The sequence below is a fragment of the Stegodyphus dumicola genome, chromosome 2 (assembly GCF_044657685.1).
Source record: "Stegodyphus dumicola isolate Sdum_Otavi_A_Nest chromosome 2, ASM4465768v1".
NCBI classification, from domain to species: Eukaryota; Metazoa; Arthropoda; class Arachnida; order Araneae; family Eresidae; genus Stegodyphus; species Stegodyphus dumicola.
Window position 1 is genome coordinate 19,041,424 of NC_140769.1, and position 235,805 is coordinate 19,277,228.

General features: G+C 34.1%; 3 protein-coding genes and 1 long non-coding RNA gene across 12 annotated transcripts; 1 reads left to right on the plus strand and 3 right to left on the minus strand.

Annotated features, from left to right (window-relative positions):
- Positions 1–10,492: 10,492 nt before the first annotated feature.
- Positions 10,493–73,539, minus strand: LOC118184916 (Fanconi anemia group A protein-like). 6 transcript variants are annotated; one of them, XM_085810492.1, is made up of 18 exons: positions 73,271–73,539; positions 60,302–60,391; positions 58,195–58,268; positions 57,648–57,751; positions 54,533–54,606; positions 50,225–50,258; positions 50,103–50,142; positions 49,761–49,873; positions 49,483–49,559; positions 41,717–41,858; positions 40,403–40,539; positions 38,407–38,505; positions 38,219–38,314; positions 26,932–27,020; positions 26,789–26,849; positions 23,564–23,613; positions 20,840–20,916; positions 10,493–12,599 (listed from the first exon to the last, which is right to left on the minus strand). In XM_085810492.1, exons 1-18 carry the CDS (start codon positions 73,379–73,381, stop codon positions 12,547–12,549), a joined length of 1,521 nt encoding a protein of 506 aa, XP_085666618.1. In that variant the 5' UTR covers positions 73,382–73,539; the 3' UTR covers positions 10,493–12,546. The 6 variants fall into 6 exon arrangements, with proteins under 6 accessions (XP_085666618.1, XP_085666617.1, XP_085666619.1 ...); XM_085810491.1 differs by having other exon boundaries at positions 38,398–38,505; positions 73,271–73,538; XM_085810493.1 differs by lacking the exon at positions 60,302–60,391 and having other exon boundaries at positions 38,398–38,505.
- Positions 73,540–73,735: 196 nt separating this feature from the next.
- On the plus strand, positions 73,736–119,549 carry Abi (tyrosine kinase Abl). 4 transcript variants are annotated; one of them, XM_035370400.2, is made up of 8 exons: positions 73,763–73,888; positions 76,091–76,229; positions 84,217–84,353; positions 97,237–97,404; positions 100,048–100,645; positions 106,200–106,244; positions 117,133–117,267; positions 119,033–119,547. In XM_035370400.2, the coding sequence occupies exons 3-8, from the start codon at positions 84,225–84,227 to the stop codon at positions 119,194–119,196; spliced, it is 1,239 nt and encodes a 412-aa protein (XP_035226291.1). In that variant the 5' UTR covers positions 73,763–73,888; positions 76,091–76,229; positions 84,217–84,224; the 3' UTR covers positions 119,197–119,547. The 4 variants fall into 4 exon arrangements, with proteins under 4 accessions (XP_035226292.1, XP_035226291.1, XP_035226294.1 ...); XM_035370401.2 differs by lacking the exon at positions 76,091–76,229 and having other exon boundaries at positions 73,736–73,888; XM_035370404.2 differs by lacking the exons at positions 73,763–73,888; positions 76,091–76,229 and adding an exon at positions 92,818–93,002 and having other exon boundaries at positions 84,214–84,353; positions 119,033–119,546.
- Positions 119,550–120,147: 598 nt separating this feature from the next.
- LOC118198669 (excitatory amino acid transporter-like) lies at positions 120,148–213,500 on the minus strand. Its single transcript, XM_085810490.1, has 10 exons — positions 213,339–213,500; positions 207,515–207,669; positions 169,725–169,923; positions 164,757–164,964; positions 164,070–164,260; positions 162,363–162,489; positions 160,769–161,002; positions 131,391–131,585; positions 125,787–125,921; positions 120,148–125,040 (listed from the first exon to the last, which is right to left on the minus strand). Exons 2-10 carry the CDS (start codon positions 207,626–207,628, stop codon positions 124,794–124,796), a joined length of 1,650 nt encoding a protein of 549 aa, XP_085666616.1. The 5' UTR covers positions 207,629–207,669; positions 213,339–213,500; the 3' UTR covers positions 120,148–124,793.
- LOC146998367 (uncharacterized) lies at positions 182,049–187,812 on the minus strand. The gene is made up of 3 exons (XR_015039296.1): positions 187,751–187,812; positions 185,137–185,226; positions 182,049–182,180 (listed from the first exon to the last, which is right to left on the minus strand). It is a non-coding gene; the product is annotated as an uncharacterized LOC146998367 (long non-coding RNA).
- Positions 213,501–235,805: the final 22,305 nt, after the last annotated feature.

Below are 235,805 nucleotides of genomic sequence, written 5' to 3' on the forward strand. Positions count from 1 at the left end.
ATACTATTCATGCGTTTTGAAGAAAAGACCATTAAAAATACCCCTAAAATTAAATTCAACATCTGAAATGCCTTCTAGTTGAGCGGATTCAGATTTTCTCCAAAGAACGAGAGGCAGGGAGGACAATGCGTATCAGGCACTTAATCGGAAACTTTCAGAGGATGAAAGTGCAAAATATTTTGCTAATATACAAAAAATATATGTTTACATCTGGCATGGATTCTACTGTGTGTTGTAAACTTAAGCTTAAATGACTAATGTAGACAATTCTGTTTTTAGCTCGAAGGAACTAATCAAATTTGGAAATTTCAACCGTTAACGAGAAGTACAAGGTCATGTCCTCAGAGGATCCGATGCAGCATTCCGCAGCAGGGTACGGGGTGAAGTCCCAGAAGCCAAATTAATATTAAAAATCTAATAAAGATTTTCAACGTTTTACGAAAATAACTGAATATAAAACTTCAGTTCTTTACCTCGGGCTTCCCTGCCTACTTGTCTAATGGGTAGGCACCTCAAGCGGCTTTTTATCTCTTTTGCCTTTTTGTACAAGCACGTGCACGAACACACCAAGGTGCTTAATTGGGGAGTCTAGTCATTAAATAAATTGTATAAACGTTGAGAATTTGGACTTAGACTATAAACCCCTGCATCCCGCTTTCCCACAAAAGAGGAAAATAAATCCTCTATACCATTTGAAATATCTATTATATTGTAATTTTCGTCTATGCAAATCTTGCCCCCTTTCCAACTCTTGAGCAGAAAATGAAAAGTTAGCGCCTGTGTTCATTCCCATATGGGAAAATGACAAATTTGCTCCCATAGAAAGGGTTAATCATTTCCCCTCCTTCTCACTTCTCACCCTCAGAAAAATTTTCTAGGAAGGGAAAAGAAGGAGAGCCGTATTTCACTGTACACATTGTAAATAAAAATATAAAATCGATTAAATACGGATAAATAGAAATTGTGTTATGTAAAATAAAATAAGTACAGTCGAAGTCCGATAATCCGGCGCGTTCGGGACCGGCTTGGTGCCGGACTACCGAAAATTCCGGTCTATCGGGCGGTAATTATAAGAACAATTAGGTTAATAATTAAACTAAAAATACAGTATGCAAATACATACAACAAAGTTTATTTTACATTTCATATAATGTATGTACACGTACTGTAAAACATATTTCACTTAGATTTAAAAAAGTCACGAATGTCTTTTTGTTTTCTTGACTTTTGGCGTTTAGTATAAAATTTATTTTTAATGATATGGAAATCAATAATTTCTGAAGCACTGTAGCTAGTACTAGCCTCGGCAAAAGAGATAAACTTATTTAGTGATTCTGCAGCTTCTGCCCAGCTGATTTTTTCCTTTTCTTCCGTTTCGGCATCTGAGTCATTTTCTTCAAGATTTTGAGTAGGCTGAGGGTTTACTACAATGTTGATAATGTCCTCATCGGTTAGTTCTTGTTCAACAGGCTCATTCTCGTCGATTAAAAGCCACTCCTCTACCTCATCTTCAGGCAGGTTTTTCAAGGGATTGTCAGTACTTCTAACGACATCCAAAACTTTGGTCAGAGCGTCTTGATGGTTTTCTTCCTCATCAGTCTGTAGAGTTAGGTCAGATGCAGGGTGTTCGATGTTATGCAAATTGTATTTCTTTCTTTGTACCGAGGAGCGGCGCAGACGCAAATTTGTTAGGTTTTTAAAGCTCGCGGTTAGAGCTTCGAGGTTGCTGTGAATTACTGGAGTTTCAACTAGGCAGAGGTTCTTCTGAGTTTGTGTTTGGTAAGCCGCTACTGAAGTCGGAGTTTGTGTGGTCTTCGCCGTTCCTCAACTAACTTACTCTTTGAAAGTCAATGAAGAAGTTTCGGTCAACGTTATGAGTCTGAGGTTTTCTGGGTTCTATACTGAAGTAATATCAAGTCAATTCACAGTGCACTATATTTAAACAACGGAACGTACATGTTTTATGGTCCGTCGGCTACGGAGTCACAGTAAATTTGGTGAGTCAGTGTGTTTTTTTTATCTTTCTTATTAGATAATGGAATTTACAACGCTTAAGACTAAAAAGCGTGTAGCTAAAGCTAAGTTAAGTAAACTGAAAGAGAAAATTACAGTGACTTACGATTCTGCTGATGTTGATCAGTTGGAACTTTTTAAATCTAGATTAAATGATTTAATGATAGAACTTTCGGATATTTTTAGTAACATATTTGTAGTGTGTGAAGAAAAAGATATTGATGTATTTATAGAAGAACAACAGGTCATACAAGATACTGTTGACGAGTTAATTTTAATGCTAACCAGAGTTAAGAATGTTAAAGACATTAGTGTGGAAACTAAATCTTGTGAAATAGCGAGTATACGCTTACCTAAGCTAACTGTTCCTGTATTTAGTGGCAGTACTGAAGAATGGTTATCATTTTTTGATTTATTTAAAACGGCGATAGTGGATAATGACCGTTTATCAGGTGCACAAAAGCTACAATATTTAAAGGGTTCTTTAAAAGGAGATGCTTTGCGGATTGTTCAAGCTTTAACTATTTGTGACAGGAATTTCGAAATAGCGTGGCATTTATTGTGTCAAAGATTTTCACATAAGAGAGAATTACTTTCATCGTTATTAAAGAAAATCTTGTGGTAGACACAGAAAGTCTGTCAAACCACGAGTTCATACACTTCCAGCTGACACACAATGCAACTATCCCCATACTCAAAAGATACAGACTCCCAGGCAGTAAAATAAACAGGCTCAAGAATCAACTCAAGACCCTCATCACAGACATCATCCCAACAATTCGCAACTGTAATAACGCTGAGGACCTTGACAATTTCACAACTGGCATAGCAAAAGAAATCCAAAGCTGCTGCGACGTAGTCCTTCCCATGCGCACTGCTAAAAAACTCGATGGGATCACATGGTGGACCAACATAACGGCACATATGAACATAACGGCAAAAATGCCGCGCTTTACGACGCAAGATCAACAAAGTCATAGGAGATGAAGAAAAGGCAGATTATCTAGCCCTCTACAGAATGGAGAGAGCATCTTACAAAAGAAATATCCTTACCGCTAAAACTACCAGCTGGAAACGCTTGTGCACCACAAATGCAAACCCCTTTGACATCCTGCACAAAATCTCCACCAATAAAGTCTTCCGCCCACATCAACTTAATCTTCAACAAGCCGCAGGCTCACAGGACAATAACGTTACGTCCGCCACGGCCACCATCACGATGGATGCGATTTTTTCTTCCGATGACCCAACCACAGACACAGCTGAACAACGCAGCATCAGACAGGACACCACCTGCCCTGACACGACAAATGACATCAGTATGCAAGAAATCTCAGAAATCTTTAGAATCCCCCCAACAAAGAAAGCGCCAGGTACTGACGGCCTGGACTACAATATTCTCAAAACAGCCTTCGCTGCACAGCCTGCCTTCTTCTTGCATCTGTTCAATAGCCTATTTAAACTTCAAATCTTTCCAACTGCCTTCAAAACAGGTCATGTTGTCTTTTTTGCCAAAATGAATAAAGAACCACAAGACCCCGTTCCTTAAAACCCATATGCCTGCTCCCAAGCATCGGCAAAATTTATGAAAACTTGTTAGTCTAGCGCCTCAGTCACCACCTTGAATGTAATAACATCCTCAGTAGTAAGCAATACGGCTTCAGACCAGGAAGATCCACTGTCCACGCACTTGAAGAAATTCGCCGCCTCATCCACAGTAACAGGAAACAACTTCACACTGCCTTATTTCTCTAGATCTGCGCAGCGCCTTCGATACACTCTGGTGGCCTGCCATTATACAGGCCCTCAGATCAGCTCGCTGTCCACAAAATCTCTTCAATATCTTCAGCGACTACCTAAGCAATCGCAGACTGATAGTGCCACACAACCAAGGCATTACAGTCAAGGTCCAGGAGAGAGGCTGCCCACAAGGCTCATGTGCCGGCCCTCTCCTCTGGAGCCTTACGTTCAACACAGTCCTCACCCATGCATGCCCGCCCTATGCCTACGCGGATGACGGGGCTATCATCATCCAAAGACGTACGCGAGATGAGTTAGAAGAAAGAGGTAAAGCCGCATATGAAATTTTCAACACCTTATGCAGGACAGGACAGGAAAACATCTTATGCACCAAACTCACCATCGATAAATCTGCAGCACTAGTTATCCCAAAGCCAGGCATCAGCCCAACACTGAAAGCATGTATCAAGCTACAGCAAACCAATATCAAGATCGTTTCTGAGCTCAAATACCTCGGGATCATCTGGGATCGAGGCCTGACGTGGATCCCCCATCTTCACTACATACGGAGCAAAACAAACACAATAGCCAGAAAAACCAAACTTTCCCAAGGAATCAACTGGAGTCAGAATCCCCACATCAACAAAATCTTGTACACAACCGTCATAGAACGTATCTGCTTGTATGCCGCAACAATCTGGGCAAATCCAATGCAGGGCAGAAAGCAAAAACAGCTACTCACTATCCAGCGCCCTTTCGCGCTTATGATATGCAAAGGTTTTCGAACCACTGCAACATCCGCAGCACTAGCACTAGCCGGCATCCCTCCCCTTTATCACAGAGCCACGCAGGAAGCAGCGACCACCAGGATACTACAACTCAGACAAGATTCCACCTTTAATGGACACATCTTCAGCCCCACCTCCTATGAACACCTAAAGCATCACAGTAGACAACATCCAGGTGTCAAAGGAAAAGGAGTCATCATCAGCATTCCAAAAACTCCCTCTCCAAATATCACAAGCGCTCATCCTGTCTACTATACGGACGGCTCTAAGCAAGACGCAGGAGTCGGCAGCGCCTTCCTTCTTACCCGCCATAATGAAGTCATCACAAGCTGGAAGGGCCATCTCCAACCACATAACAGCATCTTCCAAGCTGAGGCACTTGCCATCTTGAAGGCCATAGCACACGCTGCACACTTCAACTACCGCTCACCCATAATCTGCACTGACAGCCAGTCAACACTACATGCCATAAAAAATCACAGACATACATCACCAATCATCAAAGACATTCAAAGTCTACTGCACCAGCACCGTTCCAACCCAGGAAACTCATATGGGTGAAGGCCCATGCGGCCTTGCTGGCAATGCAGCTGCAAATGCCCTAGCCAACGAGGCAGCCGCCAACCATGAGGCCACAGAAGTGAACCTACCAGCTGCATCCTCCTACCTCAAGTCACAGCTCACACGAGAAGCCATTACAGCCTGGCAACGCGACTGGGACAGCTTGCCAGGTTGTAATGGCTCACATTTTTCTACTAAAAGTCTCAACTAGCCGACTCTGCTCCATACCGCTGCTTACCAGATTTCTAACAGGATATGGGCTCTTTTCCACTTACTACCACAGGCGTGGAATCTCCACCATAGACATCTGCGTATGCGGACAAGAAGGCAACCCTAACCACTACCTGTTCGCATGCCCTCTTACCTCGGCCATGCACCTTGCACAGCCTACCACCAATCTCGACGCCTTTCTTCGTTTCACGGTTAAAAACCATGCAGCGGTGAATAAAATTTGCCAAATGATTAACTATCTAGCCACAGGGTCAAGACGTCTGTCACCCGACTTAAGCAGATGCCATGATCAATGCCCATCGCCGTTCTCCACAGAAACCCTCAACCGCAGTACACATAGTGCCTGTGCTAACTGTGCAACAAACTTGTATAAATGACCTAGCGCATCAAATGTTAAAATTTCTTAGACATGATATATGTCATGCATGTTAATATCTCTGTTTATTACATATGTGGACTGCGTATAGTAATTTAAGTGTCGGTGTATCGTGTTTTGTATCTTAAGCGCATGCGTTTTGTCCATCTGTGTATTTTGTTTCAGCATTGCATTACATGTATTTATTACAGCATATTTTATTTTATGTGTATGTCCAATGTGTATCGCACCATATGCATCTGTCACTGTATAAGTATTTGCCTCAAAGGGCGCACTGAATGTACATCACGATAGCTTCTGTACTACAATTTTACATACAATTTCACTAAAACTGTTTACATGTATATAAAATTCGTAACACTATTATTCTACAATTCTGAAAGCAAGACCAAAGGTCAATACTTGCAGTGATATCCAAGTTTTTAAACTTTGCCAGTCTGTTTTCGAATTTCGTGACGAAATTTAATAAACAGTCCCATGCAATAAATAGGACCTAAACATATCTCTACATGTTCAGTCAGACTTGCTTCCTCTCGTTTTCGGTGAATTATAATTAAGCTTGCAACATTCATAATCGTGCGGCTTTCTATCAATTAAAAATATTTAAAAACCTTTACGTATTTCTACGTTTTTAAGATGCCATAGAGTGTGAAAGATGTAGAGACCATTAAGACATTTCAAACCAGCAAATTATAAGAAATGAATTACCTCCTTCCCGAAATTCGAATTACGGGTCTTACCTGTAGCTAGCTGGGCGTGGCAAGCATTGGGGGAATGTGATAATTCCTTACATTATCCCTCACTTAAAGTCCAAGTAGGAAGAGACTCGTTGAGCAAATACAGACGGTGCCCAGCATATTTTAGTTTGGTATCGCTGTATATCTGTATATATATATATATATATAATGGTACCATGAAATACACTCTTAGATAAGGGGAAAAAAAAAAAAAGCACGAAGAAGGAGTTATCCGAATGGGACGAAAATCGGTAGAAGTGATGTACATGTACACAAAAACAAATGATTACAGTTTGAGAAAAATTGGATGATTTATTGAAGTGATAGAGCTTCACAAAGGGAAAAAGTCAGTAACGCGTTTGTCCATCGCTGGACCTTATGCAAGCAGTTATTTGGCCTGGCATCAATTGATAGGGGTTGCGGATGTCCTCCTGAATGATATCGTGCCAAATTCTGTCCACCTGGCGCGTTAGATCAACATCGCGAGCTGGTTGGAGGGTCCTGCCCATAATGCTCCAAACGTGCTCAATAGGAGAGAGATCCAGCGACCTTGCTGGCCAAGGTAATGTTCGGCAAGCACTAAGGCAAGCAGCAGAAACATGTGCAGTGTGGAGGCGGGCATTATCTTGCTGAAATGTAAGCACAGGGTGGCATGACATGAAGGGCAACACAACGGGCCTTAGAACTTCGTCGATGTATCGCTCTGCCATAAGGTTGCGACAGATGACAATTAAAGAAGTCGTACTATGAAATGAAATGCACTCCAGACCATCACTCCTGGTTGTCGGCCTGCCAGAAGACAGTCAGGTTGGTATCACACCGCTGTCGAGACTCACCTTCGCTAGTCGGGGCTCAGTTCAAAGCGGGACTCATCACTGAAGACTATTCTACTCCAGTCAGTGACATTCCATTGCGAATGAGCCCGACACCACTGCAAACGGGCTTTACGTTGTACAGAGGTCAATGATAGTCGGCGCAAGGAACGCCGTGAGTTCAGCCCACTTTCTGTCTATGAATGGTTCTTGCGGTCACTGAAGCACTAGTTGCACGTACAGTCGATGATAATGATGCATCTGGGGCTGTGAGTGCCGATCTGACGATTGCTCTATCTTCACGTTCTGTCGTTTCTCTAGCTCTATCGCTTCCTTCTTGACGCTGTGTGCAGCCATGGTTCACCCATTCCTGCCAACATCAACTAATAGTGGCAGCATTCCTGCTCAAATGTCAAGCTATTCGCCGATAAGACCATATGGCTTCTTTGAGCCTAACTACAAGACCTCTCTCAAATTCTGACATCTGCTCATATTGTTCGTGCAACTATATGCGAGGCATAGTTACTGTCTACCAGAGTACATGGAATGAAATTCGTAAATTTATTACCTGGAATCGTAATTTCTCCTCTTAAATATCCTGCCAGTTGGGCAGATCAGATGCGCTGTAACGATAACCGTTCATTCATTGGCAGCCAAAATGTAAAATTTTGCATTTTCCGACGAAATCTGTATGCAAACCAATTTGCTTTACATCTTCTCGGTGCGACGTGGTGCATCTTTTTTTTTTTTTTTTGTCGTCTAAGAGTGTATATGTTACCATTAAAGTATGAAATTCGTTATTTCATAGAACAGATAGTTACTTCATGAAATAGCTAAACAAGTTAAAGTGTGTAGTAAGTTTATAGGGTATTTATTATTTTAATGAACTAGTTATTATGATTTAAAACTTTACTGTCACGTCTTCCTTCTGTTTTCCCGCCAGAATGCAAATTAGTTCGCTTACATTAAGATTATTTTTATATTCTAAGATGGAGCGTGTTCTGTCTTGATAAGCCATGTTACTATGTAGCTCAGATAAAATTTGTAATCTGCGACCTTGCATTATAATTGACTATATTTGAATATCCACGTTGGTTAGTTTGTGACCAACTTTGCCTTAATTTGATCTATTTGACTAGCTTATTTGAATTTAATTTTACATTTAACTGTTATTTAAAAAATACTACCATAAGTGTTGGCTGAGTTGTAGCAGCAGGTGTGGCTTCTGTTCTTTTTTATTTTCAAAGAAAGAGTCTTTTATACCCTCTTCAAATTTCAGTTGCTATTTTAGACTTGGGAATAATTTGCTGTCAGTTTATCTAGAGTTTTATGCTAGTTCATGATCACAAAGAAGTTTACCAAATTTTATTGTGCCGTTCGAACAAAAGTAAAAAACCAGGGATAAAAAAATTACATTTTGGGGACAACGGGACTCGCATTTCTTGCTTTACAGTTGAGAAAGCACAAAACATCATAGCAACCGAAGCACTGTGAAGATAAGCACTGAGCTGGTACAAATGCATCTTGGATGAACCAGGCATTGAGAAGTAGAAATTTGAAGTATTTAAAGCTGGCTTAGCGAAAACATTCCCCATGGTGCAGGATAGGGCCAAACTGGAGTCTGAAGTGTTTAGTAGCGCAAGCTCGCAGGGTAAGATGAAATAAGTAAAAGTTAGCATGAAGGTAATTAAAAGTTAGTCTCTCCAATCAAGTTTAATGAGCTGTATTTCTTATCACATTAGGAATACTTTTGAATTTAAGGTGCTCTTGAGTTTTAGTGCATCAAAGTTATTAACATTTAGGATTTTGGTCAGATGGTAGAGTTGAAATACGTAGGCAGATCCCTTTCCCTCCCCCCCCCCAGAAAAAAAGGTTACAAGAATCAGCATTTGAAAAATAATTATTGTAAAGGGAATACTTCATCCTCAGAGTGTAGGCAGATGGCACTAGTTGTCTAGCAGCACTGTGGGGAGGTAGAGTAAGTCTGCAGACGTGTCAGAGAGACTGCAATGGCAAAATGTTTAGAAAAATGGCGTCACATGGAGGTGAGAGCCGTGATTCATTATCCTGATCGAGTATCTGGAAGATAGCTTACTGTTACTGCTAATCGTTATGGTACCATTTAGACAAGCTATGTGAAGGCATCCGACATAAGTGCTCTGGCATGTTGAATGATGGTGTCATCCTCCTACATGGCAATGTCCGGCCCCATACTGCTCGCCAAACTCCAGAATGGCTGCAAAAGTTTAAGTGGGAAATCCGGAGTCAAACCCCATGCAGCCCAATGACAATTTTCTTTTTTTCTGAAACTGAGGAACATTCATCTGGAATAAGCGATAACTTAAGTCAGTTTATCTAGAGTTTGGTTTGAATTCATGAAAGCAAAGATTACTAAAATTTTAGAAGTTCTAATTCCACACTAGTTATTTTATAGAATAATGGTCTACAGCTTGTTAAAGTGTATAATAAAAGATTTATAACGCTTAACATTAGCCACTATATTGCGATATATAGGATGATTTTAATAAACATTACAAATTCAAAATACTCTAAAGGGGAACCACTGGTCAGAAATAGCACACCATTTTCAACTCATTATAAAGTGTTGTATAATAAAATGATATTAACTTTTATATTCCTCTAAAGAATCCAGAAAGTATTATTTCCATTTCCATACATTTTTTTCCCTAAGAAATGGTAATTTACTAAATTTAACATACACGCAAATATTTTTATGTGAGACCATCATGACATGGTACTGTTAGCTTACGCGTCAAACTATTACACTACCAGCGTATGAAGGACTCTAAAGAGACTACTATATTCTAAAGTATTCATTTATTTAATAAAACATCACTCAGGTATATAACATACAAATAATGTTCAATAAGCCTAACTAACTACAAAAACATGTTTACCTAATTCCGCGAATTGCCCTGCTGCCACTCTCATGAAACCAAACTAACAACAATTATTAATGGCCAAAAAGTAAAAGTAATAAGTATTGTAAAATTATAAGTATAGAACTAAAGTAAAGTAAATACAAAATACAAACTACATTGTTTTGAAATCCAACAGGTACTGTATTTATCATTGCAGGATATCATAATGAGGTGTTGGCTGAAAAAACAAGGTTAAGCAATGCCACCAGTGAAGCATGTACATTATGTTAACGAAAATGCAGTAATGTAGTAAGCCTATTGACGTATCATTTTTAGAAGACAAAATAGTACAGAAGATATGGAATTTGTTTTATTCAACTAAATGTTCATAAAGAAAGAGAATAATAAAAGTTCTGAAATTCAAGCTCAGAAAATAAATTTAATGTCAGGTAAATCTCCTTTTGAAGCCTCCTTGAAGACAGAAGAGGTGAAGCCAGATCTGTTTTAGCTATTATCATAAAAACAACCAAAAAGGATTTTCTTTCTTTCTTCTTTTTCCCCAATTTAAACAAGAAATGGCAGCATGAAAGAACTATATTCTTGATCTTAGTTTGGCTTCTGCGAGCAAAACTAATTAAAATCAAAGAAACAGAGATGAGATATAGAGAAAAATCGCTTGGTACTTGCAGTTAAAAGTTTAGCTACAAAGTACAGTAACATTTATGATTGATAATATAAAGGTTCTACCTCTGGCTGCAACAATGGTTGGGCATTGAGTTGAACTGATCTTGGACGACAAATATGGGCACTTCACTCCATATGGCTTAAACTCTCTGCCAATGTTCATGAATCATAGTGACTAGTTAGTGGTGGGTGCCCATACCAGATACTCTCAATAAGCAAGAGATCTGGAGAATATGCTGGCTAGGGCAACTGTCGAACACTCTCAGTGCAAAACAGGCAACATGCAGTTGAGCATTATCTTGTTGAAAGATGGCATCAAACTGGCCTTAAATGTCGGAAATATAACGGCCACTGTCCACATTACAGGCTGTAAGAGATGACCGGGATGGCTATGAAAGATAACTCAGATGCAAATAAGAGCAACTGGACGTGCAGCTAATGACCCTGCATACCAGCATGAGAGGCTCTGGGCCAGTATGATGATGATGATGATGAATGCAACCTAGCAACATTTATTTTTCTTGATGCTGCCACACATGGATACATCCATCACAATGCTGCATATAGAACCGAGATTCATCAGAAAAGATTATGTGATGCAACTCTTCTCTCCACTGTGGTTACTCGCCGAACCACTGTAGATGTGTCTGTCTCTGCAGAGGCATCAAGAGGAGCTACAACAACGGTCCTAGTGCTGCAGACATCTTCATGCTGTTCTTGTAGACATTTGTTGGCCTGCACCTCAGCCATGTTCCTGACTCACGGCATGCAATATAGCTGTATGATCTTGCAAGGCTGAGAGGGCAGTATGTATGTCCTGTTTGGTGTCAGTAGCCCAGGAATACTGAGATTCACTATGATGTTCTGCATGATTCTCCTGGATCCATAGGTTCCATACTTGGCTGAAGGTCATATGTTCTGACCAACACAAGCAGCAATGCTGTGGAATGATAAACCACAGTCCTGAGAATCCACGATCCTGCAGTCGAATTCCAACACATGTTGGTAGGAGTTTTTCCTTCTTACATGAGGAATAACGAAACTATTACACAAACAACCAATGTTCAAATGCAATTTTAAAATAATAAACCAGCTGTCTGTAGATAATGTTACTTGCACTTGCTTTGTGCACATATACTGGAAAGCTAAACACTTTGATATCTTGCATGTATTACCTTTCATGCAAATTTGACATGTGCTGCATGCTGCCCTCATTGTGTGGCAATTTTAATAGTCAACAGTGTTAAAGTACAGAAGCCATTTAATTGTATTTCTCTCGATTAAATTTTCATAAAAACAAAATAAGAAACATTACCATCTTTAAAATTTAGGATGAATGATATGTTGACTGATGTATTACAAGAGTATGTCAATGCTGGTTTTCGTAACTATAAATAAAACTCTGTCTTAACTTATAATATTTTTTAAGTTATGTTAAGAGTGCAAGTTGGATGCAGAAGTGGATATATTGCCTCTTTTCTTATCCAGAGTACTCAATTTCAATTTTATAACAACATTTGCATTATGTATTTCTCAATTTATTTTCTTTTAATTGCTACATCAAACATTTAGAATATTTTAAGGTCATAGGAATTTTCCATAACTAAAAATGTTTTATATTTTTATGTGAATATTCATTAAAAAATTTCCTAAGAAACAGTCAGCAATCAAATATATAGTGTAGGTCTTTTTTTTAATTAATATAGCTGATACAAAATTATGTCAGCTGTCATCATCCTCTAAAATTTCAATGAAGTTACCAGCCATATTAATATCTGAAAAAAATGTTTTTATTTAATTATATGTTAAATATACATAGCAGACACAAAAACTTTTTGAAAAGAAAATACAACTGATATAAAAATAATCTAATAAATACAATATATTTATTTATCATTCCCAACATAAATTTATGATACTGCAATAGCCCAAAAATTTAAATCATGGTTTTCAGGTTTAATTTACCTGATTTTCTATGACCAGACTGAACGATTTCCTCGACCAAACAAGATGCATTATTAATCAGAAGACTAAGTATCAGTAACTGAATAACTTTAAGCATTTACTACAAAATGCAATAAAATGACTACTCATTGTGGTGAAAGCAAAGAAAAGACTTGCAAGATAAATATGCCTCAAAGCCAGTCAATAAAAGCAGGCAGGGTACTTGAAAAGAAATTTCATATTTTGAAAGGGAGCACTATTTATTTTTCAAAAGGAATTTATAACAGTTTCTCATTCTTAATAAATATTAAAATTTTGGTATTCCAAAATAAAACTGAGCAGCTTAAAATTATGCTGGATTGAAAAAGTGTTCGATTTTTATACTATATTATAATAACATACAACAACATTATTTATGTTTGAAGGGAATTACACAGAGAAAGGTAATAAAAATAAAACAGGCTTCTAAAGAAATGAATGAGCAATAGCTCACTAACAGATGGAGAGGATGGTTATAAGGTTGCTAAAGTTACATAAGGTATGAGGTAGGTATAATATCTACATTTTGACTTAGTCTACTCAGTAAGAAAATAATTTTTATTACATTTTAAAATTTTTAAATTAAATGCTTTTTAAAATTTGTTTATAGTTTTAATGCCATAATTTTGCAATTTTTTACTATGGCCTGTATGTTTTCAAATTTCATACATTATTTTTTCATGTGTTGGACTGATTGCATTTACATGTTTTGTTTTTTGACTCAGTCTGGGGGGGGGAACACACCTTTTAAGCTTTTTTAAGTGTGTTTATCGTTTTGATACATTAATTTTGAAATTTTTTGCACTACTTACTAGTGCTTATAAGAGCTGGACTGACAAAGACACATATTACTTTGATTAATTTTCTAGACTATCTCAAGTATTAAACTCTAATTTTTAATTTGTGTCTTTGTTACTTCAGAAACAGGCTGATGTATTTACTTCTTTCGTTGCACCAACCCCCTGGTAAATGGAACAAAAGATGTAAATTATTTTTTTCTTTTTCATTTTTGGTTTTAGCTTTTTTTTTTTTTCCACCTTTCATGCTGTTTACCACTGTGGTTATGGATTTCATTTTTGTATATTATATGTTCTCAGCTAAAAGAGGACAGATTTTAAATATGTTAGTTTATTTTGTATTATTACCACTACCTGGTGCTACTATAAACGTGCAACTGGTTTAGATTTTGAACTGCTTTGTATTTATGTATGTATGAAAACTACTAATTTTAATTCGGCAATAGTCCCTTGTATTCCTCATTTTAATACGGCTACTTTCCCTTTCTGTCCTAAAACTACTAACTGTTTATAATATATGAATCTAAAGTGCATTATTTCAAAAGTAATCCACAGCATGCCATCATATATAACATGTAGCAATGAGGATATCTTTTATCCAATCACAGATAAAAATTTCAACAAAGCCAGTTCTGCATCTCTAGCTGCTGCTGAATGCATACTTCCTTTCCACTTTACCTTACTCCTACTACCATGTGCCACTCATCTCAATGTTGTCTACCGTCCACTGTTCTGAAAATATAAGCTTCCAAAAATTTCCAGATGCATATTACGCACATGATGATGTGTGAAAATGAATCTGCATCAAGAATTAGTTAATAGTCTGTATCAAGAATCTGCCATAAATTATGTCTTGTCTTCAGTCACATTTGTCTGTGGAGAAGCCCTTGTCAAGTTGTTACAATGCTACGAGCCCAAATCTGTTGCAGCTATCACCCAATCACTGAGATATTACAGATTATATATACAGTGTGATTCTGACTGACAAACTTGCAGGTTGCGTAGGGGGTACAGAGATGACACAGAATCATATAGGATTTGCGACCCTGCAATTCTATGTTATTCTGAGTAGTCTCTGTATCTCCTAGACACTCTGCAAATTTATCGGTAGGGTAGCAAATCACCCTGTATATCACATACACACAACATAAGTAAAAATAATTATGAGTAATTTAAAATGCCTACAACTTACGCTAAAGCTGCTAAATAATAAATCAAAAATTTATCATTAAAAAAGGTATTTATATATCATCTCCAAGGGAAAGAAATTTAATTAAAGCTATGAATTATTAGAAAACCTTAAGTATTTTTAAGTAGCTTTCCAAGTTAATATCAAATATCAAAAAATTATCTAGATCTATTGTAGTAAAAATTATTTAAAATGTGTTGTGGCAAAAATTATTTAAAATCTGTAAAGAAAAATCCTTTGACGAAACTCATCATTCTATAAAAATAGCAGTCATCATTTTTGTCACTGATATAGGTCAGTAAGGTCTCACTTGTAGCCAACTTTGTAGTTTATCACTTTATAGTTTATAGTTATTGTAGGTGTTTTATGGAATTGTGATAAGCAGATCTGCAGTTTATCCTGAAGCTTCAGTATTCATGTTAGCACACCAGCTTGGTATGGCATGTATCTTGTGAATTAGTGAATGATTATATTGAAGCAGGAATAGGCTGTCATAATGTGAATGTGGTGGAATTATATAAGATATTGAGATTGGCCCTAACGTGAATAACCTCCTGCACAAGAATCGGAAGACAGTCTCAAATCATCACATTCCACAATCAGAGTTAGACACTGCTCACCTGCATTCTTTACATGCACATGTGCCCACAAGATTGCCATATACCCCAGTCAGATTTCCTATTTTATAACAAATGTAACTGCTCTAAGCTCCAATGCCATTATGTTATATATCACAGTAAGACAATGGACAGGGTTGCCACTCAAACAGGAGAATGAAATTCCCTGACTTTTCCAGGTTTTCCAGGTGTGTTTCAAGAAAATTCCAGTCTATCCGTGTAATGTACGTTGGCTGTGCTAAGAGGTAAATTAATTATGGTATTACTTGTATTGTGTAGCAAATTCACTTAATTATTCAATAAATTCCAGAGGACATTTATTCTTAATTATTCTTGGTATACGTTGTTTGATAATTTTGTTTAGTTTTCTACTTAATAAAATTTAAGATATATACATTGGATAACAAATGTATGTTTTATTTAATTATTACTCATGATCATCAGCAGTTCAACACAAGACTAATCCGGTCCTTATAAATCACAACGCAATGCTAAATAGTTAGGTTAGATTTTAGGTAAATTTAATTTGTGTGAGGTATGTTCTTAAAAAGCACCTTAACACTTGAAAACACAAATATAATTATAATAGTTGTTGTTTTCTCCACTGAAGATTGAGATTAGAATCTTCCCAATCTGGAACAAAATAAGGCTTTTTTTTTTTTTTTTTTTTTTTTTTTTTGCAGACATTCTGCAGCTAAACGGAAGAAAGAAATCTATTTTAATAAATTGAGGTATTTTATACTTATTTCGCAGCATACATAATGAAAAAATATGTGCATTAAATTTCGTGATGGTATGTCATCATACTGCTATAATTAATTTCTGGATTATGCCAGAGAAAATTTCCTGAAATTTGGAAATATTATTTACTAATAATAAATAAATTTAGAGGGAAGAAGCAACATTAAATTATATGAATAACATAAAAATAATTACTTAAAAATTAAATTAGAATAATCAACGATATTTTAGCGAATATAGTTATATTACATGGCTAGCCTAGATGACTGATTACTATTTTTTTTTATTTTACTGCAAAATGGCAAGGTATTTATTAAAAAGGAAAAAAAAAAAAAAAGATTAAAAAGATTTTGCGGTAAAATTCTAGTATACGGTAAGGCTTTGGCACGATTTTGAAAATTGTCGCCAAGACCAAAATGACCCGTTTACTGCGCATCATGATGTCGCCAAATCTCATTATTATTCTAACCAAAGAACGTCTATGTAAAGAAGAAAAGGTTCCATACAAGTAAAATGCTATTACGCCGTTAGAATGCGGAGGAAAAATTTGCCAAGGGATTTGGCGACGGAACCTGGCGGCCAGAATTTCCCTCTCCGCGATGTGTACAGGAAATTGAGAAACACGTGTTAAGAAGAAACGCTCTTTGACAAAAAGAAAACTACGAAAATCCGTTTTTAAAATTATTGAGAAAAATCCACGCAATAATTTTAAAAACGGATTTTCGTAGTTTTTTTCCCCCTGAAAATAACTAATCCATGAATTAATTTACTTGCGCCAAAAAATATTTTCTTTTCCTTTAGAGTTTAACCACTTGCGCTAAGACTAAACTTCACGGTTGCGGTGCCGTGCGCTACAATATAACAAGCGGTAAAGTGTCTCATTTACGCCGCTCCGCATCTGCGAGTGCAATCCAGAGCTGTAACTCGAGAAATAAACAATTTCGTTGTTAGGCGACGTGTGCACCACGTTATTTTCATTTTTGCGATAAATGCTTATCGACGTGGTGTTCACATCGCTCACGGTTTGAGGCAAAAGCATCTCGACGTGCGTGGCATGTCTTTTTAGCGCAAGTCGTTAAAGAAATTTTAAACGATATTCATTTTATGAACTCTTGATAACGTGACCTTCGAACTTCGACACCGGTTTCGAGCTTTGGCAACAGATATATCAGACATGCACAGCTGTTTCCCTCTATGATGGAACGGAGCCACGTCTGTTGCAGAGAGGTTTTGCTTCTTTACAATACATATTCTTTGATTCTAACCTCCATGGTACCGTATACTAGGATTAAACCCATTTTGTTTTATACGAGAAAAAGTACTTTCTTTAGTTCATGCACTGCACATGCGATTCTCAAGAATACTGGAAACCAAAAGTTGCGAGAAACTTGCTTTGCCTTTCTAAAAGACAATCAAATTGGAGCTGCGATAATTGGCTCTATGCCAGCTACCCGAATGACGCTCACGTGATACATAATTCGCCAAAAAAGTTATCTCTTCCGACGTCGGAGCAAAAATCGCTTTTTTTGGCGGGATCGTTGTATGAACTTCCCTGACTTTTCCAGATTTTGACAAAAATACTTAAATTCCCTGACTTTTCCCTGAATATTTTGGTCAATTTTCGAATTCCCTGACTTTTCCCGGTTCTCCCGGTTTTCCAGGTAGCGTGGCAACCCTGAATGGAGTAGCAAGCCACTTTTGCCACCCATTGTAATCCCTGAATTTGCTGCTCTTTTTATACACAAATAAATAACGAAAAAAATGACATATAGATAAATAAATTAAAACCTATATTTATTTTTGAAGATATTACCAATATTTTATAATTATATTATTATTTTGCTCGGTTTTCATTTGCAAAATCATCAATGACATTGTAGAGATCTACTTGATTGCTTCAGAGAGTGTTTATATACACAGTATAGAAAAAGTTCCTGAAGGCAAATTAAGATTTGTATATCTTGAACTTTTCTTAAACAATTTTTATTTAAAAAGCTCTTTTCACAATTAGCAACAATTTTTTCCCAGCAATTTTGAGAAAAGTTTGAAGCAGTAGTATAATATTTAGAACTTTGTTCTAAAGACAGTATTTTAGAATAAACTTTAAAAATTCAAGAGGCCACTCTTCTACTTACCTGATTCATTTTCCCTAGCAGTAATTGAAGCAAAATTCTGAAATATTTCTCCCTTAATTAAGAATTCTTCCTTATTAATGTCACCATGATGATTATTTTGTTAATATTTTCATTCAAAAGTTTAGGGGGATACAAAACTACTTCCCTCCTCAATTTAATTCCATATGGTAATTCAAAATCTCATTATTTTTCATTAACTCCCTATAACGACTAACCCTTATAAAATGATGTTTCATGTGGAAACTGCCACCCCAAAATGGGTTCATCCACATAGCAACAATTTTCATTTTACACCCTCAACCCCAAAAAGCTCTTTGCGAAGTTAAGTTGGAATGTCTTTTATGAAATAATATTGCGATAGTCACCTGTAGTTTATCCATGACTATTTTTCCTTTTTTATGTTCTTACTATAACAATGTTTTTGGAAGTTAAATTATGTACTTAATTATGATTCACAGAAGTACATATGATTTTAAGTAAACAATTATAAACTTTAATTCTTACTAAAACCTTGACACTTGATGGCATGTCTATTCTGATAAAGTTAGCCTCGGAAAAAAATAATTAGAAATTTTATTCATCACAGATTGTAGATGCTCAATGGTCAATTGGGTTCTTTTCTCAGACTTATCAACTTTCAACTGTTAAATAAAAATATTCAGATATAAATGTGCTCCCAAGTAAACTGATTAAGCTTATTACACAATTTTTTTTTAACTCAGGGCATTTTTTTGACAAGTACAAATAAAAATTAATCAAATCTATATATTCAAAGTAATAAAGTCTGTAAATAAAATTTGTATATTTGAATAATATTTGTAACAAACTGATAAATTAACTAGATGTATCTGTAAATTTTCTGGTGCATTATAACATGCTCATTTTAATGGTAACGAAAATAGACCAAATCATAATTAAAGTCAATACAGCTTTCTTCACATTCTTGTCATATTTTTTCCCTTCATTTTTTTTGAGATTTTTCATTTCAAATAACAGAAAAGGTTTTAAGATTTAGTAAATATAAGAAATATTTTGATTCAAGTTGTGTTTCCTGTAGTTTCAGTTTAACTTTAAAAGGTTTAATGCAAGTATACATGCTAATAAGTGTATTCTTACCTTGCAGCTCTTTATTGAAACTATTTAAATGCCTGGTTAAGTAAACAAGAAATGCTAAATCTAAAATATATTAGCCTTAAATAATTTATAACTTATGGAAGGTTTTATTTATTCATTTATTTTTGTGTCATGAAAATTTTGATTTTATTTATCAAACCATAAAAATGTTTCAATTCAGCTCCTAGATATACCTTCACCATCTTTTTATACTAAATAATTTCTCTGTACTCAGTTTATTTAAGTTTCTTCAAGCAATGCAAAAAACTATATGATTCAAAGCTCATCTGCAGATAAAAGCTTATGGTTTTAGTTATTTCAATAACTTTTGGCACCATATTTATAACAAACCACCATCTGCAAACTTTTGGCACCATATTTACAACAAACCACCATCTGCAAACTTTTGGCACCATATTTACAACAAATACATAACTACAATGTTTTTGCATGCTGCATATGACCCCCGATTTTGAAACCGTCATAATAAGGATAGTGAGACATTGCAGAATTTTCATGTATGGATCTTCCCCAATGGTCATACCTAATCCTTTCACATGTTCCAAGTCATTTAACAAAAAAATTTTTTTTTTCTATTCTGTGCTTTAGTTCTTCACTGACTGTTGTGAGCTTACATCTGTGCTTTTATACTTGTTTGCAATGTCAACGATAGAAACCATCACTTACCGATTGCAGCCAGACATTTTTGATCATATATTACCATTGTTATTACAATATAGTTCCATAAAAAAAAAAAAAAAAAAAACTTCCAGGGAATGAAACAAATAAGTTCATTTGCCACATGGAAGATAACTGTACGTGCTAGTACTTAACAAGTGAAACTTGTCATCTGCTTACTTGGGCGAAGTTACGATGGATGAGTCTGACTCGTCATCTGAGTTTAAGAAGCAGGCGCTGATGTTTGCGGCACCCCCGCCAGTGGGCGTTTATTGCAAGCAATGCCTGATGTTTGTTTATGACATCTTACGATTTTATATAAATATTTCTATTTTGTTTCATTTATATATTTATTTATAATTTGTAATTAAAATGCTGTTTCAAAAAGTATTTATATCACCGATTTAAGTATATTCCAAATAAAATGTATTATTTTTACATATTAATGCATATAGTGACAAATTAAATCTGTCCCTTGGGCATAAAGATCTTTAAATAATTCAGTACTCAAAGGGTTTAAATAACCATTTAAAAATAGCCGTACTTTGACACACATTCTTAAGCAGAAAATACACAACTAATTTTATAAGCACAGATCTTACAGAAATATCATTTATTCTTTAATTAATAAAAGCACCATTAAAACATTTAATATTTCTAAATTAAAAAACAGACAGATACTATGGATATTTTTTATTATTACTTAAAGTAAAACATAATGATATTAATATTAATATTAAACTTAAGTGCAATTTAACTTACCAGCAAGCAACAAATCTTCCTCCTTTTTGCATGCCAATTCATACTTTTGTAAAAGTGAATTTGGAATTTTTCCTGCTCTGTGATAGAGAAATTTATCTGCATTTATACTGTTCTAAATTAACTTCAAATTAATATGTCTTAAGTATAAAATTAAGGAAGAAAATATCGTTATTTAAAAATCGCATAGAGCTTTCAGTTACTATTCATAATTCATAGTAACAACACACCTGCCAACTTTGTGAGAGTAAAAATAAAAAAAATTTGAAAGAAATTCAGGAAAATAATAAAATTAATTTTACACAGAAAATCAACACAAACTTCAAGTATTCTGAAACAACCACATAGGACAAAAAGCTTGATTAAAAAAAATGGAAAATTAAAAATTAGTTTTAGCATAATTACAGCAGCCTTTGCTTTTGATAAAATATAATTTTAAAACTGTGCTTTAAAACATTTATTACATTGTTTCAGTTTCAAAACCAAGGCATTCAAAATTTGTCAAATGGAAGGTAAAAATATTTTAAAAGATGACACAGAAGGATAAAAATCATATTAAATTTCAAATCCAGCGAATCTAGAGGCTAAAAGATTTTTTTTTTTCAAAGAATGACTTCAGAATAGTATATGCAAATATCAGCATAGTACCCATAGTTTATCTTTCAGTTTGGCAACAGTGAGCAGATTTGTAGTTTAGGGATAGTACTGTGACAACCAACCCAATATAGCTGTTTATCCTTACACAAACAACCACCTAACTAGCTAACATGTAACTTAAAAAAAGAAATTTGTATGCTTTGAACCATAGTTAGTATCCCTATTGTTAAAGACAAGCTAACAGATGAAAAATTTAATTTTGCATCTTATTGTTTTAAATACTTTAATTCCTGAAATCCGACAAGTACAATGCCTAATATTTGTTAATTTTTAATTGTACTAAATAATGTAGTTTCAATAAAACCTTTAAGTTTTTCTTTTTCTGTGTTACTGAAATTTAGTTAGATTTATATTAGTTGTAAAGATGATAATTCCTCACAGTAATAGATTGCTGAATAAGTACTGCCAGCTAGCTAATTAAGTTTAACCTTGTAACCTTTATCAGTGATAATAAAAGTGATATATAAATTAACACACATATATATCATTTAAAAGTAATATGCTGACTATAATACAAATTTCTGGTGATAAATAAATGAAAAGTACACTGAAGTGACAAAAGTCATGGGATAGCAATATGCAAATATACAGATGGCAGTAGTATCGCGTAGAAAATGTATAAATGCGAAGTGTTTTGGCAGGGCTTTCATTTGTGTTCAAGTTATTCATGTGAAGAGGCTTTGACGTCATTATCGCCGCACGACGAGAATTAACAGACTTTGAATGCGGAATGGTAGTTGGAGCTAGATGCATGGGTCATTCCATTTCGGATATCGTTAGGGACCTGCACTTAACGACCAAGACCAGCGACGTCTGCGTAGAGTTGTCAATGTTCACAGACAAGCAACACCGCGTCAAATAACCACAGAAATCAATGTGGAACGTACGAGGGACGTGTCCGCTAGGACAGTGAGGCGAAATTTGTCTTCCTTGGGCTATGCCAGCAGAAGACCGACTCGAGTGTCTTTACTGACAGCACGACATCGCCTGCAGCGACTCTCATGGGCTCGTGAGCATATCGGTTAATCCCTAACCGAATGGAAAACCATGGCTTGGTCAGAAATCACGATTTCAGTTGGTAAGAGCTGATGGTAGGGTTCGAGTGTGGCGCAGACCCCACAAAGCCATGGACCCAAGTTGTCAACAAGGCACTGTTCAAGCTGGTGGTGGTTCCATAATGGTCTGGGCTGTTTTTACCTCGCATGGACACGGTCTTCTGGTGCAACTGAGCCGATCATTGACTGGAAATGGATACCTTCAGCTACTTGGAGATCACTTACAGCCATTCATGGACTTCACGTACTCAAACAACGATGGGATTTTTATGGATGACAATGCGCCATGTCACCGGGCCACAATTGTTTGCGATTGCTTAGAAGAACATTCTGGACAATTCCAGCGAATGATCTGCCATCTACATCACCCGACATGAATCCCATCAAACATTTATGGGACATCATCGAGAGGTCAGTTCGTGCTCGAAACCCTGCACCGTCAACACTTTCACAATTATGGATGTCTATAGAGGCAGCATGGCTCAATATTCCCGCAGGGGACTTCCAACGACTTATTGAGTCCATGCCATGTCGAGTTGCTGCACTTCGCCGGGCAAAAGGAGGACCGACAAAATATTAGGAGGTATCCCATGACTTTTGTCACTTCAGTGTATATTACTAGGAAACTAAAATAAACAGAACACAATTAATATAAATAATTTTAGACTATTTTGTTTCATAACCATTTTAATTAAATATTCAAAATGCAGGATGGCAGAAAACACAGCCAGTTTTAAAATAATACACTAGACAGAGGAATTAGTGTTTACCTTTAGTTAGTATACAAAAGTCATAGGAAAAAATAAACATTTATGTACTGAAAAAGTGGAAATTTATTTACATTCATCTCCTTTTAATTGCAATATTAATTCATATGAAAAACCTACAATCAAATCTATGTTTTTTAACCAAGCATAATGAAACGAACAAAATCTAACTGTTGCTATTGTTCTAAGTGACTAATTGGAAAATATGTATGTAACATGGAGGTGGAGGAAGATGAGCAAATACTTACTGAAAAAGAGCTGTTATAAAATTTTCCTTCGTATCAGGAATTTGGGGTTTCTAGAAAAACATTAAAACAGTGACTACTTACATTAGACAAAAAACAGAGAAAAATACTGAAGTCTGAGATTTAAAATTTCAGAATCTGCTTGGCATACATCTCAAACCGAAACACTCACCTATTTTATATCCCTGACGCCGATCTGGCGAGTCATTATTTATTATATTTTACTTTCATCACCGCATGTTTATCGATATAGGACAGCTTCAGTAATAACTCATGCAAAGATGTCTAAACTTTTTTTTTATATTAGTAATTGAATAACAAGAGTATTTTAACCTTTTACGCTTGGCGATGATTATAGATTTTTAAATGCTCTAAGAAATGTTGACAAGGAAAAATTCAACAAAAATTTCTTCTCATATGCTAAAAATAGATTTTGTTAATGAAACTCATAGGCTAAAAGATTACATTTAGTGCTATTTTAATTAAGAATAAATGCTATGTTATTCACCATAAACTCAGAAGCGGCAGATATGTATGTGGCACCAGACGGCAGAATTCAGGGAAGACGAAATTTTTGGAATTTGGGGAAGCACCGAGCGGCAAAATTAAGGGATGAGAAGTTTTTATGACTTAAGGAAAGCACTGGGAAGTTTAGGTGAAAATTTAGAACTTAAAAAAGTGCTTTGTAGCAGAATTTATGACCTATAGACACTGCACCAGATGGTATCGAGCGCCGGCCCAAGATAAAGCCTTAAGTATATGTGGGAGTTTATTTATTTAGGACTCTGATTAGTTTGAAGCATGTGCAAGAAATAAACGTAGGTATAGTAAATAACTAAATTAATACAATTCAGGCTTAATTCAGTACGCAATAGGAGCAAGACAAAATTTAGCGAAACAACTTGGCTTTCGTTGCCAATCTTGTGATACACAGCTAATACTGCATAACGGACACTATTAAGCTAGATTAAAATTATCTTTACTGATTCTAAGGCATTTCAATTAATTTAGCAGATTGCACTGCTCCCTAATCTTTTATTTTGATCCAGCTTATTATTTTTTGCAGACTGTTATTATTACGGCAATTTTATAAAAACTAAGCTTGAATTTACGATTATGTCAAAAAGAGTTCCCAATTCTGGAGCTGCCAAAGGATCTACAAAGCGAAACCATGTTTTGATGTCCTTTAAACAAAAAGTGAAATTGCTGCAAAAAATGGATAAAGGCATATCCGTCTCAAAATTATGCAAGGAGTATGGCATTGGAAAGTCAACTGTATATGATATAAAGGAACTTTTTGAATTTTTTGTGGAAGCAACTTAAACAACTTACATTGAAAGAAATGTTTAATAAAGTAAACAAATAAGTATTAAGCTTTTTTTTAGTAAATTTTGATACCCTTTAGATCGTAATTGTTCTTTATTTCATAAATTACAATTTCATATTTTTAATTGTATAATTTCTCCATACCATCTTAACAGATTTAAATTGATGACCTATTATACGGAAAAATCTTAAATCCGGAATCGCCGAAGTCCCAACCAGTCCGGATTTCGGACTTTGTACTGTATTAACCCTCCGAGAGCCATGATCGGCTTCATCCAGTAATGAGATTTTTTGTCACCTGTTATATATTAGCTTATAATTTAAGATACTCTCTTTTGCAAAAAAATTGAAGCACCAGGAAGGACTTTCCAGGCCACATACTGCTCGCATATCTCTGGACTGTCTCCATGCAGTCGATACTCTTCCTTGGCCATCAAACCTTTCAACAATCGAGCATGTCTGAGACATGGTATGCCGCCAAAATATCGCAGATCTGGAGTAACAACTGATAAATGTCTGGCAGAATGTGTTGCAGGATGACATTAGGCATTAGGAACCTCTACCACTCCTTGCTTTGACGAATTCAATTCTGGATTTCCTGAATACACACCGAGTGTGCTACTGTTACATAATGAAGGCATGCTGGAAGGAGGAGAAAATACCTTATAAACCCATCAAATACATATTTGTTTGCCAAAAATATTCCTCCAAAATATAAATTCCCACTCAAAATGGCAGTCATTAAAAAAAAAAAAAAAAAAAATTCTAGATGAATAAAATTTAGGACCTTTTGCTCATTTTGGCCAAAATTAAGGACTTTTAAGGACAAAAAAGTAATTTACAAAAAAAAAAAAAAAAAGTTTCAGATTTTAAATTACGTCCAAAGGGGCGTTTTTTAACATTTTGTGTGTTACCTTTCTTTATTAAATATCATGTTCCTCGCACTTAAACCATAAGATCCAGTGGAACAGCAATATCGCAAAATAGTTTTAAAACGAGCATATCTTTAGAATTTCTGATACAGAGACTCACGCGCTGGAGATAAAAATGTTTTTCTGCACAACGTTGCCATTGCTCGCTTTGAAATCCTTGAGTTTGTTAATCAAAAATTCGTCAAAGTTTTAAAAAATAGGAAATCGATCATAAAACAAATTTCAAATTTGGTCTTCCACATGCTCATATTCGTTGGAGGATTACGTTATTCAAAATTCGATGACTCTATGTACCGTTGTTTTATCACAATACGAGAAATATTACATACATTTATGCAGATTTTTCATTATTTAATTTCTTCAAATATAATGCAGGACTCTAACATTTTGTGGCAACAGTTTGAAAAGTGAACAGACATTTATGAGTCCGACGCAAAATGCCAAAACGAAACTAATAGTCCTTCGGGATTCCAATCCCTTTGGACTAAAAAAAGGAGCATGAACCCTGTTTAATTTATTAATATGTTTATATGCATTTATACAATCAGCAGCATGCTAGGAAATTTTTTAAACAACACATTGCCATGACATTTGCTTCACACCCTCTCCCACTTCTCATGGTAGCTCTCTTACAATACCATCTTTTTGCAGATTACAATACTTTTATAACTCATCTCGATAGGAGTAAACTTTTTCGAAGCATTAGAAATATATCTGTTGGGCTAGAATTTACAATAAATAAATTTTAAAAACATTATAACACTTCAAAAAACGTTACTGACAATATTTATTTTGAAAACAAGAACACTGTTATAAGCACGCATTAAACTTAATGTTAAAAAATAGGTAACACTGGCACATATATCTTTCTACAGAAAATTGTTTAGAATGGTTAATGGAGAATATCCTTAATACTATCAAAGACAAAAAATATTTTTATATTATATTATAACATAATATGGCAACTTACTAGTCTGGGAGTTAATAGAGCAGGTAAAAATTCATTGAGAAACTGGTGTTTCTGTACAAGGCTGTAAAAGATAGATTGAATTACAAGTTGCAAATTTTGATTGACCAAGTTAAATAAAATTTTGATAAAAACAAAAACCATACCTAGCTTCTAAGACAAATGGAGGAATTTTACCAGTCTCTTGGAAGAGTGATAGAACTCTTTCAATAGTTTTTTCAGGTTGTACATGAGGCTGCATCACAAAATAAGAGTTTTCAAAATAAATTAAACATAAAGATATATAAAAAGATAAATTTTAATTGAAAAAAAAAACAGAACATCATGATACTACTATACTTGAATAAATTGAAAGCTATTATGCTTCACATATTATAAACATATATGAAGTAAAGTCAAAAGCAGGCCTAATGATTGAAAACATTCAGATTTTACCTAATATAATTTTTAAAAAGTTTTCATTTTCAATGAAGTAAAGATTTTTAATATAAACCATACATATATATAATACAAAACTTTACTGCCTTTTTAAACCATTTCAAACTATTTTTTAAGATCCTCCTTGTATTAAACCCCAGTTTAGATCGTCAGTCAGATAATGCCATACTAATAGCATAATGACCAGTCAGAATGCAGATACAACACATGTGTGCTCTTGATAACCAATGGACATGATTTGCACCTAACTAGAATACCAACATGCGAATACAGCACATTGGAGATAACCAGCTTCACTAAATGCGGCAGTCTTTGGGTATAGTAGAGGTGAAGCATGTCCTTGTGCAATATGTACATAATGATAGAGCGAGGTATACCCAAGTTGTGTTCCATTACTCTAATACTTGTTCCTGGATTCCTCTCAATTGTCCATACCGTAACTTTCTATATGGAATATATGTGTATAGTACATTACCAATCGATGTAACTGCTTATTCAAAAAGCTCCAGCCTCACTTAATCTACAGTACAATTGTCCAAACAATGGATGGTGTCTATTTGGAAACTGTTCTCAGTACATATATCTCACACATTATCCATTTCCATTCACAGCCAGAAAATGTAATAAGCCAGTCCCTCATTACTGAACTAATGCATTATTCTCTTGCAAGCTCCTCACCTGAAACGATCTTGCTTTTCCCTCTTCAATATAGTTATGAACATCACCTTATAACAGCTGGTCACAATTTCACATGTAACTTCCTGAGTAACACTTGTTCGTCATGGTCTGTCAAAGCAGCTCATAAAGTTTGTAAATAAACCTTTTTGGAATATATATGTAATAGCCTCTATATATGTAATAGCCCTCAGTATATATGTAATAGCCTCTAAGTAGTAATCTTCAGTTTAATTTGATTATTTCTCTTTCCATCCTAAAAATAGTAATATGCTTATTGTAAATCTTTCTGAATGGAGTCATTTCAAAGCTAATTGCTGTCATATGATTCTTATGTAATGCTCCTGACAAATGCATTTAATAGCAAAAGGTTTTTTTTTTATTTATTTATTTTTATCCAGAAGTAGTTGTAACTTTGTAAACCAAAAGCTTAATTAAAAAATAGAAATAAAATGAAGTTATTTTTCACTAATAGCCATACTATATGCCTTCTTCTCAGCTTCCGTGTCCTGTTAATAAAAAGTATCAATGTAATTATTGAAAAATGATGTGAGATTCATCAGTTGAGCTGTATATATTTATTAAGAAACGTTCTGCCATGAATAAAGAAGTATTTAACTGGGTATGACAGCAAATACACTTTTGTGCACTAGCTTTTCCATATTCTTTGCCATCACACAAAATTTGTGTACTTATATATAAAACTGTAGTGATAAAAAAATAATACATATATATACACTCTTTTGCAAAAAAATTGAAGCACCAAGACAGACATTTGAGATCGTGACAAAATTTGGTATGCAAAAACATCTTGATCGAACATGCAAATGACCAAAGTTTCAAGGCAAATGAACAGGAATTGCGATCACAGCGCACATTTCTAGTGCACAATTTGCAAAGTATAAAACCAGTAACAGAGGCAGAAAATGTATCTTTTTTTGTCGCTGCCATTGTAATTCCATAAGGAAGCAACTAAAGATGCCATTATGATGATATCGAAGACCTTAGAGACAGGTGACAGGTGAGAGCAGGTCCGGACGGCTTACATAGACTAGTCGGGTATCGTCCAGATCCCGCAACTATTTGAAGCTACACTCCGAAAACAATACAAGGGCAAAATATAGATTTTTCTGCGTGCAAAATTAAAAATTTCCTGGCTACATCGCATGCTAACACATTGCTACATATACTTGCTACAATATACATTTCATAATATGCACTGCGTTGATCATTGCACTGTACTTAAGGCACATTTACAACTCAATGCTACACTTAATACACTATATATTCTTTGCAACATATTATGCTGAACATTATTCTTGACAATTCAACATAGATTCTGAACAATGTAATTGTTTAAAACTGACATAACTGGATTATATAGTACATAACTTCGTTATATAAGACAGACTTAAATAAATAACTTGATACAACAGATAAATAAAATAAGAGCTCTTAAATAAAGAGCAAAATTGCACATTACAAACAATTTACACATTTTGCACACAGAAATCCTCTTTGTTTACTTTGTGCTGTACTTATAATATACAAAATACAGATTTAAGAACACAGTACAGCACGTTAACACATTGCTTTCATAACATGCACGTTAACACATTGCTATATATAAATCACTCAATACACTAAAATTTACAGAATGCAAAAATATTTACATACATATAACTACTATAATATTTACAATCTGTGCTCTTGAATACATTAAGTTGTAGTACTACAGTTATAATTATTATGCTTCCTGCGGCTCAAAGCATAGCTCTGCATGCTATGAGCACTTACGCATTTTACCAAGGTACTATACACAGTGTGTTGTACAATACATTATTCACAATACGCTGCACAATATTCTGTTTATAAAATGCACATGCTTACAATATTGCACACATGCATTAATATGCTCATTACAAATATACATACTTGAACTATTTATATTTGGATAATATTAAATCATATTTACATTTGTTTTTCGTGTTCACAGCCTAACGTTACTCTGCGTACTGACTCAAGATGGGCTTCTTGCAGAGGCCACTGGAAACCAGTGTGCATTGATGCTTTGAATCTCAGCGAAATTTAAGTCTGTTATTGTGGGCTGCATAATTCTAGTCCTAGTGCTTCAAGTTTGTTCATAATGCTTTTGAGCTTCTTGAGATAGACCGGCTGCTTAATGAAGAAGCGTTTATAAGCAATGTCAGTATCAGGAAGCCTCATGTGCCATTCTTCCATAAGAGGGCAAGATGTAACGTAATGATCAGGTGTACCTACTTCATTACAGACACAATGATCAATTGTTGATATTCGCCTTTGATAGAAAAATTGGGGAAATGGTCCGTGGCCTGTAATGAAACGGGAAAGAAAAGGGGCTGAGATGAGTCGATCTTGGGAGACTCTATGGACAAAGTCATGGGTTCTACGGCCTTGCGATATAGAGTCCCATTCCTCTTGCCATTGTTACTGCGATTTAATGCGACAGACTCGCTTCAGATAAGATTTGGGAAGCGGGATCTGGACATCTTGCGCACCGATATTCTTTGCAGCTTCCTTTGCAAGAGTGTCTGCATCCTCATTGCCTCTGTGGCCCACGTGTGCTTTAATCCATAAAATCTGGATGTTGCAGTCATGCACATTTTCTTTGAGACTAAACGACTTTGAACGTCATCGCATTGTAGAGTTATGTGAAGCTGGATGGTCATACCGAGCAACAGGCCACCCACCATCTGCAGCGTACAGACACTGTTGTGTGTGGGGAGGACGGGGCCAGCAGTCCCAATCAGCCTTTGCTTTACGAAGGCATGCAGCTGATAATCCCTAGTGTGATGGTCTGGGGCGCTATTTCTTATGACAGCAGGTCATCTTTAGTTATCCTCAGTATATCTTTAACAGCTCAAAGATATGTTGATACCATCCTACGGCCGGTTGCATTACCCTTCATGGCCGGTCATTGCGGGACCATTTTCCAACAAGATAATGCCAGGTCACATACTGCTCGTATATCTCTAGACTGTCACCATGTGGTTGATATTCTTTCTTGGCCAGCAAGGTCATCAGACTTTTCACCAATTGAGCCTGTCTGAGACATGGTAGGCCACCAGATTCGAGCCCTACAAAATATCGCAGATCTGGAGCAACAACTGATGAATGCCTGGATGACATTAGGTACCTCTACCACTCCTTGCCTCGACGAATTCAAGCACGCACTGCTGCCAGGGGTGGTTCGACCAACTACTAATTTGAACACTCAATGGGTGACTGCAAGCAGTGAACACGTAATATGACCTTGATTTTTTAATCATTTTATTATCTGTATATAAGCTATACACATATTCAGCTGCATAAAAAATAACCATTTCCTTCATGGTGCTTCGATTTTTTTTTTTGCAAAAGAGTGTACATATACATATTTAAGTTTTGCAATCAGTACACAAAAGCATACAAGATTCAGGATAAGTTACATATTTAACAAATCGTAGTTGTCCAGTGTAGTCTAATCATGCAATTACCTAACATTAGTTTCATCACACAAAATTTTTGTACATATATATACAACTGTAGTGATTAAAAAAATATTTAATTTTTGCAATCAGTACACAAAAGCATACAAGATTTAGGATAAATCCTATATTTAACAAATCATAGTTGTCCAGTGTGATCTAATCATGCAATTATCTAACATTAGTTTTAATTAAAAACTACATAGAAGTTAAATTATGGAATTGTTTGCCTAAATTAGGAGTAATTTCGTTGATTTGGTTAGGAGACCTAAACTCTACTGAATATAAAATGATTATCCTTGTTCCGGTGCACCGGAACAGAGCAACTCAACCCAACTCTTTAGCTTCTGGAACTATGCCAAAGAACGTTGAATTCAGTTGAACAGTCAGACTCAGACGAACGCATTCGCAAGGCAGTGCTATGCTGTCTATTCTTCACTATTTTTGTTCTGTTCTCGTAATTTATATGTCATTTTCTTGTTTATACTTGTATTGTGCAATTATTTAATATAAGTTTGTGTTTAAAACGAGGACGGGTATCTAGTTCCTTCACATTACATCGCAACATAATAGTTTGGAGGCACCGGCGAGATTAAAGGACTTTTGATTTCGGTTTCATCAGCACTGCAACGCTGCATTCGGTACAGTAATGGATACTACTGGATACGTTTAGCATCGAACTTCATTTAAAGACCAAGCAAGATAAGTATTTTTTTTCTTTTTTACAAGTTTGACTTTGGTTTTCCTCATTGCACCATTACTTCGTAATGGAAGACAAGGTTAAGATTGCAAAAAATAGTAGAGGTAGAGCGAAAGCTGCTCTTACCAGGATTTCAAATTTCATTAATGACGATAAGCAATTATTCGAAAAATACGATTTAATGAATAAACTTCAAAAAATTGAAAGCGTTTATTCTGATTTTGACAAGGCAGATGCAGAACTTCCGCCGGAAAGTTCTGAAATGGAAGAATTTGAGAAAAAATATTATGAAACCAAAGCCAAACTACAACAAGAGCTTGAGAAATTAAATGTTACTGTTAATATGCAAGTTACTAACGTTAATGAACGTCAAATACCAGGTTATAGTACTACAAATACTGCTAATAATTTTAAATTACCGAGAATAAATATGCAGTCTTTTAACGGTAATTACAGAAACTGGATGTCTTTCAAGGACTTATATGTATCATTAGTGCATAACAATGAAAATTTAAGCAACATTAAAAAATTTCAATATCTAAAGGGTTTATTAACTGATGAACCGGCTTCTATTATTAAACATATTCCCGTTTCAGAACATAGTTATATGGAAGCCTGGGGAAAATTATTATCTAGGTATGATAAGAAAAAAACAAATTGTCACATCACTAATAAAAACTCTCATGGAACAATCTTGTGTAATTAATGCAAACTCGATTAATTTGCGAAAAATTGCTGATACATCTGATGAGATTATCAGAGGTTTAAAATCTATTGATTCAAAAGCTAATGAAAGGGATGTCTGGCTAATTTATATTTTATTACAGAAGGTTGACAACGAAACATGTAAACGGTGGTCTGAGTTTTCAGCAAAAGTGGAATTTCCTACTTTTGAAATGTTTATTCAATATATAAATGATAGATGTTCCTCTTTAGAAATTTTCCACGAAAAAGAAAGGGAAAAAACTCAACCTAGTGTGTTAAAAGATTTTCTGTGAACAAAAGTATCAAATGTATTATGTGTAAATCAGATCATTTTCTTTTCAAATGCCCCAAATTTAAAGCATTAACTGTCAAAGAAAGAAATCAATTTGTTAGGAAAAATAATCTTTGTTTAAATTGTTTTTCTAGTCAGCACAAAAAATCTGAATGTGTGTCTCAACATCGTTGTCGTTATTGCATCATAGTACTCTGTGTGAAAATCAGTTAAAAGGTTATTCCACATCTGCGTCTCTTTTTGAGAGCAGTTTTCAGTCAGAACAGCAAAGAAAGAATCCAACCGCGAATGAAATACCAGACATTTCGTCTACGAATGAAAACAAAAACGGAACTGTAATTCAAAATAATAGCGTTCAAACAACTTTTGGCTTATTGCCAACTGCGTATGTAAATGTAATTGATTCAATGAGTCAAAAACGTAATATTAGAATGCTTTGTGATAGTGGTTCCGAATCAACATTATTATCTGAATCTTGTATTAATTTATTGGGATTTAAAAGAAAAAAATGCGCGTTTTCCTGCCAAGGGTTTAGCTGAGTCAGAAGTCGCAGTTACAAAAGGTTGTGTTGAAATCGAGTTGATGTCAATCCATGATACATCAGTGAGAATGCCAATTAAGGCCTTTGTATTAGATAAACTAACTGCTGCGCTTCCAAGTCAAAAAATAAATGAGAAAGACTTTTCGCATTTGAAAAATGTAAAGTTAGCTGATCCATATTTTCACATTCCGGATAAGATATATATTATTCTAGGATCTGACTACTTGTTTTCTATTTTACTTCCTGGACAAATAACTTGTTCTCAACGTGATTTAATTGCTCAAAACTCAATTTTTGGTTTCCTCATATCCGGAAAACTACCGGAATCTCAAACGAAATCAAATTCCCTTTCAAACATGCATATTTATGAAATAAATAGTGACAGCGAATTGAAAAGGTTTTGGGAGTTAGAAGAAGTGCCAAATTCAACTGACACTGTATTCTCACCTGAAGAGTTGAAACACATTTTCGGGAAAATTACTCAATTAATTCAGATCGTCGTTTTGTGGTGAAGTTGCAATTTTTAAAATCTAAATCTGAATTAGGTAATTCAAAACCAGTTGCACTTTCTCGATTATATGCTATGGAACGTAAATTTAAGGAAAACTCGGAATTTGAAAACCAATACAAGGATTTTATGCATGAATATGAAAATTTAGGTCATATGGAATTGGTCACACAAAACTGTTTAAATAGATTTCAGAATGAGCAATATTTCCTTCCCCATCATGCAGTGATCAAGCCGTCTAGTACAACTACCAAATTAAGAGTCGTTTTCGAAGCTTCATGTAAAACTTCCAACGGTAAATCATTGAATTCAATCTTGGGTGTTGGTCTTAAATTGCAATGAGACATTTTCGAAATTTTACTTAATTTTCAAGTTCCGGAAATAGTCTTTTCAGCAGACATAGAGAAAATGTACCATCAAGTTTTAGTGTCCGATGAGGATCGGAACTACCAACAAATTCTTTGGAAGTTTAATCCTAACGAAGAAATACGCACATACAAGTTAAACACCGTAACATATGGTTTAGCTCCAGCTTCTTTCCTAGCCACTAGGTGCATTAAGCAAATTGCACTAGATTATTCACAAAATAGTGCCGTTTCTCATACTACACGATGTATACATGGATGATTTGCTATAGGGTTCAAGTACCAATAGTGATGCAATATCACTTTGTAAGGAAATTACCAATATTTTACAAACACATGGTTTCCACCTACGAAAGTGGAATTCTAATTCAAATGCATTTCTTGCAGAATTTCAAGAACATTGTTCAACGGACACTAATTTAGAAATAATTCCTAATGATAAAGGAAGCACGAAAGTCTTAGGATTATTTTGGAACTTTTCAACAGACACATTCCTTTTCAAACCCGCACTTGCACCCACCTCACCGCTGACAAAAAGACGCATTTTGTCCCAATCGGCACGCATTTTCGATCCATTAGGATTAATTTCACCATGTACTGTTGTAATGAAAATTTTTTATCAGAAGCTCTGGCTTACAAAAGGGGACTGAGATTCTCCTATTCCACAAAGTCTTGCTGAAGATTTGTTTAAATTTCAGAAATCTTTCAATGCAGTTGAACATTTTACCGTTCCTAGAGGTGTCACGCTTATTTCCTCTGACACATTTGAATTGCACGGCTTTTGCGATGCTTCAACACTTGCTTACGCTGCTGCAATATATTGCAAACAAATACACGGAAATGAAATAAAGGTTTCTCTCTTAGTTTCTAAAACTAAAGTCGCACCTATCAAACAAGTATCTGTTCCGAAATTGGAACTATGCAGTGCTCATTTGCTTTCAAAGTTATATCGTGCAGTCATGAACACTCTCAAAAAATATAATTTTGTTGTTTACGCTTTGGACTGACTCCAAAGTCGAACTTTCCTGGCTCTCGGCACATCCCCGTAAATGGAAGACTTTTGTTGCAAACCGGACGTCTCAAATAATCGAAGTACTTCCAACAAAATACTGGAGGCATGTCCCTTCCAAAGAGAACCCAGCAGATATCGCTTCGTGTGGTATTGATCCCAAATGTCTTCCTAATTGCACCTTGTGGTGGAATGGCCCAAGTTGGCTTTTTTTGGATTCGTCTCACTGGCCGAAAGAGGAATCCGCTTCTAAAGAAATCAAGGATCTAATTAAAGCTGAACAAAGATCTGATCCTATATTTTCATTTCATAGTGCTACATCAAATGAATTATATAGTGATTTATTTGAAAAATATTCATCATTTTCTAAGATTATATGCATTTTAGCATATTGTTTAAGATTCATCAATACGTGCAAAATCAATAACAAATGTCAAACACTTATAACTGATTCCTTTTCTCCACTCACTTACATGGAAACTAAAAATGCAGAAATAATCATAATTCGATGGGTTCAGAAAGATTATTTTAATGAAGACCTAAAATGCATTAAAAATCAAAGATCGTTGCCTAAGAAAAGTCAGCTACGTTTATAGATGAAAACAGTCTTTTACGGGTGGGAGGGCGTTTACAAAATTCAGAATTGTCTTTTAATCAAAAGCACCCAGTGATTCTACCTGCTAAACACAAGATAAGTGAGCTCATCGTAAAAGAAAAGCATGTGACTTATTTACATGCTGGTGCTTCATTACTGTCCCACATTATCAAACAATCATATTGGATAATAGGTGGAAAAAAGCTCATTAATAAATTTGTTCACAAATGCATCAAATGCTTCAAATTTAAAGCATCCACCGCATCTCAGCTTATGGGTAATCTACCTAAGCATCGTGTAACACTCGAGAGGCCTTTCTTCAACTGGAATTGAAAAGGTTTTGGGAGTTAGAAGAAGTGCCAAATTCAACTGACACTGTATTCTCACCTGAAGAACAATTTGTTGAAACACATTTTCGGGAAAACTACTCAATTAATTCAGATGGTCGTTTTGTGGTGAAGTTGCCATTTTTAAAATCTAAATCTGAATTAGGTAATCCAAAACCAGCTGCACTTTCTCGATTACATGCTATGGAACGTAAATTTAAGGAAAACTCGGAATTTGAAAACCAATACAAGGATTTTATGCATGAATATGAAAATTTAGGTCATATGGAATTGGTCACACAAAACTGTTTAAATAAATTTCAGAATGAGCAATATTTCCTTCCCCATCATGCAGTGGAGTGGACTATGCAGGCCCTATTTCAATCAAATTCAACAAGGGTCGTGGAGCAAAATCAACCAAGGGTTACATTGCTCTATTTATTTGTCTCGCTACTAAGGCACTACACATCGAGGCAGTCAGCGATTTAACCGCTGATGCATTTTTAGCTGCTTTGCGTCGCTTCAGTGCTAGACGAGGAGCTCCAAGTCACATTTACAGCGACAATGCAACAAACTTCATTGGGGCTAATCGAAAGCTCAGCGAAATACAACGATTGTGGGCTTTACTTCCTAAGAACGAAGCCGTTGCTCATCATTTAACTCAAGCATCAATAGAATGGCACTTTATACCTCCAGCATCTCCTCATTTCGGAGGAATTTGGGAGGCCGCAATTAAATCAACCAAATATCACTTTAAAAGAGTAATCGGTGAAACTCTACTTACTTTCGAAGAATTGACAACTCTATTGGCTCAGATAGAAGCCATTTTAAATTCTTGTCCGTTATGTAGTGTAAACAATACCGACATTGATGGCATTAATATTCTCACTCCTTCACATTTTCTTACAGGAGACGTGATCCTATCCCCTCCTGAACTACCTCTTACTAGTCTTGTCAATATACGGAATAGGTGGGATCTCCTTCAAAAGATGCACAAGGACTTCTGCAAATCATGGACCAAAGCATATCTATCTTCTCTTCAAACCAGAAAGAAATGGAAGGACACTCAGCCAAATATGAAAATTGGAGACATCGTCCTGTTACTAGATGATGGTCATCTTCCAGGTTCTTGGCCACTAGGACAAGTGGTCGAACTTCATCATGGTACTGATGGACTAGTTCGTGTGGCAACGGTTAAAACTAAAAACTCTATTTTCAAAAGAAACATTCATAAATTAGCTCCTTTGCCCATATATCAGGACTAATGCCTGATAGGGTGGGACTATGTTCCGGTGCACCGGAACAGAACAACTCAACCCAACTCTTTCGCTTCTGGAACTATGCCAAAGAACGTTGAATTCAGTTGAACAGTCAGACTCAGACGAACGCATTCGCAAGGCAGTGCTATGCTGTCTATTCTTCACTATTTTTGTTCTGTTCTCGTAATTTATATGTCATTTTCTTGTTTATACTTGTATTGTGCAATTATTTAATATAAGTTTGTGTTTAAAACGAGGACGGGTATCTAGTTCCTTCACATTACATCGTAACAATCCTCAATAACTGCAATATAATAATCTCTTCTGCCAGGTAAGCTATAACCTTTGTTTTCAAATCCTTTTTTCTTTCTAAAAATGGTTAGGGTTTGATAATAAGTAATAGCATAAATAAAATAATGAATAGATTTCATTAAATCTCATTTTAAAATCCTGATATTTAGCTGATGACATCTCATGTCTAGATCTTACAAAAACACACTTGAAAATTTAATACCTCTAAGTCTCTGACTCTAGTTTTGAGTAAAGTCATATATTCTGAATAGACAGATTGGCATTCAAAAGGCACGGACATTTTCTGTATTAGGGCTGCCTAAAATGATAAAATAAAATGTTAGATATAATTTTAGATAATTAAAAGTGGGAGAAAAAATTTTGCTGGAGTAAGAAAAGTACCTTTATTACATCAATATCTTTTTCCAGAGGAATCAAATCTGTCATTACAGAAATAAAAAAAGAAAAGATTTTTGGATTGTTCAGGGTAATGCAATCTCCGATGAAAGTCTAAGGAATAAATACAAAATTTAATTAAAAGGTCTTGTAGTTGCATACACATATTTACATGAATAATTAAATTATTCCACACAGATTAGCAAAACATGAAACTATTAGAAATTTTCTCCGTAAAAAAATTCATTACTTATATTTATATTTTGTAAGTAGTAAATACTCAGCCTCTGAAGTAGTTAAGTAATTGCAAAATTACATTAGGCCGAGTGACACATTTTTGTGATTTCCCTTAATTAATGATAACCATTGCATGTCTCCAGCCACACTTACTCCTGTACCGATCAGATCATCTCTTCATGATGCAGTGACGTTTTCAAAGGAAAATGTGCCTCCTTTTTTTTTTCAGATTCTCTTAGAATACCTAACATATTTTCACCCCAGCAGCCCTCATCATGGGATCAACTGAGACAACTGGAAAGAGCTGTTAAGAATTATCAGCTTAATGCCAATTTTAATACAAGTATCCATCAATCAATACAGTACAAAGTCTTTAATCCAGACGCCTATAATCCAGACCTCAAAGCTACAAACTTTCTGAGCATGTGTAGCATATACGAATGCGCATAATACCTTTACGCATGCACATATGCGTTTACGCGTGCATGTTTAATGTATAACGGACGGTATAAGCTAGGCTAAAATTATCTAATTATCTATTTCAGTTAATGTTGCAGATTGCTTTGTTCCTTAATCTTTTAATTGGATCCGGCTTATTATTTTTTGCAGACTGTCAGAGCAATTTTATAAAAAGGAAGCTTGAACTTTCGATTATGTCAAAAAGAGTTTCCGATTCTGGAGCTGCCAAAGGATTTACAAAGCGAAAGCATGTTTCGATGTCCATCAAACAAAAAGTGGAATTGCTGCAAAAAATGGATAAAGGCATGAAGAAAGTGATAGAGAGATTAGTGGAAAAGTTAGTCGATATTCTCGGCACAGCAATTACAGGACTTGAACAGTGGAACTTTGCAACTGAACAAGAAATTATGTCTGTTTATAGAATTGAAGAGAAAGTATTAGCACATAAAACGAAGCAACTTAAACAACTTACATTGGAAGAAATGTTTAATAAAGTAAACAAATAAATATTAAGCTTTTTTTGTCAATTTTGATACCCTTTACATCATAATTGCTCTTTATTTCATAAATTACGGTTTCATATTTTTAATTATATAATTTCTGCATGCCATCTTACCAGATTTAAATTGATGATCTATAATCCGGAAAAATGCTGAAGTCCCGACGAGTCCGGATTAAAGTTTTTGTACTGTATATTGTCATTAAAGTTACATATAAGAATTTCAGATAGTCGGGAGAAAAATCGCTTTACGGCACACCTGCTTTTTTTCTTAGTATTAGTTCTTTTTCCCTAGACATTGTGAAAAAAATATTGCTGGTGGTCTTGAGGTTCACATAATAGATTATTCTGAATATTGGACGCCTGTATTTTGGACTTTGTACTGCATACTACTCTTATATTTTGATAGGAGTGAATATGAAGTGGAAGGATTAATTTATGGCAGTACACTTTATTTATTTTTATAAATGAGCAATTTACTTTGAATGAATGATTTAACAATGTTTATACATTCCAGATTGTATATAGTCAAATTAAGTACTATTGTGGATAAAAACAACTGCAAGTACTAAGTCATCTGCTGTTAATTATCCCAGAAAATTGGCAGTTGAGCATATATTTGAGTTTACTTGAGTTCACAAAATTTTTGCTATATAACAGTGTGAAGACCACTGTTATATAGCAAAAATGTTTTTTGATTTTTGCACATACATTAACATGTCATTAAAAGATTCCCCAAATTATCACTTTTAGTGATTTCAAATGAAAACACTTTTTTAACATTACAAAATACACATTAAAAAACTAAAGGCATACTTGAAACCACAGGCCATAGGATACAGATATTGGCACTTCATCTTTCAACATTATTTGTCGGCCAAATAATATGGCTCTATATAAAAGAACTTTATCAAAATTTTCAAATCCTTCTTTCATCAGACCAATTACCAATTCTGCAAAAATACAAAAAAGTATAAAACAAGATATTTACTACACAAACTTATTGACTTTATTTTGTACTTTTCCGTTTCGCTGGGGCAAATCTTACCAAGCAGACTTTATTGGTGACAACACATATCATACACATATAAAATGTTAACAAATGTTGGTTCTAAGAATCTTTTATTTTGAGGGCATAAACATTTTAATATCATTTAAATTTTATAAAAAGCCAATAAATTTGTAAAAAGTGGTTAAATTAAGAATTTACTATGCTTTCATGGTACAACATCCTGATTCCCGTGACCCCAAGTGATGTCATCTCACGTAAACTACGCTATAAAAATCTAATTCTCTCAGTAATTATCTACAATAATTTCAAGTTAAATCTTAATTTGGAATACAAGTTTAAATGCAAGAATTATTTCAATTCATATGAATAGCTTGCTCAGAAATTATATAAAACCGCAGTGCTTTACTTTGCTAGTGCATTCTCATTAGATTTGATGAATTTAACTCTTGATTTTGCCTTTTCTATATTTCTGGCTTCGGGTGAGTGGTGTGATTGCAGCCTAATCGACTTAATTACCGCAAATGGCCTTAGGGCATAAAACTGAACTCTTTGGTAAAAATTCTAATTGTATACTATTATTGAAAGAAACAATCAATCTGATAAGAAATGGCTGCGACTTGTTTTGGAAATGAGGCATAAAAGGTTACCAGCGAGGATATTCCGTTTGGCATCAGTTGTACCATTATTGGCGACTTTATCGCCTGCACCGGCAAAACGGAAAAGTACCCAAGATATTTACTATACAAACTTATTTAAAGAAATTTAACATTTTAGTGCTTGTAATTAAAAGTGTGAGACATTCATCAAGTTCTAAGCATTGACTTTTTAAAGCGATATTTTCAGGCTTATATTAAATATTGATAAAAATGAAAAGTATGAAATATTATAGAAAGATTTAAATATTTAATTAATATAAAGGACACATATACTAAGCCACCATCAAGTATTATACAACCTTAAAAATTAAATTTAATGAATATTTCTTTCATTTTTGGAAGAATTCAGATTTATGTATTTTATTATTAACTGATATTAACATATGATCTATAAGCAAAATTTTAAATTTAAGTGAAACAAAACAGAAGGCAGAATAAGAAGAAAGTTAATCAATTAGTTACTTGAAATCATGGCAAATCCCTCCTTATGTGACATAACTACGCAACACATCACAGCTAACAAGCTTTCCAAATTTACATCACTTTTTCTTATGACGGGATATAATATGTTCTCCACCTCATCACTTTTAAGATATGCAACTATCTAAAATAACAAAAGAAAATAATTTTATAATGTATGTTTACATAAATTTTTATATGCCGTATTTGACGGCATATAAGATGCACCCTTATTTAGTAGGCCACACACAAAAAAAGTTTCAATAGTCCATGCAATAGCACGGTACCACAATAAATTAAAATGTGGTTTCTTTTAGTTCTCATGTTTCGTAAAAGCCAAATAAACAATCATTGAATGCAATTACCAAACATATTTTTATTAAGGAAAATTAACAAATGGCAAGCTATTTTGAACATGATATGTAAATTTCAATAATGAATAAATGAATGAACGGCAAGCAATCAAACATAATACAAAATAAAGCATAAACAACAAAAAACGCAGATTCAAGGAAAACGTTGCCTATCATGAAATTAGACTTTCAAAACTTTTCACTTTCAAAACCATAAAAATCCTTTTCACTATCATCATCGAAAACGACAATATCGTCATCACTACTGTTTCCTTCATCGCTAGTATCACCTTCTTCAAATAATGCGTCGTCTTCTGTTCCATCAAGAGCATTACTGATTCCACACTTCTTAAAGGACTTAACAATTACTTCAGCCTTTACATCCTCCCAAGATCTTTTTACTCACTTGCACACTTGTGAAATAGAGGGCCGCTTCATTTTACCTGAGGGTGCGAGGGCGTAATGTGGCTTTCCTATCCACTTGTTCCATCAATGCAACATTTGTCATTTAAAAAAAGAATTATTTTATTTCATAATACAGAGTAACAGTTTTTTTAATGTAATGGCTGGAACATGAGTTCTCTATGCCTGTCATAAAAATTAATGACAGCTCTTAAATAATTTCAACTTATTCAGTTCTTCATTCAACTTATTCAATTATTTCACTTACAAACAATGTAATAAGAACACAGCTTGAATTACTTCAAAACTATTTTTAAGTTATTTAAAACACAAAATACACACCAGTTATCATAAATCTATGTAAATCCAGTTATCATAAAATATCTAAAAGCCACAACATTAATAATCCATTGCTAAAAACAGACACATTAATAAAAAAAAAAAATGTTATATGGACACCATGCGACTTCCTTGTATGGCTTATTAAATATTCTTTTTAGACCAATAATAAACTGATATTAAATAGTGTGAGATATTTATTGCTAGATTAACTACATATAAAAACTGATATTATGTATGTAGTTAGATTTCGCTGTTTGTCCAAAACTAATTTACCAAAACATGACTATTTAAAATACTTTAGTAATTGGAAGCATATGATTATGACTAACAATTGTAAAAGCAAAGCTCAGTGAAGACTTTTAAGCTGTGCAAGGGGATAGATGTGTATGTGTATGTAAGATATAAGAAAATACGATAGCTGCTTTTAAAATAAATGGTGACCTCAAAATTAACAATTCTAGATTTGGTGTTCTCCCCCTAAATTCATCTAACATCTCTCAAAAGGGCATTTGTTTTACTACAGTTAGCTCTGTAATTTTATTGCAAGAAGAAAAAACAAAATTTATGAGTAAACATTTTTAAAAAAATTTATGGCCGAGGATTCAAATCTAAATTTTCAAAAAGACTAGAAGTTAAGCTGTAATATAAATAACTAAAGATAAGTAGCATAAAAACTACAGAATTTTATCATACAATGATATTATTGATACAGAATCAAAGTATAAAGTAAAAAGGCAAGGAAAACAATGTAAAGACAAAGATAAAAGACCAAGGAATGATATACAATGAAAAAGTGCACTAGAATGTGTAGATTACCTATTTTGTCCAAGAAATTTTTTATGCAACCTTTATTTCCACAACTATTTGTCAGAGACTTATACTTCAAATTGCAGAAATGTTTTAAATGACACAAGTATTCATGATTTGGTACTTTTTAATTTGAAAATTAATTTTGCAAAAATTACTAAATCTAAATGTTTACAATAGATGTCCCTATAGGCATAATATTGCTTATAAAAAACAAACACAAAATGTTTGACCCTATGTGATAAAAATTAACCCAGATATTTAATTCTAAAATTAGAGATTTTTGCCATCTTTTTCAGCTTTGCTTGAGGGGTTGGTTAAAAAAAATAGAATAATTTGAGGCTAATTTTTCTCCTCTTTAATGTCATTTAGTCATATTCCTTTGTGATTTACCACTGTGTAACATTCTTTAATTTAGAACTCTGTTATATCTGGTATGCTAAAAGCATTTCCATGCAAGTAGTTTGTAAGCTTTTAAATGTTAAAGATACATTAATAATATTCAAATATAGCATTATTATTTCAGGATCATAATCTAAAAAGCATTTTCTTGTAAGTTCTTAAATGCTAAAAATTAATCATTAATATTCATATGCAGTTTAATTACTTTGTGATCAGAATTTAGCATCAATAAAAAGAATCTTTAAACTAGATATATTCTTTCCCTTTAAATTATGCAAATAATGTTATGAATTGGCTATCTGCCAATACTGAAATTTGTTACATTTTCTGAAACATAAATTTTATGAATAATTAATAATATAAATTTTATGAATAATTAATAATAATTTAATAAAGATCTCCATTTAGAAAATATGTGCCGATCTAAAATTTTTCAAGATACAATAGTATTTTTCACTTAATGTATTAAGATAAAAAAAACTTGTTCTAAGCTGATATTTCATTTTTAGTTAAATATACATTTTTGAAATCATTTGTGTTACTAGAAGTATACATTGAAAGCCAATGGTTGCAAATATAAAGACAGCAAATGAAATTATACAGATATTGCACAAAAAATGGGTACATATTACAATTCACATGTTATGAAAAATTAATTATATGTCTACAGCCAATGATTGCAAATATAAAGATAGCAAAAGGATTTTTATAGATACTGCATATAAAATGTCTACATATTACAAATTATGAGGAACTTTATACATAACCATTACATTGCATTTTGAAAGCAGACAGCTTGAATGAAAATCAGTATTAAAAATTTTGCAACTGACCACGCACAAAACTTTTGAAATCTAGATTATTTATGACACACATGATATTAAATAATACTTATTACAAAACTTTAAGAAGTACATATAAAATTATATTTTAAATGATTTAGTTATATACTATGGAATGCGCTTTTAAAATATTGAAGATTAACATTTTTAAAACACAAAGGGCTTATATTATATATTAGCAACTTGCAACTGCACCTACTAACAGTGAACAAGATTTTATTCAAAAGACTAAACATCTCAAAGACAAACAAATTCTGTGAGATATTTTTTAAACAATTAAATATTTACATCTAAACTGGATTGCAATCCCTGTGGGGGAGAGAAAGAAATCCCTTTAGGCTAGAATCTGAGCATTGCAGTATGCTTCCAAATCAACATACATACTGATCTAATCTTTACATACTGATTACTTAATCATACATACTGATCTTTGTATTAGGCAAGCAATAAAGATTAAATAGTGCACTGGATGGTGAAGATTATGTAAAAATTATGTTAAATAAACTCAGCTCTTAATCACATTACAAATTTGAGCAATATTTGCTGTGTTTTTTATTTTGGGGGTGGGGGCATATTTCCTCGGTGGCAGGCAACCCCAGTTTGATATTAGTTGTTTTCCTGATGCAACCATGTTTTTCCTCTAATTATAATTTTTTTTAATTGAAAAAAGATTTTTATGATTTTAAATTTGCCAGGAGATGAAGAAGTAACTATCCTATTTCTTCAATAAAGAGATATACTGTACAAAAACTGTACTTGAAGAACCACCTCATGAAATTTAAATGTGATTCAAAGATGAAATGAAGATGTTGCCTGCCATTTTGCTTACAACGTTATGTGAAATTGTTATTGTGAATTATGTGAAACTGTCGTATTTTTTTGTGTACTGTAACATAAAAAAATTTTAGAGAGAAAAGCTATGCCAGAAAAGTAAGAATACAGGGGCAAGTCCCTTTAACATTGAGTAAATGGATATCTTGGTAATTTCGCGAGATATCGCCAAGCTGACACCGGCTTTGGAGACTAATTTTTGGTGGCAAACTTGGCGAACATTTGGTGCCAGTCCCTGTATCACCATAACAGGTATTGTAATTGAAGAAATATGATTGATTACTGTATTAGCTGTTACTGTAATTCAGTCCTCATATTGCCTTCCAGTAAGTTACAAGAAGCAGAAAGTTGGGTATCTTGGTAGTATCTAGGCAATTGGGTGAAAACTCTGTAAGGCCATTGAGAGCTCTGAGTTGTTGCTGTTGCTCTGAGTTGTTGCTGTTGCGAGTTGTCAGTTCAGCATAAGTTCACAGTGAGATATATTCCAGATAGCTTTCTCTTTAGATGCACTTTGCATTACATGTGTTTAACATTCTTAGTAGTTTGAAGAGCAACTACTGTATGTATTCTGTTATATTATGAGGAGTTGTACAACTATTTTTATGGAAAGTTCCAGATCTCTGAAGTGTTTCTTTGGATACATTAAATTTTATCAACCTATTATTGGAGCTGCGTACATTCAATCTATTATGAACCCATATGCATGAAACCCTAGGACAGTTTTACTGCTGCATCTGTTTTAAAAAGGCTACTTTTTACCCACATTTCAATGCAGACAAAATTCCAATATCCATCGACTGATTGATAGATACAAAATTTCAAGGAAAGGGTAAAAATGATGATATTATCTTTCACTAAAACTATAATTTTCATAAGATAACAATAACAATAATAAATTGAACAAAAAATACGCTAGATCAAATCAGAAAATTAAGGAAAAGTGCTATTCTCAGTTCTAGCTGAGTTTAAGTCATCAATATCTAATTTTTTTCCCTCTTCTCTGCTAACTCAGGGGGGGGGGAAGTGCAATGCTCCACTTTAAATAAACAATGGTCTTCAGGGTTCGATTACTGTGTTCTGGGATAGATAAAATAGAGAAATGCTGCTCCTTTACAACTATTCGAGATCTGAAAATAAGAAAGTGATTTGCTACGGCAGGTGTTTAGAGCTGAAACAACACGCAGAATGATTCGATATTATGGCACGTAATAATGTTTTTGGGGCCAGGAGGAACAATTTAGTTAATTAAAAGAAAAATTAATTAATGGCACATTTGTTTTTACTTGAATATCATTTTATCCATTCCTATACATTGTGAGAAAAAAAATGCTGCCCTTATCAGCACAGTGCTTAGTGATGCTGACTATAAATAAGCTTACTGTACCGATAGGCCTGGATTCAAATCCTGGAAAAGACATGAATGTTTGTAAGTGTATAATATCTCTGCAGCATGGAGTCATTCAAAACAGTGGCAAGCTGATCCTCTCGCATGACAGGGGTAGAGGATTACTCTTCGCAGGGTACTCTCTACCAGAACTAGGGTGGAACTGTATAGTTAGTGCATTGGGACTACATCTGTATAACCAATGGTGAAATTCTGATATCTTGCCTATTTGTACCCATACGTCAGCAGAAAAAATAAAGAATTAAACAGGTATCTAGGGAGGTCTACATAGTATATTATTTTGGTTACTTGATGTCAGGATCTCTGTGCCGTACTGTAGTAGTTTGTAATAGCCAAGTTTATAATAGGCCTCTGCAAGACACTGGTCTTAAGCATCAATTTTCTACACATAAGTAGCAATTTAATTACTTGAACACTAGGATATTAGCATATTCAAGAAAAGGAATGACATTTTTCATAACTGTATTAACCTGAATAGATAAATTTGTATTTAAGATAAATCTGAATTTTTGCAGACGAATTGGAAGGGGTAAAAGAGAGGCTTGCATATATAAGACAACTTCACACTAAATCATATTTTCTTAATCTTTTGCAACTCATTGCCCTTTTTCCAAAGGTTTTTCAGAACCTTTACATTTTATTTTTCTAACACGTTTAAATTGCCATTCTAAAACTACATTTAAACAATAAAACAGAAACTCACAGACAACCCATCTGCTTTATCACCTGGAGCTGAACTGAATGCCTTGATCACATTCCCCTCATTTACCGTTTTCTGGAGGACTGCTTAGAATACGGTTTTATTTCTCAGCAAGTCCAGATATATGGTATATTAAAAGGAATATCTGTGATATAAACATAGCCAAGTGCGAAATGCCACCATTTCTGAGATTTGAAGAGGGCTTGTTGATAATTTTGGTTCTGTCACTTTCAATTATTGAGACGGATGCTCCAAAGAGTATTTAATCAAAGACTTTCTATTTTTGCTGATGCAATGATTGGCATAGAATTTGTAAACATCTTTCTTATGCTTTGCAATTCTTATTCATAATTTTCTAGAAGTTGAATTATTATATTGAATTTCTATGTATGTATCTTCACTGTGGACGAGGTAGTATACTACACATCTGAAGTATTGCTGGCATTTGTCTGTTCTTAACAAATTTCCCAACACATACAGCTGGAGTTATGCAGTGGCATAGCTAGGGAGAACAAGGGGGGACATCTGTCTCTGGAAGCAACATCTAGGGGACGCTAAATTGATGTTACCAAATTTTAAAATGATTTTTTTCCCATTCTTGGCAAACAGGATGGGGCACAAAATCTTCAACTGTCCCTGGGGGCTGAAAAAGCTAACTGTGAATCTTGAGTTATGATAAGTTCTTTTCTACACTTTTGACAACAGAACTGATGCATGAGGGGATAGGACAGTAAGAGAATGTTCCAATGAATTTAATTCTAAGCTGGTTCTTACATCAATAGCAAATTACTTAAAAAAAGGAACTGCATAAGTTTTTCAGTTGATTTTCTTCTCAAAGCATTTATAGTAGTCAAACTGACTAAATGGCACAGATTTCTGCCACTGCATGCACAGTAGTATAAATTGAAAGAACATGATACTTGAGTGTACCAGACAAGCACTATGGAAAACTAGACTGAGGTTGAATAATAGACTAGAAGTTTATAACTTCAACAACTGCAAGAGAAATATGAATGTACAAGCAACGTGAAGCAATGCATGTGAAAAGTAGACTGATATAATTTGGTACAATTCTTGTAAAGATGCATGACAGTAACACTTGAACAATCAACTGAATACATAAATACTGTTTCAACAGTATTAAGGCAAGCAAGTTTTCCATGCGTTTTATGTTATTTACTAGTTTGTCAGTGCTGACTTATTACCCTTCAAACCCAAAACACTCCTTGATACAACTCTTTGCTGCCAATTATATAATGCTCACATTTAGAAAATATGCATTAATAATCTAAATATCATACTTTTCAGTAAAACTAAATACAGAACCTTTTTTAACAATAAAAGTTGAGTATTAAATTACCATAAAGTATTTTCTAAATGTTAAGCTATATTTAAACAATAAGAAGAATTTTAAAAAATCATTTTGAGAAACAAACACATACATATGCACAAAAAAAAAAAAAAAAAAAAAAAAAAAAAAAAAAAAAAAAAATTAAAAAAAAAAAAAAAAAAAAAAAAAGGTCTTTGACAAAATAAGATTTATTTTCGATAAAATAACATTTCAGTTTCTTGGATATAAAATGAAATAGTATACAACATTTAATAAAACTCTTACACTATTAAAAAAAGATTCAGTTCTGAAATGTTAGGAATATAAATGAAAAAAAATTAAAACTTTATTTTACCCTTTGTAAAATATCAAGCAAATGAAAAGGAGCAGTTCGATTGTGAAAACTTGGCAGTAGGAGATACACATCAGCATCTACAAATTAATTTGTAACAACTATCATTTAAATTATAAAAATTGATTTTTATTAAGTATCAAAAGCCAGTTTTACAAAACTGGTTTTTTAACAAAACAGTCCTTTTAACAAAAAATCAAGCAAAGTAAGTAGAGATAAAATTTAAATTTCAAGTACCATTTACAGAAGACATTTAAATTTTTACCATAAATATAGCTTACCGGTAGATGCTGCTTGCAATTCTAAATACTGAGTCAATGCAAACAAACAAAACTGATACAAAGAAAATTCTTCTAATGTTCCAGAGTTCCACAGATTAAAAATTGGCTCCAATCTATGAAATTTAAAATGAATAAAAACTAATCTATAAAATAAGTATATAAGGAAATTATGGCAGATAATATATGCAATTACTTAATAAATTATGAAAATGAAATATTAAAGATTATGTATGCAAGTAAATCAAGTATTTTTTTAATTTAAAAACAATGAAATAATACGAATTATTGAAATCTGATTAAATTAAAAAATACAATTATTCTAATATTAAAAGTAATACTAACCTTTTATATTTTCCATTTTGATCATCCAAATTATAAATACCTATATAAACATAGGTTAGAAATAGAGCCCCAAATCAACATAACAAACATATTTAATAAATTAATTAAACACAAATATTTACCTATTAAAATATCTTTAATTAATAACATGCAGATCTGAAATATAGAAAAAAGCAAAATATAATGACATATCAAATACAATTTTATAAAATTTAAATATAATATGATGCATAATTCAATATTGTTTCAAATTTTGTACAAATAAGTATAATTTTAGCGAAGTTATATGTGAAATTGTATTTTTCTGTATGATGTAGTATGAAAGACTACAGGGAGGATGCTCTACTGAAAAAATAAGAATACAGGGGCAAGTCTATTTAATACTGAGTAAATAGCTATCTTGCTAAATTTGTGAGATGTCAGCAAGCTGACATTGGTTTTTGGTGACTAATTTTTGTTGCCAAATTTGGCAAGAAATTGCCAAAAGTCGCCAAGCTTGGCCACATTTTGGTAGCCCCTGTGTCACTGTAATAGATATTGCAACTGAATAACTGTTATTGATTTTAGATGCTCTGTAACCATACTTGGCCTGCCTTCCACCAATTTCGAGAAGCAGAAAGTACTACAAATATCTTGGCGGCTGGGTGAAAACTAAATAAGACCGGAGAAAGCATCTGTTCCTGAGTAGTGGCAGTTGTTGTGAGTTGTTAGTTCAGAGCGACTTACTTCACAGTATTGAAATTGGCAAAGTGCATTTTTAGATGCAATTTGCATTGCATTGTGTTTAGCTTTCTTATTAGTTCAAAGTGAAATTACTGATTGTATTCTGTGATACTATGAACCCCTGTACAAAAATTTCTGTGGAAAGTCCCAGAACTCAGATAAGAGTCCACGTGCATCCGATCTATTACGAACCTGTGCACATGCCACAATATAATAAAAATAAAATTCATACAGAAAAGAGAAATATATAAATAAAATACACAGGTGTGGGGGGGAAGAAAATTATTAAAACCATGAATGGAATTTCTAATTTTTGTTTTTTAATAATCATCATCAATTGTGAGAGTAGGTACAGCATTTAAACAACACAGCTAAAGAAAGTGATTTTCAATTTCAACTTGAAAAAAAGGTTTAATGCAAAATATATATATATATATATTATTCATGAGCTACAGAAACCAATATCCCTCCTCCCCCCCCAAAAAAATACGAGTTATTTCATGATTATGTGGTCTGAGCTGGTAATATTGGTGAATATAGAAATAAGGAAAAAAAAAATTCTTTTTATTGATGTACTTAACTATTGCACACATTAAATGCACAATGTTTTAGTGATCTATCTTATTCTCAAGCAGGATGTTTAATCTTCAAATATAAATGTTCTTGGAACTCCTTTTTTATCTGCTGATAATAAGCTACTCCTTTATAAGACTATATTGTAACCAGTTATGGCATATGCCTGTCCTGTATGGGGTTTTGACAGTTTGCACCTGAATAAATCCCAAATTTTATAACATATTATGCTAAGTCAGATTACGAATAGTCACTGGTTCATTTGTAATCTTGCAATGCATGATGAACTTAAAGTCTTACAAATCAAGACCTATACGGCCAAATTAGCAACGAAATTCATAAAAAATTTCTAAAATTAATTATGTGAGCATTTCAAGCTTAGCCTACAATATTAATGACATGAATATACCAGAAGGTCTGGTACATTACTAAGAGTGCTAAACTAATGTTTTTATGACCTTCAAAATTACTGAAGTAATTTTTAGCTTAAGTTCTCAATCTTTTATACTGCTTCATAGCCTCAACTTCACATTTAGTAATTATAATTGTTCAATGCGCAAAGTTATCCCCACTTTCTGCCAAATTTGCGTAACCAATCACAAATTTTTGTATGGCTTTGAAATCCCTCCTACCTCATATTTTTCTGAGAATAACCAAACTGCATTTTCACACTCTTGCCCCATCATCTAGCAAGTCAGCTGACTAGATGATCCTTGATATTCTAACAAACAGCTCAACCTCCATGAAAGTTGCTCTCTCACTTGGCTCTCAAAAAGACTTTACACTGAAATGATTTTGCATCAATTAGATATAATTGCTTATCTTCTTCACAACTTATGATCTTCTCTATGCTAACAAAGACTTTTACATTCAAAAGAGATTACTTCACCCAATGTAATTTGAGTCTCCCAATTATTGCTATTTTATCTATGTTTTCAACTTCATGCCAAAGCCACATTTATCAAAGATATCTTCAAAAAATCTTTTCATATATGCAACACACTGTAGAATGCTGCCCAGGAACCTGCATTCATGACTTCAAACACCTGACTAAACATAAATGAACACTGCGATGAATTTCATTGTGATCCAGATGTCTGCTGAAAGTGTACAGCAAGAAGAGATAGTTTGTCTATTAAATGTGGTATACAAGGATGAAGTTTTGTGACATATGTCAGGGTTTAACTGGTGCAACGAATTCCAAAGAGAAGTAAAAAGTAGTGATTAAAATATGATATTTCAAACTCTGGACAATCCTGATTTATCTCCCTGTGATTTTTGAAATGTTTAGGTAAAAGAAGAGGACCCACAAAGAGATGGTGCTTTGCCTAGGAATGCATTGCATAGGATATCAAAGTGCAGAAGGCATTTCCCCATTTGATTACAAGCTAGCCAAAAGAGTTCTCAAGAAAAGAAGTTTACAGGTTACTTTATTGTTGAGATATCAAAGTGCAGAAGGCATTTTTTCCCCTTGATTATAAGCTAGCCAAAAGACTCTAAAGAAAAGAAGTTTACAGGTTACTTTATTGTTGAACTGTTGTCTCAGTATCCAAGATTAATATGCCAAATAAAAACCGCTTCTTGAATCCACTTGTTCATCAAAAACTCATAAGCATTCAGCTGTGTTTATATTTTATTTTTTCAAGTACAATACTGAAAATTTGTTTTAATAAAAATACTGTCTATGTTTTTGTTTAGAACTATTCTTTGAGTAACACAGAGTGGTTTATTTAAATAAAATCAATTTTATAAATTTAGGATAATTTTAATTTTTACTGGATTAAAATATTGTTTGGATCACACACCATATTCTTAGAAGTATTAAGATGCTTGATAAAGTACGACATTTAATCAATGTTTTATATACATGAAAGAACATCTGTCCACTCTTTGCTATCATACTTGGCAAGTAAAACTTTACACATTTAGAATATTAAGCTGGAATTTGAAAATTTTACTATTTAGAATATTATAGCTGGAGTTTGGTGCCATTCTTTACAGCAGCTGATATGGCAGCTTCCGATTACAGATATCTACAGGCCAGCATATAATGACTGTTATAAGTTAATGTGCAGGTGATCAATTGGATTAAAGTTGGAACTTTTTTGGATTTCACTGTAAATATAACATTATCTGATCATTATGTCTAAACTTTTTATGAATAATATTGTACGATCAGAACTGATTGATCACTGTACTTTTCAGAAAGATGATCAAATTCTTCTATACACATCCTTTCGTCTTCTTCAAATCCTGTGAAATGTATTTGGAAATAGTTAGGGTGTTGCAGCTGTTAGGAACATGAAGACTACAGTTGTACCTACAGATTACACGCATAGTCTGCATCCGTATGTGTCAAGTGTAGCAAGGCTCAATTTGTTAGATGGCTGCAGCTTAGCTACACAATGTAACTTACGAAATTTACATACACAGCATAACTGTGAGGTAACCAGCAACAGCAAGGACCCTATTATAATACTTCTCATAATACCAGTTCTTCATAATGCAGTATTCCTCTGCACAATATATTTCTACTGGTCAATATTTCAATTCTGATGAACTTAGTACCCCAGTAATCTCCAGAACTGATTGTATTATCTGGCTTATAGGCAAGATCTTTTCCATGATAATAATATATTTTAACTTGGCTCAAAGAGTCATGTTATGATATATCTTAATGCCTGGTAAAGTTACTCTATCCATTTTTTGCCCGTGGAAACAAACTGATTTTTTCAGATTACTGGTCTTTGCAATATTGGCTATCTTAATGCATGAATTTATGAAGGCTACAAATAGCTGCTTTATAGTTATTGTTTCATTCCTTTTTCATTTAATAATTATTTTACCCACAGTGAACTTCAGTAGGTTTAATAGGCTCAAAATCTTATGAACTAACTTCTCTTCCAATATTGCATCTGATAATGTCCTACTACAAAATTCTGAATAAATGTCACAACCCTAAACTCCCATTTCTAAAAACTATCCCAATGACTTCGACTAGACAAATCATAACTGTGTGTACTGTGAAAAGTATTAAAATCTATAATATTATAAGACAAATGCTTTTTTTATTTATTCTGCAGTTGATATTATTGAAACAAAAATAATGCTTGTAGAAGGGTGGAAGAACTTACTTTTTTCAATTTATCTCTTGCATCATCTATTTGTCCAGCTGGGTAGGCTTTTCTTACAATATAAGAAAGTACACCTATATTTAAAAGTAAAACCAAACTGAAAATTTGAAATATATAACATGCTCACATTTATGAAATATTAAGAAAATTAATAGATATGTAAAATATAAAAAAGAATCAAACCAATATATAGATAGGCAAAATTAAACTTCAAACTGATGCTTTTTATACTGAGAAATGCTATTCATTTTCAGGGAGAATGACATAGATCTTCCTTCAAGGAGCAAATTCTGAATACACTCAGCATTAATTATGGCTCAGCAAGTCATAATTATGTGTTATCGAAACTAGATCCTTTTCACCATCAGGCTCTCCAGGTATGTGCCAGGCATTTAGGATTTCTCCTGTTCATGGTCTGTACTTTTAGTCTTTTGAACTATCTCTCCAGTTAAGGTGAGAGCAGTTGTGAGTGCAAAGGATGCCCCTCTGTAGTATTACCAAGCTACTATTACCAATGTAAAAAACAATAGCTATGCAAGATCTTGTGCTTAAAATATATAAACTCCGGAGGCAGCTCTCTTGCTGTCCTTGGAAGCTGTTGTTCTGGATTGGAAAGAACGAGGGACATACACCTGCTTACCTATGTTAGACATGAGGTGTCCCTGCCCTCCATCACCAGTCATTATTTAAATATATTATCACAACTGGGACACCCTAGTAACACCACTCTGTATGATGACTTGTTTGAAGCACAATCATTTAGTGTTTTCCTTTTAAAAGTCTGGCCAATGATTGAAGAATGTATCCTAACTGACATGAATGCCTATACAGTAAAGCATTTTGAAATCACACTTTGGGAAAATGTACAAATCCAATTTGAGGTTTTCCATCATTTGAATAAAAGCAGTACAAGTGACATCATCTATAAAATGCTTTTTCATAAGCATTTTATAGATGCTTAGACAACATAAATACAGTGATTACGTTTCCATATATACTGATGGCTCAAAAGCAACCAATTATGCTGGAGCACCTTTTGTAATAAGAAACCATAAAGAGGGAAAACAGGCATGACACTTTCTCAGTGCTCACGTTGAAGTCAATTGCCATTTCACATGTATCAAGTACATCCCAGAAAACGTTTCTTATTTATCCTCACCCATATAGTCTGAGTTGAAAAACAGGGGTTCTCAAACTTTTTTGCCCCATGCATCACGTTCATTACTGCTAAGTCATCATTCCCCCTTCCCTCTTTTCTAAAATTTGAAAAATGCATATGCATTTATTTAAATTTATATTATTTTTTAGTTTTAAAATTAAACAAGAAAAAGTATTTACAAATACAAAAGCTTGAATAAAAGTAGTTTTTTATATTCATAAACTAAAACTAAATACAGCACAAAGTCCGTAATCCATACTCATCTGGACTTCGGCGATTCCGGATTAAGGGTTTTTCCGGATTATAGATCATGAATTTAAATCTGGTAAGATGGCATGCAGAAATTATACAATTAAAAATATGAAACCGTAATTTATGAAATAAAGAGCAATTATGATCTAAAGAATATCAAAATTTACAAAAAAAAAAAAAAAAAAAAAAAAAAAAAAAGAGCTTAATGTTTATTTGTTTACTTTATTAAACATTAATTTCAATGTAAGTTGTTTAAGTTGCTTCGTTTTTTGTGCTAAACGCACATGCATAAATATTAAACGCGTATGCATAAAAGCATTACGCGCATGCATACAAAAGCATGCGTTTTTTATATGCATGCGTACATGCATATAAAAAAAATTTGTGGCTTTGAGGTCCAGATTATAGATCATTCCGGATAATGGATGTCCGGATTTACTGCACTTCGTAGATAAATAAAAAGGTTGACAACATTCCTCCCTCCCTTGAAATTACGAAATTCCTCCTTGGTTAATAGTGCCTACTCTAGAAATCTGGAATTTTGTAACAATTGAAACTTAAAAATTGCATTTGAATTTAGCTGTTCGTGGATATCAGATTCTCTATTGTTCGCTTCCTGGATGGATATACAGGTATTAAGGTAAACCAGATGGGCAGACATTATAGAGAAATCTGCTGTACATTTCTCCCCTTGGTTTGCTTCAATCAGAGATATCAACATGATCATCAACAGCAAAATCATAAATAAATGGCAGCAACTGTGGAATGTTCAGGTAAGTAACAAGCTGCAAAGCATGAAGCATAAAGTAGAATATTAAAAGGCTACTGGAAACTGGAGGAGGAAGTAATTTTAACTCGGTTAGAATTAGTCACTGTTGAGTTACCCATAATCATCTTTTAAAAGGTGAAAGTGAACCTATTTTTCCCAATTGTAATGTTGTTTTATCAGTTTGTCGCATTTTAACTGAGTGTCGTAATCTTAACAGATCTTACTTAATCTTTAACTGAGCGTACTAATCCAACAAACATTTTAGAGATAGTGACTTACCTCTTGACCAAATAATGTGAAAAGAGGTTAATTCTAATTTATTTCAGTACCTGAAAGAGACAGGTCTTTATTATATAATTAGATATAATTTTGAAGATATTCCTTGGTATTTTAACGTATTTCGTGTGTTTTGATTATCCTTGTTTCCCATCTGAAATCATCCGAGTTTCATACACTTTTTCTTCACAGCACCTATCATTTTTACCAGCTCACATGGTTATATAAGTGCATTACAATATTTGACATTTGTCTGGCACATATAACCTTTCAGGGTTATGTGCCAAAAAATCCACCATCAGTCTTCAAGGAGCAAAAATATTTTGATGACCCAAGAAAATATTCTTAAAAATAATTAAGCAAAATATTTTTTAGTCTGCGAAGAATAATTTATCAGACACTCTTGAAAAACACTCTTTCTATTACACCAGTAGCTTTTAACTACCCTCAGATTAACTGTGGACATTGACTCTAATAATCCAGAGTTAACTGAAGCTTTAAATTTTTAAAATATTCACAGAAAATAATAATAAAAAATTCAAAAGAAGTAATTACATAAATACAGTGATTACGTTTCCATATATACTGATGGCTCAAAAGCAACCAAAAGAAGTAATTACATAAATTCAGAAGAATACAGAAGAAATACAGCAAATTACCTGATTGCACAAAAGAAGAATATTCTTCTTTTCCATCTTCTAAAAAACAAAGCCCTAAAATATTTTCTCTAAATTTTGCAAACTGTTTTGGCTGAGTACCGAGACTATAAAATAATAAATTAACTTAAGATATCTATAATTTGTATGTAGATAAATTTAAAAAAATCAAACATTTTTGTATAAAAAGAAATTTCAGCTAAAAGGATTATTTCATAAGATATTTTTAATTTTTGAAAAGATGTTAGAATAATTTTTCAGTGATTGGATAAATAATTCAAAAAGAAATTAAACTAAAAAATTAATATTTACAATTTACACATATTTTTACAAAACAAAATATATTAATTCCTTTTATATTAAACTCTAAATCAAAGGTTTTTATCATTGGTAATAAAATAAATGTCACTGTCTTTTCATTTTTCAATCAGATCATTATCTAGATCATCTAGTCAGATCGTTAGGAGATTTTCCCCTCAAACTTTAAAAATATCTCTAAAAAATTAACTTTATGAATAAAGAGTTAATATAATTAAAACTTAGTACTTACAACGAAAGATAAACTTCAAAAGACATAACTTGAAAAACATGAAGATTCCACAAAAATTCTATTGGGGGAAGCTCCTGAAGAAGGAAAATACGAGTAAAAAAATGTTATACCTTGTACATATTTTTGAGGTGCAATATTTATCACAATTACCTTAAATGATTAAAAAACTTTTTACTATCTTCTTCTTATTTTATTTTGACTAGTCTATTTTTCTGTTCATTTCTTATTGCCTATCATAAAGTATCGATTCAAATGGTTTTTTTATTTCAATAAATTGGTTATCAATTCACAAAGTTGACTGCTAGTTCAAATGGGATGCATAAACTGCATTATTCTACAAATGTGTTTTATCACATCCTTTCCAATACCTATCTATATATATCATAAATCATCTATTCAATATCTATGCATGTATAGACAATTCATGCTTTATACAGACTGACTGAAGTAAAACTGGCCAGGAAAACTGTTTTCTGGTCCAGTTTAAGATGGATTTTCATGAGAATATATTCTAAATGCATGTTCACTGTTGAGTGCTATGCAAAGCACAGTTAATGGGAATTCGTAGTCAAGCAGGCCTTAGCAGTGCAGTGATAAACCATCTACCATATTCTTCAAAATTATTGCAAGCTTTTTCTTCCAAAGCTTAAGATGGCTATAAAAGGACAGAGATTTGAAAACATATTGAATATTAAACCAAATGTTATGCATATTTAGTGAACATTGTTTTGATGACTTGAAGAAATGTTGGAAAAATTATACGGTACTTACATACCATTGCAACCATCTTGGCGCAATATGGCCACTTTTTTTCCAGATAAAAATATAAAAGTAACTTAGGATGTGCAAGTTGGTGGTTTTTGTGCCTTCTTTTTTAGAAAGGTTCCCAAACTATCGATATTTATAGTAAGCTTGGTAAACAACATCAACATAGGAAAAGAAATCATACTTTGGCAACTTAAAATACAAATATGAATTATATCATACATTAAAAAGAATATCACTTGCATCTTTCTCTGAATTTCTCAACATTTTTTTTTTTTTCCAGTACACAGCAACCTGTTTTCACTTCAAAAATATCATAGAATTGTAGAGTGTAACTTCGTGCAATCTTCACAAGGGCAGCTATCTGGAAAATGCATTTCCTCATTGCTTGCTTTAGAATATTTTCAAAAAATATTTGCCAAATTACTGCCAAAATTTTACTGGGTAAAAGTTTACAATTGGGTGCCCTTTGGTTTTTTGGAGATTCTTTTTTTGATGCCAACATTGGTGCCAGGAAGGCACATTTCAAGATGGTCGCAAGACAAAACAAAAATACGAAGTCAAAGAATTGCACAAACTTGGTGCATAGATCTATTTTCATTTAAAAAAAATCACATAGCACAAACTCGGCATTGCGCTTTGACTTTGTCCATGTACACATCGACCTATTTTCACTTTAAAAAAAATCAGGAAGCTAAAAACAAGATAAAATTATCATGGTAACCAGATATGGGGTTTCATCACCAAAATTGAACAAAATTTGTCGTCAATCAACAATTTCACACTAAAGCCTTTTATTGTACTTTCTGCCACTGCTTCTAAACTGCACAAGGTCATATTTTAAAACAATGTTTAAGGCAAAAAATATCACTGTGTATTAAAACTCGTTGGAGCTTGGAATACAACAAATAGAACACATACAAAAATATACATTACTAAAATGAAACGATTGTTATGAGCATGGTTGCCAGAAGAAGGGTTATGATCATGGCAGCTGAAAGAATGGTTATGCGCATGATTGCCAGAAGAAATGTTATGTGCATGGTTGCCAGAGTTTGGCACTTTCTAAAAATTTGGCTACTTCTACTGAAAAAGTATGTAAGTACCAATTACACAGACTCCCTCGGACAATTTTTTCAACGAAGTAAATTTACATGAAAGTTAGTAATTCTTTCTTATTTATAAGAACTCGTCTTGTTATTTATGAGTGCATCTTGTATGTATAATTAATGCTATATGTAAATAGTGTGTGGATATTAATTTCTAATTGATATAGCATGAATGATAAATTTATATAAAAAAATTTTCAAGATATTAATATTCTCAAAGTTTCGCTACTTACAAATCTACAAAGAATTTCATAAAATTCTTGAAAGTTGAAATTCCAGTCCATACAGCTCTTGGCATCATTGCAAGCCACAGCTGTTCCTTTCTACAAAATAATTTGGAAAATTATAAACCATATAAATATAAGGCAAATTTAAAAAGAAAGAACTGATCTAATTAAATATTATATCGAGTAATATAATATAGTGAAAATAGGTCGATGTGTACATGGATAAAGTCAAAAGAGTGCGCAATGCCATTTTTGTGCAATTTGAGGATTTTTTTTTAAAGTAATAATAAGTCAATGTGTACATGGAAACCGAGTGAGTACAACTGTTTGTCTTGTTATTTTGGCTTTGTGTAACGGCGATTTTTGGCGCAAAAATCATCCCTTCGCAAGCCAAAATAATGAGTCAAAGAATTGCACAAAATTGGTATCCATGTACCACCCAAAATTGCCAAGTTTCTTCAAGGGGTACTCTAAACTATACTTTTACCATAGGAAGTTTAAAGGAGGAAATAAGGAGTTTTTAAAACAGGGTGAAAAGAGTTCTTTACCTAATCGCAAAATGGAAGAAAATTATTTTTTTAACACAATTCATATTAAATATTGTTATGAAATACAGTCAAAAGTCGTTAATTCGGACACCCATAATCCGGACCTCAAAGCTAAAAACTTTCTGCGCATGCACCGCGTTGGCACATGCGCACAGGTGTTTTACGTGTGTGCGTAAGACCTTGACTACTATGCATATGCATGTGCGCAAGTGCAGAATACGTTTTCGCCTGCGCGTTTAATGTATAACGGACGGTGTAAGCTAAAATTATCTATTTCAGTTAATGTTAATGATTGCGTTGTTTCTTAATCTTCGAATTGGATCTTGCTTATTATTTTTTGCACACTGTAAGAGCAATTTTATAAAAGCAAACTTGAACTTACGATTATGTCAAATAGAATTTCCGATGCTGGAACTTCCAAAGGATCTACAAAACGAAAGTATGTTTCGATGTCCAACAAACAAAAAGTGGAATTGCTGCAAAAAATGGATAAAGACATGAAGAATGTGACAGAGAGGTTAGTGAAAACGAAAAAATTTCGATTGACAAGTTAGTCGGTATTCTCGGCACAGCAATTAACGGGACTTGAACAGCGGAACTTTGTAACTGAACAAGAAATTATGTCTGTTTATAGAATTAAAGAGAAAGTATTATCACATAAGACGAAGCAACTTAAACAACTTACATTGAAAGAAATGTTTAATAAAGTAAACAAATAAATATTAAGCTTTTTTTTTTTTTTTTTTGTAAATTTTGATACCCTTTAGATCATAATTGTTCTTTATTTCATAAATTACGGTTTCATATTTTTAATTTTAGAATTTCTGCATGCCATCTTATGAGATTTAAACTGATGATCTATAATCTGTAAAAATCGATAATCAGTTTAAATTAACGACTTTTGTATACAGGCACGGTGAGATAGCTTCCCCGCAAAGCAGTTTTAGGAATGCCATAGAATGGCAAGGCAGGGTTGCCACATTTGGTGAGAAATCACCCATTTGGCAAGAAAATTGCCAATATATCATGGACGGATGGAGAACCTTCTGGAACGAATTCTTACCGGTTTAGGTCAGAATGTTCCTGAACACTATATAAACACTGCTGGTCCGCAGTCAGTAGTAGTATTGAGAGTGTGTCTCGTCTAGCGAGTCAGTCTGTGCGGAGTCGATCAAGTTGACAGCCGGGCAGCGAGTGCCGAGAGCACCGAGGGAGTCTGTTAGTGTATGGAGGTGAGTGCATTGTCGAGAGAACGTGTTGAGCTCCGGGAACGACTGAACCGAAGAGTCGGGAGCTGTGCTCGTGTGTCGTTGAGTGCATCGCGAGTTGTAGCATGGAGAGTCTCGAGAGTACGTAGAGTTTCGAGAATGACCAAGCAGAGTCAGGAGCTGTACTCTGGTACTCTGCAGGAAGCTGTCTCCACTGTTATTGCCTGACAGTGTGAAGGTTGTGTCACTGATCGTTCCAGCGTGTTTACAGTAGATCTTCGACGACTGTAAAAAGTGTCAAAAGTCCTGATTAATACCGGCTAATAAAGTGTGTTTCGATACTTCATCAAGTAGTGTCGTTGTTATTCCCTCCAAATCCACACGAACCCCGTACGAACGTGAGGGAAGAAAATAACGTCACAACTAGTGTCGGAAGAAAAGAAAAACTGTAACAATATTGTTATGTCCATATTTTATTTATATGCAAGACTTTTATATTTCTAATTTAATTTAATATTTTGATTTTTTGTATAATTTAACCAGTTTTATTTGTATGTTTGCAATAATTTTTTTCATAATACAGTCTAAAGTAAAATGTCCAATATCGGGGATGATCTAAAATCAGGACCTTCAGATCATCAGCAACCTTTTTCGTAATATTTCATAATTTTTGATATTTTTCATAATAAAACACGTAGGAAGCCCTGATTCTTAATTTCATTTTTGGCACTGATGACAACCTGGCAAATCTTTATTTACTACTTTTTCCTTCCATCAGTGCATGGCTGCTGCCTGAGAAATGACTCACACAGTGATGTCTAAAAAATCCTTTTCTTTTTTCTTTCTTTAATTTTTAACATAAGTAACTAAATATCAAAGAGAATGGTAACCTTTTATGTTAACATTACACTTGACAATGATTACAGCTAACTCTGCTATGAAGTGTTGAGTGTTTTAACAAGAAGAAATTTACTTCCATATGCAAAAAATAGATTTTGTAAATGATACTTGCAAGACAAAACATTATATTTAGTACTGTTTGAATTAAGAATAACTTATTTATTATTCAGTCAAGCCCAGGACTAGTGCCAGCACTGGTATGGTAAAATTTTTAGAATTTAGAGATGTGCCAAGCAATAAAATTAAGGATGGCAAAAACTTCAGAATTTACAGAAGGCACTGGGATGCAAAATTCAAAGTGGCAAAATTTTTAAAATCTAGGGAGGCACTTGGCAGCAGAATGTTGGATCTGCAGAAATGTCTAGCACTGGCCCTGGATAAATCTTAAGTATCTGTGGGAATATATTTATTTGGAGACTCATATAAACCTTAAGCATAAGCAGGAAATAGACATAAATATAATAAATAACTAAACTAATATAATTCGGACTTAACATTGTCAGTGTGCAATAGAAAATTTAGTGGAACATGTTTGAGAAATCCTTTTTTTTCCACTATAATTCCACCTAGGTACCCATCTGTTTTTGCTTAAAAGAAGATCAGAGAACTGCACAAACTCAGCTCTGTACAACTTCTGTGTTGTGCATCGATCAAAACAGACATGTACTATATACATACCAGGGTTGCCATATAAGTACTTTTAGGTGACATCATTGAGTTACCAGAAAACTATTTTGGCAACAGATTGCTTTGCCTCATGAGTACTTTTCTGCTCATTTTCAGAGAAATCAGAAAATTCTAAATACTTTTTCACTCAATCATTTTGGCCCAATTAGAAAATGATCATCACAATTTGCATGTTTGATAAATAATTTTTTTTAAAAATTTGTTAATTTAAATATTAGCTTTGAGGAATATTTCAGTGTTTTAAACATCCCCAATTTGTACAATATCTTGTTTTACTTTTTTCTTCATTTATACATACAGTGGAAATATTTAAATTGTTTATTACATAGCAATATTATTATAAAATAAATAAAAAGTCAATTTATTCCTTCTGATTTTCTCACCCGTAGAAGAAGTTTAATAATCCTATTAAGAACACCCTATTTTTAAAGTCTTACTTTACCATGATACCATTTGCAAGACATAAGTCTTGTAAAACAGGAAGGAATAAGTCACTTTGAAATTATTTCAAGTGTTTTCGCTAAAATTCATGCTCATAAGAGTCCGAATAGGTAAAACTGTTGGCCAGTCCTAGTATGATTCATGACAAACAGACTGGCTGCATTCAATTTTTGAATTTTTTCCATGTGTACCTTAAACATGAGACAGTTCCTTTGGGTATTCTCCATGAAAGTATTTCTCCTAAAGATGACAGCCCCTCATGCTTTATTGTAATCATTTTGATACTGATTACCATAAAGCATGAGGGGCTTTAAGACTTTAAAATTCACTTATCTTTTATTAGTCAAATGAGTTTTTATTTTAAGAAAGACTTATTTGAACTTCAGTGGAATATCATATGTTCGTTAACTCTAATTTAAATATGACTGGCTGTCAGATACAATTTTTTAACTTATTGTTCTCATCATATCCCTACAATTGAAGCACTATTTTAAAGTTAATTAGATTTATATCGCCTCATGCTTTCTCTTCACAGCTTCACCAGTTAATTCTGTGGATTTCAGTGTGTCAAATCTTATGAATATTGAAGGTGTTTCCATTAATTTCTATCCATACTAATGATTTGCAAATCCTAATTTATTTTGATATTTTCGATTCAGTTTTTTCTAATCTTTAAATCAACCATTTTATAGTATACATTCTTTTCTCTTTCTAAAGTTTTTTTTTTTTTTTCAGAAACTTTGTTTTTTAACACTTCTTTAGCAAGAAAATGTTTTTTAAATACATTCTTTCTATCAGCTGTTTTAAAATAAAAAGAACAACCTTAAAAATTTTAAAACTTGCTTTTTTATATCAGTATCAGTTATATCAGAAGTAACCAAAATAGTTTGCATTAAAACTATAAATTTCTCTCTCTCTTATGTAAGGTGTATTGGTACAGTGGTGACACACTTTCAGGAGAGATAGTGTACATCTAGGCGATGGGAAATCACATAGCAATGCATGGTCGGAAACACTTTCCCGGCACAGTAGTGCCGACACAAAAATCAAGAATGAAAGGACACGAATGGGGTGAGAAAACATGTTTGTTATTCGGAGTACAGTAATAATGCTGGGAAGCCTTTGGTTGGTGTATGGGATAGATGTCGCTATGTAAACCGAAGTATCAGATAATGGTACATACATACATGCTGTTGTTGCTGGCGAGCACACCATGACGCTTCATTTCCGCTGCCGACTGAATGGTAGTAGGACAGAATGCTGCATGACTGCTGAGCTCGCTGATATGCATCTGGCATATGGGGCAGCTGATTGCAATGGACGAGCTGCCCAGCGGTTGTATGCCCAATATTACTCCATAAGGCAGACTCCCAATCGTGTCTTGTTTGCATCAGAGATTGTCTGAAAGCTGATCCTTCTTCATTATGGCCACGTGAGTAAAGAGTAAGGATGCCAAGTAATGAGGATACAATGCTGAATCTGGTACACAACAATCCTGGTACCAATACGCGAGCTATCGTCCATCAGGTCAGGATTTCCCATATGACCATATGGCGGAGCATGCATACTAATGACACACACCTCTATCACACCCAGCGTGTGCAGTTACTGGGCCAAGGCAACTTTGCTTCCCGATTGGCCTTTGCATGCTGGAATGCTGAGATGTGCTTAAGAGATCCCCATTTCCCAGACACCGTTTTGTTCAATGATGAGACAACATTTACATGCGAACAAATGTTCAATTAAGAATAATTCAATAACACTCATGTGTGGTCAGAAGAGAGCCCACAGACAATAAGAACCCATGCAGCCCAGAAACAGTTTTCCATAAATATATGGGCCGGCATCGTAGGAGACCACCTCACCGTTAGTACTTCTTGCTCCAAGTCTGATGTGTGCAAACTATCTGCTCCTCCTTCAGCAGGTATTGCCACAGCTGTTAGAGGAAGCACATGTATCTGCTGCTGACCATTCTTCCATGTGGTTTCAGCATGATGACCCATTAAGCACTGAGGTGTGTCTCCACCTGCATGCGGCACATGGCCAACAGTGGATCGGTCAGGGTAGTCCCTTACATTGGTCCGCTCAATCTCCATACTTCACTTGCCTTGATTACTTCTTCTGGAGGTACCTCAAGGCACCTGTGTACGAAACTCCCATTAACAGAGCAGAAGAACTTGTTGCATGCATCGTGGCATTTGCTGGGGATAGCCAGGACATGCCTGGCATTTTTGCTAATATTCATTCGTCAATGCACAGGAGATGTGAGGCCTGCACCATGGTGCAGGATAATAATTTTGAGCACCTACTTAGATGACGATCATCGTCTCTTTATGTTGTTTTTCCTTTGTTTTAGCCGTACTCCAAATTATAAACATTTTTTCTCACCCTGTTCATGTCTTTTCTTTCTTGAATTTTTTGTTGTCACTATTGGACCAGTAAAGCATTTCCTACCATGCATTGCAATGTGATTTCTGAACATCTAGGTGTACTCTATCTCTCCTGAAAGTTTGTCACCACTGTACTGATACACCCTGTATATATACTGTATATCTTTATTTACTAAAGAAATATTAATTATATTATCTCCTAATATTACTCATGCTAAATAATTAATTTTATTGCTCCCTTATAATCAATAGAACTAAAAAAAGAGGGGGTAAGAAAGTTATGCCTTTTCTTTTATGTTAACATTCCAGTCTTTTCAAAGAATGTTTATTTATTTTATTTATTATTGTGGCAAAGCCCACTAGGACTAGAGGGAAGAGATGCCTTTGTGGATGACTTTCTATGAGAAAGCAGCTCGTATATAAGTTACACATGGAGAAAACCAAGGAAAACATCCATGCAGCCAGCACATTTGCCAGTAATCAAACCCAGATTGGAACTACTAGTGTTAGCAATTTTACCACTCCACCACTGGTGGGCCTCATTTTCAAAGAATGAGACTGACTAATGTGCCCATTAATTTCATCTCTCCAGAAATACATGTAATTACTTCAGAAATAACTCCAAATGAACCCAAGTGTATGGGTCCAAGAAAATTATATATGGATGCAAAAAGACAAAACCTCAAGCCATGCTCCCTCTCAAAGTCTTTTTATTTAATGACACATTTTACACTAAAACATGATGCAAAATACTGCAAATATGGTATATTTAATTTTTAAACATCCTCATTTAGCCTTCTGATGCTATTTCAATAAATGTTTATGTGATACATCTGTTGTAAAACTGTAAGCATTTGCATGGCATCCATATTCAGTGGACTTAAGAAAAATAGTTACAAAAAAGAGCATTCAGATCTAAGGGAGATAGTAAGAATTGATGATTTCAGCAGCATGATATTTCCTAGGAGAGTTTAGATTTTACACGATTAGTATAAACTAGTATAAATTTGACTGAATTAATATTGAATACATTAGTTTCAACAATAAATGTTAATATTGAAAAAATAATATTTTATGCTGTTCAAAAAGCATTGAACCTTTCGTTGACAAAAATAAATTTATTGATTTTGAAATCCCAAACACTAATTACCTCCAAAGCAGTCTCCTTGGTAATGGATACATTTCTCCCAGCACTCCAACCATTGTTGGAAACACCTCTGGAATGCAGTTTTTGGAAAGGTGAGCAATTGTTCCTTTGCATTCCGTATAATGTCATCTCTTGACTCAAATTGGCTCCCTTTTAGTGATATTTTCAGCTTGGGAAACAGCCAAAAATCACATGAAGCCATGTTGGTTGAGTAGGGAGCCTGATGAACCACTGGAATGTTGTGTTCAGAGAGGACAGCTTGAATAAAATGCAAACAATGGCCAGGTTCATTATCATGATGGAGCTGGCAAGCTTTCACTGCCCACAGATCCAGTTATTTGGGTAGCACAGCAAAATGAAGGATACGAAGAACCTCCTGGTAGTACTCCTTTGTGACGGTTTGCCTTGCGGGGTGTACTTATAATATACTACACCACGGGAGTCAAAGAAGACAGACAACAGGACTTTGCTGTGGACCTACTGTGCTTTTTTTGGTCTTGAGTATGATGGATGTTGCCACTGTGATGACTGCATCTTGGTTTCTTAGTTGTTCTCGTACACCCATGTTTCATCACCTGTAACCAAGGTGTTAAAAAAGTTGCGGGTCCCTATTGTCATTGTCCAGGATGCTCTGTGCAATGTCCAGACGCTATTGCTTCTGCTCCATTGTTAGCAGCTTCAGTACAAATTTTACAGACACTTTAATCATGCCTAACTACTTCTGAAAACTTGAATGACTGATGGGATGCTTACTTTTGTCTCACTTGCAATTTTTTTACCTGTGATACAATGATCCTGCAAGACCAGAGCTCTCTCAACGACATGTTCATTCCAGTTTGTTAAGGGCCTATTTGAATGTGGTTCCCTGTCCACTGATGAGTCTCTGAAGACATCTTTGAAGTGGTTGTACCACTCCTTGATGCGACAAGTTCTCATAGAATTGTCTCTGAAAGCTTGCTGAATCTTGCAAATGGTTTCTGTTTAGGTATTGCCAAACTTTTGGCAAAATTTGATGCAATATCACTGCTCAAATTTTCTAGTTATTTTTCAATCATTCCACAAACGCCAAAATTCGATAAATGCTCACTACATGTATTCACTCGTTGCCAGATTGCTAGCAACTGATACTTTCCATGGGCGGGGAAAAAATTCACAAATGCGCATGAATGTCCCCTCTACATATTACACTGAAGAAAATCTCCAGTGCTTCATCGGTTTATGCGGGAGGAGGGGGGGAAGGCTCAATAATTTTTTAACAGCTTAGTATATTGTGCTATAAAATAACAGTATTAGAATAAATTAACATTATTAATTTTGCACTTAATTCAGCCGGATTGTTATACAGTCAAAAGTCGTTTATCCGTACTTGTCGGGACTTCGGCGATTCCGGATTATAGATCATCAGTTTAAATCTGGTAAGATGGCATGCAGAAATTATAAAATAAAAAATATAAAACCATAATTTATGAAATAAAGAAGAATTATGATCTAAAAAGTATCAAAATTTACAAAAAAAAAAAAAAAAAAAGGCTTAATATTTATTTGTTTACTTTATTAAACATTTCTTTCAATGTAAGTTGTTTAAGTTGCTTCGTTTTATGTGATAATACTTTCTCTTTAATTCTATAAACAGACATAATTTTTTGTTAAGTTACAAAGTTCCGCTGTTCAAGTCCTATAATTGCTGTGTCAAGAATACCGACTAATTTGTCAATCGAAATTTTTTCGTTTTCAATAACCTCTGTGTCACTTTCTTTACCGGAAGCGAATTATAATGACGAGGAATTTGATTTAAATCATATCAAAGACGGATTACATCGAGATGAAATACTACATTTAGTAAGGAATTATAAGCCAAATAAAATAAAAACATCTGCCCTGAAGATAAGGATAGTGCTGACAGATCAACTTCCAATTCATTGCGTGCCGCGGCATCCCCCCCCCCCCGCAGCAGAGCAGCGTAAAATTGATAAACAGATTTCAGAATGGTTAGAGAAACAAAGGATATGCCTTTATCCATTTTTTGCGGAAATTCCACTTTTTGTTTGATGGACATCAAAACATACTTTCGCTTTGTAGATCCTTTGGGAGCTCCAGCATCGGAAATTCTATTTGACATAATCGAAATTCAAGCTTACTTTTATAAAATTGCTCTAACAGTCTGCAAAAAATAATAAGCCGGATCTAATTCGAAGATTAAGGAACAACGCAATCTGCAAATTAACTGAAATACATAATTAGATAATTTTAGCTTATACCATCCGTTATACATTAAACGCGCAAGCGTAAACATATGCGCAGCCATAAAGGCCTTACACACATGCGTAAACGCCTATGCACATGCGCAGAAAGTTTGTAGCTTTGAGGTCCGGATTATAGATCATTCTGGATTATGGGTGTCCGAATTAACGACTTTTGACTGTATAACATAAAATTTTGATACTTCTTGATGTGTTCTGGAATTGAAAGTTAATAATCCTTGTTTCTTTCTTTAAAATGAATTTCTAAATTTTTGTTGTCAATTTGGCACCTCTCATAGTTATTCCACTAAGGCAAGTGCCTCACTTTATCACCCTAGTCCTGGCTCTGATTAACAGCAATATAAAATTAAATGAATTTTAATTAATTTTATTTAAAAAATATATGCATACTGGTAGTAACATATGCTAAAAAAAACTGCTTTCTAAAGGAACAAAAGTAAAGTGCTCTGCAAAATATTCTGATTTACAAAAGTGGTCTTTGGATAAAGAAATGCTTACCTTAGTAGAAGTCATAAAATTTTCAAAATGCCAAACTCTGACAACTATGCACATAATAATTCGGAAGCACTTCCGCAGAGAACCCGGTAAATGTAAACATCGCCAACTTTGGCGATAATAGTTCAAACCTGGTAAACCAGCGGATTTATCGTATTTGCTTCTTCGAAGTTTGCAACCATATCTCTTGCGTTCATTTTGTTGAATTATCACTGTCGTTGTTCGCATTTGCAGATTTATATTATTCTTCTCTTATTTATTATTATTTTTTCTCAATTTTTTAACAACAAATAGATAGAAATCTTTTCGTAGATAGATGCCGGTTCTCGTTTCAGGATGAAAGGAAGAAAATACGGCGGGAGGGGTGAATGCTCATTTGTAACACGGCTGTTCACGTTGTGTTCTTAATTATTAACAGCTCTAAGAACCAGCAATTTAAATAACTTAGTAATGCTTTTATTTTTATTATTGGTTATTGTCATCTAAAATTATGAGAATAAATCAATTTTCTGGTGTAAAATTTTAACAAGATAATATATTGATAATGCTTTTCTAACAATAACCTTTCAGAGGATGGCAGGTGTGACATAAATAGATGATTAAATTGAAATACAAAATATTATTGATTATCTAAGATGACAGAATAGTTTGATGCATCACCATGGTCATCAAAATTAGCAAAACACTGCTGGTGTAAGGAATATATTGTTTTCTGTGTTAACTGGAATTTAAGACAAATTTTTTTCGTTTATCACGTTTAACCAGTTAGTTTTACATCTACATGCTTATTATCTGTGAATTTTTAGGTTGATCTTTACAATATGGTAACTGGTAGTTTGGCGATATTTTGGAGGCGATAAAGGTTACTACCTGGGACTTTGGTAATAATGTGAGCAGTACTCAGTTCCGATTACTCATTATTTTGTATGAGGGAAATGAGAGATCATGGGATATGTCATGTGATATTAATGGACGAATTACGGTTCTTTAATCAGAAAAGGGGGGAAATCGGGAAAAAATCTGGAAACTTTGTATTTGGCTTTATTCTGTGTTGTGTGAAACAGTGTTCGTGAATTTTTGGATCCCATGGCCGTAACTAAAGTGAATTCGAAATGGGTATTTAGTGGTATTGAAAAGGGTAGTAATAAATGTTTCTTTAAGGTTGTGCGAGATAGAAATAAAGATGTTTTATTAAGTTATTTATTTTACCTGGTACCTTGCTGTGAAATATAAGTATGATTTTAAAGATCCTGAAACAGAAAGAAGAAAAGTTTATCGGACACGTAATCAAGATTCTGAAGAAGATTAGGTAAGTTAGTATTTTTAATTATTTGAGGATATTATTTTTATGCATTGTTCTAAATGTAAGGTGGAAGTAAAGGAATTTGGTATTATTGGGAAAATTGTTATTAGCAATGATTTAGTTTAAAGTAATTAGGATTGTAAGGTAATTTTTATTAATTTAATGTATGTGCTCATTTATATTTTAAGTACTGTTTTTGAATTTAATTATATTTTAATGAAATGATAGTTATTTTGTGAATTTTATGTTTGTAGGAATTTGGTATACGTTTTAGTTGAAGTAAATGTGCATGGAAATAATTTAAATATCTGACACTAAGTATTTGTAATGGTTGCGGTATGAATTCGTTGGTGACGTTTATAATATAATAGATGATTTAGAGGTAAAAGTTTTTGGATATTTTATTTATTTTATATGTGGAAATGTTCATATTTGGAAAGGGTAAATACTTTTTTGCGATCAGGTAATTTCATATATGTTCTTTTTACCGGGTTTAAAGATTGAGAAAATTGTCATGTATTTTCGTGAAATTTTTCTAATTTATGAGAAAAAAGCAGTGTACATGGATATAGTGAAGAGTGTGCACAGTGCCATTTTTGTGCAATTCTGGGATGTTTTTTTAAGTAAAAATAAGTCGGCGTGTACATGGTTTATGTGTATGTGTTATTTTGAAAAACGCGTAAGGAGTATGGTACTGTGCACTTTTTCCCAATTTTGCAGTGAATATTTGTCATGATTAAGCAGTTTTGTTTGATAAAATTTCTAGCATAAGTGTAATTCGGCTAGTAGATTGTTGGAAGAAGTGTTCAGTAGATAAAAAGAAAAGAAACATGTCTTTACTTCGTGAAGACAAAATGGCGGCGGGAAAAAAAAATAGAGGGTTGCTGTAGGAGAGTTGGTCGCCAAATTATCGCCAAGTTACCATAATGTAAAGATCAACCAATTTTTACTATCATATGCTTAATATATTGTTTTGTCTGCTAACTTGAATTTAAATGCACTACAAATCATGTTTACAAAATATCACGTTTGCAGCTCGGCTCATCGTCGATGGACCGCGAGCTTGGCGAGTAAAAATGCAACGGCGCCAACGGGAACCCAATAATGAAAACCCAATAATTCCTTAATTATTAACAGAAATAGTTTTTTTTTTTTTTTTTTTTTTGTCTGTTACGCACTTGCCTTGCTTTCTGATGCTTTTGAAAGAGAAGTCCATCACCGTCTGGGTTATCCTTGTGTGTGTGCGTTTGTGTATCCATAAATCACTCACATAATTACAAATTTTTTACATTTAAAAAACATTCTGTGATATTTTTTTAAAAGTGGAAATAGGTCAATGTGTAACCGTTTTGCCGGTACACATTGACCGGTAATGAGTTTGTGCAATTCTTTGCCTTGTTATTTTGTTTTTGTGTAGTCAGAATGCTAGAAAAAAGTCACTGAAGATCAGGTAGTTCATAGCATATGCACACAGCACAACAGTGAAAATTATTTCTGCAAGACATAATTATTATTTTAATTTTTTTCGAATAAATTACTTAGTATGACCTATATTAATCAAGTAATTAAACATTTATATTTCAATAAACACTTACTCTTTCCAATTCTGAGAGAAACAAAATAAAATTATCAGTTGTATGATTTGCAGATATAACACTAAGAAGTTTCTCTGCGGCTATCACAGATGCAGTTCGCTTATTTTCCATCACAGACCCATGAATCAAAGACTATATTTATACCTTAACAGAGGGAGCTATTTTCCGAATGGTCTAATATAAAAAATACTAATAATTTTGAATTACATTAAAATGATCAGTTTCGTTTTCAAAAATCCGCCAAATTATATTGCAATGCCTGTTGCCAAATATTAGCTACATAAGCACATAAATTTTGTATAGCGATATTTAAAAATTTTTGAACCTCAAACAGTAAATTTAACATTTAATATGCACATGTACCTCAAGAAATGAAATCAAATTATATACAATCAGTTTAGAGATGAAAAACTCCCATTACACGATTTTATTCCGTTATTATTTTATGCTGTTAATAATTCTAAAATCCGGAAAGCGTTGATTCAAAAAAGCTTTATCCATGCTTAAGCGCATGCGCAATATATATATATATATATAAAAAAAACACAACCAACAGAGAAATTTGATGTTTTGTTTATTTATTTACTCGTGACGATTAGAAATCGAAGTATTTGGAAGGTATTTTCTGGAATCTATTATATTTTCTCGCTTAAGTTGCTATTAGTGTAATGATTTGGTGGAAATGCAAATGCATTGGGAACGTGGTGTTAAACTGAAATTACTTCTGTTTTTATTATGTAAATCACATCCATTTAAAACTTTATTACAGAAACAATTTCATACATTTTCTCATCTGTCAAATTACTTAAAATTTAATTTCATAATTTCATTGTTCTTTTAATTTTCTGCATTTCATCCTTTTAGATAAATAACATACATAATGTATCGATAATATGTAATTGTGGTAACGCATTCAATCATCGGTACAAACTTAGTATAACTCCAAGTCCTTTAAATATTGTAGTATTTATTCATTGTTTGATATATAAGGAATAAATTATCCATGTTCTATCGAATTATGATATGCTTATACTCTACAAGTTTACAAATTATAGTTCCGTGATAATATCTGTATTGGCAGATGTTTAGCATGTTGCCTTGTCAAATTACTTTGCCACCAGATTTCTAAATGTATTAGTCTATGTATTTGTAATATCATTTTTGTTAGTTTACCATCTGTTATTTTTCAAGATCGCAATTATTTGTAAATATTTTTAGAGAGAGCATTGTGAATGTAAACACTGCCCATAGGGTGATTATAGTCTTTTGTCGACAGAGCCGTAGGCAAGATTTTCACATTTACTATCCATTCGATGTACCAGGTGTGTAAACACGAAACCGGAATTTTTGTATTTAGAATACAGATTTATTGTATGAAAATGATAAAAAATATTGTATTTGAAATAATGTCCGTTGCTATATATATATATATATACATATATTTTCCCCATCTCTCTGGCAATTTAAGAATGCCACACCAAAAAAAAAAAAAAAAAAAAACTGTTGCTGTTTTGAGAAGAACCAGTCTTCTAGCCATTTTTTATACATTTTCATAAGAAGTGGAAGTTCTGCAAGTGTGTGTCCCATCGATGCAAATAAATAGTAATTCAGAAGTCAAACAACAAAAATCAGCATTATACTACAAAATTTTCACAAAGTAAAGTTGTGAAAATTTTGTAGGTATAATGCTGATTTTTGTTGTTTGACTTCTGAATTAGTATTTATTCGGCGTGTTATTGTGTCTTAAATAAATAGTAGTTGGAGGATCGAAGTCTGGTGAATTAGACGTGTGGGCAAGTATTTCCTAAATGACCACTTCAGTCCTTTCTTTGACCGGTTTTGCTTTGTGTGATGGTACATTACCATGAAGCAAAATCAGTTAGTGTTGCCTTATTCTGGTCATTTTTTGCGCAATGCTTCATTCAAATCGATCACTAGGATTTTAGCAGCTCATAAGAGATCACACCTTCTGATCCCATCAAACACAGAGCACTGTTTTCTTTCTATAGCAATTTGGCCTCACAATTGATGTTGATGGTTTGCCTAGATTTACCCATGATCTTTTACACTTTAGATTCTAAAAATATATCCACTTTTCATTACCTGTCACAATATGATTGAGAAAATGACATGATGAGCAGCATTTTAAAGTGGTTTTTTGCTTTTCTTGCTTTCTTTCATTCAATTCATGTAGAACCTATTTTCCCACCTTCTGGATCTTTCCCATGGCTTTCAAATGTCCATGGTTCATGAGTTTTTGTTGGGTTTGAGCAATCTAACACTGTCTTCAAACTTTTTAGGCGGTCTTCCACATTTTTCATTTCTTACGTCAAAATCGCCACTTTTGAATTTGTTATACCACTCAAAACATTGTGATATACCAAGAGCAGGCCCACTTTAAGCTTCGACAAAAATTCAATGTGATTCTGCCGCAGTTTTCTTTAGATGGTAACGGAAAATTAATGCTGTCTGCAAATCATAATTTGTAGGCACGAAACTTGATATGCTCAGAAAAACTATGAAAACTATTCTGTTATATGAAACTTGTATTGTTTTGAGTCAAAAATCTTTGTCAGCTGTTGAAGAAATAAAATGGTGCCATTGATGCAGGTTGAAGGCTACTGCCACATCGACAGCTACTGCCATCTGTGGGCAAATTTTGGTTTCATAGTTACGTACCTGGTAGTTGACTGTGAAATAGTTTTTTCCCCCATTCTGTTTATTGCCACTTTATATTTTAATGTTTATTTTTACTGAATATTTAACACCTACCATTCGCCTAGTTGCTAAACAATGTTTTTTACCTGGGTTTGATTTCAGGCAAACAGACTGGCTGCAAGGGTGTTTTCGAGGTTTGATCATGTGCGATGTAGACACAAGCCAGTTTCCTTTACAAAGTCCACCATCAGAGCATTCCTTCCCTTAGATGGATAGCCTTAGTAAACTTTGCCGCAATCAAGTAAACTGAACCATTTAAGATTTAACCATCATTTCAGTTTTCTGTAATAAATAGGTGTTATTACTTAGTGAAGATATTTATTAGAGATAAGTATGTACGAGAGTTATTTTTTTTTTTCAACCTCCGATGGGCTGTAAAGAAAAGACGGGTGAATATACAAAAAAGATTTTATTACCAAAATACAATACAGGTTATTTCTCTGCATAATCACCTTGATGATTGAGGCATTTGTCATATTTGTGAATAAGCTTTGCAATACCCTCTTCATAAAATGTCCCCGCCAATGATTGGAAGTGAGTTGTGACAGTTTCTTTCAGCTCCACGTTATTTTGGAAGTGCTTCCCGCCAAGCCACTGCTTCAGTTCAGGGAACAGATGAAAGTCACTCGGCGCTAGATCGGGACTATATGGTGGATGTTCGAAAATGTCCCATTGAAATTGCTGAAGGAACCGTTGGGTTACACGAGCGCTGTGAGGATGGGCTTTGTCGTGGATCAGAACAATTCCGGAAGTCAGCATGCCTCTTTGTTTGTTTTGAATAGCTCTCCGTAAGCATTGCAAAGTTTCACAATATGAGTCTGCATTAATTGTTGTTCCAGGCTGCATAAACTCCCCAAGCAACACACCTTTTTGGTGCCGAAAAACAGTTGCCATAACCTTACGATTGTTAAAGGTTCGTTTGAATTTTGTGGGTCTCTTTGGAGAATTTGTGTGCATCCGTAGTTGTGATTATCGTTTCGTTTCGAGCATGTCATATTGAACCCATGTCTCGTCACGTGTCACAATGGATTTCAAAAACTCTTCTCCAACAGTATTGTAACAATCAAGAAACTCAAACGTTGCAACCATTTGACGAGTTTTGTGGTCGTCATTCAACATCTGTGAGACCCAGCAAGCGCAAACTTTTCTGTAGCGCAACTGTTCAGTAACGATACAGGGAAGATCTTGAAATTTCCGGAAATTTCATCGATAATTCACTTATGGTGAACCTTCGATTTTGCTTAACCGCTTGGTCAACTCGTTGAACAATGTCGTCTGTAGCAACAGACTTGCGTCCTTGACCCCCTTCATCGTGCACATCAGTTCGGCCATCTTTAAACTTTCGACACCATTCACGAACAACGCAATCACTCATAAAGCTGTTTCCATACACTCGATTCATTCTTCGATGAATTTCCGCTGCACTGTTCCTTTCTGCCCTCAAGAAATAAATAACAGCTCGCAATTCACACTTGGCGGGAGAATCAATAGCGACAGCCGTGTTTACGTGACTGCAACTCAACAGAAAATGGCGTGTTGAATATGCCAGTGACAGAGTGTGTAGAGGGGGAGATGCGCAGTCACATACTACGCACACCAACCATCTGCCGCATACCTGGCCATCATACTGTGCAATCGGAGGTTGAAAAAAAAAAAAAAAAACAACCTACATACTTACAGTTACTGAAAGCCTGTTGCTTGCAATTAGAAAACCTATTCATTTGTGCATATTGGTATTACCTGCATCTCATCCCATATTCATGCATATGATTCCATCAAATTGAATTGGCAACTTCTAAATGTCAGAAAATTGAAAAGTGTAAAATAAGCAGCATGTAGGTACCGTAATTTCGCGCGTATAGTCCGCGGACTATCTGTGTTTAAAATGCGAATTTTTGAAGCTGCGGACTATCCACCAGTGCGGATAATACGCTGGTTGTTCACGGTTAAAATCGTTGAAATTTAAAAAACACTGTCGTGAACTGCCGATGATCAAATATAAAAAATGCGCGAGATTCCAAGAAAACATTCGTATGTATCGTATCGATAGTAAACTAAAGAGCATAGTGCAGAATGAATAAGTAGTAGCAAGTAGAGCTCCTAAAAATCCAGGCTGGCGCATCAAGCGATGCCGAGATATGAGCCAAAGAAAGTCTTGTATGAGCACTCACTTAGCGCAACCAGAGTGTTGTATCCCAGTATCCTTCGCACTGCTTTAGCGCAACTGCCGAGAGGGGGAAAAGTAATTGATGCGTCAACTCGGTTTTTAGGAGCCATAGTAGCAAGTACCTGGAGTACGAAAAAAAAAAAAGCGTGATTCGTTTACTTATAGCGTGGTTTGGCAACACCGAGTGAGTGGGGTCGAAGGTCACATTTCATTACAGCTTATCACGAGTATAGCATGTTGCACAGTATTTTGTTTTCGTATTTTGTCTTCGTATTTTGTCTTTCATCTTCGATAACGTTGATGAAACATCGCCGGAGTTTTACTGCTGAGTTAAACTCAAGGTAGTTGACAAAGATGGAAATAGAGAAGCGGGCCGTTATTGGTTTAATCCTAGTATTCGGTGCACACGGGATTTGGCTACTTTTGGCGACTTTATGATGAGCAGTGAAAACGGGACATATACGATGAGTAGTTAACGGGTCATTCAAAGAAAATATGTAGTTAAACATAGTATATAGTATATATATTATGTGTGTATACTATATATATATAGACGTTCTTTGAATCATTTTTGGTGTTGGCGATAATTTTCAAAGTCGCGCCAAGGCTGCATCGTATACTAGGATTTTACCCTGTTATTTTGAAGTGGACGAGAAAGCAGTGAGAAATTGGCGCAAACAAAAGGATGTGTTTAAAAAGCATGGGAATATTGCCGTATTAAAAAAACGTAATTTCGGACGTATAGTCCGCGGACTATCCAGTGGTGCGGACTGTCTGACGATTTTTGAAATTTTTTTTATATAAAATCGTGTCTGCGGACTATACGATGGTGCGGACTATACGTGCGAAATTACGGTAATAATTTTGCATTTAATTACATGATAAATAAAGAGCATTAGTTTTCCACACCTTCAGATTCTAAATTCTAAAGATAATTCGGTTTAATCCTAGTATCCGGTGCACACGGGGTTTGGCTACTTTTATGAGCTGTAAGAACGGGACATATACGATGAGTAGTAAACAGGTATTCAAAGAATATATATAGCTATACATTGTATATGCTATGTATATAGTGATAGTATATAGTGTATGTAATACAGTCAAAAGTCATTAATTCGGACACCCATAATCCGGACCTCAAAGCTACAAACTTTCTGCGCATGCGTCGCTTTGACGCATGCGCGTAAGACCTTTATCGCTGCGAATTTGCGTGTGCGCGTGCGCAAAATACGTTTACGAATGCGCGTTTAATGTATAACGGACGGGATAAGCTAAGCTAAAATTATCTAATTATCTATTTCAGTTAATGTTGCAGATTGTGTTGTTCCTTAATCTTCGAATTGGATACGGATTATTATTTTTTGCAGACTGTTAGAGCAATTTTATAAAAGTAAGCTTGAACTTTCGATTATGTCAAATAGAATTTCCGATATATATTTACTAATATGTAAAGGATATACAAAGCGAAAGTATCTTTCGGAGTCCATTAAACAAAAAGTAGAATTGCTGCAAAAAATGGATAAAGGCATATCCTTTGTTTATGTAAACTTTAACGTTAACGTTTGTTTATCTAAACATTGTTTATCTTTAACACCGGGCGGCGTGCAATGAATTGGAAGTTGATCCAGCACTATCCTTATCTTAAGAGCAGATGTTTTTATTTTATTTGGCTTATAATTTCTTACTCAATGTAGTATTTCATCTCGATGTGTCTTTGATATGATTTAATGCCTCGTCATTATAATTCGCTTCGGATAGCGAAGAAAGTGATAGAGGTTATTGAAAACGAAAAAATTTCGATTGACAAATTAGTCGGTATTCTTGACACGGCAATTATAGGACTTGAACAGCGGAACTTTGTAACTGAACACGAAATTATGTCTGTTTATAGAATTAAAGAGAATGTATTATCACATAAAAAACGAAGCAACTTAAACAACTTACATTGAAAGAAATGTTTAATAAAGTAAACAAATAAATATTAAGCTTTTTTTTTGTAAATTTTGATACCCTTTAGATCATAATTGTTCTTTATTTCGTAAATTACGGTTTCATATTTTTAATTTTATAATTTCTGCATGCCATTTTACCAGATTTAAACTGATGATCTATAATCCGGAAAAATCGATAATCCGGAATCGCCAAAGTCCCGACGAGTCCGGATTAACGACTTTTGACTGTATACATAGACGTTCTTTGGGTCATTTTTGATGTTGGCGATAATTTTCAAAATCGCGCCAAGGCTTCACCGTATACTAGGATTTTACCGATAATTCTGTAATACACATTCATATCGCTGATCATTCCAAAAGGCCGAATCAAATAACTAAGTCTTTCAATTAATAACATTACTGGTGACAATAGCAAATCACTTTCCTCTATTAAATGAGCATCCATAGTTTAAAAAAAAATCTGAAAGTTTTCAGATTTTAAATTACGTCCAAAAAGTTTTTTTTTTAACATTTTGTGTGTTACGTGTATTTATTAAATATCACATTCAAGTTTGCATTAAATTAAAAAAAAATGAGTACACATGTATTTTCTTGAAAAAATATACTACTAACTTTGTATGCTTATGTTTAAGTTTTTCTTTTTAATCTATATAATTTGGCATGTGAGTAATATTGCAAGTTTTAAATTATATTATTTTGGTTCGTATTTGCTTAATACTATAAACTAAACTCCAAACTGCATCAAAAAATTTTCTATCACTATATAGTTTGTACTATCTATTAAAAAGGTACAGTTAAAAATTGCTTTATTTTCTTTGGTGTGAGCTTTTTAGTAAGATTCTTAATATTGTCCTTTGCAAATTCTAAACCTGTTCAGAAACATCAATTTTATCTGAAATTACTGCTATAAAGAATTTAATTTCTTCGTATGAATTTCCGGTACTATTCGGTTTCGAGGGCCGTAAAAAATCGCCAAACTATTGTTGATGCCAATGCTGCCAAAAATAATTGCGCCAAGAAAGGAAGTATAATAGTTAATAACTATCTAAGATTGATGTTTTTATTTAGATGAAAGGTTAATTTCATATAATACATTTTTATTATTATAATTTATATGAAAAAGGCTAAACATGACTGAATGGAAGCATAAGGGTAAATAACTATTTCAGATCATTACTATAATTTATATAAAAACTGCAAAACGTAACTGAATGGATGCCTGCATCACTATTTCATTAACGACTTATTGCTAAAGCATAATTTCATCTTGTTGGTTGTTCAAACATAATTTTCTATAATGAATGATGCTTTTTCTTTGAAAATATTCAGAATCGGAATTCAGAAGTGCAGAATTGCTCACTTATTTGTTTGACGCTTTTTACAAGGATAAAAAACAATTGGAATTTTGTCAATTTTATTTTACTTTTTAAATGAAAATAGGTCGATGTGTACATAGATAAAGTTAAGGGAGTGCGCAGTGCCATTTTTGTGCAATTCTGGGATTTTTTTTTTTTTTTTAAGTGAAAATAGGTCGATGTGCATATGGATACCGAGTATGTGCAATTCTTAAAAATGCATCAAGCAGTGAGTGATTCTGCACTTTACCCAAAATCCTATTGCCGACTTTTCATCAAGGGCAATTCCCAAATTGTTAAATCCATAGGATATCAAAAAAGATTTAAAAATTAAACTAGTATTTCAATGGCGTCTTAAGAAATATAGAACTATATAAACTTATGTAATCTGAAACCAGCGCGTACGCTTGGCTTGCTGTTAAATGGCCACGTTTGCTAGATTTGGAGCTTTTGCGCATACATTTTCGCTGCAATTTTTTTACGGACCTCAAAACAGAAGAGTACCAAATTTCTTGATGAGCTGTTCATTAGAAGAAGCTGAAATAATGAGAGAGGTTTTTCTAGAGAAGTCCTCTTAAAGTTCCTATTTACAGTACAAAGTCCAAAATCTAGATTCATTTGCCAGTTCTCTATTCGGGATTTTTATGGAGTTTAGATCATTATTTTAAATCTTGTATGATGGCATGCAGAAATTTTAAAATTAAAAATGCGAAATCAAGATTTATGAAATAATGAAGTAAGTATTTATGATTTAAAGGGTATCAAAATTTATTAAAGAAAAAAAAGCTCAATATTTATTTGTTTACCTTATTAAACATTTCTTTCAATGTAAGTTTCATTTTTTGTGCTAATACTATCTCTTTGATTGTGTAGACAGACACTATCTCTTGTTTAGTTACATTGTTGGAGACCTGTAACTGCTGTGTCGAGAATTTCGATTAACTTGTCAGTCGAAAGTTTTTCGTTTTCAGTAACTACTCTATCACTTTCTTCACTATCGGTAGTGGTATTTTCTGGATTTAGAACTATGTGACAGATTTCGCCCATTCATTAATTATTGATGATTGAGAAGAATTGTCATCACAATGAAAACTTTTTTTATATCATCTTCATTTATTACCGCTTCTCCACATTTCTTTACAAAATCCGCTAATTGGAAAATTTCACCTTTGTTTTACGATATCCAAAAATCTTTAAAATTAGTGGTTATCATCATCAAATTTAGCTATCCTTCACCATACATATTTGGCTATGCATCATGAGCTTGGCAACTAACAACAAGTTGTTCTGTTAAATTTTATCTTGCTTCTATCGCACACTGAGACAATTAAGCCTGAATTGTATTATTTTAGTTATTTATTATACTTATGTCTATTTCTTGCACATGCTTAAGGCTTCTCAGAGTTCTGAATAAATAAATTCCCACTAATACTGAAGCCTTATTGAGGGCTGGTGCTAGATATCTTATCGCCTGATATAGTCTCTGTGGGTCCTAAATTCTGCAACTTGGTGCGGCGATACGAGCCATAGTGCTGGTTCTGGTTTTATGTGAATAACAAATCAGTTGTTCTTAATTCAAAGAGCCTTAAATGTAATCTTTGGGTCTATGAGTGTCATCAACAAAATCTATTTTTAGCATATAGAAAGAAATTTTTGCTAAATTTTTCCTCGTCAACATTTTTTAGTGCATTTAACTTAAATCTGTAATAATCACCAAGTGTAATGTCAACATAAAAGGTTACTGTACTCCATTATTATTCAATTACTAACATAAAAAATTGTTTAGGCATCGCTAAATGAGATATTACTTAAGTTGTCATGTTTTGATAAACATGCGGTGATGAAAGAAGAGTATTATTAAATAATGATTCGCCAGGTTGTCGTCAGATCAACGATGTATCTATGTGGAATGTTTCGATTTGAGATGTGTGCCAAAAAGCAGATACGCAGCAACGGAGTTAAATTACTGATCATACAAATTTATGCTAAAATGTTTGTTTCTTCAATAACAAGGTATTTTATTTAGTGTCGAAGTGAAATTAAGAATCGGGACTCTACAGATGTTTTATCATGCGTGGAGGGGGGGGATCAAATGCACATCAAAGTTTACGAGAAAAAACATTGTTGATGGTTTTGAGGTCCGCATTTTGGATCATTCCGGATAACGGACCTCCGTATTTTGGACTTTGTACTGTATAATTCTTTATTACATGCATTTGCAGAAAATGTTATTAGAGGTAGCTGAAAAAATGTGGGATCACGTTTTGTAGATGGATATTTCATAGCTCCTTATTTCTTGGAATTTCAAAATGTGTTATGTTCTAATATATAGTTCCAATATCTTATCTTGTTTTATGTTTTTTGTTGATTGGCATTTAGTTTTTTCCCCCAATGCAGATATTAAGTTTAATGTTATTTCTTATTTTTTTTTTTTTTTTTTTATCATTCTGTAAAGGTAACTTTTCTGTTAACAAGATGTCACTTAGTGCCAAACTTAAAAGTTGGCGCAATATTTAACTGATGGTGGCAACCCTTTAATTATAAATATTCATAGAAAGAATAACTATTTTACTAAATGCAGCATAAATATGAAAAGCCAATTTATTTATTTATTTTTTAACTTCCTCTATATTTATTAAATTATGACTAAGGTTAGAATAAATGTATAAAAATTATTTTAACATTCCATTGGTAATAACTAAATGCAATTTTCTATTTATATCTTTATTAGTAATTATTGTTTTATGATTACAGAGTTAAAAATGCCTTCGATAATGACAGATCTGATAACGCTGATCGACAGTGAAATTCCAGAAGGACGTCAAAGTCTTCAAGATAGCCACACTAACTTGGAGAAAGTTGCTGAATATTGTGAAGCAAATTATTTTCAGGTATGAATTTTTAATACAGTTGACTTCTATTTTAATGAGTGTAGGACTGATGAAAAACACTATTATCAAGAGTTCATTTTATCTAATTTTGCTCAAAAATAGATAATAAATGCTTTGTTTGAATAGATTAGGAATTAAAATAATCACTTTCAGAATATTATTTAATAATTAAAAATAAGTACTGCCTGAAACATCTCTTACAGCCATTCATTAGCATATCTTTTTAACACATGCATTTTAATAATACTGTAACTGGAATAAGTGTCTTCTCTAATAGCCAGAATCAGGATTATCTGTACCTATGCATTAGATGCCTTACCTTCTGCATTGCTACTGCATCTCTGGATATAATAATCAGAAATAAAATATATTTGAAATGCTAACAGTTTTTGGCAATTTCTGAGCTACGGACTCTAAAATCTTTAATGAAATAGATTAAAGGCATTGGGAAAGACATGCATGAGTTTGGAATTTTTTCACTTCCATGAAATTTGAAGAGAGACGAAAGGAAATGAGGAAGAAAAAGGAAAAGCGGAATACAGCTATCACACTGTTGAGTTTGGAAAGTTTGCTATATTCATATATAATATACATGTAAGATATAACAAAATATGATATCTGTTTCAAAAAAAAAAAAATAATTGGTGATCTCAAAATTAACATTCTAAATTTGGTGATGTGCCCCTAAATTCATCTCTTCTCACAGGTTCCAGATTGTTATATCTTACGTAACGTTTTAATGCAGATGCCTCTTCTCCAATCAAATTAATTGTAAACCAAAACTCTGAACTGAAACTTTTCCGACTCGCGCCCTTCTTCCTCTGAAGTTCTATGATACTTGTCCCTTTTTCCGCATACCTCTCCTGCTAGCAAGACGCTCTTAAACCATGCTGATGCTGCTTACATACTTAAGATGATGTTCTAATTCAAAATGCAATTTATGTATTCAAACATAATTAGGAAACATTTTCTCTGAAAAAGGATGATTTGATATACGTGGAAAAAATAAAGATTGTGATTTTTCAAGATATGTTGTGCTAAATTGCATCATCATGCTTTCTATTCTGCCACCTTCAAGCCACTATGGTCTTCTCGGTCATCTACGCATTATCGTAAGCTGTTAAAGTTCCAATGTTTTGATCTACGCATTTTGGAATCATTACATATATACAATAGTTACATATGTCGGATGAAGGTCTGTTTACCAGTTGAAGAGGAGTCATGTCATTGCGATTTTAATGCTTTTCTTTAATTTTGAGACAACTTGAGTTTCTTTATTTCTTTATATTACAAAGACCATTTAGCCCTCTGATCATTATGGAACTTTACTAATTAAGCCCAAATTTCTGAAAAGTGCCATGAGAAAGAGATATTTTCTTGATTTTAATGCCAAAATGCGCCTGGTACTTTATTTTTATGTACTTTAAATATATTACCTTATACACACACACACACACACACACACATATATATATATATACTTTAATGTATTACCTTATACAGTACAAAGTCTTTAATCTGGACTCGTCTGGACTTCGGCGATTCCGGATTAGGGGTTTTTCCGGATTATAGATCATCAATTTAAATCTGGTAAGATGGCATGCAGAAATTATAAAATAAAAAATATGAAACTGTAATTTATGAAATAAAGAGCAATTATGATCTAAAGGGTATCAAAATTTACAAAAAAAAAAAAAAAAAAAAAAAAAAAAAAAGCTTAATATTTATTTGTTTACTTTATTAAACATTTCTTTCAAAGTAAGTTGTGTAAGTTGCTTCGTTTTATGTGCTAATACTTTCTCTTTAATTCTATAAACAGACATAATTTCTTGTTCAGTTACAAAGTTCCGCTGTTCGAAATTTTGAAAGTTCAAGCTTACTTTTTATAAAATTGCTCTAACAGTCTGCAAAATATAATAAGCCAGATCCAATTAGAAGATTAAGGAACAACGCAATCTGCAACATTAACTGAAATAGATAATTTTAGCCTAGCTTATACGTTAAACGTTAACGCGCATACGTTAAACGTGCATGCGTAAATGTATTATGCGCATGCATAAATGCATATGCACATGAGTAAAGGTATTATACGCATGCGTAAACACATTAATGCGTTTACGCATGCGCAGAAAGTTTGTAGCTTTGAGGTCCGGATTATGGACGTCTGGATTAAAGACTTTGTACTGTATATTTCAAGTTTCACATCTGTATGCATTTTTACAGACACTGCAAAAAATATTCCAGGCTTTATATATATACAGGGTGATTCGCTATCAGACCGAATTACGTTAAGCTTCATTTATTAACAAAGTACGTTACTCTTATAGGTTTTAACGACTAAAGCTTCCTTCTCCGATGAATGAGTAGCCTTCTTTAGAATGTTTCCCTTCCCCATCAGAAATGTAACTGTTTTATTATTCTTTTAATTAGAAGTCTAACTCTCATTCAAAAATAAGTAATGTAGCTTAAAAATAAGTATACTGTGTGATTATGTGTTATAATTTATAATTTTATTAATAAGCACTTTTTCAATCTAGTATAATTCGTTTTTCAGTTTTGTTTTGAAATACCCTGGAAGTAATATTTATTTCGATTGATGTACTATTATAAATTGTTTTTGAAAATCAACAGTTTTTCCCAGAATTAAAATTTTCGACACTTTCTGATTAACCGCACAACCCTCCCAAAAAATCGCCAGTTGTTAGTCTGAGATTAAAAGACAGCAGCCATTTTTAAGAATGATAATGCACTAAGAATTACATAAAATAGCAACCAATTAACAAAATTAAAAACATTGAAATATCCATAGTAAAGCACTTGCCTTTTTCTACTCTTCTCCCTGTGTACTCAGTGACCTGTTTTAGCTTTAAAAAAATATGAGAGACTTGCTGAAACTTGACACTGCACAGACTGTCATTTTCACTTGTGCACAGCAATCTATTTTTTTCTTGAAGAAAATCAGAAATTCACAAATTGCAGCATCAGCTTATAAACTTAAATCATTTATGAAGAACAGTGTTATCGAATGTGAATTTTCTTTACTGTTAGACAAAATGGCATATTTTGGAAGAAATGCAATGCTTCTTTTTTCATCAGCCAGAAAATTCCAAAGTCCCATTATGATTTTTTTGCAAGAAATAAATAAATAAATAAATAAAAAACGAAGAAACTTATCAAACACTAATCCAGGTAAGCCTAACCAGAAAAGCTAAAATTTCCACTTGTGTGCTGTGGGCACATGCATAACTGGGTTGCCACATAAATACTTTTTTGCAATGTCATGATTTGCATATGTTGGTTACAAAGTGCATTGCCTGGTGAATTCGTTTCAGGCTTGGGTGTATAATCAGAAAGTGTGGTGCTTCTTTGTTATAGCGGTCCCCAATTATATTTGGTGATTTTAGATTTGCGCCAAGATTGCAGCTGTAATTTTGCTAACCTCGTAAAGCACAAATATAAAAACAAAGAATGCAATATATATAATAAGAGCAATAATACTTGTAATTTCCTAAGGATATTTTTAAGAATCCTTATTTTTATTATTTTATCGCATATTATAAGTGTTCCAGTCATCTGCAGCCTGTTCACACATATTAAGCTGTTTGTTACACCATTTCATGGACGTCAACTCTTCTGTCCAAGAATACATAAATCTAATAGCAGTGATGAACAATATTTTTGAATCACTGAACCAATTTCCATCTGGGAGGCCCTTCCTTTTGCAGTTTTTAGCATTGCACCTCCAAATGGTTTCATCGTTAACTTCAAGTTTCATGTTGTGGCTACTTTCACATACTTGCTTGTCATGTAAAAGACCTCATTCTTGAAAAATGATATGGCATCCATCTCAAAATGAAGATTTTAAACATTAACTTAAACCACTGTAATGCTGCGGCATGCTGGCTCTCTGCGATTGAAAATATCAAGGTGAGGTACCTGATATTATTGCTCTGCAGGAGCTGTATTGTGTTAAAGATGGGATTGCTTATATTAAAAGAGAATGGAGAGTAATTAATGATAAAACAGGGAGAGCTGCAATTGTACTATGTAATTCTAAATTTGATATTTGAGTGGATGCTGTCACGGATACAGTAGTGGCAATATACATTTTTTTTTTTTTTTTAAAGGAGGGGATACCGTATTTGACGGCATATAAGACGCACTTTTTTTCCTAAATTTGGTCTCAAAAACGTTACCTGTGTCTTATACGTGAAGGACACTTAACTTTCAATACTGAATGCTATTTTTAGCCCGGATAAAGGTCTAGACACATAACTTTTTCTACATCTTCCATAATTATTTTGCGCATGCGTGAAATATCTGTTGCCAAAAAGCGGCAAAACTCGAAGCTGATGTCGAAGTTCGAACAGGTTCGACGGTCACATTTCGTCTATGGAGACTTTCCTTCTTTACATAGACTTTATTTGACTCAGCCGACACACGTGTTGGTATCGGTGCTACTCTGTATAGATGTGTCGGTATCGGTGCTTAAAACAATTTGTTTACAAAAAATACCCTGGAAAACATGAGTACAGGAAACAAGAGATTAAGATATACATTTCAGTATAAAGTAGTAGTGTTAAACTATGCCAAAGTGCATGGAAACAGCAGCAGCAAGGCATTTCGGTCCACCACCTACCGAAAAAAAATGATACGTACTTGGCGACTGCAGGAATATCAACTGAAAACTGCTAAAAAACAAAAACATAATATCGATGCCCAGCTCCATCTTGGCCTGAACTTGAAAATGCCGTAAAAATGTGGGTGATAGATAAGAGGAAATCTGGGATAAGTGTTTCAACCAAAATGATAATCAATGAGGCCAAAGGATTTGCAGAAAAACATGGGAATCAGAACGTTTCAGGGTCTGAGGGCTGGTGCTACAGGTTCATGAAAAGGCAAGGCTTATCAATGCTCACAAAAACAACTATTGCACAGAAAATGCCAGCAGATTAGGAAGAAAAAATACTAGCATTTCGCAGGTTTGTTATAAATGCATGCAAGAAAACTTCTTTTGAGCTCGGTCAAATAGGAAATATGGATGAAATTCCACTCACATTTGATGTACCATCTAACAAGACTGTGAGTATTAAAGTTTCTAAATCAATATCCTTAAAAACCACAGGTCATGAAAAAAAAACCCGATATACAGTAATGCTAACATGTTGTGCTGATGGCACAAAACTACCACTTGTTTTCATATTTAAAAGAAAAACTCATCTGAAAGAAAAACTTCCAACGAGTGTAATTGTTCATGTTCATCCGAAAAGCTTGATGGACGAAGCTGGAATGAAACTGTGGTTACAGAAGTATGGGCGAGGTGACCTGGTGGTCTCTTAAGAAAACCCTCTCTTTTGGTTTTGGATCAGTTTAGCGCCCTTAGAAACTGAAACCATAAAGAATAAAGCGAGAGAAATAAAAACCCAGATATCTGTCATTCCTTTTGGACTGACTGGCCAATTGCAGCCTTTAGATGTATTGGTGAATAAGCCATTTAAGGAAAAAGTGTGAGAACGATGGAACAAGTGGATAGGAGAGCCACATCTTGCCCTCACATCCTCAGGTAGAATGAAGCGGCCCTCTATTTCACAAGTGTGCAAGTGGGTAAAAAGATCTTGGGAGGATGTAAAGGCTGAAGTAATTGTTAAGTCCTTTAAGAAGTGCGGAATCAGTAATGCTCTTGACGGAACAGAAGACGACGCATTATTCGAAGAAGATGATACTAGCGATGAAGGAAACAGTAGTGATGACGATATTGTCGTTTTCGATGATGATAGTGAAAAGGATTTTTATGTTTTTTAAAGTCTAATTTCATGATAGGCAACGTTTTCCTTGAATCCGCGTTTTTTGTTGTTTATGCTTTATTTTGTATTATGTTTGATTGCTTGCTATTCATTCATTTATTCATTATTGAAATTTACATATCATGTTCAAAATAGCTTGCCGTTTCTTAATTTTCCTTAATAAAAATATGCTTGGTAATTGCATTCAATGATTGTTTATTTGGCTTTTACGAAACGTGGGAACTAAAAGAAACCACATTTTAAGTTATTGTGGTACAGTTTTCCCTTGTGTGTGGCCTTCTAAATAAGGGTGTGTCTTATATGCCAGTGAGTCTTATATGCCGTCAAATACGGTACAAGTATGGTGAGTGTTACACACAAAACTTGAACAGTATTTTCTCCCTCCTTTCTGCATGCCTTCTTTGTGTAACGGCAGCACACTCGATGCGTATTCGAGAAGTCCAGGTTTGAGCCCTGACGAGGGTATAGCTCATTTTTCATATCTCTTGCTTAAAAAATAAATAAATAAATAAAATACTAATAGCTCTGCAAGTAGTGCCTGAACTTAAGGTTCAGGATGATGATTCTTCACCACCAGGATTTGGCGATTGTTATTTTCTTCCTTCCTTTTGCATGCCTTTTATGGTGTAAAGGTAGCATACTCAACACGTTTATTTTTCATGTCTCCTGCTTAAAAAAAAAAAAAAAAAAAAAAAAGCCTAATGGCACTACAAACTGTTAGGAAGTTTTGTGCAATCATTTGACAATTGCAAGATTTGCAAAATTTATAAAGGAATTTGAGGACACACGTTTCTCAGCAGATATTAAACCACCATGCTCTTGAACCATGCATTACCTTGAACACACCCCTATTGCGCACAGTAGTATTATTGCAAATCGCAAAGAATCCAGACTTAAAGAGTAAAACTAACAGAAATTGAAAAGGAAATTATTGAGCTGTCATTAAACCATTAAACACCTTGACAGGCAGATATATGAAAAAGTGAGTATGAATTTCATTAAGTATAGGGCTATAGAACAAGGTCATAGACAACAAAGGCCGGACAATATTTTTCATTCTTAAATCTGAATATTTATCAGTTTTCGGTATGAAAAGTATTTTCCATTTTCTAAAAATAAAGTATTTTATTGGGCTATTGAATCCAGTGTTTTCATTGAAACACTCTTTACAATTTGAGGATATACATAACTAAATATTGCATCTGAATTTTAACCCTTAGCGCTCCTTTGGCTCCGTAGCGGAGCCAACAGAAGTTGAGGATATTTCCAGATGAATGGAAAATTGAAAAATTAGTCTTGATACCAAAGGATAAAGGAGGATTTCATCCAGTTTTCCTGCTGAAAACATTTGCAAAGATTTTTGATAAACCTTTAGTTAATAAACTGCAATATATTTTAAATAAAATAATATTATTTCTGAAAGGCAATTTGGTTTTAGAAAGGGAAGGTCATCTGAATTGACTCTTTATAGAGTCATATCTGGCATCGGAGAGAAAAGAAAGACCAAAAACATGTGGCTCTATTGGAATTACTAAGAATATGTATGAAGTTATAAAAAAATACTTGAAAAGCCGAAAGATAGTTTTTAAGGATCCATCTAATAATTTGAATCTGGTTTTTGACATTTACAAAGGATGCCCCCCAAGGCTCTTGCTGCGCTCCTCTGTTCTGGGGCCTCATTGTTAATGATTTTCTGCAGAAAGTCAGCATTTCAAATTGTGAGATTATCTGTTATGCCGAAGATACTTGCCTATTATGGTGAAGGGAGACTTTCTTGAAAAAATGGAAAAAGTATTTAGAAAATTACCAGGTTGTTCAATAAGTTCGCGGAACGGAAATGAAGAAACCAATTTTTATTTGTAAAAATGACTTTATTTTTCAACATAGTTTCCCTCAACTTCAATACACTTATTCCCAGTGGTCTTCTAATTTATGGATCCCTTGACTGTAGTGGTTTTTCGGCAGCTCTGAAAAATATTCCTCCACGGCAGATATTACCTCTTCGTTTGAAGAAAATCGTTTTCCACGGAGATATTGTTTTAGGTATGGGAAGAGCCAGAAGTTGGAGGGAGCTAAATCTGGCGAATAGGCTGGGTGTTGCAACAATTTGTACTTCAATTCAGTCTTTTTAGCAGTGGTTTTTTGAGCTGTGTGCGCAGGTGCGTTATCTTGGTGGAAAATGATTTTCTCCTTCTGTAATCCGGGTCTTCTTTCACGAATTTTTTCGTCTAATTGATTCAAAAGGTTACAATAATAATCCGAATTAATCGTTTTGCCAGTTTGAAGGTAATCTATAAACAAAATTCCTTTCCCATCCCAAAAAACTGATGCTAACATTTTCTTGGCTGATTTTTGCACACGAACTCGCTTCGGCGCCGAAAAGCCGGGTTCACACCACTCCTTAGCCTCCTGTTTTGATTCAGGATCATGATGGTAGATCAAAGTCTCATCCATTGTGATAAATCGACGGATAAAGTCTCTTATTCTTCTTAAAACGCTCCAAATTTTGATTGCAAAGTCGCATCCAAATGTGTTTTTGTTCCATTGTTAGAGAATGTGGTGCCCATTTTCCACAAAGTTTTTGAAACCCAAATTAACACTCAAAATATTGCTCACTGTGCCCAATGAAATGCCTAAAGCCTCTGTTAAATCTCTTTCAGTCAATCGACGGTCTTCCAATACCATATCTTGTATTTTTCCAATGATTTCCGGTGTTGATGCAGTTTTTGGACGTCTCTCTCGCTGATCGTCTTCAAGGCTGGTACGACCACTTTTGAATAAACTAGCCCACTTGCAAACCATTGTTTTTGAAGGAACAGATTCACCCAACACATTCACCATTTCGGTATGAATTTCCATTGCCTTTAAACCTTTCTTAACAAAGAATTTGATAACTGCATGTTGCTCAATTTTATCCATACCTGAAAAAAGCCACAATATGTTAGATATAAAGGGTGGTTAAACAATGAATAAATTAACAGATCGAAATGAAACTTTTGACGTGTTCCTAAGAAAGAACAAATATGAAAATGGCGTTGAAGTTTTAGGTCTAATATTGACGAATAGATGGCGCTCCTCGAACTTATTGTAGAAACTTATTGTAGTGTAGTTACCCTGTAGAAAATGATATGAAAAAATGGAGTGACAGAGAAAAAATATATTTTAGTAAATGAAGAACTTGTGAATCTTTTTTCCTTCAGGGTGGAAGAAAGACTAGACCCCCCACAATTGAAATTTAAGGGTGATCGTATCAAATTTTATGAAAATATGAAATATCTAGGAATGATTATTGATGAATTAAATCTTACAGAACATTTTAAGCATATTCATAGAATCACAGATAACATTTTAAAATTTTATAATTATAGTGGTGATACTTTGAATAGGAAGAGTCACACCCTGAGTAAGATATAGAAATGTGATCATCTCTAAAATAGTATATGAAGTCAGAGCATGGGGCTGCCAGGTAGAGAACTTAGGATTAGAATGAAATTGGACACCCTGCAGAGAGGCTGGATGCTTGCCATTACAAGAGCCTTCAGAACGTTTTGACTGAAGTTGCCTTGTGGGTGTTCCGCCCCTCTCGATTTTGTACAAATTTTACTACAAAAAGTTTCTATTAGCTAATAAAATTATTATAGATACTGAAATTCGACAAAACATACTCAAGAGTAGGGTGTTTCAACAAGAGAATGAAGATATTTCCCCCCCCCCAAGTGACACAATTTGGATTATGTGATTTTCCTTCTGGTGACAAAATAGATGTTTTTACAGATGGTTTTGTAATCGATGGGGGGAAGGGTAGCACTGTGGTAATTTATTTTCATGGAGTGGAAATAGGCAATGTGAGAATAAAACTTAAATCAGTGAATTTAGTTTATCAAGCAGAACTATGTGCACTGAAAAGAGGCTTTGAATTGGATTAATAAAAAATTAATAGTTTATTCTAATGCCCTCTCTGTGCTCAAGGCACTTTCCCAACCAGATCATAAAAATGGACTGATTAATGATATAAAAGATTTGTTTAAAAAGGCTGAAAGAAAACATATTGCTAAATTACACTGGATGAAAGCACACAGTGGAATTGTCGGAAATGAGAGGGCAGATACCCTTGCTAAAATGGCCTCACTTGGGGATGGGACTGACAATTTTGATTTCCAAGATTCAAGATAAAAGACCATTGCTGAAATGGAAAACTGGATTTACACAGAATGGAGTATTTGCTATTTGCTGGGAGTTATTTAATAAGAAAAAAGGTTTAATGAAAAATATAAAGTTAAACAAGAAGATAGGTATTATAAATAATGTTGATATAAATCAGAGACTGACTAATTAGTGCCTTGGTTATTAATAAAGTAATCATTCTTTTTAGACTGACTACACACAAGATTTATTTTTATAACTTTGATGAAAACTTTTGGTTCAAAATGAGGGCTCATTAACATATTATTTAGAAACAAACTACCATTATTGATGTCTTTTGGCATTTGATTTCTATTTTTAAAAGCATTACTAATTCATTCATTAACATTAGTAATTCATAGAATTTTTTTCACTTCTTTCTTTAGTGAATTCTAGAGTTAAATTCTCAGGTATTAACTTTAAAGAAATGAGAGATTATGAATGTCCATAAGAACTGCTAGTATCATTTGAAAAAAAATGAAAGTTTTATTTCTGTAAAGCTTCCTTAAAGTAGCTATGTTTCCAGAATCTTTTACAGGTTCTAAATTGAACAGCTTGTTCATGCATTAATTAGCTAGTCATTTCTGCCAAAACAGTATATCAATAGTTTTAATATAGTTTTCATGGTAATGATAATCCACTGATAATATTTAAGGCTAAACCTTGCAGAAGTAATTTTAATAATAAAACTTCAATCGAGCTGAGACTTTATTTTTGGAGTATGCAACTACAAAGCAGCTGATTCCAGAATTCAAGGCCAAGAACAAGTGTCACCATAGTACTTAGTAATCGTTAATTTCAGAGATTTTTAAGTATTCACTTAAGAATTTTTCAACTTCACGAATATATTTTTCTCACTAGAATTTTTAGATTCAGTTTTACATGCATATTTTCATATTTTTTTCTGAATTTCACATTTGAAACTTCTATTCTTTCTTGGTATTCCTGTCAGAAATTATTTTTGTTTCTGAAAAAATCCAGGTTAAAATAAAGAACTAAGAGGCTATTGCAAATTTAAGTTAGAATTTTGGTTTACATATTTATTATTATTGTGGAAATTGGTGGCATGTAGATGCATGAAAAGGTCGTTGGTCATGGCTGATTTTAATATTTTTTTTATTCATGCAATTAATATTTTATTCATGGAAAGCACATATTTAATATGAAATGCATTTTGTAATAGGCACAATACCATTGACCATGGTTATTTGCGTGCTTACAGCCACTAAGGACTTTTACCTGTCTTTGAAAATTGCTCTTTGGCTGATGGTAGTAATTAAAAATTAGTGTTAAATAATGGTAGTGCCAAAATCGACAACAAAATGTTCGCATGGCTCAGCGCAGACATCTGGCGGCATGATAAAGTTTCTCAATTCCATTCAGCTCTAACAAACATAATAATAAAAATTAAATTGAAAATAAAAACAACTTTTAAGTTAAGAGTATTTTAGATTGATTTAAGAACCAGAAAGTTTATTAAGGCATTAGCAGTAGTTATGGAAAAGACTTAAGCATTTAATTTAAAGAGGAGCAGAATATGTACACCCAACTTTTGGTCACATTTGTGCCTTTTTACTTTGTTATAATTATATGATTATTAAAAGAGAGGTAAGTGGCAACATGTCAAAAGTCAGCAATCAAAAGCAGGAATGTGATCTAAGATGAAAGCTTGATTCAGAATGATGGTTTTGGTTTCATATTTAATTCCCATTTGCTAGTAAAATGTTTTGATTTCTAAACTGAAATCCTTTTTGTCTGAAACTAAGTGCCTTTGTCATTAGTGTTAAATAAGAATCGTATGACATGGATTCATTTTGAAGTGATGCAGTTTAGAGAGATTTATTATAAAACCACTGTTTTTACAATAGAAAGAGCAAATATCTGAATGCAGGGTAGAGTTAAATAGCTATAGTAAATTAAAGTTAGAATATTGCTTATATGTTTTTCATCTTTACATATTTATTTCATTTTCTACATAATGATGGGTAAAACAAGTAAAATTTTTATATGTTCTTAGTTATTGTGTTTTGTAGTAAATGCATAAAATTATCCATTTACTCTCATTTAATTAATTAACTAGCTCATTATATATGGTCTGGGAAGTAGTTCTGTTTTGTCTTGTCATGGAACAACAGGAAAGTTGGAATTTGAATTTCTATGGACACTCTATAATAGACAATATCAGTCAAGCCTTCCATATAGATTATTATATCAGGATGAATTATTACATTCATTATTATACTAATGCAAGTTGACAATATATGTTGTATAATTTGCATAGGTTTTGCAGTCAGTATTTTCTTTGGCCATAATCAGTTCATCAATTATGTCTAGCATTCACCCCTCCCCAAAAAAGTGTTATGTGGGTGCATGCTGAACTGCCAATATAGATTGTACTTTGCATTTATTTTTATCAATTGTTTTTTTCAACTTTCATTTCTGCAGTATATGTAATCTCACATAGGCTTGCATAGTACTGAAAAGTATTTAGAACAAGCTACATGGAATGCAGTAGTGTTGTGTTGTGGCACTATGCTATATTTTGAATACCACCTTTAGTGTGTATTTTAGAAAGGGTGGGCTGTTTGGTGTTTCCAAATGCAACTTGGAGAGTTAACCTCACATGCTATATCTGTGTTTGTAAAATAAAGCCATTGTGTTTTCTTTTTATAGTATTCACTTTTAATTATTCATTTATTGATTCATTTTGATGGTGTATTTAATTATGGCAAAGCACACTAGGGCTATCTGCCTTTGATTCATTTTGAATTTAGCATATTAGGTCAACTGGGGCTATTTTAATGTGATAAGTTTATCGCCCATATGGAATGTGAATAAATATTTGTAATATTTTTTTTAAATTATTGTGTCAGCTTTTAATTTCTTTTCTTTTGTAGGCTGAAAATAAAAGGTCAGCTCTTGAAGAAACAAAAAATTATACAACACAGTCTCTTGCTAGTGTAGCTTACCAAATTAATACTTTGGCGTATAACTTGCTTCACATGCTTGACTTACAAACAACTCAATTGGCCGAAATGGAGTCTCAGATAAATCATATATCACAGGTAATTTAAGTAACTTGTTTGCATGTCATCTTTATATATTGCACATTGAGTGCAGACCTGGAGTTAACCATAGATATTCATATAGTAAATATTTTAGAATTACTGTAAAATATTCAGCATTTTATTCGATTAGTATGCAGATAAAAATCATGTAATATATGAATTCTGTATCAACTCAGTAATGGTAAAAACTCTTTTTCTTGATAAATAAAGTACTACTTTTGTGAAATTACTACAAATAATAATAAATTTCAGAACCTCTGTATTTCTATTAATGATAGCATCTTTTAATGGGTTCAAACCGAACAACTAATTCATAACTGTATTCTAAATCAGCATAATTAACTGCATTGGTTCTGATGTAGTTGGAAAGCATAACAATCATAAAATCATTTATTTAAAACATTTGTTATATATTATTATTTGTATTTAAAAGTTATGTATTATTATTATCTTGGATCTTATGATATCTTGGATTAGAAAATCAAATAATTTCCAATGCACTACTTCTTATTTAATCAAAGTAGATGCTTTGTCCGTTGAACAGTCAGCCAGTCCTGTGAGCCATCAACACTGATTAAGCAACATAAAAGAGATATAAAGTCTGCAAGGCATGTGCAGATACGTTTTAGTATCCAGTATGTTCAGTACATCATATTCAGTTTCAGGGAAATTCCTACAATAAGTATATGTTCTTGTGCTTTCCAGATTACTACTTGTTTCCTTAATATGACTGGTTCAGTGATGTCTCTTTTGGCATCAATTATATTTTCTTATGTCTGGATCCTGAAACAGCATATGCATTACTTAAATATACAAGATTTGTTCGCATCCAGGGTTTCCCCTCAGGTGCTCACTTTATATGAGTACGGGTGTGGCAATAACGAGGTACCCTAGCTCTTCAGGGAATCATCTTTTTAGTGATATGGGTGTCACGATCCTGGGACCCCGTGATCTATCCTCTTTTCCGTCTCCTCTCCTCTGAGCTGAAACTTTTTCTTCATTCTTTCTTCCTTGTGGTTTTTCTCTTCGGAGGTTGAGGTTCGCCACGAAAAACTGGAACAGCTCTTGTTTTCGAGTGGCAAGAAAACTGCCTACGTGTTTTGCCATATGTGGAGAACTGTGTCGCTGGAAAGGAGGGTCTTGGTAGTTGAGGGGCGAGGTACTGTCCCCAACACACTGCTTTGGCTTCTGCTTCAGCTAAACGGAAGGCACCTTAGTTGTCCTCATAGGTGTCAATCGGCTGGTCACTAGTCCTTGTGGTCAGTGGCTTGGGGATAAGCTCTCGGGAGTACCTGCTTTTGGGAAAGCTGACTGTGAGGCTTCAGTTTGCATATAGGTCTGACTATGGAGCTTCAGTTTGCGTATAGGTCGCCAACCACGGAGCCCAACAAGGGAACACAGGAATCTGTGTTCCCTTGTCGGACCCAATCTTTTCTTTCTTCAATATGGCCAACTCTCATATTTATCTATTTAAAGACTTCGAAGTAACTCAAGTCGCTCAAAGTGCTAGTTCTGAAAAATCTACTGTTAAAAAAGTACATACAGATGTAAATGCAAATAATCCTAATAATAGTCCCCATTTCCTTGTTATCTCTAGTCCATCTGGGGAGCTGCAAAAGATGTCTCCTTTTGTGACAAATAAATACATTCATTCTTGTATTGGTGAGCCCAGAAATATAAAGCATCTCCGCTCTGGAGACTTGCTTGTTGATACAAATTCAGCCACCCAGTCTGCTGTTTAAATAACTAAACTTGGACAAACGAATGTCACTGTAACAGCACATAAGACATTAAATTATTGTCACGGTGTAATCTCGAAAATTGACTTTTTGTGTGTTCCCGAAGAAGCGATCGCGTCCGAGCTGTCTAGCCAAAACGTCTGTGGTGCTAAGCAGATCAAGATGCACAACGAAGTTCGGTTGCTCGATGCAAAACACGTGATCCTGACCTTCAACTCACCTGATCTGCCTAAGAATATTAAGGACAGATACCTAAATTGTCCTGTAAGACTTTATATTCCCAACCCTATCCGATGCTTCCAATGCCAGTGCTTCGACCATTCTAAGATGTCTTATCGTGGCAGCCTCACATGTGCCTGATGCTAACACAGATTGTCCACCATTGTTTGTTGTACTCCTTGGGGTACTTAAAATTGTACCGCTGCACCTTTAATTTTTCAGATGTAGTGGTTTATCTGCTACACATTTTCTTATATTAATGGCATCAAATTCGGTGTCTTCGTTAAATAATTTTGAGTGTTTTTATGATCTTGTGGATCTTGTGAACAACTTTCATATGTCTCCATATCAGACAAAAAAAGAGTGCAGTGGGTTAACTGAATTTTTATTATGAAATACATTATAGTATGAAGTTAATCAGATTGGCTTCTGAAATTAATTATTTATTCATTGGCTAAAAGAGTTTTGTCATTTAGTGGTGTTAATAATTATTAGAGAAATTTGCTTTGAATTATACAGTTCGGAGCTAATAAAGTGCTCTGATATTAAAATTTAATAAAATTTAAAAAAATGGAATTAGTCAATTTGACAAGTGAAGCATCCATATCTTATTCTATGTTTTAGTTAAAACATTTTATGTGGTTCTTTTTTTAATACTCATTTTTATTTTATCTCCTTATAGACTGTTATGATACATAAAGAGAAAGTTGCTCGAAGGGAAATAGGAATCTTAACTACTAACAAAAACACAACACGTCAGCATAAAATACTAGCTCCTGCTAATCAAGAAAGACCTATTAAATATATAAGGAAACCTGTTGATTATACAGTATTGGATGATATTGGACATGGAGTAAAAACAACAAGTAACACTCCTCGCTCAAAGCGTACTTTAGCTCCAGTGCATCAGAATCCTCTTAATGGTAGTAGTGCAGGACCCGCTCCAACGACAAAACCTCCAACTCCTCCACAGCCAGTTCGTGCTGGAGGCAGTCTGTCTCGTGGAACCAAAGAATATAGAACACCTGCTCCTCCTATTGCACCACCACAGGTGCCCAGCAATTATGCACCAAATTATCCAATTGGTCATCCTCGATCACAAGAAATGAGAAGAGGAAGTGGATATTCTACTTTGCCTATGGTTTCCACATCTCAGGCTTCTCAACCATTGTTGCCACCACAGCCCCAAATAGGAATGGTTCATCCTATGACACATGGCCATCACACAAATACCTTAGGACCATCATCTCCAATTCCTCCACCTCCATCTCCAGATATAGGTATGAAAGAAAATATTTCAGGTGGTATTAAAAAAGCTTTTAAATGTAATTATGAAAAGGAAATAAGTTTTCAAATTCTCATTTAAATAATGTAATGATGTATTTTAACTAATAATTAAATGAAAAAAGATGCAAAACAATATTAAAAAAAAAAAAAAAAAAAAAAAAAAAAAAAAAAAAAGGTAAATTTTGTGTAGTATCATTTTTTTCTTTTCCTGTATTTTAGTTTTGGAATTTAATGTTACTTTTAAAATCCAAAATTAAATAACTCTAAAGTTACTTTTTTTAAATTAGATTTTATTTTTCTTTGATTGTCATCTATGCAATAAAAATAATTGTTTCAGTTTTTATTCCTTCAGTGGTGTGTAAAGAAATTCTATGTTTTAAGACAGTTGTAGCATTTTAACTTGTAAACAACTTTTTGTAAATGTCAGTTTTACGAATTATTATAGTTTGTTTTTTATATAGTGGTGCCTTATATGATAAATGCAAACCTGTCCCAAGATGGCATTCATCAAGCAAGAAATTGTTTTGTCTCAGTCCGGCATTACAGAGCGCTGTAGAACAAACAATTCTTGAGAATATGAAAAGAAGTTGAAAATGCAAAAATTTATTAATTTGTTATACTAATTTTAAATAATATTTGTATATACTAAGTATGCAGCCTCCACGATATTTTGAAGTTTATATGGAATTATTACATTCCCTGTGCGTGCTACCATAGTATTAGGGACAGCATGTCTAGCTAGCAATTCGAATATTCATGATTTGAATACCCCAGGGGTTTTACTAATTCCTTACAAGTCTTTGCTTTAAAAAACCCAATGTATCTGTAGTGACATCCAAAGTGGATTATGGTAGATGATAATTTGTCATACCTGAATTTCATGACCTTGGTCTCATAGCTTTTTATAATTATCATTTAAGTAGGGAAGAATATAGGGAATTATTGCATTAACTGTTGGAAGTTCTATAGTTTGAATTCCAGTGAGGGCATAGTTGGTTTTCATATTTCTTGCTCAAAATTTAATACCTCTAAGATCTGTTTAATGTCTTCTTGATATTCCACCGAGAGTGGAAAACTCAGCTCTCCTTGCCATTGTCTTGCATTTCTGTCAACTTTTTTAGAAGGTCCAAGTTTCAAGAAGTTGTTCAAAGTAATTTTCTTTTCCTGTTTGTTAGGCCATGAAGTAATCCATAACATTGTCGTTGAACAGGTATGCCACTCTGTTTACTTCAGGTTGACTGAGATGTCATCGTTTGGCAGTGATCTGGAACTCTTCTCACTTTCTCTCATATGGTCTTTGATTGTTGCTGTAAGCATGTAACTTTTTGTATTATCATCATTTTCAAAAAAACTTGTTCCCATTCACCTGGAAAAATTTGCTTGCTTACCTTAAAACTCAAGGCTTTCTTGTGTTCATATTCGACGAGGGCTTGTAACTTCATTCTTGGTATAATAATAAGAAATATGCTTACTTGCCAGCTGCCTTGGTCATTATCTTTATTTGTGCTTTTTTCCCCTTCATTTATGCTTTGCCTAAACTGAAAGTATACCATATTTAGCTGTGGTGATATTTGCTTGTTTGTAATACTAGACTTTTTTAACCCAAGTACTTATTCATTATGTGAAGCACTACTGTATTTGTAAATGTATTAATTAATAAAGTTCGCAGACAGAGTTGAAATTTGAAGTTTTTTTAATATTCATTGACTCAAATACCAGTTTAGTAGTTAATTTCAGTTTTTGGAATTCATGTGAAAAATCTGTTTGAAAGAAATTTTCACCTTGTTATCAGTCACTTTGCTAAAAATTTTAATTCGTTGACAAAAAATTCTCTACTACCCATCTATTCTCAGTAAACTTTATGAATAAATTTGTTCTTTGATAGATGGCTACTTTTCACTTCAGTAGCCTGTCTACGTAAAACTGAAGTTTTTTTTTTTTTTTTTTTTTTTTTTTTATAATTACTTTTGCTTCTTAATGCTCTATTTTGTATTACAGTAAAGTTATGCAAATAATCCGAAATCTGGTGACTATGTTTTTAACCCCTCAACAGTTATGAGATTAAACAATTCTTTCTTCCAAAATATGTGCAATATCTGTCACTCATAAATTTGTAATGTTAGGTGTGTTCGTTTGCACCCACTGTAATGTGTAACTGGAATGCGAATAGAGCTTCTTGATGACCATCAGAAAGTTAAATTGGTGAAAAGGAAAATTTATGGCATAATTTTGTTAATTGTATGCCAATTTAAAAAGATTTATTGTTTTAATTTAAAAATTTATTGATTAAGTTAATATATCTTGGAAACATGATCTGCTAAATTATTTTCACATATTACTTTCTTGGAATAAAAAATTACGAAACGAGCAAATTTAATGTTTTTATGACATAAAAAGTATATAAATTGCTAAATCTCTATGATAAAAAAATCTCATTGCTTAATTTGTCATATCTGAGCTAGTATAGGTAGAATATCTATATTGTAAATCAATTTCAATACACAGCAATTCGTGTGAAAATCTTTTGCCCCCCCCATTAAATAAAGAATTATTTTCAGGACATCATATAAAACTCAGATGATACTCTGATGTCAAGCTGAGCTTATCATATCATATTAACTTTTTTCTATTAAATCGTGTGTTAAGAAATTTCAGCAAATCATAAATTCTTTTTGGAATGATTTGTTTTATTTATGATGCTAAAGAATTGTATGTCAAGTTTACTTTTTTAAGAAAAATTTATCTATGTATGTATGCACACTGTAAAAGTAATTGTTATTGTCTAACCAGGAAATAGTAATTTAAGTTAGAATATCATGTTTATTAATTGATTCATTGAAAGCAGGTTTGCATATAATGTCTGAATTTTTTAAAATTATTTGAGTAACATGTATTATTGAATTATGTTTAATAGCATACAAATACTGCCTGTTTTTCTATGAATGCATGCATTCCAAAATTATTTGCATCACATTTCATGCATGTATTGCAATTTCATTTTGTTGCATCTTATATGGCTTCATTGTCTTGGGCTCATTTCTTTTTGCTACAGTACTGAATTCTGTAGCAAATTTTGTTTATTATGCCTTGCACATACGAATAATGGAATTACTAAAATCTCTGTTGCCTTTCGGCAAAGATGATTAATCATATTGTATTTTAAGAAATTATTTAATATCATAATAAATTGAAAAGCAGGAATTTGTATTGCTTGAAAGCATGCCATTGAGTTTAATTTTGAAAAAAAAAAAAAAAAAAAAAAATGCCTTATTGTTATTATTACATTGCATTGTGAAGTAAGAGAATAATGCTTGCTGCTATCTGTTATTTGTCTGATCTAGTGGCAGTACCTGTATATGCCAGAGAGAACTATTGTTTGCCATAAGATGACGTCATAAGTAGAAAATGATGCTCATATTCATTATACTATTGATAAAACTATAACTTAAGTGCTCGATAGTTGTAACTTGATATCTTAAACAGTTGAACTATAAACAGGTGAGCAGGTCACATGTTACAGGCTCCAGGACATAGATCAATCCTGTGTGTAATAAGTGAAGAAGTTGATAGCAATTATGGCTAGCATTTGAGGATAATAAATCAGAGTGCAATAAGCACTTCGGGTGCAGAGAAAAACCCCAAGTTAAGTCAGATACTTCTGATGAGATGTTGAATACTTGCAGCATAACTACCAAGGAAGTCAGGTGTAAGGAGCTGTGTTAGCACTATAATGACATCAGGGGCAGAAAGTTTCTGATTGGCTGAAAGTAAGGAGTTAATAAAAAATACCTCTGCATTGGCAAGTAAATTAATCTAAGTGAAGGAGCCCCACTATAAGTCTTTTTATTTACACTATCATAAAATACTCCAGTTGCATTATACTTTCATTGTTTACATTTTCAGTATACTGAAAAATTTCTTTGAAACCTTTTCCATGTATTTCACTAATATTTTAATTTTATATTTGTCGTGGTTTACACTATTTCTTATAAACTGTCTAATCGCTATTATTTGTCTCAGTGTTGAAGCACTTATAGTTTATTAAAATGGGTTTTACATGCGTAACCCTATAACAGACAAGCATAAGTAATTATGGGTTACAATATGGCCTTATACATGAATAATTTATTATCGGCAGATGAAACTGAGTTTTGGTAACTGAAACGAGGTAATTAAGCTTTAGTAGACAGGAACGTGGAGACAATATGTGTTATGTGGAGGTTCCATGTGAGTTTTTGATCAAGAATAACACCTAAGTATTTAACCTGCTTTGCCCAGGAGATGGCAGTATGATATATGGTAGCAGTCATGTTTAAATCCAGATTTCTTTCCCTGGTGAAAAGAACTGCTTTGAGCTTGTCAACATTAATAGCTATTTTCCATTTTTGAAGCCAGGACTCCAGTGAGTGGCATTGTTGTAGTTCTTGGATGACTGAACTTAGGGATAAATTTTGAGTCATAATCACTGTGTTATCAGCGTATCTGGCCAGTGTATTGTTAATGATGTGTGATATGTCATTTGCATAAATCAAAAATAGTATTGGGCCAATTACATTTCCTTAGGGACGATGCTCCCATAAATTTGATGGCGTATGGAGTAATAATTGTTACAGTGAATGACATAAAATCTATTCGTCAGATAAGAATTAATGATGTGTATAATGTATCCTGGAAATCTTATGGTGATAAGTTTGTAGAGTAACCCTTCTGGATCAGTTATGTGAAAAGGTATTTACATTGGGTTATCTTTTTTAATTCTGTTTTAGAATTCAGTATTTTAAAGAAACATGGGAATCTTAATTTTTGATTTTTCTGTGTTGAAACCTTACCATTAAAGAATTTTAATGTTTTATATATATTTATGGCCAGTTTTTGAGAAAAATTGTTAAAAATATGATTAAACTTTTCATTTTTGCATAACACATATAAGTGCATAATTTTGTTACCAATTTATGAGCCTGAAGTTTAACATTCTTCATTTTCTTATTTCAGTTATTCATAACAGGTATAAGTGTATAATATTTTTAGCAATTTACCAGCTCGATAGTTAAAAGTATTAAGAGTGTGAAATTTAATTACCTCTTGTATTAAATTGTTATAAATGCACCATGATTGCTTCATTATAATAATTTTTAATTAGAATCTATTTTATAATTGGAATAAACTGCTGGATCTGCTTTTTTTCATTCATTTGTTGACTCCAGATACTGGATACATTGCACAGAAAAAAATATATTATCATATTCATAAGTTTAGTTTTGTAATAGTATATTATACTTTGTTTTGAAGAAATGATATAAAATTTTTCATTACTTTTTCAAATAGCACCTGCTTTATTTTGTAACAATATCTAGGTTTTCAAAATATTAAAATTTTTGTTTATGTAGATAGTTTCACATTAAATGTTTGTTTATAAATGCATGGATTTTCCCTTAAATTTTATGCTTTTATTTGTTAATTTTTTTTTATTAATATTCACATTGTGCCTTGATAGTTTGTGTTACCTGTAGTAGAGCATGTATTCTGATTATTATTTTCTTTACTCAGAACTTCCTATGCATGTTTCCACAGATTTTGATCACCCAGGGAATAGTAAGTGCCTCTTATGTTATAAAATATTTTCCCTTATTTTTAAATAATGTAATAAATGCTTATTTTTCTGTTTTTTATGTTTTACTGGCTTATTTAAATAAACATTTATGATTAACAAGTGTTAAATTTGTGGTATTTATCAGGTAATAGGGTGAAACTTTTGCATGTTGGGTCATAATCTATTAAGAGATAATAGCAACTTTAATCTCAATATAGCTTCATAGCAGCAGGGGGGAATTGCTGTTTTATTAAATCCAAAATAAGTATAAAAAACAAATACTGAAATTCACAAATAAAAATATACAATTACTCGTATTCTAAGCAATTGTTATATAGGGATTCATTTCTAGTTGTAGTTGATAAAATTCTACCAAACTGAGTTCTTTCAAAAGTTGATAAACCAAACTGCTGTCAATAAAGGAATGGGTGAACCTTCAAACCAACTTCTGCTGTGCAAAGCTTTTTTCTTGTTGCTTGATCTTTCTTTGCAATTGTATAGACATTAGGTATTTTTTGGGCAGCAAGAGAGATTGAAAAATTAGCAAAGCCTTCGCTGGGAATCGAACTACGGACCTCTCAATATACGCTGAGCCACAAAGGCTGGCTAAGAAGGTGGGAAAAATACCATATATACTCCCCCTTTTAAAGGGTAACTGGAGTTTTTAGGGGCTCCAGTCACCAAATCCTGGGTGAAAAGAATCATCATCCAACACCCTTCTAGTTCGGACTCCATTGTAGAGATGTTAGGTATTTTTTGGAAGCAAGAGAGATTGAAAAATTATCAACACTTTTGCTGGAAATCGAACAGCGAACCTCTCAATACGTGCTGAACGTGCAGACCATGAAGGCTTGCTAAGAAGGCGGGAGAAATACCTTATACAGTACCATTTTGAAGTATCAGTTATAGAAAACAGGGTTTTGTGATTTTTGAACAAATTCTTTCCACATGGATGATTTCTGTGTCTTGAAAGAATTTATCAGAGGCTGTTTATCATTTAGAATTGCCAAACTGTGTAATCTGTTGTAAATCTTAAAATAATAATTTATTTACAATGTTAGTTTTGACTCTTAAGCCATTAACTGTGTTAAGGATACTCTTACACAAAATAATCACATTTACTTTTTCACAGCTGTAACTGTTTATTGATAACTTCAAACTGAGTTCACACAGCGGTTCTCAGCCATTCTCTTCATCTCATCTCTGCCACTCTTCGCTTGAGGGTTAAAAGTTAACATATACACAATGTAAAACAATATCTCTTATACACTTAATATATAACAATTTTCATTCAGGCGTAGGTAAAACACAGATTTTGGAAATACATCTTTTGAATACACCTGCTTTAGTTTTAATTTTAACAACCCGAATTTTTTTTATCATCACCATAATACACATCAATTATTCAACCTACAACCCATTTGTGAGAAGTTGCATTATCCTCTACCAATAACACTAAGTCTCCTATGTGAATATTATCTTTTTCAAATCTCCATTTATTTCGTTGTTGCATTTCATTTAAGTAACTATGGTGCCATTTTTTCCAAATCAACTGCATGATTCTTGTTATTCTCTGCCATTTCTCAAGTTGATTTTCATTTAAATTGGTTAAATCAGGCTCAATAATTGAATCTATTGATCTATTTATCAAAAAATGCACAGGAGTTAAAACTCCAAAATCATCTTCGTTAGCTGTTAATGGCCACAGAGGTCTTGAATTTAAAACTCCCTCAATCTGTAGGATTACGGTTAAAAACTCCTCATACATTAAATTTGTGCTGCCTACAACTCTTTTAAAATGGTATTTAAATGACTTAATTGCAGCTTTCCAAAGGCCTCCGAAATTGGGTGCCCCGGGTGGTATGAATTTCCATTCAATATTCTCGGCAGATAAATAATTAGCTAAAGTTTCATTTGGGATTTTAATTAAGTTATGAAGTCTTTCTATTTCTTTGTTGGCACCAGTGAAATTTGTGGCATTGTCCGAATATGATTTTGTGCATATTCCCTTACGAGATATAAATATCTTTAATGCAGCTATAAAGGCTTCGGAAGTTAGATCCATCACCATTTTGATATGCACTGCCTTTGACACAAAACATACAAATATGCAAACGTAAATTTAATGTAAAATTCCTTTTCTTTGGTTACGATATCTTATAAAAAAATGGACCACAGAAATCAATTCCACTACAATTAAAAGGATAATCTGGTACAACTCTGTCTGAAGGGAGATTTTCCATTATTTGTTTACACACAACTGGTTTGTTTTTAAAACATACAATACAATCATGTGCAACTTTACAACAAATAGAACGACCATTTAATGGCCAGAACTTTTCGCACACGTGACTCGATAATGCGGTTGCACCAACATGCAAAAATCTTTGTGACAATGTTCAATAACTAAAAAAGTAAATTTGTGAACTTAAGGTAATATTGCCAGATATTTAGCAAAATAAGTAAGATTTTTCTTACCTAAACGGCCTCCTACTGAGAACTAAATCAGAATCCATGAAAGGATTCAGATTCTTTAACTTACTTTTATGTAAGACAGTTCCGTGTTTTATTAATTGGCGGATGTCTTCGCCAAAGCATTCACTTTGTGTTACACTTATCAGGAACAATTCTGCTTTGTTTATTTCCTGTACACTAATTGGTCCTGACAATCTGTCTAAGCGCTTTTTCAAATTATTCATGAACCTGAAAATATAAATAACAACACGTAAAATAGTTATATAATTATTACTCAATTTAAGTAAATTATGTAAAAAATTATTCACAGTCACATTCAACACTGGTAAAGTGACCTTAGAGTCCTTATGATAGGGATTTTGAGTTTGGCACTGAAATCCTCACTTTTAGCCGAGATAGTTACTGTCCGTGTTTGATAGTCACTGTCCAACAGAAATGCTGGACCACACAACCAAAATTTATGATGCATTAGCTTATCAGGATCTACATCCCGTGATAGGAGATCCGCAGGATTCTGATCTGATGCTACATGATGCAACTGTTGAACTGTTCTTGAATTTTGGCCACTCTATGCTGAACAAACGTCTTAAGGTCCTTTTCTATCCATGTGAGAACTATCATTGAATCTGTCCATAAGTAGACTTGAGTAACTAATGTCAAGGCAATAAGGACATTTTTCACCAACTTTGATAATAAGACAGCTGCACATAGCTCAAGCCTGGGAATCATTAGACTTTTAAGAGGAGCAACTCTTGATTTACTCGAGATTAATTTTACCAATGTTCTCCCAGAAGAATTGATGGACTTGCTATAAACTGCTGCTCCGAAACAACCTTCAGAAGGGTCTGCAAAACCATGAATCTCAACTGTTTTAGCTTGATCAATCACTATACGTCTGTCAATATCGATATTGTTTATGCTCTCTAGTGTAACCAGAAATTGATGCCATTCCTGATTTTCAGCAGTAGTCTGTCACTCCAGTCAATTTTAAGACGCCACAGCTTCTGCATGAAAATCTTTGCTTTGGCTATAACTGGACCAAGAATAACCAAAGGATCAAATATTCTGGCAATCGACGATAACACACATCTCTTAGTATATGATACACTAGGCTCTACTTTAACTCTGAAGGAAAAGCAATCCTTTATTAAATTCCATGACATGCCCAAGGTTTTCGTTTCATTTGGATCGAAGAAATTGTATACTTCCCGGTTTAGAGAAAGTTCCGAATGATTAGCGCATCTTTTATGCAACTGCATGCCTGCTCTTTGAAAAATCAATATAAGCTGCTGTTGTAACTCCTTATCCTCTTTTAACGTCGGAGCTCCGCATAACACACCATCCATATAGAAATTTTCACATAACATAGGTGCTGCCAGTGGAAAATTACTCTCTTCGTCTAATGAAAGCTGTTTTAGTGTCCTCATTGCTAAGAATGGAGCACTGACCTCATACGGAACTTGTGCAATTAGTGCAATGACTCTATACCGAACGGTTACCAGTTCATAGGTCTTTACTGCCTTATTAGCGCTATCACTCCATAGGATTCTTTGAAGGTTGTGTTGACTTTCATCTATCAAAATCATCCTATACATTTTTTTCACATCGGCTGTTAAGGCATATACGTGAATTCAAAATCTGATCATTATCGAAAATAAATCTTTTTGTATAACTCCACTGTTATACTGGAGAGAGTTGAGTGAAATACCGTTAGTTGTTAAACTTGAACAATTAAACACAACTCTTAATTTAGTACTAGTTTTTTTATGGTTTATATATTCCATTATGTCTTGCATAATATGCCACTTCAGGCTCTTTCTCTTCTTTAACTTCCTTCATATGTCCTAGTTGAATATACTCATGGATGAAGTCACGATATAGAGAGAGATAATTTGGATCTCTTGACAAGCGAGTGCACAGCGATCTGAGTTTTTTAAGAGCAATGTCCCTAGACTGACCTAAATACGAAGGATCATCTTTAAGGGGCATTTTTACCATGTATCTACCTTCCTCATTTCTACGGTGCGTTCGCACAAAATGTTCCTCACATATAGAATTTTCTTTACTTTTGCTTAATTCTAAATCTACATTTTCAATTCTCCCAAACCCTTTCAATGTTTTATTTAAATTCTCCCAAACCCTTTCAATGTTTTATTTAAATTCTCTTCGCGTATCAATCCGCAGTGTATCTTAGACTCATTTCCCTGATCTACACTTCTACTGGCGACATAGCTAAACACTGTATTTTGTAAAAGCAATTTTGAATTTTATGTATAAATCTGTCCTGGTCTCAATAATTCATAGAATATCTCTGCACCTAACAACATATCAATGTTCCCTGGAATGTTAAAACTGTAATCAGCTAATGGTACTAAGTCTGAAACCTCAATATTTACATTAACCTTTTAACTGTCATGCCCGAGTTAATCTCAGGCACAGCACTGGTGTTCGAAAATGTCACGCCCGAGTATTACTCGGGGTAATTTTTTTTTTTTTTTTTTTTTGAGTGCATCGTGTTGTTATACCCGAATATATATCGGGAGACGTTTATTTTGGCTTCATTTCTTTGTCAAACCCAACAGTATCTCGGGAAAAGTTAATGTGCGCTCAATTCAATAGATGACGGCACTTTACTGAAGATTTCAAAGGTCAGAGGTTATAAGTTCTTTGGTTCAAAGTGCACGGGATCTTTTTGTTGTAAAATGGCGTCCAGTTCTTTGAAATGTTATATAGATGATTTAGATTCTTCAACCGAAGATGAAAGATGTGTGTCTGATGTGCAGTATTCATGATATTTCCATGGTCAGCCTAAAAAAAAAAAAAAAAAAAAAAAATTAAAAAATGAAGATATACTCAAGCCGAAGATTGTTTCTGACTACAGTCTAACTATGGGTGGTGTAGATCGCTGTGATTAGGAAATATCCTTTTATCCAAAAATCCGAAAACGTCAGAAAAAATATTATAAAAAGATATTTTTACATTTACTTGACAAGGTACTTTGGAACTCATATTTACTCTATAAAAATGTATTTGGGAAACGTATTACATTTTTAGAATTTCGAATCCAAGTTATAGAAGAGCTTTTACATAAATATGATGATGCAGCTTCTGGACAAAAGAATGTTGACAGACCACCTACAATAGATAACCCTGCCCGTCTTACTGAACGACATTTTATTTCCTGTATTCCTCCTACTCCTGTGAAACGTGAGCCTACAAGACAGTGCAAAGTGTGTTGTTTGAAAAAGGATAAAAATGGGAAAAAGATAAGGAAGGAAACACGGTTCTGCTTTAGTGATTGTGGAGTTGGTTTGTGCTTGGAAAAGTGTTTCCAGTTGTACCACACAAGACTGAATTACTGAACTACTAATACGTATCCACTTTTATTTATTTTTTTCATTTATTTATTTTTTAGAAAATAATTCATTTTCTTTCATTTTTAGAAAATAATGCTCCACTAGAAGCGAACTTTGCAACTGCCATGTTGAGTGGCAGCCGCCTCAAGCAAATACGTAGTGGCTACAAAACTTTAAAAATTTTACCCATATACTTCAAAATATCAATTTTTAACTACTTAAGTATATTTTATTTTGTACTAAACATTTGATTTTTCCAATAAAAAAATTTGACAATTTGTGTACCCAAATCATCAAAATAACTCGACAGTTAAAAGGTTAAGTATCTGATGAGGTATAAGATCTCTAATTTTTTTTTCTACAAGAAAACTTATCTCTTTCTCAAAACTCCCTTTTTTTTTTTTTTTTTTTTTTCTTTGCGATTGTTGTCATAACGCGACCTTTCACTACCATTGACAAATCATTTAAACACGAGATTAATGTATTTATTTTTTCGCTTTTTAATCCTACGCGCTTCATACATTGTTCACTTAATAAACATGTCTGAGAGCCTGAGTCCAATGTACATCGCACCGCTTCCCACTGCGAACAGTCATTTTTAATTAATGCTCGAACTGGAACCTTTGATAGTTCTGGTGTCAAACACGATATATTCTGAGACAACTCCTTTCGCATATTCACGATTTCAAGTTCTTTCCCCAATTGCGCTAGTTTGATTTTCTCTAAATCTAGCTTTGTTTCTATTTCGAGTTTTTGTAATGCAATTTTTGACTCGGTTTTGGCTTTATGTTTTTTCGCTTCCTCAAGTGCATACTCAACTACGCTTTTAACTAACTCAGGATCGGTTTTGAAAACCTTACTATTGTCGATGAAAATCACCGTCACTCATATGCACTTTGTAATCCAACAATTTTTCACATCATCCACAGGCCTCCAGCTCGACGGACCATATTAAGGATACTCTTACACAAAATAATCACATTTACTCTTTTACAGCTATAACTGTTTATTGATAACTTCAAATTGAGTTCACACAGCAGTTCTCAGCCATTCTCTTCATCTCATCTCTGCCGCTCTCTGCTCGAGGGTGCTGCTGCTACTAGAGCATGTGCAAACAAACTGTGTACTTCAGTAAAAAAGCAACAGAAAATCTGAGAAGTAAAATTACTGAATCTTGATGTTTATTCTTCATACTTGTTTGCAACGACATCTTTGCAGTATCATCAGTAGCTACTGATGAGGTAAAATAGGCAGTTACCACATCTGGTACATAATTGCAAATAACATCCTATGCTCATAACCTTTTGTAACTATATTATTTGTACTAATAATTACAAGTGACATCTCATTAATCAGAAGTACCAAATATTGAATTATGAATTGAAATTATGAAAAAATTATGAATTGAAAAATCACTCATGACCTTTTTTAATTATTATTTGTATTTATTCAAACCTGCATCTACCCTTATTTTTATCATGAACTTAGGAATTCTTTTTTAATTAAAACCTTGTCAGAATGGCCTTTTAGAATTCAGTAGCATGCTTGGTTTTTCATAATTGTTTCTAATTAATTAGTAGAATGGAAGGTGAATGCTTTCTGTAAAATAATAAATACGTATAGATCATAGCACCTCAATCTTTTTTTACTCATCACGCACTTTATGAAATCCTCCCTCTTTTTCACTTAGCACTTCCTACCCTTGCAAAAATGATATATTAGTTGTCTTTCAAATGTGATCTGTGGTTAGTGATTAAATATGCTTAAAAACTCTGAGGTATTTTTGTACTTACACTTCATTAAATTATTAATTAGAATTCATTATGTAATAAAAATAAATTAGATTACAAAGTACATTATGTAATAAAAATAGATTAGGCAACAATTAGATTTCTCAAAGCATGTATACATATGATGATCAACACATGTGATAAAACAAGCAGGTACCTGATACAGCATATTCAAGCAACCAGATTTTGCTAATGTGTCATTTTCCTAATCCAAATTTTTCTGATGTGTTCTTGCTCCTCGGTGCCCTCTTACTGACCATTGGACCAACAATGTCCCACTCGATTTCGTTAATGCTCAGTGCCTATATTTGCAAACTACAAACCACAGTGACATTATAGTATTTGCAGTTTTCATTGCAAAATCTCAAAAATAAACACTTATAGTATGTGTGAAAGCATGTTTAGTTTTATGCTTTGCAAATGCAAACCTGGAAGAAGTACAGTTACCCCCCCCCCCCCAAAAAAAAAGAAGAAGAATCATATTTTTTAAGTTAGAAGACCAACTTAAGAAACTACAGCGTATTGAGAAGAAATTGTTAAATATCCAGAATGAAAGAATGCTGTGCAGAAGTTACTCAAAATGAAATTTTTTGTTCACTGAAAGAGTGCTGCATTGAAGTTACTTAAAATGAAATTATTGTTAATGTTGCATAGAAGTTATTCAAAACGGAATTTTGCAATTGAAAGTATGCTGGACAGAAGATACTCAGTGAAGCAGCCAGAAAGCTGTAAAAGTATAATGGGAAAGTAATACCATCTGGAAACTTTTCCAAAAATTTGGACTCTGTAATGTTTAATTTTGAGATAGCAAAATCAGGTTACAACTGTTATCAAAAGCAACTGTTAAAATATATTGAGTGCCCTAAAAATCAAAATTTTAGGTTTTATTTGTAATTTTGTAGCTCTTAATTATCAGCTTTGTTAATACAAAAATAGTCATTTTCTTCATTAAAAAATTATTTTTTCTTTTAAGCTAAATTTGAAAATGAAACTGATGAATTTTATGTAATCCACATTTATACTCAAAAGAACATAAATTCCAGGTGGTATACAAAACATGTTATGAAATCATAAATGTACTAACCCTTCTTCTCTTTTTCTTAGAGAATCATGAAATCATACTATCCCTGACTAGCTTAACTATGACCTGTTAACTGCTTGTTTCTGGTCCATCTCTTTGGCATGTCTCTTTTTGCACTTATGCATATGTGTGGTTTCTTTAGAAGGAAGGGTTAGTGATGAGAAGGGGGATATTCTTAATACACAGTTCCAAAACGACAGTATGTACTAAAAGTTGACTTAAAATTGAGTGCAAATCTCCAGAACGTTTGGATAGAATGCCTAGTTAATGCTAACTAGCCCTTTTTAAATTCAGGCCTGTTAGAAGTTACCTAAAACTTGAAATATTGCTTAATATTTTTATTCTTGGCTGAGGAAGAAAAACTTCTTTGTGTGTGTGTCTCTGAGCACTGAACACCATTCTATGCCCAAGCATTTTTTGATATTAATCATAAACTAACACACACAAAAAACAACAAAATAAATAAAAAATAAAAATAAATTTTCATTTTATCAGATATATATATATATTTTATCCAGAAGATATATAATAATTTAATAACCACATAATTTTTTTTATATATATGAAGACAAAAACCTTATTCATACAATTAACAAACAAAACAAAAAAAAAAAAAAAAAAAAAAAAAAAAAAAAAAAAACTGATATTAAGACAAAATGTAATATTGCTAGTAATGATTGTGCTTTTATGTTAAAATTATTTCTATACATTAATAAAGCAGAAACTTAATTTCCAAAGATAATACATATTATATCCTATTGCCACACCTATTCACAAAAATAAAAAATATGTTCATTAGTGAAACATTTTTAAACCGACTATATAGACAAGCATTGTGTTTTTCACATTTGTAATGTAAATTAATAAATATTATTCATTAAAAATGAATATTCAAGGAATTCCCTTTTTCAGTTTATCAAATATAATGCAGTAGGTTGCCAATGATATTTCAGTTCCATTTCACATATTTGATATGATGATTCTGTAAAATGTAACTGAAGCTTATGTTACGTGATATGTTAAGAGTGAAAAGATTAAGATATGTGTTGTTTGACATCAAGTTAATTCTTTCATCATAAAAAGTAGCAAAATAGTTTGTTTTTTTTTTTTTTTTTTTGTAAATATATACAGTGGCTCCCAAAAGTGTTCGTATGAATATTTATGATTTTCATTGGAATAGGGCTCTATCCATTAATTAAAAGTAAACTTTCTGAATGAGATTTTAATACTAAGATCTATAATCTATCCGTAACAAAATTACATGAAATATTTTTAAAGTATAGTGAAACTTTTTTTTAAGGAATTAATAATCAAAAAATGACAAACATTTTATCTCACAAAAGTCTTCGTACACTTCAAAAAAATCTTGATATATTAGTAAATATTTTCATTTTTCCTTAAATTAATATTAGTAGGATATCCTTTAGCATCCACAACAGATTTTAAACGTCTGGGAATAGGTTTTTTTTTTTTTTTTTTTTTTTTTTTTTTAATTTCTGTATCAATGTTTATCCATTCTTCCATCATGGCTGTTTTGAGTTCACTTTTTGTTTTTGATGTAATTTAGTAAATAAATAATACCCTAAACACCATGATATTTTTCAAAGTACTCGGTATACATTTAAGCAAGCATTTATACTCATACGCATATAATTCTGGGTAATAAATTCATATAAAAAATGTGAATAAGTATACTAATTCATAGGAAATTATAATTTTTTTCCAATTTAAATGTTAAAATAGATTTCTATGATAGCTATATTAAAAAATTGTTGTGTTTGTAATCAAATCACTAAAAAATTTTTACCGTGTTTAATTTAGGTTAAATACATACCCTTCACGTGTGATTAAGGGTTAAAAGCATTTTGTAAGTTTATAAGCAGTGCAGTTTGGAATACATACTATAAATTTGGGTGTAATATCAAAGCTTGCTTCCTCCCCAATCCCCTCTAAAAAAATTAAGAAATTAGAGAATCTTTTTTTCTTCAGTTGTAGATATTAAAATTACCTTGTTAGTTTTATATTCTTTGTAAATCATTACATATTCAGTTTTATTACTTATTGTATTCAAAATTGTAAAGACTTGCATTATATGTAAAATCATAAAAATGTGTAACATGCGTAAGTTTTTAACTTTTTATTATTTTACATATCAAACTTTTTGACACTTCATTTTAATGTTATCTAGTTTCACCACCATTACCACCTCCTCCTCCAGAAGATGAAAACTTGTATCATGAAAACTATAATCCTCCATCGCCACCAGCATTCCTTCGCAATCGAGGAGAACCAGATTGGGTTCCCAAAAATTATGTGGAGAAAGGTAAATTGTTATTTAGATACTGTGTAGAGAATTTTATCCATGTATCAAAGTATATCATACTACTAGCTAGATGAAAATTTTTAAGTAGCCTATCTAAACTGTGTTAAACAGCTGCCAGGTTTATAAATTTTTCAATAAAATATTCAATAAATAAGTAAATTTACTTCTAAATAATTTCATAAAAATTATTAAGAAAACTGTTCTAGTTTTATGATCTTGCATGCAAATGGATTTTGCAGTTTTTTGCAAAAGTATACCAGTTTAGTGATTTATCACCAAATATGTATTTAAAATATGTGTGTACCCTTAATTAGGGTTACCATTTGAATTCATTCTCTTTATTACATCTAAAATAAATTTTTCCCATATTGGAATATAGTTATTTGTTATGTGTTGCTAAGTTTGCCACTTTCTCAACATTTTAGCTGTTTTAAAATCAAATTGACTACTAGAATTTTGGTTTGGAGATTTAGAAATTTTATGATGATGTCTTTTTACAAATATAATCATCTTATAATTCATTAAAATTACACTTTTGGATCTGGCAAATTCAACAAATAAAACATTATCTTCTGCCATCTTTTAAAATATCTTCATCTTTCATTTCAATGACCATTGAAATTCTGATTCTGAAATTTAATTAAGGCAATAAAAATATATTTTAGTTGAAATTTTTCTGAACTTTTTTCCAGTAAAAGCAAAAGTGCTGGTGTAATTATTTTTAAATTAATTTAATTTGTTTAGTTTTCCATTTTTCATGATAAATGTTTTTCCGTACATAATTGTTAGAATTGTTTTAAAATGTTCAGGTATATGTCAGTTTTCTTTTTAAAATTCACTTTGCGCTTGTTTTTAATCCCCTCGTCCAAGTATCTTGATGTTTACTTTTACAGAACTGGCAGGTATAAATTATAATGGTGGTGTTAAGTTGAATACTGATAGCAAAAGAAAAAAAATGTGTTTTCATGCAATAAATAAAATTAGATTACTTAATAAAATAGAATCAAGCGACTGAAAAGTAATTTAACATACTTGCCACGTGTAATGAATTGAAAATAAGATGGTACATTTTTTGTATTGGCCTATGTTTTTAGGCACAATAAGTAAATTATTGAAGTGAAAATATAATAAGTTGTTCCATAGATCAAACGTGAATTTTTTATTTTCTTCCTCTTTAACTCAGCTCAGAAAGTTCTGTCATGTGATTTTAAATTAATATAAGTTAACTTCTCTTTTTATATGTCACAAAAGTAAGATTGTGGATGAAAGGATATTGCTTTGTTTTCATTGTCAAAATTGAAATAAAGCTAAGATTCTATCAGTCAGAAACAAATTGCTTTAGTACTTTTAAAATGTTTGTTGCTAACTTGATGGAATCATTTCAAATGTCTGAAAGAATATTTTTGTTAAAGGTAATGTTTCACTGATTTTTCATCTGGTATGCCAGTTAGAGATTGTGTAGGTACAATATCTGACATGCTGATGTGAGGACTACTTCATAACTGTGTCTCAGCACAAAGGTGTCTTTATGCAAGTGTGTCACTGTTTGAAAAGACAGAAATCATCAGAAGCATACTGCAACAGAAAGGTGCTTGCACCTTTTGCAGATCAGTTTCTAATTTGAATAACTAAACCTAATAATTTAATTTTAACTGAATAGTTCTATAGAAATTAATACTTGTCATGTGGAATGATGTGATTGCTAAAGACTGTGTATAATTTTGATTTCTTAACCTATGTGTAAGTTTTTTTAAATTATTTCCAGTTGTGGCCATATATGATTATGTTGCTGATAAAGAAGATGAATTGTCTTTTTCTGAAAATTCCATTATTTATGTGGTGAAGAAAAATGATGATGGATGGTATGAAGGTGTAATGGATGGGGTAACAGGTCTTTTTCCTGGAAATTATGTTGAACCATGCTTATAAAAAGATACATTTATTTGTACATAATATTATATAACTATCCTTATATTCTTTAAGTTGTATGTGAGAAATTTTTAAGTAGTTAAATTTAATATATGTATATGTGTGATTATATATCTGTATTTTCTTACTTTTTTTACTATACAGTACTTCATTTAAAATCAAAAGTTAATGAATCAAACTTTTCTCAGAATCAGAAATCTGATAGCCATATTCAGTGTAAGACTTTGTTGTAATAATTTATTCATTCCAGACATTTTTTAATGGAATTGCATCAGTTGTTTTTCAAAAATACTTTCTTGTTATGATGTGTATTTTTGAGCATCCAGAAAATAAATATTTCTTATTTAATAATACAAAATGTTTATGTGTTTCTGTACTGACATGCTCATCAAAATATATCAGAGTAGTGATCTATGGAAGAAGTCGGTGGATATTTTTAATATCCACCGTGGGTGAATTTTAAAAACAAAAAACAGGAAAAATTAAATTCATGTTTCACAAGTTTAAAAGACACCCTGTTACATGGAGAGGTATTCTAATTATATAAAACTAATCAAAATGCAGTTTTCATAGATTATTCCTCTGTTATGAGAAAAAGTACTTCCATAATTTCCGTAAGAAAGGCCGCATCAGCATAAACGCCGCACTCGAGAAAAATGGTGGGGAAAAAATTAAAATTACACAGAAACGCCGCAATAGATTAAATTGCACATGACATCGTCGTGGGCCGTATAGATGCAAAAACTCAACCTAAGTCCTGATATATGACATACCAGTTAAGAGAAATGCATGAAATGAAACCATAACTCAAAAATAAATTAAAGGTAAGAAATGTGGAAAATATATTTACCTTCACATATATACTTATATTTACCCATTAAAGAAGTTCATATTTGTAATACTCAGACTATATTATAAAAAATGTTGCAACAACGAAATATTAAATTTGGATGACAAAAGGAAATTTTAAATTTTACTTACGAATTACAGCAAACTATACATCATATGAAGCCATTAAAATCTGATGCTTCACTATCTGAATTAAAAAGATTTAGTAAAGCCTGATCTAAGTCTTCCAGATCGTCACATTCATCCTCTTGGTTTACAGTCTCTTTATCTAAGGATATAATTTCAGCTTCTTTGAACCCTGCTATTATTGACGATGTTTCTACCGATTTCCACGCACTTCCTGCCCACTTTGCAATTTCTTCATAAGATGCTCTACGCATTTTACTGCTTTTGGTTTACGTTTGCAATCCTTCACTCATCCAACACTCCCACCGCTTTCGGACTTCAGCTTTGAAGGATTTATTACCTGACAAATCTAACGGTTGTAAGATTTTTGTCAAACCACCAGAAATTATTGCTTCAGTTGTAGACAATTTTTGACATCTGGTTTTCACTGACTCAAAGAAATGAGCACACATGGAATCCATTATCAATAACCCCTTTGGTTGGAAAAAAGATCCCATACGACACTGCCAAACTTTTTGTAGCCACTCATGCATGATTGCTTCACACATCTAGCCGTTCTTGTTTGCACAAATAATTACGTCATTAGGAAAATCTCCCTTTGGAATAGTCTTTCGTTTAAAAATGATCATCGGCTTTAGCTTGTCACCGTTTGTGGCACAAGCTAACACACATGTAAATGACGTTCTTTCATGCCCCGTCATAAACACAGAAACAGTTTTTGCACCAGTTTCATCAACAGTTCTGTTTGCAGGAGAGTCGAAAGCTAACAGTGTTTCATCCATATTTATTATCTGCGACCAAAGAAGTTTTTTTTTTGTCAATAATAGCTGTCAGATATTTTAGAAAAGATGACATTTTATCCTGCCAGTCCATTGGTAATTGTTGCCCGACTGTTGTTCTAGTACGCACAGAAATATTTTTTCTTTTCATAAATCTGCTACACCTCCTTTGAAATCATTTATGTTCATTTGTTTTGCTATAAATTTTGCTTGTAAGCGAATTTTTACAGTCGAAATTGCCATTCCCTTTCCTCGTTGCTCCTTTATCCAGTTTGCAAGGTCGTCCTCTAGATTTGGCCACCTTACAGTACCACTTCTTTTGGCTCGTTTCTGTTGTGGCATATTTTTAAGAAGTTCTTTTTCAGTTCTCCAACGTCGAATACATCTGTCGTCCACTTCAAACTCTTGAGCTGCTGCTCGATTTCCAATTTGTTCAGCACATGAAATTACATTAAGCTTAAAACCAGCAGTATAGCTTCTGTGCCGTTTAGGGACATTTTCAAAACTTTCTGCTCCCTTCTTACTTAAAAACTATCCAACAAGTACTTGTACCTAAACTGATGGGATCTGTATCTGGCAGAATGCCAAGAAAAATCCATTCATGCTGAAGGGGAAATACGTCAGACTTCATTATTGCGAGGCAGGTGGAGTCTTCTCCGCCTTTTAAAAAAAATTGCAGAAAAGGCAGGGGTGGGGAGAGGATGGGTCCTGGAAGATTCACCGAATGGCAGAGGAGAGAGACTATTCGAACTGATGAGAATGTTGATTTGAAAGGGGGAAAAATGTTATTTTTCTGAGATCTCGTTTAGGGTGAATAAGGCATGTAGGTCTGTTCAAGGGAAAGAATGTAAACAAAATAACGTTCACAAAAAGCAACTGAGTGGTCTGTGTGGGAACAGCACCAGTCTATGCATAATTACAAGGCCATCCAAACTATGTACAATGACCATCATAGGAAATATTTTATTTTTAGTGCACCTAAATGCCACATGGGTTGAAATGCCGCACACGCTGAAAATTTAAGTTTTAAACACGTAAACGCCGCGGCGTTTCTTCCGGAAATTACGCTAATTGTTTTAAGTTAACATATTTTAACAACAAGGTCACATTAGACTTTTTGACTTCCTTTGGTGTTTCAAATTTTCAGTAATTGTTGGTTTTACTGGTGATCAGCAAGGAATCGATAAATGATATAGCACACTAAAATTGAGCAATATGAATTGTGAACTCTTATTATTATTTAAAAAAATTCAAAATGATGATAATTTTCAGTTTGCATGATTCAAGTAAAAATGAAGTTATTGCATTTTCCCCAAAAAGGGTATTTTGCCCTGCACTTAGATTTCTAAAAAAAGGCATGAAATGAAGATACATACAACCATGGAAGTCATAAGCAAATGCAGTGTAAAATATTTTCGCAAAAAGAAAGCTCTTCACGTTAGCCAGCTGGTTCACTGCTTGCAGACAGTGGTAAGATTTATGTTACTGAATTTTTTTTAAAGATTGCCATTAACATTCCCTTATTTATTTATTTTAATTAACATTTTTGGTAAGTCTCTTAAATTTGTAGCCCCCCTGCTGTTTTGTCACATGTAAAGTAGAGAAGTATAAAATTTTGCTTTGTTATAATTCACATATAAGTGAGATTTTGTGTACTGGAATTTTAAAACTGAAAATATCAAGAATATTAGACAAAAAAGAAATTGTCCAACAACAAAATGAGAGAACTTCCCATCACTTATTTTAATTACATCTCAGAAATTAAGGACTATTTTATATTTATTACAAATATAGTTTGCCAGGTATAGGTATTTATGATAAGGCTGGAATTATTTTATAGTATGAAGGACTATAAAATAGAATAAAGGAAAGAAGGAATAAAGGATCAAAATCTGTGGACGAAAATAAATAAGGATTTGGTATATGCTTGTATTGCCACTAAAACAGTTATTGAATGGAATTTACAATAAGGATTTTTATGATAAGCTTTTGATGTCTTTTAGGCAATTTAAGCTTGAAAGTAGCATTCCTTTCAGTCTAGAATATGGTGGCCACACCAGGACAGCGCGCTTATCTATGATGGTGACCTGTCATAGATAAGGTGGCAGTTTAATGATAGTCTATAATTGTTCAAAAAGAATGCTTCACAAGGTTGCCTTTGCATGAAATTCTGTATCTGAAATTTCATTTGTGTTCGTGAATTACTGAGTACAACTGTTATTTTTGTTTTTCCGATTTGTATACAAATACGCAAACTGAATGTACAGTAAAATTATAGCTATGTATACAAAAAGGAATATTTAAGAGGGATGGAAATTTTAATATTTCATATTACTTAAATAAATTATTTTGTGATTTGTATAAAAGTTATTGATATATTGTTGAAAGAAAAAAGAAAAGAAAAAATTGATAAACGTTGTTGAGACTATGATTGGGAGGGGGAGTGATCAGAAAAGCATAAAATTTTCAGATTCCATTGAACATGTCAGATACGTCTTCAATATATAGATAAATGATCTAACAGCTGCAGTAAAGGACCAGTACCCAATTATATTATCAGATATTTTCTGTAGGATATCTTTTTTCAAAAAATATATATTAAATAGAGACTGTAGAAGACATGCCTGTTGATAGCTATATGACAACTCACTAATCAGATGTGCAATGTACAGACATGAATTTAGCTTACAAGAGTGTAAAAAGTAATTTGGTAGGAACATAATGCTTGCATCAGATGGCATATTCTATCTGACAGTACCCTGGCATATTCTAGATGCTGCACTAAGCTGAGCCTGTTGTATTCAGTGCATATAGATTCTAACAGTTGCTAATTACCCAAGTTTGTGCAGTAGTTGCAATTGAAAATTACCAGAAATCCTACATTTGTTGCGAACAAAATGTTAAGAAATAAAGCATTGTTTCAGCTTGATGGTATGACTGACTTTCACAGCATGGATTATTAGTTGATAATCTATTTACATGCCTTTGCCCAGATCAATATTATGCACATTTTCAGTTGAATATGTGACATCATCACTGCTATTCTAATTGGATTCTGTTTCCTTCCATTCCACCAAAGAGCTCAACTTTTTATAGTTGTGTTTCTAAAGTGTCTTTTGGAGATGCACTGTTGCTGTTGGATGATATGTGCCTAGCCATATATCAAGATAATTCATACATGATAGGCATATCATACATTATGAATATATCATGCATGATGAAATGATGCACATTTTGTGCAGAATGTTCAATGAAATCAATTGTGCATGGGATGGATAAGGTAGCATACATTTGCATTGCTAGCTTGACTTCTTGTAATGAAGCCATTGAATTTTTCACATGAATAACTTGACACCAGGATTTGTGTACATCTTGTTGTTACTTCAGACAAATTTATAGCAGATTGAGGCCATTGTATATGTGTCAAAAATTTTCTGGATTCTTTAAGCATATCTTTCAGTTAATGAGATCAGACTTGTGCCACTACTGAATGGCTTTCATTTCAAACACTGATGATTATGTCTGTATGTGTTCTGATCATTCATTTCCATGTCAAATATTTTGTATTTTAGACAGCTACCAATCTTTCTTGTTCCATAAACTGAAAATATATACATTTCACTCTGTATTTACAGATATTTTCTGCTTTTACTCATAGAATATCTTCCTAAAATTTAGCAGCTCAACTCGTAATAATCATATATTGCATTACATTTGAATTTCTAAGTTTGTATTGCCTTCAGTGTTTCTGAGGTCATATTCTAGTGTTAAAATTTGATTTAGCATTCATTTTCAACCAAATGATAAATATCATTTCTTTTATCACAGATTTTATAGAAAGAGCTATATTGAGGTTTCATTTGTGTTATCTTCTGGTATGTGTAAAGATGAATTGCTGCAGTTTAAAACTGTACGCTTAACTCTATGATGAAATGAGCTTCGATTACTTTCAATCGTTGAATATCTGTCATGGATTTCCACTTGAATTCTGTCTGTGTTTATAGTTTCCAACTCACCTCTGCATAAATGATGAATAATTCCAGCCCCATATCCATCACCCAGGACATTAATTGAAGTTCTTACACGATCTCTGTAAAATATAATTAGATGTATTGAACTGCAGTTTTCATTAATACAATAGTTAATAACATAAAACATTTTTATAATAAATTTCTCTTATAATTCTAATTTGGAACTGTGCATTTAAAATTTATAATGATAACATGAAGCAAGTATGCAGAACTCCATCAAATCGAAGATGTAAGTGTTGACAAGTAAAATATTGTCATTAATTTTTACCAATAATAAAATGCACCTGCAGTAAAAAATGCATAACAACCTACAGTTAATTTGTTATGTTGCTTGAAGTAAAGCAAAAGTCGGTTTCATTTTACTTCAAACAATATAACAAATAAGAGTTGAATTACATGCACATTTATCTCAAGTCTGAATTCATACTTTTACATATAGTGGTTAATTTAACAAGAAACTCATGAAATATGTTGAGATTGCTGAGCTTTTAAAAGAGTGTAAATAAAAATATTATCTATATTTTGATGTATTAAAATGATTAAGTTGAATCATCTTTATGTATATCATGTTTTTTAATAAAAAACAATAAATAAATAAACATGGTGATGTAGCACCATGTTTATTACATGATTTTTAGCATTACAGAATTTCAGACTCCAAAAGAATTTTTCACAGTTTGAAATTTGCACGAAATTTTATTGATCAGGCTCTCCTTTAAGCTTCATGTTAATGAAGAAATACTTCTTAAAATTTTTTCTTGCTGATCAAGGAATAAAATTAATAAATAACGTTACTTCTACTTACAGTAGCCAATCAACAGCAACAATCATTGAAATATCTTCAGTTGGTAATCCTACAGCTGTCAATACTAATAACATTGTGACAAGACCAGCACTTGGTACACTTGCTGCTCCAATGCTTGCAGCAGTAGCTGTTAAACTGAGGGAAACATATTAGAAAAAACCATTTAATAAGAATAAAGTAGCAAAGAAAATTTATTTCATTGTTAATTAAACAAGCTAACAAAAACTGAGGAAGGAAACCAAGCAATAAAGAAGTATAATTCTAGTGTAAACAAGAGAATAATCTTTCCTGGCATCGTATATGATCAGTTGTGAATTTCATATCAGACTTAAAAATGTGATTAAGATTGACATGCTGAAACCATATTTACATAAATAAAAGTGCAGGAACTTCTGCAAATGGGCCAACTTTTTCATTAGTTGAAACAGGACTAGACGGTTTCAAAACATTCTAAGTCTTTTATTCCTTTTTGCAGGGTTGCTGTACTTGGAATAGTTGTCCAGATATACAGTACAAAGTCTGAGATCTGGACTCGTCAGGACTTCGATTCATTATTTGGGATTTTTCCAGATATTAGATCATTGGTTTAAGATGGCGTGTAGAAATTATAAAATTTAAGTATGAAATTGTGATTTATGAAATAATGAAGCATTTGTGATTTAAAGGGATCAAAAGTTACAAAAAAAACTTAATATTTATTTGTTTACTTTATTAAACATTTCTTTGAATGTAAATTGTTCAAGTTGCTTCGTTTTTGTGCTAATACTTTCTCTTCAATTCTATAGACAGACATAATTTCATGTTCAGTTATAAAGTTTCGCTGTTCAAGTCATATAGTTGCTGAGTCAAGAATTCCGAATAACTTGTCAATAGAATTTTTTTTGTTTTTCAATAACCCCTCTGTCAGTTTCTTCACTCTCAGTAGTGGCATTTTCTGGATTTAGAACCATACTACAGATTTTGCCATCCATTAATTGATTGATGATTGCAGCATTGCCATCGCAAGGGCTTCTGTTGTATCATCTTCATTTAATACCACTTCTCCATATTTCTTTACAAACTCCATTAATTGTAAAATTTCACCTGTGTTTTGCGATATTCAAAAGCATTCAAATCCGCGGCTCTCATCGTCATCATCCTCACCATGAAATATGGTAGCTGGCCATAAATTATGCCAAGCATTTTTTAAAGTATCTCGAGGAATATCCTCCCATGATCTTGCGATGCTCCACACAGCAGATTTTAAATGCTAAAGTATTTAAAAAATTCTTGAATAGTCTTGTCATTATTCAAGAAGTTTAATATGGATTTTAAAAATACTGCTTTATATTTGCATTTCAGCATGCACACTATTCCGATATATATATAGGCTGAATGATGGGTGTACAGTTTATTGAAAAGAATAACAGGGATACATTATTATTCATTAAATCTTTTAAGTGAAATATTAGCCGAACAGTTATCTATAATCAGGATAATTTTTGTTTCATCAGGTAAACCAACTGAATAAAATTTTGCCGAGCCATTTGGGTATGAAATGAATTTCAAACCAATCATAAATTAATGTTTGTTTCATCTGTGCTCTTTTATTTGCACAATATAAAACGGGAAAATCTTTACTCCTTTAAATGCTTGAGATAGTGTATTTTTTAGAATTCTGAAAGGTTTATTCTTGTGTGTTCCTGCATCATTTGTGCATGCTAAAATTTTTAGTCTAGCTTTGGAATCTTTGACACCAGTTGCAGCCTTTTCTGTAGAGATTGCCAAGGTATTTCGAGGTACATGTCGCCAGAAAAGAGAGTTTCATCTGCTTTGTAAATTTAAATTTGTCCTGGAGATAACGTTTCACTATAAATGAGTTAAAAATAGTTCAGTAGCTTCAGTATCAGCTGAAGCTTTTTCACCTGAAATTTTTAATTGCATTATACAGAAGAAGTCCAGAAATTCGCAAAGCTTGGGAGCAGAGGTTGTGTGGATTTTAGGATTTTGCGGATTTCATGACAGAAAAGATAAATCATACTATTCAGACTAAAAGTACAAAATAAATAAGGCATATCAGATACATTTAATTAAATTATTATATACATAATTGCGATAACTTATTATATGTGTTAAATTATTATTACATATATAAATTGATTATATTATTCACTGTATTATATATACACAGCATCGAGGTTTGCCGATTTCGCCTCATGCAAAGATTTCCGGTTTCGGATTCCAGTGTTAGAATCACTGTTGCTATAAAATTTCAACAGCTTTTCTTTATTTTTCCATATATCATACACAATCGTATCACAATTCCATATGGTTTTGCTAAAAAATGCACCTGTCTCCATCTTTTGCAGAATTTGCACTTTATGCATTACCGTCAATGCAATGTGTTTACGTTTTTCAACGTTGCAAGCAGTAAAATCATGAGTGTGTTTCTTATCTGTAATTATATTAAAAAGGGCTGAAATTTAAAATATTCTTAATTTATCCACAAAATATCCGGATAAAAAAAGGCAGCACTAAATAAAATAATCTCGTGACATAACAAAGCTCAGAAACTACAACAACATGAATCGTGAACCTGAAAGAAGAGTTGAGTGAATCAGCTGCTTTCTTACCTCGATGCAGATTAGAGGGGTGGAATACTTTTAGTCTATCATTATTGCAATAATGTGGTATATCCGTTATGACTAATTATTATTCGGTAATTATGATGTCATTTTTTGATAAGTATTTTTTCTTCGATATTTCGTACTCAGTGTTGTGGTTTCCAGAACCTATAAACTGAATATTTATATTTTGAGAGGCAATGCAGATTTCAGGTCTGCGGATTTTCGGTATTTGACTGTACCATGGCAATTTTAAAATTTGATTAATCAATCTGTCGAATATGTGTACTCAGTTCTTAAATTCATTTCTTCATGAAATATTTGGGCTTGAGCCATTAGCATTGGATCCATCAATGGCACACCCTTGTTGAGACATTGTCCGACCATTCAATCATCACTTTGTCATGATCGTCACTTTTAGCATAGCGAATAATTTTTCGATTGTTCATTGCGAGTGAGGTGTCGGAATTCATAAAGTTTCTTTTCCTGTTATGTCATGTTTAGTTAGTTGACTTTCCAATGCCATATTCCTCACATAATTTTGAGACGGATATACCTATATCCATTTTTACAGCAATTCTGCTTTCTGTTTAATGGACATCGAAATGTGTTTCTTTCGCTTTGTAGTCTTGTTGCAGCTCCAGAATTTGAAAATCTTTTCAACATAATCAAAAGGTTTTCATAAAATTGCTGTAATTATAACAGCCTGCAAAAAAATAATAAACTGGATCAAATCAGAAATTTAAGAAATGGTGCAATGTGCTATATTAACTGAAATTCTTTGGAATCAGTGAAGTATAATTTTAGCCTAGCTTAACAGCATCCTCTATACATTATTGGCTATGTAACATGAGATTGGTGACGAAAGACAAGTTGTTCCATTAAATTTTGTCTTGCTTCTATCGCCCAATGAAACAATTTAACCTGAATATTATTAATTTGGTTATTTATTATACTTACATCTATTTCTTGCACATGCTTAAGGCTTATCTGAATCCTGAATAAATAAATTTCTACGTATACTTAAGCTTACTGAGGGCAAGCGCTAGATATTTTGCAGCTGATGCTCTGTGGGTCCTAAATTTTGCTGCCAAGCACCCCAAGTTCTAAATTTTTGCTACCTCTTAATTTTAGGTCCCAGTGCTTTCCCTAAATTATAAAAATTTTATCATCCCTTAATTTTGTTACTCGGTGCTTCTCTAATTTCCAAAAATTCGTCTTCCCGAAATTCTCCTGCCCGGTGCGGACATATGATCTCTGGTGCCAGTTCTGGGTTTATGTGAATAAAAAATCATTATTCTTAATTCAAATAGCATTAAATGTAATCTTTTGCCCTATGATAATCACTGATAATCTTGGACATTGCACTGTATAAAAGATTGAAGGAAAGGTCTCTCTCTGTCCATGAATGAAAGAAACCAATAAGACTTTACACATGTTGAAACCATCCATTCCAGCTCCTGCTGACAAAGCCGACAGGTCATCCGCAAAAGCTCCTATATTTATAATTATGCTTAAATATTGTTCTAACATGTCAATCTAGAGCATTTTATCTCATTTTTAACTTCATTTTAACCATGTTTACCAGTTAATTTTTAAATATGTTTATATCAGACTGTTCAGATTAATTGGCACTTTAAAAAAAAGTTTGTAAGCAAATCCTACTTCAATGGATCAAGATTTTATGCCCATAGATGAGAAAGAAGGCTCTGTGTAACTATCTTAACCAGGGCTTCTTAAACTTTTTTGATCTCGACTCCTTTTTATCACTGAGATTTTTTTCTTGACCCCAGGACCCCATAATAATATTTACAAAAATTTTATGGGACCCCATAAGCATTGCGCAAATCCGACACACGCGTGAGTGAAACTGTCAATTTTTTCACTTGTACTGTAATATACTATTTCAGTTTTAGGTCATTAACTTTAATTTCTAATTTTAAGGCATAGAACAATGTGAAAATTTTAAATACGTAACAGACGAAATGACAGCATCACTTGCAAAGCAAGTAAAATGAACATTTATATTTATAAAAAGGGTGCGTTGAAACGTTTTTGTTTTTTTTCTTTGTCTGTATTGTCTTTATATATTTTCAGATAAATTGTAAAATTATTATAAGATACCAAAAGTGCTAACATTTTTCCTTATACCCTGCTGTAGGTCCTGCGACCCACAGTTTAAGAAACTCTTCTAAACCATAGTCGTGCAAATTTATTTGCATTATGCTTATGTTACTGTTTAAATAACAATTAGCTAAACATATCTATATTTTTTATAATAAATTCTTCAAATGCGATTAATGAAACAAAATTTAAGTCAGGCCTTTGAATTCATTTAAATCACGGAATTTTTCTATTTGAGCAAATTGTAAATATTCGCGAATTGCCAACTCTTCCGATTTAGGCCGTATTTTCGACCACTCTCCCGCCAACCCGATTTACAATATATTTCTCCTGACTTTTTTTTATTCTTAAAATTTCCCATGATTTTTATGGAACTTGGCTTAATACTTTGTTATGTGAACAAAAAAAAAAAAAAAAAAAAAAAGTGATTTTGGACGTCTGAAAGCAATTGTATTTTCTCTAGATTATGTCTAAAACAAAACCTTGTGAATCAGACGAGAATTTCTGCTTTGTGAGCGAGAGCATACGTATCCAGAAACGTCGTTTTCCAATGGGCATCGAGCTCCACTGCATGTCATCTGGCATATATTAGCCAATGAGCATAAAGTGAGCTCAAGGCTGTTACTTGGATGTTCTTTAGTTATTGTGTTCATCTTGTTCTGAGTTGTGTGAGTACATGTGCCTTCGGGAAATAGTTTTAGAAATTATCATCTTTTGTTATTGTGTCTGCGAGAAAGGAGAAATACTCCTGTACATTTCAAAAATAGTACAAAAAGAAAGGAATATTATTCCTTCCTTTTCGTGAATATTATAAATATTAAACAAAATTATTTTTCCAAGCATTTATTAAATAAATATATTATTATCTATTAATTACCTAATTGATATTACTTGGCCTGCTGATAGCGATATCCCATTCATTTGTGCTATGAAAATAGCAGCTACTGCTTCATATAAGGCAGTTCCATCCATATTAACTGTCGCTCCAACTGGAAGAACAAAGCGTGTTACTCTTTTGTCGATGCCATTGTTTTCTTCCAAACAGCGGAAAGTGACTGGTAAAGTAGCTGCACTACAGAAAACAAAAATACTTAATTATTCCCATCTTACATTGTACAATTAAGAATAATATTAATATTAGAATTGCATTTGCATCGCTACTTAAATTTAGTTAGAGCCCAATTTAGTCTCTGGAACTTCTCAATTTTGGAACAAAATCACGTAAAATAAGATAAATTTCGGTACTTTGCTGTAAATGTCAGAATTATCAGAAAATTTAGCTATTAATGCAATATTTCATTTAACAATTAGTAAAATTGATATTGATACCAATTAAATGAATGATGCACTTATCGTGGGAAAAGAAAAGTATGCTGGAAAATTAGGACCTGGGAAGAATCTCCCATATCAAAATGTGATTCTTTCAGGAAGAAAAAAACTTATGTATTATTACCTTCTGTTCTAAGAGATGTTGGTTACACTCACCCAGTCAAAAAGCTTATGACACACTAACTTTTAATTTAATTTATTATTTATTTTATTATCCCAAAGGGGAAATTTGCCCAGAAGGACTGTTAATTTTGTTTTGGCATTTTGCGTTGATTCACCATAAAAATCTGAATCATTTTTCAAATTGTTGCCACAAAATAGTAGTACCCAGCATTTTATTTAAAGAAATTATATAATGAAGAAGCTGCATGAATGTATGTATGTTTCTCATGCTGTGAAAAAACAATGGTACCTAGAGCCATCATATTTTGAATAACATAGTCCTCCACTTGAATATGGGCATTCCATATCCAAATTTGGACTTGGAAGCCGAAATTTGGAATTATTTGAATTTATTATCTATTTCGTATTTTGTAAAACTTTAATGAATTTTTGATATACAAACTCACGGATTTCAAAGCGAGCAATGGCAACACTGTAAATGCCCCCTCCCCCCCAAAAAAAAGAATTGTCTTCAGCACGCAAGACTGTATATCGTAAATTCTAAAGATATGCTCTTTTTAAATTTTTTGTAATACTGCTGTTGAACTGAATTTTATACTTTTATATGGATTTTATATGGAGTGTGAAGAACATGATATTTAATAAATAAAGATAGCACACAAAATGTTAAAAAAAGGCTCTTTAGCCATAATATAAAATCTGAACTTCAGAATTTTTTAAAAATAAATTTTAATTTTATGTTTTGTTCAGTTTTACTCATTTTTGTTATTTTTTATTTTGGTTCAGTGCTTGACTGACTTCTATAAGACTCTAATCTTTGAAATTAAGCCTTGATTTATATAAAATTTGTTATTAGTATGTTTGTAATAATTATTAGGTATTAGAATGTTTGTAATTTTCAGTTATTACAGAATATTTTTGCATATTTTTTCACAATCATGTTTGTGATTTCTTTAATGCATACATTCTGCTTGAATAGATAAAGCTACTTTTTTTTAATTGCAGTGAAATTGCATCCAATAATTAGCTACAGTTGCTAATTGATGATATATGAGATTATCTTCAGTATTACAAAAATGCATTGTCTAATATGTAATTATTCAATTAAAAATCCTTAACATGCATTAATCAGTTAAAAAATCATTCTACCTGGATTTCTTGATAATGCTTTGATGCAAGTATCATTTTATACCATGAATGTTATAGATAAAAAAAAGTTTTCAAATACCCTATGTTGAAATTAGGTGAGAAAAGCAACTTGAGATTAGTGTAGGTTTTGAATAAAACTCTATCAATTTCAAGGGTGACCAGATAATTTAAGGAGTAAAAAAATGTTTTGTAAAGATAGCGGGAGTGACAACTATTTTATATGGAAATAAAATATGAAATTTGTAAAATAGATGGATATAAAAAATAATTACTATACATTTAAGTATGAGAGACATTACTATACATTCAAGTATGAGATTACCATTTAAATCAGGTATTTAATTATTTTATTCACAATTTTTGTCTTCTTGGTATTTGGATTATTATTAATTTGATTATATTCTAAAATAAATTTTTGTGGCTTTTATTTTATGTAAATCATCAGTAATCCATATAAAGGTATATGATTACTGAGAAATATTTTATTGTGATTGATTATGCAACTTAAAATTGCTGCAGCAGAATATTGATATTCATACCTTTTGGAAGTAAGCATTTCCTGTTTGCCATGATGCTAAAAAATGAGATTGTGAGCCTTTATTCATGAGTAGTTATAAACAAAGTGCCCTCCAAATACTCTCTACTTTTGAGGTTATTCTGTTTCCCTATTCAATTCTACAATATTTCCAACTTTCCTCTTTGTTGATTTGTAGGATTCCTGTACCACAGGGTAGAGTTTCTTTCAGAAGAAACACATTTTGAAGGGAAAAAAAAAAAAAAAAAAAGGAACAGTTGGAACCCATGGAGTTGCTACTTAGGATAAATTTACTAATATTAGTTTATATGTATGGCACAAATTCTTAATGATACTTATAAAATTTGTTAAACAGCATTTTGCCGGACACAATGTTATCAAAGACCTTGTTATAGATTTTTGCAATTTGAAATTCTCTACCAATAACAAGTACAATAAATATTACTGCAAAATCAACTTCCTACATCCAAACTATGACAATATACAGTTCAGCAAAAATTTCAGAAAATGTCAACAACAATTTCCAGCTACTAAAGTACAAATCTCACCAGCTTTCAAGTATCAAAAACCTCTTATCAAATTGCTAATTAACCACCATGATCTAGCTTCTACAGCCCATTGATACTGCAAAGAGCTTCGATATAAAGACTACGTAAAAGAATTTCATAAACATATTGTTACTGGCAATTGAACAATAATCAAAATCATAACAACAACCTTGTATTTAGCGTAAGTATATTGAAACACTCAATCGATTTCGAGGGCAGCTAAAGGTCCCTCCTCATCAGGAGAAAGAAATACCTAGAAAGAAGAAAAATAAAGGGTGAAGGAGTCTCAGAAACACATGGTCCTTATCAGCACTGCACGTGGTTATAACCAGATTTTTAATCCGAGTTACACTGGCTGCCTACTTTTACTGAGCCAGGCTATCTGATCAAACATGTAACACAAAGGACAAGAAAATTAGCGAAGTTAAAAATAGGGAGCGAGGGGCAACTGCAACCTTCACGCTCAAAATCTGAACCTCGAATGTATATCTGATTAACTGATGTACCAGTGTAACTCTGATTAAAAGTCTGATTATAACCACGTGCAGTGCTGACAAGGACCACGTGTTTCTGAGACTCCTTCACCCTTTATTTTTCTTCTTTCTAGGTATTTCTTTCTTCTGATGAGGAGGGACCTTTAGCTGCCCTCAAAATCGATTGTTTCAATATACTTACGCTAAATACAAGGTTGTTGTTACGATTTTGATTGTCACATTAGCGTGTTTCTCTTCTAGTCTAATTTAACAATAGTTCAAAATCAGCTTTTAAGAAATTTAATGGAAAAAGGCACCAAATTTAGACTAGCTTCTACAGCCCATTGATACTGCAAAGAGCTTCAATACAAAGACTACGTAGACGAATTTCATAAGCATATTGTTACTAGCAATTTAACAATAGTTCAAAACCAGCTTTTAAGAAATTTAATGGAAAAAGGCACCAAATTTAGATCAGTACTGAAAATGACAAAAATCACAGTTTTAAAAGCTTCGAAAAAAATCTAGACAAGTTCATAGTTAAAACTAGTTACAAATTAAATATTCCAAATTCTACCTTTAAGGCTTGGAAGCATGAAGTGTTTGTTGGAAGAAATGAAGCAAAGGATTGAATGTAACAGCAATTTACCATGGAATTTTCTCAATCCTATATTGCAATATTTGAAACAAAAATTCATAATAACCAAAATTGACAAAGCCAGTAATAATTTCAGCATTATTTGAAATTTTTTTTATGTCTCACTAATTAATGCCGAACTGAATAATGCCATTACTTACAAACTTACCAATACATAAGAAAATATCATTGCAAAAAAGCTAAAATCAATTCATAAGAAACTACAAATTTCACAACCATCTAACCACAATAGATTAGCAAATCTATATGCTCTTCCTAAATTCCATAATTCACCACTCAAATTTAGATTTATTGCAAATGGTACAAATAATTATTATAAAAAGAATATAGATTACAAATTTGCTATTAAATTTTAAAAAATCTGTTTTTGTGATGAATTACATCAACTAGTTAACAAGCAACACAACTATAGTTGGATTATTTATAATAATGCTACAGTTCTCAACAAATTTAAAAGTTTAGAAATCAAGAACATTAACTGTTATGACTTTGAAAACATTTATACTTCTCTACCATTAGAAGAAATTTTTACTAGATTAATGCAACTCCCACAACTTTTTCCTGACATGCTTAACATCCTTTGAATTAAAAGATAGAAAACTTCCCTGAATTGTGCATTATTTAATAACTACATTAAATTCAATAATAAGATCTTTCAGCAGGCGAGAGGAATACCAGTGGGAGTTCTACACAAATATGTAACCTATTTCTTTTTGCTTATGAATATAAATTCCAACTAAGTTTGAATAACAATGAATTAAAATTATTTGCAAATACATTTAGATACATTGGTGATATTATAACTTTCAATAATAATTCTGCTTTTGAAAAATTAAAATTTACCCAAATACAGGGTTCGTAGCGGTCCTTACAAGTCCTTATAAGTCCTTATATTTAAAAATAAAAAATAAAAGCCTTATAGGTGATTACTTTTTCTCTAAATCACTTATTTTATTTATTTATTTATTTATTTATTTATTTTTGTTTTGTTTTTAGTGCTTATTTTTGGCATTTATTGCCCCCCCCCCCTTTTTTTTTTTTTTTTTGTTGTTGTTGTTTACCTAACACACGTTTTTTCCCGTACTAAAGCCGAAACTAAATAAACAACTTTTCTTCCTTATATGGAGCGTCAAATGGTAAATCATACTCCCAGAAATAGCTTTTCGCCCTTTTCTGTGCATTAACATAATAACATAACCTTTGATACACGCGAGTAAGACAGGTGCACGTCACTCTATTGGTCAAAGAATTGCGAAAGCGGTAGAAAATTTCGATGCATTCCGTATTCTTTCGCTCTCACCCAATACTACACACGTTTGAATTTCTATCAAGATTTTAATAATTTACATTCTCGTTTCATGTGGTCAGTTCATATTCGCGTTTATTATGATCGGTATGCTTATATTATGAGTATATGTGTGAATATTTATAATAATATATTTGCAGTAACTGCTGAAGTATAGATGAACTTGAAAAATTGGTGTGTTTTAACACAGATTAGTTTTCTAAGGAATAATATTCGGAATGGCATAAATAAAGTGAAAGTAATCAAATAGTCTTTTTTTTTTTTTTTTTTCCAATGCATTATATAGTACGGAAGTTGGGGGTTCTCCCCTTTTTCTGCAAAATCTCGAATATTGAAACTGTTACAGTCCGCAGCAAAGCAAGCAACGGACTTTTTTTTTTTTTTTTTTTTTGGTCGCTTTCCAACCTGGACGGTTATTCTACGCTACGAGAGTCGACAGCAAGTTGTGAGCCGCCAGATGTCGCTGCTAGTGAAAAACAGGTCTGCCCGACATCCTATATTCTCTGAGTACGGAAGTTGTCGAAAGCGCGTGAAAAAGTGTTGCCGCGTCGTCAATCAGAGTTGTGCAGTTGACGTACTAAGTAGACAATGGCTTTGTATGTGTTTTCGCCGCTGATTTTTTCATATTTAAACGAAGAATACGGTCGTAGATCTCTGAATCGGTGGCGAATTTATAGAAAATATGTTGATGCTTTTGCTCTGCCAAAAGATGTTTTCATTGCGTATTTCAGATTGTCAAAATTTATAGTTATTTTAATTTGCGATGAACTGAGAAAGTATTTGCAGCCACATTCAGAAAACAAGAACGCAATTTCTACTGAAAGAAAGGTTATGCTGTTCCTGAAATTATAGATATAAATTGTAATTGTATGCTTTAAAAATGTAGAAGATAATAAGTTTATCAAGCACACAAACCTTCTTCATTTAATACAAATATAGACATCCGATAAGCTTCTTGTACAGGTGACGGAGGACGGGGACGCCTGATGTTTAACAGAGGTAAACAGGCATATGTCCCGCGCCCTCCCCTATCTAGTGGCAGCAACTCCCAGGAGCCTCATGAGGCCACCTTGGGAGTTTATTGAAGAATTTTACGTAATTGTACATGGCCATACAGAGGCGTCTTAGGAATACATTAGTTTTGATCGATAGGTGGATGATTTGTTACATCTTGGTTTTTAGACACTGTTAGACACTAATTACAGCATATACATACACATACAAGTACATACAATTGCACATATAAAGATACATACAAAACACTTGTAAAACACATATAAAAGCACATATATAACACATATAAAACATGTAAGCACATTATATAAAAATAGAAATTAGATACTAGTTTGCACACACTTATACAAGTAAAACACATACTTATAATGAAACATATTTAAGCTAATATATAGTATACACTTACACTAAAGACACATTTAGATCATTTAGACACATTTAGATCACATATCACATGTAAAATGCGCAAATAAACATACATAAAGCATGCAGGCACACTGTAGAATATTAAAATTAAAGCTTCTTGTACAGCAAGAATTACGTTTACTTTAAAATCTAACAGTTGAATACCTTACGAATAATACTGTGACCACAAAAAGGAATGTTCATTACGCGAAATTCACACTACTGTAAAATAAAAAATTATAAAACTATAAAATAGCTTTAAAATATTTTTTTCAGTAGCTGTACTACTACTAGTGTGATACTTTTAATAATACGTTTTAGCACAGAGGGCCTATTAATTTCGTTTTGCCATTTTGTGGCGCTTCACTTTTCAAATCGTTGCCACCAAGTATTATCGCACTCTATTATATTTAAAGAAATTAAATAATGAGGAATCTGCAGAATGTACGAATGTTTCTCGCACTGTGATAAAACAACGGTACCTAGAGCCATGAAATGCTGAATAACATAATCCTCCATCCTAATGTAGGCATCTGGAGGCCCATATTTGGAACTGGGAATTTGTTTTATTATCTATTTCATATTTTGTAAAGCATTTATGAGAATGCCAACATTGTACGGGAAAAAAAAAAAAAAAAAAGAGGAAAAAAAGCATTTTCATCTCTAGCGCGCGAGACTATGTATTGGAAATTCTAAAGATATGCTTTTTTAAAATTATATGATATTGCTGTTGAATTGAATTTTATGGTTTAAGTGCGAAAAACATGATATTTAATAAATAAAGGTAACACGCAAAAAGTTAAAAAATGGACCTTAATATAAAATCTGAAGTAATATAAATATAATATTCAGTAATATAAAATCTGAAGACTTTCAGATTTTTTTTTTGGGGGGGGGGTGTTTGTATAAATTTTATTATGTTTAAAACTGGTTCCTAAGTGAGGACTTTCTAAGGGAAACTGGCTCCTATACACGTTATACATGGGGAAAGCCACGAAAACGCCGGCCAGCTCGTTCGCGGGATTCGAACCTCGGACCAAACTACCTGCGTTCAGCGACTCTACCGCTCGGCGGCTGGTGGGCTTGTTAGTAGAATTATTATTGCATTATGCTATAAAGTAATAATGCTATAAGACTGAGGGGTTTTCTTCATGGAATAGTACTTTTGTAACATATTATAGTATTCAAAAATCATTGTTTCTTTGCAAACTTTGCAAAAAAAAAAAAAAAAAAATTTACTGTTCATAGCATTCTCATTTTTACATTGATTATTATTAGTTTTCTATTTAAAATGTGTCGAAACGCTGGTTTGACAAGGACTTCAACTGCAGGAGACCTACACTGATTATTTTTACTTTAGTACCTGCATTGTGAAAATATTACTATCTTTTAATTATTTTCACAGAATAAAATCTTTTGAGAAGGAAGAATATTTAAACTGAGCAAGCAGTTCTTATATATATATAAAATTAAAATAACAGCAATGTAATATTAAAAAAAAGGTATTAGTAATTGTGTGACAAAAATTGCAAAACGAATTAATCACACATACAGGATAGATTAGTTTAATTTTGGTTATATATTTTATATTGAAAAAATATTTTCTTTCATGTTAATTATAGAATAAATTATTTAAAATAAAGCATTTTGATGCGTGTGTGATAGTTGAATGCAGCAGCAATCGGCCATAGTGAATGAATTTTATTTCTTTTCCTGAAAGAAATAATTTTCATAGAAAAATAAAATAAAAAAAGGGAAGAAATATTAAGAAAGAAATAATTTCTTATTTAAAGAGATATTTTTCCAATAGTAACTGTAAAATAAATTGCGGGAAAACAGTTTTAATGTAAGCTTGGGGAGGGGGAAACTTAGTTTGCTATTAGACTGTAATGCAAATTAATCATATTATAAATTTAAATGATTAAAATTGTTTATTTCTAAAAGGATTTGAAGTAAGCTTAATTCATCTACTCTTATCTATTTACCATTGCTTTCGTGGTATCCCATATCACTCTTTATTTCTTAGCTCTAAATTCCTGCGTTAACTTTCCCCTCAAAAAACGGGATTTTCCTTCACATAAGACAGCAGCATATTCTGCTGCATGTTGGTCATAATACTGTTTTGTGCAATTTTTTTCGAATTACAAATACAGCGTGTGAGTTAGTGAAATAATGGGAGAATATTCCTAGAACTTCAGCCAGCGCGCACTATAAATTTCGTCACTCGTCTGTACTGCGATTGGTCTAAAGCTCCTTGAAGCCTTGTCCCCTTTCAGTAAAGTCAAATGGACCCACCCGCCCACCAACTGAGGACCACAGAATGGCTTTCTCCGATAAGTTGTGACGGCTGTCTATACCGGTTTTTTTGAGTCAATATTGTTCGCTTAAGTTGTAGACAGATCCAGTGACCATAGAATAGGCGTCCCTGGACTGAATAGGACTAAAAGTTCTGCGGTCTACCAACCCAAGCGAAGAATGATTCTATTCCGGGAATTTAACGCAGTCTGTTCAAAATTAGAATGAAAAACACCCCAGATTGGTAAATCTCTTTATTAATCAATATGAATATGGCACGTATATCGCACGGAGCGCGACGTGTCCTGCTGAATGGCGCATGGGTGCATGACGGTGAAAACCGGACGAAACAAAGGGGCGTTTTCCTTTATTTAGTTATTTATTCTCCGAATACCGGAGCTGTTGATTCCGATTGCTTAATATCACGTGTAGAAGAATTAAGGTGCATGTATTGGGCAATAATGTTTGCGATATTTCGCAGAGATAAAAGAATTTTACTGTACTTGTTAAGCAGATTATTTTTCAATTCCATTGGGCATTCCGAGCTGTGACTCCGAGCGTGTTCACGCACTTTGTGTGGTTAGCTCTGCGATTCTTACGCTGATTTTGTGATATTAGAACTCTTCTTTTATTATACCTGATCAGAGTGCATGCCGCTGTAACAGTAGGTCGGCATTGCAATAGACTCTGGTTGCTTTCTCCGCTACTTCATTTTCTGCCATCCGCTCCACCATGGATCGAATGATTGATTTTATTGCCTCTGAGATTACCAACTTAGAATGCATCAAAGAAGCTGATGGATCTCTCTCATCTAAGGACGCACGAGACCTTAAATTCCTTCGACGCCTCAAACTTTTCATTGACAGAGAACTGAACGCTGATCGTTCTTCTACTTCTCTTCCCAAACCAAACATCCCTGCTCCTAAGGTTAATGACAGTGATTCTTCAATAACTGGAATCAACAAAACTAATGTCAGACGAGCCAGCAGCCCTGCGCGCTCAGATGAAGAGCAGTCGAAAAAACATAAAGCACTGAATGAAGACAGCTCCGACACGGACTCAGGTCCTAAAGGAGATTTTACTAGAAGACTAAGAAAACCCTCTCGAAAGCTACTCTGACGGATTCCTCTGTTTTGTCAGAAGTTTCGACAGCTGAGCCGACCACGGAAATAACTTATGATAATATGGATACAGCCCCAGACGTGGATAATATGGATAAAGCCCACGCTAATGTGGCGCCATCTAGTGAGATCCCCGAAAAGCCGGCTGCGAGTACGTCTCAGACGGAAAGCATGGTGCGGCCTATCGGTGCTGCAGATGAGGTCACGTGCCCGGCTGGGCTAATAGGTGATGCTCATGATCATGAAACTGGTACCAATTCTGCCGAAAATAATGAGCAGGATGTGGATAAATTCATACATCCAAATAAAGTGAGCAATAAAGCTCCCCCGATTATTATACAGGATGGTAAATACTCCTGGTCAAAATATAAGGAAATGTTTAAAGATGCAGGAATTAAGCTAAAATCAGGTATAATGAAAGCTCAAGACCACTATGAGCTAAAAGTTGACAGTATAGAAACTCATAAGAGTTTAACTGCATTACTTAATGCCAAAGGAGTGAAATATCACTCATTTATTTTACCCGAAAACAAGAAGGTTAAAGTTGTTATACGCAGCTTACCGATCGACACGCCAACCTCAGAGATATCTGATGAACTGATAGATAGAGGTTTCCCAGTTGAACGAGTCTCGCAATTAGTAAGACGCAGAAATGGAGAAAAATTTAATCTGCCCCTGTTTCTAGTTATTTTGAAGAGGAATGAAAAAGCGAGAGGGATACATAATATAACTAAATTATGTTTGCTGAATGTTAAAGTAGAAGCTTACAAAGGAAGGAAAGGGCCGGTACAATGCTTTCGGTGTCAAGCATTTCATCATGCCCAGGCAGGATGTATGCATGACCCGAAATGCATGAAATGCGCTGGCGATCATTATTCAAAAGACTGCCCCAAGCCAAGAGAAGATAAACCTAAGTGTATAAATTGCCAATTAGATCATACAAGCAACTACAGGGGTTGCCCGAATTTTCCCAAAATAAATACTCAAAATCCGCCTTTGAAGAATTTGAGTGATAGAGTAATTATCAATAAATCTTATGCCGCCGCTGTTGGCGGGCAAACAATGAATACTCTAGATGAAGCTAGAAGTATTTTTGAAGGGCTTAAAAACCTTGTTGAGGCTATTAAGGCTTCCGGCATTCTACAAGTAAATTTAGCTCCTAGCGCCAATGCTAGTAGTTTCAACGCGGTCAATAATGAACCCAATCATGGATAGGAAAGATAATAATTTTAGGCCAATCAAGATGTTAGTGTGGAATGCTAACAACATAAGAGGAAAGAAAGATGAGTTGGAGGACTTTATGTATGAGAACGACATTGATATTTGCCTGATCTCCGAGACGCACATCACCCCAGGAGACAGAGTTAGCATCAAAAATTATAGAACCTACCGATGTGATAGGTTACATCACAGAGGAGGTGGAGCACTCATCTACGTTCATTGTAAATATTCATCTTGTTTAATTTCGACTGAAAGAGACAAGGGCTATGAAATTGTGATTGCCTCTATTAGCTTGCCTAAGATTGGAGATACCTTATTTGCGGCAATCTACAACCCCCCTACTAATAGGCTAACTGAGGAAATGTTACAAAATATTATTCCGGATTCTTCAATAATGATTGTTGGTGGCGACCTCAATAGTAAGCATAAAGATTGGGGCTGCCGTAGCACTAATCACAATGGTAAAGTACTGAGAGAGTATATCAGTAACCACCCAGTTGGTATATTTGCGCCTGACGTGCCGACGTTCAGGCCCAGCAACATCAGGTACACTCCTGATATTCTAGATATCATCTTGACTAATACAGGAATTAATATGGTGCTGGAGGTTCGAGACGACTTAAGCTCTGATCATACTCCTGTGATTGCTACACTAGGGGTCACCAGTATTAATTATACGAATGTTAAGACCCATACCGACTGGAGAATGTACCACAATGTTGTGAAAGTGAGGCTCCCTAAATTAGGTGCTATGAAAAGCCCTTCTGATATTGACAAGGAGATTGATAAGTTTACTACATGTCTTAATGACTCTTACTATGAGGCCACCAAGGTTACTCAAAGGTCTTGTAAAATCGCTAAGATTCCAAGGTACGTCAAATCTCTCATAGCCGAAAGAAACAGGCTGCGAAGGAGGTATAATATCACCTGGGACCCAATTATTAAAACGGAGTTAAATAGGATCAGTAAGCATATTAAGCTTGAAATGCATAAATTAAAGTGTGAGGCTTGGAATGTTAAAATGGAGGAGTTAAACTTAGACAGTGATGCCTTCTGGCAGTTTACAAAAATGTTAAAGAGGACGCATCAGTGTGATAGGTCAATTATTGACAACGGCGTCACTGCTTATTCAGATACTGACAAATGTCAGATTTTTGCTTCACATCTTGAAAAGCAGTTTTCTCCCAATCAGACACCTCGTAATATTCACTTTGAGACCCAAGTCAGAATGAAAGTAGAAGAATGGCTAGGTGCTCCCACGGCTCTAAATGCCGATGGTTTAACTAATCCAAGAGAAGTTACGGATATTATCTCCAAATTGAACCCCAAGAAAGCCCCAGGTATTGATGGAGTTACAAATTTAATGATCAGGAACCTCCCGCGCGGTGGAATCACAAGACTTTCCAGCATTTTTAATATATGCATTACGTTATGCTACTTCCCGGACTGCTGGAAGTACGCAAAAGTTTTCCTACTACCGAAGCCTGCAAAAGACATCACTAAGGCGGAAAATCACAGGCCCATAAGCTTGCTCTCTAATATAGGCAAGATCTTTGAACGAATAATTTTAAGGAAATTCCAGCCTTATTTACAGGTACTTCCGGAAGATCAGTATGGATTTAGGAGCGAACTTTGCACATCTAAACAACTGATTAGGCTTGTGGAATTTATCGGCTCTGCTCTGCATCATAAGAGTTGTACTGCAGTGCTCATGCTGGACGTGGCCAAAGCATTTGACCGTGTCTGGCATGAGGGCTTAATATATAAATTGATAATGATGAATTTGCCTAGAGAACTGATCTTACTCACCAGATCTTATATTGCAAATCGTTACTTTACAGTTAGCTGCAAGCAAAGTCATTCTGGATACAAAACTATCGCTGCAGGCGTCCCCCAGGGGTCCTGTCTTGGCCCAGTACTCTATCTTTTCTATGCGGCTGATTTCCCGCGGGATAAACTCAACAGAAATACATTGCTGGCCTGCTATGCGGATGACACCGCTGTAGCGGTCAGATCTATTCAGCCTAACAGGGCAATTTCTGTTATGCAGGATATAATTATGGACATTGAGGAGTGGTGCTCCAGGTGGAAGATTTCCATCAATGCGACTAAATCACAGCTACTTCTTGTTAGAAGGAAGAAAATACTGGTCTCAGTTCAGCCACTTTACCTATTCGGCCAACGTGTCTCGATGGTAAACAAGGCCAAGTATTTAGGTGTTTACTTGAATCGAAGACGCACGTGGAGTACGCATGTCAATTACATTGCAAACAAGACCAGAGGAATTGCTCAACAATTACAAGTACTGCAAGGAAAAGACAGATTTATATTTCCATTTTAAGACCAATTATGTGTTATGCGTCCCCTGTCTGGGCGACTGCTACGAGCTCAGATATCAACAAATTGCAGGTGACTCAAAACACAATCTTACGCACCATGACAGGAGCGCATTTTTACATCCGTAACAAACTCCTGCACGATGATTTACAAGTTGAATATATTGACAAATATCTGCAAAAACTTAACAGCAAGTTCTTTGACAAAGGCTTGAATTGCAGTAAAGGAAACTTTAATGCTGTACTGAACTATGTCTGCATTCCTGAGGACTGCAATATCAGGCCTTTCACGGCTCACAGAATGAGGAATCACAATTTTGTCACTTAGCCCACTCGTTTTCAAATATGTAAATAACACATTTTTATGCGTACATTACTTCACTTTCATTTGTTTATTACATGTTCAACACTGTATCCTATGCACATTTCATGTATTTTCATTTCTTTTGCATCTTCATAGCTCCATACACGTGATTATTACTCTTGTCTCAGGGGTAAGAGTTAAGTTACTTTGATGATTGGACTTTGTCACTATGGCCGATGGGCCCTCTTTTCCTTACCCGCTTCGATTTCCCGGCTGGGAACTAGCTGATAGTTGACATTCTGATTGTCCTTAGGGGATTAGATCAATATAGCTTATTAAAGCCCAACTGGGCTAATATAAGCATAAGCAATTAGCATTTAAGCATTTAAGCGATTCTTACTTTGAACTGACCCATTCCGTAGGCGGGTGGTTAGTGTACTTATAGTTTTTGATTGAGTTCTGCTTTGACTCTTGAGATTGATCCTTTGGGTTACATGGAAAGTATGTCCTTTTTTAGGGCAATTAATACAGACGATGAAGCCAGCGATTGCACGGACTCAGGACTCTCGACTTTCTCGCTACCATCCACATCGAAACGTGAAGAATTCTTGAAAAATCCCAGGACTCAGGAAAAAGGTGAAAGCAAAAAATGAAAATGCTGTATCGGAGATGGAAATTGCAAAGGAGGAAGGAACCCGAGAGAAAAAATTTCAGAAATTAATTCAGGACTACGAGCAGGAAAAAATACAGCTGCTTCTACAAGAATTCGGAACGGAACACCTGATGCGCCACAGGGAATTTGAAGAACGACTAAGTGCTGCTAAGTCCCCTGAATAAGTGGGTAATCTAGCGATGGAATATGCAAAGAAAACTTCTAAGCTTAACAGTAAAAGACAACGAACGAAACGAGACGCCACTCCCGCTGATAAGGAAGGTAATTGGATTTTCCCCAAGAAGACAGTAAAAATTCAAGAAAAGCCAGTCCCTATGGTTATACCACAGGACAATCGATTTCAGATATTTCAGAAAATTGCAGAGGAAAGCCCAGTAGGAGGAGCCAGCGAAGTGAGCCCGCCCCCACCGATTGTATTTTCCCAAAATGAAGCGGGTTGGATGAAGCTGGACGAATTGTTCATGATACACTGTGCTGAAGCCCATGATTCCCAAATGAGGGGAAACTCGATTTTTGTATACACCAAGAACCTGACGAACTACAATTTGATGAGTGAACTACTTCTAGAAAAGAAAATACCCTTCCATTCCTACCAGTGCGGATTTGAAAAACCGATCCGCATTATAATAAAGAACCTCCCAGCCACTATTACAGAAAATCCCATAGTCCAAGACCTGAAGTTCAAGAACTTCCCTATTTTAAAAGTGAAGCAGTTTTAGAAAAGTCACGAAAGAAAGAAAATCAACCTACCCATCTACCTCCTTGAACTCAAAAGAACCCCAGAAGGAAACAAGATACACCAGCTAAATAAAATATTCAGCTTTAACGTCATTATTGAAAAATTCAACCCTAAGAAAAGGCCCGTACAATGCTACCATTGCCAGCAGTTTGGACACTCTCAGTACTGTTGCAGTAATCCGGTAAGGTGTGCGAAGTGTGGGAAACAGCACAGAAGTAACGAATGCGATATGAAACCGAAGGATAAGCCTAAGTGCATATTTTGTGGACTCTGCCATGTGAGCAGCTATAGGGGCTGCAGCGAATACAGGAAAAGGTTTGAAAGAAAAAGCAGTCCTCCCCAGCTGAAAGTACCCAAATTCTCTGAAGAAAACTTTCCAAGTTCTAAGACAGCCCAAATCCCACTGAAGAAAAACCTCCCACAAGTCACTTACAGTGAGAAACTACAAGGAAAAATCAGTCCCCCGCCAAAAGAATTAAACGATGCCCTTAATTGGATACAAGATGAGAAAATCAGCGCGTTCCTTACTGCCATCATATCCTGTAGTGGGAAGATCAGACCGGCAAAAAACTCAGCTGAAAAACTACAAATTTGATTTCAAGCAGCAATATTACTGTTAAAATTTGAAGAATCTGATGACTAGAATAGACTTTGTCATTTCTTAGGCAGTTTACCTGCGTCTCCAGAGTTGGTATACGAACGGCTCATCATTGCAACATCTTGTGAAAATACTATAGTTTTGAAATTCTCTGCCTACTTCATTATGATAGGAACGTCATGCTAATTTGCAATGTGTTACATTCAGGATGAGGCTTTTAGCCTTGGCACCTGTAAACATGTGCTCCGCACCTGAGCTTTCCATTGGGCTATTTTTTATATTATGCACATATCGAAATGTCAAAAGCATTATTTAGCTGAAAAATCTAAAGAAAGGCTACAATCTACCCCCCTTCCTGTTTTATCAGTTACGCTCGACTATCCGGAATTTTCAGATATTCGGCAATTTCCGAGTATGCCGGTTAGTTAAGCTTTTACTGTTAAAAAATGACTGCATGAAGCAATTTCTCGTCTTTTGATTCCAGGAAAGTTTTTTTTCTTACTTATTTTTATTTAAATTACTTTGCTTGCAATATCTGTTAAGGGAAAACTGTTATACAATGAAAATTTAGAAAATATTCAGAATTTTGATTTAAGTTAAATTATTTAAATATTAATATCAGTGGGAAAATAAATTTTATATATTTTAGGTGCCAAGCGAATATAATAAATATGGCTTATTATTATTTATTTTCTCTATTTTGAACTGAAATTTCATCATTAAATCTTGTCATATAATTTAGTTCAGCAAAGTTTTTTTTTCTCTCATTGTAAACTAGTTCTGTAAATTGAACTGTTATTTAAAATAAAATTAAAAAAAAGAATGTAAGTCAAAAGTCGTTAATCCGGACCCGTAGGGACTTCGGCGATTCCGGATTATCGATTTTTCCGGATTATAGATCATCAGTTTAAATCTGATAAGATGGCATGCAGAAATTATAAAATTAAAAATATGAAACCGTAATTTATGAAATAAAGAACAATTATGATCTAAAGGGTATCAAAAGTTACAAAAAAAAAAAAAAAGCTTAATATTTATTTGTTTACTTTTTCTTTCAATGTAAGTTGTTTCGTTTTCAATAACCTCTGTGTCACTTTCTTCTTTGTTGGAAGCGAATTATAATGATGAGGAATTTGATTTAAATCATATCAGAGACGGAGTACATCGAGATGAAATACTACATTTAGTAAGAAATTATAAGCCAAATAAAATAAAAACATCTGCCCTGAAGATAAGCATAGTGCTGACAGATCAACTTCCAGTTCATTGCGTGCCACGACGTCCCCCCACGGCAGAGCAGCGTGAAATTGATAAACAGATTTCGGAATGATTAGATAAACAAAGGATATGCCTTTATCCATTTTTTGCAGCAATTCCACTTTTTGTTTAATGAACTTCGAAACATACTTTCGCTTTGTAGATCCTTTACATATTAGTAAATATATACCAGAAATTCTATTTGGCATAATCGAAAGTTCAAGCTTACTTTTATAAAATTGCTCTAACAGTCTGCAAAAAATAATAAGCCGGATCCAATTCGAAGATTAATGAACAACGCAATCTGCAACATTAACTGAATTAGGTAATTTTAGCTTAGCTTATACCGTCCGTTATATATTAAACGCGCAAGCGTAAACGTATTATGCACATGCGCACGTGACGCATGGTCATGAGCTTTGAGGTCCGGTTTATAGATCATTCCGGATTATGGGTGTCCGAATTAACGACTTTTGACTGTAATTGTTTTCCATGGTTGAGTAATGCTCATTCTCTCTTGATAAATACTGAATTTCTCATATTTTAAATTACAAGTCGGAAGCACTTCCGCAGAGAACCCGGTAAATATAAACATCGCCAACTTTGGCGATAATAGATCAAACCTGGTAACCTAGCTAATTCATCCTATTCGCTTATGCGAAGGTTGTCGTTGTTCGCATTTCGAGATTTATATTATTTTTCTCTTATTTATTATTATTTTTTCTGAATTTTTTAACAACGAATAGATAGAAATATTTTCGCATAATTAAAGAAGTTTTCGTCGAAAGATGCCGGTTCTCGGGTCGTCAGTTCGGGATCAAAGGAAGAAATTATGGCGGGAGGGGTGAATGCTAATTTGTAACATGGCTGTTCACGTTATGTTCTTAATTATTAACAGCACGCAGAACCATGAGGTTTCCAACCCCTATAATAATTTTAAAATGTATAAAGTTCTAGTTTTATTAAAAATGCTACTGAAGAAAAGTTGATTACTGTTGAAGGTTATTTGTATTGTGAAATATATTATGAAAAAGGATAGGTATTTGTTTCAACGTAAAATGCTTTAAGCTGTATGCAAGTAACTTGGAAAAAAAAAAAAAAAAAAAAAAAAAAACTTAAAACTATGTAAAATGGATATATTAAAGGTCATGCATTCATTAATTTATTACATGGGCATGGCTCTTACCGAAATACATCAATCAACAGGCAAAGTACTTAATAGTGAAAAAAGACATTTGTAATAGAAATATTAGTATTCTATATGAATTAGAGAAAATACATATAAGTATATTGTAAACTTAAGTATAAGAATACTAATTGTTATTTTTTAAATGAATTTTTACTTCCCGTTATGTTTAATACATTGTTTTCTGTGCTAACTTGAATTTAATAGAAATTTATTTTCGTATATCACGTTTAACCTGTTAGTTTTATATCTACATACTTATTATCTGTGAATTTTTACTACCATTGTCTGTTAACTTGAATTTACATCACTAAAAACCACGTTTACAAAATATCACGCTTACGGCTCGGCTCATCCTCGATGAACGGCGAGCTTGGCGAGTAAAACTGCAACGGCGAAAAAGGGTTCTTTCCCGAAGCGCCAACGGGTTCTCTGCGGATGAAAACCCTACAAGTCTAATTTTTCTTTTAAGGTTATGCAGTTGTGTATAATGTAATTAGACAGGTGCTTATTTTTTTTACTTAACATGTGCTTGAAAAGTGCTTATAGGTGCTTATTTTTTTAGCTAAAATATGGCTATGAACCCTGAAATAGTTTAATAAAACTAATATGAATCAAGATATCATTGAATACCTAGACCTGCTCATAATTAAACACAGCAAAATTAAATTATATGATAAAAGGAGGAATTTCCAGTTTAATACTATTAAACTAATTAATTGGAACTCTAATTATCTCTAGAAAAGTTATAGGTAACACGTTTTATAGCCAAACAATCGGAATAAAAATATATGTGCTGAAATAGAAGAATTAAAGGAAGAAATAATAAAGCTAATTAATGTTCAAGTTAATAACCAAGTCCCAACAAAATTTATTAATTTATATATTAAAAAGGCAGGCACTAACTTTTCTTTATAATTTTTTAACTTTTTATGGTATGATAACATTACCTTAAACCTTAACTGGACGGTAATGGAGGATTTTTAAGAGTTAAAGGATTATCTTATAAATGTTTATTGTAAATATTAATTTGTAAAAATGTATATTTAATCTATACTGAATTCTTTCCTTTTACTAATGAAGGGCCAACTCTTTTCAAAAGTCTCAATTATAGCCCAAATTTAGTGAAGATTTTTATCTTTTTCTAATTTTCCTTACTTTTGGCCAATATTTAGTAAAGTTTTGATTAAACCTGTTGAAATTCAGTTTTAATAAATTAAGACTTACAATAAATTTCTTTAATTAAAAACATTTAAAAAACATTTCAAAATTAAAATTAAATTTATTTAATTTTACTTCAAAAAATATTTTTTGTACTTTATTTCAAAATATTTTCGATTTTTTACAGTCCTTGATATTTTACAATCTTTAATAGTTTGCAACCATTTTTTTACATAATGTAACAGTTGTCATTTTTACAATTTTTTACACATTTTCACAGTACTTCACAGTTAGCAGCATTTTTGCAACAGAACACACATTTTCACAGTACTTCACAGTTAGCAGCATTTTTGCAACAGAACACACATTTTACATTACATAAAAGTTTACAAAATAGGTTTTTAAAATAGATCTAACAGATAGTAATTTAACACTCAACTTAGACTTATATTAGTGCCCTCTATGTATAAAGTTTGCAGAAACATACTACTTAACATCACTTAGTTTGGCAAATGCTGCTCCATTCTCCAAATACAAATATAGTTGGTTAGTTAAATTAAAACTTATTATTTACTTGTCTATTTTAGTATTATTTATGTATTTTTTATAGATAATATATAATTTCTTTTTGATTTATATGCATAATTCGTGTCGAGGAAGTTTTCTGTAGGCAAGAGTTTCTAAATTACTTTGGTTTTCTACTCTTAATTGACATTTTTTTTTTTTAAATTTTAATTCTAGTCTTTTTTTTTTTTTTTTTTTTTTAATTCTAGTCATTTACTTGCTAATTTCTCAAAATTCCACTTGTTTAAATTTCTTTTTGGTAATTCACAACATTTGGTTTTACTTTTGGGTTTGACTTTTACCCTTGTCAACATGGATGACGAAACACGAATTGAATAATTGAAGAGTTAGGTTTGAAGGCAACTATCCCTTGATAAGTCTGTCTCCAGCCTGCTCAAATATTATTCACTTATGAATTTTAAAAATTTTTTTAAGATTAAAAAAGATTTTTTGGAATTATACATTTATTCATGGATTTTGATTACATGTGCTCTCAGAATTTAAATGATATTGTAGATTAGTTTGCAACAATAATTAATCATTTATTTGTTTGCAATTAAATTTTATTATTTAAAATTTAATTAACTTTAAATTTGCTTTTACAAATGAGAATGTTTGTTAAATTCAAATTATATAGTTATTACATTTTTTTAAAAAAAATTTTTATATAGTATGTTACACTGTGTCGATGTTGTATATTCAGTTTTGTAATAATTAATTCAAATTTGATTTTTTCCCCTTTCTGCATAACTGTTAATTTTCTATTTTTATTACTTTTATGATCTAAAATTCAGTTTCAAAATCCAGGTATGGAAGGTATGGAAATCGATCCCGTAGCAAATGCATACATATTATGAAAAAGAGTAATGCGCATACAAATGAAGCTAAATATACTTAAAATCAGTTTTTTGTTCAATTTCTTTATCACAAAAGAAACTTGCCTATTCTGCTAAGAATACAATGTTTCCAAAATCATACTCCTTTATCCTGATGTCATTTGCGCTACATCTGCGTCTTGTATGGTAGGAAGGAATGAGTCATTTTTTACATTTCTCATGAACTACACAACATAATTGAGATTAAAGTTTAGCAGAACTGGAGTGAATTTTCTTCTCTTTTGAATTTATGTGTTCAAAATTACAAAATAGGTTACTGTGTGCAGTTAGCAAGGGTAAAAAAAAGTTATGTTTTGTTATATTGTTTTTATGCTGATGTATCTTCAGTTCTGTAATTAAAACTTTTTTATTATTATTTTTGTTTCCTGTTTCTGTTAAAAAATATTATTTTTTATTGATATGAACTGAAATTTAGTTTCTGAATTTCTTTTTCAAATTCATGGATATGAAAGCAGATTGGTTAAGCAAATGCATACATGTGTGTGTGTGTATATATATATACATATATATATATATATATATATATATGTAATGTAGCAACAGTGTTTTATGTATGAGTAATAATAATGATATAAATATGAAATAAGTTCAAAAATAAGTTCTGCTAAGGAACTTATTTCTAAAAATTTTACTTATTTCCTGCTAAGAAACCTAAATCTTCTTGCTTCCTCCCCCTGCTGCGAAAGAAATTTGGCAACCTTGTTGTATCATCAATGAAAGCTATTAGAATATCCCTATATTAAAACATGTGCTGTTAACGGCCTTTTTCATCAAAAGAAAATGAAATCAAAGTTATCAGAGTTAACAGCATAGTACTTGTATGGGAGAACAAAGAATTTGACAGCATTCAAGTACTGATGACTGTATTATATGAAGCCAAAAAATAAGTAGTTCTTATTAAAAACTGTTATGGGAAGACAGCATAAACTTTGTTGTTACATGAATTGTCAAAATTATAAATCCTCTCCTCCCCCCCTTTTTTTTTCCTTTATAACATTATTTCTGTGATTTTGGGCAAATAAATACTGAATAGGTTTAATTTCAGCTCAAAAAATATATTACAGTTAGTAGTACAGTAGAAGTCCGATAATCCGGCACGTTCGGGACCGGCTTGGTGCCGGACTACCGAAAATTCCGGTCTATCGGGCGGTAATTATAAGAACAATTAGGTTAATAATTAAACTAAAAATACAGTATGCAAATACATACAACAAAGTTTATTTTACATTTCATATAATGTATGTACACGTACTGTAAAACATATTTCACTTAGATTTAAAAAAGTCACGAATGTCTTTTTGTTTTCTTGACTTTTGGCGTTTAGTATAAAATTTATTTCTAATGATATGGAAATCAATAATTTTTGAAGCACTGTAGCTAGTACTAGCCTCGGCAAAAGAGATAAACTTATTTAGTGATTCTGCAGCTTCTGCCCAGCTGATTTTTTCCTTTTCTTCCGTTTCGGCATCTGAGTCATTTTCTTCAAGATTTTGAGTAGGCTGAGGGTTTACTACAATGTTGATAATGTCCTCATCGGTTAGTTCTTGTTCAACAGGCTCATTCTCGTCGATTAAAAGCCACTCCTCTACCTCATCTTCAGGCAGGTTTTTCAAGGGATTGTCAGTACTTCTAACGACATCCAAAACTTTGGTCAGAGCGTCTTGATGGTTTTCTTCCTCATCAGTCTGTAGAGTTAGGTCAGATGCAGGGTGTTCGATGTTATGCAAATTGTATTTCTTTCTTTGTACCGAGGAGCGGCGCAGACGCAAATTTGTTAGGTTTTTAAAGCTCGCGGTTAGAGCTTCGAGGTTGCTGTGAATTACTGGAGTTTCAACTAGGCAGAGGTTCTTCTGAGTTTGTGTTTGATAAGCCGCTACTGAAGTCGGAGTTTGTGTGGTCTTCGCCGTTCCTCAACTAACTTACTCTTTGAAAGTCAATAAAGAAGTTTCGGTCAACGTTATGAGTCTGAGGTTTTGGGTTCTATACTGAAGTAATATCAAGTCAATTTACAGTGCACTATATTTAAACAACGGAACGTACATGTTTTATGGTCCGTCGGCTACGGAGTCACAGTAAATTTGGTGAGTCAGTGTGTTTTTTTTTATCTTTCTTATTAGATAATGGAATTTACAACGCTTAAGACTAAAAAGCGTGTAGCTAAAGCTAAGTTAAGTAAACTGAAAGAGAAAATTACAGTGACTTACGATTCTGCTGATGTTGATCAGTTGGAACTTTTTAAATCTAGATTAAATGATTTAATGATAGAACTTTCGGATATTTTTAGTAACATATTTGTAGTGTGTGAAGAAAAAGATATTGATGTATTTATAGAAGAACAACAGGTCATACAAGATACTGTTGATGAGTTAATTTTAATGCTAACCGGAGTTAAGAATGTTAAAGACATTAGTGTGGAAACTAAATCTTGTGAAATAGCGAGTATACGCTTACCTAAGCTAACTCTTCCTGTATTTAGTGGCAGTACTGAAGAATGGTTATCATTTTTTGATTTATTTAAAACGGCGATAGTGGATAATGACCGTTTATCAGGTGCACAAAAGCTACAATATTTAAAGGGTTCTTTAAAAGGAGATGCTTTGCGGATTGTTCAAGCTTTAACTATTTGTGACAGGAATTTCGAAATAGCGTGGCATTTATTGTGTCAAAGATTTTCACATAAGAGAGAATTACTTTCATCGTTATTAAAGAAAATCTTGTATCTATCAAATTTACAATCTGAAATTCCTAGTCAGATATTAGCGTTAGTAGACACTGTAAGAGAGTGTGTATGTTCGTTTGAAAATCTAGGCTTCAAAGTGGAACAATTCGCGGATACTATTTTAATGTTAATAGTACAGTTTAAATTGGATTCTTCGACGAGAGGATGGTGGGAAAGAACATTAAAAAGTGAGGAAATACCAACACTTAATAATCTGCTAGAGTTCTTGAAATCTCATGCCAGAACCTTGCAAGCAGGTAAAACGCAAAGTGTTAAAAAACAAGTTACAAAAGACAAATTAACTTCATTGGCTTCAGAGATTCGCGCGCAGTGTACGTATTGTAAAGCCGGTCATTCAGTTTTTAAATGTAATAAGTTTTTAAATTTGAATGTTCAGGAACGCGTTAATTTTGTCAAGAGAAATAATGTTTGTTTTAATTGTTTGGTTTCAAATCATAAAGCTTTCGCGTGTAGAAGTACACATAAATGTAAAAAGTGCTTTAAAAATCATCACACACTACTGCATTTCGAAAGAGTTCAAAATGAGCCAAAGGCACGTAAAGGAGTTACGAACAGTTCGAATGAATTATCAGTGACGGCTAAGCCATTTTCCCTGGGCCAGAACCTGGCGCTCAATCGGCTGGGTCAGGGGAGAATATCGCAAGTTCTAGTCCAGTAATTAAATCTTGTGTTTCAGACTTTAATTTTCAGAGTGAAGTTTTATTATGTACGGCTGTTATTAAAGTGTTAGATTCATCGGGTGAATACCAATTGTGTAGAGCCCTCCTTGACCCTGGCAGTCAAGCAAGCCTGATTTCAGAAGATTGTGTACAAAGGCTAGGGTTAGCAAGAAGAAATGCCAAAGTTTTTATTTCATGTTTAGGGTCTTTGGATACGAAAACTAATGGAATTACGGAAATAAACTTCGTTCCGCATTTTCCGGCGAAAGTGTCATTTAAAACACCAGTATTTATCATCAATAGAATTATTGGAACTTTGCCGCATTTTACGTTGGATAAGAAGTACGTTGAGGAATATAATGATTTAATGTTAGCAGATCCAACATTTTACAAAAGTGGGCCTGTTGATATACTTTTAGACGTAGAGATTGCCTTACCTCTTTTAAAGGGAGAAATAATTAAATGCGAAGAAGGTAAACCGGTAGCTTCTCGTTCTGAACTAGGATGGATTATTTCAGGTAGTGTGAATAATTCAACAGAAATTAATCCTACTATCTATGTTAATAATATACAAGTGGAAACTGATCAGATGCTGTTTGACTTTTGGAAATTGGATGCTGTACCTAAGTCTGACATGCTTACTAAATCGGAGAGAGCGTGTGAAGATTATTTCAAATCTACATATACGAGAGAGGAAAGTGGGGTATATACTGTGAAATTACCGTTTCACTCTCCGCCTTCTCAGCTTGGAGATTCCAGACAATTAGCTATGCGTAGATTCCAATCTTTAGAAAATTCACTTCTAAAAAGGCCTCAGGTATATGAACAGTATAAGGATTTCATGAGGGAATACCTTGAGCTGAGACATATGGAGGGAGTGCCTGAGGGAGAGATTCTTATTGACTCTACGTATGCCTTATCATGCCGTATTAAAGGAATCAAGTACTACGACTAAACTGAGAGTTGTTTTCGATGCTTCAGCTAAAACGACATCGGGTCTTTCATTGAATGATATTTTGATGGTTGGGCCAAGAGTTCAGCAAGAGCTGTTTCGAATTCTTCTACGGTTTACAACTCACAAAATTGCAGTATGTGCCGATGTAGAGAAGATGTTCAGACAAATTCGTGTCCACCCAGAAGATACAAATTGGCAACGAATGCTTTGGAGGAATAGTCCTAGTGAGCCCTTGAGTACATTTAGATTAGTGACAGTTACATATGGGACAGCCTGTGCGCCATATTTGTCTACTAGAGTAATGAAACAACTTGCATTAGATGAACAAGTGAGATTTCCTTTAGCATAAAAAATTGCCCTTCGTGATTTTTATGTTGATGATTTGCTTTCAGGGGCACAAAGTGAAGAGGAAGCAAATGTTTTATTCAGCAGTTGAATGAAATGATGAAAAGGGGTGGATTTCGCTTAAGGAAGTGGATTTCAAACAGTTCAGCTATTTTAGAGAATATTCCCGAGTGCTTACGAGAATCCAGTATTTCTCTTGAAATAAAAAGTGACAAGAAAGTAAAAGTATTGGGAATTAATTGAAACAACTCTAGTGATACGTTTCATTTTTCGGTATGCATAAGTGATAAAGAGTTTACTAAGAGGACTATTTTATCAGAAGTAGCCAAAATCTTTGATCCAATGGGATGGTTAGCGCCAACAATAATATACGCGAAAATATTATTACAAGAGTTATGGAACTTACAGCTGGGTTGGGATGAACTCGTTGATAAGAGAATAAGTAGGAAATGGAAGCGTTTCTATCTAGAATTGCCCTTACTTTCAAGCTTACAATTTCCGAGGTATGTCTTGAGTCCGAAGGCAGTAGTGATAGATATCCATGCTTTCTGCGACGCTTCAGAAAAGGCTTATTGTGCAGTCATCTATCTCCGTACAATCGACCTTGATTCGTCAGTCTTCTGGCTTCAGATATCAGCCTTCTGACATCGAAAACCAGAGTAGCGCCCTTAAAAACCCAGTCTCTTTCGAGACTAGAGTTGTGTGCTGCGTTACTTTTAACCAACCTCTTATATGCAGTATTATCAGGCATAGAACTGACTATTAACAATATTTACGCATGGACCGACTCGCGGGTTACATTGGCATGGGTCTCGTCCGAACCTCGCCGTTGGTTACCTTTTGTGGCAAATCGAGTTGCAAAAATCCAGGAAGCTGTTCCAGGTATTCAATGGAATTATGTTGCTGGGAAAGAAAATCCTGCAGACTGTGGGACCAGAGGTTTTATTCCATCAGAATTCCTACAATGTGAGTTATGGATGAAGGGACCGCAGTGGTTAAACGAATCCCTAATTCATGTACAGCAAAATTCAAGTGTAGAATTAGAGAGTGAAGTTATGTTGAAGGAATTGAAAAAGAGTTTCAGTTCAAATGTTTCCAAATTTGAAGAGCCTAGTGTGTTTTCAAGATTTTCATCATGGTTAAAGTTATGTCGAGTGTTAGCGTGGTGTTTAAGATTCAGAAATAATTGTAGTAAGTTACCTACAGAGCGTATAAAGGGTTATTTATCTACTGAAGAATTCTGTGAAGTTACTTCTATGATTGTTAGAATTGTGCAAAGAGCCGAATTTCCAGAAGAATTATTCTGTTTAGAATCTGGTAAACCCTTGAAGACATCAAGTAAATTACTGTCTTTAAGTCCTTTTTTGGATTCCGCGGGAGTAATGCGTGTAGGCGGAAGGCTCAGAAACTCTACAGTTTCAAATAATCAGAAACATCCTATGATTTTACCTAAGAATCACAATGTTACGCGTTTAATTATTAAGCATTATCATGACACGTACCTTCACGCAGGTACGCAGCTACTCACTTCTGTCATACGACATAGATTTTGGATTGTGAATGCTAGAGATATTATAAGAAAGTGTATAAACCAATGTGTTATCTGCCGTAGAGTTAGAGCGCAAACTGCAACTCAGCTAATGGCAGATTTACCGGCTTCAAGAGTTACTCAAAGTAGAGCTTTTTCTCGTGTAGGGATTGATTTAGCAGGACCATTTAACGTAAAATATCGTCCTGGTAGAGGAGTCAAAATCTTTAAGTGTTACGTATGTCTATTTATTTGTTTTACTACAAGAGCAATACACTTAGAATTAGTTGGAGATCTTTCAACAAAATCATTCCTCGCGACACTTAAGCGGTTTATAGCTCGTAGAGGCAAACCGTGTGAAATTCACAGTGATTGTGCAACGAATTTTATAAGAGCTAATAAAGAATTAAGGAAAGCCTTTTCTATTGTTCAACGTGATGAACAGCTACAGGGTTATATTTCTTCAGAAAATATTAAATGGTTATTTAATCCTCCCTCTGCCCCTCATTTTGGAGGGCTTTGGGAAGCGGGTATCAAGTCTATGAAACATCACTTAAAAAGATGTTTAGGAACACTTATTTTAACATACAAGGAATTTTTGACATTAATAACCCAAATTGAATCCTGTCTTAATTCTAGGCCTTTAGTACCAGCTTCAAGTGATTGTAGCGACTTGGAGGCGATAACACCAGGACACTTTTTAACCGGAGCGGCTTTAAGCGCTATTCCAGAATCTAACCAATTTCAAGAAACCATGAGCTGCAGTGACCGTTGGAGGAACGTGCAAAGGTTATTTCAACATTTCTGGAATCGTTGGAGCAGTGAGTATTTATCTAGATTGCAGCAGAGACCCAAGTGGTGCAAGGTACAACAAGACCTGAAGATTGGTGATATGGTTCTTATTAAGAACGAAAATCTACCTCCGCTACGTTGGAAATTAGGTAGAATTACTGAAGTATATACTGGTTTGGATGAGAAAGTTCGAGTGGTGAGTTTACGCACGTCTAATGGTGAAATAAAACGACCTATAGCAAAGCTATGCGCTTTGCCATTTAATTCTTGATTTAGAGACTTTAATTTTTATTTTTCAGGTTTATGCAGTTCAACAGTTTAAATTTATTGTTTGAACCCCCTTGGGACTTCAAGGCTGGGGGTATGTTCGATGTTATGCAAATTGTATTTCTTTCTTTGTACCGAGGAGCGGCGCAGACGCAAATTTGTTAGGTTTTTAAAGCTCGCGGTTAGAGCTTCGAGGTTGCTGTGAATTACTGGAGTTTCAACTAGGCAGAGGTTCTGAATTTGTGTTTGGTAAGCCGCTACTGAAGTCGGAGTTTGTGTGGTCTTCGCCGTTCCTCAACTAACTTACTCTTTGAAAGTCAATAAAGAAGTTTCGGTCAACGTTATGAGTCTGAGGTTTTTTGGGTTCTATACTGAAGTAATATCAAGTCAATTTACAGTCCACTATATTTAAACAACGGAACGTACACAGGGTTTGCAGCTGGCCCAAAGTTTTCTCCAGCATTTTTGGAGTGTTGTATTTTTTACCTGGTTCCAAGACTGTGCAATAGCATAGACGGCATCTTTTACTGTAAACATTTTTTGAAAATCAATCACGTCACAGTCGGCATTTAACAGGCCTTGAATAAAAGACCTTCTATAAAAGCATTTAAAATTTTGAATAACCTCTTGGTCCATGGGTTGAATCAAAGATGTTACGTTAGGTGGGAGCAGAGTAGCAACAATATTTGCAACAATAATAGACTAGCCGGCCGCTAATTGTTTCCGAACAATACCGAGCGCTTCCGGATGATCTCGAACTACCCTGAAAACTTCCGAATAGCTCTCGAGCGGTTTTATTTGCTTTAAAGACACACTTTTGGAGAAAACCAAAATTTTTACAATTTTCCGGAGCGATGCGGGACTATCGGGCATTCCGGACTGTTGGATGCCGGACTAATGGACTTCTACTGTACTAGTATTACTTTCTAAAGTTCAAATGAAATGGTTTTTTTTTTAGTTGGTAAATGTGTGTGTACTGGAGATGGTGGAAAATGCATTGGTTAAAAAAATAATTTATTTCACTGCTCAGAATTTCCAATAATATATCTTACATGATTACTTTAAAAAATTTTCTCACCTAGAAGCCGTTCCCAAAGCTGTTACCCAAGCTTGAAGCATTCCCTTGAAGAAAGTGAGAGGGTTCTTATGAGTAATAATAAAATAGAGGAAAGGCAGAGTCACGCAAGCATGAATAGCCAATCCTATTACTACTGTCAGCATATAGAGACCCAGTTGCTCGGCTGTCTTTGCTAAGTCCTTGATGGCCATAATTTTTCCAATTATCAAAGACATGATGCCAATTGGAGAATACCTAGAAAGTATAAAAAGTAAATTTTACTGAATGAAGTAAACATTAGTTTTGCCTTTAAGTTTTTTTTTTTTCTTTTAATTACTTGCAGTGCGTTTGCATAGATAATATACCTAATTTCAAGTGTTAATAAAATACATACTTCTCAAAATACTACTGCCATGAATAAAGTTCTGTATTCTCAATGAATAGATTATGTACAAGCAATGATATTTATTCTTGCATCCATTTCCACAAACTACCATTTTACCCAATTAATTGTTTGAAAAATCACAGTTTTGCCACAGCATTTTCGTCATGAACTGTTTGAAAAAAATTTGAAGTCAAGTACCTTACCTTTCTTTGGACTATAAAATCAATTGCATATAAATTTTAAAAGAATTTTTTGGTTCTAATTTCTTGATCCCCTTCCAAAGTACACTTTGAAGTTGTGCCTCCTCCCCTACACGCACACAATACTTTTTAAGCCCAAATTTTCTTTAATTTGATAGGCAGTTAATTTTGGTATCTTCAGTTTTCCAGGAACTAGCAGTTCTCAACAGTGTAATGGTTTGTGAAAGCTGATTGCTAGCCTGATGCAAAGGTGTGGGTTCATTCCTGCATAAGGCTTTCTGGTATGTGTGTTGCCCTTTCTCCCCCTTCCAATCATGGGTATAATATTGTTACTACCTATGATGCACCCAAGGCAACATTTTGGTGATGAGATAATTAAATAACCACTGAATTTGGCCATTCCTAATGAATGCTTGAGAAAGCAAGTATACAGCTATTTTTGAAGACATCAAAATTCCAGCAACCTGATGAATATAAATGTCTGGTTTTAAGACTAACTTAATGTTTTATTTTCTCAAATTTTGTTTGATATGATCTTGCCTGTGATTTTCATACAGTTTTAAAATTTGATAAATCATTGCTTCTGATATTCGACTTTGTAACATTGTTGTTTTTGTAACATTTAATCTAAACACTTTTGCACTTTGATTCATTTGTGCTTTTGCAGCTGAGGATGTTGGTTCGGTAAAACCATTGAAACTAGTCCTGTGAAAACTTGAAAATATAAGCTTTTTTTTTTTTTGTTATTTGACTTCTAAATTAATACTTTTGCATCTTATAAAAGCGTACTTTTTTATTCTTAATACTTTCACTAAATAAAATGCCATTTTTATAAACAAGTCTAATAGTTAAACTGCTATTGTTTTGAAGAATATGTAACCATGGCAATTTAAAAAATTCATATATTTGTCTTTGTTCTCTGACATTTAACTAATGTAGCTGTCGCTTTTTTATCTGGGACACTTTCATTTTCAGGTGATTACTCTATTAATTTTGATTTACAGTATAACAAAAATGAAAAGAGAATTACCACATGATGAGAATCACAATCTTCATTATAATATCATTCAAGATGACAAAGAAATGAACCATTGGTGCTCCAAATTCACCAAGCTGGCCAGCGATGATGCCAAATGCTATACAAAAAACGATGAGGCCTGTAAAAAGCAGTAAGAAATATAATAACCTTTAATTTAAAAATTGTGTATGCAAAACTTACATAATTTAGTTATTATTCTCCCTATAAACAAATACTTGCAAAATTAAATACACTCTATCAATTAATGTCTGTATTAACCAAGCTAGCAGTCAATTTTAAGAAATAATTGGGAAAATATAGTAACATTAGAAAAGATACAGCCTTATAATTGAATAATTTATCAGTGATTGGTTATTTTTAGCAGCCTTCTTATTGTGCATTACAATAATGTGTTTTACATGCATTAAAAATAAAAGCAGCACTAACTGACAATTAATTCATAGACATGTTTCGATGGATAAATGGATGACAGTTTGGAATGGGTAAATATAAAAGATAGCGAATCAAATTTTCAAGCTCTCAGTGAAAAAAAAAAAAAAAAAGAAAAAAAATCATTCCAGCACAGATCCAGAGAACAAAAAAAAAAAAAAAAATTTCAGTGCTGCTGAGGATGACAAGGAAATGTAAAATTTGAAAATTAACCATGCTGAAATCTTGATTTCAATTTATTTTGATTACTTCAGCCTGTTTATGTAGGCAGGATTTTGGCAATTCGATACATCGCATATGTGGAATAATAAGAATACATTGCACATACATAAAATACACCGTGTACGTGTATATGAATTTTTCAACCCGAAGTAAATTCTCTAAATAAGGTCAAAATAAATCAATAAATTAAAAAAATTCTTTACTCTAATGACTAGTTGGAATGCTGCAAAAATAAGTATTTCTATTTTTCTGCTTACATTAAATTAGTTAAATTCCTGTTGTTTATTTGAAAGGATATTTTTGTTCATTTTTAATGTTATCAAAATAGTCTTGGGCAAGTGTGATCGCATTAAATGGAACCTGCTATAAATACATCATATTTTATAGCTTGGTCATTAATAGGAACAGATGATTTCCGCAAAGCCATCTAATCTAATATTTAAAGCAATATCCTGATGCTTCTCTTACGGATATTTTGTTGAAGGACATAATCGTGCAGTAGCTAATAGCATTATAGAACCATCGCAAAAAAAGCTTAATTTCTGGGAGGGGGGCAGCTGTCTTTTAAAACTGAATGGAAGAAATTTGACAAAATTTCACCGTTTCCATAAATTTTCATGGAATTTGTATATTTCAGTTCTTTTCATTAATATTTTCATCACGAAATGAAAACTTATATGAATTATTTGGTAATTAAGGAAACAAATTTTTATCTATGAAGACAAGAATTTATTAAAATATAAATAATTATATTTGTGCTCTTATTTTTAGAATTTCACATAAACAGTATCAGAAAACTTAAAGATTTACATGATTTGAAATTATGTCTGTTCACTGAATTTTACATTACCCAAGATGATTACTATACCAGTTATGTTGATAATCAATGCTCTACTATACTTCCCCTTAAAGACAAATCTGATGCATTTTTCCAAAAAAGATCGTCCATTGTTTGCAAGTGGATTAACCTATTTTGTGAATGCATAGAAGTATACATAAAGATTTGCAATCCATGAGTAAATAATATGGTCATCTAATCATACTTACCTAAGACATTAGTACCATCTTTATAAACTTGTGACCTTTCGAAGTAAGTTAAGAGAAAGGAATCATTCTTCAGTGTGACTTCACCATCTACATAATCCATGGGAGATGCTGCAACATATCTAGAATTGGCCTTAAACACAGTTTCTACTTGCTGGAAACAAGCTGTTAATAAGTTTTCTGGAAACATATTTCTGTAAGGAATAATCCATAGTTCAAGCATGAAGATATAGCACTGTTTATTCAGATGCAAAATCAACCGAATATTCAAGCATTGTTTTTCGAAATCAAACCATGGTAATCAAATTAAATAATTTAATGCCTAACTATGAAAATAATACGAATGTGCCTTAGAATATTATGAATTAGTATGTTATCTTTCTTTGTCATAATTCATAATTATCCAGTTTGGGACACTGCGATTTCCTGCTTTTTTCAGCACAGAAGTACGATGACCCAAATTATACAGCCTCAAGTCTTAAATTATTTTCAGAATTTTTATTATTGTTATTTTAAACTATATTAAAGTTTAGCTTTGACAATTCATATTTAGGTTCGAACTTACAGTATTAATTTGAAGAATGAAGAAGAAAGGAATTAATTGTAAAATCTGTATTGGAAAGTTATTTTAAAAAATTGGCTTTGTAGCTAATTTTAAATGTTCATTATAAATGCTTTTGAATAAATTACCTTATTAGATCTAGAAAGGCATCCAAAGTAGATACTTGTCGTGTATCTCCATTGTAATCATGCTGTTCTTTTATAGTTGGGTCACCAGGTTGAATACCAAGGACAAGGATTATACCTAAAACAGCAGCAAATATTGTAGTCGATATATAGTACAACAGAGCCCATGATCCCATTTTCCCACACGCTTTTGCATCTAGTTGTGCCAAACCTTTAAAAAAAAAATACAGTTATTCCATTAGAATTTATACTTGTTTAAGATACATCATATGAAGAAAAATCATATTCCTATTATTTTTTCTGATACAGATGTGAAGCAAGTTTTACTTATGTTTCAAAATTTCAGTATTATTTTCTTTGTATATACTATAGTTTTCTAATATCATCACCCACTAGTGGGTTTTAAGGAGATGTGAGAAGATGTTTATGTACTGAGGGGCAATAGGAAGCACTGCAAAGCAAGTTAGTAAAATAAGAACACATTTCAAAAATTCGGCTGCTAAACACTTTTGAAATAAGCATCCACTTGATTTGACAAATAGTATTATAGTAATGCATCGTTGAGTCATGTCAGTCGATCTCTGGAAAAAAGGGGAGTACAGTCAAAAGTCGTTAATTCGGACACCCATAATTCGGAATGATCTATAATCCGGACCTCAAAATCAAAAACTTTCTGCGCATGCGCCGCGTTGACACATGCGCATAGGCGTTTACGCGTGCGCGTAAGACCTTTTACGACTGCGCATATGAGTGTGCGCAAGTGCAGAATACGTTTTCGCGTGCGCGTTTTATGTATAATGGACGTATAAGCTAAAATTATCTAATTATCTATTTCAGTTAATGTTGATGATTGCGTTGTTCCTTAATTTTCGAATTGGATCCGGCTTATTATTTTTTGCAGACTGTAAGAGCAATTTTATAAAAGTAAGCTTAAACTTTCGATTATATCAAATAGAATTTCCGATATATATTTGTTAATATGTAAAGGATCTAAAACGAAAGTATGTTTTGAAATCCGAAATCTGTTTATCAATTTCACGCTGCTCGGCGGGGCGATCGCCGCGGCTGGCGCGTAATGAATTGGAAGTTGATCTGTCAGCACTATCCTTATCTTCAGCGCAGATGTTTTTATTTTATTTGGCTTATAATTCCTTACCAAATGTAGTATTTCATCTCGATATGCTCCGTCTTTGATATGATTTAAAACAAGTTCCTCGTCATTATAATTCGCTTTCGATAGTGAAGAAAGTAACAGAGGTTATTGAAAACGAAAAAATTTCGATTGACAAATTAGTCGGTGTTCTCGACACAGCAATTATAGGACTTGAACAGCGGAACTTTGTAACTGAACAAGAAATTATGTCTGTTTAATAGAATTAAAGAGAAAGTATTATCACATGAAACGAAGCAAAACTTAAACAACTTACATTTAAAGAAATGTTTAATAAAGTAAACAAATAAATATTAAGCTTTTTCTTTTTCCAAATTTTGATACCCTTTAGATCATAATTGTTCTTTATTTCATAAATTACGGTTTCATATTTTTAATTTTAGAATTTCTGCATGCCATCTTACGAGATTTAAACTGATGATCTATAATCCGGAAAAGTCGATAATCCGGAATCGCCGAAGTCCCGACGAGTCCGGATTAACGACTTTTGACTGTATATATATATATATATATATATATATATATATTTTTGAGCAGTGTACATTATATTATGTTCACATCAGTTTGGGATGTATAATAAAATAGCTCCAGACGTATAGGAAAACTAAATTTCCATGAAAAATCTTCCCATAGTAATAGTCATATAAAATGGAATAAGAAAATGTCACACTTGCAACAAAAATGTAAGCATGAGTATGAAAGAAATGATTTTTCTTCCCCCTCCCGAAACTGAAGCTTTTCTCGTGTCCACATCAAAAGCCAAGTGACAAGACAACCTAGACTACTTTTATAAGGTATTTCTCCCGCCTTCTTAGCATGCCTTCGGGGTGTAATGGTCAGCATACTCGGCGCGTATTCGAGAGGTTGGAGTCCCGACGAGGGCATTGCTCATTTTTCATGTCTCCTATTTGGAAATAACCTAATGTCTCTGCAGTGGCGCTCGAACTAAGAAAGGTGGTGGTTGATGATTCTTCACCACCAGGAGTTGGTGATTGGGTCCCCTAAAACCCAGTCGCCCTTTGAAAGGGAGAGTAGTTTTATTTCTTCCGCCTTTGTGGTGTAGTGGTCAGCACGCTCGGTGCGTAACCGAAAGGTCCGTGATTCGAGTTCCGGCGGCGAGGGCATTGCTCATTTTTCATGTCTCCCAGCATAAAAAAATTCTAATGTCTCTACAGTGGCACCCGAACTAAAAGATGGTGAATGACGATTCTTCACCACCAGGATTTGGTGATTGGGTTCGCTAAAAACCCCAGATACCCTTTAAAAGGGGAGTATATATTTCTCCCATCTTCTTAACATGCCTTCGTAGTGTAGTGGTCAGTACGCTCGTGGCATAATCAAGAGTTCCATGGTTGGAGTCCCGGCGAGGGCATTGCTCATTTTTCATGTCTCCTAACATCCCCCCCCAAATCCTAATGTCTCTACACTCTTGATCCACATGAAACTCACTAGGAAAATCCATTACAGTAACATTTATAATTTTTCTTTATGAGCATATAAACGAGCATGAAACTCCTAACAGATGTTAAATGAATTATCGCTGCATCTGAAATAAACTACAGTCTTGAAAAAGTTGGAAGAAAATGCCTTTGTATTTAAATCAGAACCTGAACATAAAATGCACGTCAGATGCTTGCATAATCAGCCACCACTTGTGGTGATGTTAGTAACAATTTAACTGTAACACTAAGTTGACTCAAAGTTTCAACCGGTGTAAGAATTTAAATGACGGCATCTATAACGCAAAGCTGAATAATTTCGATCTTAGAGCTGGCGAAACCTCGTAACATAGCCTCGAGAGGCAGAGACGTGCTCTGTCTGACAATCCCCAAACCTCAGCTTAAATACTGTCTAATCTCATTAGCATTTCTGGTGAGAAAACGAAAAGGAGAAGTTATAGTAAAGGTTGAAATTATAAATACTAACTGGTTCATTTAAATAGTAATTACCGCACAATGATCAAGCAATTTAACGCCCGTTTCCGTCCAGAAAAAAGAAAAACCTGTTCGTTATGAAAAAACTTAACTGACGAAAATAAATTCAATATTAATGCAACAGTTTCATTTCAAATCAAAAATAAACCTTAATAACAGTGAATTTACATTAGCACAATTAAAATTTGCAATGCAATGTTTGTTTTATTTCTTAAAAAATTAGATTTTGTATGTCCTAACTGACCTTTTAAATTTAAAAGCCAAAACATAGATATTTTTGCCATTCTAAACATTCGTATTAGTAGAAGTATATGTCTATGACCAAAAGTTTTGAAATTAAAGGCAGTTAAGGATTTTTGCGGACACGATCTAGTTATACTGCTGAATGTGCTGTACTAGTTGAAATTTGTGCATGTTTTATCCAGATCTATAAATTCTTGAAGATGTCTTCAATTCTTTCTTGTTGTATGATGAGTTTTAATTAATAATGTGATAAAGTAAAAATAATAACTTTTTCTTTTTTCCACCTGCTGGACAGCCGTTGCACTTAGGAACGGTATTCATTGGCTTTTTTAAGCCCTGTCAACTGTTACGATTATTACTTATTGCCTTAGGCCATGTGTCCCGTTGTCTGCCTTTGCAAGACTTAAACGCACTAAAAATCAAAATTCTCTGGTAAGCTGAACAGGAAATAAAATTTTGAGTGCGGAGAGTGGGTTTCACGAGTTAATTATGAAATTAATGCCAATTTATCAACTCTGCTAATACCATTAATATGTGCAAACCGATGTATCGTCGTATGAGGAATTCTACTTGAAAGTTACTGAATTTCTCACACAGATGTAAATTTAACGCGTTTTCTGAGAATGCCCATCGATTATATTCAAAAGGCATTTAATATATCATAGCTGCAGCCCACCAATGGCCAAATGGTTAAAACAGGGAGTTTGAAGAGGGTTTCATCCGAGACGAACAGGCTGGCTACATGGTTTATTTCTGTGGTTTCTCCCATATGCAACGCGAATATGAGCCAGTGCCCAAGTCCGCCACTAAGGCATCTCTCATTCTAGGCAGATAGCTGTCGTGTCCTTTCATACTTAATCCTTTCTCGCACGCTACTTTTTAAAGTTGGAGTTTTGATTTAAAAAAAAAAAAAAAAAAGGTTAGGCAGTCTAATTAGGCCTAGAGGAGTCCATAAGGAAAATTTTATGAAGGTAGCACTTACCGTTTAATTCTGTGGGTGTGCCCAAAGTGGGCACACTGATTGAATAGAGCTTCGAAAAGAGTGCTGAAACGAGCATTGTTGTCAATGAACTGACCGATGAGATGCGGAGAAACAAAGAATACAGACTCAATTGCCCTAGATTATCGGTGATCGCCCTAGATATCGGTGCCCCGGCCTGGGCACACCTAGGGTTCCCCGTTTGATTTTAGGCAAGATTTCAAGGTAAAAATTTAAAACTAATACAGAATAAGGACATTAGCATACAGCCGAAAAAATAACATAGAAATTTCTTTTCAAACAATTCCTTTTATACCCTAAAAAAATGTGGAAGATTTCTTTCAAAAATGAGGGTCTTAAGTCTTAAAAAACTAAACATGGCTAAAATATATGGACTGGTTTGTGTTGAGCTGCCATCTACTATAAATAAAGATGGTTCAGAGTAACCTATAAATCCTTTTTCCTTCAAATTTTCTGTGTATATAGAAGGAAATTTTTAGGTGTGTCCAGATCAGACACACTGTGCCGCAAAGGGTTAAATAACCTAATATCATAGTTGCAACAAGGGTAGGAAAGCGCTGAATACACACACACAACACACAAAAGTAGTTTAAATGACAGGATTTGATATCATTAGAACTCACCTGATATCATAGATGATATGATGAGCGGTAGAACTAGCATTTTAAGCATTCGCATGAGAAGTTCACCTGGGAAAGATACAACCATAACGGTATCATTGCTGTATAAAAATTTTCTTGCAACAAATCCGACTGCTATTCCTACAGCAACAGCGAGAACGGTAAGGACGAGAAGTAAGTTCTTTTTCATCCACTTGGAAACCTTAAAATAATAACATTGTTTCAGTCTAAATACGAAAAAATTCAACATCTAAGGTATTATAAAAATTGCATCACGAGGATTGAAAAATAGAATAAACAATACACTTGTGTAAATTTGTACATTAATAAGAAAGAAAAACTACTAGTTCTTATTTTATCGTTTTAAGAAAATTAAATTTTGGAATTAAAATAGCATAAAACTACAAACAGGTACTTGAGATACTTGTTCGAACTCGCTGACTGAATACTTGGTACTGAGACTGGTTTCAATTAGCAAAAGCTAATTACAACTATTTTTCAAACAAAGTAGTGACACTGTTGCAGATCCTCTGAATTCCACTGTCATCGCGAATTTACATGCACAACTTGCATCCAGGCGTTCGGAAGGAGATCCGCTCCGCCCTTCTGATTTTAATGAGAAGGTTTAGAAGAGGTTGGTATATGGATAATTTATTATTTTATCTATACTGCTGGACATTAAAATTGCTACACCATGAAGGAGGCGTGCATCAAATTTGCGCGAAAGATATTACGTGCTGGGATATGCAAATGATTAGCATGCACATAGAGCAGGTATGAGTAACACCATGAACACTGTGTATGAATGGAAAGATTTCACAACGGATTTCTGATTTAGAAATCAAGTTTGAATACGGGGATAAAAGCCACGACCTGTGTGAAAGTCAAACCACCTCTCCTAGCGACGTAAATTAAGAAATAACAGTCAAATAAATTTAAACTTTGATAAAGTAATTTAAGGCTACACATATTTTGCTGCCTCCAATATTTTACTGGCTCGTGAATTAAAAAACATAAAGCGAATAATCACTTTTAGGTTGAGCTGAAGAAATTTTAATAGTGCGGCGCGACTCTTAAAAACAATTTAGCTGTCTAAGATTCAAAAGCTTCAGCTTATGTACAGAAAGTTGATTTGCATTCTGATGAGGAATACGTAAAGAAGTTATAGTAATGATGAAGATCATAATAACTAGTTAATTAACTTAAAAGCCTTATAGGTTGATGATGTAAAAGTCGTGTTATACCTCACTAAGAAGAAATTCCTACCAGCACGTGTGGAAATTCAGTCGCGGTTGGATCGTGGAATGTCGGAACTGTCGTTACCGTTTCGACATATTGCTGCTTGCATTGTTGGGAATCAGGCGAATATGGATTCGGGCCATATAAAACGTAATGCAGAATTTCAGAAGCCTTAGGACAATAACACCCGGGATGGCAGATATGTTATCATTTCGAGCTCGCAGGTTAGTCTGGCCACGTCATGTATCCTGAGTCAGGAATCTGGCCCCTATGAGGGATGATAAGTGTCCATACGAATATTGCGACGAAGTCTGCAGCACCGCCGACTGTTAGCATGACGACAGTTGCTCCGGCTTCCCTTGATGCTGCTGCAGACAAATATGCCTCCAGTGGTGCAATGAACGACGACACTGCGTACAGGAGTAGCATTACGACGTCATTTTAGACGAATCCCAGTTCTATGTATAGCATGATAGATATATCTGTACGATAAAAGCACCGCGGAGAAAGAACATTTTTTCCGGCTTACTTTATCGTCATACGGGCCCAGTACTTGGTATTGGATGCCAATGGGTACACATCCCGGTCATCTCTTATCGATTACCTGGTAATGTATACAGCCGCTGTTACATTTCTGAGATGTTAAAGCTCGTATCTGGGCACAATCTTCGAGTACTGCCTGATGTTTTCTTTTAACAAAATAATGCACGATCGCATGCTGTTTGTGCCGCGTTGACCTACGTTGATATAGACGGCTTTCATCTTTTGCCCTGGCCAACACGTTATCTAAATCTCTCACCCACAACGAACGTCTGGTCATGGGTTGCCGGTTGGAGTCTGGTACCCCACTATGCGCCATTCACTGTGATTGATAAACACTGCTATAGAGTTGAAGCCACATGGAATAAAGTACCCGTATCTGTTCGACTCGATGCCAACTGGATTACAGCTATTGCTGCTGCTAAAGGTTTCAGTTCTGTATACTGAATTCTACTCACCATCTGCAAATTTAACCATGTCTTCCGCCCATTGTATTGTACACAGACAATAAAATTCTACCATTTACTTTTTTTTGCTATAACAATTTTAATGTCCAACAATATGTAGTTATCGGATTCTCTCATGCCACTTTTCACAAACCTCTCATTGTTAAGGCTTTGTTGTACACAGTGATTCACCTTTGAAATTTTGTTTCCTCTATGACTATAGAACTCTATTAAACTTCTCATTAAACTCGGATTTAAAAATAAGTCTAAAACTTAAGGATCAATATTATTTGCAAATATCGCCCCAGAATCTAACGAATCGATTACACTGGCTTCCAAAAATTACGGAAAAATCACAAAAATAGTGATAACTCGTCCAAAAGTAAGCCAATCCGTATAAAATTTGAATATGTTCTCAAATAACAATTGCTGAGTAAAATTGCAGCATGCAAATTAGTGGCACTGCAGTCGAAATACTTCATCTGCGCAGGGCTTAATTTCTAAGATTAGAAGTGCCGGAGCCCTATGGAAGACCGTCAGCAAAGAGAAACAAGAGTAAATAAATAAATAAAATGACTATTAAACTTATTAACAATTTTAAAATTAAAGAGTTAATTATTATCAAATTAATTGATAGCTATTTAATTAATGTTTATAAATTCTTATTTAATCAATAATTATTATATAATTAATTAATTACAATTTAATTAGTAATTATTAAATAATTAATTATTATTTATTGAAATAATTAAATATTAAAGTAATTAAATAATTAAAATTAAATAAAATGTAAAGAGATAAATTGAAATTTAATACGCGATTTTTAATATAATTTTATTGTTAAAATAAAATTTTTAAGATAAAATTTGTAGAAATTGTTATTCAGTTACATAAAAGAAGTGCCGCAGCCTTCTTATTCAGGGCTCCGGTGCGTTGCTGCTAGAATTATGATTTATTACAGAAAGTAAGAAGCACCGGAGCCGAAACGCGGTGGGCTCCGGCCCATTTTAAGCTCTGATCGTAGAGAGGGAAATTCTTTTATCATCACAAAAAAATTGAATATACTTAAAGTATAGCTGATGAAAATTCCAGGGCAAAACAGAATGAGGGTATAAGTGGGTGGAAACAAAAAATGAGGGGAATCTTAGTGAAAGAGAACGTTTTCTTTGACCGTGGATCTCTGCTGATATAATTATAGCCTTGAAGTAGATGTGTGTAACGGGTAAAATGAGTCCTGAATCTGACTCCTAAGGATGAATGTTAATTTGCTGGTTACGCTTCCCCCCATTAGTGGATACTGTGGGAAGACGATGTATAGGACGTGCTTCAGCAGTTTATCTCAATATTTCTCTCTTACTGTACTCGCTGTTACTTAAGGCTGTGATGTAGCCGTTCCTGAATAGACACTAATGCCGGCTAGCTTTAAAAGGATTTATTAACAGAGCACACAGGAACGGTTACAAACAAAAGAAATATATATAAAAATGAAACATAAACGAAATGGAACATCAAACATTGAGAATAACATAACATAGTAAGCTATCATCATGGCGGCTGGAGGTCGACCGACGTTTTTTCATATCGCCACGAGATGGCGTTTAAATAAAATAGTTCGGTTACAGTTCATGAGTTCATGGCGTGAATAAAATAGTTCAATTACACTTAAATAGGTCTGTTACATCCTCCCCCTCTGACTTCGTAGACGTCTCGGCAAGAAGTCAGAAACTGACATTTGTCTACTTTGTGCAGCGGGCGGAGAATCAGATGGACGGGCTCCAGTTTGACGAGGAGTAAATTTAGCGTCACCAGCACCTTGTGCAACAGGTGCAGATTCGGGTGGTATTACACGTTTCGGGCGTCCTCTTTTCTTTAAGGGAACCACTGGAGTTACACGAGCTGAGTTTTGAAACTTATTTCGATCTTGATATGGATTCAAGGCTGAAACAGGATACTTGCCGAGAATTTTGTCTGGTTCATGAGGATCGGCAATATCATAAGTGGTTGGAGATCTTATAGTCACTATCACATAAGGACCATCTCTCTTCGGCATGAATTTAGCAGTTTTCTTCAGTGGACCTTTGCTGATTGGGTGGAGGGTGACCCAAACTTTATCTCCAGGAACGAATTTCGGTATTTCTCTTCGTTTTCTGTCAGCATAACGTTTCTGTTTATCTTGATGCAATTCGACTCTTTCTCGTACCTGTTGTACATTTCTTGCAAAACGTTTCAAATATGGAGTAATTTCGGGAACAAAATTATCGTTCTCAATTACTGCTTTTATATCATGCTTTACATCATCTAAGGTTCGTAACTCTCGCGCAAATTGAAGAAAAGAAGCAGAATGTCCAGTTGAATCACATTTGGCTGTATTCAAACAAACCTTATTAATGGCAGTTTATCCTTCCATCATGACTGATGGTCGTTACCAACAAGTATTTCTAAACGTGGTTTCAGATCTCTATTCTTCCTTTCAACTGGGTTAGATTGTGGGTGATAGACAGGAGTAAGACTTTGATCAATGTTCAAGATATAGCATAGTTGTTGCATAACAGCACTAGTAAACTGGGTACCATTATCACTTATTATTTTCATAGGTAACCCAAATCGAAGGGCGACTTCCTCCAAAAGAATAGTGGCACATTCTCTGGCCGTGGCTTCCTTTAAAGCAAATAGTTCTGTCCACTTCGTAGCACAGTCCTGCACAATAAAAATCCATTTTTCACCAGACGGTGTTTCAGGAAGGGGGCCGAAAAGATCAATTGACAAGGTCTCAAAACGTTGAGCATAGACTGGAGTTTGAAGTAAGCCAGATGGCTTTTGATTAGTGGCTTTATAACGACAGCATTCGAGACAGCTTTTGACATATTCTGCTATATCCTTTCTCATTCCAACCCAGTAGTATCTTTTTGCTATTCGATAAAATGTTCCTTCAGATCCATAGTGACCGACCGTTGGCGAATCATGATATTCTTTCAAGATTTCTGCTTTTCTTTTTTGAGGTATAACTAGTTGAGCTTCTTCCTCTTCTGAATCAGGGGAATATCGGTACAAAACTCCTCTGTTCATAACGTAGCCTCTTCCAGTCCAAGTTGCACAGTCTGCTTCTTTGTCTGGACTCTCAAAAGTTTCGATGATCTTCCGAAGATCATCATCTTCTAGCTGTGATTGTCTTAATTCTGCAGGGCTAATAGTAGGGATTTCGACAGAGACAGCACATACTTGACAAGAATCTGTACTTGAGTGTTCACAAATAGGACGAGACAATAGATCAGCAATAAAGTTCAATCGTTCAGGAATGTAATTGATAGTCAGATTGTAGGATTGTATTTGTAAGGCCCATCTTGCGAGCCTACCAGTTGGTGACTTTAAAGACATCAGCCATTTCAATGGTTGGTGGTCAGAGGTGATTGTGATAGACTGGCTTTCAACATATCCTCTAAATTTGTTGAGTGCCCATACTACTGCTAAGGCTTCTTTTTCTATGGTGGAATAGTTTCGTTCTGATGCAGTCAGCAAGCGGCTGGCATATTCTATAGGGTGTTCTTCATTTTTCTCCCCTTGTAGCAACACTGCTCTAATGGCTACATTGCTAGCATCTGTGCGAATGATAAAAGGCTTCGTTCCATCAGCTTGCTTAAGAATCGGCGGGTTAATTAATTTGGATTTTAGCTCTTGGAAAGCATTTTCTTGTTGTGCTTCCCACTTCCACAGCGCTTTCTTCTTTGTTAAATCCGTTAAGGGTTTGGCTATTTGAGAAAAATTTGGAATATATCGACGATACCAGGAACACGTTTGTACGAACGATTGCACTTGCTTAACAGTTTTCGGCGATGGCATGTCTGCAATGGCAGCAGTCTTGTGTGGATCAACAGCTATACCATGCTTAGTAATGTAATGCCCTAAATATTTCACTTTTTCACAACAGAAGTGGCACTTCTCACGATTAGCATTGAGCTTGAATAACGATAGACGTTGGAAAACTTGTTCTAAGTCAGAAAGGTGCTTTTCGAAGCTAGATGACAGCACGATGATATCATCTAAATATGTCAAAGCAAACACATTATTAAGTCCAGAACGGAACCTATCTATCAATCTAGAAAAAGTGGCAGGAGCGTTTCTCAATCCGAAGGGCATTCGGGTAAATTTATATTACCAAAAGGGCAAACAAAAGCAGTCTTATTTTGATCTTCCTCAGCTACTCTCACCTGATGATAAACCGGATCTCAAATCAATAGTTGACATATAAGGTGTCGGTTTTGCTTCACTCAACAAATCATCTATACGTGGCAAAGGATAAGTGTCTGGAACGGTTTGAGCATTTAGGTTACGATAATCAATGCATAACCGTACTTTTCCATTTGCCTTGGGAATCAGAACCACAGGAGAGGCATAGGGGCTTTCACATTCTTTTATGATACCTTGTTTTAGAAGGGAATCAAGTTCCTTTTTCAACAGTTCTTTCTTACTTGGGCTCATCCGATATGGAGGGACTGAAACAGGGGGGCTGTTTCTTGTGTTAATATGGTGTTCAATGAATGGAGTGGCCTCTCCCCCTACTTTGAAGACAGTGTGATATTTGTTAAGCAAAGCATCAGTTGCAAGCCGTTGGGCTGTAGTTAACTGTTGTCCTTCATTTTCTCGTAGTTGGCAGTTGTTTACAACAACTGGGGTTTCTTCCAGTACTTGGGATTGATGAGGTTTCACGAAGCTATATTTTCTTCGAGGTTCATCAGAAAAGTTCACCTATTTTCAGCAAGATTTAAAACAATTTTAGCTTTTTGAAGAAAGTCAATTCCTAACAGAGTCGAGTTATTTTTGGCATCAGGCAACAAGGAGCGGAGTTTTGAACTCTCTGCCTTCGAGAAGAATAATTTGTTTGGTGCGAAGTACCTCTTTTTCAGATACCAAACCATCAGCGAAAGAAACCTCTAGTGTTGTCTTTTCAAATACTGCATCTTGTTTCTGCAGAATATGATAGAGGGATTCACTTGCAATTGAGTGACTAGCACCAGTGTCGGCGAAAGCTGTACCGGAAACACCACCAATACTAATTGGAAATACAGCAGTCCGAGTGGAAGATAAACAGGATCGGATTTGGATAGTGCCAAAATTTGATGAATTTGAAGTCTTTGGGGGGTTACAGTCTGGACATTTAGACTTGATAAAACCAGTTTTTCCGCACCCATAGCATGTTAAAGGAGGTCGCTTTTCCTCTGTTTGTTGCTGAACACGATTTGAAAAGGTTTTATGAGTTCCCTGTATGTCACTTGTTCGATTTTCTACTTTGTGTTTGGGCGGTTTGTAAGAATAATTCCGCCTGCCAGGAAGTTGAGTTTTATAGTTCGTATTTTTAACACGTACAGCTTCATAATCATCCAATTTCTGTATTAATTCAGATGAATTCTTTATTTTTTCCCAAGTATCAATAAAATGCTCCTTAACGTCACTACTGACTCTTCTTTTAAGCTGATCCGTCAGGACCAAGTCTTTGAGTGATTCAAAGTCTGTAACATCGAGACTATGAAGCCACTCTTCGAGATAATTGTTTAAATCGTAAGCAAAATCTTTCCATAAGGACCCAGCGTGTTTTTGGTGTGTGGTAAGTTTAATTCGAAATGATTCAGCATTTAATTTGAATCTTTGTAGCAGAATCTTCTTGATGTAAGAATAATCGTCTAATTTGTCTTTTGGTTCTCTTAAAATAATTTGCGAAATGTCTATAGGCAGAAGAGGTAGGAGATGAGTGATGTAATCTATTTGTTTTATATTGTTGCGTGCGTACGGGTTCGTTATGAAATGAATGCACAAGTCCGATGAAAAATGAACAAAAATTTATTATTATCACAACAAAAAAAAAATGCTTAAATTTTCTCAAATTATCATGCAGTATTACAATATCTCACAGTAGTTTTCTTTTAACTACTCAAATGTCCAATAGAACGTAATTCAAAACAGCTAAAGAACGCTAATCCGCTACAATCAACAACAGTAGTTTTCTAAACAACAACAAACTAAGCAACTACTACAAACTGAGATGTTTTCCTCCTTTTATAAGATTTTAAAATCACGCGCTAGAATTTTCCAGTACTTTCTCGAAATCAAAAAGAGATATTTATTTATTTAATGCACGCGCTCTTGTATTTTCAATTTTTCCGGCTTAGCTTTCTTTTAATATTCGTCACGCGCTGCACTGCGCGAGAAATAAAACCATTTAATTTATAATTGAACTAACATTAGCTTTTTAAATACCAAATTCGTAACACTGCCCCCTTCCCAAGGACTGCACGTCCCGGGCAGTACAATCCCTGGACAGGAAGCTAAACTTACAACTGTGGCATAAATGCAACTGAGGCATATACATTACATTACAATATCAAACAATATAAACAATAAATGCAATAGCTAACTTAAACAAATCAAATGCTATCAAATACTAAATGCAAATCAAATGCTATGAAATACTAAATGCAAATCAAATACTAAATACAAATCAAATCAAATACACATTTATAAACAAAAAGGACCATGGTCTGATACTATTTACAATTATTTACATTACGTACTATGGCCATAGTAATGAGCTAACCTGTCGTAATGAACGACTTTAGGTTTAGAGTTCGAAGACTTACGAATCCGAACCACGACGTCATTCAGCCTTTTTAAGACTGTATACGGGCCATCCCAAGGTGACTGTAATTTCGGACAAAGTCCTTTCCGTCGAGTCGGATTCCACAACCACACCTTGTCTCCTTCGTGGAACTGATGTTCAGTAGCTCTTGTGTCGTAGCGGGTCTTCATCTTCTCCGTCGCCAAGTTGACTCGCTCTCGTGCAAAGTTGTGCATCACTTCAAACCGGGCCTGGAGATCTTGAATATATTCCTCAGACGATGAAGGAGCATCCGGAGGGCGGCCAAACAATAGATCACAAGGTAGACGAAGGTCACGACCGAAGAGCATCTGTGATGGAGAATAGCCGGTAGTCTCGTGGACAGCACTGCGGTAAGCCAGTAAAAAGAGTGGTAATTTCTTGTCCCAGTCCTGTTGGTTACTGGAAACCACTAATGAGAGGTTATTAAGGATGGTTCGATTGAACCTCTCTACCATGCCGTCCGACTGGGGATGCAATGGCGTCGTTTGAGTTTTGTCAATGCCAAGTAGTTTGCATAGTTCTTTGATTACTGCCGAGGCAAAATTCCTTCCCTGATCGGAATGTAACTGAAGAGGCACTCCGAACCTGGAAATCCAGTGCTGTATCATTACCTCAGCTACTGTGACTGCCTCTTGATCAGGAATAGGATAAGCTTCAGGCCACCTGGTGAAGTAATCAATGACAACGAGTATGTATTTGTTGCCATCAGCAGTTCGTGGCAGAGGTCCCAGGATATCAAAGGCGATACGTTCAAAAGGCGCACCTACCCACATAGCACAAAAACATCCTTGGGATATCCCAAGGATGTTGCTCGCGGGATATGCGCACATCCTCAGGACATCCTGCAATATCCCGCGAACCTCCTCCCGAGTGCTTAATGTCACATCCCGGGATATCCTCAGGACATCCTAACCAAGTCCCATCGACAGCGTGCGGGATGTTATTAGGATATGAACTCCTACTTACTACATCCTCAGGACATCCCGGGATATCCCACAAACCTCCTAAGCACATCCCATTATATCCTAAAAACATCCTATCTATGTCCCATCGACAGCATATGGGATGTTATTAGGATTTAAAGTCCTACTTACTACATCCTCAGGACATCCCGTAATATCCCAATTTCCTCCTAAACTCATCCTCCTGAGCGCTTAATGTCACATCCCAGTATATCCTTAGGACATCCTATCTACGTCCCACCGACAGCGTATGGGATGTTATCAGGATTTGAAACACTAGTTACAATATCCCTTTAACCTCTTAAATACATACTCTCAACTGTTTAGTGTCACTTCCCAGTATATATACAGAGGAAAATTCCAGTGAAAGTATGTGAAGGTGTGATGATCTAAAACCTACTTTTTTTACAGATAGTCTCAAATCCTTCTCCTATGGTTACTATGGAAAAATCAGAAATGTTGAAAATATTTATACAACTTATTTTGTTTTTAAATCTGAATTTGTGAATATATTAAAACTGAGCAAGGGAATTAAAATGAATTATTAATACAAAATATTAAAACTGAAAATTTTGCTTTTATTTTTAAGATATTAAAAATCTTTTGATCATTTTTAAACATCCAATAGCCCCCAAATTGAATTATTCATAATTAAATTGTTTTACAAAATCAGTTTCTAATTTCAGTTAATTTGTATTAAAAATTGAATAATAAAATTAGCCATTTAATAATCTTTACATAAATGAATCATCTTTCTTTAAAACATGTAAGGAATTTATAGTGTTTTGATGACACTGTTGGGAAATTGTTAAAAGGAATAAATTGTATTTTTAAAACTAAATCAATTCCTAGCCTCAGAATAAATAAATATGTTTTCGTAACATGAGAATGCTGCAGGCTTTTTTATATATTTAATATTTTAGTTGTAAAAATTCGACATTATGTTAACAATTCTTTATATCATTCAAAAGGTAACTCAAGAAGCTCTTCTAAATTTCTATCTTTCTGCTCACACAATTAAAAAAAAAATCTGAAAGGCCTCAGATTTTAGCAGTCACTCAAAGAGGCTAAAAGTTTATGAATGCATAGATTATCAATACAGATGGGGCAGTGGAAATAGCAAAACATTTATAAGATACTGACACCAGAAAGTTATATATCTTCTATATATTTGAAAAATGAAGAAATATATCATGTAATTATGTAGAACTATTAAAATGTTTTCAATTAGATATATCATGAATTAAATGCATTTTAAATCAATCAGATTAAAAATTAAAAAAAGCATTGTTAAGAACTGTGTGTAATGCTTTTAAATAGCTTGGCTTGTTAGTCAATAATATATTAGATTTTAAAGATAAATACGTTAAATTTTGCCAAATGGCAAGACTTGAATGAAAAGCGAAACAAGTTTACGACTGACGATGATACATTTCAAAACTAATAGCCCTTTTAGATTAAAAAAAAAGTTCTGAAAATAATTTGCAATGGTTCATTGGTATTATTTTACACAAAATTCAGTCAAATGAAATTTACCCGTTGAAATCAGCACCAAATTAAACTTTGTAAATTCTAGCGCATGTTAAAGGTTGTCTCATCCAGAATTTTATTACTAACCATTCATTTCAGAGCAAAATAAAACAGTAATTGCCATTTATATGACAATCAATATCAAAAATTTAAATCTGCATTTTATGCAACATAGAAAAACTTCAAAAGATCTACTGTTTACCATGCAATTAAGGCATTTTATTCTGCAATCAACTCTACCAATTATTAATTCCATTAAGTATATTAAGTTTACTCTTTCTGCTCAATATATGCTATGTAAAATTTTCCATAAATTTATTAATTCATTTTATTTTGAGGTGAGCTTTTATTCAACTCTCAATGTCAACGAGAATGTTTAGTTCATTTTTTATTCGGTCTCAAAAGAGAAATCAAAATACGTGGATTTATGTATGTGTATTTATGAATCAAAATACATGAGAAATCACAGTGAGAAAAGCACTGCTACCTTAAATTGTGATTATATATAACAAATGCAGTGAATTATAGTTAAAAAATAGTGAAAATATTTATATTTCTGAACTATTTCATATATAACATTTTCAGTTTCGCATATGTGGCAATTTAAGAACTTTTTTACGTATACCAATTTTTTGAAATATCTGCAAATTTTTGTATCTTCAAGGAAAGCTTATTCTTTCACCTTTAGTATATAAGTAATGGTAATTTACCAGATAAAATTACTTAATGGGGAATACAGAAAAATATCTAACCACTTACCTTTGTGACTTCATCTGCAGAGAGACTAAAAAAGCAGTTCAGCTAAATCTGCTATAATAAATATTTATAATAATGCTAAATTATGCAATATCTACTAATATGACAAATTTTTGTAAAGCTATTTATTTGGATGAAAAATAAACACATTCAGAAATTTATGGCACTATATTATGATTAACAGAGGAAAAACACTTTTCAAAATTCAAAATAGTTTTTATTAATCCAATTTATCACATTTTATTTGAATTCATGAAAAACAATCTTATATCCATGTATTCTTATGTATATAAGAACTCTTGATAAATTGGATCTCTGTCATTGCCTTTCACAGCACCTAAAATAAAAAAACACTCACAATTACTATATGTGAATATAATTCATAATTAAAGGAAGCATTTAAAATATTTTAACATTTAATACCTATAAACAGAGTAGCAATTATTTGATTTTTCGATTATAGTAAAACAAACATGGGGGATGCCTTTTAAAATTTTTTATGTCAGAAAATAAACTCAAACCACCAGCTGAACATATGAGCAGTTTTATCAATCAGCCACTGGTAGGTAACCTGGATACTGAATCAACATATAAAGTTGCCAAGATAAAGAGAGAAACAAAATTATGATAATCACATCTTACCTATTCATAAAACTATTTTAAATTTAATGTGTAGGCAAGTCCAAAAAGAGTGAGAATGAATTTATTTTGCAACACAAAGTAAAGTCTTTCAGGAGCAAAAAAAACTTGTCTCATGAGATTGGCAAGTAAAAAATAATTAACTGCATCTGGTAACATTTATCTGACAACACATAAGTAATTGTTAGCTACGTGCAGAAAATAAAATCTGATCAGGGGCGTAGCTAGAGGGGGGAAGGAGGGGCATCTGTCCCCGGGCACAGAATCCAAGGGGCGCCAAACTGATGTTAGAACATTTTAGAATTAAATGTTTTCCATCCTTGGCAAACAGTAGGAGGCGTGAAATCTTCAGTTGTCCCTGAGCACTGAAAACCCTAGCTATGACTCTGAATCTGATCATGTTAATGCAATTTTAAACTTTTGAATTTAACCGCAGAAATTTACCAAAGAAGTACTTGTAACAGTAGTAAATGAAGATGTGGCTAATCTTTACTGTATGGTACACCTTGGTTTCTGTCTGAAAAAAAATCGCAAAGTGGTTGTTTGTGAAATGTGGAAACCCATTGTGTCAAATAAGTTTTCCGGTAAACCTAATGTTGATAATGTTGGCGAAAGTAGCCTTTAGGAAAAAAAAAAACTTTTTTTTTTGTCAATAAAATGGAGTTATTTCAAATATTGCCAACGTGTTGTGATAAATTTAGTTTTGAGCTACTTTTTTTAATAGTAAACCTTTTGTACGGTCCCAGGTTTTTGGTTCTTACCATTCTTTTCAATTGCTGTGTTTGGTTGTACGGAAGTGGTATGGTCTTGTATTTTAAACATGCTATTTATTATTTTGGTGTGGGTACCATCGTTTGAGTATGTCTGAGGTGACTAAGAGACGAAAAATTGAATTGAATTGCTTACCTGGAGGATGGTGGTGGGAAGCCTAAACATATGCATGTGAAAAAAAAGGTACGTGAAAAAATGATGTTTCATTTATTTTTTTGTCTCTGTGTTAATTTTTGTTAGAAGATTTGTTGTTTAATGTTTTTATGTTAGGAAATATGTATTTTTGGTAACTTATTCCTCTCTGTTAGTGTATTTTTGGTTGTCTGTATGTTAAGACAGTGGTGAATATTTTCTTTTAACTATGATATTTTTAACTTTCTGATTTTCTTAAAGTGAAAATAGATCAATGTGTACATGGACAAAGTTAAGGCAGTACACAATGCCCAGTTTGTGCAGTTCGTTTTAATAGGTCGATGTGTACATGGACACAGAGTTTGTGTATGTCTTTGACTTCTTATTTTGGTTTTGTGTAGCGGCCACCTTGAAATTGGTGCCGATCCTCTCAGGTGACGATCTTGATATAAAAAAAAGAAACGATTCGCCAAGGGTTACAGTAGAGTAAATTTTTACCAAAGATGTTGTACCATAATCACCATTTCAGTGGTTTAAACACTAGTGGAGCAGTATGCAGAGATGAAGATTTGAGTTTTGTTTACACAGCATGATGGTTTAGGCACTCCAGCCATTACAGTGAACAAAATTATAATAAACATAGCCACAATAACTGTCTATAAATATTGATGTATAACACTGCATTAACTAATATATTTCTTATGCTAGTATATACAGAATCCTTAATCGAAGGGAAAATCAGAAGACTGTGCATGCATTTTCCTTTAACTGAAACATGGATTTGACCATACAAATCTCAGTCTTACGGGACATGCCACACTATGCAGATAGACAGTAAAAAGTGCTTGCGTTGTTTTTATTTGTTAGAGGTATGAAATAAATATACTTCTAGATTTTAATTTTTTCTTTTCTTGTTTTACATTTGGATTACCTATCAAAAAGTAAGGAATTTTGATATTATTACAATATCGGAGTTAAAATAACAATCATTGGACATGTTAAAGTAATGAAAATTTTAAATTAGGTTAAAAAGTAACCCTTAATGTGGCATATTTTTGAATTAAACTCTATCAACATTAAAAGCAACAAAACGTCCCTCTTTATTAAGGACTTTAATTAACTAATTTTAAATACAAAGCTATGAATGAATTTTTTCCCTTGCATGTTATAATAACTGAAACAAAATTACTCTGATACAGTCAAAATTCCTAAATGCAAGTACATAAAATTTACTTTAGCAATTTAAAGAGATGAGACACACTGAACACATGAATAAATTTCTATCAAAGAATAATTTATTAAATTTGGCCCGTTCCATAGTAAACTTTAACCATTAGATTACATTATTACACCATGTTATCAGTTTGAAAAGCAAGTCATATGCCAGATCTTGGATGTAAAAGAAATGCACAAAATAATATACAGATTATTGAAAAATGATGTATACCAATGTTTATAGATATGATTAAATATAACAGAAAATTTACTGTCACAACCACATTTTTAAGTGAAATGTATTATTTTAACATTTTACAATATTTAAGGTATGGCATTAAATGCAACATTATGTGCCTGGACATAAGTTAGTAAATTAAAAAAAATAATAATAATAATAAAAGAATGAATGTCATGAAAAATTTCAAAAACAAGCAGAATTTAATTTAGAAGACCTTTAGACACTTATGATAAATAAATTTGAGAATTCTTCACCCAAAATTAAATTATAATTAACTAAAACCAGTTTGACTGACCTTCTACAAAATCCTTCAGCTGCAATTTTTTCTAGCTTGAAAACCAAATTCTTCTCCACATGGTAATAACATCTTAAACAGTTGAAATTCCTGCAGAAAGTTTGATAACACAGTAATAGAATTAATAGAATAGAAAAATTAGCACAAAAGTATAGAACATCATTTAAACTTAACATTATTACAAATTTTGGTGCTTTCTGACTATCTGCAAAGCTGTGAAAATTGGCAAAATGGTTAGTTTACGGTTCATATCTACTGCTCTGTTCACAAGTAGTAATTCAAATAAGCACTTTATAAGAAACAAGAAATTTTAGGATGCACACACACACAAAAATATATATATTGGGTCAATATTCACGTATTTTTTCATCCAATGGAATACTATTCAGAAATAAAGATTAAATATAAAACATGTAAATACATGTGTGTGGTATGCATATTCATAGTTTGCTATTATTGTGTGCATACTCTTGCTGTTTTAGCATAAGTTGTGAGGGCAGATGATAAGAAAGTATCAGAATTTTTCATGTATCAGAAAAGATTGCCCTGAAAATAGTATCTCAATTGTTTAGCACTGACATTTACATAGCGCATTAGAAATATATAGTAATATATGTATAATAAAAAGATAATTGCATATTATTAATTCATTTTTTTTAAATGCCAAACTTTAACAATTCTTTCACATATAATTAAAGAGAATTCTTTCACATGAACATCTAAAATCCATTCTTAACTAAAGAATAAATAATAAAACCATGTAAATTTCTTATCAAGCCCATCATTTCCAAAATGTCTACTTCTGAAAGTTCCCAGCATTTCTCAGTATATTATTAAATTTCTAAACTAAGCATCAATGATCGTCATGTTCGCTAATGTGGCAATATCTTTCACACTTCTTTGTTACCACAAGTAACAAGTAGGCTTCAATAAATCTTTAACTGTTACATGCTACTTTTGTCTAAAATTTGTACAAATAATAAAATTAAATGAGCTCTTTATAATATACTCAAAGAAATAATTTTGTATGAAAATTTGTATGTTATATATTGGCCTGATTAATGATTCAGGAAATAATTCGGGTTTTCAAAGTGCTTCCAATAATTCAAATTTCAGCTTGTGTCAAAATAAAATCTATAACACAAAGATTTCCTTATGAACAATGCATTTTAACATTATTCAATCACTGGCAATCACACAGTACTGATTGCTTCAATAAACATTACTGTAACTGTGTTATTTAAAAAACTGTAATGTTTTAATTATTTCCTTAATTAAAACATTACAGTCTTTTCCTCCTTCTAACACCAAAAGAAAACCCAGATAAGAAATATAAAAATATCAGTAAAAATAAATTATATTATTGAATGACACTTTACATTAATTACACTTATGCATATATTATTTTATTATAGATTATTTCAAAATCAAAGAAGAGAAGGAGGAGAAACTTTAATATTGACATTTCTAAAATGATATAAACATTGATCATTTAGCACAATTAGTTATTTCAGGCAAAAAGAATTCACTTTTCTGGATAGCATTTATATTTCCATCTCACTTTCAATGAAACATTAAGAGAAATGCATATAATTTAAACACCAGTTTATTTTATTTATCAGACAGATTATGTCAACTCGAAAAAACCTATCAGTAAAATTCGGTAGTAATAATTCTGAATGTTAGGCAACTTGCAAGATTCAACAAAAATTATCAATACTTTTACTATAATGACAATACTACAGTAACATGAACATAAAATTAAACTGCATATAACTATAAAATAAGCCAGCATATAATAATGGTGCATTGGTTTCTAAAACAATGGGCTTGATGAAAAAATACATGTATTATGGTAGCTATTCATATTCTTCAGCTTTCCTAATATTCTCATGTTCACTTTACATAACTAAAGTATCTAAAATACAATAAAAATGCAAACAATATTTATGAGAAAATGATAAAAGCATTCATAAGCATTTGATTGAATGACCATATTTGTCTTCGTGCAAGTCGAATCTTAAAATGATATGCAGTTTGAAAAATGCTTAATCCTTTTATAAAATATTCAAAAAAGATTTTAAAAAGGTACTGTTCTGTTATCAGGACCGGGTTCAGAAATGTATTTATGTATGCTTGTATATTTGTATGTCTACATATACACATCTATGCACATACTTACGAACACAGGTTCATACATTTCCAATTCTGGTCCCAATAACAGAACAGTACCCCCAAAAAACTTGAATTAAAAACTAGATTAAGATAATGTTTCAACCATACATATTTTGGACAAAACAATGCAAACTCTTATTTTTATACAATTATTCAAACTATTTAACATAAATTTATTGCTGCAATAAAATAATAAGCAATCTGATCACACATATTATTTTGAAACTGAATGCATAAACTAGACTAAAAAAAAATTCAGTCATAAACATTTGGATAGCAGGGCAAATTAGATATTTGAAAAGACAGCCAGCCATTGAGATACACGTAATTCACGACAGAATGGTAACAATTCATAAAGCTGTGAAACATTTAACTGTCAAAATGACATAAATTCGAAAAGCAAAAAAAGTAAACATACAAGTATTGCAATTGAACTTACCTTTCATGCAACAAAAAATATCCATACAAGTTAACCTCATGGCGCAGCCATTTTGGATTTCGTTTCAAATCAGACAGATGTTTACGGATTTGCGGAAGAATACGAGGAACTAGTAGTTTGCCAGATACAATGTGAAATGACGCGAAAGAATATAGTTCTGTAGAACTTCCTACATTATTCCGTAATAAACAGTACTATTTCCTAATTTTTTCTTTATCTAATTAATTAATTAATAGGGAAATAGTTAAATAACGCCGAATTCATTTTTAATGAAATGTAAAATTTTGCATGTATGGGACGACCACCTTCCATCCAATGTTTCTGAGAATATAAACAAATTTTGGAATCTGAGAGTATCAGTAAATAAATATATAGAATATCGCCTCTCAAACGACCACTTCTGAAAGTGACCAATAGTTCAGAGATTATAAATAAATATTGATATTAAGCATTATTTCTATAAGACGACCATCTCTATATAAGACCAAAGTTTCTAGAATCTTGGATAGTCATCAGAAATGTATCTTTACTGCGAAATTATCGCACGACTGTAATTCAATATCAATAACAGATCGCGCGATTGAAAAACATTTTCTGTCCTGTAATTAGAGGAAAAAAAATTTTCCTTATGAGGTATTTCTCCCGCTTTCCTAGCGTGCCTTCGTGGTGTAATAGTTCTGCACGCTAGGCCGGTATTTCAGAGGTCCGTGGTTCGATTCACGGCGAAGGCGGTTGCTAATTTTTCATCTCTACGGCTTCCCAAAAAAAAATCCTAATGTCTCTACAGTGGCGCCCGAACTAAAAAGGTGTTGGATGAGGTATATCCACACCCAGGATTTAGTGATTGGATCCCCTTAAAAAAGAAGTCGGCCTTTAAAAAGAGAAGTAATATAAGGTATTTCTCCCGCTTTCCTAGCGTGTCTTCGGCCCACCAGCGGCCGAGCGGTAAAGTCGCTGAACCCTGGTAGTGCGATCCGAGGTTCGAATCCCGCGAATGGCTGGCTGCATGGGTGTTTTCGTGGTTTTCCCCACGTGTAACGTGTATACGAGCCACTTTCCCTTAGCTAGTCTTCCACGAAGACATCCCTCCCCTTAGGCAGATAGCCCTAGTGTGCTTTGCCATAATTAAATACACCACCACCACACCTAGCGTGTCTTCGTGGTGTAGTGGTTCTGCACACTGGGCCGGTATTCCAGAGGTCCGTCCTTCGATTCCCGGCGAAGGCAGTTGCTAATTTTTCATGTTTCCTGCTTCCAAAAAAATACCTAATGTCTCTATACCCAAATTAAAAAAAAAATCGTTTCCGTAATTAAATATATATATATCTAATTTTACCTATATTTGTAGTAGGGTTTGTAATCTGTAAGTAATTATACATGTAATTTATACATTTTTTATAAAAAAAAATATGTTATTTAGAATTTTGCAAATATTCTAGAAAATGCTAATCCATTGAAAAAAGTCTTTTCCATAGCTAAATAAATTTTTAAAAACGTCAGAAAAAATATCATTTAAAATTAATAACAAAATAAAAAGAATAAATCATCAATCATATCAATATTTTTAATGTACAGCATTTAGAAACAACTTAGTAAAATACATATGAAAAATAAAATAATGTGCAAGTTTCAGATGTGCAATGTCAAAAAATTAAAACTGGTAAATTTGAGAACAAATATCCTCAAAATGTTTGACAACGAAAGTCCTCCGGACAATGCAGAATGAATGTCCTCAGGATGTGAAATTGGTGAACTCCTCAGGACATCTGAGAATCAACATCTTCAGGACATCCTGTCATATCCCGGGACATAGCGACTTAAATAAGACATCCTCAGGATGTTAAATTACGATCTCCTCAGGACATCTGAGAATCAACATCTTCAGGACATCCTGTCATATCCCGGGACATAGCGACTTAAATAAGACATCCTCAGGATGTTAAATTACGATCTCCTCAGGACATCTGAGAATCAACCTCCTTAGGACATCCTAAGTATGTCCCGGGATATTGCGACTTAAATAGGACATCCTGAGGATGTTTTGTGCTATGGGGGTACGTTGTAACGTTGCAGTCTTCCCCGGCTGCGTTTCCTCGGTCCTTTCCGACCTGCACAGGCATCGCAAGATCGGCACCACTTTTGCACGTCATCCTTTGCATTATTCCAGTAAAAGCGCTCACGAACTCTCTGCAAGGTCTTCATTATTCCAAAGTGACCTCCAGTAGGGATGCTATGTAACTCTTTAAGGACATCAGGAATGCGGGATCTTGGAAGTATAAGTTGCCATCGGAACGTCTTCCCATCATCCGATTCGAATTTCCGGTATAAGACGCCGTTTCGAATGTGAAGTGAATCCCAGAGTGCCCAATATTGTTTGGTTGTAGGACTACAGATAGAAATGTCCTGCCAGGTAGGTTTTCTGTTTGATGACTCCATTAAATCAATTATGGGTTTAATGTCGCGGTCTTCCAGCTGGTCTTTCCTGACTTCATCATCACTCCACGGTTGTCGATCAGCCGATGTTGATGTTGTAATTTGTCTTGCGACCGGAGTCAACAGCTCGTATTTCGCTTCCACCCTGGAACAATATCGGCAGCTTTCTTGGCAAGGTCTTCTAGACAGGGCGTCGGCGTTTCCGTGTGATGATCCCTTACGATGACGGATAGTGATGTCATATTCTTGGAGTCTCTGTATCCACCTGGCTATTTGACCCTCAGGATTCTTGAAATTTAAAAGCCAGGTCAATGATGCATGATCGGTGCGGAGCAGGAATTTTCTGCCGTATAGATAGTGATGGAACTGTTCTACAGCTTTGACTATGGCGAGCAACTCTTTCCTGGTGACACAATAATTCCTCTCCGGTTTAGACAGGCACTTGCTCCAGTATGCCACTACACGTTGTTGGCCGTCTATTTCTTGGGACAAAACAGCACCAACACTTTCATTACTCGCGTCGGTGTCGAGAATAAATGGTTGGTCAAGCTGAGGATACGTCAGGATTGGAGCAGATGTTAAAGCCTCCTTTAAGTTGTTAAATGCATCCTCGCATTCTTTTGTCCACAAGAACTTTTGGTTGCTCTCTGTCAGCTTGTGTAGGGGTCTTGCGATGGAAGAAAAGTCCTTCACGAATTTCCTATAGTAGGTGCAAAGCCCTAGGAAGCTTCTCAGCTGATGGACATTTTCGGGACGTTTCCAGGATTTAACGGCTGATACCTTTTCAGGATCCGTGCGCACACCTTCTGCAGAGATGACATGTCCCAGGTAAGTCACTTCCTTTCGGAACAATTTGCATTTAGCGGGACTCAGCTTCAGATTGGCTTCTTTCAGTTTCTGAAGCACCTTCCTAAGATTTTCTAAACGTTCTTCAAAACTCTTTCCGACGATGATGATGTTGTCCAGGTATATCAGGCAGGCTTCGTAGGAAAGGCCTTTCAAAACAGTCTCCATAAGACGTTCGAATGTTGCCGGCGCATTACACAGTTCAAACGGCATCACCTTGAATTGCCAAAGCCCTTATCCCGTAGTAAATGCCGTCTTTTCTCGGTCTTCAGGCTGTATTTCTACCTGCCAATACCATCAATTGTTGAGAACCACTTGCTTCCAGAAAGAGTGTCTAGAATGTCGTCAATTCTAGGAAGAGGGTAACTGTCTTTCTTCGTAACCTCATTCAACCGGCGATAGTCGACGCAAAATCTTGTTGAGCCGTCTTTCTTTCTGACTAGGACGATGGGAGATGCCCATGGACTTACTGAAGGCTCGATGACATCGCTTTCTTTCATATCTTTTAACAGTGTTCGCACCTCTTCCTGTTTAGCAAACGGTAGACGTCTTGGATGTTGCTTGATCGGGGGATGATCGCCGGTATCTATTCTATGTTGTGTCAAACTAGTTCGACCCACGTCAGAAGACGAGCGGGAGAAAACAACTTGAAGATCTTTAATGACGCGATCGGCAGCATTCCTCTCTTTATCGTTTAATTGCGCATTCTGCAATAACTCCGATGTAATTCTCTCTGAGGACACGGATTCTTGGATGTTACTCTTTCTTTCAACGGTGGTTACTGGAGTACATGTTGCAACCACTTCACCTTTCTTAATAATTCTCCCCTTCTCAGTTACATTGGCGACTCTCACCGGGATAACCGTTCTGGATAGGTCGACGAGTGTTGAGGCTACTAGTACTCCTTTTGGGCTATTACAGTTATTGGGATATTCTATGATGCCGTAGCGGAAATTTCTGTTTTCGGCTATGGATCCAGGAAGTAAAATTTCTGTTCTTGCCGGTATTGTGATATTGTCTTGTGCTATGATTTTATGGACAGATTTAACTTCATCATTGACTCCAAATAACGCTATGCCCTCAGATGTAGAATGCAATTCGTTAAAGTCCAAGGAAAAATAGTATTTCCTTAGAAAGTCCAATCCGAGTATGCAAGAATCAGTGATCTCTGCTACATATGCCGTGTGATGGTAAGCGGCATTTCCAAACGTGATGTTAGCATTTACTTTTCCATCGATGTTGATCTTCTCACCGGACACAGTCTGTAGGGTAACGCAGGGCGGCGTCCAGATAAGTTTGCTTCCCAGTTGTTGAGCCAAATCTTTTCGGATGATGGTAACGTTGGCTCCTGTATCTATCGTCATATTGCAGGGAACTCCATTAATATGTCCTATTATGAAAAGTCCATTACTGCCGCCTCTCACTGCAGAAATCTGAAGCGCTTTAAACTGGGGCTTTTCATGATCTGGCAACCTCCGCCCCGCGAGATGGCCACTAATTAGTTTCCCTGCTGTTTGTTAGGAGCGGTCTTAGCATCCGTGTCTTAGCATGGAGTGTTCTGCAGTTTCGTCGGATGTGTCCTTCAGCACCGCAGTTCCAGCACTTTACGGTCAGTTTCTTGTCACCAATATTCTGTCTCAAGGCGTTCAGTTGTCTAGTTAAATGGTCTAGACGAGCAGTGATTTGATCCCCTGGCTCCTGGACTTGAGCAGCTCTGACTGGATGGCGGTCTCGACGGGTGGCTTGCTGGGCTGCCTCAAATTTCATGGCATACACTAAAGCGCTTTTCAGATCTTTAACATCCGCAATTCGCAGTGCTTTCTGTATTTCAGGGTCCCGGATGCCATCGATGAAATATTGCAGGGACAGGATTTCCCTTGTTTCTGTCGGGCACTCCGAAAAGGCGTGATGTGACAGCCTTTCAACATCCGTGGCGAGCTTCTGAAGCGTTTCGGTGAGCTTCTGTTGAAGAGATTTTAATTGGAGCCTGCTGTAGTCTTTTAAACATTTCTCGCCGAAGCGCAGCTCCAAAGCGCCGGATAGAGCTTCGAAATCTAGCCTTTGATTTTCGGGAAGCGTCTGCAGGATATCCGCTGCGTCTGCTCTCAGAGAAGCGGCGAGATGACAGGCCTTAGCTTGGGGATCCCATCCATTCGCATCCGCAACGATAGAAAATTGTGTCCTATACACCTGCCAGGAGGTCTTCCCATCATATGTAGATAGTTTCAGAACGGAACGAGCAGGCATCGATAAAAATTTGAAACCTTCCGGATTGCTACCTGCCGTCGCTACGAATTTCTTTAAATCATCAACTTCTTTGGTGACCGCAGAAACTCTATCATTAATTTGTTGTTCCACGGCAGAAACTCTCTCTTCTATTTCTTCTTTTACCGAAGAAACTTTTTCTTCAAAGTTTCCAACTTTATTCTCAACTGCGTCCATTCTGCCTTCCATAACCTCGAATTTGTTTTCTATTACGCTGGTAATTTCTCTTTTCATCTCTTCTTGTCTTGCTTCAATCTTTTCCTGTCCTGCTTCAATCTTTTCCTGATTACATTTCATCTCTGCTTTCATTTCTTCTTTAAACGAGGCAAACGCTGATATCAGCTGTCTTAATTGCTCTTCCATCGCTCTTGTGATTGGCATTCAAATCCCACTTCTGACACCAAAAATTGTTGCGTGCGTACGGGTTCGTTATGAAATGAATGCACAAGTCCGATGAAAAATGAACAAAAATTTATTATTATCACAACAACAAAAAAAAATGCTTAAATTTTCTCAAATTATCATGCAGTATTACAATATCTCACAGTAGTTTTCTTTTAACTACTCAAATGTCCAATAGAACGTAATTCAAAACAGCTAAAGAACGCTAATCCGCTACAATCAACAACAGTAGTTTTCTAAACAACAACAAACTAAGCAACTACTACAAACTGAGATGTTTTCCTCCTTTTATAAGATTTTAAAATCACGCGCTAGAATTTTCCAGTACTTTCTCGAAATCAAAAAGAGATATTTATTTATTTAATGCACGCGCTCTTGTATTTTCAATTTTTCCGGCTTAGCTTTCTTTTAATATTCGTCACGCGCTGCACTGCGCGAGAAATAAAACCATTTAATTTATAATTGAACTAACATTAGCTTTTTAAATACCAAATTCGTAACACTATTAACTTTCTCACATTGTCTTTCAAAAATTTGCAGGTAGGTTGCATTGTCAGAAGTTCCTGTAAATTTAGGGATTAGGTGTTGAATATTTGTTCCAATAGCTGCATTTGAAGCAAAGGCGGCATAGTTAGTGTTTGAGCCAGCAGCTGCCAGGTTTAATTTTAAACGTTCCAATTCTAATAAAAGTTCTTGTTCTTTTCTTTGACGTGTCTCCAGATCGTTGCTTTCACGTTGTTTTTGTTGTCTAGTTTTGATTAAAGTTTCCAGAAGATTCCTGGTAAAAGCCTCATCATAAGTGTCAGAATTGACAATAAGATCTTTAAGATCTATTACTCGCATAGTGTCGTTTACAGTGAAACCCAGTTCTGCAGCGAGAGTTTTTAAATCCTCTTTTCGTGCTTTGGCAAGGTAAGCCATAATTATATGAGAGGTCAGGGGGGGAGGGAAAAGATGAAGTTGAATTTGTTGTTATTTCGATTTTATTCACAATACAGTATTTTAGAATTTATAATTATACCTTTAAGTAAAATGTATATACCCCTATTAAACAGCATGTATGAATGTAAACAATGTTACTCGTACATTTATGTACCACTATTAAACAGTATTTATAAATGTAAACAATAATACTCACAAAGTTTATTATTTCGGAGTCGTAAAATATCATAAAATGCCCTCATAAATTCAACTTGTATAAGAAAATAACATATAATAAATTTCTCAAAAATTGTTTACTACTTAGCAAAACATACAAAACATACATAAATGTCTTACCATAAGCTTTTATATTTAAGCTGAATTCTTCAAAATCTTAATCTTAACAAAATATTAAGCTGATTAAGCAACACACAGTAACTCTTTTACTTTATTTAAATAGTCATTCGATTTTATTCATAATTATTTTCTTTCGCTTCAAGAAATATTTTCAAGACATGCATTCATTAAAGGAAAACAATCGTATTTTCTTAAAGTATTATACTATAATCATTTTCTCAAAATGTTCGTCGAAAGATAAATCAACAAGTACAATATTTTATTTTATGTAGAATAAAACATTTAATAAGGAACAACAGCACTCAAAGGAAATAAAAATAATAAAAGATTTGACGTAAACACATCATAAATCATCGCTGGTCTAAACATTTCCGCGGGGGGAAAACATCTGCTGCTGTATGTCAGAATCGAAACTAATAAATTCTAATGAACAGCGTCCATGAATATATTCAAACTTTAACATCAAAACATGTATTCAGTGAAACAATATTATTCACAAATTAATTTACTATGCGCATTGACATTTTAAAATAACAAATTACAATTCAAGAAATAACGTTTGGTTAACAGAAAGCCGTTTGCTTTCGTTTAATACTCTTATGTAATATCAATAAATCAGATTTCAGTAAGGAATTTACATTTGCTTTAAGAAGCAGCTTATAATAAATAATCAGTTTAAAAGAACTTTAAACTCAGATTAAACGATAATGTAAACGAAACTTATCTTTTCCGTTGAAATTGTCCAGTTGATGATTCGATGTGCCAGCAGCACGGTATGACAATTTTAATTCCAGAATTCGTTTCCAGAATATATGACCAGTAGTCCACACCTGAAAAGAAACTGAGCCGATCTCCAGCAACTAAAAGTTAAATTCGGGAGTAAGAGCTTGTTAAAGCCAAACAGAAATTCTAAACATTTTGTTGCGCCATTTTGGATTCAAATTTAGTTGGGCGCCAATGTGATGTAGCCGTTCCTCAATAGACACTAATGCCGGCTAGCTTTAAAAGGATTTATTAACAGAGCACACAGGAACGGTTACAAACAAAAGAAATATATATAAAAATGAAACATAAACGAAATGGAACATCAAACATTGAGAATAACATAACATAGTAAGCTATCATCATGGCGGCTGGAGGTCGACTGACGTTTTTTCATATCGCCACGAGATGGCGTTTAAATAAAATAGTTCGGTTACAGTTCATGATTCATGGCGTGAATAAAATAGTTCAATTACACTTAAATAGGTCTGTTACAAGGCATATTTAAGAACACAAATTTTCCTTCCTGCGAGGATAACTAACTGTAAGCATTGATAACAATGCACTAGATACTATGGCATGGCGAGAAATTTACGCGTTCCTAAACAAACTCCCCCAAATTTATTGCTTTTCTTAAAGGGAAAGGTTTTCGCATGTGAGTGAGGGAACTTTACTTGAACGTCTCATGTTTTCATGAGTTCGTATTTCTAGGGAAATAGAGTATTGCAATGTCTGCTTGTTGTTAAACTAAAACGTTAGGAATTCTAAATTTTGCCCCTTTAAATTGTGGTTCAGTTTTATAAAGAGAAGTACCGGAGCTCATCTTACTTAGGGCTCTGGTGCGCTCCGGCTAAAATTGCAATTTATCTTTAAAATTGACAAGCACCGGCGGCGGGCTCCGGTGGGCTCCGGCGCAATTGAAGCACTGCATCTGCGAGAAGCATAAAACTGCATGTTTTAAAGCAAGCCTCCAAATTTCGCTGTAATACTGATATAAGAAATCTGGGATAGCAAATTTGTAACAAAGACCTCCAAGCATCATATGCTCGAGTTGTTGGAAGATGAAAGGCAGGACAAGGTCAGAAAGAAATGCCTAGATGGCTAAATGTGAGTCTTTCTGTGGTTCATAGACTTCGGCAACAATTTCTAACCACGGATTCGGCATCCAGGAGTTTCAGCCAATGACGGACAACCGCTAGGACTAGCGCTGATGACCGATATTTGTTGTTATGCGCACTAAAAATTAAAACCTCAATTCAGATCCTCCCTTGCTGCAGTCACTGCAAAGTTGTTGTCAGCGTCAACCGTTCGTACAGGTTGACTTCAAGAAGGATGTCTGTACTCAAGGGCGACCAGCCATTTGCGTGCCGCTCACGTTACATCATAGAAGGGAACGTCTGAGGTAGGCACATCAACATGTCCAATAGGCAACTGATCTATGGAGGGCTGTTCTCTTTACGGATGAGTTCAGGTTTAGTCTCCAGAGGCGAGCGATGTTAGGCGTTATTTAATTTGGAGAGAAACTAGAACCTATTATCATTTATCAAACATCCGTGAAGGAGATGCATACGGAGGAGGTAGTGTCTGAGTTTGGGGTGGTATCTCTTTGGGTGAACACATAGACCTTCATGTCTTTCCACGTGGAATATGAATGCTCAAGCCTATAGAGATGACATCTTTGATGTTTATGTGCGCCCTTATGCCGGGGCAATAAGTCATAATTTCCTGCTACAGGTCGACAACGCTAACCCGCACAGGGCTTGCATCGTGAATGATTATTTTCAGCAGCAATTCAGCGCATGGAGTGGCCAGCTCGATCACCGGACCTGAAGCCTATCCAGAGCATGCTTAAGATACTTCAGAATGAAGTATAGCTGCTCTCAATCCTCCTCTTCAGACCACTGCCACGCTTGCAACTGACTTTTTCACTTCCTACGGAACTGATAGACAGCATTATTAGACTATCGCCCATCGATGAAATATGTTGTAGTATTGTTCCTATGGGAGATTATACTCCATATTGAAGGTAATTTTCCTATACCAAATTGACACACCCGATTTGTTCATTTTATACATATGCTAATTTCTAAAACACCATAATTGTCTGGTAATTTGTTTTCATGTTATTTTATAACTTACTATGTTATATACTGTGGGTCAGTTTCATTAAACTGTACTTGTAACGTTTCGAGTAATCAATATTTTTGTGATATTTTCTTAATTAATGATAACCAGTGTAGTTGCGATTTGCTTGGTTAAAATATGCGCTATAGAAAGCTGCTGAAAAATGCAAAATTGCGATATCTTTTGTTTAGTGATTAACACAAAGGTGAAAAGAAAATTAACATTGCCGATGAAATTCTGAACGTCAAAGAATAAATCTGCAAGTTAAACATGAAATTTTTGTCATGCTTTAACAACATCATTCTGATGATTTTTAGATGCCAAGGGACTTGAGGGTAGTTACAAGAAAGCTTCTTGGTCATCAAAGTTATAATAGAATTTGAAATTGCGCAAAGTGTTGTCGCAGAAGGAAACAGATTTCGCCCTCTTTTTATAGCGATACAAAAAGACCAACATTTAACAGTAACAGCTAAGTGCAATCAATAGTTCACCTACTTGAAAATTGTCTGTATTGAACCAAGCGAACGGAGAGAACGTGAATTTAACATTAATTCCATGACTACATGCAGATTTAACATTCGATAGTGTTAATATCACATTTGAGAGTTTTTTGGCAAGTCGAAAATGTCTTGTTTGGATACATAAAACATTTAAAATAAATTATTATTGCGATTGTCTAAACATATTGTGATTTGAGAAAGCTGATAACTGGAAAGTGATATGCTGAGAAAGGCTGAGAAAGTGATATGCTGGGTTCCATTTTGTTGATAATGTAACGATTCCAAATTCATGCTGGTCCAATTAGTTCTCTTATGTGGGAAATATATATTAATTTAATATATTATTTATAATATAATTATTAATTTATATAATAATATATATTAATTTAAACTGCAACAAATATAACAAAAGAATATGGGAAAGAACTAAATGCTAAAAAACTGATAGTAAGTAACAAGAAGCGTTATTCAAGAAAGAAGAACTTTGAAATTTCTCACTGAAGAACATGAGATTTATAATTCAAAAAGAGGAAACCCATAAATACTCCACTGCCTATCTCTGCTTCTCAAAAATTCACATTTTTCTTTTTTCTGCAGATAAAATTATTCAAAACGCTCTCTCCGTAGGCGAATGAGATTTCATGGAGGCGTTTCGCATTCTTCTTCTTAAATTCTTCTCATAAAATTCTTTTGGTTCCAGTTAATGATTCCAATCTTTCCCTATTTACCGACAATTTTTAAACATAAAAACAATGTTACCTTTCTGTCAGGTTTTAGTCAACATATGGTGCTGGCGGCTTCTTTTCTGCTATTTAGCTGTAATATTCTAGACTTTCTCTTTGTTATTCTCATATAGTCATATTTCTTATATAGTCATTCATATAGTCATTCTCATATTTCTTTTTCGTTATTTTCAATCTCTCGGCTGAAGGAGAAAGTTATGTTTAACCTTCGAAGTCCTGCAACTTTACTCACGTTACGCCCATTCTTGCTGCTTATAGCTGATTTAAAATTTAAATTATTATTGTTGTATCATTAGAAGTTTCGCATTTTTTGAAGTATCTGATATCGAGATTTCCCATATGCCGTAACCACTGGGGTTATACAATAAGACATCGCGTGGTATGAATGGTAAGGAAAAATTAAGATTTTCGACAGCAGGGATTTGGAAACCTAAGTAATGGGCATGAACAAATTTTGTGAAATTAGGGGTGAATGTGCTGCCCTCGAAGAACATTTTCCTTTGAAAAATTAAAGTAATTACATGTGTAACAGAATATTATGCCGATTCAGCGAATATTCGATGTTAAAAATATTTTACTCATCTTTTAACAACTTCTAATACATTGTTGTGTGCCTCCTGGGTTCGTATTGGATTGAGTGCACATAGAATAGATGATAGCTTCACAGAATTAATTTTTTCAAAGGAAACACTTTACGGTTCTAGAACTTTCCACAAAAGTACTCAGTTCTTCTTAGTGTAACAGAATACAATAAGTAGTTGCCACGTCTAACTACTAAGAACGTTAAACACATCGCAATGTAAAGCGCATCTAAACAGCGAAGCTCGCACGGAAATCTATCAATACTCCAAAAACTTTTTTTATCTGAAAAACTTAGAAATTGATGCTCTCTTCGGTTCTACGCAGTTTATCCCCGGCAGCCGAGAAATATCCAGTACCTTCCATTTTTCAAAATTACTGGAGAGCATATACCGTTAAAATTACATGAAAAGGTCGAATACGGTCACAGTTACATATAAGGATTAATTAATTATTCAGTTACAGTACAATTACAGTTACACAAGGACCTGACAACAGAGCCGTAGTTAGGGTTTTCAGGAACAACTCAAGATTTTGCGCCCCTTTGTGTGTGCAAGAATGGAAATCGCTACCCGTGGATGCTGAACCCCGGGACAGATGTCCCCATTTGCTACTGCCGAACCAAAATGTCGCCCAAATAGTGGCCAAGTTTGACATTAGCGATTTCTCGGCAAATTTGGCGAGATGGTCATTTACTTCAATGCTAAATGGACTTGCCCTTGTAACCTTATTTTCCTGCGAAACTTCGACTTCCTGAAGCATTTTACATTGTAAGGATCTTAAGTTTTACTAACGTTTATTTTATTTTAAATCGTTACTATCACTTCTTATTTTCTACTTCCGGCCAGAATTATAAGCGTGAAGGAGTTTATGCAAAGTTGTCTGGCGAACGCCAAGTATTTAAGTGTGGCCTTTTTGCCAAGCAGAAGAGAGGAAGCCGTGAGTTCGAAGCAGGCCGCTTACCTTAGAAGTTACGCAGTTGCTACTTTGCCTTCCAGGCCAGAGGTTTTAATCCTCTTGATAAATTAAACGTATTGTAGTGTTCACAGTCTCTGTGCTACATACGCTTCCTGTTATTATAAGGCCAATCTTATTCTAAAGTTAAATTAGAGTTTAGTTTTATTTTGATATCTTTTAAGTTAGACCCCGAGTGGAGGGTCATTGTATTCCGAAGTACGGAAGTCATTGTATATAAAGAAAAAAATAAAGGGTTTTGTATACCCTTCGTCTGTATCCTGTCTACTTACTACAATTAGTGAACATAGCTTTAGTAAGCTCTCTGTTCTAGTCAGGTCATTGTATGTTTCCGAAGAAGGTTAGAAGAAACATTGAACCTGATAGTGGCGCCCGACGAAGAATAACCATGGCCGAGTTTCAAGAAGAACCTGTGCTGCCTGCAGAAACAGCTCAGAATCCAGAAATGCCAGCTGCCGCCCTGGAAGGATTTGGGTATATTGTCCAGACCATGCGCGCTTCGATGAAACCAGAAGCAACGTTTAATGGAAACTCACAGGTAACCAGTTTTTTTGGAAAAATTGGATGACCACTTCATGCTCTACCCCGTGCACGAGTTTCAAAAAGTTACCTTAGCTACCAGCGCTTTGAGGGGCCAAGCGCTTAACTGGTTCAAATGTATCGGCAGAAGTCTCTTGGGTCAAGCAGGAAGTCCCACCTATACCTACGAAAATTTCAAGACTGCCCTACTAAAAGCCTTCCCTGTTGTAAGGGATCGTGCGAAATTAGAAACAGAACTTTTCAGTATATATCAACAAAGAATGGAAAACCTCTCGAGTTTTATTTTAAGAAAAATTCACGTTTTCAAGCTCTTGTATGGAAACCGTCCGGATCCTGAAATATTTCAAGTGATTTTGCCGAGGCTACTACCCCAAGTGCAAGACTTTATTGAATTGAGAAATCCGACTACACTGGAAAAATTATTTGAGCTAGCAATCCAGTTTGAAAGTAGAAGAACGGCGGACGTCGAAAGAAGATGCCAATATCAACAGCGAAACCAATTTGGTACGCCAAGACTACAGCAAACTCAAGCACATGGCTACGGAGAAAAAGCGAATCAGTGGGCAAGGAAACCCGAGCATTCAAAAACAGCCGGCGAACGTCGACAGTTCAATAGCAACCCAGGAAAAAAGTCTCAAGGCCAGTGCAGAAAGAAGGAAAGCACCGAAAGAAAAAATAATTTAAACTAAAACGGATTTCTGCTGACGAGAGGGTGCGGAAATCCGAAGGCCACGAAAACCCCTCTTCCTACAAGTTAAATACAGTAATGGTGAAAAATTTAACTCTTCCGAAGATTGAAGTCTTGGTAAATAATATCCCGGCCACCGCACTCCTGGATACCGGCGCGCAGTGTTCCTGTGTGGCAGAAGTCTTTTTTAGAAAGTATTTTCGCAAATACCGCATATATAATGCGGATAATACAACAGTATTAGCGGCGCAAGGAGAACAATGTAAGTGCGTAGGTAAAGTACCTTTGTACATCCGTATCAAGGACGAACAAGTAAAGGTGATGTTTTTTATAGTAAAGAATTTGCAAGCACACTTAATACTAGGAATAGACTTTCTTTCAGACGCACAAGCTACACTGGATTTTAATGAAGCGTCTCTTAAGCTGACGATGAAACCAGTGCGTGTAGAAAAGGTTGAACCGCCGAGGTTAAATCTTGACCACCTGCCTAATGACGAGCAAGATAGAATCCGACAAGTGGTAAGTGAATTTGCTTCCTTATTTAGTGATATTCCAGGATTTACCCAGGTTACTAACCATAGTATTGACACCGGAGATGCATTGCCGGTTCGTCAAAAACCATACCGGTATGATAAGAATAAGGAAAAAATTATAGAATGGCATATTACCGATATGCTACGTAAAAAGATCGTAACGCCTATCTCAAGTAGTTATGCTAGTCCGGTGGTTTTATGTAAGAAAAATAATGATTATCCTTTGGAGCATCCAAAAAGGTGGAGATTCGCTATTGATTACCGTAAATTAAATTCCATAACGAAATATCCGGTATATCCGTTACCGATTATAGAAGAAATTTTAAGGAACATAAAATCAACCAAATTTATGACAACTTTAGACTTAACGAATGGTTATTTTCAAATAGGGATCAGGCCTGAGGACGTGCCTAAGACTGCTTTTATAACCAAGTCTGGCACTTATGCATTTTTGCGAATGCCATTTGGCCTTTCAGGCGCCCCAGCAACATTTCAGCGATGCATGGACATTGTGTTAAGACCTGTTCTCGGAAAGTCCACATTTATCTATTTAGACGATATCATTATTACTAGTGATAATCTAGACCAACATGTACAGGATTTAAGACAGGTGTTTTCTTTATTAAATGAGGCCGGTCTAAAAGTTAATGTCGAAAAGTGCAAATTTGCAGCCCCTGAATTAAAATATTTAGGTTACAAAATATCGCAAAAAGGGATCGAGACAGATGAATCAAAAATAATCGCTGTACAAAAGTATCCGACTCCAAACACGGCAAAGAAGCTCTCTTCTTTTCTAGGACTTTGTTCATATTATAGGTCCTTTATAAAAGATTTTGCGGCTATCGCTGAGCCATTGTTAAAATTAAAAAGGAAAAAGGCAAGATTCTCGTGGACGGCCGAAGCCAATAGTGCTTTCAAAAAATTAAAACAAGCATTAACGCAAGCCCCTGTGTTGAAATTTCCTGAAAAGGATGAAAATTTAGAAATTTCAGCGGATGCTTCGGATTATGCGGTAGGAGCGGTACTTTCGCAAAATCAGCAGCCAGTGGCATTTTTTAGCCGAACTTTAAATCAAACACAAAGAAACTATTCCGCGACCGAGAGAGAGGCACTTGCAGTTCTGTTAGCAGTGCAAAAGTTCCGAGTCTATTTTGGAAAGGCGCCGATAACAGTATATTCTGATCATGCGGCGGTAACTAGATTGTACTCAAGAAAAAAATTATCCCCAAGGTTAATAAGATGGGCACTCAAGCTGCAAGAATATAATCTGGTAATCAAGCATACCCCCGGAAAGGAAAATATCGTAGCAGATGCCCTGTCACGAATTAAATTAGACGAACAGGGTAATACCGTAAAAGTTGCAATGCTGACAGCGTGTACAATAAATTCCCGAGAAACTGTAATAACCGAACTGGGTAAGGATCCTGAGTTTGGAAGTATTTATGAGTATTTGAAGGATCCTGAAAATTTTAGCCACCAAGATATTGTGGCGATAAGAAATAGGGCGGCCCATTACGAACTAATAGATGGTCTATTATTTTATACAAAAACTACGAATTCCAACAACGAATTTCGACCTGTTATCCCAGCTAGTCTTAGATTAAATATCCTGCAAGAGCTCCATGACAGCCCTTTAGCTTCTCATGCTGGTATTCGAAAAACTACTCAACGCGTACGCGAGGCAGTCTACTTTCCTGAACTGCAAAAGTTAACAAGGGCGTATGTCCAGTCCTGCCCAACATGTCAAGCCGTTAATTATATTAATTTCCGCCCGGCCGGGTTTCTAAATAGTATTAAATCCGAATTTCCAAATGAAATAATCGGCATCGATTTATTGGGCCCTTTCCCAAAAAGTCAGTTAAACAAAAGTCGCTATCTCCTTGTTATAGTTGATCATTTTAGTAAATGGACCGAAATTGTTTCTCTTAAAACGAGCCTCCGCGAAATTAGTTACCGATTCTATTTTAAATAAATATATTTTAAAATACGGGGCGCCCCTAAAAGTTATATCGGATAATGGTCCTCAATTTGTAAGTAATATATTTGAAGACATGTGCCAAAAACTGGGCATACGTCATTTAAAAATGGTCCCGTATCGGCCGCAATCAAATATAGCGGAACGGGTCAACAGAAATATAGTGAAAATTATCCGTAGTTATGTTAAAAATTTTCATAAAAGCTGGGATAACTATGTCAATGAATTTGCTTTCGCCCTTAGGACCGCAAAACATGATACAACGGGCAAAACTCCTGCTGAGTTATTTCTAGCAGAAAGATTATAACGCCGTTAGATAAATTATTTTATGTGCAACAAAGAGCCCCAGAATTTAAAATGGGTGATATAGAAAAACTAATTAAGGAAGCAAAGAAGAATACGGAAGTAGCACAAAGAAAACAGAAGCTCTATTATGATTTGAAACGACGGGGAGTAACTTATAAAGTAGGGGATGAAGTACTAAAAATTAAGTATTCACTTTCTTCAGCACCAGAAGATAAAACTGCCAAATTTTTTCCACGCTTTGAAGGACCATATGTTATAGAAAAAATAACTCACGCTGTTGTAGTGTTAAAGGCAAGAAATGGTGAAACCTGTTCCGCAAACATTGACCAGATAAAACCATTCTATGACCGTAATAAAATGCAAATCTTTTCAGATCTTTTGCAGGATCCGGTACGGCAGACACCGCAGGTACAAGTTCCAGAGGTGGGAAAACGACAAGTACAAGGGCAAGCCAATGAGAGACAGAAGCAAGTGAAAAGAAAATTGCCCCGCGGAAAAATTGAAGGTACAAAGAAAAAGAAGCCGTTCCACCGTCCAAAAAACAGAGTTCACGAACACCCCCAGAATGAAGAAGGGAGAAGGACGACGTATGTGGAAAAGACCGGGAGAAAGGACGGCAACTATAACCCGGCTGTGAAACGGAAGATTGACTCATCCGACAGAACTCTCCGCAGCAAAAGTCGCCGAACTGCGGAAGGGCCATCAGCGGCGGAGGAAAAAGTACAAGAAAAATTTGAACGGCCAACAACGAGGTCCAAGCAGGATCACGACAGAAGTTTCCCGGTTCCACCAAGACCAGCTGCCTTCAAACGGCCAAGACCACAAGCAGAGGACAGAAGGAAGATGTTCAAGGGTGGCCGTAGTTTTGAAAAACGGAAGCTTCCAGAGGAAAGCACTGAAGGGCGAGCCCGTACAAGAAGGAGGATCAACCAAGCTACGGTCTGCAGCACCTTTAAAGACTGGGCACAGAAAAGGATGTCTGAATATTACAAAGATAAGTAAAATTTTATGTTACTTTACAAACTTAAGTTAATCTTTCATTCTTACTGCAAGTGGCAGATTTCAAGAAGTTTTACCTCATGCGAGGTCTACCTTTATCGCCAAAAGGGCGAGAAATGAGTTGTGACCGATTTTCTTATTATGTTTTTCAATTACTCGCGCGTAAAACTAAAGTTGATGTATAATAGCGTTGTATAAAGACTTAAATATTGTAAAAAGTTATTGTATAAATTTTATTTAAAACATTCTAACAAGAAAGAAGTTTTAGTCTGAAAGACTTTTTGAAATGTAGTATTATTTCAATGTAGAAAGAATTGGCACTTGCTTTGAAAAGAATAGAAGTTAACAATGTACTACTAATGTATGTTTTCAAATGTGTAAAATTAACGGCATCTTGATATGTTCTTGTATACATGTGAACTGTTATTTTGAATGTTTAGAAATACCGTGATATGGTAAAAGTGAAAGTAATGTTAAAAATTTGTTATTCGTGTGACTGTAAAGATTAAATCATGGTGAATATGTGTTAAAGGTTGAATGATGTAGTTAGGCTCTCTGACGCTACACTTTAGAGTTAGCCACTTTCAGAATAGTACCTCAGGGTCTAGAGTTGAAATTAGGGTGTGTTAAGAGGTCTCGTATGTTGAATTTTAACACGTTAGTGTTTTGATTGTAGGAGGAAGTGTTGAACACATAGACAGAAACACATTCGTGTTTGGTGTTTTTACAACACATGTCAGAGAGCACGGGGAGAGATAATTAAAATAGTCATGAATGAAATAAGAATGTTAAGAAAAGTATATTCTATATGTTATTTTCAATGTCATTCTGTAACATTTCATTAAACTAGTTTTCCTTCCAGATCTCTGGAAGGAACCAGAATTGAATAAAGCTCCTGTTTAGATGCAGTACAGATGAAAAAGAAAAAAGATTGTTGTATATTCCGGGAGCTGCTATTGTAACAAATTTCTTTCTTTTAAAATTTTCTAGTTTCTAGCTAAGTTATGACTGTAAAAGGTTGGCCTCGCGTTAGTTTCTAGAGCTAAAAGTTTTCAACAAGGTCGTTTTAGACCTCAGTTTCAAACTAATTAACTCTGGCGGGAAGTATGTAAGGATCTTAAGTTTTACTAACGTTTATTTTATTTTAAATCTTTACTATCACTTCTTATTTTCTACTTCCGGCCAGAATTATAAGCGTGAAGGAGTTTATGCAAAGTTGTCTGGCGAACGCCAAGTATTTAAGTGTGGCCTTTTTGCCAAGCAGAAGAGAGGAAGCCGTGAGTTCGAAGCAGGCCGCTTACCTTAGAAGTTACGCAGTTGCTACTTTGCCTTCCAGGCCAGAGGTTTTAATCCTCTTGATAAATTAAACGTATTGTAGTGTTCACAGTCTCTGTGCTACATACGCTTCCTGTTATTATAAGGCCAATCTTATTCTAAAGTTAAATTAGAGTTTAGTTTTATTTTGATATCTTTTAAGTTAGACCCCGAGTGGAGGGTCATTGTATTCCGAAGTACGGAAGTCATTGTATATAAAGAAAAAAATAAAGGGTTTTGTATACCCTTCGTCTGTATCCTGTCTACTTACTACAATTAGTGAACATAGCTTTAGTAAGCTCTCTGTTCTAGTCAGGTCATTGTATGTTTCCGAAGAAGGTTAGAAGAAACATTGAACCTGATAACATAACCTTAAACAAGACGTACTACAATTTTACGTATAATATCACTAAAATTATTTACATATATATAAAATTCGTAAAACTATTTAGATTTAAAATGAAATTATAACTCATTTTTAAATGTTTGAAAACTGCATTACCGTATTTTTACACTTGCTTGAATTACTGGTCACTTGAATGGGATTTACATGCAGTATCATTGGCGTCTTCGTGTTGCTCTCCACGTCCATTTCGTGCTCTATTCCCAGCGACATCTGCTTAGTCAGTCTTGACTATTTTTACCACTCAGGAGAATCTGTAAAAGAAATTGTAAAATGTAATGAAGACGTAACAGTAGTTTGCCTGAATGCTTTAGCTTCACTGTAATAAAAAATTCTGGAATAAAATACAAAGTTACAACAAAAACATAACGAACAGTTCAGATGACAGTTCTTTTGACCTTTTTCAAGTATCAAAGAACTTTTCCGTTGAGCAGCTGTTAACTGCTCAACGGAGCTGCGTTTCTGATTTATATCTGGGTAATTTATATACGCCTGTATATATGTATATTTAATTACACCATTATTATTATTATTATTATATATAACTACTATCTGTTATATATCTGTGGAAAATTATTTAGTCATTGTCAAGGAGTACCGGAAAATTTTTCATCAGAACCATGTTTGTGAATTATATCTGTACGATTACAAAAGCAAATTCATGAAATAACTCAAAAACAAGAGCCAAAAATGTAAGGTCACTAAGATTTTTATTATTAAAATATTAATAATGAATGTAATAAATTTAAAAACATTTCTAATCAATTTACTCTGTACGAATTTTCTATATATGTAAATAATTTTAATGAAATAATAAGTGAAATTGTAGTACCCTTTGAATAATGTAACATGAAAAGGCTGAAGAACGCGAAGCTCTGCCGGAAAATTAAAATTACAGGGCGAAGTCTATTAAACATTGAGGCGAATGACTATCTCGCTAAAATGGCGAGATATCGCCAAGCTGGCGATGGTTTTGCAACTGATTCTTTTCGCTAAATTTGGCGAGAGGAATTACTGTGTAACCAGAAAAAAGTTTCTTGCCATAGATAAAGCCGTAAAACATTTGCACCATTACTTCTACGGCAAATAAATCTTGCTTCGTACAGATCATGCATCATTAACCTCGCTTTTAAATTTTAAGAATCCAGAAGGTAAGATTGCCAGATGGATGCACAGACTCCAGGAATATGACATCCCTATATCTTATCGGAAAAGATCATAATGCGGAAACTCCGACGCCCTTTCTAGAAGACCTTATCCAGGAAGCCCTCGATATTGTTCCAGGATCGAAGCGAGCTTGAAAATACGAGCTGCTAAAGCCAGTCATACGTCAAGTTACCAATTCAATACCGTCCGACACAGACCCATGGAATAAAGTACTAGTCAGGAAAGACCAGTTGGAAGACGGTGACATTAAAAGTATAATAGAATCTTCAAATAGCATGCGTACTTGGCAGGACATTTCGATCTATAGTCCTAAATCAAAACAATATTAAACTCTCTAGGATTCAATCCATATTCAAAACGGCGTCGTGTACTGAAGTTCGAATCGGATGAGGGAAAGGCATTCCGATAGCAGCTGATACTTCCAAAATCCCGGATGTCCTTAAAGAACTACATAACAGTCCGATAGGAAGCAACTTCGGAATAATGAAGTCAGCATTGAGTTCGAAAGCGCTTCTACTGAAGTAATGCAAGGGCTGACTTGTAGAAGTGATGCCAATTGTGCAATGCCTGTGCCTATCGGAAAGGACCGAAGAGGCGAAGTTGAGGGAAGCTGCAACATTACAATGTAGGAGCGCTTCTTGAACGCGTATCGCCTGCGACATCATAGGAGCTCTGCATTGGATTTCCAAGTTTAGAGAGCCTCTTCAGTTACATTCCGATCAAGGAAAGAGTTTTATCTCGGCTATAATTGAAAGAACTCTGCAAATAACACCTTTACATCTTCAGTCAGATGGCGTGGTAGAGAGGTTTAATCGAACCATCATTATAACATCTCCCTAGTGGTTTCTAGAAATCAATGGGACTGAGACTAGAAGTTACCTCTGTTCTTGTTGGCCTATCGCAGTGCTGTCCACGAGACTATCGGCTATTCCCCATCCCAGATTCTCTTCGGTTGGGACATATGTCTGCCTTGCTATCTCTTAGTTAGTCGCCCTCCAAATGCACCTTCTTCACCTGAGGAGTATATTCAAGATCTCCAGGCACGGTTTGAAGTCATGCACCATTTTGCTCGAGAGCCGGTCAGCTTGGCCACGGAGAAGATGAAGATACAATACAACGTGAATGCTACAGGGCATCGATTCAAAGGTGAAAAGGTGTGGTTTTGGAATCCGATTCGACGGAAAGGACCTTCTCCTAAACCTCAGTCATTTTGGGATGGTCCTTACACACTGTTTAACAGACTGAAAGACGTCGTAGTTCGGATCCGTAAGCGATCAAATTCTAAGTCCAAAGTCATTCATTAGGACAGCCTAACCCCTTCCTATGGCCAGAATATATAGACCTCATCGTGTATATAATGTAAGTCAGGGTTTCTTAAATTTTTTTCAGTTGCGACCCCTTTTTATCCCTGAGATTTTTTCTTGAACCCCAGAACCCCATAATAATATTTACGAAAATTTTGTGGGACCCCATAAGCACTCGTATTTCGGAAATCCGACACACGCGTGAGTGAAACTGTCAATTTTTTCACTTGTACTGTAATATACTATTGCAGTTTTAGGTCATTCACTTTAATTTCTAATTTTAAAACATAAAACAATGTGAAAATTTAAATAAGTAACAGACGAAATGATAGCGTCACGTGCAAAAGCAAGGAAAACGAACGTTTATATTATAAAAAGAATGTGTTGAAACATTTTCGGTTTTTTTTTTTTTTTTTCGGGGGGGGGGGGTCTGTATTTTCTTATCTTTATATATTTTCAGATACATTGTGTAAAAATATTTGGTAATTGTAAAATTATTATATAAATTAAAGAAATTCAGAAGTCAAACAACAAAAATCAGCGTTGATTTCTGAATTAGTATTTGTTCGACATGTTGTTATTGTGTTTTAAAATTAAAGAAATATCAAAACTGCTAAAATTTTTGGCGACCCCCTGCTGCAGGCAGGTCGCGACACACATTTTAAGAAACCCTGATGTAAATAATAAACTAAGACTATATAAATTTTGTTTCTATATAACTATATAAATTCATGCATTTAATTATTAATTTAGTATTTGATTTGTTGTATGTTATTTATAGAAATTATTGTTTTAATATTGCACTGATTTTAAACAACATTTCATCTCATAATAAACCTCACACCTCTGTAATGCAAGAAAAACTGCTGCTCTTCTGGTACTTTTCTTCAGACTGAAAACAACATTGTTAAAGTATCAAACTTATTTAACACACCTTCAGGCGAGGGTTTTGTACATTACTTTTTATATTCATCATCATTAATCGCTTTGTGGCTGTTAATTGTTATGCTTTCCAATATATCCTCTTCAGTAGGAATTCCTGAGGTCTCACTATCGTTATCTCTATATAAATAATCTTGTAATTGTTCATTATTTTTTAATTATCCTTGATTTTTAAACTGCAGCCACATATTGTTCAATTCCTCATTTTGCTCATCGTCGTCATTAATATGATTATTATTACTACTATAATTTAGTATTTAACTTGAAAATGAAGACAGCAGTTTTGAAGCAACTGCGAACAGTTTTTTCAGTGCCATCATAATTATATACTTTCGAAAGTTCAGATACGCTGTCTCACATAAAGGTAGATTACTTTCAACTCCCATTACGGAGCTCTTCAAAAATTTTTCCTGTTATATATTTTAAACACTTTTTACCGCACTCTTTGATCCAAAGCCGTTTCGCAGTGGTATTTTGAGGAAAGAAAAAGGGATTTGGAGGAAAGGGGGGAACCTTAAAATTTTTATACGTTGTTTTGATATTTTGAGGGTCAGCATTGTGACTGTCTATTACTAGAGCAATATTTCGTTTCATTACAGCCATGTATTTATCTAAAATTTTAAACACTTTGTGCGAAGAACATGATATTTAATAAATAAAGGTAACAGACAAAATGTAAAAAAAAAAAAAAAAAAAAAAAAAAAAAAAAAAAAACTTTGGACGTAATTTAAAATCTGAAACCTTTCAGATTTTCTTTTCTTGCTTATTAATTTTTTAAAAATATTAGTTATTGGGTTGGGGGGCAGATTAAGTTATTTAAGAATTTTGAAGCTCATTAAAAGCCAGATTCATCATCGTCGAACATTAATTAGGAGGTTATTGATTTAATGGAACATTCAGTTTTAAGCATTATTTTAAGTAATGCAAAGTAAAAAAATCAAAATACTACTCAAATGTGTATAAATTCCACTTCAGCAATCTCGTGCATTATTTAGTTTAAAATTTGTTCGGCGTAGATGACATTTGCAGGTCTCTTAAAGTTTTCTGACTTTATTTAACGTTTATATTTCTCTTCCTCTCTCCTTGCTTCGACACATCGATAGACGCTTTTAGGAAGAAGATGTTGTAGTTAAGCGTTTGCTTGATACGAAATGGTTACCATATTTCGATGCTGTCTGTGCTCTGTTTGGAGATTATGAAATAATCAAAAAGGCAACTGAATCTTTGATAGCTGACACTAAATAAGAAGTAAACTAAAACAGACGGATTAAATAAAAAATTAACGAGAATTTTTTTTTTTTTTTTATTTTTTTTTTACTGCAAAGGCATTTGATTACACAGTGGCCACCATGCATCAAAGATGCATGAGATTGGAACTTGAAAAAAAAAATACAAAAATAGAATTACACAAAATGAGCCACAATTCTTGCGAGATTAAAGCTATGTTTACAGCTGTGGAAGCAGTGTTTTGCACTGGAATTCTGATGAGATGTTACAGGCAAAGAAGGTAAAATGAACAAATTAAAAAGAATTATTCTGACAATTCTGTGGAATGATAGTCTTGAAAAAGTGAGCAAATTAAGTCATGTTCTTTAGTCGGAGATTGAAAATATGGCTGAATCTTCTTAAATCTGTTACAACCTATCTTCAAGAAAGTATAGACAGATCTAGCGAATATAAATCGGAAACAAGAAGCAGGTGTCCAGAAATATATTACAGTTATAAAAAACACAGAACAAAAGGTTTAGTCTTCGTTTTGCAAAACGATAAAATAATTTTAAGGTAAAAGTGAAAAGTTCAAACAACGTATCAAAGCTTATGCTTATATTAGAAATTGATTTTCATTTTCCAATAAATTGAAAACAGTTCATTTTGATGCAAATTAGCAATAAAGAATTTGTCAGTGCTTATTACGATGATTAACTTAGTAAACTCTCCTATAAGATGCAATTAGTCATGATCATAGAACACGTTTTTTTTCATTTAAAATTTAAACGAATAAAATATTATCCATATAAATACATACATGCTCAAAATAGAAAGGAACAGCAGCGTTTTGCTATCATTAAAAGATGAATAATTCCATTATGTATTATGTGCAAAGTTGTGTTTTCGGCTATCTATGTGATAAAAGTCAATGTAGAGCAAGAAATATACGCGCTATTTCCAGTTTCATTCCAAATTCAAAAGAAGTGAATGAAAAATGGTTCATCTATCACATCGTTATCCATTTATCAATGCTATGATTGTTCAGACCTGTACTTATTTAATATATCTTATACAAATTTCTTCGGAATTTGAAATACATGTTTCGTTTATTTTTCAATAAGGTCACCAACTGCACCCTGCAAATTATTAAAGCCATGCAATACCGTTTATTATATGCATTTTACAACCCTATGTACACAATAAAAATTAAGAACATCTGCACAATAAAAATTAGGTTTATCACAATCAAAATTAGGTCTGCTACTTTTCGCTACTCTAGAAAAGTTAAAGAAATTTCTTACCTGAATACTACAAGACAAACAATATAATTCCATTATTAACTTCGCAAGCACAATAATGCTACGATTTACTCAAGCTTCTTTTCTTTCTAACCAGTTTAGTTTAGAAATGCGCATCCATTTGCAGGAATGGCGAGTGGGTTGAGCTTTCCAGTCACGCTGGCGTGCACAAGACACCTGTTTATTTGCAGGTGGAATGTCGGAAGAGCAAGAGAATGAGAGGCAGAATTTTGGGGCACCACTAACATCAGAGGAAATAAGAAAACCTTGATCTCGCAGTATTCGAGATTCTTAAAAGTAAAGTAAGATCATTCTTCTTCCCAGGCCATTTCTTTTTCTTCATAGAATTTTATTGAGAAATAAAATTACCGTTTAGAAGAAATTCATTACCGTCTAACGTATACAGATTTTTGTCGTAATTAAGATTATTTATTCTCGTTTGCCATCGTCAAGATTAATCACGAGGGAAAAAAAAAAGTTAAAATTCAGTTTAGTTTCTTACGTATGAAATGTTGCATATTAAATGATTTTGAATCTGAGACGTGAAACATGTTAAAGTACCGCTGAGGGAAAGGACTTCACTTGAGGGAAAGAATACACTATAGGCTTTTAGACTTTATTTCAATAATTCATTAAACATAAAAACTCTTATAGTATATTTAGATAGTCGTAAGTGTTCCCTCTGCAAATCAAGCGTCTTCCCCTTCTTTGCCCTGCTATAACACAGTTGTTTAGTTATTGAGAAGCTGAAGATGACATGAGATTTTTTTCTTAGAACTTTTGTCTCTAATTTCTGGTTTTACTATTTGCTGTATGCTTACAGTCCGTATTTTATTTTTATCTTTGCAGAGTCATTAGGTTATTTTGAAGCAGGAGACGTGAAAAATGTGCAATGCGTCGCCGGGACTCGAACCAGGGACTTCTCGAATACGAGTCGAGTATGCTTCCAATTACACCGCAAAGGCGTACGGAAATGAGGGAGAAAATACCTTATATCTTATCTCCTAAGGACAATTTTCCTACGACCTTCTGTGCTTTGGAAGTAATAATACAGGAATATCACATTATGCTTCAACAGTAACATACGCACATGTGCAGGTAATGCATGTGTTGAATACATGTGCATTTGTTGTACATGCATATGCACATGCATGTGCAGGTACATACACATTTGCATCTTTAACAATGCTATGATTAAATATAAATATCAGACATTACGCTCAAGTTTCAAGTTCTTTATACGAGAATAATGTGGTATGTAATGCTAGCTGGTGTATGTGTTGGTTCATTTGAGAGTGGCAAAGCGCATGCGAGCTATCTGTCTAAGAGGAGGACTTTTTAAGGAAAAAATTGGCTTTTATTAACGCTATGCATGGGGAAAACCCCGAAAATGTCCATGCAGTCAGCTCATTCGCCCAGAATCGAATTTAGATTAAACAACCAGTGTTCAGCGATTTTATCGTTAAGCCGTTGGTGGGCTATTCCGATGTATGCAAGACATAAAAAAATTGTTTTCTTAGTGTTTTAAGCAGTTATACAGGGTAAAATTTTGCAGTTTCATGGGCGGGGGGTGCGGTGAACTTTTTATTTAGGTGTTAAGTATTTAGATTTGGTTTATGAATGTAAAAACTACTTTTATTCAAGTTTTGGTATCTACCAACATTTTCTCTCTATTTTTTTTAACTTATAAAACAAGTTAAAAAATAATCCAAATCTAAATAAATGTATATATATATTTTTTAAGTTGGGAAAGGAGGGTAGAAAGGATCTGCTAGCAGTGTTGAAAGAGGTATATGAGGTAAAAAAAGGTTAAGAACCACTGAATTAGACGGATACCTGATAGATAAAAGTTCTGAGTAAACAGAATGCTCTGAAATAAAAGTAAAATCTAACGAAACCGAAAGAAAAAGCTAAACAGAATGTGATAACAATATTCCAAGAGAAAAATTCTTGGACTAGTCATCTCTTAAGTTCTATTCTATTTTCATTTTATTAACCAAACAGTAGCGACACGATTGAAATATTCGAAGTTTCTTGAATTATAATGATTTTAACAACTTCTGAAAGTGCTATCAGGTTCAATGTTTCTTCTAACCTTCTTCGGAAACATACAATGACCTGACTAGAACAGAGAGCTTACTAAAGCTATGTTCACTAATTGTAGTAAGTAGACAGGATACAGACGAAGGGTATACCAAAACCCTTTATTTTTCTTTATATACAATGACTTCCGTACTTCGGAATACAATGACCCTCCACTCGGGGTCTAACGTAAAAGGTATAAAAAATAAAACTAAACTCTAATTTAACTTTAGAATAATATACGTGGAAGATTGGCCTTATAATAATAGGAAGCGTATGTAGCACAGAGACTGTGAACACTACAATACGTTTAATTTATCAAGAGGATTAAAACCTCTGGCCTGGAAGGCAAATAGCAACTGCGTAACTTCTAAGGTAAGCGGCCTGCTTCGAACTCACTGCTTCCTCTCTCACTCTTGGCAAAAAGGCCACACTTAAATACTTGGCGTTCGCCAGACAAACTTTGCATAAAAACCTTCACGCTTATAATTCTGGCCGGAAGTAGAAAATAAGAAGTGATAGTAAAGATTTAAAATAAAATAAACGTTAGTAAAACTTAAGATCCTTACAGTGCATAATGAAGATAACACCAAATTAAAGTTGAATTTAATCAATTAAGAACTAAATAGTTTGCATCTTTTATTAAAGGAGCTTTTGATGTCAGTTCCGAGAAAGGGCAGAAAACAGCAGATAGTGCACATTCAGAAGTAATTTCCACGCATGGTACATTTTTTTTAATGATATTAAATTTCTTGAATCTAGCACATGCAAAATTTTATATTCCAAAGTCTTTTCATTATTCTGAAGTCGTCATTACTTTTTTTTATCTGTTCTTATAAACAGTTTTGACTTACATTTTTTAACATCTTTCAATGCAAATCGAGTTAATATTCTATGTACAGATATGCATACAGGTCTTTATTGTTTTAGCTTGTTAATTCTCAGCAACAGAGCCAATGACAACATAAACTGAAATATTTCGTAATAAATTTATTAAAAGTAAGGGCAATAACAACTACCTTATGAAGAAAAAAAAAAATTATCGAAATGTAAGACAAAAAAGCATTTTTCGAGTAAAAAAGAGGAAATTAGGTTCATTTTGAAACATTTTTGACATTATTCTCCTTAATGAGATAATTTTGACTTTGTAAATAGAAATGATTAACGACATCTAAGTATTGCCAAACCACAAATGGAAATAATAACTTTAAACAAAACTTTGTTCCACTTCAGTTAATTAAACGATCTACTGATATTTCCCACCTATAATTACAACGTACGTTTGAGAATGATTAAGAAATGTATGCAGTTTATTAAATCACTATAAATCTGTAATTGCCTTTAGAATGCTTGTCAGCCGGCCAGACCGTTATACTAGTTAGCAACGTTGATTGCCGTACTGATGGGCCTGAGTTCAAATCTTTTGAGAAGGCATGGGTGTTTTTAAACGTATAGTGTCTGTGCGGCATGGTGGCACTCGATATGTATATCCAAAAGTCCTCTCGAGGTACTTGGTAGTACGGAAAGAGAGCTATGAGACCCTCTGACCCGTCCCTTGGTGTGCTGTTCTTTAAATTAGGACAGAACTGGACAAAATCGTTCTGTCACCTATATGATGCTCAACACTCATGCCAGTGACTTATCGGCCTTGCCCTACTTGCCACTATAAAATTTGTGGGCTTGTTCTGAATATGTCAGGCTAGTGCGATTAGTCACAACAACAGAATGTTTGAAATCTTTCCTGTGAAACCAGTCTCTTTTTACAACCGCCTAGCACAGTATAGTGGCTAGTAACGTTGACTGTTCAATGAAATGTGAAAAAAAATATTGCTTTGAATGAAATATTGGTATATTCATAAAAAAATCAATTAAAACTCGAAGTCAACACTCATGAAATACTCAATGCAATATATTCTCAAGCAAAGCAATTTGTATGAAGTTTTGCAGAAGGAAATGATATCATTTCCTGATTACTTTATCCAAATCTCCACTGCAATGCCCACAGTCATGCGACTGGTTTTTTTGTGCAAGCTACTTGCAACACAGGGTTATTTCATCCCATCCAAATCTTATCCCGTTACTTAAATTCATTATATAAACTCCAGGAACCTCTATGAGCCATATAATTCCACCAATCTGTACTTGAAATTCTGATTTAAAAAAATCGCAGATTCCAAATACTGTATGGTAGGCCACCAATCTATACTTGAAATACACACAATTTGGGCTGTGATAACATTATGTATAAAATATTTCCCCCGCCTTCTTGGCATTCCTTCGTGGTGTGGTGGTCTGCACGCTGGGCGCGTACTTCAGAGGTCCGCGGTTCGATTACCGGCGAAGACGTTGCTCATTTTTCATCTTTACTACTTCGAAATCACCTAATGTCTCTATATATGAAACTACCATACTAATAGAAAATGTTACTCTACTGAGGAATTTTAAATATAAAGTTTTGCTGCACTTTTCTAATACAATCCTGCATCATTGCAACCAGTACTGAAATTCCATCCTACTACAAAGCAAAAATTTAATATTGTGATATAACTGAATTCATATCCTACACATAAAAAATGTTTAATTAAAGAAAAAGATGCATTAATATATTTGATTATGGTACACAACCGAAGTCTATGTGTCTAAGGAAAGGGCTGCCATTGTGAAAGACTATCTAAGGGTAATAAATTTTTATTCATCAGGAGTGACTGCAACCCCATTTCAAAAATCCTGAAAAATATTGGGCAGTAATAGAACATAATTTCAAATAAGAATACTGATATGAAATACATACATACACATTTTCAAACTATTTCATTAGTGAAGAAAAAAGTATATATATACTTTTTATTAGTAATTAGCTTTAGAATGCTTGTCAGCCGGCCAGACCGTATACTAGTTAGTAACGTTGATTGCCGTACTGATGGGCCTGAGTTCAAATTCTGTTTTCCTACTTCTTTTTTTAAAGAAATATTGATTATATTATCTCCTAATATTAATTTTAGTAGAAATATCTAAAAAGAGTATAATCAATATTTGTTTAGTAAATAAATTATTATCATCTTACTTTGCAGCTATTGCGCAAGTATTAGAATAACTTGTTTTCGAACTAAGTGAATTTTAAGATCAAACAATATTTATATATAGTATATATATATATGAGATATAAAATACGAAAGAAAAATAATAACTTTAATATAGCAATAATCTGTTTAATTCCTCATTTAAATCTAACTATGCCCTTTTCCTGTCTGCATCATCTGAAAGTTAATCCGCATTGTGGATACTTTATTTCTAGTCACCAGCCAAAACTTTAAAAACACAATCAACTCCATAAATACCCCTTAGCTGAAATACGCTATCATTTTTTGCCTTCCTTTTGGTATGCTAAGATGTGTTGTTCCATCACTATGTTCTCCATAGTCTGAAAAATATGATATGCTAAAAAGAATCTTGGATGCTTGTTTGCATCCATAATGGTGATCTGAAAAGATGTAATTATGTTGTACAATATTGACTACCTAGCTATTGAGATGCTAATCCATAATAAACAGCACACTTGGCAGCTGAGGATTATTAAATATTCATTATGAATTCAGTTGAAATTTTGGCCACAATTCATTTGGCACTCTAATCATGCCTAATTCCAGAATATTTACATTTTTGATATTATTATGATAGGAAGAAAGCAGTGCAGAAACATAGGTAGAAGCAAAATGCATAGCCATTCAATATGGAAGCTTATAATGAGAATGGTTTTTCTCGAAATTTTGAGTTTCGAATCAAATACATCATTATCGTTATCTAAAAGTCATATGATATGGATTAATCTAGAAATGATGCAATTAAGAAAAAGTTGTTACTTTTCTCAACTTTTCAGAATAAAAAAGGGAAGTACCCAAATTAAAATAAGGAATTAGGGGACTATTGAAAACTTAAACTATAATTTTGATTTGCATATTTTTTTCTTACATGTTTATATATTTCATTTATTACAACTGTGTGAACCACATCAGTTCACACAGTTGCCCATCCGTTTGGTTTTTCAACATTTTTTAAAAACAATTGCTAACCCAGAATCTTCAAGATATTTTGATAGAGACAATTTCTTTATACTTTCTTAATTAGTTTTATCATGATTGGATATTTCTGTTTTCCTACTTTTTTTTAGTCTGAAAATTTTACAATATCAGTTTTTCCCTTTTTTTATGTACAAGACAGTAAAATCATTTTTTTGCATAAACTTAGTTTCCTCCAACAAGGAGTTTAAAATATTATTGAGTCTAAATGTTTTTGAAGCTTAACAATGTATTTGTTCTAAAACAAATTTGAAAAGATTTTGATTTTGCAAATTGACTGTTTACAAAGTCTACATTTCATATGTGGTAATTCCACTCTTGAGAAATTAAAAAATCCAGAGTTCCAGCTATATCCAAAACCCAGTCACTTCTGAATTCATGTCAGAAGAGATATAAAAACAATGAAAACACTCATACAGCCAGTCAATTTACTAAAAATATGCTTAAATGCTAATTGCTTATGCTTATATTAGCCCAGTTGGGCTTTAATAAGCTATATTGATCTAATCCCCTAAGGACAATCAGAATGTCAACTATCAGCTAGTTCCCAGCCGGGAAATCGAAGCGGGTAAGGAAAAGAGGGCCCATCGGCCATAGTGACAAAGTCCAATCATCAAAGTAACTTAACTCTTACCCCTGAGACAAGAGTAATAATCACGTGTATGGAGCTATGAAGATGCAAAAGAAATGAAAATACATGAAATGTGCATAGGATACAGTGTTGAACATGTAATAAACAAATGAAAGTGAAGTAATGTACGCATAAAAATGTGTTATTTACATATTTGAAAACGAGTGGGCTAAGTGACAAAATTGTGATTCCTCATTCTGTGAGCCGTGAAAGGCCTGATATTGCAGTCCTCAGGAATGCAGACATAGTTCAGTACAGCATTAAAGTTTCCTTTACTGCAATTCAAGCCTTTGTCAAAGAACTTGCTGTTAAGTTTTTGCAGATATTTGTCAATATATTCAACTTGTAAATCATCGTGCAGGAGTTTGTTACGGATGTAAATATGCGCTCCTGTCATGGTGCGTAAGATTGTGTTTTGAGTCACCTGCAATTTGTTGATATCTGAGCTCGTAGCAGTCGCCCAGACAGAGGACGCATAACACATAATTGGTCTTAAAATGGAAATATAAATCTGTCTTTTCCTTCTCAGATCTAACTGCGAGCTGCGCCCTAGCAGTACTTGTAATTGTTGAGCAATTCTTCTGGTCTTGTTTGCAATGTAATTGACATGCGTACTCCACGTGCGTCTTCGATTCAAGTAAACACCTAAATACTTGGCCTTGTTTACCATCGGGACACGTTGGCCGAATAGGTAAAGTGGCTGAACTGAGACCAGTATTTTCTTCCTTCTAACAAGAAGTAGCTGTGATTTAGTTGCATTGATGGAAATCTTCCACCTGGAGCACCACTCCTCAATGTCCATAATTATATCCTGCATAACAGAAATTGCCCTGTTAGGCTGAATAGATTTGACCGCTACAGCGGTGTCATCCGCATAGCAGGCCAGCAATGTATTTCTGTTGAGTTTATCCCGCGGGAAATCAGCCGCATAGAAAAGATAGAGTACTGGGCCAAGACAGGACCCCTGGGGAACGCCTGCAGCGATAGTTTTGTATCCAGAATGACTTTGCTTGCAGCTAACAGTAAAGTAACGATTTGCAATATAAGATCTGGTGAGTAAGATCAGTTCTCTAGGCAAATTCATCATTATCAATTTATATATTAAGCCCTCATGCCAGACACGGTCAAATGCTTTGGCCACGTTCAGCATGAGCACTGCAGTACAACTCTTATGATGCAGAGCAGAGCCGATAAATTCCACAAGCCTAATCAGTTGTTTAGATGTGCAAAGTTCGCTCCTAAATCCGTACTGATCTTCCGGAAGTACCTGTAAATAAGGCTGGAATTTACTTAAAATTATTCGTTCAAAGATCTTGCCTATATTAGAGAGCAAGCTTATGGGCCTGTGATTCTCTGCCTTAGTGATGTCTTTTGCAGGTTTCGGTAGTAGGAAAACTTTTGCGTACTTCCAGCAGTCCGGGAAGTAGCATAACGTAATGCATATATTAAAAATGCTGGAAAGTCTTGTGATTCCACCGCGAGGGAGGTTCCTGATCATTAAATTTGTAACTCCATCAACACCTGGGGCTTTCTTGGGGTTCAATTTGGAGATAATATCCGTAACTTCTCTTGGATTAGTTAAAGCATCGGCATTTAGAACCGTGAGAGCACCTAGCCATTCTTCTACTTTCATTCTGACTTGGGTCTCAAAGTGAATATTACAAGGTGTCTGATTGGGAGAAAACTGCTTTTCAAGATGTGAAGCGAAAATCTGACATTTGTCAGTATCTGAATAAGCAGTCACGCCGTTGGCAATAATTGGCCTATCACACTGATGCGTCCTCTTTAACATTTTTGTAAACTGCCAGAAGGCATCACTGTCTAAGTTTAACTCCTCCATTTTATCATTCCAAGCCTCACACTTTAATTTATGCATTGCAAGCTTAATATGCTTACTGATCCTATTTAACTCCGTTTTAATAATTGGGTCCCAGGTGATATTATACCTCCTTCGCAGCCTGTTTCTTTCGGCTATGAGAGATTTGATGTACCTTGGAATCTTAGCGATTTTACAAGACCTTTGAGTAACTTTGGTGGCCTCATAGTAAGAGTCATTAAGACATGTAGTAAACTTATCAATCTCCTTGTCAGTATCAGAAGGGCTTTTCATAGCACCTAATTTAGGGAGCCTCACTTTCACAACATTGTGGTACATTCTCCAGTCGGTATGGGTCTTAACATTCGTATAATTAATACTGGTGACCCCTAGTGTAGCAATCACAGGAGTATGATCAGAGCTTAAGTCGTCTCGAACCTCCAGCACCATATTAATTCCTGTATTAGTCAAGATGATATCTAGAATATCAGGAGTGTACCTGATGTTGCTGGGCCTGAACGTCGGCCCGTCAGGCGCAAATATACCAACTGGGTGGTTACTGATATACTCTCTCAGTACTTTACCATTGTGATTGGTGCTGCGGCAGCCTCAATCTTTATGCTTACTATTGAGGTCGCCACCAACAATCATTATTGAGGAATCCGGAATAATATTTTGTAACATTTCCTCAGTTAGCCTATTAGTAGGGGGGTTGTAGATTGCCGCAAATAAGGTATCTCCAATCTTAGGCAAGCTAATAGAGGCAATCACAATTTCATAGCCCTTGTCTCTTTCAGTCGAAATTAAACAAGATGAATATTTACAATGAACGTAGATGAGTGCTCCACCTCCTCTGTGATGTAACCTATCACATCGGTAGGTTGTATAATTTTTGATCCTAACTCTGTCTCCTGGGGTGATGTGCGTCTCGGAGATCAGGCAAATATCAATGTCGTTCTCATACATAAAGTCCTCCAACTCATCTTTCTTTCCTCTCATGTTGTTAGCATTCCACACTGTTATATCGTAAATTTTTATTTGTAAATACTTTTAACTTTAACTTTGAACTTTGGTGCTGGACAAAATTACTAAAATTAAAATAATTCAAAACAATTCTAAATCTATTTCATAATAATCAAATATCATATCGACATTCTTATAAGCATTCGTATATCAAATCTATCAATCAATCGTATATCATATCTATCAATCAATCAATCGTATAGTGGTATAGTACAATTTACTTTTAGGTTTGCGTTGTGAGTAACCTATGTAAAGGGAAAATCAATAACTCCAAATTCAATTAAACTCCATGTTTCTTAAAAGCCTCCCGGCTCAAACAAATGGAGGGACATGACAGACCACAGTAAATTATACGCTACATAAATACACAAATGCAATTAAATTTTAAACACACATTTATTAAATTCTTGACTATTTTATATAATTAAATAATGGATAACTGATCAGTATCCTACCACATATTTTCGAAGTCAAAATAACACATAATACTACACCAAATTACAGCTTACATTAATTAAGATTAACATTGTTTGTTTTTTTCAAATTAGGTGTAACAAAATTTAATCCTCCAAATAATAGGTTCTTATTAATTAGAAAGTAATGTTTTTCTAGCTCACAAAATTCAGTAGGTGAAACAAATTTTAATCCTCCCAAAACTGGCTTTCACTTGAAATTATAAATAAGTTCTCAATTTTTTAACTGTAATATTTAATTTATATAAGTAATAACAATATACTGGTAGATAAATCACTATTAACTGTTCTGCATTCGGGAAAACTAAGAAAGAGAGAGAGAGAGAATATATACTTAAAAAAAATTTCACTCACAGATGGAAAACAGTTTTTCCTGATTAGCCGGATCCTTAGTGTCCAATCCACACGGAAATGAGCCAAGCCCATTTTTCTTTACTGTTCATTAGGTGGGAACCAATAGTCCAATTTAGAAGGATCTTTTTTTCAATTCAATAACAGGTAGCTGAATATACACCAGTTTTAGCACAATCACGTGCATCATCGAAGCGTCGAGGCAACATTTATGCTGAATGTTTCGGAAAAAGGCTCTTGGAAATTATCCGGCGAAGAGATTCAGGTGAAGAGAGAGAATCTGTGCTAAATTTTCTTGGTAGATTTTTCTCTATGCATCTCAAGCAGCTCTCAGTAAAAAGCTCTTTGTAGCTCGCACACAGTTCTCCATACATCACGCAGGAAAATGTTCCTTGCATCTCGCACAAAACTTTTAAATATTCCGCAGAAAAGAAAATGGTACCCAGTCCCTCTTGCACAGGAAGCCCACAGCAGAGCAAAGCGGCCCACGATCTTTCTTTCTCTTTCACATCGCAGCTGCTCAAAAATTCACTCAAATCAAAATCCGCTACAACCATCACATCACCGCAGCCCGCTTGTACAAGTCGCTCACCCCGCAAAACTTTCTGCTTCTCTTTTTCCTTTTCGCTCAGAAATCTGAATCAGAATGATCTCTAGCCTGCTGCAAGCACCCAGGAAAACTCGGTTTCTCCGCCTCTGTGAGTTCATAGGCTTTCAAAAAAATCATAAAATTATATCTTACCAATCCCGGAATTTTATGTTATCTAAATTGAGAAAATGACACACCCATGACGAATCAAACACCAGAAAATCTGACAATGCAATCCGAAAAACAACTGCACATATAACGTGAGAAAAAAAAAATAGGCCCCCCAACTAACAAGCGAAACTAGCTTTTATGAGTAACCAATTGTCTAACTTAGTACACCTCCCACTGTCTTGAAGTAAGAAGACTGCAAACTTTAACAAAGCGATTTCCGTTTCCCATGCATTAGCTGAAAAGACTCTACTGCCTCCACTGTTAGTAGGAAAAGGCTATAACCAATAAACCAGATGTGTTTCCTTGCAACCGTCTCTCGCCTTTGTTACAATTCCTACTCAAGAATAATGAGTTAAATAAAACCTTAAGAGCTTAAGAATACTTTTTTTCCAGATTAAAATACACATGAATAGAAATAAAAATATTAGAATAATAATGACTTAAAACACATATTAATAATTGAAATTCTCGACATAACATATTCCCCTTAGTATTTAATATCATTAGTTGCAGAAAAATTAGCTCTTTAATTGGCATAACTTTCGTTTTTCTAACTTTAATTGCATTTCAGTTATGAGCTTTAATTGGTAATTTTTCTTCGTTTGCTTGTGATTTAGTTAAAGGGGGATGAAATGCCCTCTTTCCGGTTGAAAAGTCACTTTTTGCGAGTTTCAGCGTTCTTTCGTTGGGACCCCGTGTTGGGTTGTTGAAATTCCTAATTTTCCCCTGTCACAGGTGGTGTTTATTTGGCGAGGGTTTGGCGACTTGGAATTTCCGTTGAGGTTTCAAAGTAGTGGATTTGGCGAGTTTGATAACATGAGGGTATGTTGTTGTTGCAACTATTTTAACTTTCGGCGAAGAGTGGGTTGTGCCAACTTGGCAGTCTGGCGTTCTCCCTTTTAACGGGTTGTTTTGGGGGACGAAGACACTTTTGACACGTCTTCTGCTTTCTTTTGAATTCCTTTCGGGGCTGCACGCATCGGCAGCAGATTCTGCCGAGAATGCTTTTCTTAACCGAATTGGTTACGGGCCTCGTGCTTCTGCGCCTTGAGCGCGGGCCCTGGTTTACGGGTATCTTTGTCTATACCTAGGTCATCGTAGCAAATTATATTTTTTTTTTGGTGTATGAGTTTACATTAAAGTTCTCAAGAAATTAAATGCTGAAAATCGTCTTCTAGAAAGATGTCTCTACTGTCTCTACCATAGAAATGTTTCATTAGTTTTTTTTTTTGGCTTCATCAGATATCTCTACTGTCTCTACCATAGAAATGCTTCATTGGTTTTTTTTTGGCTTCATCCAACACCCGCTTCTTCTTTGAACTTAGAAGTCGACTCGCCTATTCCACCGAATGATTCCTGAGCTGAAATATTCTCCTTGCTGACAGCTGTCGTCTCCAAGTCCTAGACTGTATTTCAAATTTTCATCCAAGAGGGGATCTTCCTTGTTCATCTTGAATAGATTTAGAAAACCTTTACGGCTCCCGTGATAACCTCATATAATCGATGAACTTTCTTAACCTGTTACCCGCTGCCGGCTTTACTCCTGAACTTCCAGGGACAATTTTGTTTCGGATGGTTAGATTTGGCCTGCTGTTCAGCAACTGCTTATCTCAGATAAGTTATTTTTTTATGTTTTCTTTCCCGGTTAGATAAAATTTAATAATTTCAGCAGTTAAATGATTGAATTAATTGATGAGTTGAGCATTAAATTTTTTTTGTAGTAGACCAAGTTAACCTAACTATATAGAAATCATTTTTTTGTGTCGATTAAGTAAAGTATTAAATTGACGAAGGATTTAATTTTTTTTTTATTATTGTAACTTAACTTAATTGCAAAGGAAAATAAGTTCTTATAATTATGTAATTCAAGTTTGGAGTGCCTGCTTGGTGAGGATTGATTTGTAATATCTTGTTTGATCCTATCTGTTACTCTCAGGGATTAACTTTTGGTAGGATCGTAATATTGTAATTACCTAACATTTATCCGGTTAATCAGTACTTTAATAAACAAATGAAAATTATTATGTGCAATAACTATTTTATTTTTGTTGGATGGTATTGAGTGCAATAATATGTCTTCTGTATTGATTATTCTGTGTGAAGTAGAAGGTGTAACTTGTTAAAATTTATATTTTTTTTTCTCCCCGGGGAGGGTACTGTTCATTAATTTATAGTTTATTTTTGGTATGTTTACATGATTGCTATAGTAACTATAATAGAAATTCTAAAGACTGATGTTAAGTAATAATTACTCAGTAATAGTTTGATTAGTAAAACAATAGTACTGCAGTGTTGAATATATTTTGATTTTCCAAGTAAATAGATATATATATATATATTAATTACAATAAGAGTTAAATAAATAAATAAGTTTTTCTAGATCATTCAATGGTTAAATTTATTTTGTGTGCTCATGATTTTTACCAGCCTTTACTCAAATGGATTTTGGGGGTTATTCCGAAATAAACACAACGCAATTAGAACAGATTATTGATACTGGAATGTTATGGTAGGAAAGAGTATTCTGGTGTTATGTTCAATCGTAGGATACCTTTGGTAAAGAAGGAAAAAATTCAAAAAAACACCATAACAATTTATTGATGCCTTTCAAATTTCTAAAAACCATAACATTTATTGTTAAATAGAAAAAAAAATTATGTTTGTATTTTAGATACTTTATTCCATTATAACTTAAACTTAACTGACTCACTGTGGTGCCAGATAAATTAAAAAAAAATCAAATCAAATAACAAATAATTCACATTCGAGATCTAATTCATAATATTCATATATCATATCGACATCTTAGAAACATTCGTATAGTAAATCTATCAATCAATCGTATATCATATCTATCAATCAAAAAAATATCAATAACTCCAAATTCAATTAAACTCCATGCTTCTTAAAAGCCTCCCGGCTCAAACAAATGGAGGGACAATGACAGACCACAGTAAATTATACGCAGCATAAATACACAAATGCCATTAAATTTTAAACACACATTTATTAAATTCTTGACTATTTTATATAATTAAATAATGGATAACTGATCAGTAATACATATTTTTCTAAGCAAAATAACACATAATACTACACCAAATTACAGCTTACATTAATTAAGATTAACATTATCAAATTCTACTGTATCATAAGTGTAACACTAGTATTTTCTTCCATTTCATCTTCTAACTTTAAGTATTTATCATGGTAATTCACTTTAAGAACACTGATAATTTCCACATCGATTAATTAATTTAAGTAATTGCTCAAATTTCAACAAACATTAAAATGACGACTCTTATTAAGATAATTATTGAAGTAAAAAAAAAAAAATCACTCACAGGGTGAAGTCCAAACCGCAACACACACTTTACTCGGGAATACCTTCGTATACTGATTTAATAAGGTGATTTGACAGCTCCACAGATCGTCCAGCGTCCAAAGTTTACTCGAGCACCACATTATTCATGCTGTCTTTTATTCACAAAATCATCGTTAATGGAGGCAGACAGTTCTGGCGAATTTTAAAAGATGACTTGGTTGCAACACCACTGAAGCTGTCCTTACAATAAATAAATTCCAGAGCATGGAATGATGAAAGAAAAAATCGACGCAGCTGGCACAGGCAGAATAAACAGTAACGCACACCTTAGAAGGGTCCTACACGAGTCTCTTTCATTCTGGAAGACCCGAAACTCACCATAAGCGTAGAGCACCTTTGTAACAAAATCTAATTAAAGTCAAAGCCTAAGTCAAATCTAAGTCAAAGCCAGTAAAAAAAACAGGAATACCGCATCAGGATGTCAGGATCACCAAGAGAATCTGCCGTACAATTCTTGGGATAAGAGAAATCGAAATTCTTCTGCTGAGCTCTATGCCTTATACCAACGCAAATTCTCGCCAGCTAAAAGCCGAGAGAAAAATCAATACCCGCTGCCGGTGCCGGCTGTTCACGCGGCTCGCGAGAAGCAAGACCCGAAGGGTCAAGCCCCCACCTTTCTCCTCTTACATTTCTTGAAAATCAGAATCAGAATGATCTCTAGCCTGGTGCAAGCACCCAGGAAAACTCGGTTTCTCCGCCTCTGTGAGTTCATAGGCTTTCAAAAAAATCATAAAATTAAATCTTACCAATCCCGGAATTTTAAGTTATCTAAATTGAGAAAATGACACACCCATGACGAATCAAACACCAGAAAATCTGACAATGCAATCCGAAAAACATCTGCACTCATAACGTGAGAAAAAAAATATACCCCCCAACTAACAAGTGAAACTAAGCTTTTACGAAAATCCAATTACCAGCCACCCCCACTGTCTTGAAGTAATAAAACTGCAAACTTACAAAGCGACAGGAAAGCGCTTTCCGTTTCACACGCATTAGCTAAAAAGACCCTACTGCCTCCATTGTTAGTAGAAAAAAGGCTATAACCAATAAACCAGATGTGTTTCCTTGCAACCGTCTCTCGCCTTTGTTACAATTCCTACTCAAGAATAATGAGTTAAATAAAACCTTAAGAGCTTAAGAATACTTTTTTCCAGATTAAAATACACATGAATACAAATAAAAATATTAGCATATTAATAATTGAAATTCTCGACATAACAACACTAACATCTTGATTGGCCTAAAATTATTATCTTTCCTATCCATGATTGGGTTCATTATTGACCGCGTTGAAACTACTAGCATTTGCGCTAGGAGCTAAATTTACTTGTAGAATGCCGGAAGCCTTAATAGCCTCAACAAGGTTTTTAAGCCCTTCAAAAATACTTCTAGCTTCATCTAGAGTATTCATTGTTTGCCCGCCAACAGCGGCAGCATAAGATTTATTGATAGTTACTCTATCAATGAAATTCTTCAAAGGCGGATTTTGAGTATTTATTTTGGGAAAATTCGGGCAACCCCTGTAGTTGCTTGTATGATCTAATTGGCAATTTATACACTTAGGTTTATCTTCTCTTGGCTTGGGGCAGTCTTTTGAATAATGATCGCCAGCGCATTTCGGGTCATGCATACATCCTGCCTGGGCATGATGAAATGCCTGACCCCGAAAGCATTGTACCGGCCCTTTCCTTCCTTTGTAAGCTTCTACTTTAACATTCAGCAAACATAATTTAGTTATATTATGTATCCCTCTCGCTTTTTCATTCCTCTTCAAAATAACTAGAAACAGGGGCAGATTAAATTTTTCTCCATTTCTGCGTCTTACTAATTGCGAGACTCGTTCAACTGGGAAACCTCTATCTATCAGTTCATCAGATATCTCTGAGGTTAGCGTGTCGATCGGTAAGCTGCGTATAACAACTTTAACCTTCTTGTTTTCGGGTAAAATAAATGAGTGATATTTCACTCCTTTGGCATTAAGTAATGCAGTTAAACTCTTATGAGTTTCTATACTGTCAACTTTTAGCTCATAGTGGTCTTGAGCTTTCATTATACCTGATTTTAACTTAATTCCTGCATCTTTAAACATTTCCTTATATTTTAACCAGGAGTATTTACCATCTTGTATAATAATCGGGGGAGCTTTATTGCTCACTTTATTTGGATGTATGAATTTATCCACATCCTGCTCATTATTTTCGGCAGAATTGGTACCAGTTTCATGATCATGAGCATCACCTATTAGCCCAGCCGGGCACGTGACCTCATCTGCAGCACCGATAGGCCGCATCATGCTTTCCGTCTGAGACGTACTCGCAGCCGGCTTTTCGGGGATCTCACTAGATGGAGCCACATTAGCGTGGGCTGTATCCATATTATCCACGTCTGGGGCTGTATCCATATTATCAGAAGTTGTTTCCGTGGTCGGCTCAGCTGTCGAAACTTCTGACAAAACAGAGGAATCCGTCAGAGTAGGCTTTCGAGAGGGTTTTCTTAGTCTTCTAGTAAAATCTCCTTTAAGTCGTTAAATCTCCTTTAATCAGTCCGTGTCGGAGCTGTCTTCATCCAGTGCTTTATATTTTTTCGACTGCTCTTCATCTGAGTGCGCAGGGCTGCTGGCTCGTCTGACATTAGTTTTGTTGATTCCAGTTATTGAAGAATCACTGTCATTAACCTTAGGAGCAGGGTTGTTTGGTTTGGGAAGAGAAGTAGAACGATCAGCATTCAGTTCTCTGTCAATGAAAAGTTTGAGGCGTTGAAGGAATTTAAGGTCTCGTGCGTCCTTAGATGAGACAGATCCATCAGCTTCTTTGATGCATTCTAAGTTGGTAATCTCAGAGGCAATAAAATCAATCATTTGATCCATGGCGGAGCGGATGGCAGAAAATGAAGCAGCAGAGAAAGCAACCAGAGTCTATTGCAATGCCGGCCTACTGTTACAGCGGCATGCACTCTGATCAGGTATAATAAAAAAAAAGAGTTCTAATATCACAAAATCAGGAGTGAGCAGATGTACGTCTTACATGTACGACAGTCAAAACTCGAAATCTCTGAGCACGTGGCCACGCAAGCGCGGCAATTAGGCCTAGGACAGGATGATGAAATCGAAGAACCAGATCTGGTGGAACGAGCACTCGCAAGCGACGTGCTACTCTCACAAGGGATACGACTAATTTACTAAAAATATAACTTAGCCCATTCACTTATATTCAGTTGTCTAATCTACTTGGCCAATGATGCACCCCCAGGAAAATAATAATAATAAAAAAATTTAAAAACAAAAATTCTGATCTTCAACAGCTGAATATCTAATAACTTTACAAATTTTCAGTTCGTAACAAAATAAGTGTAATTCTATACCTTCCAGAATTTTTTCTAACATATTACGAAAACATTTTCCATGGATCTAGTAAAACATTGCATACTTTCACATACAGTCATATATAAATTTTCTTTATATATCCAAAAATAATGTCATTTTATGAAATATTCAATGTAATCCATTTTTGCAGAGAATGTGTGAAAGATAAACCTAATTAACATTATCCAATTCAAAGTGATCAAACAGTTTCTGCTATACTAAGCAAGGCATTATGCTATCTGACGGTGAATCAAGTGCTTTGTGTAAAGTGAGTTTCTGCAATACAGGGTTTGATATCAGTGATTATATGCAGTGCTCTTAAATTTTTCCTTTTGTATTTATGTGTTATGTATGATTCCACAAAAACTCCTAAAATTATATTTCACAGTTTCTGAGAAATCTCTGATTTCATCCATGTAAGATAATTTTAGACACAGGAATATATAAAAGAATACAGTAGAATTCATTTTGGTCACAACATAATGTTATGTTAATACCATTATTTGTTTCCATAGTCATTGTTTTACTGAGTTAATTATTAGTAAATCTCATTCTCAGAGCAGAAATTACTGACAAATTATATTGGGGGAAAGAGGTTGAAGTAGAGTAGATATTTATTATTTGCATTACCATCTCTCTGAACTATACACCTAGGAATATGTAATGCTCTGGCACCAGTCCTTAACTTTACATCGACATTATTAGCCATTTCCAAATCTTATTTCATTGAAAAGTACGATAAGTTTAATAAGCTTATTTTTATTAATTTCAATTTGATTATACAAAGAATGTAGATGAAGATAAGAATGGACATGAGACTGCTGAACTGCACAAGTATTTTCATACATTTAGAATGGGAATGATGTGCATCATACAAACAATTTCATTCTCAAAAAGTCATATTTTCATCTGAGATAAAATTTTTTGTTCTAAAGACCCAAGGTGATGTGTTTAACACCACTATAATAAGCACTCAGTTTAATGATCATCAGCTTATGTGCTGCAGCTTGTTCTTTGAATCCAGATGATCTCTTAATGAATGGCACAAGTATAGCATTACTTCCAGATGCAATGTCTGTGGCTTCTTCTGAAGCTAGCCAGTCTGAATTCAATTTTTTGGTGGGTTTTTCTAGTTGATGTCAAAGTTATATACATAATATGCTTATATACATAATATATACAGAAATATTACAGACAGAAAGACCCAATCATTTTGCATTGATAATTATGTCATTTTTAGCCTTGCTCTGTTCTTGTCATGCCCACTTTCATAATTGTACTAATATTTTTTTATGTGTTTCTAATGGCACTTTACAAATACAACTATAAACAGAACAAGCAAAGATGACAGAAAACAGCAAAACTAAGAGTTCACAGTATAATCTATAAATCTATTTTGTGTCTCATCTCCTAATATCTCTCCCAGAGTGATCGAGCATTAAGTGCAGGGTAACGACTCAGATGTGAGGCATCCATTTCTTCACGAAGGTTGCACAATTTACAAATTGAATGTTTATTCGATGCAGATGTTTTTGAAGGCAATCATGGTAAAATACAAGATGAAAGAAAACAACAACAGATTTCTTTCTGGGCCATAAACAAGTGTCAAAAATCCTGTTAATTCATACTTTATGCCTGTTCCTTTTAGTAATGTCTTTCCAAAAAGCTTCTTTGTAATAATTTTTGATTACTCTTTTGGCAGCATAAAAAGATACGTGTTTATCAGTTATTTGGGAATATTGACCCCTTTGCCAAAAAATCTGTGTTATCATTTCCATGAAAGCTACAGTGTGATGATATCCATTGCATGACAATTTTTTTGCCCTTCTGAACTAGGTTGTTTAGAAACTGCTGACATTTTAAAACATCAACAGACATTGGTGATTCGAAAGAAGAAATGGCTAGAAAAGCAGCTTTAGAATCAGAAAGTATATCAACTTTTGAAAATGTTCAAGTTGCCATTGGAGTTGGGATAAGGCTATATGTACGGCCATGATCAGCATCAAAAGCAATTCTATTCCTTCCAACAGGATTATAAAATGAAAAAAAGCTTACAAAAGACGCCAGTACCTGAATGAATACTGTCAGCGAACACAGAGCCATCCATAAACACATGTAGCCATTCACTCCTAGACTATAAAGCATTAATGGTTTCCAAAGACAGATTTAAAAATTTGGTCATTTGTTTCTTTTTTTGAGGATTTCATGTAACAAATTATTCTGACTACATATTTTCTTATATCAGGTGGACATGTAGAAGTGAAGAAAGCTCATTCTCTCTTTTTTTAAATAAATCTGTATGACTCCAACATCAGCTTGCTTTCCCACAGCTTCTCAACAGCAGCATCTCTTACTGAAAGAAAAGTGCGACTCAATTACCATCAACTGTGTCAACTGCAGCCTCGCAAACAAGAAGACAGGTAGCACATTCGACACACAACATCCAGCAAGCGCATCGAAATGTCCACGTTACAGACAAGAATTGGCGAGAATGAGCTCAGCCAGGGAGTCCTCTTAATAACAGAGAAAGTTTACAGCAGAGATCGGTTCAAGATCAAAATTTTACAGAGCAATCTCCAAAGGGCAAGAGCAGCCACACGCAATTTCATGGAGGTGATGTCCTCCAGTGCAGCAGACCTGGCACTCTTACAAGAATCTTATATGAGGGAGGGCAAACTTCTTGGCCAACCTTCAAAAAGTAAATCCTTTGCCTCCAGTACGGGAATGGCAGCCATTTTGTATAACGACCTTCTAAGTCCATTGCTTCTGGATATGACAGATTACACAATAACAATCTTGATTAAATCCTCCAAAACATGGAAATAACAATCACTTGCGTTTACTTCCCCTCAAGCATGCAAATTGAATGCCTGCTACAGGAATTAAATCCAGCCTTACTATGAACATTACAGAATACCATAGTAGCTGGTGACTTTAATGCCACCAGCCCCTTATGGGGAGCAAAAACAGAAAATTGCACAGAAATTATTAGAATATGCGATAGCTCACGGACTGACAGTAATAAATAAAGAAGACTCTCCACCAACATTCGACAATGGAAGAGCAAAAGGCTGGCCAGATGTCACATTTGTCTCATCATTAGTGTCTGCGTACATAAACAACTGGGAGATAATGGACATACCCTCTCTGAGTGACCATCATATAATTCAATATGAGATCAATAGTAGACTCACATACCTAACAAAAAGACGTTTCAAGACCTCCTACGGAGGGCACGATACTTACGACTGGATAACTGCGACTCCCGGGAGGAGCTGGATACTACATATGACTTCATCATAACTAAATTAACTCAGGCAGCAAGAGCTTCCTACAAACTTTAAAGTATTAAGTGGAAAACATTTACATTGTGGTGGAGCAACCACCTCAAGGAAAGAAGAAGTAACATAAGAGCCCTGAGAAGACAGGTGCAAGCGGAGAATGATGAAGAACAGAAAATATTAAAGTTAGTACGTTACAGAAAGGAACTAGCTCAACACAAAAAAACAAATCAAAGCAGCAAAACAAGAGTCATGGCATAAGCATTGCAGTAATGTGCAAGCAACCTATGGTACATTACAGAAAACAGCCACCAATAAGGTTTTTCAACCCCTACAACTTACCGATAAAGTAAAACAAGATGCAAAAAAGAAAACAGAAGCTCTAAACACTATCCTAGAAACAATCTTTGTTAAAGACAAGATGGAATTTGATTTAGTAACTCACACAGAAATAAGGCAGAAGTTTAATAGGAAAAGCTGGAAAAGCAGCAACAGAGATATTATTCTTACAGACCACAAAGTTCATAATATCATTAGAGCCTCAGCAGACAAAAAAGCACCAGGTCTGGATGGCATAGATAATACCATTGTTAAAGAAATTCACAAAGAATTCCCAGGGTTCTTTCTAAAACTATGCAGAGTCTGCTGGTGACTCGACACTTACCTAGAAGCATGAAACTAGCTGAAATTGCACTCTTTCACAAGCAGGGCAAAGACCCGTCAGACCAGGCATCTCATAGGTCTATAAGCTTACTGCCGTCAAACAGCAAGATTTTAGAAAAAGTAACTCTACAACACCTTAATTTCCACATGTACAGGAACAAATCTATAAACGAAAAACAATATGGCTTCTGTGCAGGAAAGTTCACAGACAATGCCTTAAAAAAACTATAAAGCAGAACAAAGACAATTTGGAGACACTGGTTATAACGTCAGACATCAAAGGGGCATTCGACTCATTAAGGTGGCCAGATGTAGTCGAATGCCTAGACACCATCATATGCCCAAGGAAATCCTGAAACTTATACACAGCTACTTGCAGGATCGTTGGATACAGGTTACAACGGACAATGATGTATTCAAAGTCAAGTTGGAAAGAGGCTGTCCCCAGGATTCCTACTTGGGACATACACTTTGAGATCTTGTAGGGAACACAGCCTTTGCGCTCTATGACCAACAGCAACGAGTAGGTATCCAGGCGTATGCAGACAACTTTTTATTGGTCATT

Bases quoted from the DNA above. Each gene is read 5' to 3' on its own strand.
- LOC118184916 (XM_085810491.1), bottom strand. From the start codon at position 73,381: ATGGAAAATAAGCGAACTGCATCTGTGATAGCCGCAGAGAAACTTCTT. The intron at 41,859-49,482 runs GTAAAATAAAGT...TTGTTATTTTAG, and splicing joins TGCTTGATATTTTACAAAGG to ATAGTTGCATATCTTAAAAG. The intron at 26,850-26,931 runs GTATGGTTTTTG...TATCTTTTACAG, and splicing joins CCATTTGTCTTAGAAGCTAG to CCTTGTACAGAAACACCAGT.
- Abi (XM_035370401.2), top strand. From the start codon at position 84,225: ATGCCTTCGATAATGACAGATCTGATAACGCTGATCGACAGTGAAATT. The intron at 97,405-100,047 runs GTAATTTAAGTA...ATCTCCTTATAG, and splicing joins AGATAAATCATATATCACAG to ACTGTTATGATACATAAAGA. The intron at 106,245-117,132 runs GTAAGTGCCTCT...AATGTTATCTAG, and splicing joins TTTTGATCACCCAGGGAATA to TTTCACCACCATTACCACCT.
- LOC118198669 (XM_085810490.1), bottom strand. From the start codon at position 207,628: ATGTCGCTGGGAATAGAGCACGAAATGGACGTGGAGAGCAACACGAAG. The intron at 164,965-169,724 runs GTGAGTTCTAAT...TTTTTTTTAAAG, and splicing joins CATATCATCTATGATATCAG to GTTTGGCACAACTAGATGCA. The intron at 131,586-160,768 runs GTGAGAAAATTT...TGTTTTCTGTAG, and splicing joins GCTTTGGGAACGGCTTCTAG to TGCAGCTACTTTACCAGTCA.